We start from the raw sequence: 288,358 nt of genomic DNA on the forward strand, positions 1-288,358 counted from the left end.
CTGACTTTCAAAACGCAGGGAACTGTTACCGTTCCAGGGTACTTTTAGATGAAGCGGGCACTTTTGCGGACCAATTTTAGTTCGGCCGAGAAACTTGCGATTTTCTCCTTGGTGTAAACCGAAATGACAACCTCTGGATAGCCATTCTCTAAGAAAATATTTTCAGTTGTTCAAGTTCCGGATCGAGTTTAGACTGGGAACAAATATCAGCAGAGCCCTATGAGTAAGCGTTTTGATGGGGTTAGTTTTTCTTTGTTTTGGGCAAAAGATTCATCTGATCCCAGGTATTTGTTTTCAATCAAAACAAACAGCAAACATTGCTGAATGTCACAAACATTTTCAAAGAAAAAATGCTGACGAAAATTTGATTGGCGAAGAAAAAGATGAAAAATGAAAAACGAAAGAATATTTATGTACATATCAACGCATATTCTTTTAAAAACTACGAGACTGGAGGCATGATGTTGTCAAAATTATCCAACGAGAGTTAACAGAAAAACTATAAATATTTACAACTTTGGTGGGAAATATTTGTCGAAATTAAAGGATTCAAGGTTTTTCAGCTTTGTACCTTGCCTTGGTATTGAAAGCCTTAAAGGCAGTACGTCGCGCGGTTCATTGGTTTGGCGAAACAAAGGACACAATTTATATTTCAGTGAGTTTTCATTTCGTAACAAAGGACGCCTCTTAGTTGCTATTGACCAGTTGTACCAATTTGTCACGCTTCTCTAAATTCGAGGACCCTCGAAATTCAACAAACAATTGCCAATGAACAGCGCGACACACTGCCTTTAAGTAATCTTAAACAGTACTGAAAAACCAAAAATATTCATGGTCATCGTAACACACCGAAACGTCTAATTTCTAATCTGCCCGTAGAAAATAACTAAATTACAGCACTCTTAGTACTGGATCTCAAAGTTACTGTGATATTTAAAACTTCAAATTTGTCAAAGGGTTATAACGGCTAGGACAGACCCCAGAGTCGCCCTGTAAAATTACCTATCCTCCTGTGAATTTTATTGCTTCAAAAGAATCCGCCTACAATGTGGAATGTTGGGTGTTGCTTTCAGGAGACCTTCGGTTACTTTTTGTATTTACCAACTTGACTACTCTACCAAATCATGCTAGTATCTATAAAATGTCTAAAAACTGCTACAAAAATCAATTGTACACATATTTACAGCACCGTTTTAGCCGGCCTTGGTGGATGATCCCAGCACGCACTACTGGTACGCTTGAAAAACCTTGCTCTTAATTTAGGGAAAATTTCCTCTAACTTTGGTGGCTGAAGCAGGTTGGCAAATATTTCGTAAGGGTCAATGTCACTGCGTTGCTGTTGGCGTACGGACTCCGTGAGATTCGCACCTTTGGCCCAGCTAGGCACCATTTGGGCTGGATCTTCTTCATCATCAGTCGAATCATCTTCATTTAAATCTTCAATATCATACGATTGAAGAGACGGCGACCTTTTCTTGTGCAATTTGCTTTTCACTTTATTCAACGTAGGCGTCTTGTAAGAAGTACAATGAACCTTCTGGACTTGATTCTGCGCTGTCTTATTAAGATGTGGTGCTGGATGAGCCGGCGATTTCATCACTGACTCTTTAATATCTAGCTCTGCTTTATCAAAGGTTCTTTTAACTTCACCAAGCTGCTTTTGCTCCAATTTCTTCTTATAGTAAGCTTCGCGCTCTTTCATTTCCTGTTCCTTGGCTTCTTTCAGCTCCCTTTCCTTTTTCAATTTAGCTTCAGCTTCTTTTCGTGCTTTCTCTAATTCCTCAGCTTCCTTTCTCAGACTTTCTTGTTCCTCTCTCTCTTGCCTTTCCTTCTCGAGTCGCTTCTTTTCTTGCTGCTCTTTCAGCTCTCGCTCCTCCTTTTCTCTCTGAGCTTTCTCCTCCAGTCTTTTCCTAACCAGAGCCTCCCTCTCCTCTATCTCTCTTCTAATTCTTTCTTCTTGAAGTTGTAAGTCGCGTTGATGGCATTCAAGTCGCTGCTCCTCCAACCGTTTCTGCTCTTCAATTTTCTTTTTACGCTCTACCTCTTCATATTCCTGCTTTCTCTGCAAAAACTCTGCCCTTTTCTTATCCTCTTCTTCCTTCTCAGCTAACTTGGCTTTCCTTTCAAGTTCTTCATTTCGCCGCTTTGCTTCTGCCTCAGCCATTTTTCTCTCCCTCATTTTACGCTTCATTTCTTCTTCTTTTTCTTTATACTTCCTGACACGCTCTTCTTTTTTCTTCATCAGCTCAAGTTTTTCTTGTGTAATTTTGATTTTAGCCACATCCTCCTGTGCCTTCTTTGCCTGGGCTTCGGCAACACGCTGTTCACGCTCTTGCCGTCGTCTACAAAAATAACAGTGCATTAAAGTTTATGATTTTTTAACAGAAGATAGAATGGGAAAGCGGAAACGGTATATTTGCAAAAATAGGAATGCCCAAATAAAATGCGATTCGGCAAAAAGGTCAACATTGCTTGCTCAAGAGTCAAGTAAACGCCCAAACTAAGAGTGATTAAAATTTCACGGCACCAGCAAAATCAGACTTTAATTTAGGTGTCCTTGGTTTTTTTCTGCATCAAAACAAAAGATCCTGACTTGTGTTGACAGAAAAAGATCGTTTCCCACTCGCCCATTAATCAAAGACAAGGAACCATTCAAGCGCCTTATTCTTCAAATGGAAGCTTTATAACGATGGTTCACACCCTTCCACTCCACTTAGCATGTCAAAAAGTTCTTTCTTGACACTCAAGATTAAAACAATCAATATTGCATCCCAAGAGCGTAATGGCTCAATTTCTCCCAGCAATACATCAAAAGCTATAATAAAGATGGTGGCGACAAGGTTTCTGAAATCACTACATTCACGAAAAGGCACAGATTGTTGTTAAGTCTGCAAAACAGTCTTTTTGATTAAAAACAGAAAGACAATTTCATATTTGATTGCGTGCGGCTACTGTTGTTGCATTGCTTAGCACATGACTAAACATAATTTTGACTGTTTTTAGGACTCCATATATTTGAATCGTTTCTTTTGCAGTTATTGAGGCTACAGAATTATTCCACACTTAAAGAAGGTTGTTCTCAGTTGATGGGATCTAAGACTAGAGTTAACTGTACCAGATTGTTATCGGAGCGCAGTGAAACTTCATTCCTCCCTAGGCCTGATCCACACTGAAGTATTTGATGGTCTAGTCGAAGCCACGTGCTCATTAATACTTTCTCAATAAATACTGCATCAAATGGCGAAGAGAAACCCTGAAATTTCGGTGACATAGAATATTTGTACATAGAACACATCATATGCTGAAAAATTGGAAGGCATGGGGAACTCACTTCTTTCTTTCATCAATTTCTTGTTGCCTCCTGAGTTCAGCCTGCTCGACAAGCTTTTTTCGGACTTGTTCACGCTTTCGGACTTCCTCTTCTATGCGCTTTTTTCTTTCCTAATATAAAAAACACAAAATAATGTAAATGAATTACCAAAAGAAAATCAGGCATGGTTCTCTTTGATATTTGCAGAGCGTGACAATGAAAAACTTGAACAGTTATATAAATGCCTATATGGCTTTGAAAAAAGCAAACACTTTACAACATAGTAAAGGCAATCTGTCTCGTTGTGGATTGGTTAACAAGAACAATAGCTCGAACAATAGCCTAAACACGATTCCAGCGCTCCGCCATATTTTTTACAATGCGATAAATTAAAGGGGGACTGGAAACAATAAAATCCCTTTATTCTTATAACCAATCAACGTCGTGTCAGATTGCCTTTAACTAAAAGCTTTTTCGTCTGACACTCCTCAGAGCATAACACGTCAGAATAAGGGTCCGAAAGAACACGATGAAAAATATATGCCCAGTTGTGGATCGAAATAGGCCAATCAGAAAAAAGCAAGCACAAAATCGGTATAGTTGACCAATCAGTGCCGCGTGCCTAAAGAAAAATTACCACTGGAGTCCAAGAGAGAACGAACTCCTTCTGTCTACAGAATGGCGGTTTTTTCGTTTGTATTTAGATCGATTCCAAAACTGCTAGATTGAAGGACAACAGGGCTCTGCCAATTATCCGAAACATGTCGTCATTATAGAGTTTTGCACAATCTGGGTTGTCTAATAGATGTTGACCGATGACAGAATCACTTGTTTTAACAGTGTTTCTAGACCTACAAGATCGAGGAGGCTGTTTTCTTTGAGGGGCAGTTTTGTTTCTTATGTTGGAAGGAACAAACTGTTGTATCATATCCCCCAATCTTTGGATTGTGCGTTCTACGTAGCCAGAATCACACTGGCACGTAAATTCATAAATAAAGGAACTTTTTTGGTTGGTAGAAACGCAATCCTTTTGAATGGATGGAAGGGCTCTCCTACTGCTGTAAACAATACGAGGATTGACAGCAAAGAAACATTTTGTTATGGCTTGCCTAATCTGACTCTCGAATCGCAAGGAAGTGTTACCAATCCATGGTTGTTTCAAATAAACTGGGCACTTTTGCGGACCAAACTCTTGAGCAGACAAAAAACTTGCGATCTTCTCCTCAGTATAAGATAAAATGCCGTCTTCTGGATAGCCGTTGTCCAGAAAGATCGTTTTAAGTTTTTCCAGTTCAGCATGCAGTTTATCTAAATTTGACGTTTCTCACGTTTTATGCTCTGAGGAGTGTCAGACGAAAAAGCTTTTAGTTAATATGTTGTAAATTTTTTGTTTTTTTCAAAGCCATTTTCAAGTTCTGTACCGCCAAAAAAACTGTTCAAATACATATATACTTGCATAAGATACATAAAATTGTCAACAAAATACACTTACGAACACCACATATAAGAAATCTTCTAATGTATGATTGCCAAATTCATTCTTTAAGACATCTAAAAATGCCCTCGAGATTTAGTTAAAAACTTTCATAATCACAGGGAAATTCATTATTTTGATAAAAACAGTGTGAAGACCTCTTGAAGAAGGGATTACAAACTGTTGCGATTCTGAATATTTTTAATGAGGTGATTTTCATCCTGACCTGAACTGTTTCCGTTTTTGTTTCTGTGTTAGACTTGATAAAGGAAGTAATTCCAACAACTATGTTTCCCTTCTTTGTGTAAGGTGCCTGAAATAAAAATGTTTTGCAAAATAATGGTAGTCTTTGAATCTGAGCCAATGTGGTAACTTTATTTCAGTGTCTTTTATCCAGTTACCTTCAAATTGCCCTCCATGGCAGGCAAATGCCAGCTGACCAACCCAGTTTGTCCACAAAGTAGTTGTGAGGAATACACTAAAGGTAAGCCAAACAAAAGATTTCGCCCCTCTTATTCTAAAATTCTGGCTCTGCCCCTGCATATGATAAAGATTTGATGTTCATTTTGGAAATGAACAGCATAGCAGACAAGGAATGTTTGTAGCAAATACAAAATAACACCAAAAATGATATTTCAAAATACTTGTGACAATACTGTTTGCTCACCTGGTTTATCACATTATTGTTCTGGTTTGCAGCTTGTATCAACGAGTGAACCCCAGAAACAATGTTTTTGGGTTTTACTGGCTGTCAAAAGAAAGAACAGATATGCAAAAAGCTGATAAATAATCCCTTTGAGATGTTTGCCTTCAAAGTATATCTACTGTACATATACTGTCACTAAGAGATCACTTAGAGAATTTCACATTAAGAGATTTAAACTAAGTATCAGCCTTGCTTGTACCTAGTGTAATGCTGACAACAGGGGTGGACCATTTTCCCGGCAACTTTAGGTTAGGAAATGCATCTTGGTGCCAGAGCTTGTATTATTACTTATGGTTTTGTGTCTTCCCCTCCAAAAAAGCATAAGCTAATATGTTTCCTACATATTTGAAAATCCCAAATGTTCATACCTCTTTCAATTAAAAATATCTTTTCAATTAATTGCCAGGTTAACAGCACTGGGAGATGTAACTTAACAAGAAATGTAGTTAATTTTTTGTGCAAAAGTGGTTGGTTATTTTGGGGGAGGAGTATTTCCGACAGGGGTATTTTATTACTAAAGTTCCATGATCCCTTATAAAAACTGCTTTACTAGTATGTGAAGTTCTAAAGCAAACATATGACAAACCAGACAGCGAAAAGATTGTATAAACCAACGAAACTAAACAGGAAGTAAAAAGGTAAAACTGGATGCATGTACTTTTGAATGACCCAGTCCCCAAATTGTTTCTATACCTTCACTATTTTGGGTCCCTTTCTCTCATAGCAACCATCTGAGTCATTGTCAAATTCTTCACCATTCGAATCCTTCTTTTCACTAGATTCAACTTCTTTGATTGGATCACAGTCAGTAGAAATGAAAACCTCCATCTTCTTTTCATCAACAATAGCATCCTCACTGTTTTCTATCTGGTCACTTACAATTACTTTTTCTATTATTCTTCCTTTAGAAGCAGGACTATTTTCCTTCCTTGGGTTGCAGTTACCCCCTCTTAGAGGACTTCTCCCTCTTCTTGGACTTTGAGCTTTGGGTGTACTTGATGCCGGCACTTTTATTTTTTCAAATAATCTTTCTTTAATTTTTGCTATTTGTACCCCTGGTACAAGATTGCTTGGAGATTCACAAACAATTGTTTGCTTTTCAAGAGCCATTAGCTTTTCTGTTTCTTGATTTGACATGTTCTCGCAATTGTTGACTCCTACATGATCTTGTTCAGTTTCGCATTTATTTTCAATTTCAGCAGCACTTAGTCTTTCTAACCTGACCTTGCATTGATTTGTCTGTTGGTTTGCATCATCCACCATATCAACATCCCTTATTATCTCATTTCCTGACAACATTTCCTTGGAACTATGTGCAGCATCCTTTTCTTCAATGATAGCTTCTTTACTAGCCACAATCTAAATAAACAAAACGAGGATTAGGAAAAAACATAAGAATTAGACTGTCATAAGTCTACAACTGTGCATTTCCCAGAACATGGCCAGAAACCGGCAGCAGGCCGGTAGTGTTTTTACCATTATTACTGTATAGTAACATTTTATTCTCAAAGTTTCAATCAGATTGCTGCTTTCTTCTGCTAGACACAACAAACTTTGTAGAAATAATATGGCATCGGCCCTCTATTCTTAGGGAGATTATTACCTGCAGGTCATTAACCACAGATGTCTATTATGTTCTTTCCATGGTATTTTAAATTGTCGAAAGCTAGTTTGAATATACTGGTCACATAATTACTTCCCCGTTTCTAATAATGGAAACAGCCAAATCTTTCTGATGGGAGTCAGCTGAAGCAAAATTCAATTGTTTTTGATGCGTGAAATAGAGCAGCCTAGCAGCCCTGTTAGTACTTCTGGGAATCAAATAACACAGCAATTTACCTTTCTTCAGTGATGTTTACTGGTTTTGCTGACATGTTAGCAGGCCTACCTGTAAAGATTTTAGCAGGTGCTTGGCTGATCGGGTGCCTCAAAGCAATATTTCTTATGAAGGCATGTGATTCATAATTTCTGGTTTAAATCAAAGCAAGCTTTGATAATGCTTTGACAATGAGCTCCAATTATTTTTACATTCAAAATGAATACCTTTGTGGTACCAAAGATTAATATAACTCTTGACTAACAAGTTTAATAGACCACCAAAAGTGTCTAAAATCACTTCCTGTACAGAAAACAGTGGCAATGTCGATTCAAAGTGGCTCTTTCATCACACGCGACTGGCACAAACAGTTTTCAATTGTTTACCATGTATATTATGAAACGTTTCCCTGAATCATGAATGCCATACTTAGTGCGTAATCTTAAATGCAAATGGATGAGGTGCATGACAAATTGCGCACCTTGTCTCGCCTGGGCTCAGACTGAGAGCCCTTTATTAGCTTTTTCAAAATAAATCATGTTTTGGAAGATCAACTAAATGGTCTTTGTCTGGGTGCTTAAAATGCAAATCCAATGATTTCAAAACATGGACAGGGGGCAACACAAGAGCAGCACCACAAGAGCAGCACCACAAACGAAAAGACCGTGCCAGATATGTCTCAATATGTATTTTTCTTTGATTAATTTTTCAGTCTGCATCCTTTTCAAAATTTAAAATTTAATTTGTAAACAGTAGGTATTCAAATTGTTTCAAGTTGCTTGATACTTGAATTATTATATGAAAAAGAATTTAAAATGAATGATAAACTGAACAAAACGTTGAATGTGTACAGAGACCTTTTACACACCATTTATCATTATTAGAATTCTAATCATAATAGCGATTTTAATAATATGCCCACAAAGTGACTTAAAACTAGGGGCTGCCAAATAATTTTACAAGACAAACCACCACTTGCAATTTCTTTAAACAGTAGTTACAACCATCTTGTTTATTTAAAGAAGACCAACGGGAAAACAGGTTCTTCACTGATTCTTTTTGATACGCTGGAAAGGGAGTTCCTGCATTTATCCTTTATAAGAAATTTCTTAAAAGAGATCCAAGAATCAGATCCCAAAAAAACGAAAAAACTTTCAGCATTATCTGAAATTCTTACTTGCTTACAAAAAATGTCTTTATCCACTGATAAATTGCTTTTGACCAGATCTTTTTATTTCTTTTTAGAGTGATTTTAGTTTGCCATTTAGAGACAATTGAAGACTGTGATTCATCAACAATGGATTTTTTCCAATGTATTGCTGGGCCCAAATTTGGGGCTTGCAACACACCAACACGGACCCCTAATGGGTCATTCCATGTCAAATCATCAGACCCATGTAACCCATGGTCTTAGAATTTCTTGATTTTTTCATCACAAAGAGCCACTTTGGAGAAAACACCACATACAAAATTTCATCCTTATATCTCTTATGGTTGCGATTTTGTAGCCGTTTCAAAAGTGACCCATTTTAGCCAAATATGCCACACCCAGTTTGCCAAGCGATGGGCGCGGCTTTCTATCAATAGCTGTAACTTTTCTATAGTTGTCAATATTTACTTGAAAATAATGTCAATTATTGATTTGATACTGTAGATTTCAAATATTGCATCAGAATTTGTCAATTCTCTAAGGTGAAGCAGATAGTCATATGTTAAAGGTTATCACTTGTTTTGAAAATATTCCCAACTGATGTATATAAATATTGAAAAAAAGTCCTGTAGCTGGAATCATAGCATTAGAAGCTTGCTATATTCTGAAAGTGTATTCTTTGGGCTATCAGAAAATGTTCAAGATTACAATTGCAATTGAAGTATTTTGAGTTAATTGCACCTTACAAAATGGGTATAATTTTGCAGGAATCGTGAGCAAAAAAATTTATATTTAAGGTAATATTGCATGAAATAAAAAATAGCTGCTAAAAACATTGAATCAATCATGATTTCACATTCAGAGACAACAAAGAATAATTAAAAATTATTCCTAGCCATGGACAAGCTGAGATACTGCTTTATTGTCACTGTAGCTGAAGCTCTAAGTTTGACCTGTAATTGTTTTGGATGAATCAGTTTTGCAAAGCATGTAAATGTGATACCCAGCATATGTATGATCTGCTTGATCATGTAAAGTTCTGAGGGGGTTCAGGTGGGTGCATGAAGTCATTTGAAAGTCCCCTTCATCTTCATTAATGTCATAGCAACCCACCAGTCATTGTCATATAGGCAAGCAACATACTTTATCGTTCGAGTCCAAATGCCATTCTCTCCCTTCTTAGAAAGAAAAGCAAAGTTTGCTGCAAAGTCTCTGTCATCAGAAAATTACTTGAAAGCAATCTTTTCATCTTAAAGTAGATAAAACTGGGGTGTAGCATGCAATTTTGCTTGTTCCAATGGGCTGACTGAATTTCATCTTAAGTGAAAAATTCATAGTTTTCGGCAAAGTCAGCCAAAAAACAAGAATCATCTTCATTTATTCCTTTCACTTAAGGTATTTTGACTGCAATTGTGTAAGAAAAGAATGAGAGGTCGAAGCAACAATACACTTTACAAGCAGCTCAACAAAATAAGCAATACTCAAGAACCTTGTTACTATTTCTGATCTTCTAGTGTTATCACCTTGCTGAAATAAACATCACTATCGCCATCATGTAAACACTGATCAAGAAACCTTTTAAGTACAGATATCCCTGAACAGTTGCGACATCTGTGCGCTATACATTGCTTACTGTCCTTGGAGCAGACAGTCATGTCTATCATATCTCTGTATGTTTTGTTAATGGCAACTGGAAGTGATGAATTTTGATATGTAGTACAACCACAAACAGAATTGTTTCTAATCAGTTTCCTAATCAGTTTTCACTTAAAGATGAAAAGATTGCTTTCAAGTAATTTTCTGATGACAGAGACTTTGCAGGAAACTTTGCTTTTCTTTCTAAGAAGGTAGAGAATGGCATTGGGTTTACATGATGGTGATAGTGATGTTTATTTCAGCAAGGTGATAACACTAGAAGATCAAAAATAGTAACAAGGTTCTTGAGTATTGCTTATTTTGTTGAGCTGCTTGTAAAGTGTATTGTTGCTTTGACCTCTCATTCTTTTCTTACACAATTGCAGTCAAAATACCTTAAGTGAAAGGAATAAATGAAGATGATTCTTGTTTTTTGGCTGACTTTGCCGAAAACTATGAATTTTTCACTTAAGATGAAATTCAGTCAGCCCATTGGAACAAGCAAAATTGCATGCTACACCCCAGTTTTATCTACTTTAAGATGAAAAGATTGCTTTCAAGTAATTTTCTGATGACAGAGACTTTGCAGCAAACTTTGCTTTTCTTTCTAAGAAGGGAGAGAATGGCATTTGGACTCGAACGATAAAGTATGTTGCTTGCCTATATGACAATGACTGGTGGGTTGCTATGACATTAATGAAGATGAAGGGGACTTTCAAATGAACTTCATGCACCCACCTGAACCCACTCAGAACTTTACATGATCAAGCAGATCATACATATGCTGGGTATCACATTTACATGCTTTGCAAAACTGATTCATCCAAAACAATTACAGGTCAAACTTAGAGCTTCAGCTACAGTGACAATAAAGCAGTATCTCAGCTTGTCCATGGCTAGGAATAATTTTTAATTATTCTTTGTTGTCTCTGAATGTGAAATCATGATTGATTCAATGTTTTTAGCAGCTATTTTTTATTTCATGCAATATTACTTTAAATATAAATTTTTTTGCTCACGATTCCTGCAAAATTATACCCATTTTGTAAGGTGCAATTAACTCAAAATACTTCAATTGCAATTGTAATCTTGAACATTTTCTGATAGCCCAAAAAATACACTTTCAGAATATATCAAGCTTCTAATGCTATGATTCCAGCTACAGGACTTTTTTTCAATATTTATATACATCGGTTGGGAATATTTTCAAAACAAGTGATAACCTTTAACATATGACTATCTGCTTCACCTTAAAGAATTGACAAATTCTGATGCAATATTTGAAATCTACAGTATCAAATCAATAATTGACATTATTTTCAAGTAAATATTGACAACTATAGAAAAGTTACAGCTATTGATAGAAAGCCGCGCCCATCGCTTGGTAAACTGGGTGTGGCATATTTGGCTAAAATGGGTCACTTTTGAAACGGCTACAAAATCGCAACCGTAAGAGATATAAGGATAAAATTTTGTATGTGGTGTTTTCTCCAAAATGGCTCGTTGTGGTAAAAAAATCAAGAAATTCTAAGACCATGGGTTACAAATCTTAAAAATATCTGATGATTTGATATGGAATGACCCTAATGTAAAAATTCCCAAAACTGTATTTTTCATTTTAAAAAAGTTTGTGTTTTAGAGAAATTTTTTTATCTATAAATGCTGATATAGATATAATACAAAGATACTTTGTTCATAATTTTAGTCATAGTATTTGAAGCAAAATTGTCATATCATAGAAAATTTTTCACTTGAGTAGAAAAATTTCCCAAAAGACCTTCCCAAAAGGCCGTTAAGACTGGTAAGAAATATTACAATCCAACACAATATACCTGTATTGAATTTCTTGGTATAACTGAATCATCTGAGTTTTTCATTGAACTTGGAACTTCTTTGTTAAAATTTGTAGAGTCTGACTTTTTGTTGCCACTCAAGCAGAAGTCTGCTTCATGTTCTATGAATGACTTTGTTGTGTTTGACTGAAGATCATCTGAATGACCGTCACTTGATCCAGCCTCATGTATACTATGTAAGCTGTTTGAGAGGAATTGATTGAGATACATTTGTAAATCAATAAGTTGTCAAGTTGAAAGATTTCAACCTAATATCTCATATTCCTAGCATTCATTAATATGCATAGGAAAAAAAATTATTATTGATTGAAATTTAAGCAATGGGATCAATCTCAAAGAATCATTTGCCTAGATCTGTATTTATTTCAGGTAGAACAAGTTAAACTTCAAAATTTTTTTTTTATCTAGGAAGCCCTGTATGTTGTGTACAATTCTATTTATTTTCAAACTTCTTTTGTATCTAGATGCATTACATTACTCTGTTTTTTTCTAATCTAATCTATGGTAATTTTATTTTATCTACTATGCAGTTGTCTCTTGTGATGATTCTTGTAAAAGTTAAAGATGGTGCTTGTCAAAGAAATTAGGTTAATAGATATCAAAATCCCAAATCTAGATAAAAATTTCAAATCCTTTGGCAAAATATAGACTATAGCTCACCTGGTACTTAAATTGCCAACTAAAGGAATAATCTTATTAATTCAACATCGCAAACACTCATTCTGGTAGCATATACAAAAGCTGTTAACATGAGTCTAATACATCAAGAAAATATACAGACCTAGACTCTATAAATATGGTGCTTTCATTCAAAGTTGTATCTTTGGCTGCAGACCTGGTAACTCTTGAGGCTGATTTTACTGCCACAGCTTTTGCTTTTGTAGATGATCGTTTTGAAGTCCTTGACCTAGACACAGAGGGCTTAGAACCCTTAGTGCTTCTTCTGAGCTTTCTTGGCCTTTTTGCTTCTGTAAGCTTACACTGTTTATCATCAGAGATCTCATTCTCTTCATTAGAAAAAATTTCATCACATTGATCTGGCTCAGGTTCATTTAGTTTATGTCTCTTCACACTGGGAGCCCCTGGCAAGCTACAAGCCACATTGCTACAAGAAATGTAGATAGCCACATCAATCAATTTATACATTTAAAAAAGTGCAATCATGAAACTCAGAAGCTCTTCCTAACAGCCTGCGAAATGAGCAAAAGTTAGGCACTTGGTTAATCAACCTCCTAGATAATTTTTGTCTTTTGATCATATTTTCTTAAATGTACACAATCAACATCATAAGAAATAGCCCACAAAATCAAATGAAAACCAACTGTTACGATGATCTTCAATGTACTCCAAGAAATATTAAATATATACCCAGTATAAATGTGCTTCGTTTATAAACTTTATGTATATACATCATGAAGGTCTTAAAAATGTTATTGCCAGATGATCGCAAAAAGTTGTCAAAAACCTCTTTAAGAATGCTTAAAAATGTAGTTCAAATTTCCAAATGCACTCTTCCATCGCGATGTGGTAAATTCAGCTTACTTATGGTTCCTGTGTTTTGATAAACCGGCTTTTGTATCATCTATGTCACTTGATTGGGTCACAAAAGATGACTATAAAAGTGTTAATTCATGAAACATTAACTCCTCAAAGTTTACCGTTTTGCGTGAGCAATCAAGCGCTTGCTCAAACGAAAAAGCCTGCAACATTGAAGCAAGGCAAATGGAAAATAGAATATAATATATCGCACACCCTCTAATAAGCCCCAGTGGCTTATTTATTTTTTACATTTTTGGATGGGGCATTAATTGAGGTGGCATTTTTTGAGGGGGGCATATACGAGAGGGGAGGGGGGGGGGCTGATAAAATTATAGTGGACATCAAGAAAGTTTCTTGAAGAAACATTATTAAAATACCTTGCATATTTTAGTAGGAACTCAAACACTGGAAAATTTGGTGCAGTTTCACATGTGCACACTTATCACAAGTGCACCACTGGTACAGTGGAACCCGGCCTTATGGCCACTTTGGTAATACAGCCACCTCATTATTACGTCATTATTTGTTTGGCCCAGAAAAACAGCTTTACATAGTCTCATAAAAAAACCCTGTTAATGCGGCCTCCCGTTAATACAACCAGCGGCTACATTTTGCCACCCCAAACAGCCGAGTATTTATAATTCACCCTGTTAATATGGTCATTTGTATTTTGAGGCAATATCTTGCCTTGAAGATGCATTATGTTTTTTTAAGTCAAAAGGAAACAATGGCACAGCAGACGCCCTTTCAGGTGTGATATTCCACACTCAAAGTGATTGGCTGGAACATAGAACGAAATAGTCTAAAGTCATAGATAGACTATTTTGCAAAATCATGAACATGATTTGGTGATTAAGGCCCAAGAACCCAGGACTTCCGTTTCGTTTTGTTTGTAGGCTAGTTATTTAACAATTTTTTTTAGGAGAAAAGTTCTTTAGGATGTTATTATTAATTTCTTCTCTTTAGACTCCAAAATTTGACCCTACCTCGTTAATACAGCCACCCTGTTAATACGGCCAATTTTTGGTGGCTCGTTGGTGGCCGTACGGCCGTATTAACGGGGTTCCACTTTAAATAGCATGCGCACACCAAACTGCCATGAAATTAGTCCGTTTCACATGTTCGACAACACATTACTGTGAAATGCATCAATTTTATATTGTGGAACTCCATTAATAGTAACTTTGATATGAATGAAAAATTTGGGTTTTGGGATAGGCCTAGTTCAATTGCAATGTTTAAACAAAAGGACTCGTTGACTTCAAGATGAAAAGTCTAGTTAAGAGAAAGCAGCGAATGTCTGGCTATAATGGACAATTTCTACTCTTGGACACTAGATTTAATAAAATTCATTAAAAGGCATACAATTTTTATACATTACCTATGAATGGCTTCTTTTGCAGCAGGGACAATAGGTTGCAACCAGTCATGAAATGATCCCGCTTGACTCAGAATTTTCCCAAGTTGTTCTTCTTGCAGCTTCCACGACTTTTGGAAAACTTCGTGAAGAAGATTACTTTTCCGAGCCATAATTATACTTTTCAGGTTTTTACACCACAACAAGAAAATGATATTCAACAATATCCATATGATGGAAAGGTATTTCAAAAGCACCAACACTAGCAGTTACAGCGATTCAGGTTTCCTGTAGGCCGCCAAAACATGTTACTGCAAATATAACCGAAACAAAGTTCAAATTTTGCCTCGTATACATGTGGCCAATCAGAACTATCGGATTGCAGACAGTGTCACTAGAGTTGGAAATTTACAACTGCTTGCCGCTGTGGTTGCTGATGTCAGGTTTCGCAAGGAAAAGATTGAAATGGAAGGACAATAAATTGTGAAATACAAGAAAAATACAGTTTGTAAATAAGAGAGTAACAATGAAACTGTACTGGAGTGACTCTATCTTAACTTATATGCGGCAGGAAGTTTTGTTGCCTAGTTGGTTGGTCTGGTGGACCTCGTAGAACCTTGCTCGCTTAGACCACCAGATTTGTGATTTCAATATTTGTTATTTTGGCTATGCCTACAACCGGGCTATGTGTAGTCTAGGTTGAATTCGGCTGTATTCGGAGTATTTCGGTCTTTTCATCGTACCAAGTCTCCAAAAATCTCTAGAGGAGCAAGTGATTTTGAGCAAGTTTGTATCGTAACTGAAAGTTTGCAACCTGGGTGCGATTAATATTTCTTAAGCTAACTGTCATCGTGAACTGTGAACTGAGTATTCTTACCCAGTGACAATGATTGCGCTTTTTGAGTGGTGAGGCAAGAGTGCAGTTCTATCCTGTTTCCTATACCAAAATTTCAATATTTTAGGTAAATATCCTGAGCCATGTAAAATAGACTAGTATCTTTACCTGGCTGGAAAACTTGCATAAACCCTGAGATATTTTGTATCTGCAAATTTTTTGTATCTGCAAATTTTTTGTACCTGCATACTTTTTGTACCTGCAGACTTTTTGTGTTCAGCTTCTGACCTGCATTATTGATCAAATCATTTTTACTATAGTCAGAAAAGGTATAAGCATTATTGCTTACAGCCCAAATGATTTTACTAGCAGGTGACAGCTTATAGTGTGCCTGTTGCTTGCTGTTACGCATATAAAAACATCATGTTTACATGGAAAGACCCATTCTTGTGCCCAGTTTAGCATTCTCAGGGGATCTTCTTATAACTGGGACAACAAGATCAGCTTTATGCAGATATCCTCTGAATTGGTCTAAGAATTTAACTAAGGTTGCCAGAAACATGCCATAAATCAGGGCTACTGACACAGGGGGGTTCATGACCTCCCCACTTTTCCCTAAACAAAGACTAGGAATCAGCTTAAAGTATTTATGTTAGATAAATCTTTAGATTACAACAAATACACTACCAGGACAATACCTGCAAAGGCGATTAATGGCAGATGATCCAACTACTTTTGTTGTTGCCTGATTAAACTATGGTTTAATCACTTTTAATTGCCCTAACTTTTAATTAATCAAACATCTTGTGGAGAATTACTGGCTCTAATAAGTGCAGAAAATTGCTTTGGAATCAATGCACAAAATTTGTTGATGAAATCCACTTGGATCCTCCTTCACTATCAATAACATCTCTAAGTCAGTTCTTTCTTGGACATTAAAGAATCTCATGGCTTACAAATCAGATAATTTTTATTGACAACAAGAAATATTTCCTTATATTAAGGTTAGGTCTTTGTGAAGGCTGAGGGAGGACATAGACCTTGCAGATTTTCAGGTAAATTTGAGTAAAAATGGCCTTGTAAGGGGGATGTATTGCTTTTTATGAAAAATACTCCCTAGCATTGCATTGATTCCCCCAAAGAAGTATTGCATTATTTTGACATTTTCATAGCATTAAGTTGCATATTGCTTGTTAAAGATTAACCAAGTTATGGGCTTAACTGTAGCCAAAAGGTTACCCAAGTTGAGTTGAAGAATTTTAGAGCTCAAAAACTCAGGACAAATGACTTCATTTGTTGTTTCCTCAACTTTTACTATTTTGCTATCATTTCCTATAAAAAGTTTTGAAATCATTAGTATCAAAAGACCATTTAAATTGAGTTTTATCCTGTTAATATTTTGGTTTTAACACTGTAAATATTGTCTCTTATAACTATAACTTCTTATGTTAGTAAAGTATTTTGAAATCTTCAATAAATTCAAAGAAATTCATTACCAGTTTAGCACAATTTAGAAGGCCAGTGCCAGATAATGTCACAAGTATTGGATTCCTGCATACACTATTTCAAAACATATCAATGTTATTTAAACTACACCTTTCTTGCCGCCAGGAATCGCCTTTCTACCAACAAGGAAATTCTTTGAAAAATCTAATTAAATATGTAAGTTGCAGGCGTGGATCCAGCCAAAATTTTGTCTGGTTTCAGGGTGTTTTTCCTGGTTACGGTTCTGTATTGTTGGTCCATAAATATAGCCAAAAGTTGCTATTGAGGTTAGTATAATGTGATTAATTTGCCCACACTTTGTCTAAATTGCCGCAATTTACTTTGTCCATTTGATCCTCTTCTCAGAGACGGGAGGCAGGGGGAGCTGAAAATGAACCTGGGAGGAGAGCTGAGAATAAAGTTTAGTGAAATATGAGGACCCACCATGGTTGGGTCCGACGCGAAAGAATTTTTTTTTGAAATTTAGCCTTCTAGAATGGCTAAAGATTCATCTCCCAGACTAAAATTTAACAAATTACTACAACCCTCTCAGAACAGAGAATTCGACGATCTTAAAAGAAACTGCTTCTTGCTTTTTATGACAAAATTGGAAGGGGCGGAGTCATACTAAAACGTTAGTGACAGAGGTAAGAAAGAAAGGGTGACCTTTGGCTCAAAGTGCACATCGATGTGAATAACAAAAGCTGTTGTATTGATTGAGAGAATTTTAATTCCTGAACAGAAATGTGCATCTACTTTGTCTCGATTATTTTCAGTAGGCCATGTTAACACATCTACAATGCAGACATTGCAATGATGCAAAAGTTATCTACTGAAATGGTGCAAATAATAGACAATTAGATAAATTATACCTCAATAAGTTAGTAAATAGATCAAATAAAATCAAGCAGTATATAAACAGTTTTTTCTCTTTTTATTTCATATCTCTTTTTAAAAATTGATATAGAAAAGACGTTCAGAAAATTTTATCTCTGAGAAAGTGAGGCCCTCCCTCCAGTGCCCCCCCCCCCTCTAGCAATTTCGATTCTAATTTTCATGCATTTTTGAAAGCGAAAGTCTAGCCACACAATACAAGACGTCAGATTCTAATTTGCATCTGTATTCCATTTTGTATCATTTTGTATCAAAGCGGTATCGAATATATGCTTTCTAGTCACCGGTTTTTTCGCGTAAGGGAAACATATGGGCACCGGTTTTCACAGGTTTTTAGAAAACAATAACCACCGGTTTCAATATTGGCGCATAGATTGCATTCTCTTAATTTTCACTGTGATTTCTCCGATTTTGAATTCCTCGGATACTTTTGAATAAAAGATGAATTAGGAAGCTGGGAACTCTGTCGGAATCTTTCCAACAAGGGGTTGCTGTTGTGTGGAGGTTCAATTTGGTAGGTAAAAACTGTAGTAAGTCGGGGAGAGATGCAGCAATTGTTGCAATTAAAATTTTAGATAAAATTCAAGATTTACAGAGAAAAATAGTTCTCAGAATTTGACCGGTTTTTTTAAACCTGTGCAACCGGTCTGGATCCGCGCCTGCGATGCGTGTGGTACACAAAGAACTTCTTTCACCATTAAACACAAATTTTATCTAAACAGAGCGCCTATTACTACATTTTTGTTACGAAAAGGCAGTTTCAAATTATAGGATTGCATCATAAAAAAGTACCTTGCCAGAAAATAACCCTTGTTTCTTGTGACTGAGGTTCCTTTGATGAAAGTGGTTGTTTTCAGTTCCGTTATTGCCTTATGTTTTAGTTCATATTTGAAATTGTGAATGTTCTTAGCGTTCTTTACAGTATTCGGCAGAGCATTCCATACCTCCGGCCCTCTAAAACTCAAAGTATTTCTCTCAAACCTTGATCTTAGTCTTTTTGTTGTACATATATCCCAAGTTGTCCCAGCTGGGCACCTCTAAAACACTGCAGCCCACATCTGAATTTTCCAAATCTTATGGAAAATTGATTTCAGTCAATACTTCTATTCGCTTAACTGTCATCTAGTCAACAAACACCTGCTTACTTTAATTGTTTGGTTTGACAATGGAAAATATGGACACTAATGTTTATTATTTGCTTAGTGTGTCAAAACTTATTTAAAACAGTTATTTTTTAATAAGGTAAACCGTTGGTACCCTAAAATAATTCATTGATATTCTCAGAGGAATTTTGGGGTAGCTATTGATTGCACTCCCAGTAATTTCGAAATGGGAGCAACATCGAATCAAATTTCTCAAATATTGTTGTTATGCAAAAGCTTCTTTGAGCATAAGCTTAAAGAGTTTTTGTAAATTCAAAATGTAAAGAAAGGATCCGCAGCAATCTCCAATTTTGAAACATTCTTGGCTAAATCCCAAAAAACTTTTCATCTTTGAGCTTTTTAACTGAAAAACACGTTTTGCAGGCACGTTAGATAAAGTGTATTTTGAAGCTGACAGAATTTTAACGGCCCTGCCTTACTAAGAACTTTTCAAAATTTAGCTGAAATGAGATATATATGATTAACTTAGATGGAACTATACTGTATGAGAGAGTTGAAGAGTTAGGAATGACGTAACAGCTTATTGTAGGAAAAAGGTCTGCTCAACTTTTTTGAGCAGGTGCAACCAGAAAGTGACAAGAATCTTGTCACAAGAGCACTCATCTGGAACAAATTGGAGACTAACAGGTATGACAGGCTTGTCTTTACTACTCCTTTCGACCAACCATCGTTTAGTTAAAATCGTAAACATACTAATAAAGGTCAAATATATCATAGCAGTTCTGCGAAAAAAAGAGTCATTTTTAACTCACTGGAGATTCACGTAAGTTTTTATCTTGTAATTCTATCATGGTAAGCATGTTTTGCTTGCATATACTAAGCTTATAGTTGTTATTTTAGTTCTTTGTTTATAGTAATCAGGTTGTTAAATTAGCTCTGATAACGAATGTAGTTATCTTTTCCATTAATTTTTCAACCAACGTAGTTAAACGAAGCAAGATATGAAAAAAGCAATTTTAATTCTCATTAATTTTCAAACCCATCGTAACTTATTTCAATTGTCATTTTCAGATCTAGCTTCAGATAATTTAAATTTTTTGAATAAATAGAAAATATTTGTGGAAAAACATTTTAATAGAAAGCTTTGTGTTCCGCAAAAAGAAATGTATTACTTCTATCAATTATATTTAACGTATTTTCGACTTTCATTTCCTTGCAATCCGAGTTGATCATTTTCAAATCTTTATTTGTTGGAAGCTGCCAGCTCAAATGGTCAAAACTGAATTTTCTTTTGCTACTGTTTTCACACACCAGCTGAAGTTTGGTTCTACCTAACTTAAGATTGATTTTCCAAGCAACCTTTGACAGAATTACATATCAAGTGTTCAAGCAACTTTGATAGAATTTAGAATGATGAATCTATTAAAACACTACAACCATCTTTCTTAGAAGAGTGTAGAATCAACCTTCAAAATTGGTCAAAAATGTGGCGACATTAATGCTAAGTTGTTTTTCATATCTATATGTTACTAATTGCACTTATCCAGACAAGCTTTTGCATTTTTTGTATTATAAATCAAAGAGGGAATATTTGTACAGTATTTTTTTTATCTAGGATGGTGTCAGGATGGTTGGTGACAATTTTCGTTCTCTGTGTCTTCACCATAATGACTGGTGGAGAGAGCAACGTAAGACGTCAACGCTCACCAGGTTGTTAGTTTGTTCGATGGTCAATTATTGTAAATACCAGTCTGTTTGTAGTTTCAGCAGGCTATCAAATGAGTAATTAATACTGTCATAAACGTGTTTAGAAATAATCTGCTATTTGTCAAATCAAACCCTTGAAACAATAAGGCTATCTTTTGAAAAAACACTTTTTGTTAGGCTTGCAATAAGAGCGAATGATGTGTAATAATGCTGCTAATTTTTCAAAAATGCTTTTATGAATGATGTGTGAGACAGACAAGTGTTGAAGCAGACGACCCTTCAACAACTATGCCTTTTATAGATCAATCAAAGAAAATAATATCTCAGAAGGCCAAGCTAAAATTTCATCTACCATAAACCATACTCATTATCAAAACATTGTTTATTTTACCATTGACGTCTTCTGATCAACTTCAGTTCTTCAAAGTGCTGATAGGAGATTGATGGTCATATCAACATTTCGTGTTAATCTAATTCTTAAAATCGTAATTAAAGCCAGAAAAGGCAGCATTCCTTTACTTATCCTTTATTGACTTACATAAGAATCTTTGTTGACTTCGAAAAACTTTATTTCAAAATTAAACTGTTGCTTAACTTATTAATGAAAACATCATTAATGTGACGATATGTGGCTTTTTAGCGTTAGTTTTTGTCGCCTATATTCTGTTCACATTAACTTCGTGGCATCCGCTGCTTAACCTTTGTGCAATTAGATAGTAAACACGTCAGCTAATGACAACCTTTACGTAAATTAAGCTCTGTTGACGATAAAACATCGCAAGAGGAAACTTGAATATTATTCATTGATATATGAATGTATGCCAGTTGTTTTCTTTCAGACAATGAAAAAAAAACAATATCTATGGTGATATTGTCTAAGCCCAGTTTAAGCCTATAAAGAATTGAACTGGATCATCTTTTGTAAAATTTCATCAGCAGGCCTTAGTCACACATTTTTGAGGATCTTGTGCTATTAGGCTGTGTAGGCAGTGAAAAGAAAACCTGGTAAGAAATGTTAATTCCGATTAATAACTATGACCCAGTTAACTATCGCCTTGTAATCTAACAGCAAATTGAATTTTTTGTTTCAGATTTCCCTTCTTTCAGTGAAGTTGCGAGCAACAAACCGAATAATTTTCGGATAAAAAACACAGATTGTGTATTTAAGCTGAAAAGAGGCCAATGTGAAATGGTATATTTGGTCAGCAGCGGCACGTGTCAACTAAAATCTACTTTATATCAGCTTTTTCATGACGTTGACATAGCACTCAGCACTAGCAACTTTATTGTCCCTGAAAAATTTATTGTTCAAAAATTAAAGATAAATGGATGCCAAAGAAATAAAGAAAATGGAATGATCACATTCAAAGCCCAATCTTCTGAATCGTTGGAACTTCTGCCGCGGCTGTTGACTCTAGGAACAGGAAGTTCCCTAACATTAAAGTGGATTGCTACCAAAAAAATTGCTCCTGAGGCGCTTGCAGTTGCTTTGAAGGGACGCACTACACTTGGTAAGTACTGGTAAGGTGGGAAATTCATGTTTTAGAAAAATTAGGGCAAAGAACATTGGGACAGGCGAGGACAGGGGGCACACCCCCTCTCAGTTTTCAAAAACAGAATCCAAAACGTGCACTCTCCCCTCTTTTGAAAAGCTTTCTACGTCTATGAGAAGATTTCTTCTATGTAAACCAATTTCCTTTCTGCAAGAACCGGAACCTATTTTATTTCTGTGTGATTATTTCTTGCAAAGTTTGCTGGGTCTTTAAGAAATAGCTACATTTCTTCATTTCAAGAAACTCAAATGAGAGAAAGATAACCTGGTTTCTTTCAATGTAACAAATGTCCTTGTTTTAGTAGTTCGTTAGCTTACGTTCTTTTTACCTTTTACTGATAATAATTTTACCGTACGATACTTAAATGTATTTGACATTCTCAAATACAGGCAACGAACAAGTTGAAATGAAAGTGGAGAAGGACAGTGGTGTTGACTACGAGTTGAATTTTAAAATGGGGAGTTTAAGAGTAGATAAATTTTTTGCCGCTTTTCAAATCAGCATTGAGGACATGATAGCTCCAGAATTAGCCACCGAGAAAAACACACTTGGGCTCAACTTGTTGACGATTAAAAAGCCGAAATTCGAAGGAATGTTTTCTCCTAGTGGCGGGTTTGAAATCACTGCAACGGGGAAAATTTCAGCTCCTGATCTCGCTGCTGATGCATCACAGCTCTATGTATTTGTACAAGATGTGAAAAGTTCAGGTTCTACGACAGATAGCTTTGGCAAACCAAGCGGAGGAATCTTTGCATTGTATGAAAGTTAGTGTTATGTTTTTCTTATAATTTTGTCTTGAATTTGTCATCATACTCTTTGTAAAAGAAACTCGAGTTTATAGATCAAAGGCTTAAATTTTTAATGCGCCGAAAAGTGTTCTACTATAGGTTTACATTTTTTTGCAACTTGCATCTAAAACCAATGCAACAGATTAATGCTGTAAGAAATACTTTTAGGAAGTTCATTTCTTAGCATTACATTTCCTACATTTCATATTTTTATCACTTTTTTGATTTTAAGAAAACTTTCTAGCAGGATAATTTAATTTGATGTAGATTAGCCTTGAAATGCATCAACATATCCAACCATCACCATTTCTTGTTTTCCGATTCCATCCTTCTAGACAGGTCTCATAAAAATCGGTCAAAGTTCTATAAACGGTTTTAGGGTCAAATTTCACTTGGGGACTTAGGGATTTTTTTCCTTATTTTCAAAATGGCGGATCAGTTGTAAAATGGCAGATTTTTAGCTAAAATGTAGGTATTAAAATAGGTTTATGGCCATATCAAAGGCAGGTTTTGGATGTTTTCAAGGTTTTCAATCTATTAACCTTTATCTTTCATGATGGTGGCATTAATTCAAATTGGCGGATTTTCAACATCGATCCAAATTTATCTACAATCTGTTAATGAAGTATTTGAATACAATTTTTTATAATGTGCTTTAGGTCACGATATCAGATAAAATTCATTAAAGTTTTTTGGGCATTCTCTCAACAAGATCTAATCTAACCAATGATATGTTCCTTCTGCCAACAAGACAAATGTATTTTTTATGCATCGCATTATGATGTTCACTATTAGTGAAAGTTTCTGAAACTGCTTTCTGAATCCCAGTCATCATCGTCATCATTTTCTTCCTCTTCGTTTTCAATTTCATCTTCTGACGTCATGGCAGCAAATAAACTTCCGATCTCTAGACTCAGTTTTTCTGCTTCTTTTGTTCTTCTTCGTTTTTCTTGCGGTTACTGTCTAACTTGTGACCTAATCGGCCCTTTGGGACTGAAAACAAATTTAGTCTAGAAATCTAATCAGGAAGACCAATCAACGATAAGATAGAATGGATATCATGTTGTTAAAGCTTATCTATGAGCAACTAGAATAAATTTCTTTGTAGCAATAAATATAAAACTTGGTTTCTAAAAAACTGAATGCGTAACCATCCCAGGTAATTTTACGGAGAATCGTCCTCACAACTGCCTTACCATCCACGATCCAAAGCTTCGTCCCTGTTTCTGGCTGTGTTTCAAAGCATCTACAACTTCAGTTAAGTGATTTCTTACTGAAGCCTTTGAAACTTGTCTAAGTGAATCATCTGGCGATGCTAGCTATTGCACCTAGAGCTTGCTGATCGTTCACCGGGCTGCTTAAAATCTGTGCAACTTTCTATGCTTTCTCTAGACCTGTTTTTAGTTTGGGGTTAAGCATCCTTTCGAAAATGCTGACTCTGTCATCAACTTCTACTTTTTTCAGCCTTTTCTGGACAAATTCTTTGAACATTTCATTTCCCATTTGGGCTTCATCCCCCTTTCGGCTGCTAGATGCTGCTCAATAGAATTTTTCCTTACTGAACTTATTAGCTATAGCATTGTCGATGCATCCGGTATTACTCCGCAAACTTCTTTTCTTGCATTTTATTATGGTTTGATAACGCACTTCCGAAAAGGAACTGAAAGCAGGTTGTGCCAAAGCTGATGCAAGCGTTGCTGGTAACTGATTTTCTTGTCAATCTGCAACTGATTGCTTCAAATAATTGCCAGTAGCGTGTAAATTGGTTTACTGCTTTATTCTAAAATACAAGAGCTATTTTCCATTTCAAGTATTTAAAGGCGGTAGCCCTTCAGCAGTGCTGATTTTCAAGGGACCTTAATTTAAGCAAATACAAAATTATCAAATTGGAAATTGGTTTTCAAACGATTGCTTGTTGGGTTTAACACTAAGATGTTAGTAACCGCCATTCGTGGCCTTGTTTTGGATTCTTCAGCTATGATTCCTGCGACAATCCCCAAACATAAGGCAAGTCAACTTCTCCCTTAACAATATCAAGGTTACCAGGATTTTCCGAAATCCTTCCTTGATTATGACAATCTTGTCATGTTTGTCTTCATGTAGCCAAGGAATGATGTGCACTTTGGAACTGATGCCTTCGTCTGCATGGAAAAAGGTATGATTGATTTCGAGATCGTCTACCATTTGCAATATTGCGTTCATGTGTCACTTAATGACATTATCGTTCGGTGGCAAAGGTACGACGGGGACCTAAGTTACACTAATTATTAACAAGACTTGTTGTCTTCTTCGTGAAACATGTCCGTAATTCATTTTCATCCATTACGAATCAGTCAAAATTTTCAGACAAAATTGGATCAGTGCAAGGAGTCTTTTTAGAAATTGTCAATTCGGAAAATCCGCCATTTTGAATTAATGCCACCATTATGAAAGATGATGGCTATTAGACACTTTTTAAAGATTGTTTACAAAAAGTAAATATGCATTTACTTGAAAACATCAAAAATCTGCATTTGATATGAGCATAAACCTATTTTAATTCCTACACTTTTGCTAAAAATCCGCCATTTTGCAATTGAGCCGCCATTTTGAAAATAAAAGAAAAATTGAAGTCCCCAAGTGAAATTTGATTCCGCAATGTCTAACGACCCTAAACCTTTTCTCAGAACTTTGACTGGGAAATTTTTCCGATTTTTCTGGTAGGAGACTTGTCTATTCCAAATGCCGCCAAGTTGTAATTTTCCTTTAAGAAGGCATTTTTCATATCCAGATGAGAATGTGCAAAACACCATCATGTCACTTACGGGCATTCCAGTACCGAAGATTGCTATTTTTGAAAACGTTAACAAAGTAGCAATTACTGCAGCAACAAATCAAATTTACAACGTCAATTCAAAGAACCTTAACCGTCTAGTTGGCGACTTTGTTCCAGTCGAAGGTTTCGATGTTTTGCCAAAGGGACTCAACGTACTGCATTATGCACCAAATTCAAATCAAGACATAAAAAATAAACAAAATAAGGTAAAACGTTTTTTGATAATAAGGTTTTGGCTTTTTGTTGTCTATTTTCTATTTTGGATGGTTTTTTTGTCTATTTTCAGATGCTATCAGTACAATCATTTCCTAGTGGCACGGCACTGACAGTAGACTGAATTGCACCACTCCAATTCGATCACGATAATCTTAAATTTTCGGTGTGACAAGTTTTCGGACAAAAATTTGTCTGAAAATTTAATTGTACGAAATATACAGTTGTCCAAAAGTTTGCCACGCCGAAAATTTTTACATGAATTGCCATGCACAATGAAAATGGACAGGACCAGCGGAAATAAAGTGAAAATGTATTCCCATTACAAAACAAACCGAAACGAAAGGTTACAATCTTTGAACACGAGTAGGTCAGTCAACTTAGCAAGTTTCGTAAAGCGGCTGCTCTTCCAAGCAAATAGAAATACTAGTCCATAAAAATAATATCATTTTTCTTATCGTTTATCAAAGTCAACGTCAATAAAGGGTCGATACTAGAAGTTTCTTAGCAATATCACATTTTCAGTACTCGGAGTTTCTTTAAAAATTGTCAAAAGATCAATAGCACCGTAAGAAATATTTGTGAATCAATAAGCTGACGTACATGACGTGGCTTGCTTTAAAAAACTAGAAGACTTCCGAAAGTTTATTTGTTCAAAATGTCAAAAATGTGCCAAAAGATATTTTTGCCGAAGTATATTGCCCGGAATTTTCCCGCTGAAAGTTGTCGTATTTAATATATTTACAGCAGGCTGCGTGAAGGAACGTTTAAAAATTATGCATGCTCATCTTTTTTCAGGTAGCTGAAAAGGTTTTGTTTCGTTGTGAGATTGGCAACAACAATCTGAAGTGGACCTCTCCCCAAAAAATAGAGTCCCACCTAGTGAAATTCACTAGTCTCGTTTGGAGTGCTCCAAAGGGAGTGATGTCCCTTCGACTGAAACCAGATACAAATGGAATCTTTGATGGGATTGATTACCATAAAAATACCAAGACTGTGCAGGTCCATTTCAATCTGACACAACGTGTGCCCGTCTTGCAAAATGGTCTTGTAAGTTTGCTCAGTACAACAATAACATTGTATACATTGCACAACGGACGGGATGGATACAACGGCTGGCTATTGAAAGGAACTGGGAAGGAAACAATTTTAGGTAGGTAGTGATGCATTTTGAGCTTTGACGCCTTTGGTTTGTAGCAGAGCGAAACCTCAATCAACTATCCTATCAAAATAACGACAGATAATGCTGATCCTAAAATTTTCCTTGCTGTGGTAAAAGCTTTCTACCATGTAGCCCAGTGAAAATAGACACCTCCCTAAGATGGACTGTAGCATTGGCCACAGTCATATGAATCTAGATATCAGAAGAAATCGAAAGAGGTTTTCTAAGTTCTCTATTCGCTATAGGATCTGATTTTTATACATTTTCTCTCATTGTAGCATTGTTACTTTGACAATTCTATAATCTAATTATTTCGTTTGTTTTGACGTTTTGGTCATTGCCTTTGGTTTTAAAATCCTCAATGTTTTTCGTAATATAGATGAACTGGTCGATGTTCATGTAAACCAGAGAGAGCACCGAACGAATGTCAAAGCTAAAGCTAACATATTCGACATGGAAACGCTGAGAAACAGAACCAAAGCCGAATGTCTTAAACCAGCACTACGCAAAGCCTTTCTCTTTCCTCAAATCTTTCCCATTAATAATCTTGGATTTGAAGCCTCATTCGAGTTTAATAAAGTTTTGAAGTGAGTTTTCTTCTTCTTTTTCAAAACATTTTTTATCGATTTGAAAGATTCCTACTTCAAAATACTTACCGTAAAGTCTCTACAAACTCTCCCTCTCCATTAAGCCTTTACTCATCGAGCAAAAATTTGAATTGTTTATGTTACATATAAGCCTTCTTTTCCAGTAAATCACATTTGGTGATTGTCAAGCCGGAGTATTGGAGAGGCATATCAATATTAGATTATCTCGAGCAGGCCCATATTATCTCGAGCAGGCCCGTTTACACGATGCCGGATAACTTTTGATCCGGATAAAAAGTTATACAGATAGATCGAGTTTAAACGGTGTCGTACAACTTTTGATCCGGCTAGACTTTCCGGTTTACACCTGTATGGATACAGCAGAGTTTTCCAAACGAATGGCTTCAGTTCAAGATAAAGATTTATGAAACTCCCTTTGCACATTCGCAATCCATTCTGCTGGCACAATATCATTGATAAAATTATCCCACTAAGTTTTTTGTCCAGACCTTTGCTTATTTTGATTATTGCTTATTAAGAATTTTCTCTTAGCTGGATCCTTGGAGTTCTCTTATCAACAACAGAAATTGATATGCCAACGAGTGATGTGAGCTCTGTTATAAATAGCGAAGCTTGCCGCTAAAATTTTAGCCTAATTGTGTCAAAATCGCCGCCTCGCTATGAATCCGTAACAAACTTTTCCGGATAGCTGGTTCAAACGATGCCGAATAACTTTGAAATCGTCTAGTTAGATGGATCAAAGGCCTTGTATGGCTAACCGAATCAATTTCTATACGGGTAGCTCAGTACTTGTGTAAACTGAAAGCCTATCCGTATAACTTTCTATCCGGATCAAAAGTTATCCGGCATCGTGTAAACGCAGCCTGAGATAAAAGCTAAAGATTAATGGGCAGATTTCCAAAGCCTTTATCTTCAAGAACAACTTTTCTATTTTATTCCAATTAAGTAGAAAATAGCTTGAGTTGATCCTGTTATATTTCAAAGATTTTAGCTGGTAAGTTGAATAAAATTATAGCCGTTGCCAGACAGATGGCATGACACTGCATTGCAACGCTACCCGTTTTCCCCTACTTTTCTACGTTTGACTTTACATTTGTATTGCTACAACTATTCCTCACACTTTTAGCTACATTTCAGGTTGAAAGGTAATGCACATCTGAATGGGAAGCCCAAAGTAGAAATTCTTTATTTCATAAGACCATCTGGGCCACAGCTTAAAGTTGCTTTATTATTCAAGAACGAGTTTCTTCATAACGTTGTGAATTTATTTTATGGAGAAAAAACCATGACCATTGAATGGATGCGATTTAAAACTATAGGTAGGTATCAGCCAAAGTATTGTCTTATAATATCGATTTAAGTCAAGCTTCCATGCCCCTAATAACCTATTATCTTCTTGTGGGTTTAACTTCATACTCCTCCTGTTTACAGAACTTTATTCACGTGTAGCATTTGTATCCGTATGATCGAAATTTTTCTGTTTGATGCCAGAAACTTTGTGTAATACATTCAACAGTTGATCTGCTTGTGTCAAGCAATTATTACAAAAGCATGTGCAATTATAAAAAACGACTTAAATGTCTTCACATTGTTAAGGATCTATGCAGTTGCTATATTCTGTCGAAATGATTTTGAAATACGCATACAGTAGAACGACATAATTGTAAATCAACCCAGCAAGGCCCGAGTATGTCCTTATTAAATCGTTATCATTTTGAACGGGTTTTAAGCATTATTTTGGGTTTGCCATCAGTATTTACTGTTAGTTTCAGTACACTGTTTATGGTACTATGCTTAGACAATTCTTATTCAATTCATTTTGCAGCTGTCGTGATGAAACAAGGAGGTATAAGAGGACAGCAATACCACCCTTTTGACAGAAATCAATTCGAAAATGTTGACAAAAGTAATGTTTAAACGCATTTGATTTTTATTTTTCCACATCAGTTTTTTGGCAGGAGTAAATTTATGCTACAGAAAACACTGGCTAAATGTTATTTGTTTTCCGACGAATGACCTTTATTCTGAATAAATTTGATATTAAAGTTCTTATCACCCTTATTTTCAAGAAATTAACTTTTAAAACTGAATCGTTTTATATTCCTTCACTCGTTTGCCAATCATGCGTCTTTGTGAGAGAGTTGTGTAGAGTACACAGTGATGTGATACTAAATCATTATGGTTCTGCTTTTTGTATATAGATTTAGTAATAAATATGCTAGTATAGGCGGTTAGGAAGAATAAATCACAAACTAGTATCGAAGAGCTGGTTTCTTCTGTTCTGATGTGGACACGGTAGTAGGCATATATGTAAAGATGCTGCTTCATTTGTCAGTTCTGCATATTTTGTTGGTATTGAAGATTTTTTATAATGTATTGATGCATATAGTAAATTTTAAACATTACATTATTCTTTCAGGTTTTGATGAAGGAATAGGTTTTGGTGCAGATCTACTTAATTTGAAAGGGTGCATCAGAAAGGAATCGAAAATGTGCAAATTCCTTAAAGCCCAGCTTACGAAGAATGCCAACTTTGTTTACTATGGTCAAATGTTGAAAGGGGTTATGAGAATGCGCGCAAGGTTGCAGTGGAAAGTCACTTTTGGCAAGGCGCTCGAGTTTCAATGCTCAGAAAGTCACATGAGGGTGAAAAAGGATGGACAAAGACTTGTTTTTGGCGGAAATTTCAGAATAGTTCACACATCCGAAGTATTCGAAGGCAAGTGGATCAGTTATTTTACAAGACAGTGTTTTAAAACAAGGAGAGTATCAGTAGCCAAATTTACAAAATTTCTATTGCATTTCCTGATTAATTTGACATTAAAGGAGTGTGTGGATGTTTTTAAGTGTGTTCAAGTTTATAGATTGTTAACACAAACTCCCCAACCCCCCCCCCCCCCCCCCCCCCGTAGTACTGGGGGCAGCTAAACGACAAGAATATGACAGCAAATGAATCGTGGAAGAAAGAAGAAAGGAAAACAAGGAAAAAGAAGGAAAGGGGGTTTAAGAAGGGGCAGAAGAAAAATAATTAGAATGGAAGTGTGTGTGTGTGTGCCATAGGACTTTATGAGCACAGCTTTTTTTCCCATGAGATGGCTTAGCTGCTATTTGGTCTCTTTAAGTGCAACTCTTTTCTCCAATCCGCACCAAGCGGCAAAACACACACACAATTCTCATATGGATTTTAGAGTAATCTGGAAAAATCCTTCAGAATCCAGAAAACAAACGTTCTGACTTGTGTAGACTGAGGGGCTGGTTGTCCTTTTTTGCTCTTCTACTTTATGGTCATCAAACTGAAGCATCAGCGTTTGTTTATGTACCCAGATGAAAACACTTTTCATCTACAGATATGTCTTTGCAATTTGCATTCTTTTTATCTTTTGGATCATCTTCCTGTACACCTTTTGGCCATTCACATTTTCTTTAACTGCTAACCTGGCTTTGAATGTTGTCCACCTACTATCCTACACTTATTGGATGCCAGAAAAGCCTTTGTTCTTTTTTCTATAATTCCAGTCTTCCCATTGCTACTGCTGTCTTTGTGTAAATTTTACCTCAAACACATTGCTATCTCTGTTTTTCCATGTAAACACAATTTTACTCTTTTAGCAATCGCTTTAAAAGGTGTGATTTCTAGCAAGCTGTTGCGAATATGTCAATTTTTCTCATAAAAAAATCTTTGCAAAATCACCCCTTGCTATTGCTGAAATTTTTCTTAATTCTTGGTTATTTCTTGCATTGTGAGTGATTATAGCACCTGGCAAGCTAAATTTATTTGCTTGCTCTTGACGAATGTTTTAACTCTTCTTCATTTCTGTTTATTCAAAATTAATTTTTTAACGCGCACAATAAACTTTGGTAAGAAAATTGCTGATGGTTTGAATACGTGAATGCATTTGATTTTCAAGCCATTCGCTCGAGTAATTTAAGTAGACATGGTGTTTTGTCAAATATGATATCTGGAATACTTAGGCTTACGGAGTTTTCACTTATCTTGACTGGTAGGGGAGGTCAATGGTAGGAGCGTTTCACGAAAAAAACCTTCGTTTTGGCACCATTAGATTTTTTAAAGGCAGTCTGTCCCCTCAATGATTGGCTTATATGAACAATAGGTGTTCCCGCCTTAACGGATAACGGATTACGATGCTTGCTTTGGCTGGCCTAGCTGCGGTAGTGAACGACATTTGAAACTGCGAGCAAAAAGCTATCGGGAATGGCAAGAAGATTTAATTACTCGAATTGAATGATGATAATGGAAGCATTTCCTTTCACTGTTGGGATATTTGTCGCAAAAACTAAACAGGAAGCCATATTTTTCTAGCCACAGTTTCACTACAACGGGAACAGGTGCATTTGATTCAAAGGCTCTGGAATAAAAGTTGTCTCTGATTGGTTTAAATCGTTTAATTATCGACCAAGCTCAACGGTGCGTGAATTTCACTCCCGTGAAAATAAAGTTCAGCATAATAGGGGACAGACTGCCTTTAAACAGTAAGACAAGTCAAACACCTTCTAGACAAGAACAAATTATCTGCTATTGGGTGTCTAGATTCGTCCAACAGTACTGTAAAATAAAAAAACATTTTATGATTTTATGAAAAAAACAATTAATTTGCGGTAAATTAAATCTTCACTTGATTGTAAACGACGCCTCTAAAACCATCTGTCACTTTCTTATTAGCCATTTGCTATTACAGATATGCTTTTATGAAGTAAAAAAATCTTCTAAACACGATTGCAACTATTTTGCAGATACTGTGAGGATATTTCGAGTAAATGACGAATCGAGTTCTTTTTCCAGGAAAGATATACGATGATGGAACAAATATCTTGATGCTAGAGTTTGGAGGGAAAGCAACAGATGAATCAGACAAAATTTTGAATTTAGGTTACGCCAAGCTTCGCCCAGTTCGGGCAAAATTCCCAATTTCTGGCAAGGAAATAGATGCTATTCGTAAGTCTGATTTGGCATTTTGAGTTGTACGTTGGCATAGTGTTTCTTACAGTTGTATAAGACCAATTTTTTGACCAAGAGTGTTTTACTGATTCGACGAATGCCAATAGCAATTGAAGTCAGGAAAAGTAATTTTCAATCAAATTTTGCATATTCCTTATTGTTTTTCAAGTATCATGATGATTATAATGATATTTTCTTATAATATATTTTTTGAAGGCTGGCGTTATGAAGCACTAGGCCGATTTGCTAATGCCAACCATTTTTGATTCAAAAGCAGTATTTAAACTATAAAACAAAATATACGTTCCTATACAATCTATAGTTCATTTTGTATAAAAATCATTTTCTTTCATTTTAATGGTTACCATTTGCAACTCTTTGATATGCAGGGGTCACTCTCTCCAGAGGTGGAAGCTTGCGATTCAATAGCAGTAGTCCTGGGCTTTTATTGCATAGGTGTTATTCGTATCACTTAAGTTGTAATGTACTCCTCTCTCCTTGAAATTTTTTATGAAGAAGGGATTTAGAGTCATTCTTGTTCCTATATTTCAGTGAAAGGTAATTGTAAACTTCTTCAATGAACAGAGACCGAATTATCTCTGATTCACAGTTCTCCAGAGAAGAGGTTATCCCTGAAAACACCGTTTGTTATGTTCTTTAATGAATGTAACTAGTTACCTTCTCACATCCTATCAGTTAACATCCATATCAATGGATAACAGCTAAACTGAGGCATCACAATTGCTCCCAACAAGTTAATAACTTTTCTTCTGAATTCACAAGAGTATGTATTTTCTGGCTTGCTCAAGATCCAATTTTGGTCAGTAAGGATGCCAAAATATTTCACCTCGTTGCTCTCTTGATCACAGTGAGGTCAATATTCTTTTCTTTTCAAGCTGCGAGATAAGCTTCTGTATTTAGATGAGAGATGAAAAAATTCATCTCCAAGTTGATTGCAGACTTAAATCTTGATCAGCAAGAGAAATTATCGTTGATAAATTTTGATAAAAGGAGAAGTCCTAGGACTGATTCTAGGAATGATCCTTTCTGACATCTAATATCATTTCTTTTCAAGAGCTGAATTAGCAATTGGCTTTTAATTGTTGCCTTATACAATAAGGCTGTAAATTACTCGTACATAACATAGTGCAAAAATGTTTTTTATGCGCGCGCATGCTGACGTGATTTACCTGCCCGCGAAAATTGTGTCGTTCTGTCCCGGATGCGATTGATATAAAAATATATGAGAAAACAAACTTTGAATTTTAACCTTACTTCTGCTTTATTTTTATGGAGTCAAATAGATAAATTATCTACTTAAGATACATTTAAATCATTAAATTATGGCTTTAAAACCTTATTAATCTCTTCGTGGCCTATGCTTTACTGCCAAACTAAAGTATCCTATGCCTAGGCCTACTATTAGGCAAGAAGGGAAATATGAACAATTTAAAAAGTAAATTTTCAAGCGTTACCCAATTTTCCGCCTCTGAAGGAGACAATATACAAAAAAATTGAACTTTTGACTACAAGTATACAAAAATTCAGGATGCGGCATGGTGGAAATTTTTCACGATCGTTAATTCAAATATCGAACAAAACTTCCCATGTTGACCTTTCAAAATTTCGCTTTTGTTTGGTTTCCTACTCTTATAGAAAAATACCGAAGCGATTTCAAAATCGCGTTAAAAACAGCTACTTACATTCGTGACCAATCTATTTTAATGAAAAACTTCCATGAATATACCGCATATCCCAAAAAGTATGGCGGTTTTAAATCATCATTCAATCGCACCCATAAATTGACAATCCTAAAGTTAGGTATCTTTGCGGTGAAATTATGAACGTGACCCAATTTTCCAAATATGCCAACCAATATAATCTTATTTTTCGGGGCATGAAGATGAATCAATAAAAAAATCAGCGTGCGGCATGGTGCCGTTTTTGAGATAAAATAAATTTGAATTTTGAACTTTTTCTCCGTGGAACTGACAATATTTGAGGCATACTCACATGGTAAAATTTTGTATATAAAATGAGCCGATCAGGCTTTAAGTTCACTCCGCCATGCTCAGGTCTTTTTTGGTTGTGGTGACACAAAACCCTATAACATTGCACCTCCCACGAGGCCTGGATCGCAATCAAAGTGTCACATGGTCGGTTGGCGGGAAAAATTTTGCGCGTCGCCATTTGACCGCAGCTTGCAGGCGCAAAAGCTCTTTGCACAGCGGCTGCAAACATTTTTGCTCTATGTTCTCGTACATAATTCTTTCCAGATCTGTAGTATTATTAGACGCGCTCAAATGTAAGCAACTTTTGATCTTTTTCTTTGCAAGCAGCTCAGACTTTTAGAATCAGTATATTTGTTTCTTCAGGTCTTCGATCAAGATTGTATCTTGGCACAGTTCTGAACGAACAAATTGAGTTCAGTGGGGACACTGGGCGACAGAACATCTGGTACAAGAAATCGACGAGCCCTATAGTAAAATTTGTTGGTAGCAAGGTGCGGTTGAACCATAAGAAGATATTCAAGGCATTTGGTGTTGCAAATCCCAGCAAAATATTAACTGGTGCTGCTTTTTTGAACAACGTCGTAGTTGGTTATAGCTCTAGCAATAAAGGTACGCTTTGAGTTCATTTTTGCTCGGCAGCACAACATGAACATTCTGAAATGCAGTCAGGGTCAGCAATTTAATCTGTTACAGCTTCTAGCGGTGATAAAAGTCTTTAATGAAGCTATCCAAGAAATATCGGTATTTCCATAGTTAGTTTCAAGATGCCTTAAGTGAATTAGACAGGTACTTGTGTACACTCTGAGCTTTTCTTCAATATATTAACAGCTGCAATATAATCAAAAAAGGTAGTTTGCGAATGAAAAAGTCAAACGTAATTATATAGAAGCCTAGTGGAATTAAAAGGTATGACTAGCAATTGCAAAGTCCAAGAATTGTCACCTTTCCAAAAGTATGATACAGCATTTAAAAAAATATCAAAGCATTAGAATAAGTAGATAACAGGCCATGCAAACAAATCAGTATTAGCCTTCTACATTGATGAAAGAGTGTATTGATTAGGCCATAGTTCTGAAATTCATCAATTCATATCATCTGAACTGAAAAGTTTTCTTTATTGTGGGCAAAGCAAAAGCAGAATGCGCTTCTATCTCATTCAACCTTGCAAGGTTAACCATATCAAATAATTTTACGCCCCTTTTCTAGAATGGCATGTTCCTGAATTTGATGTGATAATTAAAAAAGGGCTGCACTTCTATGGCAAACTGACTACCAGTGCAGGAGAAATATACCAGTCAACAGTCAACGTATTGGATAATATGCAGATTGAAACAATTATTAAATTGAGACCATTAAAGTACGGCAAAGTAACTAAAGATAAAAATGGCAAAGTAGGCTTTAAACATGTCAATCTTTTTCTGTTCGAGGCTGCTGGCCGACCTGAGGCTGGGCCTAACTTAATTGTAAATGGAGCTGATCAGCGAATGGAAGGGTGTGTTTTGATAGTGTACCATTTGTTTTCAATCGATGTTGTATAACTTGTTAATGCCAAGTGTTCTTTTCAATCATAAGTATATTGAAAAGTAACACTGTAATCTACATGAAAGAAACTGGTAATAAGATTGCTTTTGGTTGAATCAGTATGTCACTTGAAACATAATAGCACATTTTTCAATAATAACCTTCTTCATGCCTCATATCTAACGCATTAACCATAAGGTATAAAGTAGAGCCTGCATTTTCAACTTTGTAACGAAGAGTTTTTCTGTAACTTTAAATATGTATTCGTCTATATTCAAAAATAGTGAATTTTATTGCAATTCCATGAAGTCAATCAACTGTTTGTTCTCATTGCTTAGTCTTGTATATCATTTTGAGATTATTTTTTTCACTTTAGTTATTGTGAAACAGCTGGATTGGAAGGAAACTTTATAGCAAGGGTTTTGAAAAGAAGCGAAACAGATTTTGATTATCAACTAAAACTTAGAGGTAAAATTTACAAGGAAACCGATGTTACTGACGTATTGCTCACAACCAAAGGTGAAGACAAACCGTCTGATTTTAAATTCAAGGCAAGTTTTTACTGGTTATCTAAATTTAATTAATTCTAACGTTAATTCAAGACAGCAAGCTTGAAAAAGAATTTTTGAGTTTATCTTCTAGTCAGAAAATCTAAAACTTTTTACCGTTATCTAGAAACGTAATACTATGTTGCTTGTCAAGTTTTTATTCAATATCTTATTCTCTATCTTTTCTTTTGTCTGAGTAAAGCAGCACTTTGAAGATAAATTCCCTTTCGTATTGCCTTGCTTTTCTCGTTTTTAATTAATCTTGATTAATTAACCCAATTCCCATGACACTTAACAGATCTCAAAGCTTGACTATTTTAAACTAAATTCTGTTTTTCTTTTCTGAAGTTGTATGGTGTATCTGCTTTCTAGTACCAAGTCGATTTAACTGGACAGGCGAATTCAAATGTAAATGAAAACCTTAAGGAGGTTTTTGCAGATATCATACAAGAAGCGAAAAAAGGAAAAACCAGCGCCATCAAAGTTTTTAAGGAAACTAAAAAGATACTAGATGAATACAGAAAGAGGCAAACAGATTATTCTCAAAAAATGGAGTCTCTTCAAAGCCAGGTTTATTCTATGGATGCTGATGTTGACGCATCGGTCCTAGATATATCGGCAGATTGTATCGATCAATGCAGGACAGGCATGTTTAAATCATATAAATATACACCTTAGATATTTTCAACCTTTGCCTCTTCACATCTTCATGTGTCATAGTCTTCCCATTAGTTTTCAAAACTCACCGATCATATAAATCTTCATTGACACAGCGATTGTCAAGTGTCTCTATTTAAGTTTTTTAAAGATAAAACGTAGTTCAAGTTCTGAGAATCCTAAATTAGCATCTAAACGTAAATGAAATAAACCCAACAGAGCAAAAGTATATGCTTAACTGTTGTAAAAATAGAAATAACGTTCGTTTTGTAGATTGAATGATTCATGCAACCATACAAATATATCATGAGAGTTTGTCTTGTACCTGAATTAAAGCTAACAAGCTTATGCAAGTTGAATAAAAGTATAGGATGGATTCTGAAAATGTAAATTCTAACCCTAGTGGCGTGGTGGATTATACATTAAGATAAGGCTAACTACTTTACACTTTTCAAATCCAACCTTGTTTTTCATTTTGTGAAAAATCGTCATTTTTGCAGTGGCAATTCCTGGTATCGAGTGGCAGCAAGACTGCATTAGGCAAGCAGGAGGGGTGAAAAACATGAAGTGTATGAAATGGGCTGCAGACAAAGATAAAGTTGTAAATGTTATTTGTATCTTAAAATGTGAAGCAAAGAAGGTTGCTTCAGCTGGAAGAGCGTCAGAAAATCTCCGGAAAATACGCGTGAGTTGATTTAATTTAGGAGATTACAGCTTACTCAGTCACTTAGGAAGTATCAACGTTGCACATCTAAAGTGATCAATGCTCAGACCGTATTTTAAATAGCCAACTTGTAAATGTACAAGAAAATGACTTATTTGAAAATTGGTAAAGTCGAATGTAAATCACATAATGTAGACGGCTATTCGAAATATCGGTTGATTTTTGACATATCTTCAATTTTGTCAAGAGAATTGGCAACATTAGGGCTTAAAGTAGAATAAAATGCTTAAATCAATTTCCAACAAGGTGTTCATCAATATTAACAATATTTTCTTATAGACTTTGGTTAACAGCTATCGGGAGACAAAGATCCTTTTAGACAATAATGGAAAATTGATCGATCTCGCCAGAGAAGCTAAAAGCATTGCTAGCAGTACAAAGCAATTAGTTACAAACAAGTCAGGTGTGGAAAAAGAGCTGAAAAGGCTCTTGGCTGCGGAAGCATCTGGAAATTTGGTCGATATTACAACTCTGAAGGTTGATGAAAGTGTTGAAAATCTAAAACCACCTTGCCTTCCGTTTCAACTCGATTTCACGCTTAACACAGATGCCCCGAAGGCACATTCTGGAAGGCACAAAATTTGTTTTAATGGAGAGTTCTTTAAAAATGTTGGCGCTAAAGTGGTAAGAGAGTCATTTCCAACTATTGATGAAATGTATAGAGTTTTTGAAGAAGCACAGTTGCGCTATAGCCGGATTGATGCAATTAAGAAAAGCTTGGAAAGAGTTCTGAAAGACACGAAAAAAGAGACAAAAAGGTCACTTGTAAGCAAATCAGCAATAGATCTCGTTGACAAAAATTTGATGAAAATCGCCCGGAGAAGAATCCCAAAGTTTACAGTTAAAGAAGATAGAACCACGATGGCTTTCAAGTATTATTCGCCGTGGGCCAGTGCTAAACGTTTACACAATTTGGAATCACAATACCACACTACAGATCAATCAAAGTTCGATATGATGGCATTAAAAGGTAATTTGAATAAGTTTATCAAATTTTTGTGTTCTGGAGTTGCAGTACAGATGCAAGAAACGTTGAAGAAAGTGTTAAGTTTGCAAAGAAGATCCAATTGGTCATTTTTGAAAAGAAATAATTAAACTTTTTCCTTTTATCCACTTACGAACCTTAGGCGTAGTTTAGACAGCGCGTTATGGGCGCAGCGAATTAAATTCAATTAGATGCGCTCAAAATGCGCCCGTAGAGCGCTTCAATTTGTTGTTTGGTTTTAGACAGCGAAGCGAATTGAATTTAATTTAGACAGCAAAAGCGTATTTTTGGCGCCAAATTTGTTTTCGTGGTAAAATGGACCCTGCATCGACGAAGATGATATATTCCTTGATTAATCGATTTAATATTCGTCGAAAAGAGGGTATTCGACGCAAGAAAGCGCGACAAAGACTGGTATTGGAGACACTGAAAGCATGGAGGCGAAGACTCTCTTTTCAGCTTGTGTTGATGGCCTGTTTGCAAAACAGGGGAATAAATAGGCTAATGGGCAAGTTTTCAGGGCTTCCTATTTTTTTCTTCAACGTCGTAGAACATTGTCCTTTTAAAGCTCTGCCTAATTCTCGAAACTCCTCCTCGGCATCATTAAAACTCTCGTCAGACAGGGTTTATGTTTGCTCTATCAAAGTGGACAACAATTTTCTGAATGCAGCCATTTCGATTTATCTTTTTGGCGGGTTTCCTTCAAAAACGCACGCGCAATGCGCACTAATCACACAAAATCATGAGAAATCGCTGCACATCATAATTGAACTCTGTGATTTTGATTACCGAATTGAATTCGTTTCGCTCACAATTCGCTGTCTGAAACCAAGGCGCATTTTGATTCATAACGCGCTGATAATGCGCCTGAAAGAGCGCATTATGGGAGAATTCAATTATTTGCTTCACTCTCGGATTTAGTTAGCGAATTAAGAGCGCATTGAGTTGACACTCACAATATTTAATGGTCAATAATTTAATTCGCTGCACTTAACTACGCCTTAGCAATAAGCAGTAAAACGAAAAGCAAAAAACTTAGCTTGATCACAAATGAAGTTTAACATTTCTTTTTATTAAGTTTCTAATGCGCAAACGTTGCAGAGCTTAAAAAGTTGTTAAAAGGTAGATATTTTCAACTTCAAATCTTCCAGGACACAGAAATTGATAAAAAGTGCCGGGCTAGCTTTTGATCAACGTGTCAAATGTCCTGTAATCAAAATCTAAGCTACTTTCCAAAGTTTATAAATGAGAAATCTACAGACCTTCTAGCTATGGTTTTCTATAAATTATAGTTTCAACAGCCAGAAAAATGAGCTAATCTCCTCCAGTGACATGAACAAGATTTTTCCATTAATTTGCTTCTTGCTTTATATGCCGCTTCAAACTGATCTTATATGCTTAATTGTGATTTGCAAAGGGCAAGCTGCATGCAAGCAGGTAAAAAGCGTCATTGCCCAATACAAGAACATTGCTGATAGCATCGACAAAGTTGCAAAGAACTATAACAATGGCAAAGAGCTGTATGGCAAACACAAGGACACCATTATGAAGGACCTTAGCAGCTCACATGATGATCTCTTGACCCTTAGTAAGTATGAGTAGAGTTGCTAATGAATGACAATTTATATTACTTCCTACTTGCTTTATAAGGAAATTACACTTTCATGCTAATTTTGGCAAAAACAAATACTAGATTAATACCGCGCTTTTCTAATGATTTTTTTGAAATTGTTTCAATGCCCTGTATTCCTTTACAGGTTGATATGAAAGCAAAACTTAATTTGTTATTGTATTTTGCTCAACCCTTTACTCTGAAATTTTCATTTAACGATTTTTTTGCTAGTGAATGAAACTAAGCTGTCTAAATTTGAGAAAAGTGACATGATGTACTGGTATGAGTTTACAAAAAGAGGTAACACGTGTCAATATTGTGTTGTGTCATCTTTGCGCTTAATTTTTATTTGGTGCTTTCGATATTTTGTTGCGTTGAAGCCATCGCGCAACATTACATTTCCTTTCATTGATTCTTTGACTGCCTAGCTCTTCAGGAGCTACACGTGCTTTCCTCAAAGGTTTATTTGTTTTGCTATAGCAAGCAATTATGTAGTAGAGCTTATGCAAATTATTCTAGCTTTTTATACCTATGGTAAATAATGGTAATGAATATTTTAACAAGAAAATGTATCATTATGATAAGCATACTCTTATGGTTAGTGTCCTGTGATTATAAAAATCCTTAGATCAGCCGAATTCTTTTAAAATACCAAAATGTTTTCTCATTATCTGTTTGTTTTCAGATAGTTTTTCATTCATCTTCCAATGTCATTCCATTAACCAGATTGCTACCCTTATCGTTTCTTTAACAATGTTGAAATCCTAAGCTCTATTTTTGCGTTAACGCCCTGAAAACTATGATCAATTCTACCTCGCTGTAGGCATGGATGAATATGTTAATGAATTTCATAACAAACTGGCAAATCACAACAATAAGGGTCTGGAGCTGTTAAAGAATGAGTTAGAGTCATTTTATGGAGGGAAGAATTTTTTTGATGACTTTCAAAGTTTTGGAAACAAAGCATTAATGGTCTCAAATATGGAAGTCTTAAAGCGAGACAAAGTGACGTCACTGAATGGAATTGGCGAGGTTTGTTGCTTTGTGTGTGTTTACTTGAAAGACAGATCTCCCGCATAACGTCAAATTCATCATCATCATATCTGTGGCCATCAATACGTTGATACATCCATGCTTTGTTATCACCATCGTGTTCTGTTCATGGGTTATTGGTGTAGATTCAGCTTGCTTAATCCAGTCCATTCCTTAAAGTCGCCTCCCCTTTCTAAACTGGCACTGTCTCCCCTTGATATTGACAACCTCTAAAAGAATCATGCTTGAGATGTTTCCTTAATGCACTACCTTTCACTTGATGGCAAAAGAAAGCCAATTTTAGTCTCACAGCGGTCTGCGTAATTATATCAACAAATATAGATGCTTTTTTTTCCCAGAAAAATTCATTTGTTTATTAGTCCTTCTATGAAATATGAATAAGCAGACGATCATATTTAATCCACAAATTTTCAACTCTTTTTCAGCCCCATTTTCAAACTGTCAGATTCATAAATGGTTACTTACTACCAAAGCTTTCATTTGTAAGATACCGTGGTTTCCCTTGGTCTCAGCTTTTCCAATGCATCTTCACTTTCATTAAATATAATTTGATGGCTATAGATAAGAAATTTGTAGTATAATTTTCTTTCAGTGGCTAACTCCTTAGTTAATAAAGATCATTGGTCAAAATAGAGTGCTGTTTGCTACTGCCTTGAGTTGAAGGTATGTTTTAGAAGAGTGTAATAAAAGAGTATTGTGTAATTGCAGGCACTAAAGAAATTGCTGTTTTCAAAGGGGAGAACTTTGGATGATGCTGGCGAGGCAATGAGCAGACTGAATAGCCAAATTTTGAATATGCAAAATTCTGCTCATGCCTGCTTCTGAAGAAGAACTTACTTAGTCTCTAGAGAATAAATAAAATTTAAAATATTTCGGCGTCCTTTTTGAAATCTTTTCTGGTGATCATTGTAACCAATGAAATGAAGAAAATGTAGATTTTACTCATCAAATGAGAATATAATTAGTTGAAAATGTTTTTTATGTCAATTTCTGTTGATTGTACAATTATGAAGTTTCTATTCTTGATAGTAAAACAGGTGGGTTTATGAATAGTGTCCATCAAGAAAAAATCTAATCCTCGCTTTATCTCTAATCGTGGCAACAGCAGTAGATTTGACAATTCGAATTTTCAGAGCAGATGGAGAAGAGTCTGCAGATGCCTCTAAGCTGAATATCAAATTCATTAATTTCAATTCACTCAAGGAGCCTGTTCCTTTCACTTTATCAAATTATCTGACTCCATCCATCCATTTTCCAGCTTCAATGAAGGTTTTTCTGTTTCGATCAAAAACTTTTTCTGTGTTTTACAATTTTACACAGGATAGATACGTTTTAAAGTTGTTGCTGGAAAAGCTTCTGTAAAGAGCTGAAACATCTTCATCGTGTTTCCACTGGGTGGCTAGGATATTGAAATACGTGTACCGTAAAAGGCACTCGTTGCAGATGCAAACTTCCACTGTATATTTTGGAAATTTAAAATCTTTTCCTTTTTTGCAACATGCTACTTACCCTTTATGTGACAGGCACGAGGCTTGCAAACCGTTCTTTCAAGAAGCTGAATCTAGAGGCATTCCAGTTGCTTCGCCTTATCTTTGACATGACAAACAGTTTGTAAACCCGATGCGCTTTCCCTATAAACAAGCCATTCTTAACCTCCTGCCCGTGGGCCAACTCCGGCCGGCAACTAGATTTCATCCGGCCCTTCTAATACTTTTGCCTCAAAATATGGACTTAAATTAGTTTTTTTTGTCTGATCTGCTATAATTTTTGCAGTAAATGATAATATGCGTTCCGTTGACCAGTTACTGGCCCAAAGGGGGGTATCAAAATAGGAAATGCTTTATTTTAATCATTTGAAAATTTTATAATGACATGATTTCCAAAATTTGATCATCATTTAGTTAAAAAAGTCGTTGACGTGCTCACCATGACCTCACCCCTTAGTTCATGAAGCTCATGCTTTTAGCGTATTTGGCATCATCTGTTAGCTTGGGCACAGGCTAATGCATATTGCTTACTGTATTCAATTTATTTCTCCTCTCCGTCTTATTTTGCCTTCATTCAAATGTAACAAATTTGATTATTCGCTGCTATGTTAACATAATTCCAAAACTTTGCAAAGGCCTCCTTTTTCATGTCAACATTTAAATAGATAAAACGATGGAACCTAGTTATAAAAAACCTTGAGAATATTGCCTTAGATTTTCTCCCAACAAGTTATAATGGCAGCCTTTATTTAACAGAAATACAATTATTACCCCTAAATTATTACAATTATTTGGAAAACGCTTCGCCGTCCTCTGATCTGACTTTCAGTGCATCAGGTCGACCTGACGAATATTTCTATGTCCTAACCTAAAGATATACGCAATTTTTGTAGACGACTTTTTGGAAAGATATTCTATGCTACGGTTAGTAGCTTTAAGCATCCTGCCACCCCAGAAATTTATTACTGGCTTCAGGCCTGCGAATCCGTCTTGCATAGCACATTGAGCCAATCCCTTCAGTATCTACCTAACACTATATCCTTCCACGTTATCATTGGCCTCCTTCTTTCCTTTCTATAATCCACCTTTAGAGAACTTCTTCCATTAAAATAAGCACACTAAAGAGATTTAACAAATATAGAATCAAACACAAAATAATAGACCTATCTAGTAAGTATAATTTAACCTAGTAAGTATGAGATCGGAACCTCATTTTGAGCGGCCTTTTTACACAAGCTATGTGAAAGTTGACAATTCAGTGCCCTTGAAGAAAATCTACATGTTTTTCTGGCCCGGCACTCAAAATACTAAAGACCTCTGCTATAAAGTATAATAAAGCAAAACAGGTTAGAATCTTACATTGCTTATTTATTTGTGCATAGCTCAATTCTATCTTGTTGCCTCATACTACTGAAACGAAAGGAACTGAGCGTATATTATGATTCTCAAAATCGCCTCAAGGGAATTATGCGTCTGCTATTCTGATGCTGTTTTGTCGGCATATCAAAATTTTTTTGTCATTTTTATTATTATGAAATTCTTTAAAGTTGGTATTTACATAGTTCTATAAGTTAAGACTAATTCAGACCAACTATTCAAAATAAATACTCAAATATAAACTAAGCAAAATACTAAGGAATTCATAAAAAGAAGAAAAAAACATTATACATGAAACAGAATGTTTTTGATTTTTACAAATACAACAGTTGCATTCCTCTCCAATCCATCTTTTTATGCGTTTCTTAAAAGAGCAAACAGAGGTCATGATTTTAAAGTCATTTTGAAGATGGTTCCATAAGATGCTGCCACGAAATACTATTCTATCATTTCCACATCTTACAGTGTTAGTCTGAGGCAGCATTAGCAGGTCCCCTTGATCGTAAATTATATTGACTACTCTTTCCATGAACATGTCCCGCAAAATAGATGGGTTTTTCTTGTATTTACACTTATCAACCTCAAGCATTGGTTTATCTAAGTTATCAGTATGAATTTTGCATTCATTTGATATGTGTAGAAGTTCATCGTAGGAAAAAGAATAGTCATTGTGAAGAATTCGTGTTCCCTTTTGGGTGTGGTTTAAGTCTTTATTGGTCTAGCTTTTCGCCATTGACAATAGACAATAATTTAACTGATATTTGCCACAAGATGAAATAATGTTATCATCTGCAAAACTGTATACCTCTGACTGCTCAATAATGTAAATAAAATAGTTGAGAAAAATATTGAAGAGCAACGGACCAAGCATAGAGCTGTGTGGTACACTGGTCTTCATTTTCAACCAATCACTGTATATTGTACCTATTCTTACTCCTTTTATCTAATTGGAGAGGTAGTTAACCTCAGACTTCGATCCGAAAACTATATGCGTTCAACTTACGCATGATCATATCACGAGGAATCCATTGGGATCATTTCAGCAATACCTTCAAATCTAAAGTCTCATTTATTTTTCCAATCATCTTGTTGAGTGCATGCTCTGTACAAAGTGTTTTTTATAAGTGCAAAACAGATTTGATGCTTTTATTTCAAAAGTACTATTTTTCCCTCTAATAACCACTTGAAAACCTTGGAAATTGCTGGTAGTACACTGATGGGCCTATAACTAATTTTAGAGGTGGGGTCAGATCCTTGGATTGCAGATATATCTACAGTGTGCCAGGTTTGATAGAGATATCACAAAATTCACGTTGGAAATGCACCATACCATCTCCTCGTTATCATTATATTACTGAAACATTAAGGTCCTTATTGAAGTATCGAATCCTAGTATTCATCTGAGGCCAGCGTCAACGTTTGAAATTTCAACAAAAAATTTCTTGACACATATGACTCAAATTGCTTTATTTATCTTCATTCTACTTGAAGGATTCACACCTTTCTGCCTTTTAGAAATTTTTGAGGCCAAAAAAAAATTGACAAGCTAGAAAGAATTTCTTTCACCTCGTTTACAAACCCACTTTTCATGAATCCGAACTTCAAACAGTCACCTGCAAAAAAATCATTTCATTTAGCATAACTGCGTCCGTATCTCCAAGTCAAGTAGAACGTGTCAGAATTTCCTTAAACAAGTCTAGGTGCTGCTTGTAAATGCAAAGTTCATTTACCAAGAACCCTCATGTCGTTTCATGCTGATCTTTGCAACGGACTATTTGGCATCACTACAAACAGACATGTATTACTGGTTGAACTTTCTAACACAGTGTAATCATAATCATAAACAATAACTAATGCATATTCGTAAATTGAAGATCCTTTACAGTGTTAAAGAAGACCCTGAGTTCAATCAAGAACGTTCTACAAGTTAAACCCACCATTAATGATGGTACATTGAACATAGCTATGAGAGGAGAACCCAATATAATCTGCTAGCTAGGAATGATGCCCGTTCATAACATATCATTAAGAAAATATATCTAAAAGGGAATTTGTTGATCTTTTATTCTGTAACCACATTCGGATTCGGTACCAGTTTTATCTATTGTTTGTTTTCAAAATTTCTTGTACAAATACTATTCCCCGTGACTTTGAAATCTACCCTAAGCAGCTCTGAGGAATGAATTTGTTGTAAGAAATTGCTTCATCTCATGTGCAGAAAGCCTCTAATAAATGCCAAGGGTAAATTTTTTCATAGTTTTTGGAAGTACATAATCAAAGCAGGCATTCATTAGTTTTCATTCTTTTTCTTTAAATCGGACAAAGCAAGAAGAAAACTGGAATGTTGGAAAATCAGTTAAATCAAAAACGAATAAACTATTCATAAATACGTCATTTTCCTCGTCAATATTTTTTCCAACGCCCTTACCATCCTTTTCATAAACAATGCCGTTCACAGTTGTAGAGCAACAGCAACGATGAACTCTTGGGTGAACATCTTTCTATTTTACTTTGCAAGCAGGGAAAATAACAAAATATTTGTTAGAGAAACTGCCAAAAAAGGCAGAAGGTTGGCCTGACTTTTTCGGGAATGCTTCAAGCTATTACACAGAATGCTAAAAAGACAATAGCTTTAAAAGAAGAAGTTCAGCGGAGCTAGAAGGCCTCATTCGATGTGAAAAATTAGTGCAAGACTTCACAGATATTTATCTTTAGACGTGATCTTACTAAAGGACTTGAAATCTCTCATCACATTTTTGAATGCTTGAGTGTCCCTTATTCAAAAGAGTTGCCAATCTGGCAGAGGGCAGTCCAACAAAATGGGATGTCCAATCATTGAAAATTCTGTTCCTTTCTACCAACTAATAACTCTATTTGTATAAGTGGTACGGTTTATTTTCCAAAGCAGGCAACTTTTGAACCATGTATGCGTTAGAGAAATAAAACTGTTTAAGAAAATGATTAATTTGCAGACTAAAGATACTAAATTTTTTCACGTTTTTATTTGTTCTATTCACCTTTCCTGCCTTTACATAGATAGCTGAGAATTCAAATTAGCCAAAAACATTTTAATGCGTTACTCGTGGTGACTTCATCTCTGTAATACCACTCTTCTTATTCACAGATTCAACCGTATCTGTGTTTTTGAATCTAAAATTAAATGCTTTAATTTTTCGAGGGCAAAACGAATAAAAACGTTTAAGTTCTTGGAACGTTAAGCACACCACTCATAAAAAACCTATTTCTAAAATCTTTAAGACTCGACAATTATTGTGATACTTTTAAAGAGTTAAGAGCTAAAAGCTCAGCTAAGTCAGGCTAAAAGCTGTCTTAAATATGTCTTAGAACCTTTGCCTTTTCAAGGTCATTTTCTCAAAATGGTGCTCTCTAGGTTGTCTGTACATTTTGGGACTTAATGGGATTTAGACAAGTTTTTTGCAAAAACTAAATAGTTGAAAGAGAATGAAAGATTGGAAATCTACATTAGACACCTTTGGCAGTATAAGGTAGCTTTGGCTTCTGACGTAAAACTACTTCTTTGTTGATTTTTAGTATTGGTTTGTGACGTATAATGTCACCGTTGGAATGTGATTTTAATCAGTTTTGGTTCAAAGAAACATGTGATTGTCAATTATTGTAACTCATGCTGAATTCAAAGCCACTAAAAACGTGCCAGAATATGTGGTAAACGTAAGTCAAGCGAAATCACGACGACAGATTGTCGTTTACCAGTGTCGTTTACCAAGGAGTCAGTGGTTCCCGATGCCGCGTCAGGGTCAGTTATCATATTAAGAAACAAATAGTTACAGATTCAAACAGCAGCTGTCGGCATAGTTTTTGCTCTTTACTGATACCAGCAGCGCTTGAGCAGTGCCAATAAACACTGATGTTGGTAAGACCTTAAGAAGAGTGAATGGTACACTTTTCTTGCCTTGTGAGACGATCAGAGCTGGTGTCTACATTTGATACAGGTAAACCATTTTTCTAATCTTGTGACATTGCCTTCAACTTAATCAAGCTCTGAAATCATTCTACTAGACCTATGGCAGATACAGAAAATCGTGAATTTTCAAAATGGATTTTAAATCTTTGACAATTTAATTTAATAGAAGATCTTTCTGCTTCAGATTAACTACAGTAGCTTTCCTATTACGTTGACATTGCTTTTGGGAATAATGCTTTTACCTGAATTATTCATGGTCCCTGACTTGTCTGTTTTTCGTTGTTATATATACATATAAATTCTTCAACCCTTTGTATATCTTAATTTCTCCGGGCATTTTTAAAATTTATTTAAGCCTGAGCTTTTGCTTTTGAGGGGATCCAAGCTTTATTATCTGACTCGAGATCAGGGCAAAGCGCATTCGGCGATTGCTGTACTCAACGGAAGCAGAGACTATAGTGTGAGGTGTAACTGCAGTCCCTAAAATCAAACTAAAAGCTAAATGATTGTAATAATTTGAAGTTTTGAAAATGTTTTTTTGGAATTTGAGAGGGGATGATAAGAAATGTTTCTCCTTTGCTCTAGGGTGGCTATATAGATCTCAAGCTGCTTGTCGTTAACTTCGCGGGAAACATTAGACACAAGTAAGTCTATAAACAGTTTGAAAAACTTGCATGCGATCTTTGTTAAAGTTTCATGACAAAAACAAAAGTCTGTATAATTATTGAACGTTACAAAATGTTTCTGGATATTTTTGCTGTTTCTGTGAAATAAATTGAAGCATTTTTGCTAAACTTGTCGTAGAGGAACCTTTTTCACTTTTTGTAATTCAAAATGGACTTAGTCAGGGGTCGTGAGTTCGAGCCTCGCTCGGGTCGGTTATTTTCCCGCACTATCTATTAGTTAAAACTTAGTCTTTCTTTTATAATACTCAATCCTGACACCCAGTCTTGTGCATTTTTCGAGCATTTTTCCGCTTTACCTTGCCTTTGTCAAATGACAAGACAAAAGAACTAATAAGGTTGTCTGAATTTTTTGTTGAAACATTATTCAACAAAGCTTGACTAAGAAGAACTACCAGAAACGTCAATTACGTCTGAATAAGACGTTGGACGCCAATACTGTTTTGGGTTTCTTCTTGTATCTAGGATGGTAAGGCAATCACCCTAGACTGGGGGCCATATTCTAGTGTCAGAAACACCCTACGAAAGATAACAACCTGTTAACTGTGAATTGAAAGGTCGACGGATTTTTGTTCATAGACAACATTGACACAATAGCGGACTGTAAAAACTCATATTTAAGAAAATCTGCAATATAATTTGTGTCGCTTCTGCTGATTTCAATTAAAAAGAGACATATTGCGTATCTGACTCCATCGAAATTTTTAAAACACAGAACATACACGATGAAGTATTCTTGACTGTGATGCTGATAGAAATTTACTCTACTTTTGCCACGATTTTCCATAAATTTGGCATCAATTTTGCCAGTTTTAAGCTTTCAATCCATGGGAAATCTTAGATAGCAATTACTTAGAATTTCTATTGCACTTTTTATCTCTGTATTAAAATGGATTAATATAATGGGCTCGAACGATATGTATATATTATTCATTGATTTATTTAATTGTTACGAACAAAATGTTCAATTGTTGCCAGAATCCTTGCAATTCAGAAAACCCATAAGATATTGGTAAAGTGACGATTTAATCTAAAATATATATGTAAATATTCAAAAACATTCTGCCTTTTGCCCTCTTAAAGTTTTGGTCCGAATTTGTACCTGGAAAATAAAAGGGCCCAGTTTCCATGCCTATGAAACAGATTTGCCTGCCATCAAGTTCCAGCTTGCGATTAAGTAAAGGTCTTTTACAAACATATACTGTCATTGGGGGTGGACAGTCCCTGACATGGAGGCTAGAGAACCAAAAATGCAATTCTGTACCATATAGATTTCTCTTAACATTTCCGAGCAAGCCTGATATTTCTCCACGGTCAAGAAAGAGGGCTAGGTGGGGGCTAGATTAGGGAGGTAACTGTTTCTAGTGCAACCCCCGCAAATCACTTTCTAACGGGTTTTCCGTATTTGTGATGAGCCCCCTGAAGCCTAAATGGAGGGAGGGCGTATAAAATCATTGTAGAAATTAAAAAGACATCTAGATCTAGTTTGTTTTAGTAGAAATTTTTTATGAGCATGTGCGAAATCAGGGGCTTTTCACGAGAGGAGGGCTTATTTGAGGGGATCCGAGGGAAGAGGGCAATTTGAGGAATTACAGTATTGGTACCCAGGGTACCAGAGCCACATAAATTTGAGAGTGGAAATAGAAGAAAGGAGTGAAGAAGCGGAAGAGCATTTATCTGAGAGGAAGGAGCTAGACGCCCCTCGCTTCTCTGCTTGGCGCTCTGTTTACGCGCTTGAAATTATGTGGCTCCGGTACCCAGGGTAGCATATTGATCGCTGCAAATCAGCCAGGGAGCGTTTTTAATGATTTTCCCGTAAAGCCACATAAAAATCCGCCTATTCCGTCAACCAACATCAAAATTCATGATCCATGGCGGCATTTGGTCTAGGAAAAGGTGGTCTGCAAAATTCCTAGCCCCGGTGAATATGCTCCCCCTTCACCCTCCGGACTCCACTACTTACCGACATCTTACAGACAACTCAACGTCTATCCATGATAAACATCTGCAATTGCTTCTTACAGAAATATATAAAACTTCACATGATCTCAAATCAAGTTTCATGAAAGAAATCTTTACTGAAAGAAATACATGCTATAATCTTAGAAACATATCCAGAATAACGCTATCAAAACCAAAATCAAATTGTTATGGTATAGAGAGTGCAAACTTTATGGGATCCAAACTCTGGCAAGAGCTTACAAATGACATTAAAACATCTTCTAGCCTCGTAATATTTAAGAAAAAGATAAAAACTTGGATAGATACAAAATGCAGACTATGCAAGCCTTACGTTGCGCAGATTGGATTCTTGAAATAGTCATCAAATAATTGTATATTTTTATCTTATGAGTCATCCTTTTAACGTTGTACATTTCCTATATTATTTTATTCATTCATTGTAATTAATTTAAGATTTGTAAATTTAGTATAAAGAGTAGGCTTTAATTAGCTGTTGTATTAGCTAAAAAATCTGCTTCGCCTACTGTAAATAATTTTATAATAATAATAATAAAATTATTGATCATTTACTTTGTGTAGTCTGCCTGTGAAGGAAACTTCAAGTTGTTTTACCTCCTTCCTTTCCAGGAAGACTTACTATGTCTTTATGGCTAGCGTTTTTGCTGCTGTCTTCTGTTTTTGGTCTTACTGCCTCGAGGAAGAGGACAAATTATGCTGATGCCATAAATAAACGAACAGAAGGTTTGAAATTAATAGTTTGCTCAATTTGCCTGGTCTTTGTAGCTAACTTGATTGCACATTTTTATCTATGTAGACTTTTACATGACTAATTATGCTGGTGAAGTAAATCTTTCCAAGACACCCAGTAGCTTAAGCCTGGTTCTCATGTCGCCGATGGCGATCAACGCCGATGAGGGCCTTGCGATGCTTGTGATTTTTGTACGTCGCAATCATAGGCGATCATCGACGATGAACCAAAAGAGCTTCTTTCTTGTGTTCGTCGGCGATGATCTATAATTTATATGAGAACATTATCAAGGTCCATTGGCAATCATGTCTAGCTTTTATTCTACCTTTTTGGCCACACTTGCGACAGGACGATTTGTCCCAATAAAACATTATCAGTTTTGCAATTTATCAAAGAAATAAGAAAATGTAAACCAATTTACGATCAATTATGTGCAGGCTTTCTGGACAGGAGAGTATAAGCTAAGTCTTCGCAGACAGAAGACAGAAGATGGCAAGTCATCGCAGACCAGCAGTATATGAGAATACTTGCACCGGCGACGGTCGCCGACGGTCTGCGAACCAGGCTTTAGTAGCTAGACAGCGCATCTAATAAGTTTGAAACAAATATCAGAATTCTTTGCTAACTGAAGTAACAAAGAATGATTTTGGCCTATATTTAATTTCTTACTCAGACAAGAAACATCAACAAATGCGTTCCATCAAATGAAATAAAAAAGCCCCCAGTTGTCACATTCCTCATCAAATCAGGTCTTGAGGCTACAGTCCCTCATCACTGGAAGCAACGTTGAGCCGTTGGTGCATTGGCACAAGTTGCTTCACCTAACCCATACAAAATCCTAGTCTTTGATAAAGCTTAAAAGACTCAAGTACAAGCAGCTTAAAGTTCTAAGCAGGGATAGGACAAGAAAAGTCCATCTTTCCTCACCATAGAGCCGATGCACCGTTCCTACCTTAGATACCTAAGATATGAGAGAAGAAGAGAAAACATGACTGAATTAAGAGCCTAGTCTTTCCTAAACGAAAAATAACAAGAAATTCAAAACGAACCCAGAGATGTAAAAAGGCCCTGGCCTAATACAATAGAATAAATAAGTATCAGAAGAAACACACTACGCTTGATATCAAAAAGGGAGGGAGGGACGGGAGAAGAAAACAACTTGGAAACAGCATACGAAGTAAGCACGAAAATCCCGACCCAAAGCAATTAAATACACCCATCTGAGTCAATGGAACCACACTTTCGTGCAGAGGCCCAAACAACAAAACTCCTTAATTTTTTTTCCAATGACATCAAGAGGCACATAAGGACTTAAAAACCAAACTGAAGCATGAAAATTGTCACTCAAATGAGAATAAGCTAATATCAGAACCCCTAGCAAAATCAATTTCGCCAACATCCCTCGTGAAATTAACTATGATAAAATTTCATTAGATCAGCGTTTCAAAAGTTCTTTAGAGTATATGATCTTAATATACTTAGTTTATCTCAATATACTTAGTTTTCTGAGCTTGCTTTTTGAGGCATGAAAACAGCGTAAATTGGGAATGCTGATGTAGGTATTGAATAAACATAAATAGGTGAAAACCAAATGTAAAGTTGCTGTTTGTTTTATTATTCATTGGTTGTTTAATGCCTTTTAGAGAACCCAACATATTCTCAAATACAAGAAACGAATCTCGAAAGATTTAAAATTCGAAACACAGATTGCGTTTTTGAAGCTGTTCATTCATCAGACGTTCCTCAGTGCGTAAAAAACCACAGAAAAATAAGTGGATCCTGCACTCTACAGCCTGTACTTGCCCAGCTGTTCCCTGGTGTGGACATTGCTTTGCTCACAAACAATTTTGTCGCTCCTAGCAAGCTATTTCCTAGCGATGTATTAGGCAATGGCTGCACAGGACAGAGGGAGTCTGGAACAGTTAAAATCAAAACAAAACAGGAAGAGTCGTTTGATGTTGTGCCATCTTACATGACACTTGCTTCTGGAGCAGATGTGGAATTTACATGGAAATTAAAGGAGCCCGAAATGCAAAACTTGGAGGTGGATATTGTTGGCAAGGCCACTTTCGGTAAGTGTTATCTAAATAAAATTGCATGACATTCATTTCACAAGAGGGTTTGCTGTCTTTCATTACAAGATGGAAAACAAGCATTTACATCTTATTCGTTCAATGCAAGATGACGAAGGAAAATGTCGAGCATAGTTTGATTTCGAATCTAACCATTGAAATAAAATTATTTAAGTGCTACTTAATAGAAACAGTCACCCTAGGCAAAAAGGGGATGTAGTTTTGTTTAAGGACTGGCAGTTATCGCTTTCAACTCATATAGGACGCATGATTTAGCACTCAAAACAAGTCCTAATATGATCAAGCTATAGTTTACAGATGAAGACTTCTCAATTTAAAGATATGCATATTGCTTATTGTTGACTTTAATTGTCTCACGGCTATAATCAATCGTCTTCTTTTTATAAAATAGGAAATAGCCCTGGCATAATTGTAAGATTGGGAAGCAGAAATGGAAAACAATTCAAGCTAGAACTTCAGCTGTCAACTCTAACTTTGGTTGAGTTGTTTGAACACTTCGACATTGTCATCCAGAGTTCTGTTAACAGTGAACTTACTTTCGAAAGACAAGCCCTCGGCTTAGATGCTCTAACATTTATTAACCCGAAACTTCATGGCATCGTCTCTCCAGGATCTGGTTATGAATTTGTTGTAGAAGGATCAATTGAAGGCTCAATTTTGATCACAGATGCAAGCAGCATTTTTGCTGCTATTCAAGGTTTTGAAAAGAAAGATGAAGCTGGGGCAGGGAGAAATTCACACGCAGTTGGAATAGTGCTTGCTTTATATGAAAGTAAAATAATCAACCTTTATAGTTTTCATTTTAATTTTTCCCTGTAGAGTTTTCTTAATTTTCAATCACTGATTTAGGAATTTGAAGGTAGCGCGAGCCAATAAAACGCACTTTTATGTAAATAACTAGGATTTCAAGAAAAATTGTACTAGGAATAAATGATTTATTCCTTTTGCTAGCTAACATTGATTATCTTTTACTTTAGCTAACATTGATTAATTTAAGTAAAATTTTACTTAAATTACCAGTTATTTTTTTAATATATTGTACAGCGCGTATCATTTATCTTAAGCATCCTATTCTTACTAAAATGTAAAAGCTTTGGAAATGAAGAGTGCAGACAAAATTCTCTATAAGCCTTTTACCATATAAGATTCTAATGAGTTCAGTACTTATCAAAAGCATTTTCGTAACATCTGTACGAGGAACTAAGTTGCTATCGGTACGAGGAACTGAGTTGCTTACTTTAATAAAACTTATCAGATAGATCCATTTTCATACTTTTTGCAAAATTATTTTCAAATTTTACGTTTTTCATGGCACCCTGGGAAATTATGCTATGAGTAGTGACAGACAAAAAGCTTAACAATGTCGTAAAATATTTCCTTTTGCAATGCCTTTCTCAATTTGTTAACATGAGACACTTTTTTACTCGTTTGACTGAATTTTCACTCGATTTACAGATGAACAAATGAATCAATTGATCTATGCACTCACTGGGGTGACTGTGCCTGATCTACTCATTTTTCAAAACTCAAGAGAGATAGTCATTTCACTTGCAACGGAAGAGGTCTATGCGCTCAGTACAGTAAGGTTACAAAGCCCCTTGCGTAAATATATCCCGGAGGAGGGCTTGCAAGTGCTAACAAAAGGGCTCAGTATAATGCACCTTTCACAAAACACAAATCCAGACATAAAAAACCTGAAGAACGAGGTAGGAATGCATCATATACTTAATGTATATTCTATTCTAATATTCAAAGTATTAATCGAAAGTTTAATCGTGCTTGTAGTTTTCTAGAGTTTTTCTATTTGCCTCAAACTATGCAAGGGTTCAGTCATAATAACCTAGAATAGCTACTACCACTGGTATTAGGCAGGTCATTGTTATCTGTCTGGTAATAGAATCAAGGTATGCAGTTTGGCTGAAAATAAACAAGTGTTCGATTATAATAACCTAGAATAGCTGTTACCACTGGTATCAAAGCATTATTACGTCGCCATAATTATTAAATGTTCAGTAATGGAAGTGGTCATTTCCATTTAATCAACATAAGATGATTGTGAGAATAGTAAAGATAAGAAGGATGAATATCAAGTCTAACCTTTAGGAGGTATTGGATAAGGCCAATGCTTAATAATAAGTAGCTATGATTTTCAATAAATGAATAAGACAAACATTTTCAAAAAATCGACAATGTGACAATTTGTGAAAGACGTTGCTAGCTGAAAAATCTTGTTATCGTTTACAGATGGTGAAAAGCCTGTTATATCGTTGTGATATCAGCAAAAGCAAGTTAACTTGGGAGACTCCGATGATTATTAAAACAAGCCTGGATAATCTTAAAAATCTTCTAACAAGTGCTGCTGATACAATGAGAATGATACCACTTGCTGGGACTACGAAAACAGTTCTAGTGAGTATTGAGTTGACAAGACCTGAATTGACTCTCCAACTCAATTTCAACTTGAGTGAACCTGTGAAGGTAATGCCATCAGGATTTATCACGCTGAAAGCATCAACAATGGCTCTCTACAGCAAGAGCGTACGCAGTCTCAGTTCTGTAAAGTGGAATTTGAAAGGAGCTGGTAACGAGCTTATACTAGGTTCGTATTTTTAATCCTGAATTTTCGGAAAAAATATTTATTTTCTGAAAGGTATCCTTTTACCGTTTTACTTCACAAAGAGGTATATTGGGAAAGTTTGATTTCATAATGAGTATCAAATGTGCTAGCCAAATTCTGATCTAGGTTATGATTTCTAAAAACTTGAATATTCAAAGTAAAAAATGCTCTTCAATTCTAATGAAATTTTATCTCTTCTTGGTCTGCTTCAAACCGTTTTTGCTGCAATTAATTGTGACGGGCTGCGATCGACTGCGATTGTGTGACTGAGATTAGCGGATTTATACCATCGTCTAAGCAAAGAGGTCCCCAATGAAAGTGAAAAGTTGAACTGTTTTGGATCTCACGCTTGATAGTGCGTTGCCTATAAAGCGAGTTTTCAAATTGAAATTCTTGAACATTACAGGCTATAGCTGATAGAGACAAGTGCATTGCTTGCTGCTGATCATATGACAGTAGATCGTCGATCAGCATGCTGGATTTTGTACGGATTCCGTAGACACAAGAAAACATAATTTTGAAATAGTATCGTCTACATTATTGGAAACATCCTTGGGGTTCTTTCGATTACAATCCAGCTTCTATGATTGCAGTGACCACTTTCCTTGGCTATGACAAGGGGTGCCTTCTGCAGCACTAGTTTTACTTGCAGTTAAACATTTACAACTTAAAATCGCATAATTCAGAAAATGATTCAAAAGTTATCGAGCTGGCATGATTCCATCAAATGGAGTTTTAAGGATCTTTCCATTCTAATTTATAGATGAACGTGTGGATGTAACCGTATCAAAGAAGAGAAACAGAGTGTTCGTTGAAGCAGAAGTTAATATATTTTCTATCAAAACAATCTATGACCGGTTGAAAGTCAAGCCATTAATTGAGGAAATGTTGCAGATGTTCCCTTTCTTGTCAATGTTTCCTATCAAAAGCTTGAACTTCGTTGTGTCATTTAAAGAGCCGACACTCCTACGGTTGGTTTATTCTTTTTTAATATCAAATGAACAGACGATCCATTTTTTAATGCATTTGCATTCGAAAGCAACTTTACAAAGGCTTTAGAGCTCAGTGTGAAGCTGTTGTAATCATTTATGCTTTTCGGTTATCTACCAGTTGGTTTAGACGAACCAGCACTTGCTCTAAGATCAGTTGCCTTTTTAAATTTGGCATTACACGCACAAGCGCTGTGTAAATAAATTATGTTATTTTCATACTGCAAAGTGCAAAATGTATTCTGTGGGGGTAGCATTCAGGGCTGTTAGAAGAATAGGACAGTCTCGAATCAAAAGACAAGAGAATTAAAGAAAAGGTGTCATGAGAAACGTGAGAATGAAACTTTGGTTTGTATGATGCAGCTTTGATATATAAATGTTGTTCCCAAGCCTTTGCCGTAATGCACATGTGCATTTGATGTGCCTACGATCACTAGTCCAGACAAATGAATAAAATACCAGCCCTAGATAATAAGCATCTATTCATGTTTCGCCAGAATGGTCCTACCAACTTTAAAGTATGTTTTAGCTTATAATTTACATCGATAAGGTAGGTTCGTTGGTGTCATTTCTACAAATTACTGCTAACTGCTCGAAGCGTGAGTTTTTGTGTCCATAACTTTTTATCCTAAGTGTTTTCTTGTTTTTTTTTAATCGTCATCAACTTTCATTCAAAGAAATATGATGATGACTGAAAAAAGAGCCTTGATGATTCGTTTCATGTCAAAAACATTCTTCACAATGAGCATGGATATAATAGATCACTTTATTCAATGTTAATTTTCTTCTTTTTCGACGCTTGTTACTGGTACAAGCATTGAGTAACATTTTTGGACTACCCAGTTGCAAATATAGCTTGAGGTAAAATAAAGTTTAAATTTTTCCATTAACTGTTTTCAGACTGAAAGGAACAGTAACAATGGCAGAAAACCCTTCTCTCGAGATCATTTACCACACAATGACAAATGGTGAGCCTGGATTAAAAATCGGAATGCTTTTTCAGAAGGCATTCTTGCATAAAATCATTAACGAGATATACGGAGCGACAGTAATGAAAACAGCGTGGATGAAATTTACGACAATAGGTGAGTTACACTATATATTTGAGTGAGTTTGATGTTAATATAAATTTATGATCACCTTTCGCCCCCCAGTATCAAGTGAATTATGTTTTGCTCACAGGGGCGTCGAGGCAAGGGGGCAGGCAAGGGGGCAATCATCGACCATTCGGCAATTTTCTATGTCGGAAATTTCGTATCTGTTCGGCAAAATAATATCTTATGGAAAAGCAGAAATTTCAAAAAAATTGATCAGTATAAGAAGGAAGATTCTAAAGTTTCTGAAGACAAAAAAAGTTTCTCAAAACAGAAAAAGTTTCTGAAGACAGTAAAACTATTGGTTTTTAATTGCACATTTGTCTATCCAGAACTGTACATTTGTACAGGAAATGGCAAGTTTGCCAATGGGTATTGCTAAATGCGAGTGCAAAAAACAGGTTGCGCTCAACAATTGGCCACAGGGTTTATTTTAACGTGCAGTGATAAATCATAAATTTGCAACATAGCCATTTACGAAAAATTCCAAGAACATATTCGTATAGTAAAGGCTGTGCTGATAGTCATAATTAAAAAACACACTAACAAAAAACAGATTAAATACTTCGCTGAACTAGCGTATTTTCATTCTCGTCTTGTGCAATTTCTTGGCTTTCGAAAACTTTTCGGAACCAATACTGCTCGTCAACATTTGGGCTGTGTTGGATTCGGTGTCTTCTATCTGCCATGAAGTGGTGAACAGCTGGTCGTAGATTGTATTGCGCCAGTATACTCTTTTTTCATAAGAACAATTTTATAAAAAGACGAGCCCTAAAGCTGGTCAAAAGTTAAGAACAAATCAAGAACAAGCTGAGGCTGAGCTACTGTAAAATGCAATTTTAAACAACGCTTTATCTCAAAAACGAAGATTTTTAGCTATGTGTGGGTACTTATTCGGTGAATATTCAAGCTAGACGGCAAATAAATATTGTCTCACTCACTTTGTTGGCAAATGAGGCCTGAACACTTCCCAAGAGCGAAAACGCTAACAATCCCATTGCTCACACCCTATTAATTTAAGAACAAATTAAGAAAAACCCAGCCTCAGATTTTCAGAAAATATTTAGAACAATCAGCCTGAGCTTAAATTTACTGGTTCTGATAAAAGAGAATGTACACGCATAGTTAAATTTATGTACAAATTGTTACTGATGGTTTGGCTTTGAACTCGGTTTCTTGAACTTGTTTTCATGTGACTGTATGCAGATACACGAAGAAGGCTCTTGAGATAGCCGAGCTCTGAGGAGGCAAATATTTCGATATGAAGACTTCTTTCTCTCGTCTCTTTCTTTCTTTATACGCACTCCCATGTCAAGGCCACCTTTGCAACCTGTTCAAGACCCTTGACGCTCTGAAAGCCAGGGTAGGGATGGCATCCCAGCAGGGGCGTTGTGGCTAGGCGGGACACCGAGAAATTTCCCCGGAAAATATTTTGTAAAATATGTGAGTTTGTAAAACCCCCAAAAAAAATTTAAAATGAATAAAGTCCTTGGTGAGAACACCCCTCACTTACTTGTAGACTCAAGTTCACAGTTCAGAATTAGAGGAGGTCAACATTCAAAAACAGGCCGCTGCGAAAGAAATGCGTGGAATATAAACAGGGCCGCCAAGAGGGGGACAAGTGTTAGAGTTACGCGGAAGATTGTTGTAGATATGTGAAAATGAAACACAACATATACAACGATGAAACGAATTCTGCCATATTGCATTACAAAGCACGAGGTAACTCTAATAGGTTAAGTACTTCATGTAAAGATGAAACGTGATTTCTAACACTCCAACTCGTTGAGTCTTTTCTCAGCCTTTTGAACAGAACAATGATAATAGTAATAATAATAGATAATAATAATTCCAAGTTTTTTGCAAAGTTCTTCAAATCTTGGACGAGGAAATCCTTTTGTCATAAGATCATCTAAATTATTGTTTGTAGGACAATAATTTACTTCCACTGAAAAGACAATAATTTCTTTTCAACAAGGTCTCTGATGTAGTGATATCTCACGTCAATATGCTTTGTCCGGGAGTGGTTGTCAGGATTCTTTGAAAGAGCAATTGCGCCCTGATTGTCCTCATTCAGAATATTAGTTTGTTGCTCATATCCCAAATCCTTGAGGAATGATCTCAGCCACATGGGCTCCTGTGCAGCAGAAGAAAGAGCTATGTATTCTGCTTCGGTAGACGATAGTGCAACTATTTCCTGACGTTTACTGCGCCAACTGACTGTACCACCGCAAATTTTGAAAAACATATCCTGAGGTAGATTTCCTTTCAACAACATCTCCTGCTCAATCAGCATCCGTAAAACCGAATACATCAAAAGATGTCTGACATGACGCATCAAACTTCAATCTTACGTTTAGAGATCCTTTGATGTACCTCAGTATACGCTTTACAGCTTTCCAATGATTCCAATGTTTTGACATGAATTTGCTTAAAATCCCTACTGAAGTAGCTAAATCTGGTCTTGAAATCGTCATGGCATATGTGAGACATCCAATTAGTGTTTGGTAATCTTGCAAATTAACGGATTTCTCATCATCCTTCTTATCATTGTACTTTGATTAGGATCAATGGGTTTTGTTAGTAGCTTACAGTCCTGCATGTTAAAACGCTTCAGAACATTTTCTAAGTATATCTTTTGTGAGACAGTCAGTGTACGCTCTTCCCTGTTTCTTGAGATACTCATGCCAAGAATATGATGTGCCTCTCCCTAGTCTTTCATCTCAAACTTTCTTTGTAAGTCTGCCTTCTCAGTTTCCATCATTTGTGCATCATTGCAAGCTAAAATAAGGGCATCCACATGTATAGCAAAACTCATGATGCTCTTCTTGTTATTTCTAGTAATGTTTTTCACATACACACATGGATTTGCTTTATTTTGAACATAACCAGAGTCTTTAAAATACTGGTCAATCACACTATTCCAGCATCTTGCAGCCTGCTTTAAACCATACAGACTCTTTTGCAATTTGCCAACATAATCTGGATTCTTTGTATCTACATAGCCTTTTGGCTGCTTCATGTAGATTTCTTCATCTAAATTGCCATTCAAAAGGCTGTTTTCACATCCATTTGATGGATTTCTATGCTCATGGCAGTAGCAATGGAAATAATTACTCTAATGGAATTTGCTCTTGTAACTGGTTCAAAAACTTTATTATAATCTACACCTTGTTGTTGGGAATACCTCTGTGCCACTAGTCTGGCTTTGAATCTGTCTACAGTACCGTCAGCTCTGTGTTTCACTTTAAACACCTATTTTGAGCCTCCAATATTTCTATTCTTGGGCAATGAAACAAGTGTCCATGTTTCATCCTTGAGCAATGATTCATACTCTGAGTCAGTTGCTTCTCTCCATTTTTCTGCATATTCATCATTCCAAGCATCTTTAATTAATCTAGGCTCTTGTTGTAAGACTGTTAAGATCAAGAGCTCCTTGGTAATTGCAGGTAAGCACGTGTGCCTTAAGGGTAGCACGAGGCATAGTGCCAGGTATTATTTCTATCTGATCGTACCACCTGTATAATTTACCTTTAAATAGAGTTGTGATGTAAAGAAAAAAGAAAAAAGAATAAAGATATCAGGGTAGAAGTTGAAGGGCACAAGTGGCGGCCTTTGAGCCTGCCGTGTCCTGGGCACTGCAGTGTAGATTTCTACAATAGATAAAAAACGTACGAAGAAACATCAAGAAGTGTCATCTCTGGCTCATCTCTGTTATGTTGTCTTCCATCCACAACCTTATGGTAGTCGGGAATCCACGACCACGATTATTCTTCAACCAAGCACCACAATTATTCTTAAACCAAACACCACGATTATTCTTCAACCAACAACCAATAGCTCTACCAATCAATGAACGAACCTCAACCAAATTCCTCGCAAGTTAAAAGCAGTATACCTTATAACACTGGTGGCCAGTGTGGGTCCCCGAGCGGATGGAGTCAAAAAGGAAAGAAGATGGTCATACATCATCAAATCTGGCTGCTCCGATTGTAATTCTTGACAAAACAATATTGATGATTCTCAGGAGGTGCAACCATGAGTGCTACAATGCACTTGCCATTCTTTTGGCCGCCCTGAGGACCAATGCAGAAGAATCACGAAGAGAACTTTGAATGACATAATATGAAAAATAAGAAAGCGTTTACACAAGCAAACTGAACAGTCAAATTGAAATTCAATTCAAATACACAAATGTCATGCTTTTATATTCTTTAAATTTTTCCAGAACTTCACATTTGTTCTTCATGAAATGTGTAACTGTCATTCTTGAATGGTCATCAATAAAGGTTAGCAAATATCTGGCACCACCATCTGATGCAATTTGCATAGGACCACAGACATCTGAGTGTACCAAATGTAGAATATCACTGGCATGTTCTGTTCCCTTCTTGGAGAACTGTTCTCTGGACTGCTTGCCTAAGGAGCATCCTTCACAGTCTCTATCAAAATTGTATGAGTCAGTTTTTATTCCTGTGACAATGCCATTTCTTGCCACATCTTTCACACTATCATAGCCGAAGTGTCCAAGACGTAGATGCCAAAGTTCCAAAGACTGACCTCCTGTGGAATTTGCTGTAGTAGCAGTAGCAGGAAAACTTCTTCACAATCCAGAACATTTCCTTCTTTGTGGCCTCCAAATGTAACATCTTTAGATTCCTCATGAGGTATAATGCATTTCATTGTAATATCTCCTTGACCCTTAGCTTCAATTGTCTTATTGTCAGCCAGATAAATTTTCTTTCCATCCTGTATTGTTTCATAATTTCTCATGTTTTTATCCTGTGATGACATATGCTGAGTTGCACCTGAATCAATAATCAAAGTCTCAAGATTGTTGGAATCTACAGTAAGTGCCATAGTTGATGATACCAAGGTCTGCTTGGTGTGTGTTACATTTCTGCTGTCATTACCTTTACCCTTAGCATGACCTTTTTGATTTTGTGGTTTACTCCAACAATCTTTAGCCAAATGACCAACTTTATGGCAATTGAAACATTTCTTACCATCAGATTTTGATTTCCAATTCTTTATTCATCTAGTCGTTAAACATTATCAAAGGATTCCCCTTCACCAGCAATTTGTGCACGATCAGCAACAGTCAAAATTAAGCCCCGTTAAAACGCTCTCAACATTTCACTGAACATCGCTCAACATTTGTACAGTGATGTTTAGTGATGTTTAGTGATGTTGAATTGGGGTGTTAAAACGCTCTTAACAATGCGACGCAACATTCGTTGAGCGTTGAACTTCGGACTCTCAGAGATCCAAGACAAGTTTGGAAGATGAACTTCGGATACTCTTCCACTTTAACAGTAGCTGCCTGATGATTTCCTAAGGTCAGGATATTGGTCTTGCAACATGCTTTGAATTGCTATCTCTTCCGATTTGCTTTCACTGCCAACTGTTTCCAAGCGTTTATCATGGTGTGCCATTACGATTTATAAAATTCAACCTCTCTCAACCTCTTGGTCTGATCTGAAATCTTGACACGCTGAAGCCTTTCTTTGGCGCGCAAAATCCAAGTCTAGTGCGCTTACGCCGACTGAACATTGTTGTATGGGGTGTTAAAACGCTCTCAACATCTCTCAACAACACCTTTAACAATAGAAATGTTGAGTCGACCCGCTGAATATTTTTGAATCTGTTCAAACTCCACTCAACATCGCTGAACACCGCTCAACACCACTCAACATCACTGGACAGGGTGTTAAAACGCTCTCAACATTTGCACTCTACAAATGTTGAGCGATGTTCAGTGAAATGTTGAGAGCGTTTTAACGGGGCTTTAGGCCTTTACTTTTTCCCATGATAATTCCATTTCCCAATGGGAAGTTGCACACAAGCTGTTATAAGATGTAGGCAATTTTCCTAACACTATTTCACAAAAATCATTTTCGGGCATTGAGCCCCCCATTTCGAGTAACTGATCTCTTAATCTGCACATTTTGTCCAAAAATCCAGAGCATTATCGCCCTCTTGCATTCGCATATACGATATTTTGTCTCTTAAATCAATTCTCCTTACCAAAGATTTCCTTTGAAATTGATTATTAGGGGATTCCCAAGTTTCAGCTGCAGATTTGCAATTTCTAACGTGAACTAGCTGATTGTCACTTACATGAATCGATAAAATGGCTCTTGTTTGTCATCTTTCTCCTTGAACTTGTTTCCCTGTGCATCATTTGCTTTTGAAGATAATTGAATGTCCCCTGATGCGTATCTGAATAGCTTTCTTGCCTGTAAAAAGCATTTCAATTCTGAATTTCCAATTGTCATAGTTAGTACTATCAAGTGGAGCGATCCTAACACTTGTACCTTTTTACCCATCGTGATAAAGTAAATGTACAACAAATCTCTAGCGAAAGTGCTTCCATTATCCTGGGCCCATAACCTGTTAGAGTTACGCGGAAGATTGTTGTAAAAATGCGAAAATGACACACAACATATTCAACAATGAAACGAATTCTGCCATATTTCTTTTACAAAGCTCGAGGTAAATCTAATAGGTTAAGTACTTCATGTAGAGATGAAACGTCATTTCTAACAACAAGTAGGGACAAATTGCCACAGAGCCTACAGGTTTAGAGGACCTCTTAAAGCAAAGAACGCACGGAAAGTATGCAAAAAATTGTAAAACGTTGTAAACGACTGCAAAAAAGCATTCTGAAATGTATTTCAAGCTAATTTAAAGGGCACAGCCGCAAAAATTTTCTGCTCGCTTCGCTCGAAGTGCACTTTAGTGCTCTGTCGCGTTTGGGTTCAGGACGTAAATTCTCTCAATCAATTCGACATCTTGTTATTCATATCGATGTGCACTCTGATTCAATGGTCACCCTTTCTTTCCCCAACAACTGTCACTAGAGTTTTAGAATGACTACTCTCCTCCCAAATTTTTTCTAAAAATCAATGATCGATGTTTTCTGAGAATCCTCGAATGGTCTATTCTGAGCGGTATAGTTATTTGTTGAACTTTAGTCTTGGATAGCCATTCTAGAAGGCTTGATTTAAAAAAAAATTTTCACGTCGGACCCAACCATGGTGGGTCCTCCTATGCTACTGAACTTGATTCTTAGCACCCCCCCCCCCCCAAATCAATTTCGTGGCGCCGTTTCTGCTTAAAGAGACTATGGTTAGAGAAAAGAGGATGAACCCAAAATAAAAATTGCGTCGAGCCTTTAAAGATGATAAAAATGGCGTCTTTGTAATTTTTCGTTGGTGCATGGTTCCCAGGTACGTACCATTTTAGGCGACATGCGGTTTTGTGATTCGCGATGAAAAGCGGGCCCCCTTTTGATCATTTTCTCCCGGCCCTTTTCTAGGAGCCACAACGCCCCTGCATTCCAGCATTCCTTGGCAGTCCACCATTAGTTATCAACGGTCTGTAAGTGAACCACTTGCTTGACCTCTGGGAGGCTCGAAATGAAACATAAATACTATGGGGAATTTAAACGGTCACTTTATAAAACTAATGCTTCAACTTTACAAAGATACTTTGCCTTTGGTTTCCAATAGAATTGTTCTCCTGTTGATATTCTAATGCTCATGTTTTATTGTTAAAAGTGTTCCTAAAATTTGCAATGCCTTTTCTGTCTACATGTCGTGGTCTTTTCAAAAACAAAACAGATGGAACATATGTTCTAGAAGTTATTCTTTCTAGATTTTTTTTGCCGCCAGCCATGGTGGCTGCTTTCACTAAACCATTTAAAATTCTTCAAATTTTCTTCTTAGTTAAAAAAAAGTTAATGAACATTTCCATGTATCTTGCTCAAGGCCTACGCCACCGGGAGGGCTGGAGGGGCCACTTTTTTGCGAAGCAATTAGTTTTAATGCTGCAGTAAAAGGGAAACAAACCTTGGCCCCCACTTTTGCTAGCCTTGACCTTCACTTTCAAATTCGTGGTGTAGGCCCTGTCCTGGTTTCTAAATCTATGTTGTAAATGTTTTAGATTAGTTTTTATAGTTCCAAGAACGTCATACGGTGACGCCCTGTATTAAACCCATTAACCATCTAAACTTTATGGTAAAATGATACAAGAAAGTTTATGAATACTTCCTTGGATCATTTTTCAACTTTGATCGGTATTGAAATCATTTTAGATGCAGTTTCCAGCAGTCGCTATAATGTTATACTTCCCGCCATCAACACTGATGACATTGTGCCCCCCCCCCCTCATTTTCAATCACATTTCACCCGGCCTGATGAAGTTGTACCATGGGCTTAACTTCAGGCGGCGCCAAAATAGGTTGATGCCCCCCTAACCAATTTTGAGCCACAACGTCATTGAAGTGCACACAGCTCTCAAGACTGCTTTCCAATTTCTTTTATCCATGCTGCTCTGGTTGACATCTTCGTATTTGTCAGCTGAGACATAAAAATCAATATCGGGTGCAACTGCATCATTGACTTCACAAATTCCATCCTTTTCTGAATTGAATTTCACGAAGTTGGGAAAGGGGCCTTTGCAGTATCATCCAGCTTCAGTCTGTTTCATTTTGAAATTTTCCAATGCAAGCAAAACTTCCGACCTTATTGCATTATTATGATTTCTTCCTTCTGAAACAAACTGATTCATCCGACTTTGGCGAGGTCCCTTTTTTGCAACAGCACTTTCTCAAAAAATGTACCCTTCTCTTCTTGAAAGTTTCTTCCCAGCCTCCAAAAATGGGGCCTTCGTGCAGCTTTTCAAGCTTTTTTATGAACACCAAAGATAAAAATGTTTGCTCTAAATCCAAATCTGGGGTAAAAGTGTTGAAACTACGCCCGTAAAATCAAGCTTTACCTAAATATATGGAGTGATTAAAAATCCTAAAATAAACCCTGACAGGCCAAGAGAGGCTAAATAATAGTTGAGCTTGCCTTTTTTGATACTCAGTTATGATGAAGCAATCGGCAGGTTTGCTGACACACCTGGCTTTTCATGCACTGAAAGTCGTCCATTTTGTTTCTTTAGAATGTTATGATATCAATTATCAGTCCTATTGCGAGTTTTACTGCCCATCCCAAATACTGATCGCTGATGACTATGATTATAAAATGTTTGAATACAGATGCTTGCTTTTCTCTGATCGACTTATTGAAGTCAGTCAAAGTGGTGCTGCATTCTGCATAATTTTAATGTGAACCTGTTTCCGGAAAATTTGCAAGCTTCGCTCCTCCTAAGAGTCACTACCCACGACGCCCTAGGCAAGGCATTTCCGATTCATAAACGAGAAACGATCTCTTTAGGAGGATTTTTCAATTCCATTGCTATTTTGCATCAACATTAGAGATAAGTAATATTGCAACTTTTGAATAAAATGACTTCTAAAGGTCAAAAAGCTGATATTGAATTTAGGTCATTTAAAAGACCTAAAACTTTTGCAAGTGGTAAAGACCTTTAGCGCTAAGATAGGGGCTCTTTTAATTGAAGTCAAACACAAATGTATGTATTTTGGTAATGTTAAAGAGCCAAAATTGTAAGGATTTGGTGGCATTTACACATAAACTGTCTTTGTACTTATTCTTTTTTTGATGGAGGCCTTTAATACGTAGCAACGTAATTTTTGAAGATCGTGCCTCGAACACTCTTGTCCATGTCCATTTCTACTTGTACTTAACTAAAACATATCCACGTGGGAAAACAATCCTACAGATACATGGTGGTGTTAACCACTGAAATATATAGAAATGATGCGTGATCTTTGCACACAATGCTAAAACATTTGCTAGGTTGGAATTTACCGGGCAACCGCATATTAATGCTGGAGAAAAAACGAAAACCACTTCCCAGCCATTGAGTATAAAAATCCTGACCCGGCATTTGTCAGGAAAAAAGATTTTTGTTCTGCCTCTTCTCATGGTTCTACGATACCTGCTGGCTATTTGCTCCTTGCTGCACTTTTTTTGCACTATTGGTAAAAATCCCAATCCCTAAAAAAGACTTATTTGTATCAGTGACAATTTATTCAGAAAACGAGAGCGGTGGAGGCTGTTTCTGAGACAGAGCTTTGGGTCATTCTCCTACCTGTTTCAGATAACTGAGGTTACTGTTATCGCATAATTCTCCGTTTTTAGCAATATTGATGAAAGTCAATAAAAAAAGAAGCGGGCATGCCAATTTCAGTAATAAGAAGCTCAACAAAGCAGATCGGGGTATGAAATATTTTTTTTATATATAGTTTGTCAGCTTTCACAAGACTATCTTTGCATTTTTCTCTCTCCGACAATAAACTATTGTTAGTCCTTTGTACAGCAGAACTGGAAGATTGAAAGAAGGTGCGGAAGCTAAACACAATGCTTTGGCGAACATTCAACTAAATACGAGCGTTGAATAATAACCTAAACATAAATAATCAAGTTTATAGCGAAGTACAGATTGCATACAGGGCTATTGACTAATTCGCATATTGTATAAATCCGCTCACATTGATGGAAACTTTAAAGAAATTTAAATATTCGAATTTTGCCTTTTTTTATTCGTAAAACCACTTGTTCAATGGTTTCCAGTATAAATGATTCATTTACCAATATGTAATTCCTTGAAGATCGATAAAATTTCACCATAAATCGTTTTAGCAACGGATAATGGCATTGGAGTGGTAGCTGATAAGCTTATGTTGAGGAGATGTGGAGCCTGGAAAATCTGCAATTTTCTTTCAATGTATGATGGGACCCAGAGACAGCGAAAACCCAGACTGAAAGGAAGGTTCATTGGTAGAATTGGCAGAAAAAAACTTGATCTAAAAGCTGAAATTAACTGGTCACTTAAACTTGGTGAAGCAATTGACTTTGTTGGAAAGGAAGCAGAAATAATTGTTGGTCAAAGAGGAGATTTCTTCCGGCTTTTGGGAAACGTCACGATAAATGTCGGAGAATCTGCTCCCCGTGAGGAGTTTTTTGGTAAGACCTTTGCAGAATAATGGCTACTCAAAACATTCGTTGATTTGTCCATACATTTTGAATTGTTCTTTATCTGTTTTGTAATAAAAAGTGCTGTACAGATAAAGACTTCATTGGTGTTCATTCTTGCACTGTAGGTAAAATTAGAGCTACCAATGAAAACACATTGTTGCTGCGATTTGGGAGAGAAACAGATGAATCCACCACACTTTTAGGACTTGGTAGCATAACAATGAAGCCTGTTAAGGCCAGTGTGCAATTACCTCTTGGACCATTAGAATTGATTGGCAAGTATCGCTCATGAGCCAATTTTATCACAGCTATGTAAATTCATAATTTTCTTAACGATGATTGAATTTTATCATGCTCCTTCTTCGTATTTTGTGTGACGCCATTCAATCCCTGACTCCTTTGTTGCTTAAGGGCAAGCTAATTTAGGATAACACATCCTGATTCAATTACAAGAAGTAATGGCGTACTTTAACGTAACAAGGTATAACCCGGTTATAACGTATATTAAGGGACCAGTGTATTAAGCACGTTGTATCCGAAGTACGTTGTAACGAGGGTAAGTAAAATTGATTAAAACCAAGCACACCTTTTTCCGGGACCAAGCACACCAGTACGTTATATCCGAAAGTACGTAATAACCGAGTACGTTATAATGGGGTTCTACTGTAAGTGATAATCTCTTATCTCGCAATGAATTTCCGTTTTTTGTCTTCAACTTCATGTTTTTCAAGACGTTAAACGTTCATGAGGAAAAATAGAATTTTGAGCATAAAAAAGAATATAGACGTTTACAGCGTTTGATGATTAAGGAACTGTGCTAATCAATTTTTTGGCTAATTTAGATCCTTTGAAATAGGAGAATTATTTTAGATTTTTACTACAAATATGGAAAGATTTAAATTAGCTTTAAGGTAAAATCTTAATCTTTCTTGGCAATAAAATCTTTCTTCAGTCTTTAGATCGCCAATGATGATCGGCAATTCGGAAAGCAATCAGATTCAGTTTACTGGTGGAAGACAGCACGTAAAGCCATCAAGTTCAGGAGTTTGCGAGGTCCGTTTTGTGGGAATCTTCAAATCAGAAGTATCTCATGGCAAGATATTGTCAGTGGTTGGCCATTCTGCAAGCCCCCCTGCAATGTTGCAAGAAGCAAAATTTTCAGATAATGTTGTTGTTGGTTATAGCAGTATAGATGGCGGTGAGTTATCATGTTTTGCTTCAAGCAACTTTTTAGAACAATTTCTATGTATTTTTCTAGTCTTAGACAAGGTATTCCTATCCATCTAGAAACTAGCAAATTAATTAAAACTAAAGCAATAATCGACAATGAATTTTTCGTTTTCAGAAACACAACAGCTTTGCATTGTGTGAATGCAAATTTGTTTTTAACTAAAACTTTCACTAGCATCATGGCAGAAAGAAAGTATCCAAGTTTCATTTCATTATGAATCAGGATAATGAAAGCATCAAATGTCAAAACCATTGACAGATTCAAAGCAAAATGTTTTAACTATTCTTATGGATTTTGTTTTCAGTTTGGTATGTTCCAGAATACAATGTGAATGTAAGAAGAGGGTACTATTTCTTCGGTATATTGACGCTCAAATCACAAGAGACCTACAATGCTACGATCAAAGTCTTGAATGGAGCAGTACAAACAACTTTACATCTAAAGCCTATGAAATTTGGTAGAGTAATCGTTGATGAAGGAGGAAGGAAAAGCTTCAAGGGAGTTAAGGCCTTTATCACCAAAGCTAAAAACGCTCCTGAATTTGGACCTGACCTGACCTTGACGTCCAGTGAAGCTGAATTAAAAGGGTATGATTTTTGTGACAGTGATTCTGTTCTTTATTGGTAGAACATGTTTGATCAGGTTTTGTATTGCCAGATTCTAATATAATAAAGTTAAAAAGTTCAACGATTTTGTTTGCTTTCCAAAAACACGCTCGTACACGAGCAACATGTTGCTTTAATTTGTTATATGAGGTTAAAATCTATTTCATCTTGAAAAAATACTCACAAAAGTACAAAAATAGGTTTTAACTTGCAAAATTTAGCTCTTGGAAATTAACTGCGTGAAGCCCCAAAAATAAACTCAATACCTCATGTGAAATGCTGTAAAAGTGTTTTTAGGACATTTCTGCTACAAATTGCATAACTTTTTTTAAGTTTTAGACTCACAATGATCGTAAACCTCATCCAAGGCCTCCGACAGAGGGGAGTCACGAGGCCATTCCCTCCCCGCACTGTTTTACCAAATAATAGAGCTTTTTTCAAAATATTTTGTTATGGGTGTTAAATTTCCGTTCACCTTCCCCCCCTCCTTTTCCAACAAATGTCGGAGTCCATTATATCAATGCTTTCGCTTTTTGTTTATAAATATCAAGTGACTTTTCACATTTCGATGAATGCCAGAAAGAGCATATTTTTGAAAGCAGAGGGCTTTGACCTAAAAACACATTAGTATATACAAATAAACCTTTTTTAATATTATACCTTCATAAATATTTTCTCTTTAGATACCACCCTATTTTATAAAATACCTCTTTGATGTTATACTTTATATGTTGATGGTGGCATCGGTGATGGCTGTTTCCAGCTGTTAATCCTTTACCGTGCATAAAAATGTAAGAAGATCAACCCAACTCTTTGCTTTTAGGTACTGTTCAACTATTGGTGTCGAAGACGCAATTTCAGGGACGACATCTGACAACACGTTTATTTTTGAAATGACGGGTTCAGTTTACGGCCAAACAAACCAAAATACACTTGTTAGATTGAGATTAGATTTGGCGGAGAAAATTTCAGAGTCAACACTAAGGGTGAAATTTTCTTTTTTCAATTGCATTTTGTTTTCAGCATGTCAACGTTTAAATCAAAAGGTTTTCTTATTTCTTTATTATATTACGAATGTAGTGAACTTCTCAATACGTGAAGACGCAAAGGTTTTGCTTATTTACAATATATTACCAAGCTTTTTTGAGTAGTCATTTTATGTTTGTGTTTACTTTTTCAACTGTCAGCAAATTTCATATGCTTAGATTATCTTTGGCAGCCTTTCCACTAGCCTGGGTTAAAACATATCCGTGTTAAAAGTTATCCGTTTCTGCGTCGCGTTCCCACTAACCCACTTGAAAAACGGATAAATTTGAAAACGGGTATCAAAGTGGGTCAGTTTTTACCCGGGTATCTTCACCTGCGAGTTAATGGAAACTCCGAACCCGGATAACTTTTGATCCACTTGCAACAACAGCAACGTTTAGAAATTGATACGGCGCCAAAAATCAAAAAACAAAATCCTGGATGTCGATGTTGCTTCCATTGGCCTAGAACGATAGAAATTGAAGGATTTTTATGCAAATACTGATTTCCCTTACAACTTTTCACCCAGGATACATTTTAACCCGGCTCAGTGGGAACGATCAAAACGGATTAAAAACGGGTCAAGGAAAAGTGCCGTTTCCATTGACCCAATTTAAAAACGGAAAACTTTTAACCCAGGCTAGTGGAAAAGCTGCCTTTGAAAGCTTCAGTCGGACTGTAATGTTGCTCATACAGCCGTACAGCTCAAAATTCACCAGTTTGCATTATTTTGCTTGGAGAATATTTTGATTAGGATAACCCGGCTTATGACAATTATCATAATCTGGTTCTCCACGACAAATTAGGATAACCTGGCTCATGACAATTATCATAATCTGGTTCTCCACGACAAATTAGGATAACCTGGCTTATGACAATTATCATAATCTGGTTTTCTCTACGACAAATTAGGATAACCTGGCTTATGACAATTATCATAATCTGGTTCTCCACGATAAATTAGGATAACCCGGCTTATGACAATTATCATAATCTGGTTCTCCACGACAAATTAGGATAACCTGGCTTATGACAATTATCATAATCTGGTTCTCCACGACAAATTAGGATAACCTGGCTTATGACAATTATCATAATCTGGTTCTCCACGACAAATTAGGATAACCCGGCTTATGACAATTATCATAATCTGGTTCTCCACGACAAATTAGGATAACCTGGCTTATGACAATTATCATAATCTGGTTCTCTCCACGACAAATTAGGATAACCTGGCTTATGACAATTATCATAATCTGGTTCTCCACGACAAATTAGGATAACCTGGCTTATGACAATTATCATAATCTGGTTCTCCACGACAAATTAGGATAACCTGGCTTATGACAATTATCATAATCTGGTTCTCCACGACAAATTAGGATAACCCGGCTTATGACAATTATCATAATCTGGTTCTCCACGACAAATTAGGATAACCTGGCTTATGACAATTATCATAATCTGGTTCTCCACGACAAATTACGATAACCTGGCTTATGACAATTATCATAATCTGGTTCTCCACGACAAATTAGGATAACCTGGCTTATGACAATTATCATAATCTGGTTCTCCACGACAAATTAGGATAACCCGGCTTATGACAATTATCATAATCTGGTTCTCCACGACAAATTAGGATAACCTGGCTTATGACAATTATCATAATCTGGTTCTCCACGACAAATTACGATAACCTGGCTTATGACAATTATCATAATCTGGTTCTCCACGACAAATTAGGATAACTTGGCTTATGACAATTATCATAATCTGGTTCTCCACGACAAATTAGGATAACCTGGCTTATGACAATTATCATAATCTGGTTCTCCACGAAAAATTAGGATAACCCGGCTTATGACAATTATCATAATCTGGTTCTCCACGACAAATTAGGATAACCTGGCTTTTGACAATTATCATAATCTGGTTCTCTCCACGACAAATTAGGATAACCTGGCTTTTGACAATTATCATAATCTGGTTCTCCACGACAAATTAGGATAACCCGGCTTATGACAATTATCATAATCTGGTTCTCCACGACAAATTAGGATAACCTGGCTTATGACAATTATCATAATCTGGTTCTCCACGACAAATTAGGATAACCCGGCTTATGACAATTACCATAATCTGGTTCTCCACGACAAATTAGGATAACCTGGCTTATGACAATTATCATAATCTGGTTCTCCATGACAAATTAGGATAACCTGGCTTATGACAATTATCATAATCTGGTTCTCCACGACAAATTAGGATAACCCGGCTTATGACAATTATCATAATCTGGTTCTCCACGACAAATTAGGATAACCTGGCTTATGACAATTATCATAATCTGGTTCTCCACGACAAATTAGGATAACCTGGCTTATGACAATTATCATAATCTGGTTCTCCACGACAAATTAGGATAACCTGGCTTATGACAATTATCATAATCTGGTTCTCCACGACAAATTAGGATAACCTGGCTTTTGACAATTATCATAATCTGGTTCTCCACGACAAAGGTTTTCAGTTGTACTTCACAATCGACCTACGTTTTACTTAGGATCAAAGTAAACATCAAAGATGAGAAACTTTCCAGAATATTTGACCGTTGAAAAATCTGTAAGAAAACAATTTCTGGCAAAAAAGAACATCAAGGGAAACAGCAAATTTTTGATTTTCACAAAATGAGTCTTTAAAAATGCCCCTGGCTTAATTTACTATCATTAACTGACTAAATCAAGCATTTAATTATGAAACGCTAAAGTTAAATTTAATATGAGCAGCAAGCAGTCCTTTTCCAAATTTTTTGCGAGAGTATCCCTCTATTTAATCTTGTGCAGATAACACCAGACAACAATTCTCTCTTATTGCTAGAGTTAAACACCTCTTTCCATTTCTTACATCATTTAAGACACCTCAGCCATCTACAACAAATCAAGGTGCAGACTCTTACTGTCTATTCTAACTCCTTCCGTTATGATATTTATAAATTTTGACATTGTGTAAAAATTCTTGTGGACAAAGCCTTGTTATGGTTGATGATGATGATGTCCCTTTAACACTATTTTGCAGATACTGTGTTACCAAGATAAAATGCTGAAAATAGTGCCGCTCGATTTAGTGAACATAGATGTCTGTAGAAATAGCTACGACCATAAATAATACATTTCCAATATAATAAGTCCTTTGCTTATAATTTTCATATGAATGGTTCTAGACGAATTTTTCCGACAAAGACTCAACCAATTCATTGCTTTTTTAGTACGAAGTTTTTTTGGAACCCGAAGCGAGAACAAAGGTAAAGCTTGAATTAGAAACCCTCCTCGCAAATTTCGCAAACATTGTTGATGAGAAACGAAAGGTTGCAGAAGAAGCAGTCCTAAGTGCAACAGAGCCAAAAGATCACTACGAACGTTTGCAGAAACAACACTTGGAAACAATGTCCTCGATCCAACATCAAATTCTTGATATAAATGCTGACTTTGACAAGAGCTTGCTAGCTATCTCACATGACTGCACCACAAAATGCCAGACAGGTACGATTGGCAGGATATTTAATTGTGTCGTTGGAAAATAAAATCAGTAGGTAAAATTTGCTCTCAGTATAATGTTGGTTTGCTTTCTTTGCAATTTTTGCCAAATCGTGGTTTCAAGTCACGAAGACGTTCTAGAAACTTTGCAAACATTCCAACAATTTGAATTTTCATATTTTATCAGCCAAGCATCAAGCGTTGTCAAATCTATTTAACGTTTTATCGAACATTTTTGTGTACATAGTTCATTAATAAAATAAAGAAATGTGATTTCAATAGAATAAGAAAATGCAGATTGCCTGATACCGTATCATACCTGAGTATCTTTTACAATAAACCTGTTGAGTTTTCCTTAAAACAAAGGATATATTTCTGCTGGAGAGATATACATTTTGCTGGCAAACGCAAACAGGCTTTTTCTTGTTATCTAACAATATCAATATTTAGGGTAATTTTATCAAATCAAGCTTTGAAATTACGTCGCTGTTTACGTTAGATATATTCCAAAATCTGATTATGAAAATATTATGAAAACAGGTTTTAGGATTTATCTAACGTAAATAGCACTTCTAATTTCAATACCCATCTTTTATTGCATTTGTGATAAACATTGTTGTGATAAGTTTGTTTCTCCGTTCAATTATAGAGTCATGTTAGAAATGACATTAAAAAGGCATCGAAGGATATTTTAGCACATTTAATAACTGTGTGTAAGCCAGATTATCAAGGAAGCTTTAGGAGAAATTCAGTGTCTTGAATGAGAATCGCATCTTTTAAAAAGTGTCATAACTTCCACTAGTTTAGCATTTAGCATTTTCCATTTTTCAATGTAAGTTGGAATTTTTGTAAGAACATGAGCCTCAGAATCGGTGAATAGTCAATACAAATTACGAACGAATTCAGGCTTAGGTACAGTAAATTTTGTTGATGTAAGTTAATAAAAAAACTCACCAGAAAACGAGGAGTCTTTTGCCATCTCTGTTCGCTTTGTCTGTGAATTTTCAACCTGTTGGCTGAAAATAATGGCAAATATTCTTGGCAAGCGATGCCTGGGCACAATGTTGAGGTCTTCACTGCTTACACCTTAATGATTTTGAGATAATTAGCAGACAAATTGATTCAATCTTGTGTAAACGGGATACTCTGGTGATATGTTTTAGTTTTTTGGTGCTTTTTTCAAATATCACCTATTGTTCTTTTCAACTGCAGCATCAGTGCCCTCGATAGAAAAGCACGAATGTGATGAAAATGATTTCGGATGTTTCAGTTGGGTTGAAAGTGGACAAAAGGTCGTCAATGTTATGTGTTTGTTAAAATGTGAAGCTGAAAAATTCGCATCAGCCAGTGCTGCATCATCAGAAATGCGTAGAATTCGAGTAAGCTTTCAAAATTTTACATTTATCGTTGCCTTCCTATTTGATTGGCACTTGTGTTGACCTTAGCTCGGAAGCAAGTATGAGTGAAGAAAGGCCATAATTGTTAATTTTCAATTCTACATGTTTAAAGTGAATTATGTGGAGTACTACCAAAGCATCCATACGACTTTAAACCGCCTTTCAATAATGAAATACCTCTAAAACGTACGCTATATCTTATCTTCACTTTTTATGTCGACTACTTCTACGTAAATGGAGACCAATAAAACTGTGCAGCGCCCAATAATGCAAAAAAATCATTTATGCATAGCAGTGCCTCTCCCCAGAGACGATGCTCAATTCTCCACGGAACAAAAATCCGGGCTTGATTCTCATTCCTTTTTGCACAAATTTTCGAGAAACAGTTTTATGAAACCATTTGTAAATGATAAAAAATACCTTTCTGAAATTGGTTCTTTGTCCCATATACATCACTGTCGCAAAGTCCTATCAAATCTCAGGAAAACCCAAGATAATTCACACAAAATTTGCAGAAAACCTATTAACTGGTCCTCTTTGCTAAATCTTCCTCATTAATTATCAAGAAAAGCATGTATAATTACATTACTACTAATTTTCCTATTATCATACTTCTCGCAGTAGTTTATCAGTGAACATGTTTCAATGGAAAAAATCGAATTTTAAATATATAAGTTAAGTATTTGTCTTTCTCGAAGTAACCTAATATCATAGATATACCCTTAAAACGGGGGGCTTTCTATTCTGCTATCTTATTTAAGAATGCTGTACTTGTAGGGTAAGCCTAATCCCAAAATGCTAAGTTAAATCAATTCCAAAAAGTGAAAGGTTTTATCAAGAACTTGCGTATTAAATAAGCACATACGTATACTGAGTTGTCAAAAATCTTAATTCCCTAAACGATATTCCAAATTTTTTTTTAGAATGCTATAATTTTAATTTACTCTCTTTTCATAGTCTTATTTCACTTAATTCACTCTTAAACTGATATTTGCTCAAAATTTTCCAACCTAAAAAGGATGAGTCACTAGCTTATGACTTTCCTTGCTTATGATTTCCCTTTTAGACGCTAACAAACAGATATAAAGAAACGAAGCAGCTCCATGCCAACAGCCAACCACTCTTGGCCTATGCAGAACAGGCTCTCAGTCATGCTACCATTGCAAAGAACAATGTATTAGAAAATTCAGACGTGCTTGATGACATAATGGTACTCCAACAAAATGATGATCCCTCAACTCCAAAGTTTGCTCTTAACTCGCTATTTTCCCATGTCTCCAAAGTGGAAGACATGAAGCCACCATGCCTGACTTTCACTTATTCCTATACGATTAACATAGAGAGTCCCTTGGACCAGGAATCTGTTTCAGAATTTTGCTTCAATGGAGAATTCTTTGCTAACATTGCCGCTCAAATCTTAAGAGAAACTTTTCCATCAATTGATAAATTTTACAAGGCAGCAGAGGAAGCTGAACTCTTCTTTAGTAAGATTAGAAACGTAAGGAAGGTAATGGAGACGATAAAGCAGGGCACCGCACCGTCTTCAAAGCGCTCAGATATGGTAAAACAAGAAAAAGACCTTGCTGAACAGCAAATGACAAAAATTGCAAAGCGGAGGATACCAAAATTTACGGTGAAAGGAGACAGAACTGTTATGGCATTTCAGCATTATTCACCATGGGCAACTGCAAAAAGAGCACAATTTGCCAATATGAAGTACAACACTGCTCAAAACAAAAGTTATGACGTTGCAGCCCTGAAAGGTATTTTTTCACAATATCATAGGCATTTTTGTCCTTAGGTTGCCTTAATTAGGAACCAACTTTAGGTTTTCACGATATGTTGCTTTGATTCTGTTCAAGCTCATTCTGAGATATAAAAGTACGCAAAAAGTTGTGATAGATCACTCGTGGTCGAATTATAGGTCTTTTTGAGCATCTCTGCAGATAATTAATGTTGTTACTGAATTTGATGGTTGCTGAAGAAAAACACTATGGGAGTAAATTAAAGGTCAATGCTGCCGGTCCCTGTTAGTTAGACCTTTTACATAAGATATTGTGACAAAATTACTTTTATCAATCTGCTGCGAGAAGGCAGCACTTTCACAGAGCTCAGCATTTCTCTAGAGCAGTACCATTTTGAGATTATATTGTAATTCGCAGGACAAACAGGATGTTTGCAGTCAAGACGTGTTGTGACTGAGTACAAGAAAATTGCTGATAGTATCGGCAAAGCTTCGGAAAGCTATAAACACGGAAAACAGCTGTTTGAAAAGAACAAAATAGCTGCTATGAAGGATCTGGCTGACTCTCATGATCACTTGATGAAGCTTAGTAAGTACATATTACGGCAAAACTGCATTTTTTATTTTGTAGAATCAAGACCATGCCCCTTTTAAGATATTAAAAACAGTGCAGAAACAGCTAATAAATGCTTGGTTTTATTATAAAAATAATACTAATTAAGGGAGTTTTCAATAAATATCACATTTAGATTTATGTACGAAACTTTCAAGATATACCTTTCTAGCCATATCACGCTCGTTACGAAGAAACCCCTACTTTCTAGTTGTAAGTAATACATCGAAGCTCGAAGTAAAGCAATGATAAATCGTTAGAAAGTCGAAAATTACACAACTCATCCTCTCTCCCCTCCCAGCTCTGCCATTTTCTTGTCGAGATGTATGAAATTCTAAAAATAATTGAATGAAGTAGGATAGACAGCTCAATCCCAGTCCAGTCGGTCTCACCCCTGATCAGGAGTTTTTGAAAATTTAACTATGATTAAAAAACGCATTTCACAGAAACTTTTGGTTTCATTGTCGCTTGAATTACCTTTACATGTTTTGTCGCTTTAGATTTAGCAAAATACTTAAAATCTAACTTTGTCCTGCAGTAACCAGACTTTATATTTTCAAGTGAATGGAACCAAGCTTTCTTCAATGGAAAGAAGCGATATGATGTATTGGTACGAATACACAAAGCAAGGTATATAGCTAGCCTCAAATGTTTACTTTCATTTCCAACCCAGCAGAAGAAGAATTTCAAAATGGCACGATAAAGCGGAAAAATTGAGTATGCAACGCTTTTTCTGGCACAGTCTTATTTCCACACCTCAAAGCATGTGGAAATAAAAATTTAAATGCTCCTGCTGTGTTTCGAATTTCTAAAAGGTAGACAAAAAAAAATATCATGCGAGAAAATGAAAAATTTGTGCCATACCTTCCCGTTTTTAGTAAAAAAACTGAACTATTTTTTAACAGCTATCCTAGTTTGCTTGTAGTCAACAACATCTTTGTTAGCAATAGAAGACATTTGCCTTGACAAAAAGGCGTAAGCAAAGTCCACACTTAAATCCATCCAATTAAGGAATAAAAAACTCCTTTGAATTTTCAAGGGGAAGGAAGAGAATTCAAGCATATCCATGAAATGAAAATAAAAAACAAACTTTTCCTTAAGAGGAAAGCGTAATAGCTTTAAGTGAAGAATTCGAGCAAGCTCGCCTTTTTCGTGACTGGTCTTAATCGTTCACATTTTCTCTCAGAATACTCTCTCGACTCCTCTCCCATATTCTGAAAAAAAGGTGTCTTTGCATTAAATTATTATTGTTTGTGTTCATTGCTTCTGACTATGTTTCTACTACACATCACCTTTTCTAGTCAACTATGGAAGACTTAAGAGGTTTTTACTAGAGAGGTAAATGCTTCTTATATTAAATTCACATAGCTGTTTTTTTGTAATTTTACCTTTTGGTGAACCCCTTCCATAAGACTATTTCAATGTCTTCAAATGTAGGAATGGGCAACTACCTCCACACGTTTAGAGAAAACGTTGAACAACAGAACTTGCAAAGCCTGCCGTTTTTAAGACAGAAAATGGAGTCCTTTTACGGTCAGGAGGACTTTATTGGTCACCTAGAAAACCTTAACAGAAAGGCGCTGAAACGCTCAAATGTTCCGTCTTCTAAGCAGGAAGAGCATGCAGCATCACTGAATCACCTTGGAAAAGTAAATATTTGTTTATATTTGTATTAGTAAAATCTCTCCCTGTTACAGCGTAGGTTCAAATAAGTACAAATTTTATTCTTGTTGAATCTAGAAAATTACTATTTTTAAAACTTGAAATTAATCTCATAATAACTACTCTTGAGGCCTGGCCAAACATTGTTGTGACAACATAGTTGGACAATGGCTTATGGCCTAGCCAAACAAATGAAACATCCTTGAAACATTGCACAACATTGTTGTGACAACATAGTTGGACAATGTTTTATGACCTGGCCAAACAAATGAAACATCCTTGAAACATTGCACAACATTGTTGTGACAACATTGTTGGACTATTTTTTATGGCCTGGCCAAACGAATCAAGCAGATCTCAAAACGTTTCCTATAATTACAGCGTTTTAATTACCGAAATTCAACCTACTGCGCTTGCGCGAGTAAAGCAATTGTTTTGAGTGGTGGCCGAACGAACGCCATATTTGGTAAAACATATGAACAAAAGAGTTGTCTTTCGAGATGTTTGGTGGAAATCAAATTTCGTGAAACATCATAAACATCGTAAAACCTGGTGGCCAAACCAATTATGTTTTATCCAACAATTTTGGATAATGTTTGATGCCGATGTTTTATACTTTTGACCAGGACTTAGGTAAGGGTTTATATAAATCTGTTAAACAAACAATCCAATACATATTGCCAATCAGCTTGTTAAAGCGACACCTACTGTTTGTTGTTTCAAAAACTCTGATAAAATGCATTTCGTTTTAGAAGCTGAAAAACCTGCTTTTTGAAAATGGAATCAAAGTTGGTGACGCGGGCGCCGTTATAAAGAAACTAAGTCCTCAAATAGAGAAATTGGGAAGTGACGCTATGGCATGCTATTAGAGATAATTGATACAAGAGCGAGTGCATTTTATGCACTTGGTAGATCCCACTTTATACTATGATGGTGGAAATTAACACAAAATGTGTGATAAGCATAAAAATGTGATTGAAATACAATGGAAATATTTCATGGGGAAAATGTGAATTGTATTTTGTTGGTGTCTTCACTTATGAACCGTTAAGCCTAGTTTCCATATAACTTTTATGCGTCGGCGACACGTTATATGGTTATATGAAGAGTTATATGGAAACCAACCAGGCTGAACAGAATAAATCGATGAATAAAAGCTATATGGTGTCGCCGATGCATAAAAGCTATATGAAAACCAGGCTTTAGAAGGACATGTGTTCCATCCTAGACTGGTTGTTCTTTTTTACAAGATGCTTTACATACTGATAACCCTAGGGAGCCTGACAGGGGGGTCCAGTCGATTTGAGGGCCTTTCCAAAATGGCTACCAAATGGCCCAGTTTCGATAATAACACTACCACTAAACATATTCTTATCTTTTATTTCAGAAAATAAACAAATATATTGCCTTTCCCGAATCAACAACAGTCAATGGCGAAGAAATTTATCAAAGTAGGACCAGGCGAGCACAAAGAAATAGATGCTACCTAGGGTATAATTTCGGTTCTTATGCTAACATTTGAGGGTTATTGTTAAAAAAGACCACCTCTTTAAGGCAATCTTTTAACACGTTGCTTTGGCCCTTTTAGACCCTAACTGGACCCCCTTTAGGCCATAATGAGAGTACCCCCGGGCTGATAACAGACAATGGAACATCGGTGCAGCTATAATTTTTTCACTGCCTGGCTCCAACAGTCCATGGAATTTTTTGAACGCGTTCTTTTGCTTGTTTCTCTCCCTCTCTTTCCTCCTGAAATGATATTTCCTCCACATGACATTTTTCAATCACAGAGCATATCACGCTATACCATTAATAGCCCATTAAAAATCATTCGAGATATAACGCGTGCTGGGCTTCTTCAGTAAGCCTCCGTTTATGGCCATTTCTGCAATGGTTGATACAAAAATGCCCTACAAATGGAATTTAAAAATATTTTTGTCATTTCTCAGTGCATGCAAAAAATCAATGCAATTACCAAAAAAGGCAAAACATCTTTAGGTCTTTTAGACAATAGAAAAGTAGCATACACTGATTATCGACGATCCAATAGATTTATTACAAAAAGTGAGCAAATAAGCGCTTTATGGACTTGGAGTCAATAGGATACTCTCAAAGCAGAGAGGAGATAGGTTCACCACCAGGATACCCGACAATATTCTACATTTTGCAATGTTGATGTCTGGTGCTTTGTTTTGCTGCTTTGATGCTTATTCTAAATTGGTGTTCACAATGCGGATACACAAACACATGTTCTCTCAATATTCACTTGCAATAAGCCAATGACCAATCGCAAGAATAGTTGTGGCAAAACACAAGCAAGCAAAAAGTAATTTGAATGGTTAAAATGTGAATTGTGAAATAACTATTTTACTCGTCAAGGAGGTATGTACACTTCCTTGTTTTTTGTTACTTACTTTGCGTCTTATCAAACTCTGTGAAATAATTGAAAGCAATGAAACAAACTAAACAAACTGAAGATTCAGATTTGCAAGTTCTATCAAAGACACAATTCTTATTTATAATTACTAGCGGTTGGATGTGCGTTGTCCTTCAAAATGCTATCAATGCAAATGCAGCTTGTTTTGCTAGCGAGAAAATAGCCAAAGAGAAAACAAGTCATGACCAGATTTTTAAAGATCTCAAATAATTTTTTCATATACGTAAGGGTCTTTTTAAACATCTTTCTAGCATCTTCATTGATTTCAACATTGGCATTGGTCGAGCAGTAATTTCAGCGAGAGCCCTTTAATATATTGATAGGATGATTGAGATTGAACTGCTATTCAAAGTTTTTAGGCATTCGTAGCTGGTTGCTCCTACTAGAATTCTTTTGATATCTCTAACATAATACTGCTTAGAGAAGCAATAATATGTTTTATACTTAATTTGACTTCTCAAGTTATATCAAATCATAGCTCAATATGGTTCTGAAATTCTGTTAGATATGATTTATATTTCAATCTTTATGTAGTTTCTGGCAAGCACATTTATCCTTCATAGTTTTATTAACTATTTTTCTTTGAAACGAAACGAATACTTGACTTATGTACCAACGACTTCTGTTTAAAATCCTCAATCCCTAGACAAGTAAACAAAGTCAGAAAAAAATTTATTGGAAAAACTTTCCCTTTATTATGATTTCTTGGAATGGCAAGAATTTGTAAAGCACAATCAAGTACGGTGTTTCAAAAACAGAAAAAATGCTTCAAACCCATACAGGTTCCAATTAAGCAGCCTCTACTGGTTTGTTACTTTAGCTTGGTATAGTTAACAATTTCTGTCATTCACTGCTCTGATCGATATCAACATTTCTTCTCAGATTTTGTTCAATAGAAGTAAAGAGGCCACAGTACTATCAAAGTCGTAAAAGAACTGAAGTGAATTGTTGATGAGGATTTGAAACATTACATTATACACAAAATAATTGACAAAAGACAACACAAAATTCGAGAAAGATTAAGGCAATCTTCTCATAAATATAAACAATAAAACTCGCAAAAATTATTCAGTAAAAATTTGTTAATAAAAGAAATTTGATTTTGATTTTTTACTTCTTACCTAGCCCCCCGATACTATTCGGAGGAAATCTTTCAAATTGTTTCAACAGAGAATTTTACAATAGCGTTGAACTCCAAATTTAGAGAAGCTCATTCGAAGAGGTATGTAGAATAACATATCATTCAACAATATTTTCGTTTTTGAATCTGGTTTTGAGTTACACATTAGACATTTGAACAACCCCACCAGGTTAAAAATTGAAGTTGATGAAAGCTTTAATTCTCATTGTTCTCATTGTTCTCGTTGTTCTCATTTGTTCTCATTGCATTATTTTTCTTGAATATTATGGCAAAGCGTAGATCGCAATTTTGAAATTCACCAAAATAAGGTTTCTTACATCGCCAACATCACAACTCATGCATTTTGTCATGGGGTGTTAAGTTTGCCGTTTCTTAATGTGATGTTTTCATGTCGTTTGGCTTAGATCAGACAATCCCTCGATTTTGTAACACCTTCCCGCATTTGAAAAATGCAGATACGCTACAATACTTGTGATAAAAAGATAAGGAGACCCTGAAGACTATCTAGATTGTGATTTCCTCTCTTCAGATATTTTCACCCTCGCATTTTGGTACCTGTTTATATAATAGATACAAGGTGCGTTGTCTTTCAGAACAATTGAGGACAAACAGGTTACTGACATCAAAGCATTATGCTTTGGATGATCATTATACAAGAGATCAAAGATGACATTTTTCTTTAGATACATGACAACTTCTGAAAACTTTTTACGTTCTTCTTTTTAAGAAAAGATCTGGCTTTGGTGATACTTTTGTCCCTCTACTACCCAAAGCAATAGACGAAAAGCTTTCTTTACTCGTCAAATCATGAAATGTTGTTTGAAAGAATGTTACTGCGATAAATAGCTGGTGCACTGATCACCAGTAGCTTTGTTCTCATAAAAACCTGTTGTTTGAGAACATGAATCGCACTTCCTTAGACGCATCTTCAAGCAAACGGGTTTACTTTACCTCTTCATTAATTGTTTTTACCAGTGTGCATCTATTATCGTACATCTAGAATTTTGAAAATCTCAAAGTCAGAATATTTGGCATTTCCCTCTCCACCGTACAAAATATAAACGCTAGCAGTATGCTTGTTATTGAACAACGAATTAAGAAATAGCCTTTGAAATTTGATTTAAGGAGATTTGATTTGAGGAAAAAAACCATGATTTGCTAGATATAAAGGTGCATAACGATTTAACATATAGCACACTGCTAGATGCTTAACGACTTCGGGTGTTTGATTGCTTTATACTCAAGGGTGATGTTAGAGGTTTAATCAGAAAAAGGAATACTTGAATAAATCAGATGAGATCGATGAAAATATCTGATTTATCCATTTTGGAATTTCGAATAAAACGAAAGACTCGAAAGTTTTTATTGGAAACAGTGATTGGCTTTGTTCTTAGTCAAACATGGATCGTAACTTGATGTAATAACTTGATGTAATATTTGCAACCTGAAAACAATACCTTTTACCGCATTTCAGGCTTTGTTAATTTGAGTCTGAATTCATTAATTTCAACCTCATTGTTCATGTTGTATACCAGCAAAGTCAATACCCGTTTGAAGGTCACAGACAAGGTATCTATTCAAAAGATCATTTTCAGTTGAGCTGTTTAAGATAAGATTTCCATTTCTTAATGAATGCTCTATTTTATTATTTCCCACAGATCTACAAGTTTTTTAGATTTGAGGGCTAAATTTATAGCCACATCATATTGATTATCAAGTCTGCTTCTCTTGCTCCTGGAGGAAATTTTGGATTAAAGTGCTGTACCCAGTAGACCGTGGAAGATCAAACAGGCGATAAAGTAGCAAGCACTTAGGATTCCAAGTGCAAGACCTTTTGGTACTGTAGGCACACGCACACAAACAAACGACAAGCAGACAAACAACTTAAGCTTTTCAGTCTTGAAGTGAAACTGTCTGGTTCTCAATCCGTGCTTTCGCTTTTTGACAGCCGCTGTATCAGGTAAGGATCTCAACGCTTGTATATTAGTTACAGAAACGATTTGATAAATGCTTCATGAACAGAGGTCTTGCTGTTGAACAAAAATGAGAGATTCATTAGATCTTGAATGTCACTACGCCCAGCTTAGGAAAAAAGTGGATTACCTGTTAGTCATATTTTGGTTAATCTATTTATGAAATAGTGGAATATCTATTTGTTTTGACCTAACATGACTTCTATCGCTTTTTAGCATGAAAGCAGTCTGAAATTGAGAGCATTCTCTTGAGAGCGTTTGAGAGTTATCGTTATTCAGTCCAATCATTGCCCAACTTTATAGCATTTTCTTGAAAGGGAGATTCATGGATGCTTATCAACTGAAAGAATATCCGCCGATTTGACAACCTCGTGTCTGTCACAAAAAATTATTTTTATAACGATGATGTTTTTCTATTCTTCAAGCAAACAAAATTGCAAAGAAGAGCCTGATATTTTGCCTAATTTTGCTAAACAAACGATTGTTTCTAAAAAGCACCATAAATTTCCGTTTCTTTTTTCATTCGATTTCATAATTACATTGCAGCTACTTTACAATTTACTTTTTGTATAACGTTTTTCATTTCCTTTTGAATTGAATTTGAAACATCAATTTGAAACCGATTACAATGATTTCCAACGCAGTCAATTGCAATTTTCTTCTATAACTCATGTTTCTGAACTTCAATGAATGAGTATGCCAACTGTGCCTACCAACATAAGTCTGACAGTCGGTCTACCACCACCTTGCGCTAATGCGAGACTGGCCATTTTTTAATTGCATGTTGTCACCATTCATTCAAAAGGCAGTCAAAATGTACACCTCGTGTACCATCTAAGCGCTCCGTAAAAAAATATACGAAGCTCAAGACTAACTGAGACCCCAAAAGCCGAGAAATAATCTTGATTGCATTGCAACAAAGGTTGCACTTTTGACAAGATCTGTATCCTTTCCAAAATAAAATAACATAAATAGCTTTATGAGAAGACATCTGCCCTCTTTCTTGTCCAAAGAAAAAGAATGAAATTTTATGATATTTCTTGCTTTCCCTTTTTTGTTTTATTAGTTACAGTTCCTGTTTGTTCTACCAATTGAAATCAGTATTTTTGACAATGAATTAACTTGGCAGCATAAATTAATGTTTGTGATTTGAAATTTGTTTTATTTTCAAATATAGAGAAATAAAGCTACCCAATAGCTATTTAGGTAGGGTATTCTTGAAAGTTATAGTACCGTTGTAGTTTGCAGTAAATATGTATGTTATTTGATATTCCTTAGGAAGCTGGAACAGCATGGCCAAATCACTATTTATATATTTAGTATTGGCTATTGGAGTAACAACTACAAATGGACAAGGTGACTATTTTGTATTCTTAAATATAAATCTAGTTCATTACGTTACCTGATTATCGCATGAAGCGTGAAACTCGTAGTAGTAATTTAGAACTGTCCTGTTTTATACACCAAAGGCATGCACAATTCTACCTAAATGGCATCGAGCATTTTATGGCAGTCTGGTTAACAGTAATGTTTGTCATCAAGCTCATGAGATGATCGTTTTCCTGAAATACGTTTGCTTTAAAACGTCGTCAATTCCGTCATTAAAAACCCAACTCAGAAACAGTCGATTTTCATTATCAAATATCATATATTTTATATACCATTTTTATTTCAAGGTAGCAATTTTCCTGGATTATTTTCCCGAAGTTAGCTTTTATTTTTTGCTCTATATTCTGTCTAGAAAGAATTCAAGTGAAAAAGTGGCACTCTTAGCCATCGGCCAAAACTAGCAACAGGAAATATTCAGACTCGAGTGCCAGGGATAAAAATTAGCTTCTCTTTGCTAAATATTAGTTTTCCTTTTCATTTTATTTTTGAAGACAGATTCCTTTTCAGGATAGAGAAGCTATCAAATTGCACAACGCATCACAACTCAGTATTATCTTAACCAATGGCATTTTTGTTTGGATCCACTTTCGATATTTGGTTATTTTCATGCAAGGATTAAGATTTTTTTATAATTCAGTTTTTGCAATCAACATTTTAATAGTCAGTGCCGTTACTGTTAATGACATGCAACAAATTAAGTAACTTTGTTTTGAATTAAAACTGCATGCAAAACCAAGAACAAAAATATTAAAATTGCATCAGATTTGAGATCGAAATGGAAACATTCACTGAATTGTTTGTATTTTCGCTGATTCCAATCTTGGAAATCTTCATTCTTACTTCGAACATAGCAAGAATGAAAAATTGAAAGACTAACAGCACAAGCTGTAGTAGTCTATAGTCACTTTTCTGATAATATTTGCATTTTGCAGCTAATTTCGAGAGTTTGAAAGAAAGCAGCCCATCAAAACTGAAAATCGGAAGCTCAGATTGTGAATTTGATGGCGTGAAAAATGGCTGCAATGTAAAGTACACAAAAGTAGCAGGCCTCTGCTCCTTTGATCACACAGTTGGCCAACTCTTTTCTGGTATTACCTTGAGCAAAGTAAGTTGTTTACTGAGATCTTAATTTGAGTAGAAGTACGTTATCTTGACTCAGCAGTGACAGTTGTCATCATTGTTCAAGACCCAGTTCCAACAGCTTGCTCTTTCTCTACATTTCTATACATTTCTATACATTTCTATACATTTCTATACATTTCTATACATTTCTATACATTTCTATACATTTCTATACATTTCTATACATTTCTATACATTTCTCTGCGTTGCTCTGCGTTGCTCTGCGTTGCTCTGCGTTGCTTTGCGTTGCTCTGCGTTGCTCTGCGTTGCTCTGCGTTGCTCTGCGTTGCTCTGCGTTGCTCTGCGTTGCTCTGCGTTGCTCTGCGTTGCTCTGCGTTGCTCTGCGTTGCTCTGCGTTGCTCTGCGTTGCTCTGCGTTGCTCTGCGTTGCTCTGCGTTGCTCTGCGTTGCTCTGCGTTGCTCTGCGTTGCTCTGCGTTGCTCTGCGTTGCTCTGCGTTGCTCTGCGTTGCTCTGCGTTGCTTTGCGTTGCTCTGCGTTTGTCTGCACTTCTCTGCACTTCTCTGCACTTCTCTGCACTTCTCTGCACTTCTCTGCACTTCTCTGCACTTCTCTGCACTTCTCTGCACTTCTCTGCACTTCTCTGCACTTCTCTGCACTTCTCTGCACTTCTCTGCACTTCTCTGCACTTCTCTGCACTTCTCTGCACTTCTCTGCACTTCTCTGCACTTCTCTGCACTTCTCTGCACTTCTCTGCACTTCTCTGCACTTCTCTGCACTTCTCTGCACTTCTCTGCACTTCTCTGCACTTCTCTGCACTTCTCTGCACTTCTCTGCACTTCTCTGCACTTCTCTGCACTTCTCTGCACTTCTCTGCACTTCTCTGCACTTCTCTGAGTATGGTTCAATTTAAAAAGTACGAAACGTTTTGTCATAAAAAGTTGAATAGTATGGTAATTTACAAAAAATGCTTGCCATGTTTTCAAACAGCATCTAATTTATTATTCCTGTCTTACCGCTTTGATAATCAGTTGGTTTTTCCTTTTTCAAAATTATTTTAGATTACAAAGAACTTCGTAATACCAGAGAAGTTATACGTCGATGAATTAGCATTTGATACCTGCAGTGGAAAGAATGATGTGCAGTTCAAATTGAAAGCGAAAGAATCGTACGAAATTGCATCAAGGTATTTAGTGCTGGCTGCTGAAAGCACTTTTGTGGTTGGATGGAAACACACCGACAGTGACATCACACTGGAAAGAATGAGAATTGAAGTTGCTGGCAAAACATCTGTTGGTTCGTACCAAAGTCGTTGTGTACCGACCGTATATTCACCTATCTATGTCGTTTAGCATACCAAAAACTCAAGCCTTCTTGGAATATGTTGACAAACAATCTTTTCTTGTGCTTTCTTTGAATTTCCTTTTTCAGGCTATTTATTTTTGGTACAAAAATTCAAAATGGCTTTGAAGAAAGCAAGCCTTTTGGAACGTGCTTACGCTTTTAGTCTTACCCTTTTTAGAGTATAAAACGTCAGAACATTGACCGAAACCACTAAGCTAGAAAATACATACACCCTGTGGTGGATTGCGTTCTCACCACCCGAAAGAGTTTCCTTACTTATGAGTGAAAGTGCAAGTGCGATTCTGGCTACGTAGGATGCACAACCCAAAGACTGGGAGATAGAATGTCCCTTCTCAACATTAGAGAAAAGCCATCTTTGTTGTGCAGATTAAGAACAACTAATACATGTTGTTCTGCCATCTGGCAGCATTTACTGGAGTACCCAGAGTGCAAAAAACAATATTTTTTCGACATGCCTCAGGTTTTCGGTAAAGCCTGATTGTCGTTTCATTAAGCAGTTTTTAATTGTATCTAAATAAAAATAAAAAACTCTATAGTGTAGACAGAAAGAGTTTGTCTCAATTGGGGGACTCCATTGGTAATGTTTTAAATAGGCAAGCGACACTGATTGGGCACTGGTTTTAGCCTCTGGAGAGTGGCAAACGAAAAGTATAAGTATGTTTCAAATTGTTGCTTTTCAAAGCCATTTTGGAAACCTATCTACACGTGCCCTTTTCATGCTTTTAAAATAACGTTTGACTTCATTCTTTATTAATTCAACTGATAATGCCAATGTCGATTTCATTAGCTGACTTGTTTTTTGACAGGCAATGATCATCAGGTTAGCTGTACCTTCTCGAAGCCAATTGACAAAGCTGAATTTGAGATAGCTATGCCAATGGCAAGTGTTTCTGTCACAGATTTTTTGGCCAAATTTGGCACGAATGCTGACGAACTGCAGCCTATCTCTGACTCTGGGCAACCAAAGCCAGGCGTTCTTGCGGGAATGGAGCCTGAGAAATCAAGGCTCGGCATTAATTCAATCAACTTTCAACAACCGGAAATTAAAGGACTCTTCGCTCCAGGTTTGCTTCAATTTTGGTCGAAAATGATTTATTGTTTGAAAAGGAAGTAATCTTTATCTCTGTTTGGAAAAAACTACTGATGGTATAGTTTAGTTGAAATAATTTTTCTTCTAGATATGTCTACTTTTACTAAGATGTCTTTTAACACTGAGAAATTTCATTCCTTTAAAATTTATGCAAGGTTTTGCAAAAGTCTTATTGCTACAGTGATTTGCCAGGCATTTTAAGCACAACTCAAGTTTGTGTTTTCGATGAATTAGTATTTTGTCAAGTATTTTGAGCAAGCACTTTGATTCTACAGCATATTAAAATCTTTTGCAGGCCAAGGATTTGAAATAATATGTAAAGGAACAGTTCCAGCCCCTGCTCTTCTTAAAGAGGCCCATGCACTCTATATCATCGTGCAAGATTTCAAAAAAGCGGATTCCAGCGAGGTGGAAGAGGTTTTTGACACCCCATCCGTCGCAATCTTTGCTGATTATCGCCAAAAATCTATCAGTGACATAATCTTCAAAATGACAGGACAATCAATACCAGCAAGCATTAACATCATCGAAGGAAGAAGAGATTTCTGCCTTGTGGCTTCCACCAGGACGTTCTCTTTCATCAATACCGAGAGTATGCGCAATGAAGTCGAGAAATTTAGTCCTAAGAAAGGAATTGACCTTATTGAACCGGGTCTGCGGCTCATCCATTTCTCACAAAATACAATTCCAGATATCAAGGATGAAAACGGAAAGGTTCTATAAATGTTTTTATTTCGTGAAATTAGATAAGCTACTTCATATTTGAAATAAGGAACATTTCTTATAATGCTGCATTTCATGTTTGGAATGCTTTAGAACTTCATTCTCTCATTAGCATGCTCCATATTATTCTAATGAGTGAATCATTTCATTCTAAGACCAAACATTTCTTATTTAGTACAATATCTAAAAGAAAATACAATTTTGTGCACTCAAAAATAACACTGCTTTTTGATATAATTAAAAGGCAACCATTAACATAATATATGTTTACTTACAGTAGGTATAGTATCAAAATCAATTCGCAGTATTTTTGTTATTCTAATTTTACTATTTTTAACCTAGAAACTGGAGAAAATTTTATTCCGTGCAAGAATAGAAAAGGAACAGATAAAATGGGTTACTCCAGAAAGGGTAGAAACGACAGTGAAGGAAATCGCGGGATTTGGTTGGGAAAAGAGAGGAATTAATCGATTGGCAATAAATCGAGAAACGAAAGCTGCATTTGACAATTTGGATTTTGACAAGAATGATAAGGGTGTCCGAATAAGCTTCAACCTGACACAACCAGTACCTGTTCTTGACAACGGATTGTTGACTTTGCTAAACAGCACAATCATTCTTGTGTCTATGCAAGAAGATGATGGAGGTTATGGGAAATGGACGCTAAGTGGAAAAGGCAAAGAAGTCATCCTGGGTACGTATTGTCAGCATTGATGACATCATCAAACTTTAGGAAGGGGGTATTGTCTAAAATTTCTAGCAGAATCCTTTATTTTTAATGCAACTTAAAAAACAAAATAACGGCAATGATATATAGATCTAAGTTTTTATGTAGGTAATATTGAATTGACTTGAACTGCATTGAATTTACTAGGGGGTAAATGTATAATCATTGCATGATGACATGCTACCGTTAATGATATGATACCTGTATTAAATCAACGTAGCATAAACGGATAGCCACGGAATGATGAATGATATTTTGCGATTTATAAGATATGCATTTGATCATGTGTGACTGCAAGACAACAAAATCCATTAATGAAATCATGAAGAGAAATTTTCATTTTTCCAGAGGAACTGGTTGATATTGAAATAAAGACTACTGAGACTGCCACAGTTGTACGTGCAGACTCAGAAGTATACAACATGGCCACCATCCGAAATCGTACCAAAGCTGATTATTTGCCTCCAGATTATGTTAATGCTTTCAACATTTCGTACAACTTTGACGTTTTCCAAATGTTCTTTCATGCCCATTTTGAAGTACCCCAGTTTCTGAGGTTTGTTTTATAAATGTCATTCCCTTCCCTTCTAACAACATGAACATTTATTTTCTGTGATGCAGCAAATTTGAGCTATCAATTAGGACCTTTTTAATCGGATTCTTTGACTGCTATAGATGAGTTGAGTTGTTTTTAATTATTTTACTGTTCAAAAGAAAAAAGGAAAATAAAAACTTACATTCAACTTTCCTTTTGCAAGGCACCCATTAACCAAAAACAGTTTGTTTTGATATTCATAAATTCAGCTTGTTATAATAGCAAAGACATCAACTGTTTCCTTCACAGACTTAAAGGAAAAGCAGATTTTGGCATAGCTCCCGATTCCCAGAAGCCTGATGTTGAAGTTATCTTGTACACAAAACCAGAAGAAGGTTTTGGCATGAAAGTTGGCGTCGAATGGATAAACATTCCACTGAATAAGATTGTCAACACTTTATATGAAAACCAAACTATGCAGTCTACATGGATCACATGTTCTTCAACAAGTAAATGTTTTAAAGTATTTATAAGTTATCATCGGTTTGATTTAACTTTCAAATCTAGCTTAAACGCTCAACTGTCACAGCTCTTTTTCAAAAGCAATTATAAGACCATTAGGCAAGCGAAGTCATCTTTTCATTTGGCGTTTTGGAATCTGGATACATCAATACAAAGGTTTTCAACTTGTGTAGGCAGAAAGAGATCTCTATTGGCCCCTCAACTTGGTGAAAGATTAACGACTGTGATTGGTTAAAAACAGATAACCAATCAAACGTTTACTTTCTCTCGCGTCACTTTGTGTCTGCATCTGGATTTTGATATTTGCTTACCTTAGGACATTATCCTACGTTTAAACGTAACCTGAGGAGTAAAGGAAAAAAGTACTTTAGCATGATGAGTTTCAGCTCTACCGTGCATTTAGTGGTATCAATGGGTTTTTTTGCTAATATAGTTAATGAAATGTAGTGTAAGAAGCAGTATATCTGTATGTTTTCTACAAAGCATGTTTCATTCTTCCATGTCTTTTTACTTTTCTTTGATAGCATATATTTTCAAGAAGGAAAAAACAGAGTTCGAGTTTGAAAAAGAATTTTTTAATGCTGCTGATAAATATCCAAGTAAGTATTCACAAGAAATCCTATCGTTAGAATGTTCATACGTAATGTGAGAAACATAGGAACCTGTCAATCTTGCCTGCACGTGAGTACCTGAAACTTAGAGCATTTCTGTAACATTAATTATTTGTTAGAGCCACGTAGTAAGACGTAGCCAATACTTCAAGACAGGACACGTCAAAATATGTTACTCAGAACAACTTTTCCACGATGATTAGTATTATAAATTGGCACGATACACTGAGTTTGGCTTTTCTTACAATTTATCCCCTCATCAAAGTTGAAAAATAATATTATATGCCTATATAACAATGCCGTTTAGTTTTTGCAGTGAATCCTTCCTGAAATTGTTTGTCGTTTTCGTTTGATCTTTAGTGATGCTAATGGACTTTTTTTTGTCTTCATTAAGCTTTTGACAATGGAATTGGCATAGTGTGTAAAGACCTTGACTTGTCAGTCTGTGGAACTGATGACAAGAAAGTACAATTTTGCGAATTTCTCAAGACTCGATATGGAGATAAGCTATCGGTCCTATTAAGAGGTTTCATGCGTCCACATAGAACGTTTTTGGAGGCGACTTTGAGTGAAGGGCGCATGAAGCTCGGAGATAGAGTGAACATGAACCGAATGGAACTAAGTATCGAAACCTCGCCACATGGAGACAGACTTGCTATTGAAGGAAACCTCCACTTCACCCGTTATGATGAGATGTTTCCAGGAGGTGTGAGATTCACATAATTTGCTAATTTATCGACTTTTTTGCAACTAAGCAAATAGAAAAGGAATGAAAAATTAAAGCCTTTTAAATTTCCACTACTTTTATTCAAGAACTGAGAATTTGACTTGCTTACTAAGAGCCTCAAGCTATTTGAAGTTCCAGTTGAATGCATTCTTTAACTAACATTCATTCGTATTTTATGATTATACTTGATTTTTAGCAAAGATCGTCCTTGATGGCTCAAACAATCTGGTTCTTAAGGTCGTTGGCGAAAGGGGCTCTGCCAAGCTGTTTGACGTACCATACATTGCCATGCGCCCACTCCGTATCCTTTACGATATCCCAACTAATTTTCTTGAGCATGTCGGTAAGAAATTGTGCTTTCTTCTTTTTCAATTTTACTACATTCATGACTTTCACATATTATCACTATACTATTCTACTTTGCATATTCTTCATTGTTACTGAAAGCAATTTCTTGCTTTTTTTGCATTAGAATTTAGGTCAAGATTACATATTGGAAGTGTAGAAGAATACAGGATGGAATTTCCAGGTGGCGAGAATTCAAGACAGTACGTTGGACTGGCCAAAAATCCCTATTACCAGCTGTATGCAGTAAGAGACGGGCCTAAACTTAAAAATGTTCTGCGTGCATTCGGGATCGCTAGTGAGCCAGAAACCCTAATAAAGGGTGCAAAGTTCGATCATAAAGTAATCGCTGCATACAACTCTCTCGATGAATGTGAGTTTCTGATCAGTTCGTGATGCTTTCTAGTAATATCTGATTGAAATTTTTCAGCTAGCAATGCCCACATTGTCCTGAATTAGTGATTGGCAGGTGAAATTTTAAAACAAATAATAATACTAATGGAAACAACAAATACCTCGTACCATTCCGTAATTATTTATTAGTGAAAATTTTGCGAAATGCTAAATCAACCGTCTATCTCTAAAAAGCTTGAATTTAATCCAATTGGTCAGCAAAAGCCTACAAATATTCTGTTCTAGCCTGCGAAACGTTCTCCGCTTGCTACGATGTATTTATGTGATTGTATTTATCTTTGGTTACTGAGCTTAACAGCAGATTCAAAATGCAGAAAACATAAACCTATTATTAGGTGATTTATCAATTGTGCGACCGTTCGTGGATATTGTATGAATGTTACGTGACCGTTGCGCAACCGTTGAGTCTTTATGTTTTTACTGACTCAATTCCATTTTGTGTTTTCCAAAGAAATTATCACTCATTCAGTGGCCCTAATGATATGGAATCCCTTGCTGTCTACAATCCTTTTTTCTGATAAATTAGCTATTTTTTCTTATGGTTTCTACAATCAGCTTTATGTTAATTGTACCCATATTGATTTCATTTCCATTGACATTATTCTGCATTCTTCTAGCTTGGGAAGTACCAGAAGGAGACTTCAAAATCAAAAAAGGATTCTTTTTTATTGGTAAACTTACATTGAAAAGTGGGAATATCTTTGACACAAGATGTAAGCTGACCGAATCTCTAGGCCTAAAATGCACTGTTCAATTGAAGCCAATGGAATTTGGACAGAAAAAACTTGGAAAGAAGAGAGGAGAACCTGCAAAAGTTCAGAAGACGTTGAAATTGTATCGAAAAAAGGATGAGGTTGCAGTGGGACCAAGGCTAATAGTCGAGATTTCCCAAGGGGGTGGAACACAAAGAATTGAGGGATATGGGGAGGTTTTTGGACTCGAGGGTCCTTTTGTCATGTCTTCTGAACAAAAGGGAAAAAGAACCGCTTATTCTACACAGCTGACTGGTAAATTCCTAAACGAAATTGATGACGTCACAGTCTATCTATCAGGAGAAGGAGAAGGTTTACCAATGGATATGGACATCACGGTAAGAAAAATTTCAATTCTTGCTGCTTTTTAAAAATGCTGCATTTCCATCTAAATATATATGTTGCATCGCATGATTATGTCTTTCATTTCGTCTACACGCTGCATTTTCTTTTATCAAATTAATGTGCTTCAAAGAAAATCGACCGCACAGCAAAGGCCAAAAAAATTGGTTAAAGATTGCCGTTTTAATTTCTGGAATCAAAGTTTTGGACCGGTTTAACAATTCCACCAGACCTTCTTTTCCATATATTTCCAGCGACACCGTTTCCATTTTTGTGCTAATATTTTAGCACTTTGATTGAATAGACAATACAAGCAAGTAAACACAAGGATGGCAAAAAAGCTATGGCAGGCTAAATGAGGCCAACGAATCATTTCAAACTAAGTTTTTAGCTTCCAGAGGCTACTACAAAATGATAGGCTTGTTAAGCGTATTCCTCCTTTTCCTCTCTTGTTTTGATATGTGTTCACGCAGCTCAAAGAACATTTATTGTGTACTCAGGCTTTAGCGATTCTTTGGCTCAATTTTAGTGCAAAGTTTCAGAAATCGTTTCTAGGCTGCTCTATCAATGATGCTTAATAGTATTATGCTTAATATCACCTCAATTACTGAAATGAATATCAGCCGAGAAATACAGCAAATATTCTCAAAACATCGATGAGTTTGAGAATATATTTCATATGTTTACATTGGTTATGCTTTAATGGTGAATGAAATGTGTTTTGAGGCTTATAACAATGCTCTTAGGATGCGATACCCCCTCAAGCAAAACTTTTCACATACCAACGTCAATTACAAACCTGAATAAACTTTTCAGCAGTTATCTCAGGAATAGCAGTGTAGTTAGATTAGCTTTGAAAATATCTTTGCTAAAATAAAGTTTACTTTATAGCTAAAATGAGGTTAACTTAATATAAACTAGATTGAGATTCTTAAAACAATGGCAGGAAGCAACCATAGGGGGATTGTGATGCAAGAATTCTTTTAAAGACTATATATCTAAAAGTCTTAGTTGAGCAAGAAGCAAAAAGGCCTAGTTTAATCTTGACACAAGTTATGCATCAATCACCAGCATAAATGCAAGCAAGTAAATTGAGCCATTTTGTTTTAGTACAAGTTAGATTTGACGCAACACGCAGCAACTCGTGCGGGTGATGATATCAAGGAAGCTTTAAAAAAAGTGCAAAAGGAATCAGTTGAAAGCAAGAAAAAGGCCCAGGCAGTTTTGGATGCAACGAATGAATTGTACAACGATTACGATAGCCAGATTAAACAAAGTAATCAAGAAATGATAAACAACAAAGAAACGATCGAAAGGAACAATGAGCAAGTTGATCAAGCAGTATTTGCTATTTACGACGACTGTATTTCCACCTGCAAAACTGGTATGAGTTTTGAGTTCGTCCTTTCTTTCTAAATTTTGCTCTCATACTCTGTATGAATGTCTGCATAATTAAATGCAATTGTTCAGTGAGCCACTTCCGTTCCTAGAATTACTTTAGTCTTGCTAGTAGCAAGCTAACATAATATGCTTTTATTTCCAGTACCTTTGGGAGGATTAGAATGGAAAGAAGATTGTGTGCAGTCAACAGGAGGACGAAATATGAAGTGTTTGTCTTGGAATGAAGCAAAGGAGAAAGTTGTAAATGTGATTTGCATGCTTAAATGTGAAGCAAAGAAGCTGGCAGCCTCCAATAGTGCAATGCTCAAAATAAAAGAGAACAGGGTGTGCTATCTATTAAAGAATACTAAATACTTTCCTAATTATAAAGAATTACTTTTCATATTTCACTGCTCTCTTATTTACACTACAGCTTGCTTCGTGTTTAAGATACGTGATTATTGCTTATGTTCTCAAGTTTTATTATAATTTGTGACTGCTTAATTTTAACGTATTTGAGAACTACAGCCACACGATCCCGCTGTGGCCTATTACTGGCGTCTCTCTGCTCATAAGGTGTCTGTTCAAAACTTCCAATTTGATTGGCTATTTTGTCATTTACCCCAAACCAGCAAAAGCGCCCATACTAAGTGACTTTTGTTACTATTGTTTGCCAAAACAAGCTAGTTCACCTTCTTTTTCTCTGATTCAACCAATTGGCGCATCATCTTCCTTTACTCTGATCTAATCAATTTGTGCATGATCTTTCTTCTCATTGATTCAATCGATTCATGTATGATCGGACGCAAGACACTGGAAGTTAGACAATTCAAAAGAATCAACAAAAATTGTATCACAAGTGCTTGCCAACTATTATAGTTAGATTACTTTGTGAATGCTTTATAATAAATTTAGCTTACAAGGAACGTAACTTTCTTTGCAGCTTTTGCTAAACAAATACAAGGAGGCGAAAGTTCTATACGAAAACCTAAACAAAGTGAAATCGATCATTAAAGAAAGTCAAAAAATTGCAAGTGATACAAAGGAAATGATTGAGGAGAAAACAAACTTTGAAGATAAGCTGACACAGCTTCTTGCCAAAGCACAGAGTGGCGACCTTGCCTCAATCAGTTTGTTGAAAGTGGAAAGATCTGTGAACACCTTGAACCCGCCGTGCCCAGAGTTCGACCTCGATTTCACTTTAAATGCCATCCCCGTAATACAGCATCGCGGACTACACCCAATTTGCTTCAACGGAGAATTCTTCAAGAATGTTGGCGTTCAAATGCTAAGAAGCTCCTTCCCAAAGGTAGTAAATTTCAGTTGCAATTTGAGATTCTTAAAAATTACATTACGCATATTTTGGTTTTAGATAAACAGTTCTTTTTAACACAGTCAGAGAGTCCTGCAGCAATGTTAGTTTTAAAATTGCTTACCTTTTCTAAATATTATCGGGTCTGAATACCTATGCTATGTCTACTTAGTTGCTTTAGAAAATATTTCTTGATGTGTAAGTGATGGCATTTGTGTCATGTTTATAAGAGAAAAAAAATGCATACTAACAAAGATGATCTGCGATAGGTGGACGGTTTGTACAAAGCAATGGAAGAAGCAGAACTTCGTTACATTCAAATTGAAGAAATAAAGAAGAGCGCTCTACGGTCCAATAAGAAGATGCGCACTGACAAGAAGATCGATGAAAGAAAGAAGTCGCACATAAAGAAGAATGTTGAAACAGTTTATGATTCGATTGAGAAGCAGTTACTGGAAATGACAGAAAGAAGAATGCCTATGTTCACAACAAGAAGTGACAGGACAATGATGGGATTTTTGCACTACTCTCCATGGGCCGTGGCACGAAGATCACATCCTTTCGCTTCAGTTAAGAAGTCAGAATCTTCCATCAAATACAAGCCTGAATCAATACAAGGTAGGAAAACAGTTTTGCAAAAAGCGGTTTCTGTGACAGCGATTTCTCGATATCAGGGATTTCCATCTTACTAAGAAAACTATCTGGCGAATAAGAAATAAGCTTTGTACCACAATTTGAAGAGCCTTTAAGATCTCTCCAAATTTGAACCCTTAATCACTGTACTGGGTATCACATACTAGCCAATTCGATAGGTGTGGATCAGTCTTACTGCAACCAGGAAGTATGTTACTTTCTTGCATCAAACGTATTTTTTAGTGATCTACACTGTCTCCTTTTTTACTGAAATTTCAATCTCAGGAATGAGATGCGAGATCGTATTAGAATTTTGGGAGAACATCGTTGAGAGAAACTTATGGTGATTAAACGATAAAAAATTTATTTTAATATTACAAAGAAGACGGGACATGATTAAAAATTTCGTTTTTGATTGGGATTTTTCGGTTGTTACTTAGGAAAGCCATGCCATCGTGCCTCCCAAGTTGTTGGTGAATACAGGAGCATTGTTGCCGGGCTCAGACACGTCGTTAAGAACTATAAAAAGGGAAAGATAGCCTTCCATGAGGAAAGGAAAGCCATTAGTGCAGACCTCGAAGATTCATTCAAAGAGCTTTCTCATTTAGGTAGGTATTTTTGGTATTGCTATGTTAAGAATAAGGTAATAAAAGGAATCATACAATCATTCCTAAGAAAGAAAGGTTATTAACCAGCAGACCTTTCAAACCATGAAAAATATTTGTGATTTTGTTGGTGAGAGAGTGATGGGTACATACTCGCGATGTTTTGGAAAAGTTTTATAGCACGTTATGCAAAGCTAAAAAATCTAGATATTCAAAATTTCAAAGCAAATTGCCGTGCAAAGTGAACTGTCTCGTTTGGTAGCAATAATGTGCCGTACAGGAAATTCCTAAGGTGCGAAGAAGTGTAGAAATGGGTTTTCTTCGATAGTTGATGTTATGTATTTGAGGTTCTTTTTGGAGAAATATAGCATGTTTATGGCATTTCATCTTCCTTAACGCGACACATGCTCAGTAACGTAAAACTCTCAAATTAAGAAAATGTTAAGAAAGATTTAATGCTGAAATTAGGAAATAGTTAAGAATGTCAGAAGGCTGGGATGGAAAAGGGTTTCGTATACGAAAGTGTGTATTTCTGGATGCTTTAAACATTTGAAGGTAAAAAAGAGTTTATCTGCAAAGAATCGATTTGTTCCTCTCTTGTTGAATACCATCTGAATGCGGTGCTTTTTCGAAAATACATTTTTCAACATATTCTAAGCAAACTGCACAATACGTAGCTAACTTGTCAATACGAGGATAGCAATAACGAAAACCCGAGAGAAATCCAGGCTTGTTTTTTTGTTCACTTTATCAATTTCCTTTGTTGTATTTGTTACAGAACTCTCCTGTAGCAAATCATCTTTGGAGTAACTCTGTATAACTGAAATCATATTTTCTTCAACTAGCCAACAAAACTGCTTTGGATCCCCATGAAGTCAGGGACATGTTCCATTGGTATGACGTAACAAGACAAGGTTCGTTTTACCAACGGCACTTTCCTTTCAGTTTGCAATTTACCACAGCGAATAGATGCTATCTTTTTCTCGCCCGAATGCCAGCAAAAGGGTGGTTAGAGGAGAGCATTCAAATTTCCAAACATAGAAGCTTGTGTTCAATTTTAGACTTTAAAAAAGCCCTTATGGTGGTACTTTTTAATATATCCTTGCGATCATCATGCTGAAATAATTAAGAAAGAAATACTGTTTTTAAAAAAAACAGATAGGGCTTATGTTACTGAAAACCATAACATTGAAATAGAAAAAAGTTACAAAACAAATGAATAATAAAAGCACCGTTTCTAACATTTACTAGCAGGGTAAATGAATGATAAACTACCGTTTCTCTCAAACAAGTAAAAATTATTGAATCGATTTTCAAGGAATGGAGCAATGGTCAAGAATCAGGGAAAACCAAATTGCTAGCCATAACAAGAGAGGATTATCTTTCTGGAGGTCTGACATACAGGATTACTATGGTTCTCCGCAAACATTTGGGCATCTACATGAAATTGTCAGCCATGCTTATTCAAGATCGAATGTTCCCGACGCCAAAAGGTCGACGACTGAAAAAACACTTTCTGGTGTTAGTCAGGTGAGAAATGCTAAAACTGCTTAGGTCGATAGGTTTTGTTCACATGTATCCTAATTATCGTAAGAATCAGTGAAGCCGGCGACTCTCCTGCGCTTCATAGGACCAGAGAAAACGTGTTTTTATAAGCCGTTCGTAACATCGCCGATTTCCCCTTAAAATAAAATATGGGTTCAACTTAAAAAAATTAAGTTTTAGGCATCCTCGATTTTACGCGAATTACGACAAGTGTTGATCAGGCTTTAAACTAAATTTACATGAGTTACACGTGATTAAAATAAGCAAAAGGCATGAGAATAAAATGACAACGTACCAAATTTTCGCAACGTCACATTGTTTCGGGATGCATTGTTTCTTCATGTTCAGGATTAAGTCGATCATCAAATAATTGTTTAAAAGTGCCTAAAGTGTTTTTAAAGTGTTTTCTAATGCAAAAACAGTAGCATTGGCAGCAAACATGACATATCCAAAACCAAGTTTTTTAATACTTTCATTATTGCCGAGCCTCAATTTTCCTTAACAGTTTTGCTCCAGTTTTTCTTCATAAGGAAGGCCATTTAGGAAATGAAGCATACCAGCACAATACAAGCTTTGCAAATGTTTCTCAAGCTTACGGGCTTTGCTAGAATTCATTCTTATAAAAGACTGTACAATGAATTTCCTTGTTTTGCATTCCAGGCAATCAGAGACTTGCTGCAAAATTCAGATGTGACAATCGAAGAAGCAGCTTCAATGATTCGTGACTTGCATGTGGGAGTAGAAGAACTTCACAAGTCGGCAGTCTCTTGTTTCTGATGAATTCAGTCGACGAAAGCAGAAGGTTATAAACGAAAACAATAGTTATTAACAATAACAACGATAAGATACATTAAAATAATTTAAGCTAATTTGTCAATGAAACAATGGTAAACATGTTTAGCTGCTCATCTTCGTTGTCCTACCTTATCAGCAAGAGCTTTTGGACAGCAGTAGTCCATCATCCGGCCTAAGTTTCCTTAAATGAGTAACTGGAGGTGAATGTCATTTCTTGCGCTCGCATCTATCTTCTGCGCTTCATCGCAGTTTCCAGTTAAATTGAATGTAAAATGAATAGATAACTTTTTTTCAAAATGAAATGACACAGGACGAACATTTTTCAAAAACTCAAATTAGTTTTGTTGATTCCAGGAATGCAGACACTTTAACCTTTTTTTGTCTTTCGGGCAAACCTTTCCTTAGTTAACTCGATATTAACACCCTGTATTATCAAAACGGCATCAAAACTTTACCATAATAAACTAACACACAACATACAATAAAGGCTTTGTAAATAGTTGGCCTAAATAAGCTTTTGTTCTAGCTATGGTACTTTAATTCAAACATTATCATAAATAACAAAATAACAAATAAAACACAAAATACTTATCGATTTACGTCATTCAAACTTCATATCGAGCAAGCTAATGTAACCCATACTGTGACAGATTTCAGCAACGTTTTTTGCAACCTGTCTCTTCCTCCCACAATTCTTTTTCCTAGCCAAACGGTAGAGAACAAGACTTTCACTTTCTCTCTTCTTGTTTACCGTTGGCTCATACGGGTTCAAATCCACGCCACATGTGCAGATAGGCACTTTTTGCCGAAATAGTTTCGATGGCAGGATTCGTTCTTTGTTGTACACTTCCAAAACCTCTTTTGCAATTACAAGGCAGTCGTAACAAGTTTCGTTACTATCTCCACAAAATCGATGAATTTCTGAATTAAGACCGTGCGCGGAACAGTCTCCGGTTACTGAGCGTACCGAAAGGTCTGCAATCTTTGCTTTAAAATATAACTGCTTCTCTCTTCTGATATCTGGTTTCATTCCGAACACGGTCAGATCACAGCTTACTCGTCCCGGGTTCATTCTTAGCTTATACTGTTATGAAAGTCGTCTTTTCTAACTGTTTTGAAATTGACAATCCAATTTTGCATACAATGGATGGCAACAGAAAGACATGTGGTGCGAAAAGACTGGCTAACTCGATAAAAGCTCCTTGAAAATACGGATTTCATAAAAAATTTAACAGTAGCCATGCAATTGCATAATACTTCACTTTCTTCAGTAACATTGTACGTTATGAATCCCAGGTGTGTGGAAAGCAAATTGCTCTAGAAGATTGCAATAAAAACATCAACTTCTTTTCAAAATCAAAGCAAACCTCTTCATGTAAATTATAATCCCGTAAAATCCAGTTAACTGATAAAAGGTGCAATTTTTTAAAGCGTTAATTATATTTCGTTTCAGACGACCGTTTTTCGGCATTTTTCTCGAAAAGTTCACGATTGCTATTTAATCTTGGTTTCAGCGGGCAAAGAAAGTTGAAGATTGAGGGCAGGATTCATTAATCACTCATTAATTCTTTCCATGTACTCTCACTGAGAAAAGCTGAAAAAATGCTCTACATAACGAGATGGGAAATTTACTAGAGAATCTCACTATTGTCTCATGTTAGCAAGGCAAAACATGAATTAACACAAAAATAAGCCAATCTATAAGGGAAAACAAGAAGTAACTTAGATACGAAACATTTTCAACTCTGGGCTGGTGCTCGAGGTATGCTTCAAAGTTGTTTCCCAAGGTAGAACTCCAAGGCTGAATTCCAATCTGAACCCCAAAGATCTTTCTTTTTTGGCAAATCATAGTTCTGGGCAGTCGTAAGGTCCCTTGTTCAGAGAGCTTGAAAAACATTCATGACATGACTTTACAAACTCGGTTTGTATTTGTTCAAATCAGGCTTTTAATCATCTGCGGTAAACGCAAATCTGAAAGTGGTCTGAACATTATAGAAACGCAGAACATTATCAAAGACAGCAGCATTCAGTTGACGCGCGAAGTGAAAAAAAATGTCAGTAACAATCAAATTTTCTTTAAAAGGACAAAAGGTAAGTACAGATTGTGTAGTCTTCTACAACGTGTCTAAACTAACAGTTTCAGGCAGAGCTACTACCAACGAGCCTCAAAGGAGAGACATTGTGATAAGACACTGACCTTTTTACTAAAACTGTTTTAAATACTAATCTGTGATATAAATACGTAACTTGGAATGAATGTAGCATGCGATGAAAATTCAGCAGTTAAACTCAACAGAAATATTCACTTGAATGAACCTTTCCAGGCTGTTGCAAAACCAAAAATTTATGATCTGGAATCCAACATCAGGTTTCTTAGATAAAGATATCGCTGACATGCGGAAAGACGACAAAACTGAAAGCAGAACTGCTAATTTAAGATTTTTCCAAAAACATTAAAGTTACTTTTTCCTGAAAACCTCCCTAGCGAAATAGGTAAGATTCTTACCAAAACCTTGTTGGATAAAAATGGGGAATAAAGAACCTTACTTTTAAAAATCTATTGGGCTACTAGAATAGAACTGAGAAAATCTGATCTGTCCTCGGAGGAAAGCTGCAGATAACGAGCAAAGTTTCAATAACAGGATTAATATGAAGGGCAAGAAAAACAAAATAAACATTGCGATCATGTGGCCAGCAACTGAGACGAAGGCCAGTTGAAATAGAAGAAACGGAAGCGTCATACCTTCTTTTTCATAGTTTTTTCTGAGAGAGGTTTTAAAAACACAAGGGATTTGTACGGAGGAAAGATAAACATTTCTAGGCTCTGCGTACTAGAACCTAACTTTTTGGTTTTCTTAGATTAAATGCTAGCATCTGACCCTAATTAAGAAAATGTTTTAATAATACTTCTGTTGAATATATAAAAATGATATACTTTTATATATAAAATATTACACATACAATAATTCATATTTACACATACAAAATTCAAGCAGTTCTGAAAGAAATAATTTCTTTGAGTTATGTTTGATTACATGTTCTTATACTTTGTAAACAAAGCATAGAGAACGCGGAGAGTTGCTTTCAAGTCGTGCATCACAATGTCTGAAAATAAGAGAAATAGATAACTTAGTCTTGCAGTTTATAAAGATAAACACTACTTTTTAAGGAACAAGCAAACTAACGCTTAAGGTAACAGAAAATAGATCGGTTTAGCGCATCTTGGTACATTTCAGGTGTCATATTGCGTGATTTATGGGTGGCTCTTATGATGGATATACAAGCAGTGTCTCATACGCTATAGTTGAACGATGAAGAACCAATCATATGTCAGAATAGTTATTCTGAAAACCCAACCAGATGATGAAATAGGAAAAGACTGGCACTCTATTTTACCTTCAGGTTTTGCCTTCGGTTTACCAAGTCCAGCGTCTTGCAGTAGATCAAGAGCAAATTCAACATTATGCACCTGGGAAAGATAAAATAAATTGTAGAAAACTTTTTGCCGATGAATAGGTTTTTCAAGGATCGATAATTTGTTGAAGGTATAATTCAAGCTTACCTTTTGTTCAAAACCATTTGGAGTAAGGTGAAACAGATGCAGAGGTACAAAATATTCTTCCAATAAACCAATGAGCAGAATAAAGTAGACTCCATCGTGAAACTGAAAAAATTCAAAATGCAACCGGGTTAAAATAAAATTGAAATGAGGTTATCGCTGTCATTTATATCGTGGGTTTTACAGCTTAATGTTCCCTTTTTGCTATCATCAGACTGTACAAACATAAAAAAAAGCAAAGAGATATGCACTTGAAATGAAAGTCAATTATCAAAGTTGAACATTCGTATCCCGAGTGAATGATTGTTCAAACTGCATTCAAAGAGAAACTAAAAGCCATAGAAACTTATGTACAGAGCGTTTGTGACTTGAATGTTTAAAAGAAAAGGTTTTAAAATCATCAATATTCAATGCTACAGAAACGGTACATCATCATATCACACAGGGGCTGATTAATGATGCTTATTTGCACGCATTTGAATAGATATGGAAAAAGAAGACCTGAAATTTATGCAGTAAGGAAAAAGTAGAAAATGAGAGTTAAGAGCAATGTGCACCTGTTTATCTAGATTGGAAACTTCAAGGTTCAGCTTTCCAAGATGCTTATTGACAAAGCCTTGCAGCGACTGTTAAAAAATCAAGTATTAGTTGACAACATTTATCAAAAGTAGAAGAAAAGCATATATAAAGGGACAACTAAATTACCAAAAAGGAAAAATCTCCACTTTATATTAAAAGCATCGCAATCTTTTCTTCTATTTACTTTCGCTAATAACCTTGCAACCTGGGACATGCTTTCAATTAAACAATACATCCCATAGCAATATTTAATAATTTATTTGCTTCTATTAAAGATGTCATCTTCGAAGGTTCGGAAAATTTTGTTTACCAAAATTTTCTAAGGAATATGTAAAAACCCAAATCAGTCTCAGATCACAAAAACACTTCAAGGCTAAACTGAATAAAAATTGAAAACTGAATATGCCTTCTAAGAAGTACCTTGATTGGTCTTTTACAAAAATATCCATTAAAAAGTGGAATAGACGTCGTGGGCGTTATGCAGAGCACAGCTACTCCTTATATGGGCCCAATCAGCAGTATATAACGATTCGTGTGTTATTGAGCTGCACATACCATCACAAAAAGACAGGACGTGTTTTGCTTACATTTATCCTGATAACAAGAAAATAACTTTAACTGAAAAGTTTACCTTCTTTACAACTGAGAGTTTCTCTGGTGCATGATCAAACAACGTGTCGAAAGCGTCCCTCTCTAAAAGAGAACAAAGGAGTTTATCTCGCAAATTTTGATCAATACCTCTAGTCGATTCGACACTTTAATTAAAACAATGTAGGATGCAATTGTTGGGGCTCGATCTACTTCTGAACGATAACAAAATGTTGTAGAAGTACAAATGGATATCGATGTGGCAAGGTAAAGTAATTTGCCTGATAAGAAAACTTTTGATCGGATTTGATTGGATGCAATCGAGGAAATGAAGAAAAATCAGTGATTACCTTGTCTACTCTCTCGGTCCTTCCTGCGGCACAAATACAAATGCAAATCAGTGGCAAAATACTGACAAGTAGATTCATTGATTAAAATAATTAATCAGTTACGGAATTAAATAATTGTGATTTTGATATCGGGATGAACATTTCATAAGAAATTATTTTTTTATGCTAAACAAATAATCGTGAAATGAAGTGTGCTAAATTCAAAGAAAAAACATCAAGAGCTGTTATCGAGAATCAGCATACAAAAGCAAATACCTTTTTGCCAGCTTGGTTGCAGCTCAATGCATAGGCATTTATCAAATCTAATGCAAAAATGCAGACCTCTAACTCGTAATGAAGTTATTTGCTCCGTTGGAGAAGCCCCTAGTCCATATAATGCACGTAATAGCAGCCTCTGAAAATTTTTACTTACGAGAAGTCTTCGGTCACATTTTCTGGAACTGTTTTGCTTCTCAGGATTCCCTGTCGTTTCTGCAAAAGAGATAGATGCTTGAAGTATCTTGAAAAAAAGAATAATATAAGAATTAACTGTAAATGTTTTTTTAAGCCTACCTTGATGCCTAAAAACGGCAATTCTATTCTCTTATACTGTTAGAATAGATTTGGAAAGAAATTTGGTTTTAGGCTGACTGGAACTTGATCCGAGTGATTGATTCAAACGAAAAATAACTTCTAAGCTACAATTATGCTACATAGAGATATACTAATAAACAAATGATGCAAAAGAAAAAGAAACAAACCTGCACGACAACAACATTTAGAACAACATTGTTGGGAAGCTTGAAAGGACATTCGAAGTTTTTTGCCAGAGCGACGAGGAGGTAGAGAATAGCCGGAAGATGCTTAGCATGAATCACTGCAAAAAACACGTGACTATGATTTATTAAATAACCAGGATGCATTGTTTTTAGGAAAATATCTCAAATACCAACACAACATAATTAATGCCTTTCCCCTTTATGTTTTGTAGTTATACTTTCTTTTGAATATTGATAACAGAAAGTCTTGAAGGCCTTGTAAAGAAAAAAATTTCATGGCGAAATTTAAATAAGGACTTTCAGATATTTCAATTTGCGTTTTTATCAATGCTAAAACTTACATTCCATTGTCCATTTATCGGTGTCTTGTCTGTCAAGAAGTTCGTTGACAATTGTTACAAGTTGATCAAGTTTCTGCTTCTGCACATTAACTGACTGAGTTACTTCTGTTAATGCACCCAGATCTCGACCAGAAAGCTTTTCTGCGGAACGAATAAACAGCAAGAAGATAAAAATTGGTCTTTTTGCAGGATTCCAACACCAATCCAACAGTTAAGAGGAATAATAAAAATAAAGAGTATGCACAGCTTATGAAACACTGAAAATTGGCAACATCCATGTTTATACACAAGTTGAAAAATTCCAATTATAAACTATTGCAAAGTTACAATTCACAATCTCCAAGTGCCGAACATAGCACAGTCACTACTTTGTTTATGTGAATAGTTTGGCTCTCTTTGCTTGAGCTATCTGTTCTGTAATATTTCAACTCATATGAAAATACCTACCAACAAAAAGAGCTAAAATGTGTCCATCATATAAATCTTCGGCAATGTCTCTGACAACAATTCTCATGTCTTGTAGTACATCATTAATCCAGTCAGACAGTACCTTAAAGAACAAACAAAGTATAGCGATTATGATGAGATATTTAAGCTAACAAACCTTCATACCTGTCCTAACAAGACAAAAGGGATTCCAGCAGAAAAATATTTATGAAAAAAGGATCAGTTTAAAATTCACAGCCAAGCCATGCTTTCTTCAGCTGTTTGTCAAATAGGAATTTTCATCTTGATCTGGCATAGCAAAAATAGCCTAAGGGCACAACCAGTGGTGGACACTTCACTGTTTTAGGGGGGAAGGGCAGGAAGGTTTTTTCATTCTGATCCATGTTCATCGAAATCTGTTTTCATTTTGTTCTGTTTACAATTAGCCTTTTCAAATGTATCCATTTCATATAAGGGTGAGAAGCATGCAAGGCAAAAACTAATACATGTTGATTGGCTAAAAAACTAGAATCGAGCAGCATGAATGGAGCATTATTTTGTCCTTGAAACTTCAATACAACCTCTTTACATCATGCAAATAAATAAAAATGATTCTATTCATTAGTGCAAATGGTTTTCAGTTTGAAACGATACAAAATTAAAACCAACAATTATAGGTAAACAAACTTATTTAATCAATTACTTTAAAACTACAAATACAAGCTCAAGTACTGCACTGATACCTTTGTCTGCCTCTAAGAAACAATCCCCTGAGATTTCATTTGGTCAAAATTCACCATGCTGATTCACTTGCATTTGTTTGATTTAAGGACACTATTCTAGTTTTGCCCCTTCCTAAACTCAAATTGTTTTATTTTTGTCAAGATACCTGTATCTTACTAACAGAGAATGCGATATTCATGTCACATGATATTATTTTCCTTAAAAATAAGTTGGGAGCATAAATTACAATTTCACAGGTTGATTGGGACCAGTGGCAAAGCTAGAGGTCATGCAGGTCATGCCTAGCATGACCAAAAAATTCTCCAGAAAATAATTTTTTAATCTATAATAAAATTTCTAGATATATTAAAAGATGGGATTTTTCACATTCAAAATTCTCCAAAACCAAAGAAAATTGTTCTTTGTGTACTTTTATGTAACTCCATAGGCGCAAACATAGGGTTTCTACATTTGAAACTCAACAAAGCTCAAAGGTTTCCAATTTAGTAATGCAAATATCACAGGGATCCCAATTTAGTCATGCACTTTCAAATGTGCATGACTATGACACTATGTTTGGTCATGCAAAACCATGCGAAACAATGGAAAGAGCCCTGAAAACATGATGATTATTATGTCATGCACTTTTGGAATGGCATGACCATGACCTTGATCGCATCATTTCCCTGTTCAAGTTCAAAAAGTGAGACTGAAGAGGAAGTATGCTAGTTCACGAGGAAAGGGATTTCGTGCAATGTTACCCTGCAAGAAATATAGCAGCAGAGAAATGAGGAAAAGTGACAGTTTTGTGGTTTTAAAGAATTGATGCAGCAAAACCCCGGTGAAAAATCTTGCAGGATCCTACAGGATCCTGTGGGATCCTAGGAGGATCCTAGATTTTTAGGATCCTGGACAAGATCCTACCAAAAATCCTGCAAGATCCTGTGTGCATAGGATCTGATGCAAGATCCTACATAAGGATCCTGTAAGACAAACACAACTTAAGATCTTACACAGGATCCTACCAAAAATCCTACAGGATTTTAAAACAGGATCTTGAATGGGATCTTGCTAGGATCCAGAATGACATTGTAGGATCTTACAAGAACTTGATTAGGATCTTACACATAACAATTCCAAGATCCTATTGGATTGTGACATGGATCCTGTCAGGATCTTGAATATAAAGATAGGATCCTGTACAAAGTCAAACAGGATCCTGCTACATTCTGACCAGGATCCTTCCAGCACCTTGAATTCTAAAAGTATAGGATCCTATACAAGATCTTACATAAGGATCCTGTAGGAGATAAACAACTGAAGATCTTGAACAGGATCCTACCAAAAATCTTACAGAATTCTAAAACAGGATCTTGAATAGGATCTTGCTAGGATCCATAGTGACATTGCAGGATCTTACAAGAACTAGATTAGGATCTTACACATAATGATTCCAAGATCCTATTTGATTGTGACATGGATCCTGCCAGGATCTTGAATATAACGATAGGATCCTGTAGAATCTTAAAGAGGATCCTGTTACATTCTGACCAGGATCCTACCAACATCTTGAATCCTAAGCGGTGGTGTAGTGCTATCAAAATAACAAGGGGGGCTCTTGCACAAAAAGTTGCAAAAAACAATAGAAAAATATAAATTTGCCAAGTTTTTAGCATTAACAAGGGGGGCTCAGCCCCTAGCACTACACCCCTGATCCTAAGTGTATATCAATCGCATTTGGTGGACTTTTGATGCAGCAAAGCGCAAGAAAAACAAAACATATGATCATATCAATCTCTGATGTATATAAATACCACACCCTTTAGTTTAGCTTTTTCAAATACATTTCAGAATTATTTCTTCATGTCACTTTCATGTATTGGCTTAAATCGATTTACAATTTTCAGGCATACTCTTTTTAGGTTGAATTAATTCCATTTTTAAAATGGAACTCATTACTTTATGTGGCCCCTTAGATGCTAGACGTTGATTCTCTGTTGCAGTTTACCCCCTCTTCCCAGAGGCGTCGGCATAGGGGGTACGGTGGGGTTGTGGTATCCCAACAATTTGTTGGTCGGCACAGTAAGGATTTTTGCTGGGCACTCGCTCTGCAACCTTTTTGCAACATTTCTGTGTAGTTGAACTATCAAAATATGGCACTAGAGTATAAACTTTGAAACAGAAAGGAATAAAAGCAGCATGCAAGAGTATTTATCTTTTGACCACACCCTTAAAGAATGAAACACGCCCTTTTTTGTCGGCAAAAATCGCTTCTTCGTCCCTCTAAACAATTTTCTTGGCTACACTCCTGCCTCTTCCCCAACTCTTGGGGGCCCTGGGCATGTTCAGGCTATCAATTTTCTTTTTAAGGTTCAAAAAGTTTGAAGTTTATCTAGAAGGCATAAAATTCGTCCGCCATAATTAAAGCACCAGTTTTATAACGGAGCAGCTTTCCATTTTAGCACTGCACAAAACCGTTTTGTCATTGCACAAATTGGTTATCATTGCACCCCAAATTAGATATGCTGTCGGGTAAATATGGTTATAGAAAACGATGTTGAACTGGAAAGAATATTTTTCAAATAACTTGTTTTCGACTTATTCAAAATCAGGGACTTTCAAGGGGTGATCGTGCTGTAACCGGTGTTCTGGTAGGTACGGGGATTCATAAACTGCGATAACCATCGCTAATGAAGTGAATTGTCGCATGCCTTTTTTACCAACCAATCAGAGGACACTTGGCAGTCCAGCGGGTCACATTTTGAACGAGACAATCTGTTGGTGGAGAACAGAAGAAAGACTTCCAGAGATGCAAATGCTGAACATCTGTCAGGCGCTTTTTCCAAAAAGTCAAGATTGCAAGCAAAAGAATCGAGAAGAATAGATCCAGCCCAGCAGGTAAATGAATATTCTTCTTTGGTACTGTGCTAGACCAGAGATTATTTTAAAAAAATTAGAGTCTGACCTAAAACTGCTGCTAAAACATGTAAAGGCCAAGAAGGCTAATTTCAGGAAACACTTCAAATGAGTAGATTTTGTGTGAACCTTGAAAATTGCACTTTAAAATTTCAAATTGCTCAAAAAATGTTTCAAACCGCCAACAGCTAATTTGCTACCAAGTTTAGAAATCTTTGTATCGTTTTAAATGTTCCTAGTGGGCCAAGTTTTTACATCACAAAAGCTAACATGTGCATTTTTCATAAGAAACTAAGCAAACTACAAGCTAAAATTTTTTTAACCTTATTAATGAATATATTATTGAAAGTTTGCTTTAATACCAACAACTAAAAAGCTACTTTATGGGAAAAAACACAAACAAACGCAACAGAATATCAAACGTAACAAACACCTAATCAGTTGTAAGGAGTTATATTCTTTCTATTATCTATGAAAATTTAACCACAAATAGGTTTCTTATCGACTAAAAGAACTAAATTTCGAGCAGCTTCTTAAAGTTGGGGGTGATCAGAACTATTTTTTAATTTTTTGGCCATCTTTGGGCTCGTTCTTATGGAAAATCTGTAAAAAAGCTACTAAAAAAATGCTATTCAGAGAATCATTTTCTGGCGCCTCATTAGTTTCATGACGCACATCCAAGAGGCTTTCTCTTTTAAAACAAAGGGCTGGCAAAAATCTTTCAACCCACTGCCAAAATTGGGGCTGTTCCAAATGCCCACAAGCTAAATTCCACTCAATTATCTAGATGACACCCCATTACTAGAAATCACATTGAATTCCAATTTGTTTTGTTTCTGTCAAACAATCGGTTGCAAGGAAATGGTTGCAGTCTTCTTGAAAGGCTTGATAGCGCAGACCCAGGTCAAAATACTTATAAACGAATGCCACCATGCTACTTTTAATATGATCCTGCATTTCATAAATAATTCAGGCGCAGTGAGAGTCAAAATTCGTATTAGGAGGTTGTCGATAGACAATATTTCCTAAAAATCTCGACAGAGTAGCAAAATTTCGTACACATTTTCCAACAATGAGATGCTTTAGGGGGGCTGTAGCTTCCCTGCATCAAGGAAAATGCTTTACACAAATGTCATAACGTTTTCAGCTTATCTCAAACAAATATTAGCTCTCTCCTATATGAAAAAAGTGTTTAGAACATCTACTTCATAAAAGACTGTAACTGAAAGTCTCAGTCCTCCAGGTTATGATAATTTTGTTGATAAAAAGGGGATTCTGACTTTTTTGTCTGTAAAAACGATTTTTTGTAGTTGACAAAAGAAAACAAACAAGTAATGTTCTCTGGAGATTTCAACCTTGGATTGTCAAGGTACGAAGATCTACCTCCTGGTCCCGGCAAGATATACAATTATAGCGATTTTAAAATATTTTCGGTTATGGCATGATTTGTCTTCAATCTACTATTTCCTTTGGCTAAAAGATTTTACGATTTTTGCAAGAAAGTCACATCTTTGGCCATAATACCAAGAGGTTGCGAAAAGCAACATTTGTTGATGTTAAGAATCAGTTGATGATGCTGATAAACTGAAATAGGTTCATAAAGCGTTCTACCATACTATGTAAGATGTGACTTTCTTGCAAAAATCGTAAAATCTTTTAGCCAAAGGAAATAGTAGATTGAAGACAAATCATGCCATAACCGAAAATATTTTAAAATCGCTATAATTGTATATCTTGCCGGGACCATGTACAGCCGTACATTATTATATTCAAAATATATAGGATTATAGTAGGGATAATACTGTAATGAAGTTCATATATGCAAATAAAAGTTTGTCTGCCATGTAAACATGCAAAAACAAGAGTTCAGTGGCCCCCTTTGATCCGTTGCACCATCCTTTCTTGTACTTGATGGAAAGAGGGCATGGCCATGCAAAACAGTCACCCTTCTGCGAGATTTTTATCGTAAGACATTTCAAGACTTAATTTTACAATGTAAGATTAAAACCAATTTCAAATCCTTATGATTCATCTGGAACCTTCTATTTTTTGAAAATTTAAATCTTTTCTCATTCTAGGTGCTTTCAATGCAGTTTAAAGAGAGTAAAATACAGCAAAGCAGAGTGAGGTTATAAACAGAACAATTAAACAGAAATGTCTTGACAAACTAGTAAATTAAGCTTGGTTGATGAAGATGTAGTATACAAAGATTGTGACTTTATTAAATGTGAATCACATGAAACTTGATTTGCTCTCTACAGATCTACTTCTTGAACTCTTATTTGGTAGAAGGTCCTACAATATCCTTTATTAGGATCCTGAACAGATCATATACAGGATCCTGATTAGATCATATACAGGATCCTGATTAGATCATAAACAGGATCCTGATAAGATCATATATAGGATCCTGAACAGATCATATACAGGATCCTGATTAGATCATATACAGGATCCTGATTAGATCATATACAGGATCCTGATAAGATCATATATAGGATCCTGAACAGATCATATACAGGATCCTGACTAGATCATATACAGGATCCTGATTAGATCCTATACAGGATCCTAAAAATATCCTGTCCAAAACCCGAATCATTTCCTACAGGATCTTGATGAGATCCTATTCAAGACCCTGCACATATCCTATATAGGATCCTATACAGGATCCTGCAAGATTTTTCACTAAGGTTCAAGAAATACATAGGATCCTATTAAGATCTTTTAAGGAATACTTTTATTCTTATCAGGATCCTGTAAGATCTTATTACGATCCTATAGGATCCTATAAGATCCTATAGGATCTTGTACAGAATCTTGCACAAGATCCTGTAGGATCCTTTACCAATATCCTGTGAGGATCCTGCGAGGATCCTATACAGGATCCTGCAAGATTTTTCACCGGGGAAGTTGGTAGTGGAACAGATTCTCCCTGTCATGGACTATATTTGCTAACACATGTATTTAGGCCTATGTCAACAAGGACATGACATGCACGAACTAGGCCTACAGCTCCTGATGATAAGGCAGGCAATGCTCATATTGCAAGAAAAAAAATGAAACAAACTGCCTGGTTCTAGTATCATTTTGTTGCTGTGCTGATAATTGGCAAGCCCAAAGTATTCCATGCTTTGATAATGGCTAGTGGACTAACATGCTAAATTTCCATAATATGTAGCTTGAAATATTCAGAATGAATGTCTCTAGAACTTGTTGTTGGTAGAAGAAACACAAATGCTTCATTGTTGTTGCTTGTTAGAGACATGCAATGCAATTTTGAGATACAATGAGGCATAAAATTAGTTTTGTCTTAACCTTTTCAGTCTTTATTTTATAAAATGGTTTTTTTGTTATTGATGTTGTGTGAGACGAGGTATTGAGATTGTTTCAGAGGAGAACTCTCTTTTTTCTGATTATAATCTGAGTTGCCAAACTAAGAATAATGAATTTAAAAGAAATGAGGTGTAGCATGAACTTTAACTAGGGGGCATTTGTTTTATTAAAAAAAATCGCTATTTGTACTTGTAAGTGCAATAGTTCTAAGTGAGGAATTAGGGAAGGGTGATCAAAAGTGTGTTTATCTTGTCATGTATCAGAGCAAAACAATTTAGAAATTTTATATAACATTGTGAGAATAAAATCTAACTGCGTTATGTTATCTAAAAAACCCTTCCTTCAGTATTTGACAGTTTAATCGGGTGAAAGAAAACTGCTCTTGAAATAGTAAATATGAATAAATTGAATGTCAGAGTTTAAAAGCAAGTTAATATTAAAAGCAAGCTAGTATTAAAAGCAGTCAGAGTTTAAAAGCAAGTTAATATTAAAAATAAGTTAAAATTTAATTTCAGACTTTAAACATGTTTAGTACCTAAAAGCAAGGCTTCTTAAAAACATGTCTCAAGAAAGTTCTGAAAATTATTCTTTTGCAAATTGTTAAAAGTTTTATGCTCACCTAAGGCTTTTCTGGGTATTTTCACAATAGATGAAAACACTTTTCTCCAGGGAACTGATCTAACCTCAACTTTAATAGGGCACCTTGCTGTGGTGCCAAAAACCCTGTTTATTTTTTTGCCCAAGTGTATGACCAACTCTCCAGAGCTGCCTTTGCCACTGATTGGGGCACATAGGAATACATTGAAAATATCGATATATCATACCTCACACAACTCTCTAACTTTGTGGTCATCCAAGGAGTTGGGGGCAACCATGTACCTTTCCTGTCCTTCATCTAATAAGAAATATCAAAGTATTACACAAGGGAAAGCATATTATGTCACCTATCTTGCTAGCAAAAAATACTTAGATATGCATTGAGAAAGTTGGTAAGATCAATGAAAAAAATCTGTCCTCTTAGAGGAAACGTTTAGGATAATTCAAATGAATCAGTTTGCCAAGCATTTATAGAACAGAAGAAAGCTACAATTACCTCTGTATGCAATGAGCAGTCACTCAAAAAATTTAAAAATTCAATAGATGAATGGCCATACCTAAAAGGAATGAGTCTGGGGAAACAGCAACAGTTGGTGAAGTTGGGTCTTCAATTGACTTTTTACCCTGTTCTTCCAATTCATTTACTAAAAAGAAAAAAATTCCTTTTCAGTAAAATGTGCTCATTTCTACTGTTTTCATTTCCATATAAAAAAAGGATTGTAATACAATATGCTTATAATTCAATTTCCCTTCTGCAAAAGTAGAATATACAACATGCAAATAACAGCTAAGAGGGAATTTTGAAATGAAAAAGCAAACATTTTACAGCAGACCACAGACTTGGGGATTCTGCCATCAGACAACATCTGTTAGATTACGCAGATTGTGCGAAAGTCTACATTTAAAAAGATGCAAAGACGTCTGAGATGCCAAGATGTAGGCAGAGCCCAGATGCCTTTCCATCTAGCAATTTTTGAATCTATCAACATACAAACAAAAAAGCCTGTATTGTGTAGAGAGAAAGTTTATTTTTTTTCTTGGGCTCCAGTGGTAGGGCTCATCAAAAATATTTTGTGCCTGCTAGCAAAAAGCCTAGTAAAAAGTGCGCCTGCAAATAAAATAGGTTAGTTAGTTTAACAGCACTGTGCATAAAGACGACATTAGTAGAAAGACAGATCCACAATTTGTCAGCATCTGACCATTATCTACAACTTGTAGGCAACCTTAACCTTAGTCAAAAGCAGGTACCTTATCATTATTATCATGAACTGCATGAAAAATTAAACAGAGGGCATATCAATTGCTGAGAGCAATATAAACTAATGTGTTTCACAAAAAAGGAAATGAAGGGATCCATGATTTGATTTTCGATTCATTAAAAGAACTTGTGAGAATTACACTGGGTTTTTCTTGTTTCAAACTTAAAAATCTTTGCAGTTAAAGATTCTGCTCTAAATAAGTTCCCTTAAAAACTTCCCAGTCAACGTTGTGACTTACAAGGAAATTGGATACTCAGTACTTTAGCCACAAGTTTATTATTCTTGTAAAATTTGATCATATTAATGTGAAAATGCTTTCACTTCAAAAATTGAAGAAAAAGATTTCTGTTGCCAAAAATTATCTGAACTTCATTCTTAATAAATTATTTGGAGTTGTACCTTAAATGCTGCAGCCCCCCCCCCACTCCCCCTGTAAACAGACAAAATCTATCACATTACAGGCTTCATTTGGGCAATTCTATTTTGATGATGCAATAATATTGAGGCAAGATCAATACTTAGTCCCCTGAAACAGTACGAATTTGCTATAAAGACCTTGTGATTTTGCTCCTACAAGTCAGACATGCATACTCTACATTTTACTTTATTTCTTTAACTTGCACTAATGCACCTGGCTTAAATATTTGACAACTTTAGCTTAAAGGTGTGCATTGGGTATATCACTTTCTTGAAAGAGAGAAGGAGATTTTTAGAACAATAGAATTTCTAAGGATTTTTCAAGGATTTTTCTTAAAAAAAGACCTTTGTTAAACTTGTGCTTTCTTTAGCCTCCTTTGCATGAATAAGTTCTACAAGTCACTTCATAATGCACAGAGAAAAGTATGATCAAATAATTTTGAGTGATCAGTGATTATAGATAAGTATAGAGGAATAGAGTAAAAAAGCTAAATGAAGAGAATACAGAAATAAAGAGACAAGATAGAGAGAGAAAGAGACAGGACAATTCAACTTGATATCAGCTTTTGATAATGAAACTATTATCCAGTCTGGTGTCATTTAATGTAAACTATTTTATGTCATTTGGGATGATTCTAAAATCATAAAGACAATAATTGATTCAGAAGTTCCTGCAGAAATTAGGGGCACGAACTTTTGCAGATAAATGAGTTCTGTCCAGTGGTGTTGATTGAACAACTATACTGGTCACATGCTCGCAACTCTTTTGATTGGCCTATTTCAATCAACAACTGAGTATATATTTTCCACCTTGTTCTTTTGGAACCATATTCTGAGATTTTATAATTGGAGAAGTGTCAGACAAAACAGCCTCCAGTATGCTGTAAAAAGCTTGCTTTTAAAAATTTTGTACCACCAAAAAGTTGTTCAGCAAAGTTTAATACAGATTAGGTTAAACTGTTGTTTTTTTTTCAAAATTCTGGCATCCTGTTAATGGAGAAACCTGGAAAGATGCAACTTAGTACCACATATAAAAAAAAATCGGTGATAGAATTGTCAACCAATCATCTTGTTAGCTCTATTACAATTATGCAAAAATTCAATATCTTGAAAACCTATATCAGCTGCCTCAAAAGATGATAGGTACAAATACAGCCCACATTTAAAATTTCATAGCAGGCAGGTTGGATAATGTGATGTACAAAGATGCTTAGATATTTTCAGACAGTAGATATTTCAATTTATTAAAATGTTGATATGATGATACAGTGATATTGTTTTCTCACCAAAATGTTAACATCATAGGAGAGATTTTAACTGCTGAGATGACAAACATTGCAAAATTAAGATCATCCACAACCAGCCAAAGGGCAACAAAGAATGTGGGCTCATGAGCATTCAAGATCAAGAGCAGCGATACAGATCTTTAAATGTCTGACCACAATTATAACATGGGAGGAAGTTCATCAACCCTCTGCTTTCCAAAGGTCAGGATGGAGGCTGCGAAAATCTCAATTCGTTTCCAAGTCCCTTCTTGCTTCAACAACATTCCAATTGACATCCGCCAATCAACATAGATTGTTCAACTCAAGCATCAATTAAAGGAACATTTCCTCAGCAACTAGTTCACTTCAGATCCACTAAAAATGATTTTTACCCTTAATTACTTTCATTTTTAACTTTTCATTTTTAACTGTTCATTTTTAACTTGTAATTACTTTTCATGCATTTATGTTTTATCAATCAAAAATCCAAAATATTAAAACACTTTTGAAAACTTTTTATCACTTACTAGTTTTTTTCTGTTAGTGAAGTGTTATCAATAAACATCGAGATGCCAAAACGCCTTTAATTTGCTGATAAAGATTTTGAGTTTGAGTTAATTAATTAAAAGCTTCGATTGTTGATATAATAATCCTTATTAAACATTCTTGGCTAATAATTCAGAACAATGAGAGAATATGAAAAGTTTTTGTCAAAATAGCTAAATGGCACTTTATGTGACTTTCTGAAAATGTTTGCGACATAACAGGCGCAGATGGTGTCATCGAAAAGGGTGGATAACACACACTAGGCCAGATTTGTTCCTACCGAAATGTTGACACTTCCCAACAACGAACAAAAGACATAAGATATCACAGAAGTCATACATCTATTACCTTCTTTTTCAGCTTTCCTACTTCGTCGTGTCAAGGTTCCCATCCAGCCTTTATCTCTTTTTAGAGTACCTCCAGGAGAAGGTGAGGTCGCCATCTTTGTTTCCTTCTTACCCACCCTCGTTATGAAGACCCTCTAGACCGGAAATACGTAGCGCCCCACCCGTTTGTTCACTTCTGAACGACATGTGTGTTACGGAAAATACGGTGTCCCAGTTTTTTTTTTAAAATAAACTTATTTCAATATGAGCAAATATCCAAATTTCTTTCAACACATAAAATTTTTAAAATTAAATAATCAGCAAACATGATTTGCCGAAAAAACAATTGAAAAAACACCAAATGAAGTCACAAACGCAAGTACAGATATTTGATATAAGAATGGAAACCCAGGATCGGGATCCACAATTTGAAAAAAGCATGAAATTACTAATGGTAATAATAATTTATGTCTTCACAGTCGGTGTAAACAACAGTTTTAAAGGAAAAATAATAAATACCAATTATCTACAAATAAAAGTAAAGATCTTGTTAATCAGATAAAAACATTGAAGAGTATGCGTGCATAAAGAAATATTGCTAAAAACCAAGAGCAACACAATTTTATGTATGGTTTGAAGTGGAAATTTTTGGGGCTAACCCCCACTCCCAGCCTCCCGCTTCCGCAGTCCCTCTGGGCATCTTATAATAACTAAATGCAATTCAACCTGGCGGCTTGTTGAGGCGGCCACAAAACAGGGTCCAACAGGAGGATAATGTTTTTTGACAAATATAACCTATACACAGAGTCCAGAAAAGTTATTAACCTCCCTCCGGGCAAGAAAATCTTACTATAAAACCTTCCTAATGGGTTTAAAATGAGCTTGGTCAGAAAAAGGGGGTTCACAGCCAGTCTTGATCTTCTCTCCTGGTAACTCTGTTTTTAAAAACTTTACTAGAAACTTGTTGCTTGTTTTCAATTATAAATGTTTTTAGAAATCGATGATAAGTAAAATTCTTATATATCGATTGATAAAAAAATTCTATTATTCAAGTATTTAAATTATAGACAGTTAATGGCTAAATTTTACAGTGCAAAGTAGTTCTGCAAACATTTTCATATTAAATAACAGGAGGTTTTTGAATTTTATTCTGGTTTTTTTTCATTTTTTCATTAATGTATGTCGAAAATGAAAAGGGTATAAATTTTTCTCTTCTCGAAATCGATTTCTCTTTGCCCTTCCTCCGGCCAGTAGCCGTGGGGCCGTAATGTTTTCCTGGTATCAATATGCAATATGCAAGGTATCAGTGGCGGCTCCAGCCTGGGATAAGTGGGGGGGGGGGCAAAAGGTGTATCAGGGACAAGGCCGATTTGGACCACGCCCTTTCCCCCTGTTTGAAACTTTTTCTTCCGGAGGAAACACCTGTTGTCTCCCAAGAAATGTCATTTACATGTGACGATCTAGATAACGTACATACCCCCCCCCCCCCCCTGAAGTTTTCTCATCACGTTTGCAAGAATCTTAAGGACCAATTTCCTGAAAAAGTGGAGGAGGGGGACTAGTCCACCACTGCAAGGTATATGGGTTGAATAAAAAAGATAACTTAGCTTGACAAGGAAAATAATTTCACGGTTATTATTGAAGGCTCGAAAGTTGAATTTTACAATGACAACGTAAAAAGGATGTACCCCGAGTTTCAAAATCTTTTTATAGATCACAGGGTGAATGTTAAATATTTACAACAGATCATTGAAAATTGCGAGGTTATGCAACATTTATAATGACAGTTTTAGGATTGTATTGATAATCATACAGGCACATACATAGATGAATACAACAGAAGATCTTCTAACCACGATTGAGGATGTGAATGCATCAGTTATCAATGCTTTTTTTATCCTATGTAATTAATTTTATGACACCAGAAAATTGACTTCACCTTGTTCTGTAGCCTTCTTTCTAACTGACTGTTGTGCAATTCTTCTAAGATCCATCCTTTATTGATAATCAATGAGATCTTTGTGAGAAGGCCAGTTCCGCGAAGATAATACTTAGGGCTATTTCCGTGTTTCAGACACAGTGGTTTCCAAGCTGCCATTCATGACACGTTGAAGTGAATTTAATTCAACTAAATCAGTTTCAGGTAACTGAGAGTCAATTGCTGGAGGAAAGTAGAATACTTTTTACGTTTTAAAAATGAACTCTCGAGCTAAAATGGGGGCGGTAAGAAAGAATACCGGAAAATGTTTCTCTAGTTTCCGTTCACTTTTATTTTTGAACTATTGTAGACGGTGGGTAGGGGGAGGGGGCAAGAGGGGGAGGGGGCAAGAGGGCAATTTTTCATACGATGCTTTTGGGATTACCAAAAGTGGTAGACCACGCATCTTGCAAAAAAATTTGACAGCATTGCTTGTCTTATAAAAAAACTTCATAATTATGAAATGAAAGTAAAAAGTTGTTTTGATTCATTGATCTCAAGGCCATGGCTGACGATGCAAATGAGGAAAACGGACAATTTTGAATGTTAATCCATAAGACCGGTAATTGATTATAGATTCAGAATGTAGATCTGTCACGTCCTTATCGGCGCAGGCTATACCGGAGCAGCCTCAGTAGGTAAATGAAGATAGGGAAGTTATCTAGATTTACAGGCACAACGACCTCTTTAGAAACGCATAGGCCGGTCTTACATTTCTCCTGGCAAATGTCCTCTGTACTGGCAAATATCCACAGCGCCTCTGTATGGCTGTAATGGCTAAACAAGTAAATTACCAGGCCTGGAAGTCAACGTGTTCTATCAAAAATGTAGTTTTCGTGATAAAATAGGCAGAATTGTGTACACTCAGTATATCCAATGCTGATACGCATAATGAATAGATATATAAACAAATAGCTTTAGGTTGTGATTGTATTTACAAAGGATCAAAATATATTTTCATTTCATCGCAAATCATCAAAATAAAAGTATGATTAAGTCATGCAGTGCTTCAAGATAATAAAATATAATATATAGGAAAATACAAATGAGTCAATAAAAAACTGCTAAAATCCCCCATAAGTTAAATTTAGCTTCATTATTTAATTTACGTTCAATAACAAAGTCTTCAGTAATAGTGAATTTAAAGACCTTTTAAAAATACAGTGTGTTCACAAACAGGCTCCAAAAATATCTACAAAGCAATTGCGAGCGTCCTGTTGTTAGATGAGTTTGAGGCCCTGTTGCAAAGGGGGTTGCTTCTGCTGGAATCAATGCTAGAATCAAGCCAGGTTCTTCTACGATAAATGCACTTTCAAAAACTCGTTGTATGAAACCTTTCCTTTCATGTTTTTGTCGAAATAAGACATGAGTTGATAAAACTCCTCTTCGGTCAAATCAACCCTGAATCTGCGCAACATCTGCCTCAGTTCGACAGCAGTGCACGTGCCTGTTCCATTTCGATCAGCGGTCTAGCACAAGATTGAGAAAGATACATAAAGAAACAGGTCTTTAGGTTTGAAGGGAAATATTTATCAGAGCAAGAGAATGGCAACGGATAATGTCTCGCCCACATCTAGAGGAAAGTCTCTACATCAACCATCGCGTTTTTTGTTTTCACGGTTTGCTAGTTTAGTTAGCAGTAGCTTTCTTACTGGACAATTAAGTGACATTAGCGAAGAGATTCTGTCTTCTGTTTATAAAAGTATAAAAATCAATGCATTAATTTAGCTTCTAGTTGACCAGTCTAGTGCTTGTCAGCTAAACAACATACTACTCACATCTAAAGATGCTCAAGTGAAATTCACAACAAAATAAAAATTAGCTTGTATTTTAGAAAGCTTGAACAGGTATTTAAGGAACAAGTTATTGAAGTTTGAAAAGAAACAACATTAAGAATGAATTTACCTTAAAAGCCCTTCTCATAACTTTCCAGTCGTCCTGGATATCCCGCCTTATTCGTGACATGACTGAATTCAAAAACTCATTTTCTGTCAAGCTGCTTCGCTATAAAGATTTAAATTTTTTTTATTGTAACAATGGTAACAAATCTTTCTCGTCAATAGGTATGACCAATTATGACATATCGATTCAAGTTCTACAATTGCAGATTGCAAATTGTTCACAATTGCAGATGTTTATTTAAAGGCAAGGCAAGCGAAATGAAAGGAAAAATGATTATAATCAACAACTTTGCTTCGTCTCAAAATCATTGAAGAATGGCTGAAGGTTTGAAAAGTTTTCCTGAATGTGAATCAAGTCTGACCAATAAGAAACATAGAGCTTTTGATTGGCTTAATTTTAACCAATCAACTACAGCTAACGACTTATGAAATTACAAATTAGAACAAAATATTTCGGATAGCGCTAGGTTAGACCCTGGTAAAATGTTACATCTCAGATCATATCAATCAAAGAAATAATTAACAGAGTATTTGTAAATTACTTTAAAAATTCTGGAACTCACCAGTGATTCTGATGTTTCATTTTGTTTTTCTCTTGACTGTAATAAATATCTTTTCAGGAAGTCCATGTATTGAATTCTAGATAGAAGTGAATCGAATAAACATCAGATTTAAATTCAATGAAATTTTAATTTAATCAAACTGTTGGAATTTCAGTTAACAATCTCAAGAAGCTACTGTCATAACCAAAATACTGCTGTGTTTCCAATAAACTTACTTATTGTTAGTCACACAATTTTCGCCTTATAGGGCTACATATTTAATCAGCTAGAATGGGACATTTTTCTGCATTCATTATCTAATTGCTAAATATTTTCACCAATTGAAAGACCGATCACTTATTTGCACATGTTGTCTACAGGATAAAACACGTAACTTTCTTGTCAAGAGCTTTTTTAGATAACTACTCCAGAGGAATTAAGAGTTGAGTAAAAAGGAGAGTAGAGCTGAGTTAACGAATACATCCTTTCTTTGAATCACTTTGAAAATATACACCCTCAACGTATTTTAATAGTATCAAGCAATTTAAATATGTGTCAAGTCGGGAGCTTTGTTGCAGTTTATGATGTATATCTGTTTGTTTTATTGTGCTGCTTTTCTGTTTCAAAATAACAAATTCATTAAAATTAAGTCAAAATTTCTCATTCCGAGCTACAAATGGAAAGCAGCTCTCCTTTGGAGCAAAACAAAGCTCTAGCCAGAAAATCCTGATTTCTGATAACGATGAATTCGACCAACCTTCCGTTGTCATTTACGTCAAACTTTCTCGCAATTAGGGCAAATTCATCGTCATTCATTTGGACACGATGTGTTTCCAGAATACCTTAAAGTGAGATAAAATTCCTATTATTAATATTTCCTATTATTATATAGAAAATATGAAATTCTAAAGAAAACAAGAACCACGCGCTCGTTTCAAATCGAAACGTTAAAGTTATTTAAGGGTTTGATTTTGAATATAAAACGGGTACCAGTTGCTTATTGGCATGACGTCTAGCAGCAATCCTCAAACCATTCCATATTTTGAAGGTATGTATCATTGTATAACATTTAAATGAGCTGATAAGACCACTGAAATGAATTAATTTTCTTTCCAGCAATCTTTTCCCAATTGAAATTCAAACAAAAATTCTAGTACATGAATGGAGAAAAGAATCCTCTGTAGTAAAATCTGTCTTTATATGAATTAGTTTAACTTGTTGGTTCAATCCATCAGCTGGGGGTGTAGCTCAGTGGTAGAGCGCTCGCTTTGCATGCGAGAGGCCCGGGGTTCGAAACCCCGCACCTCCACTTTTTTCCCAATTTCTCAATGAAAATTACATAAAAAGATACGATAATAAAAACCAGAATAATAGGTTATTCTGTTAAACAGATTTTTCCTAATGTTATTAATTTTGTTCGCTACCATGCAATATTAAATACTTGAAAGACTAGGGTGGATCATACAGATTTATCCTATATGAGTGGATCATACAGATTCAAATCTTTGAATTTCCCTAATAAAACAATACCTTTGAACTTCCCTATCTGGACTTCCCCAGTACTGGCAGTATCGGCATTCCTAAATGCTTTTGAAAGGCTCTTCCAATTTTTCATGATCTAAAATAGACAGAAAAGTAAATAAATTAATAACGATATAAATTAGGGCCGTTCCATTTTTCATTTCCAATGTAGGACAATTTTCATAAAAAAGTTGACAGATCAAAATGGTTGAAATTTGTGACATAAATTGAGTTACCCTACAACGATACATATTTATAGATTATTTTATGGTCTCTTTAAGAAAATGGAATATGGATGTCGATAAGTCACAGGTATCAACGTGCTGAAAAATTTGATAACAGTCTACAGGCTTGATTACCTGTGTGCGTGGATCTTTACAATCTATCATTATGTTTGTTGGGAATGCAAAAAACAAATTTTTAACTGTTCCTCCTATTACTACTAAAATATCAATAACTTCAAAGCCTTTGCAAAAAATGCAAAAAAGGTCAATAACACCCCCTCAAAATTTTCCAAACATACCTGCGGCTTGATCATGATCTCGACATCAGACGATGACACGTGATTAGGGCCTTGATTCTTAGATGGAGAAATCGGTCTTCGTGGTGACGCAACCTTCAACCACACATAGAAAACTGTTATGCAAAATACTTCTATAATGGTTCTGTTTACAAGAAAATTTAAAGCTTAGCTTCCAAAAAGAAGCGAATGAAATAGTGCATTTGAATGTAATTTATTCAGATCTTTACCAGGAGTAGAGGGCTTGCTTAAGATATTTCTGCGCATCAAGTAAAAGTGGTTGAAGTGCAGAGGAAAGTGTTTATTGCCCTCAATGCCTTCCCACACATGCAACTTGGCTACTGCAATCAAAGCTGTGTCAAAACCTTTGTGAAACCTTCCATATCATAGGTATCATAAACATATTTTTTAGTTGGTTTTATCAGTGCAAGTAGTTTTCGTTTAGACTCAGATATGCATGGTGTAAGGATCTAGCAGACTGTACTAAAAAATTAAAATTTTGACCATGGGTATGCAAGAAAAAGTTGTGCCACATATATAGTTGAATAGTCGAGGTTGTCTTTGGTTGACGATTCTTCGCGTTCTGTTGGTATTTCAGCGAATATGTACCTATATCTGTTGATTGTATAATAAACTCAAACGTTCATGCAACTTCTGTGATTCAAAACCGTTCATCAGCAAAAAGACGGAGCTAATATATTAGAGTAACTTTGGAGCTTTACAATGTGTTTACTAACCTGTAAAATGTTTTCTTCGTTGCGTGGAATTAAATCTCTTGGTGAATATTGTCCACTGAAGCGATTCAAGAAATCTTTATAATTAATGGAGCCCTCTCGATTTTGATCAAATTTGCTCCACAGCTGGCTAAACTGATCATCGGACAACCTCAACGTGTGTTCATTTAAAACCTTTCGAAGTGAGTGGGGCTGAATTCGACCACTGCCATCAAAATCAAGACCAGATAGGATCTATACGAAAAAGAAATTGATTTTGAAAGAAGAGGAAGACCTTAGCGACTTTCAAATATACTATGTAACCTATGAACACTAACATAAAAAAAATTGGCTGCATGTAGGGTACATTCAACATTCAACAGTATTTCAACATTCAATTGGCTACATTCAATGGTATTTTCTTTGATTGTCAGTTTATTCAGCTCATTAAGATATCAATCTCTTCGTTCTGATATAACTTGGTTTGATTCAGCCCATTCAGCCCAATTTCAAACCATTATTGTACCAAATTTTGACAAGTACGTAAGCATCACTCTGATAGGAAGTGACAAAATAAAAAATAATAGCTGTTAAATATATGAAAACAACGTCAAGAAAAAAACAGATCAGTAATTTTCACAATTCTACAACTAGACAAGAAGACCAACACACCTTTGAGATTTTCCTATATTTTGCTTGAATCATGTCACCTATTTGTTCTTCCAGGATTTCATAGCTTGGAGGACTGTTTTGTGCAGTTGAACGAGGCGATAGGATCTTTACATCATCCTTCAACGCATTTTCGAGCCACGTTTTGCTGGCCTCTGCATCGGTCCTTTGAAAACTTTGAATAAAGCTTTCATAATCGACTGTACCATCTGGATGAGCCGATAGTTTTGTAAGCAAATGCTGAAAGAACAAGAAGAAGCAAACTTTTACATAGTGCTTGATTTCTATACTCAGAAAATCAAAGTCGACAATGGTACGATAGCTGCAACTCAAATCAGACGGATTTTAACAAACAAGTAGCAGGAATCTATATTGTGAAAATGAGCCACATGAAATCACCTTTCATTCTCATGGAAACAATGAAACAGCTTCAATCTTTTCGCAAGAGTCTTCTAGTATTAGAGGGAAGCATCGTTCAAGACAAACATTCATTAAAAGTACTACTTTTGATGCAGTATTTGCGTCGTTCAATACTCTGGTGCCTAATAAAACATTCCAGCCGTTCATGTTGAATATGGGGTATTGTTAAGCTTCGTTTCATGTCACTGGTATTCCAGTGCAGACATTTGATTTATGCTATAGGTACAAGTATGTTTATTGCAAGAGTTAAAGACGATTTACCTTGAATTGCTTTTCGGATAGCTTGAAGCAAAACGAGTTAATTATCATATGTAGGTCGGAAACGTTTATTCTTCCCGTTTCTGATTTGTCAAATGCAGCAAAAGCCTGCGAAAGAAAAATCCAACAATTATTAATCTCAACTAAAATCTAGTGAAAGATTTTTTCTCGACTGGGAAGGAATTTTCCATTCTGTAACTCTCCATTAATATTTCCATATATAAACTTTCCCCGGCCGTCCATTTAAAGGAGTAGCAAAAAGGTTTATAGGAAAACATTGATACAAGAGATTTAGTATTAAGGAAAAAAACAATACGTTTATAACTGATCTGCCAAAGGGGAACAGGTATAAAAACTAGGTATTCAACATAATTTAACAGCCAAAAGAACAGCTTTGGGCTTCTTGAGAGTAAGCCGTAAGGTTGTGCTAAACTGAGTTGAGATACTTTCAAAGATCCCAAACAAACTCAACAAAGAACCTGAGATTCTGATTGAAGCCATAGATAAAAGTTTTAATATCTGTAAAAAAAGACTTACACTTGCAATTGCTTCAGAATTATTTGCAACTTTATTTCGGAGCTTAATAAGGGCCTCATCAGGGCTTAGATCTTCGCCACTTTCGAAACTGACACTAGTTGAATTGCTTGAGCGGGAATCTAGCGTTAACCGCGGGTTTCTCGAGTGTCGTGGGTCTTGGAAGGCGGATAAAAAGTTTCCATACGACAAAGAATCTTTGTTTCCAAACCCTAGCCTGTTGAACAAAAAAGCTTTAAATGATTTCGAAGCTTAGGCATTACATCGGACACAACATGAAAAACCAAAAATGCTACAAAAATTAAAAAAGGTGTGTCTATAGGAAAGTGAGGGTTGAATCATCCTTCCACTGTAATAAAAACTTACAACTTCAAACAATTAAATAAATACTTGAATACAATTGACAGTAAAAGGATATGATAGCTTGATAACATCAATGCTAGCTATTTATCTAAGATTGCAAGTGGCATACAGTAAAATTAGGTTGCCACAGAACATTACTGGCGTTAAAACATGTACGGTACAGCAGCCTGGGGGTCTGGAGCAGAAGACGAGGCAGAACACAAGCTACGGTGCAGAAGCTCTGAAATCAAAGAAGCTCCTCGAGATCCTGATCCATCTTCAGTTATCAATAATGTCGTCAATTTATAAAAAACTTGATGTAGGAGCTGTGTTGAAAACTGCTTACATTGATAATGTGGCATGAAAGAGAAGATGTGAATTCATTACCTAATAGAGGGTTGGAAAACTACCTGAAAAATAATCTAAAACGTGTTTATTAGTAAGGAAAATGAAACACCAACAGCCTCATAGAAGATAATATTTCATTGGATGGAAAGGCTTGCAGAACGTTGGTGTGACAAATCTCCGGTATGCTCAGATATCTGTGTTCTTAATTAAGGCAAACGTAATTGAATTTTGATAAACACTGAAATTTGCTCAAACTAGTCCCTACCTGCTCAGCAGAACAGCCAGCTCACTATCATCCATATAGTAATGGTGGTCATATAAAACCTTCATGAGTTCAGATCTTGAGATAAAACCATCTTTATTCTTGTCAACCTGTTCAAATGCTTTCCGAAAGCTTTCGTAACTGTCTCTAAATTTATCTCTAAAAAATAAAGTCGTAAACACGGTTTCAGCAAGACGAAGAAGCAAGTATTTCGCTTTTGGGATATTTCTGTATTAAGTTGTAAAGATGTATTTTGGAAAATGACGGCCGTTGACAATTTTAGCAGCTGTATCTCAAAAGATTATTAGCAATTAGCAGTTCTGATGCCATGTTGCACTTATATTATACGTTAGTTTTAATGGCTAAGAAATTTATCAAGGTAATGTTAATCAGTTAGTCATGCAGATAAGAGGGAATATGAGTTGAAGGGCTCTGGACCCCTGTTTATCAAAAAAATGGCCCTTGAGATTTGCCCAATAAATCTGAAATAATTGATCGGAGGGGCACCCACATATATACAGGCATGGCTTTATAATGCTGCTCTTATTATGAAAGAAAAAATGATTTTTTATATAAATCTGCCAATGATAAGCATACCTTAACTGTTTTTCTACATCAATAGCTGTCATAAACGATGTCGTGTTGGCTTGATTTATTGCGGCCTTGTGTTGCTTCATCTGGAATTAACCAATTCCTATTTAAGACAGCTCGCGTCGCATTTATAAGCAAAAAAGATCTGTAAAGGTTTATCAGTCAGTGTGTTAAAACAACCCTTTAAAAGTTAGTTGGAACTCCAGAATAGTTTAATTTCCAAGGTTGACAATGCCTCGTTTATTAGATCCTCGAACAATAAAAGCTAATCCTCTGTTTTACTCACTCCGAATGTCAGTTTCAAATGGCTATCGATTAGATTTTACAAGGGTGGTTTTACAACGCATGTCAGTGAGGTTTTTCATTAACATTCATACAACTTTAAAATTTAGACATATGAAAATGTAAGGAAGTGAAGAAGCAAATGTTAAAATTTGATGAACTTCACATAAAAAAGGTTTTAAATAAAAATAGATAACACACTTGCTGGCTCTGATGATGACGATAAATCTCATCTTCGCTGCCTTTTGTTATTTTGTTGCTGATTCCATTCACATCTCCAGGGGCAAGCTCTACTCCAAGTCTTTGGAGAAATTCTCTGTGATCGACATGGCCATTTCTATCGGTGTCGTAACTGTAATAAAAATGAAAGGTTAAATTTCACGATGCAGAACTATTAGAAAATATTAGTATATACAAACATATCATCTATATTGACAGGGTGGTCGATTGATTGACTTTTCCTAGATGCAAAAATAACTAATCTGAAAAAAAACATGAATAAATTCCATATGTTTGCTTCGTGGCTTGCCAGAGTGACCAATGCTTGAACCTCCTCTCTTTAAGAGGATGTTTCTATTATCGATTGAATCGTTAATTCAATCCAATGTTTCTGGCTCTTTGCTGTTTAGCCAATTAGGACACCTGTTCATAGGGTGAGGTATCCCACTTAGATAAGCAAGATTTAAGGGCAACAGAGAGAAAAAGAAATTTATTAATTCATTTGTCCATTGATATGGATGTTATGTGGTAAAGGAAGTCAGGATCTCAAAAGAAACTACCATACATATCCAATCAATTAGAATTTTAGCTCTTGAAGTTTATAAAACACTTAATCCTGAAAAACATGAAAACAACTTTAATCCTGTTTTCAAAAAATACTATTTTGTATCTAAAACAACAGGTCACAACCTTCGACTCAAAAACCCCCTTGACCTTCCCAAAGCCAGAACTACCAATCATAGTATCAAATCATTAAGTTTTCAAGGGCCTAGCATCTGGAATTCACTCCAAGAATCAATAAAGGCAGCACAAAATACTAGACAATTCAAGAATTTGATCAAACTTGGTTCCTTGGAAACAGGTTCGTGTGCTCGTTTTGCAGTACGTTGCCTGTCTTATGCAATCCTTGAAACTGCTCTATGTTAGTCATAATTACTGTGCGTTCACTATTCTAAAACTAACATTAAATAATACAATACAATACAATACAATACAATACAATGCAATACAATACAATACAATACAATACAATACAATGCAATGCAATGCAATACAATACAATACAATAGTTAGGTGAGATGGCTTTTTTCAGGTAAGATCCAGTCACAGAATATATTATCGATCTTTATAGCATCGCAGAGACTGACTGTGTTCGAAACTGAGTTCATACATGGAGTGGTTGGCACACCTAAGCGAGGTCGCTCTGCTGACCCGGTTGAACCCCTTTCAGGAACAGTGCATTGACAAGTTACCTCTTCACTTTTTCATTATTTGCAAGTTATTTATGATACTATGATAAAGAAATATGAATAAACTTTTTAATTAGAATTATATAAAATATATTTCTAAAAAATATGCAAAAAGAAACAAAGACTGTAAACTGGTACGCTGATGATGAGAGCATGAAAAACACAGTCATGTTTCCAGTTGATGTGTTTGGGGGCTTAGCATATTATACGATTTAATTTTCAACAAAAATAAATTACTATAAGGATCAGAAAAAATAAAAAACCAAAAATTATGAAATTTAATTAAATTTCGCTAAACCTCTATATTCTTCAATATTTGTGATTCTAAGCCTTAATTTTTCATCAAATCTCTCTTTAGAAGAATCTTCAGACCGTCAAAAGGAAAACATTTGAGACGACTATTCCACCTACAGACTTTTTCTGCTCGAATAGCTCATATAATAGATACTGAAGTATGGATCAAATTCCAGCCTGGCTACTATTTTAAAGTTCTGTCTTAAATTTCCCAAGTTTGAGCCTCGATATTTTTATAATATTTATTAATACTTATAAAAGTGTGTAATTGACGAAAATACAATCGTAGTTCTATTTAGGTAGAATATCTCACATCAAGTAAATTAAATATTGGTCATAAATCTAAATAAATATTTTGTAAACGGTAAAAATAGAAATAAAGATACGGTAAAAATAGAAAATTAAACGAAAAATAAAAATTTTATGAATCAAAGAAATCAGAGAAAAAATTGCTCCAGGAGAGGCTCGAACTCTCGACCTTCGCATTTCTTCGTCAATACTGACTTATAAGTACGACGCGCTAACCGACTGTGCCACTGGAGCATGGCTGTAATGCAGACTCCAAAATGGCCACTATCTTAGTTTTATTCGAATTCAAATGAAATTAGATTATGCGAGAGCAATTGAAAATAAAAACTTTGTGATAGATTCCATATTTAATTGCCAATGTATTTACAATTGTATAAAATCATGTCAAGGGTAGATGTTGCCTAGGACACTCTGATAATATCAATGTCTGTTCAATAACAAAAAATTTCCCAGGTTTTGCAGGTTTTGAATATCTAATTTTTGTTAATAGAAGAAACGAACGACTAATACCAGCACCCGGTAGTGGTACAGCACTAGGGGGGCTCACAGTAGCAATGCAGTTTAAGATAACTTAGTTTTCTAACTAAGGGCCCCCGAGCGGAGCAAAAGGGGCCCCACCATTACTTTTACATCCATCTTTTTAAGAATTCGATCATGACCCCTATATTTCGAAATTTTTTTAAACTTTTTAGAGTTATTTAATTGGAGATTCTACAACTCATCAACCTCCTTAACTCAGTTAATTATAAGAAAAATTATCAACGCCTTGCTGTTGTGTTTGGCAAGCCTAACACAATTTCTTTTGAGTTGCTTTCTTCCTAGCAAGGTGCAACTGAAGGCACCAGCCTTCCCAGTTTCTAATTATTGTTGCCCTGATGTTTGAGACCATTTCTAGCGAAGTTACTATACCTTAAAGCTAGCATTTTAGTGGAAGTTTAAAAGCACTTACAGCCTCCACAGCTTTTTGAACTCCTGTTGATCAATGGAGATGTTAAATCGATGTAGAACTGTTTTCAGCTCCTCTTTAGTGACGATGCTGTTGCCGTCCTTGTCAAAGGCGCGGAAAGCGGCTGAAATGTCATGCCATTGGTCATTCGCTTTCTCTTTCAAACAGGCGTGGGCTTCTTGGGCCGTTAAATCGCGCGGGGAATATGTAACGTTTGGACTGAAAACGAAAGAGAAGCTGTAATGTCAATGTTGCAAAATTCCTGTTCGTATTAACACTGGTCTTTGAGAAGCTTTTAGCCTTCTGAAGTATCTGTGCATAAGTGACGTAATGATCATTATGGCACCATTACTATATATCATCAGGGGATGCTACAGACTAAATCTAACTTGTAAATAATAAATAAAATAGAGATCTTCAGAAAATTGCCACAAACATTTCAAATAATAACCTTTGGTGCGAAAATAACCATGGATGGCCCTTTTCAAAATTTTCATCATGCTGAAATCTGCCAATGAAATCCCTATAGCTGATCGTTCCATTTTTCGGCACCTTCAGTTTCTCCGACATAAGTCTTTCGAACTCGTAATCGTCAATGGGAATCATGAACGAGTCAAGCAATCTGCGAAATTCGGGTCTCGTTATCTGCGCGTCGTGGTTCGCATCGACAGCGTAAAAGGCTTGGCGAAGAGTCTGAAAGAAAAATATCCATGTGTTGGTGTTTCTAGAATTCTAAAGAAAGAAAAACAGCATTCGAAAGGGTTCAAATGGATAAAATAGGTCTTCAAAGACTTTTTCTTCCCATTGATGTTTCGTGTTAAGCAATCATACTTAGAACTTAAAATCATATGTGCACATTCGACTCAACGAACGAGCATAAAATCAAAGAAAGGAATGAAGATATATTTATGTCATCTTTCATTCTTAAATAAAGAACTTTCTCGAAAAAATTTACTATTAATTTGTTACTTTATCTGGTTTAAAAAAAAACAAAAAATTATTTTAATGGAATTTGACAGTCAAGTATATTCACCTGAAAACTTTCGGATATTTTATTGCGCATAATTTTCTCGACCTCTTCGGCAGTCATTGTCTCTGATCTTTCTTTCACTTTATTATATCTTGGGGGAACAGATTCGAAATTATACGAAAAACCTTTATAAAATACAGATATCGGAATATAAAACTGCAATTTTTTGGAGTTGAAATCTCGACAAAACTGATTAGTGGCAACTCCTGGAGTATCCATAAGCAGAGTTGTATAGGCTTGGTGAATAGAATAGGAGGCCTTAAGTTGCTACTTCGAGTTTCACACATAAGGCGATCATCAGGCAATAGTGAGGAGCTTACTGCTGAGTTCGCTGGAATGTGATTCAATGTCAATCAGGAAATTACAGAAGCAATGAAGATTCGTATGCACAATGCCTGCCAAAAGTCTTGGAACACTGACGTCAATATCCAAGGTCAAAACCAATCATCCCCCTCTCCCCTACAGAACAATATTGGTTTACTATCAAACGGGTTAGGATTTTAGGAAGCACTTTCTTTTGCGCTTGTTTTATTATACTTCTCTAAATCATCAACATTGTTTTAAGGGGAAGGGGGCGGAAGTAGTAATTTTTTTCATGAAAGGAATGAAAGATATCAAATACGGCGTAAATTGCTGGGTGTTCCAAGTACTTTTGGCAGGTATCGCAGAATCGTTATGCAGGTCGTCAAGAAGATTCTGCAGGCTGAAAAACAAATCCATGGGTGGAAAAGGAAACCAGTTACTAAGGGGAAATTGCAGGACTTGATAGAATAGTATCATGCAAGAAGTACTTTTCCTTGGAAAAGGTAATTGCTTCATACCTGTGATTATTCATATGAAGCGTTTTACCGCCTTCGCCAAATTTGTCAAGGTCTTCGAATTTATGAATAAAATCGGAAAACGACATTGTTCCTTTGAAAAACCCCAATCTAAAATGAGAGAATACAGCATTTATTTAATACTTTAGCCTCTATATTATCGCAGTTAAACAACATGCAAACAATGTGAAAAACTACTGTTACATTTAACAAAATGAAGTATGGATTAAAATAGCAGGTTATATCTACAATTTTTCGCAGTAGCGTGACATAATTAAAGCTAACCATTTGAATAAATTTCAGTTAGGGACGCCACTTAAAAATTCCTGTAGACACCATTCTATGACACCTTAATCATTATTGTTATCCCCAAAACCGCTGATTCCTGATTAACAGCATTCAACATGCCCAAAGAAACATGAAGAAAAGCCAGGAACACTTTTCCCTCAAACCTGTCAAATCTCAATCATTTACAATGTTTTGAAATACCATTCATGCTTTCCTTCGCCGATTACTGCATCGAACAATCTTACCTGTTTGTCAGTTCTTTGAATTGGTCATCATGCATAAGAAGGCCAAGGTTTTGAAGTGTCTGTTGAAGCAGCAGTGAGTCAAAGAAAAATTGTACATTGAAAGTTTACTCAATTCATGCATGATAAAGTAGAAGCTATATTTACGAGTCAAATTGAAAAAAGGGAGTAAGATGAAATGTGGAAAATAAAAGAAGTCAAAAGCATTAAAAATGCTCTTGTGTTATAGACGGGTGGATATGACGTCCCTTATTCAAAAGTCTTTCATTTTACAAAAAAGAAAAGAAAAAGAAACTATTAAGGAAAAATTATATATAGACAGACCACTGAGCCATTTACATGAAACTTGTGCATTACTTCGGCTACTTATCAGTACCGTTTCATGTTTTAAGTAACTTTTGGAACCGCAAAAATTTGAACATAACAATAAATGTAAAATTACTAAGAAGCAAAGTCGTTTTCTTATAATTTTTTTAACTGTCTACATAAAATGAATCTATTTTGCAAATACACACACATTTGAAGACATTTTCCTCAAATCGGAATTTAAACAGTATCGACTCCTAAACTTTTAACTTATATTGAATAAAGTTATTCTGTAGCATATATTTACCATGCGAAATTCTTTCTTTGATAATTTTCCATCACCATCGTAGTCGTAGTTAGAAAAGGTCTTTCTCAGATCAGTCGACCGTTGACGAATGTGGTCCTGAAAGAATCAAATTTGGTTCCGGTTATTCGATATATGCTTTGAAAAAGATGTATCTGCAAAAACGTAAAGTGCATTGCATCATGTTATCTTTAAAATACAAATTCTCAAATGTTGCTTGATGCAAATACAAATTCTCAAATATTTCAATACACAACTGAATAGGGCAAAACATCGCAAGAGCAAACTCAAACTGAATGAAAAAATAAAAATAACACAATTTCACCATCAGTCTCCACCTACCCTTAACACGTCAATAACTTCGCTTGCATTCATTTTAGTGGTCCTGCTGAGGGCATTTTTGCTGGCAACTTGCTGTCTGTAGTAGAAAAAAGACTGCACAATATATTTGATATTTCATCACGACAAAAAATAATCAAAAATGTTGTGAAAAAATAAATTGATAAAACACCTTGTGGCCACAATAAAGCAAAAATAAGGTTTTTATGTTGTGTCAACGGTCATTAGATACAGAAGATGTGAGAAATGACAACAAGGATGAATAATGGTATTGCATCTTTGAAATTATTATGGACACAAAGGACTTTGACGAGCTGTACAAAGTATGGAAAGTCATAAGTTTTGCTAAAAAGATATGATATGTTCTGCTTGAAGCATGAAAGTTTCAAAGTTTTACTAAAACCATAATTAAATTGATATGTTCTGCTTTCTTTATAGTCAGTTTCACAGTTTGCTAAAAAGATAACTTAATTGACATGTTCAGCCTGAAGCAGGAGAATATTTTCAAAAAGATGGCTAATTCCTGCCTCAGCTATTGACTTAACAGCTATCCCATTCGACACACTAGGCACGTCAATTTAAATTAGTTTTCTTTAACTTAAAGGAATTATGATTGGGAGTTCTTCTTGTAATATTAACATTTCACAGGTGAGAGGTTTCACAAATATCCCTGCTTTGTGACATCTCTTAAAACCAGCTATTTATTTACAACCATAACCAACTTTTTCAGAAAAATGTAAATTGCAATTAGCCGTGTGTGTTGAATTACAAGAACATTGTCTTAGATTAATAGAGGTAGCCTTTATGCAAACTCACTATGCAAACTTACATCAAGAAAAGAAATGAAACACCAATCGATGATGAAGCTAAACTAAAGCAATAAGCAAACCTTGACAGCTGATCTGTTTTCATCAGTTGAATTTTCTCCTCGCTCTCATCTGTGATCCGGGTGCTGATCCCCTTTAAATCTCCAGACGTTATATCAACCCCCTGCAATAAATGAAAAACAAGAGCCTGCTTTGGAAACTATAATTGGATAATATCGTATCTTTGGATCAATCAAAAAAGTCTTAGCAATTGAAATCATCTCTAGCTTTGTTCTTTGAACTACATCTTTAAAGCTAATTTTGAAAGTTCATCTACAAAGTTCATCTACATAATTCATATTCAAAATTTATCTTTTAAATAAATCTTAAAATTCATCTTTAGATTTCATCTTCATATATGTCTGTTCTGGTATGTATGAAATCAACTACTCTTGGTGCCAGAGCCTCATGAATCGGCGGATAAAGTACTGTAGACAGCTTCAGTGGCAAAATCGTTCAAAAAAATTTTCTATGACTACTTTCTAACTATATATCTGAGACTAAATAATGGAAATCAACAAAGCACCACACTCAAATATTTTCATTCTTTACTCCATAATCGTGATTGGTCGATATCATAAACACCAAAACGAGACAACAATATCAGCAATGCTTCAATCAAATTTATCAACAAGAAGTAGCAAGTTGATTTATTATTGCCCAGATCGTTTTGGTTTAGTACATACCGCACGGTTTAGTGTCAAAAAACGAGAGCAAGGCAGCTTATCGCAAGTAAACAAACCATTATACATTAAAAAAACAAATCTGCAATAGTAAATGGCTCTGTATCATCTAAAGGCTCTGTTTAACAATACATGAAAAATCTACAGGCTAATATCTTTGTTAAAATGCATTGTGATATCACGTTGATGAAATCTCATAACAGGAAAAAGCTTTGTAAGTAGCACGCGTCGCGAGCCGACGAAAACGTCGAAGCTTTATGAATCAAGTATTCAGCAACTTATAATGTTTTGGAGCTTTTTAAATTTCTAGGCTCAATTTCAGAAGATATCCCAGTGTAACATAAAGATTGTGTCAGTTAATTAAGAAGGTTTTATACCGCTTTAGTTCGTGGAGGTACATAACACAATCGGACTTACTGGATACAGACATTATATTTATCAAATATCTTATGACAAAGGAATGGCAATCGTTCTAGGGTACCATACATTTTATCTAAGATATTAAGGCAAGCAACGCAGCTTTTATACTTCATATATTAATTCGTAGCTATTTCACTTTATATCCTATCATTTAGAAGTGCCGTTATTTTTTAAGTCAAAACAGAAAGATGGAGTCATGCTATTTTAACTTGAGCATTCAAGATTGGGCTGCGCTTTGTCTTGGCTGCTTCAATGCAGTGCAGGGCTTGGCTGCTTCAATGCAGTGCAAGGCTTGGCTGCAACAACTGGCAATTTCCTTGTATATTTTGTATAATGGAAAAATCCTCAGCTCCGAACAAGGACCAGTTACTGCTTGCTGTCCCTAGCAGCTGCCGACCTCATGGTTGGAAGCATTGTAGAACCTATGTTCGCTATACAGTTCTTTTCACAGAAACACCGCAATGATTGCATGTTAATCAACATCCGAAGATATCTTGCAGCAGTGCTCTTTGGGGCATCGGTTGGTTCCATTGTTGTTATCAGCTACGCTCGCTATTCACATTTAACAAGGACACTGAGGTACATTTAGTATATGAGCAAGTCTAGGAAGCTCGGCCTAATTTCGCTTTGCTGATTAATTCCGTCAACCATTCCAGTGCTACGATATGTAAGTGATACTGCTTATAATGTGACTGGTGTTATTTATATACTGCTAGTTGACCTTATTATGATTGCGTGCTACTTGGCAATAATGCAAGTGGTTAAAAGTCGCACAAAGGCCCTCGCGGTTTATGGCAATACCCCAAATATACTCCCAAACACCCCGAGTAGACATATCAAGGCAACCAAGGTGATTGCTCTGATAATTGCTCTACTGATTGTAAGTCTCTTAGTCTATCACTGAGCAGAGAAGTCTCAGCGGAAGACGAAATGTTGAGTCATACCACAGCAAAGAGGTTACCACAAAATTCATTTTGAGATTCGTTTTAGTTAAATACTTTAAACCATCAATACCATTTATAACTCAAGTAAGAGGTAGATAAAAAAATGTGCAACTTTTTTGTTTTAGAGTAGTTTAGAATTTGGCCAGAAATTTACTTAATGTGACTTGACAAGCTCTGAAGGGCTTTTCAATTTTTTTTGAGGTTCCACTTAGTGACCTTCATTAAGCGAGATTCAGTCACCATTTTCACATTTTCCTGCGAAATTGATAAATGCAGGAAAATTCAGGCAATGCCTCGGTAAAGGGGCTGTCAGTAACAGCTGAAAATGACAGAACAAACTGAAAAGCAGAAATTTTGATCCTTAATTTTGAAGAAATCTGGTTCATTTTCATCCGTTATTTTGAAAATTCTTGTCCCTCTTTCGCCCTTAATTTTGAAAAAGTCTTGTCCCCTCTTTGCCCTTAATTTTGAAAAAAACTTGTCCACTTTTCACCCTTAATTTTGAAAAAATCTGCTTTCTTATCACTTTTGGTTTGAAAAAAACCGGTCCTCTTCCTCCTTTAATTTTGAAGAAAATATTTTCATACGAGCTAGATCATGTGTCTATGAACTCTATGAACAAAACTTCTATGCCATGAAAAGAAGAAAACAAGAAACAACAATATAGCAAAATACAACGTATGGCTTATCATCTCCATCACACGTATGATTTGCAGCAAAACAAGGTAAAAGGTCTGAGCGAATTTCTGTGTAGCTATTTATTTTTTGCACAGTTGCTTACAGCTTCTTTCACGAGCCCTTGGACATAAAATTTTTCTGAATCCGGCCCTGGTTGTTTTGAAAAGTGAACATCATATCTGATAAATTAAATTTAATACTATATATAATGCATGATATAGTGCCATATTATTTGTAACATGTCTTGTTTCATGCCACGTCAGTTAAGAAGTTAATTAAGATCTATTCCAAAATAAAGACAGCTTTCTCATTTTTTCCTCATACAATAAATTGAATTTCGTGCAATAAATTGAAAAGACATCAATCAGTTGTACATTATACAAGATGGCTTCAATCTTAATGACTTAATGAGAAAAAACAGCAACGCACATTGGAAGACACAAGTGATTTTCTTAGGCGTTCATCATTGTGATGAAATTCTCCATCTGACGCATTATTCCGTATGTCAGACTCCCGCAACTCTGAAGCACAATAAATTAAAAAGAATAGACCAATCAAGCCAAATTTCGCCATAATAGACTAATTAATCTCATTTTTTCATTTATTCGGCTTCAAAAAAATTTAATCAAGATTATCATGTTCTTCCAAGGAGTGTAATCTGCAAAAATGTATAGAAAGAAAACTCTCTTCATATCACCTATAAGTCTGTCCTATGATGGTGTTCATTCGATTTTCACCTACATATTTGTCATAAACCCGAACTGTATAACTCCAAGCGCGAGTATAAAAAGCCCAATATCTGCCTTGATATCTCCTACTAGCCAAAAAATATAAGGATTTAACGTATATAGTTTGGTTACCACGCGGATTAGTGCTATCTTGGCCTCTTGGAGCCTCTTTCGTAACCTCTTTCGTCTACTCCTTGCTAGAGTTTTGCGATCTGTTTGATGAAGCCCTCATGCCCAAAATAACATGCATCACTGTTCAACATAACTGTACGTAATAACATTCAACTTTTAAACAAATTTCTATTGCATTGTTGCAGCCCTTTTGCCAAAATTCGAAGTTAACGTATAATAACACATTACAAAATTGCTTATATATCCAAACAAGCTCAGGTGTAAAGAACAGTTAGGTTTCAAATTGCAACTTCGAGTTTCACGCAGAATGCAATCACATGGAAACTTTTTAACGACTTTATCTGTTTTTGAGTAAATGAAGTTGAAAATAAGGACCAAACGATTCTAAACATAGAGTCAAATACATAGTTTCTAATGCAATATTTGAAAAAAGGCAGCTCTCGTCCAGCATACTGAACCATCTGGTACACTGGTCTTTCAGACAGCGAGTTATTCATGGTATGTTTTCAGGGGAACGAGCTATGTGTTTCGTATATAATCAGGGGGTAGGAGCTATGAACATAAACACCATTCAGTTATCAGTCAGTAACCAGTCAGTAATCAGTAGCCTCAATCACGTCTGACACACTTTCTGGAAAACCTGCCGAACTTACTAGTGCACACAAACAACGCTGGAAAGAAATTACTTGAACAGGTACGTTATTCTTAAATGTTACTTAAAATCATGATCTAGGAGCCTGTTTCAGAAAGTGTCTAAAACAACGAAAGGAATTCGACGAGCCTTGTTTACACTACTCCATTTGTGAATGAAGGAAATTATCTTAGCTTTTGACGACCTTGTATTTCGTTTAAACCTTTCCGATTCTTTCAATTTGAAACTGTTAAGTTACAAGTAAATCCGTTCTGAAAATCACAAACCGCTCCGAAAATGCTCCGTGAAGTGGCGGACAGGGGCGGATCCAGCGTCTGCGTTTGGGGAGGGCCATTTATGAAAGAAGAGGAGGCCTGCGAAAATTTCACAGACACGCCCTTCAAAGTCTCACCGAACGCGGGAAACGCCCCTTTCTATCAAAAAATTTCATAAGAAGGTACACTCTCAGAACACTGAAAATTAAGAAACTTCATTGCTGCGAGAAACTTCCAAGCGAAGTAAAGGCTAAAATACATGATGAAAAATTGATGAACTTTGGCTAATCGTGTAAACACGCGCTTCTTTAGTTAAACTGATGAAAAACGGATATAGAAATAACTTTGGGGAAAACTGACATAAAAAACTGATCGTGTATTTCAGCCTTTACAAATATTCATATTGAATATTTGGTCAGCAGCTTTCGCGCTTGACTTGGGAGGGGAACTATGACGCATCAGAGTTCGTGAATGACATTATAATTCCTGTGTTCAAGAAGCCGGCATAAGACACGTACCCTTAAGATGAAAAAAAGATTTAGAAAATGAGCAAAATTCCCCACGTATTTGGTGCGTATAATTTGAATGGTAAATTTTCAAAATGGGTAGTCACCAAAAATTCATCGCAGCATAACAGGCAAAGCTGAGTAGTTATAGGTACTGTTTTGCTTTTGTTGGAAATAGTGACGCTTTTTGGGTATCACAATCGCAATAACACGATGAACAATGTTTGAACTGTAACCCATTTTAGCCATAACTTTCTCAACCATTAACGTTTGCAGACGTCATTCATTCATGATCGCAGTCATGATTTGTGTTAAACCATAGTCCATATGAGCCGCGAGATCCGGTCACATCTAATTTTGCATTGAACTATTGTTTTAGGCTTATCATAATTCTTGTGTTACACATCCACTTGCAACTTATTGCCTCACTGAAAGCGAGAGAATAAAGCCGACTGGAGGTTTGATTAAAATGTCTGGTCCGCCAAAGAAATCAAGAACTCTTGAATCATTCTTCTCAAAAAGTAGCCGCACCAGTTCAGTTGGAGATAACCCTGAAATCTCTAAAACATGTGAAACTACCACTTGCCAAGAATTTGAATCAAAATCTACTGGTGAAGAATTCGACACACAAAGCCAAGTTGCGGTAGTCCAGGATTGTCCTGAAGAGGAAACACACCCAGACCTCTGTTGTATGGCGACACAAGTAAATGTTGCAATATCTGATAGATATGACATTGGTAGAGCTATAATGAAAACAAAACGAGGAGAACAGCTGACAGATAACGAAAGGGAAGCATATTTATCGAAGAGGTGGGTGCCGCAGAGAAGGGATGAATATCCATTTTCTGAAAAGAAAAAACCAAAGAATCAGCTCATGGTTGGTATGTCCTCGACAACGAAGCGTTTTCTGGGTGAAAATCACTTGAAAACCTTCCCCTGGCTAGCTGTCAGCAGAGAGCCAAAATGTTGCGGTGCTTGGTGTGTTTATTGCGTTTTATTCAAGACGTGCGAGAGTGGAGGTGGAAGAGGTGCACAATACGGAGGTGGAGCAGGCCAGTCAATGGGCAAACTTGTTAACAAGCCTCTTGTAAACTTTTCAGACTTGACAGGGAAAAATGGAGCCCTCACAAGTCACCAAGAAACATCTTTTCATAAGACATGTGCCATAAAGTACACGGAGTTCTTGAGCCGTGCAACACCTGGGAGTGAGAAGGACGTTCGATCAATAATGAACATTGAAAGGCAGAAAGAGATTGAAAGAAACAGGACTGCGCTGGTTCCCATCATCGACACCCTTCTAACATGCGCCAGGCAAAATATTGCGCTTAGAGGCCATCGTGATGATGGACCAGTAGATTCAACTGGGATGGAACCCAAGCACAATGATGGAAACTTCAGGGCATTGCTGCGATTGAGAGTACGGGGAGGAGATACAAACTTGAAAGATCACTTGAAATCTTGCAAACGCAATGCTTCTTTGGTAAGCAAAACGATACAAAACGAGCTAATTGCCTGTGCAGGAAATATTGTCAAAGAGGACATAGTAAGAGATGTAAAAAATGCAAAATTCTGGACAATAATGGCCGACGAAACCCAAGATTGTGCGAAACGAGAACAGTTGGTCATTGCAATTCGTTACGTTGACACAAAAAATGTGCCAAAAATTATCAAAGAAGAACCGGTCGCAATTTTAGACCTGATTGCAGACATAAAAAGCAGTGACCAATCAGATGAAACAGAGCACAATGAAATTAAGCTATGTGGCAAGGCAATAGGGGAGACTCTACTCCGCCATATAAGTGAGCTTGGGTTGGATTTGCAGTACCTCGTTGGTCAAGGATATGATGGTGCTGCATCGATGTCCAGTGAGCGAGTTGGTGTTTGCTCCTTTATCAAATCTGCTGCGCCACTCGCTGACTACTTCCACTGCTGCATGCACGCGCTAAATCTAAGTTGTTCTCGAGCCGCAAAGATACCAGCAATCAGACATTGCATGGATGACATCAAAGATATCAACAATTTCTTCAAGCATGCGAAAAGAAACAGCTATTTGCAAGCAGTCATAGCACGAGAATCAATTGAAGAGCTTCAGCGACGGCAGTTGGTGACCCTCTGTGAAACAAGATTTGTCGAAAGACATGAATCAGTTTTGGTTGCACGACAGCTTTTGCCTTACATCGTTGTGTGCTTGGAGGAAATGCTCGCTTGGGACTCATTAGATACAAGAAAAGATGCCAGGAGATTGTTAAAAAGTTTGCAAGACCCTCAGTTCCTTGTAGCGCTAGTATTGGCCGAGAAAGTGTCTGCTGTACTTCGCCCAGTGTCCCGTTCTTTGCAACAAATTGGTAGCGATCTTGTGAAAGCAATGTCGACGATTTCTGCGACACAGTCAAAGCTTTACACGTGGCGTAAAGGTGAAGAAAATGAGTTTGCTTCGATGTTTGAAGAGGCAATGCTTCTTGGCGAAAATATTGGAGTGACCAGAGAAGAGATGCACGCAATTCCTCGAGCAGTCAGTCAATCCAGGTTCAGATCAAATGCAGGTGAAGCCAATCAAAAAGCCATTGATTATTATCGTATCAATGTGTTTTTACCTCTTCTTGATGAAGTGGCTGGAGATATGAAAGCAAGATTTGGTCCCCATCAGCAGAAGATTGCGACGCTTACAAGAATTCTGCCTTGTTTCGTCAAAGAATCAACTTGGCAAGATATTTTGCCTGCAGCACTAAAATACGGAGTCTTTTTAGACCCCTTGTCCATTGTTGAAGGAGAGTATGAAATTTGGAAGCAGCAATGGCTGTCACGTGGAACAAGTACAGTAGCAAATACCGCTATCGGCGCTTTAGGCGACTGCCAAGGTGATGTATTTCCTAATTTGCATACATTACTCAACATTCTCACTGTGCTACCGGTGACAACAGCAGAACCCGAACGACTATTTTCTAAACTGAATAGTACCCTGACAGCAATTCGGTCAACAATGTCTGAGGAGAGATTAGAATCCCTACTTCTTCTGCAAGTTCACCGTGACAGAACACCAACGAGCGATAAACTCATTGACTCATTCGCAGCATTAAAATCAAGACGAATCCCATTAAAGCTGTAAGTAGTTAAAAGATGGACAAAATGACGTTGCTATCATATCGCAATACTCAACATTGAAACACACCACTTCTCGCGCAAAATGAGCTCGCATGTAGCTTTTCGTTTCAAAGGCAAAATCTCCGATAACGTTTTTGCTACGATATAGCTACTTCCTTTTCAAATTCTTTTCTGAATATATTGACATCAGTTGGGATCACTGATTTCCACAAAATTACTCAATCAAAGCTCTCATGTTTCTATGCTCGCAGTTAGTGTTCTCATGTAATGTAATAAGTAATTTTGGTTTGTTAGTTATATAAACAACTAGTTTCTTGTTATGCAAAAACTTTTACCTTATCAATTTACATGTTTAGTTAATGTATTTACTGTCTTTTCATTCAAAGTTTCTCGTTGTCGAATCGTTTGGGGGGGGGGCCATGGCCCCCCCGGCCCCCCCTGTAGATCCGCCAATGGTGGCGGAACCATGGGGAGATGGAGGAGACTATTTATTCTATTTACCCACCCATTTATTCAGAAATATGGTCCATGAGATAGTAAAAAATTGGATAAGGTAATTGATTGTGGAGGAAGGTGAAATGCTAGAACGTTTTCTTCATCTTCAGAAACACATTTTTGATCTCCAGCCATCTTGCATGTACATTTGCCAGCATGCCTTCATTACCAAGCCAGCTAGACCAGAATCTGCCATTTTCCTTACTCGTCACAAAAAGTACTTGGGAGGAATCTTCTTTAAGAGATCAGTGGTAGGAATAGGAGGATATTTGTCCATAGTATCAAAGAGTTTGCAAAAATATTGAAATCACACCGCTTTTTAATGCTTATACCGATCAGTTTATAAAACGACTTTCAGTGAGACTTGATTTCTCTAGGAATAGAACTTCCGCATGCTCTCTAGATCCTTTTTCGAGACAGCAAACACGAAGAAATGTTCTAGAGTTTTTCCGGCATAGAATTGATATTTGATCATAGGATTGTCAAAACCGAGGTCACCAGCAAGAGTGAAGTAAGCAGTGACAAATTCCTTCCGGTTTTTGCCAATTCGAATTCGTCGCAAAAATACACTGCGCAAGCGTTGTATAAATTTCCATGCTACAGACGTATTGGCCTCATAAGCCACTCACGGATCCATAGATAACAACATTTCTATCATTTATTTTTTATCTCTTTCTATTATATTCTTGTTGTCATTGTCATATTCGATCACGAATTGACGAACATCAATTTTCCAAACACAACTCTGTCAACTCGGTTGTTTCGAAGATTATTCAAGCCTCCTTTGACCTATCACATATTGGATGGCATATGTCAGAAATATGCACCAATAAGGGGCTCCCTTGAACTTTCGCAAATAAAAACTGAAATGAACGAGTAGAGTTTATCTTAACTGCTAGCAATACAAATGCCATGGAATATATGTAGCAATTCTGGCAGAAATTGAAGCTTAATCAAATCGTTTACTTTTAAATATCAATGATATTTATATTTCTAATATCCGGCATTCTCTGATAGCTTTCAAAGATGGCTGGGTTTTTTCCCTTAAAAGGGGTACTTTGAATGGTTTAATAGTGACCGCCGGGGGCTGAAGATTAATAAAGATTTACGATCCTATCAACACAGCGCTAATAAAGGATTCCAACATTAACATTTCGGTATTATATCTTAAAGGGGTTTCCGTAAAGGTAAGATATTCCACTAAGAGATCCAGTGCACGAATTGAATTGCAACTGAAACCGAAATTGTTTTCCTCAAGTGGGCTGGCTTACCGGGCTTACCTAGGCGATGCTTCGTGGCAAGTGAGAAAGACCTCACTTGAGTGGCATAAAAATTTCCAAGAAGAACAAGATCCAGGCAGGGGTTATACCCCAAGACCCCAAGCCACTGAAGCCCTGCCCATGTACGTTATCCCGCCTAAAAGGGCTATCCCGCTCGGGAGGGCTATCCTGCCTGGGAGGGCTATCCTGCCTGAGAGGGCCATCCTGCCTGGGAGGGCTATCCTGCCTGGGAGAACTATCCCGCTCGGGAGGGCTATTCTGCCTGAGGGAGCTATCCTGCCTAGGAGGGCTATCCCGCTCGGGAGGGCTATCCTGCCTGGGAGGGCTATCCTGCCTGAGAGGGCCATCCTGCCTGGGAGGGCTATCCTGCATGGGAGGACAATCCCGCTCGGGAGGGCTATTCTGCCTGGGGGAACTATCCTGCCTAGGAGGGCTATCCTGCCTGGGAGGGCTATCCTGCCTGGGAGGAGTATCCTGCATGAGAGGGCCATCCCACCTGAGAGGGTTATCTCGCCTGAGTCTCTCCTAATAGTCACTTAAAATTTATTTCAGTGCATAGGTAATATTTATTGATAAAACTTGATAGGAAAGCAGAATTTTTCAGAAAACGAATTTTGGGTAAATTATGATAGAAAAATGATGATCAGATGATAGAAAAAAGTAAAAAAATTGAAGCATGGATAGATTTTTTAGATTTTTTTTGGTATTACAAAAGAGGATGCTGGCGCTTCTTTGTTTCAGAGAATCTAATGAAATAAATTCCCTACGTAAAAAGTAAATAGTGCTATGAAAACAATTCCGTTGGCACAATTTTTTTAAAGTCGGATTGGCGTTTTTGCCATTTCCCCACACATGATGGAATAGACATGATTCTGCGGTTTGCCGGATGTCTTCTTCCCTTAACTACCAGGTCTTGAAACTAGCACCTATAAGAATATGCGGTAGACAGCAAACCAATAGAATTTCTCCTTCATGGAAATTCGTTATTTTCGTTCCAGTCATATGCTGTCTATGAGTCAAAGGAACGTCTCGTCATTTGCGGCTTTCAAGACCTTCCTGTTATTGTTGTGCCTTTCAAACTTCATTGCTTCGAATGGGAATACCAAAAGCTTCTTGTTTTTGGTTTGGGAATGATGTAATATTAGCTATCAGTTGTAACAAACCTCAAGCAAGAAAAATCATCTGCCACTAAGTTTACAATTTATCTCGTTGACAGCGCGGTTTGTACTTTATAGGGGCTGTGCCATGATAAGAACCTTTAGGACTTCTACTTGTGAAATCATGGACATTTGAAATGGAACAGAACATCCTTCTCTGAATCCTTGTGATATTCAAGCGATATTTAAGTTAGTTTGGCGATAGTTTCATTTTACTTATCTTCTTTACTGCCGAAATTGTTGGAATACCTTCTCAAAATCCTCACAGATTTAAAATGGCTTCCCTTTCCCCGTTGCAATGTTGCTAAATATCAAACTGCACTTTATTTGAATGTGTCCTACGTTATCTCTGCCAAAGCAGCGAAGGTGGGCGGCAACCCAGAAAAAGTCCAATAAACTTCTTGGGGAATGAGGAGATACTACAAAATGCTTTCAGGGGCGAATTTGATATCTTTGGCTATCATTGGTTGATAAAATAAACAACTTGTTTTATTTCACGGGCTTCTATATTTCTTTGTCTGTAGTCTATATCATGCCTATATTTGTTAAACCATCCTAACACAATGCATGTCATGAGTTCAGGTCCTGGACCTTCTTTAATAGGAAAACCAACGCAGAAACTGTTTGGAACAACGCCTCCTTTTTCAGGTTGGAAAGAAAAACAGAGGACTATGGGTGCCTGCATATATAACCTTGATGTGGCAGCATGGTTGGCATTTTTCTTAGGAACAGTTAATTTAGTACAAGCTCTGATCGCAACGGTTGGAAATCTCGCCGTATTCGTCATCTTCATGAAGACCCCACGACTCCGCACGCGGTCAAACTATTGCCTTATGTCACTCGCTGCGACAGATCTGTTGGTAGGGATTGTACTGGAGCCTTTGCATGTGGTACAGTTCTTTTCTTCCGAGCATCGCAACAACTGCGGGCTCAACACCGTGCGTCGATTTCTCTCTACCTTACTGATGGGGGCTTCCATCGGCTCCATCGCAGTAATCAGTTACGACCGCTACATACACCTGTCACAGACCGTCAACTACATCCAGTACATGCCAAAGAAGAAAGTAGTACTCTTGCTGGTCCTGTGTTGGGTAGGCCCTTTGGTCATCCCAGCCTTCCGCTTTGCAAGTGAAGTGGCATACAAAGTCTTCGTTGTGCTGTACATTATCGGTGTGCTTGCCATAATGGTAACCTGCTACGTATTCATAATCAAAATTGTGAAAAATCGCGGACGACTCCTTTCTAACTCGGCTGACAGCGGAATACGGAATACTGCTGACATCAAAGCGCACATGAGAGCAGCAAAGGCAGTCATCCTCATTATATCGTTCTTCGTCGCCACATTTGCGCCGCTCGCAGTTTATCATCTTGTTACTGCCATCGGTGGTCTCGTAACGACCAAACTGGTTATGTCAGACGTGGAAAGAGAGGTTGGCTACGCAGTTCTCATGACCCTCGGTATGGCTAATTCAGGTGTTAACCCTATCATTTACTACCTTCGTATTCCCGAATTCCGATCAACCATGAAGAGATACATTGGTTCTTTTATGCCTAACTTTGTGACAGTGGAAACAAGCGAGACGAAAAGCGACACAAAGGATTCCCGGATAATTGAAGACCAAATCTAAACTGACTGAAGGGACATGTTGTTTATTGCCCTAGCCCAATGGCCTGCTGACCAATTTTTATTCCTGCCGATCGTTCAATTATTTTTAAAATACTTTTACTTTGATATCAATTATTGTATATTCAGATTTAAGTTCTTAGTGTTTCTACCTTTTTTCATACAAGGCAGTTTGGAAAATAGCTAAGGTATTTAATTGACAACTTTACCCTCTTCATAGTCGTATGAAGAGCTCATAAAACGTTACACCATAAAAGTTATCCAGAAGAAATTCAATCTAATTAATTTCAAACTTCACTCCTTTAACTTCACTTCACTCAATTTTATACATTTGAAACAGCTTGTTTGGAAATTGTTTATTGTCAGTATGTGGTCTCTGTTTATATGCATACGATGTAATGGAAACTGGCTGCAGTATTGTGGTGAAACAGGCGAATGTGGCTAATGTGGTGCTCTTTTTTTCTCATGTAAAGATATGAACTTTAATGTTTACGTTTGTATATTGAATTGAATTTGATCGTAACATGTTCGTGACTTTACAGTGATAAGTAATGTCGTACAAATATAGTGATGTTTGTTCAAGTATAATCGGCGTCCTATTGTATTGAACTGTAATTAAGGCTTTCTTTTAAGTTGCTTTGACTTGATTAAAGTTCAGTTCATTAAGAGAAGCACTCGAAGAAACACGTTGCCTATCTCTCTCGCATCTCTCTGCCGAACCTAACGCATACCGTTACACTCATGATCTAACGCATGATCTTGCTCTTCATGTCGATGAACTAAGCGAGATTTTTTGATCCAGTAGAATAGCATCTTGAATATTTTTATTTATAAAATTATAAATTGAAGTAGATTTTACTGCAAAAAAATTATTTGGCTTGCAGTAAAATTCCTACCCGGAGCTGTAACATTCCTACCCGGAGCTGTAACATTCCTACCCAGAGCTGTAACATTCCTACCCGGAGCTGTAACATTCATACCCAGAGCTGTAACATTCCTACCTACTCCACTCAAGGTCTTGCGGCTGCGGGCGAGTTTGCCAATTACTCAGGCGATTCATTCTAGGGGCCCGCTATAATGGATATCGATACATCACCAAGAATAAGTTCTAGAGCCACATATGCAGAAATCATGCCACACCGATGTGGTGTCATTCCCCTACCCATATATTGTTTTCAGTCTGATTTTCTTCAACTTCGACCCTAAGAACAAATCCACAAACACCCAGCCTCAAAGAGTTTTAAAAATATCAAAAGCAGTCAGCCTGAACCTCAATTTCCTGGTTCTTATGGACAAGAAATAAGATCCTTTTCAAGCAGACAAACGTACAATTCTCTGGACATTTGGTTGCATTCCGGTTTTCATATTTTTAGTACCTCTGATAATAATTCACTTTTGTTCAAATTTGATAAGGAATCTATAATAAAATGAATAACTAGCGAAAAAGTCATTAATTTTTTGCAAAAAAAAATTTGAGACTTTACAGAGACATTGAGAAGCAGACACTTGAAATTGTCAATAGTTTTTTAAAGATTTCTACACACCGGTCACATTTCTACTCAAAAACCTTTCCTCCAATCCCATTCCCCTTCTAGCCCTCCCCTCAAGCCTTCCCTTCTAGTCTCTGCTCATGATCACAGTATCCTACGGACGTGCCAAGTCAATTTTTAAGTTCCAGGAACCTCTTAGAAATGAAAACTGAAACCAAAAGAACGCAGTACAAAGAAAATAAAGATATATTCAAACAAAACAGACAGGATATAATCCAGTAAAAGGATGTTTTTGAAAAGCGGCTTTTTGCCTTTGTTATAATCCAGCGGTCAGTTCCTATCTTTTCAGAAACGTCACAGGCTAAATAAAGAGATCAGTGACCCACTTCCAAAGGAAAGAGAAAGACCAACTGCAGCAGACGTCACAGGCTAAATAAATAGCTCAGTGAACCACTTCCAAAGGAAAGAGAAAGACCAACTGCAGCAGACTGAAAGCAATGTTTATCAAAACAAAAGGAAATGATTCACAAACCAAGATCGACAATTACAATAACAACAATTAACTCCAGTCTTGTTCACATGACCGAACAAGGAAGTCGAGTATATCAATAAATTCAGGCGCAGAGACACGTAGTTATTGGAGAGTTACCGATCGAAAGCAAGGATAATGGCGAACTGCATTTACAATTTGAATGTCGCACTTGAACTGCGATACTTTCTTGGATTCGTAAACCTTATTCAAGGACTCGCAGCAGCCATAGGCAACTTGCTTGTCTTTGTTGTTGTGTTCAAAAACAGGCGACTTAACACGCGCTCGAACGCCTTCCTACTCTCCCTTGCTGCCAGTGACTTGCTTGTTGGCTTCCTAGTCGAAACGATGCACGTGGTGCAGTTCTTTTCGCAAGATGCTCGAAACAACTGCAGTTTAAACATGGTTCGTAGGTATCTTTCTACTGTTTTTATGGGCGCTGCTATCGGGTCTATAGCTCTTATCAGTTATGACAGATGGATACATCTTAAAAGAACAGTTTGCTACAATGATTTCATGACGAAAAAGAAAGTTGTTCTCTTGATATCTATATGCTGGTTCATACCGATTGTGGTGCCCTTTGTACGATTTACAAGCGAGGTGGTGTACAGCACGATAATTTTGATCTACGTTACGGCCGCCATTTGCCTAGTAGCTACATGTTACGTCATCATCATCAGAATTGTGAAGGCAAAGGAAACTGCATTCCGTTCGAATGTCGAAGCGTCGATATCGACGAGAAAGGAAGCGAAGAACCATATCAAAGCAGCGAAGGCGATTGCGATTGTTATCACATTCATCTTGGTTACGTTTGTGCCAGTTTCACTTTACCATGGATTAACGGCGATTAACGGTTTCTCAGAAGGAGCTATTTCCATGGCAGCAGATACCAAAGAAACTGCTTATGCTGTACTCATGACAATTGCACTAGCAAATTCAGGGATAAATCCAATTATTTATTACCTCAGAATGCCCGAATTCAATATGACCTTCAAGAGAATTTTCGCTTGTTTCAGAAAAGAGGGCACAAACTCTTCCGATTACCGGATAACAGAGACTTCAAATTGAAAACATTAAAACATGAAACACTTAAAACATTCTTTGGTCCCTGTCATCTATGGGTACCCCTTCGACCACTTTCCGTACCCCCTCGACCCCTTCAGATAATTTTTTCTTTCAGAAAGCATCTTGTAAATCCGTTCTCTTATTAAGCAAATCTTGTATCTTACCTACAACGTTGTTTGAGTCAAATTTACTTTGAAAGCATTCGATGTTGCCTTTCAAAATTTAAATGTGCATCCTTGGGAAAGAACTGTATAAAGTTAAGAAAAATCAGGACTTTGAACTCACCAGGTTATTTAGAAACTCTTTGTATTGTATCCTGCCATCTCTGTTTTCGTCACATTTTCCCCATAACCTAAATAAAAGCTGAACATCAACGTTCGTGTAAGCCTTCTTATTGCAACCTCACATGCAGAAAATAAACTTTCAATTCACCTCACCAAGTGAAAGAGAGGTGTTGTAAAATTCATAAATAAGAGGTGCTGCTCCATTTCGTTAACACTAGTTATAAATGTCCAACAAGAAATCGACGTACGCAATAAAATTAGCAAACCTTCCATAGCTAAGTGGACAAAAGGAATCGATTCCAAAGAAAGCTTGAAGGCCTAAATCTAGAAAGGATCTTACTAATTCTACTAAACCCGTGTAAGAATTTGGTAGAAACATACTGCTGGAAATGCTCATCTGTCATAGAAAGGTGATAGCGGTTAAGCAAATTCATCATTTCATGTTTTGATATAAACCCATCAGCATTTTCATCAACCCTCATAAAAGCTTTCGCCATTGTTTTCCAATTATCCATTATTTTGTCGCGTAGTATTTCCTCTGCCTGAAACGGTAAAATTGATTCTAACCAAACTTGGTCTTAATAGCAAGATGAGAAGAAACTATTGAATCCTTGCAAAACGGTGGGTAATCAATACTGTGATTATTGAGGTGTCTTTTGGTGCATCAAATTGTGTATGGTGTGGACTATTTATTTGAATGGAAAAGCTAGGAAACAGACGGCAGTAACAAATCACAGGCAGTAAATTGATTCCAGCATTTGACAGTAGCATTGTAAAACATATTTACGATTCCATCTATATATCTTCTGGTAATAAATGTATGACGATGCACTAGCCTCGGCACTAGCAAGTTGCTAGACTTACCATTTGAGTGTTCATGGCAGCCAATGGCTTGGTCTGATTTAGTTTTCGTTCACCATTGAGCCAAGGATGAGCACCCTTATGGAAGTAAACACAAAAACTAAAATCTTATTATTCATAAATGCTAATTCTACATTCGCGGCCATCTGAAGCTGGAGGGGGGGGGGGGGGGAAGGGATATTGATAGCATCATGTCCCTTATGGTTTCAGCCTGTTTTCTCCATATCAGAGTTCCCTTTTCAGTAAATACTCGCTCCCCTAAATATTCATATCCTTCCGAAAGCCATAAAATACGTCGTCAAATAAGAATATTGTATTTTCTAAGTAAGAATTATTAAATCTCGTTTACGCTTGTATTCTGAGCTTATAAAATCGATGCTTGTAAATATTTCATTCCTTCATTTAATGTTGCCTGGTTGATAACGTAAAACTCAACTTTGGTAATACGAGAAAGCCCTACTACAATTATCAAAGAGACCGACCTGTCAAACTGAAATTTTCAAAACCTGGAGATTTGAGAATTTTTGTTGAGAAAAACAGGGTGATTTGGCCAAAAACAGGGAGATCCCTAGATTTTGTTGAATTTATAGACAACATACCTGTCAAAAAAAGTCATGTTGGAGTTAATGACAAACAGTTAATGACAACAATTATCATGGGTAGCGTCTTCCTAATGGCTTTTAACGTTTTCGTTAATTTGTAAACACCAACAAAAAGCTTTGTCGCGAAGGAAGTCACTTCAATCATTTTTGTTATAAGAAAACCTCTGCTGAAAGGGTTGTGTAAGTTTGCTGTTACTGCGTACGCTTATGTAACTGCGCATATCTTTTTATAACTAACTAGAGAATAATTAACCGTAATGCATTCAAAGTTCTTTTATATTGTGCCTTGAGAAATTTATCGTGTATTATATTTACTTAAATTATTTCTTTTTTATTGTTTTCCTGATACTAACTACAGTTTTTTTGTTTATTTTGATAACCATAGATTCGTTGACTAATTTTAACATATAAGGGTGTGTTTAAACTATTGGTTCAGTTATGGTTGTGAATTGTTGAAGTGTAGTAGTGATTTTGATTAATGAAATGTTTCCATATTTGAAACAAAGTTATCTCCTTGAAAGTTGGAATCTGTACCGCGGAACCAGTAATTATATTGTAAAGAAAGACAAGAAAAAACAGGGACTAAATCACGAGAAACCGGGAGACCGGGAGAAAGCAAGCTAAACCGGGAGAGTTGACAGGTCTGAAGAGGACAAGAAAAATTAGGCTTGCTATAGGAAAGACAGAAAAACCTGCAAGACCAAAAGGCGGGTTTCAGATCGAAATCTTCACAAATATTGCAAGGCTATAGACAATACATGGTTGCTACAAAGATTCATTTTGAACAAGGAACAATGATTTTCATATTGAATAGATATTGGTTTTGAAAGGGCAAGGAACAATTTAAAGTTGGCTGTTGAATTGCGTCTCAGCTAATAATTCACAACTTACATTAAGAAATTAATGACTGAAATAAAAATGAATTTCCTCAATGTTAGGAAGCAATTACAGCAATGAAGCGGAAAGTAAAAATGACTCAAGCATTTGTTTCTGTGGAAGAAAATAACATCAAAATTTCAAATGGTTTAACCTGAGGTTTAGGTTGAGTGGCAAAACGACGATATAATTCAAACGGAAGTTTTACTAATGCTAACCTTTTATCAATCACACCAGGAATATATAAAGTTACGTAGCAGAGGAAACCCTTTATTATATGAGGTATTGCAAATCCAAATTATACCTAGATTTTTACGCAATTTGGTGTATAGAAAAGGACGTTTCTATGTTGCTACTCAGAGTTCCACAGTTAATGCGATCAGATCACAGAGATAAAAAAATGAAACGTTCATTAAAAGTACTGCCATTTTGAATAATTGAAAATGAGGTGTAAATAAGTAGATTTTTCAATTCTTAGAAGTATGACAACTAGCAAAGTGGTACCCTGACCTTCTTGACTGGAGGGGGTGGCTGGTGGCATGCAGAAATGAAATTTTACCGAACTTGCTAAGTTTTCACTGTCCGTCAAGCCACTCTGCCACTTACTAACAACACTATTAGGTGTTATATTCCCCGTAGAATAAGCGTCACAAACACCCATGGCTAAACGAGTTTTCTTTTAGGAAATTCCATATAAAACTATGGAGAAAAACAAGATTGAATTATTTACCTTGCCTTCTTTGACTTCAAAGGTCTGCAAAAAGCCATGATAAGACACGTATCCCTTTCCTTCGGGGTCGACTCGATACATGAGCTGCTTAAATTGCTCGTCTGAGATTCGGAACGGGAAGGAATCGAGTATTTTTCTGAACTCCTTCCTTCGGACACGCCCATCCTTGTCCTAAAAGAAAAAAGGCATCAGAAAAAAACACCATCAAGCCAAAAGCCATATAAAATCCGAGAAAAGGATGCGTTATCTAGATGACAGTCTGACCCATTTCATTTGGTATAATTCCAGTCCAACAGAACTTAAGATATTAAAGACGTCTATGAATGTTTCTAGTAAAATGACATGCCCCCTGAGGAATGTAGGCCAAGCTAAGCTAACTAAAAACCTTTCTACGACATATGAGTGATTTCTATGAGGAGGCAGACTGGTTTGTCAATAGAATGGACCAGTACGAAATAGTAAAACGGGACAAAAACACATCATCCCTTTTTGTAGGCAAGGAAAGATAATTTTTGCACTTTGATTTCAAATTGCCATAAACTTACGTCATCGAATGCAAGAAACGCTCGTTTGATTGACGAGTAGCTGTTCATTATGTGACTGCGAAGCAGCTCCCAGACATCTTTCATTTCCAACGGCGATTCTGCCTCTCTGATAGGATTTACTCTGCGTAAAAAATTTTTTTCTTGAAATCCATATTTAACTCGCTTTAATGTCATATTTCAGTCTTAGAATGAAAGCAATTGAAGCTAATTTTTGGAAGCATTGTAATGCAATATATCTGCTTGTTACAGATTTTGATTAAAGCTTATGCCCAAAAGTTATTTTTCTACATCTTATGAAGCCAGTCAGATAATTCGTCTAATAAGGTTCAGTAAATGAAGTATCAAGAAGCAAAATAAATTGCCTTCATAATTGCAAAATAAACAACTTTAAATTTGCTGAATAACGTTCGAAGGCAACTTGACATCACAGTTTCTACCTTGTATATTATAATTTTCAGATACATAATTATAATGGAATCTATAAAGTAACAAGAGATAAATACTCAAAATCTCAAATACTCAAAATCCGAACCAAGATCGAAGATTTAAACAACTTTCTAATGATGCCCACCGAGAACGACAAAATTATTGACAAGGCATTCGGGTTGCATAGAGCTACCTCAGCTACCTCGTTACGACTTTGAGGTGTTGATGGTAAACAATAAATATTGAAAAACCAAAAAGGAAATTGTGTGTTTAGCAATCTAAAAGATACATAGCATCTAAGCATTTACGCAAAACCAATATGAATTAACTAAAACGTCGTTACGAGTATCAAAGTGAGGATTAATCAAAACTAACATGTGTCATGTGACTGTTAGTCATGTGACTCTACTTTATGATAAATGGGGTCAACATAGACATGCAATCACCTCTCCGTCATTAAATAATAGATTTATACTCTAAAAATTATACAGGGAAAAATCACTGAAAGAGCGGTGAAATGACATTTATCAAACACGAGAAAGCATATCTATGTTGACCCCATTTTATTTAGCTCAGACCAAATTTTATACAATAACAAGGTACATTTATCTGAAGCTAAATGGTGAAAAATTAAGAATCGCAGAATGTAACATGTTTTTGAACGGGACAGGAATCTTCAAAGAGTAAACTTACTTGTGACTGGGTTTTATTGGAATAGTTTGACCATTTCCTTCGTCGGGGGAATGTTTGAATTTGTCGAGAAAATGATCATACGGTATTTTATGTGTTGCTCTGATGCCACACCTGCGAGAGATAAAATCCATTTTCAAAGATTTGATATAGAGCGTGAGGCAGAAACTATGAGCATTATGCATTCCAAAAATCGTGAGAAACGTGCCAGAGAAAATAAAATGGAGTTGTTGTAACACTGCACGACATTTTATAAAAGAAAATACACAAAGACATATCATGGCGAACATGAAGAATCCGGAGAGGTCCATGTTTTGCTTGACGTCATATTTTTAGGAAAGCGTTCCCTGACCTTAAACAAGGAACAAAAAAGTTATTGGTCTGTATAAATATGGGGTCTTGAACTAGTATCAAAAAGAAAGGACGGGCACTTGCCTTTCCATTATCTGTGCAAACAGCTGGTCGGACATTTGAAAAACAAAATGAGTCAAGATTCTTTTCAATTCATCTAAGGTCACGCAGCCATCCTTCTTTTTGTCAAATGCAACGAACGCTCTTTTCAAATCCTTAAACTTTATCAAAACCTGAAATTGAAACAAATAAACACATAATGCAGGATGAACTTTAAGCGGATAAAATCATATCAATAATTTATAAAATTTATGTATATTATATATTTATGTATTGAAACGTGATTAGTTGCATAATGCAGCAATTTGATATTTTTCATTCAGTCATTCCACATTCATTTCAATAACAACTTTTTCCACCTGGATATATTCTGAAAATGGTTTTAAAGATAATCGACAGATATAAAAGTAGCCCATAAGTCAATCAATATTAGCCAAACAATGAGCATGTGAGTGGAGTCACATTCACTGATTGGTCGATTCTTGACTGTAAGATAGCCAATTCCCTTTAAAGATACAATCACTGCCAAAAGTCTTGGAGCACTAACGTAGGTTTACAAAGACAAATTCAGCCATCCCCCTCTCCCCCTAGGAACAATGTTGATTTACTATAGAAAAAAGAAAGGGGTTATGGAGTACGCTTTTTCTTGCGGATTGTTTGATATTGTTCTATACTTTCAACATTGTTTTGGGGGGAAAGGGGGCGGAAATGGTAGTATTCATGAAAACAAATGAAAAATAGAAAAGCACAGCGCAAAATGTTAGGTGTTCCAAGTTATTTTTTGGCAGTAATTGTAGCATTTAAGAAGCAATAGCAGCTACCTTCTCTCTAAATTTCCTTTCGATTTGTCCCATCGATAATCCTTGTAAGTCGTTGGCGATGACGCGGTTTGATTGTCGGCTGTTTGACTGATCGAGGAACACTAAAATGAAAAATATTATGAGTTAAGCGCCTTCGGAGCTACTGCAATCTTTGCAGGCAAACAACATGGGTAATTCATAAACGACAAGGCGAAGGATCTCTCAGCTACCAAAGGAACTTGATATAACAATTTTTTTATCAACTCGATACATCAAATCTCTTCATCGCAACAACATTAACAACAGAGAAAATGTGACCGAACTTAACTTCAATGCCAACAGTTCTTGCCTCTATGTCGCATTTTTGAAATAGGCATTTGCTATTTGAACAATGAAAAATGTTATGCAAATCCCTTCAAAATGGCAATGCTGGCAGAGAGTTTTTGATAAACCTCTATATTTACCAGAGTGGGTATTCGTTATCAAATTTTGCTCAGTTACAAATATAAGATCAGACTCTTAGAAAGAAAGTCTCAATTTATATTTTGAACAAAAACATAGAGTGAAAATTTAATAAACAAACATTTAACATAAAAACAAACATTTAATAAACATCAATGCTTTCTAACAACCGAGGGAAAAATGGAATCAGGAAAGTTGGTAATGGTGGGTTGAGAAGATAACGATAGAATTAGACTTGAATGATCATCATTGGTTCAAATTGTTCAAATTGTTCATAACGTAACTAAAAGCACAGTGAACAAAAGGATAAAAATTTTGTGATTTTATTCTTGCGAGACTAAAAACGGAAAGCAAACAAAAAAGGTATCGAAATTTGCGTAAATCGAGTTTACAAAGCATAAATCTACCACGAAAATGGCGAAAAATATCACAACAATTTCTTTAATCACCCTATTGGATCGAATAAAGCTGAAAAAGAGGAGCACGTGGTTTAGAATTATTCTTTCTTTAAGCTACCCTGACAAATTCTACTCAATTATCTTCGTAATATTGCTTTTACCGTTCTATCTTTCTTTGACAATTTTTGGAATTGTTGCAACTATGATTGTTACTTAACTTTAAAAGAAATTACTTTTGGCTGTATGCTTTGTTTGTTTATGTCAGTTTTGGGGTACACACCAACAAAACCATCGAAGCTGTGTTGGAAGAAAGGGCTTGACCAACTGAAGGCAGCATTAACCGTGCAGTCCCTTCTTCTACACTTTCTTTTATAAAAACAATTTTATAAGAACACGAGCCTCAAACAAATTAAGAACAAGCTGAGGCTGAGCTTCTGCAAAATGCATTTTTAAACAACGTTTTTTCTAAAAATCGAGGATTTTTAGCGATGTGTGGGTGCTTTTTCGGTGAATATTCAAATTTCTCAGCAAAGTAACGCTGTCTCACTCACTTTGTTGACAAATGAGGCCTGAACACCACCCTAGAGCGAAAAAGCTAGCACTGGCACTGCTTGCACCCTATTAGATTAGAAACAAATTAGGAACAATCCAGCCTCAGATTTTCGAAAAAATTAAGAACATTCAGCCTGAGATTAAATTTACTGGATCTTATTAAAGAATGTATGTTGATTATGATGACGCACAAGAGAAAGCAACATCGATATCATAGCCTTGGTAGCCTTGGTCAGCGAGGGTCGGTGAAGACGACCGAGCTAAAACCATCAAACGTCAGGGGACCTACGGGCTCAAGCGGTCTCTCTAGCAAAGTGAAAGGTCATTGCTGTCGGCACGGGTACACTCAATCGTAAAAATGAGCGGCGCATCCTGAACTGCCACAAGATGCATAGCAAGCAATTTAATATGCGACTAACTAAAAAGGATGAATAAAAGCAAGAGAAAATAAGAGATATCTCGATAATTAAATTCTGCGTTATAAATCTATGACGTTTGAACTGGAATGATTGAATGAGACAAAAATAATCTGACGCAGTATGACCAAGACTGATATTATAACAGCATTATAGCGAGCCTTTAAATTGGACAACCAATGATATAGAACATCAGATATCAAGCAACAAAAAATACAACAAAAGGGCGTTGTTTCTAAGTAACAAGCCGAAGATTGATTGCGTAAAAGTAATTCTAATAATCAGGATTAGTTACAGCATACAAGTTAAATAATCGCAATTTGATTCATTAAAATCGCAGAGCCGCGAAACAATGTGCCATGAATATTTTGGAGGCGATCAACAGGTGATAAAGGTGTCAAAATCGCATTAATGGAAGTATGAGAGGTGGCAAAAATTGAATGCCAATGAAAATGACTGCACACAAGAGAGATATAATCCGACTGGCAATTATAGAGAAATGCCAGTCTTCTCGATAGGTTCGACTTAAAACAAGACGCATACGAAAAGTTATTTATAAACAAAATGGTGTATATATTTTCAGTCTTATGAATCTAATAAGCAAGGGTTGAAATTCATAAGTAAATGTTTCAAATGCAACACTTGGGTAATTACTCACATGATTCCGGCAATGACCTGAAAGTGTCTGTTGGAGACATGTCAGCAAGCGAACTTTCAGATTTCGAAAAACCATTACCCCTACTGGAGAAGCCATTTTTCGAAAACCTGGGGCTCTCCCCGATTGGTGGAATCACATCATATTTAGAGGTCCCAGCGCTCAAAGATGCTTTCTTGGCATTATTGTTGAAATCCTGATTGTAGCTTGTACAGTAAAAATCTTTCTTAGAATCCAGCGAATGATTTAGGCTGAATATATTCGAGCCCGAGCCTCTTTTCGCCATGTTTTGGACCAAAGAACCCTTTGCGCCGGGCATTACGAAAAGATAACCAGGGGTATTTGGAACAAAGAACAAAATGACTAGCAAAATGACTATAATGTAAATTCGAAGATTTCCTTTGGAACTCTTAATCAACTGATGTTCAACGAGATGCATGAAAAACCGAGCTTGATGTATCCCCATACAGCGAACAAAGAAGGAATACGCGACAAAAACTCGAGTGCAGAAATGTCCACCAAGTATATTGGATTAGGAACAACAAGGATTCATGTAACAGCTTTCTAAATCCACAGATTGATGCTCCATGTAAAAGCGTTAAATTTCTTTAAAACCTGCAAATCTGAAATGAGGACAATTTCATTCTTCTTTGAAGAAGACAGAGAAGACATTTAACTTCATTAATCCACTAAATCTTGCAAAGGCTACGCTGATGTCTTCTAAAGTTCCCTAGCTTGGAGCAGCATCCAAATTAATATCTTTGTCTAGTAGTCTGTACAGCTCCTATTGTACGCGCTAAGTTTTTAATGTGTTGCCATGGTCATAGATATCGTAAACAAAACTATATCTCACCCGTTGATTTCATTAGCAGCGAAAGAAAACACGTGAAATTTCTAGAAAAAATCAGCGTGAAACTTGGTAACGGTTTCAATGATCCACTGGCTGTGAATACAGAATGTCAATTATTCTCCCTTTTCTTGCCAATTCAAGTCTGCAATAAGCAATAACAAGACGGTGGGTTGCAAGGTTGTCTGGGCCTGAATTGACGTGTGGTAGTAATTAGGTAGATCTTGACTTTTAACGTCTATTAATAAGCGAGGCCAGAGAAAGATCATCAGTACGCGTAAAAACGATCTGCAACCTCAGATTCTGTTAATGAAACGCCATACAAAGTACATATAGTGGTTTTCCAGTTCTTCATCTCTCAACAATAATTGCTGCGAAGACACTATAAAATATCGATCACAGAGTTTTAAGTGGATTACGGTGCTGGCTACCAACGTCCAAAATTTAAAATCCATAAAGGCAAATTTTGCAGCCTTCAAAACCACTGAAAAATTAGATTGCAGCAAAATCAACAGCAGTAAAAGGCGTTATCATACTTGCCAACCAATGCCTTTGCTTTGAGTATAGTCGAATAATTAATTGTACGATGACGTCATGGCTTTTCTTTGCAATAATTACGGTGCGCTACTAGACGTTAATAATGAGCATGAAGATATCGTATTTTTTATCAAGAATTGTTTCCTACCATCCAAACCAGAATTTAACAGATAACCTTTTCTTGTTGACTCTATGAAAACCTATTGCTTTTCCAGCCTTAGAAACCACGTCAACTATTTTGAACTGAATGCCACCGACAGATGTTTTCTAACCAAGCTTCCAAAAGAATAAATCTGACAATTCTAGAACAAGAGACAAAAACCTCTTGAAAAATAATTCGAAAAGATCGTATTGAATATCGCCGTATATCAGTGATTGATCTATTCAAATGTCTTTGTCAAGGCCCACACGGCCTCGATGTTTGCAAAAGAAAAACAATCCAAATGGTGAGTTTTAAGAAAAGGTGCGTGTTATGACAACAATACGAGACCTCGGCACATTGACCGCAGTGTCCACCACATCAGATACATGGCAACACAGTCCACTTTAGAAACAACAAAGTAGTTGAAATGAGCAAGGCCGCATACTTGAGATATGAAATCTTGATATGTTGGCAAACATAAAGAAGATGAGTCATTACTGGTTCAAATTAAAGAAGGAAAGGTTTTCTCTGCTTCAATCTCTCGGCTTCATGTTCGTTTTAAAAGTCACCAATAATGAGCTTTTCTTGTCTACCAATTTTCTACAGAAAATCTACCAAAAATGACAGTCATAGGGTCATAGATCGCGAAGACCAAACACTAATGACCATATACCAAAGCTTGACAAAATTGTTTATGGATGGATGGACACTCTTCTAGGTTTTGTGAAGGTGACAATCCATAAGGTAATTGAGAATAGAAAAACGAGATAGCACCTTCAGTGAATCTGTGAAAATTGTGCTGTTATCATCATGCAGTGCTCATACTGAGTCATTTTATAATTCGCATTCGATTTTTATTCTACATTCATTTTGAAGCAAAAAGTTATGGATCGAAATCTTGCGGCAGGTACAACTCTAGCTTGACATTCAAGCATAGTTGATCATGAAATAATCTGAAGAAAACAAGGATATTACGGTATTAGGGGTGTTGTATTGAAGTGATTTCACTCTTACCTTCAGGGCCACAAACAAAAAAGAATGTTTGTTGTTGGTGAACTGTCCATGGTGTCCCTCAAGGAGGTATACTTGGCCCTTTGCTATTTCTCTTATATTTCAATGGTGTACCGAATTCATAAAAAATACTTGGCTTTCACAGGCGTATGGTAGTATATCCTCCTTTCATGTTATGTGAAGATTTACACCCTTGGATCTACAATTGATTATTAATTTTATCTGGATATTGCAAAAACTATTTATCTGGATATTGCAAAAACTATTTATCTGGATATTGCAAAAACACAAAAAATGCCCGGGGTAAAAATAAATTCGGCAATTGGTCCACATTTGCTCACAAATCCAGAGTGTGCCAAGACGCATAGTGATGACAATTTTCAAATTATTGGACAGGCGAGGTCGTTTTGTCATTTAGGAGTTGTAGGGTCTATTATAATCAAAACAAAGGATCCCAAAAACAAAGGTAGACAGAAAGAATTCGTTTTCTCTCTTGCACACTTCAGCTAAGTGAGATGTTTATACCTTGGAAAGTGCTGGGCGAAGCAATTCAATTAAAAGCAATTCATTTCAATTTAAGACCAGGTAAAGAAAACGTCGGTCAAGTCGCAAAAGTGCAGACTAGCCACAAATGATTGGGCGCAAAAGATGTACACAAGGGAGAGGGATAGACGTAGAAAAAGAGGGGAAAATCGAGAACTGAAGGAAAAAGGGGCTCAGCCGGGAATCGAACCCGGAGCCTCTCGCACCCAAAGCGAGAATCATACCATTAGACCACTGAGCCGACAGTACCATAAGGGCGTAAAACCTGACCAGATGTTTACTTTTGCAGGTCTCATTCTGTTCCCACAGTTACTATTCTTCCCATGGAGATAAGACTCTCCAATATAGTTATATTGAACAAATTTTTGATTCGGGGGTAATTTTTGGACAATTTCAAGGTTTTCTCCTACAACTGCTCCATCTCAGCTATTAGAAAGGCCAGTTAAAACACAAAAAAACTTATTCATTTTTGCAGGCCTGTAGACTGCTAAACTGGATTGGGGAGCATGGATAGAAATATAGCTTTTTTATGCCTGCCTTCCAAAATACAGTCAGATCAAAGTACGCCTTTAAGATTTTCAAACACAATTTTTGTATATTATTGGGAGAGGTCATTGCCCCCATTGCCAGGTCATTGCCTGTTTTTTGCAAAGTTCGTCAGGGCAAATCTCGCATGGTTTTCGCCACGTCAACAAATTTTCAAAATAAAAAATAAAACAGTCAGACCACGCCAATGGAATTATGCCAAAATTTTGCCGAAGAAAAACACCAACATTTGGCGTAAGTACCGATGTTTTATGCCTAAAATCTTTGGTTAATCTTTCATGTTTTATACTGGAGCAAAGTATGGATGTACTGGAGCAAAAATTTTGTCAGAGCTGACGGGGTTAAGTTTTTCTTCTGTTTTGATCTATACTCTCAAATCTATTTGGTTAGCATTAGAATAATGTACCTTCCTAGAAACTGTGTCACATAGATTGTCATGTCCTTATCACCTTAACCTATGATTAAATGAATACACGTAAATCAGTGAAGGTTAATAATTCAGAGCGAAAGTGATTATTCTCCTGACTTTTGCTCTGATGAAGCCCCGTATGCCGGGGCGAAACAGGGCCTAAAATGAGCGTGGATCTGACTCACTTTGTGGAGTTGTAAATTAAAATTGTGGACCTGTAATTGTAGAAAGTGTTCTTAAAAGTGCAGCATAAAATACCTATCGAAACGTCTAAGAAAGAAATGGGAATATTTTTCCGATTCGCAATGAATGACCAATCCCAGCCTTATGTATTGCACTCATTTTTATAAGAAAATTGCGATAAGAAATAAGCAATGGATAATAAAGAACAATTAAGAAACTTCAGAGCTCGAAGCTTTAGTGCATGCGGAGAAAAATCAATTGCGCTTTATGATATTGTTGTGTGCTATTTTGAAGTAAGATGGACTCTGTATACAGCTTTAACTTCAAAATATCATCTCAATTAAGTTTGCTTTTATGACTTGCTTCAAAAAAGACACTGAGCCTAAAGACCAAGACCGAGATTATGATTTCCTGCCCGTAATGTATTTTGGGGTTTATATGTGATATCTTTCAGTAGATTTCAAAAAAAGTTATAAATCATTTCTACTAAGGTGTTTTAAATTGGAGAAGCATCTGAAAGATTCCTCTCAAGGCTACAGTAGCTGAACGATGATAAGCCTCTTGGTGGTAGCTGGGAGGAACATTTAATTGGGAATGTTGCATAACAGGGACTATAGTCCTCCTCGACTTTTTTGCAATAATAGGTTAGAAAATGTTTTGAAAGTTTACGCTAACGAACGCATTAGTAGCAGTTATTCTGGGAACACGTTTTTGTTCCTTTTGATAATGCTTTATCTTGTGTGATCAAAGATAAATTTTTATTTCATCTAACTCGGTTTTGTATTTTTATGTTAATCGAAATCTTCTTTAAATCGTTATGTTTATACATAAGGACAGAAAAAAGCAAATATTTTCTGAAAGGAGTGGTTTTCGGTGTTTCAAAGGGCGTGGCCGTAAAAAAATTTAGGGGCAAGCCTGCTAGTCCCCTTCCAGCCACTCCCTTGAGGGCTGGTGCCAGTGTGACCTGGTCTAGCGTAATATTAACATGATATTGGCCAAAAATCGTCATTTAGCATAAAATCTAGCATAATTTGGTATCTAGCATAACTCTGGCATAATTCTGATATTATTTAAAAGAATCATTGTTTCCATTGATCCATTGTCTATCGTTACCAAATGCAAACACTTTACAGCAGCATCTGTGGTTTCATTTTGGGAGTAAATTTTGACTTTCTACCTTCAGGTTATCGCCAGGTGTTTTGAATGGTTGGCAGCCACATATTTTGTGGTTGGCAGCCAAATGCAGCCAACTAAACGCAGTATACAAAAAAGCTAAATTTTTGCTAATTATTGGGAGTGATACCGTAATCAAAATTTGCTTTGTAGGTTACAAAAGTTTTCACTTGCTTTGATCTAAAACTGTCTGCTATCTTTTGCTTTGTTTCATCATTCATTATTTGCAATTTTGAAATTATTTTGAATATTATCTGTGCAAAATTTGTTTTCTTTGCATTTTCGTTGTTTTTTGCAACATGCTGCCAGAATTCAGCCAAATTTTGCTTCTTCTGCCAAATCAATTTATGACGGCGAAGGGGTTTTGAGAAACTGCCATAATGGAGAAATTTGGCCATCAAACAATGGATCTAAATTGCCTACCTGTTGATGAAGAATGAGTACACTGGGTTGTCAAAAAGGCCGAATTGCAACTCTGGCCACTTTTGATATTCTGAGCATGCATTAGCCTCTTTCTCGAGCAGGGTTGCCTTGATTTGAAATCTAGCATAATTTTTGCAAATCTAGCACAATCTTATGACAAATTTAGCGTAATTCCAAAATTGATATCTGGTGCGTGGTTTTTGCAATACAAGCAAGATGGGGGTAAAGATCATGCTTTCAAACTGGGCGAAAAGAGAATAAGAAGAAACCAGCACAATTTGTAAGCACAATTTGCACATCAGTGAGAGAAGAGTTTATTTGCCATCTGTAACGAGGTTTCCATTTAAAGTAACAAAACTTTTTGAAGAACAGATTTGATGACAAAGAATTTGATGGGCTGAATGCAGTGAAGAACTTTCCATAAGTAAACTTATAAAATGGATAAATATCACAATTAATATGCTTGATCTCGTAAGTTTCGAGTTCCGAGAAAGGCTGCAAAGATATGGTTCCAAAAAACCAAAAATACCAAAGTCTGGGAAGCAAGGCTGATTTAAGGGAGTTTTAGAAGATGAAAGGAAAACAATAACTTTGACAGAGATCCGAATAAACCATGTAAAAGAGTTTCTTTTCGATAACTTTTTGCTCACATATTAAGACATCGCTATATGTAGCTAATCTTTTTATTAACCCAATCCATATAATGTAAAGAATCAGCTTTTGCTACTTATACTTCATTCATTTTGCTACTTATACTTCATTTTAAAAAATATAGATCTGTAAAAATTTCTTATTTTAGGCCCTGGGGCGAAATATTAACCTTCGATGATTTACGTGTATTTATTGTTGTTCATTCTCGTCGTATTGCGGTGTTTCGTATTTGCTACATTTTTATCGAATTTTTACCGCAAGAACTCCTTAGAGTCCGTCGAGCAGCCTGCTATTAACTATAAACTTTTAGTAATACAGTATTTCTAACACCTATACCCGTTAAATTGATACTATTTTTCTTAAAAAGCTGATAGAGATGTGTGCAAAAAACATGATATGACGATATGATAATGACACAAGATTAGCACTACTCCTTTTTTATAAGAACAATTTTATTAGAACACGAGCCTTCAACTGGTCAAAAGTTAAGAACAAATTAAGAACAAGCTGAGGCTGAGCTTCTGCAAAATGCAATTTTGAACAACGTTTTTTCTCAAAGTCGCGGATTTTTAGCGATGTGTTGGCGCTTTTTCGGTGAATATTCAAATTTTCAGCAAATTAAGGCTCATTTTGTTGGCAAATGAGGCCTGAACACCTCCTTAGAGCGAAAAAGCTAGCAATAGCACTGCTTACACCCTCTTAATGACATGGCTTTCGCGATACACACATTCAACTTACAACCTCGGTTTTGAAGTATACTTCCTTGTATTGCATTTTTGACTTCAGATTCGGGGTGTGGACCAAAATTATATTATGCATGAAATTCTTCATGATGCTATTGAATGCAATATTAAGTTAATGACGAACATAAATTAAAAAATTTTAATAGGGATTTGACAATCCAAACGGTTTTGTGGTCTATCCCTTATACGTTTTCAAACTTTATTTCATTACACAACTACAATAAAAGCCCATTATATGAAAATTGCATCCTAACTTAAGTATGGTTGGAAATGTAAATCCTACATAGAAAAATTCATGCAATGAAATGTAGATTGATTTGAGAAACGAGGGCGTAAGTCTTTTTGGGTGAATTGCGGTATCAGCAGGGTATTTTGCGCTTATGATTGCCTACTTGAAAAACAAAACACGCCGACTTACAGCTTTTTGTGACAGGTGTCTTCAGTCTTTGTTCCGTTGATTTTGGTTCAATACCAAGCCCTCGCAAGAGGTCCATGTAGTCGATACTGGAAGGATTTTGCGATATGACGTATTTTTGTATCAGCCTATTAAATCAAAACAATATTGTCGTAAGTCCTTGAATTAGCACCTATCTTCAAATAAGTGCCCCCTAAAACTGTTGAAAATTTGATGATCCTCCGATTTTCGAATAACTTCTACGCCCTCAAGTTTGAATTTGATTCATGCTTGTGAAGAGAAAAGTCGGAGAATGGCTATGATGATGAGGAAGAAATTTGATCCGTGCTTGTGAAGAGAATAGTCGGAGAATGGCTATGATGATGAGGAAGAAATTTGATCCGTGCTTGTGAAGAGAATAGTCGGAGAATGGCTATGATGATGAGGAAGAAATTTGATTCATGCTTGTGAAGAGAAAAGTCGGAGAATGGCTATGATGATGAGGAAGAAATTTGATCCGTGCTTGTGAAGAGAAAAGTCGGAGAATGGCTATGATGATGAGGAAGAAATTTGATCCGTGCTTGTGAAGAGAATAGTCGGAGAATGGCTATGATGATGAGGAAGAAATTTGATTCATGCTTGTGAAGAGAATAGTCGGAGAATGGCTATGATGATGAGGAAGAAATTTGATTCATGCTTGTGAAGAGAATAGTCGGAGAATGGCTATGATGATGAGGAAGAAATTTGATCCGTGCTTGTGAAGAGAATAGTCGGAGAATGGCTATGATGATGAGGAAGAAATTTGATCCGTGCTTGTGAAGAGAAAAGTCGGAGAATGGCTATGATGATGAGGAAGAAATTTGATTCATGCTTGTGAAGAGAATAGTCGGAGAATGGCTATGATGATGAAGAAGAAATTTGATCCGTGCTTGTGAAGAGAATAGTCGGAGAATGGCTATGATGATGAGGAAGAAATTTGATCCGTGCTTGTGAAGAGAAAAGTCGGAGAATGGCTATGATGATGAGGAAGAAATTTGATCCGTGCTTGTGAAGAGAATAGTCGGAGAATGGCTATGATGATGAGGAAGAAATTTGATTCATGCTTGTGAAGAGAATAGTCGGAGAATGGCTATGATGATGAAGAAGAAATTTGATCCGTGCTTGTGAAGAGAATAGTCGGAGAATGGCTATGATGATGAGGAAGAAATTTGATCCGTGCTTGTGAAGAGAAAAGTCGGAGAATGGCTATGATGATGAGGAAGAAATTTGATCCGTGCTTGTGAAGAGAAAAGTCGGAGAATGGCTATGATGATGAGGAAGAAATTTGATTCATGCTTGTGAAGAGAATAGTCGGAGAATGGCTATGATTATGAAGAAGAATTTTGATCCGCGCTTGTGAAGAGAATAGTCGGAGAATGGCTATGATGATGAGGAAGAAATTTGATCCGTGCTTGTGAAGAGAAAAGTCGGAGAATGGCTATGATGATGAGGAAGAAATTTGATCCGTGCTTGTGAAGAGAATAGTCGGAGAATGGCTATGATGATGAGGAAGAAATTTGATTCATGCTTGTGAAGAGAATAGTCGGAGAATGGCTATGATGATGAAGAAGAAATTTGATCCGTGCTTGTGAAGAGAATAGTCGGAGAATGGCTATGATGATGAGGAAGAAATTTGATCCGTGCTTGTGAAGAGAAAAGTCGGAGAATGGCTATGATGATGAGGAAGAAATTTGATCCGTGCTTGTGAAGAGAAAAGTCGGAGAATGGCTATGATGATGAGGAAGAAATTTGATTCATGCTTGTGAAGAGAATAGTCGGAGAATGGCTATGATTATGAAGAAGAAATTTGATCCGCGCTTGTGAAGAGAATAGTCGGAGAATGGCTATGATGATGAGGAAGAAATTTGATCCGTGCTTGTGAAGAGAAAAGTCGGAGAATGGCTATGATGATGAGGAAGAAATTTGATCCGTGCTTGTGAAGAGAATAGTCGGAGAATGGCTATGATGATGAGGAAGAAATTTGATTCATGCTTGTGAAGAGAATAGTCGGAGAATGGCTATGATAATGAAGAAGAAATTTGATCCGTGCTTGTGAAGAGAATAGTCGGAGAATGGCTATGATGATGAGGAAGAAATTTGATCCGTGCTTGTGAAGAGAAAAGTCGGAGAATGGCTATGATGATGAGGAAGAAATTTGATCCGTGCTTGTGAAGAGAATAGTCGGAGAATGGCTATGATGATGAGGAAGAAATTTGATCCGTGCTTGTGAAGAGAATAGTCGGAGAATGGCTATGATGATGAGGAAGAAATTTGATCCGTGCTTGTGAAGAGAATAGTCGGAGAATGGCTATGATGATGAGGAAGAAATTTGATCCGTGCTTGTGAAGAGAATAGTCGGAGAATGGCTATGATGATGAGGAAGAAATTTGATTCATGCTTGTGAAGAGAAAAGTCGGAGAATGGCTATGATGATGAGGAAGAAATTTGATCCGTGCTTGTGAAGAGAAAAGTCGGAGAATGGCTATGATGATGAGGAAGAAATTTGATCCGTGCTTGTGAAGAGAAAAGTCGGAGAATGGCTATGATGATGAGGAAGAAATTTGATCCGTGCTTGTGAAGAGAAAAGTCGGAGAATGGCTATGATGATGAGGAAGAAATTTGATCCGTGCTTGTGAAGAGAAAAGTCGGAGAATGGCTATGATGATGAGGAAGAAATTTGATCCGTGCTTGTGAAGAGAATAGTCGGAGAATGGCTATGATGATGAGGAAGAAATTTGATCCGTGCTTGTGAAGAGAATAGTCGGAGAATGGCTATGATGATGAGGAAGAAATTTGATCCGTGCTTGTGAAGAGAATAGTCGGAGAATGGCTATGATGATGAGGAAGAAATTTGATCCGTGCTTGTGAAGAGAATAGTCGGAGAATGGCTATGATGATGAGGAAGAAATTTGATCCGTGCTTGTGAAGAGAATAGTCGGAGAATGGCTATGATGATGAGGAAGAAATTTGATCCGTGCTTGTGAAGAGAAAAGTCGGAGAATGGCTATGATGATGAGGAAGAAATTTGATCCGTGCTTGTGAAGAGAAAAGTCGGAGAATGGCTATGATGATGAGGAAGAAATTTGATCCGTGCTTGTGAAGAGAAAAGTCGGAGAATGGCTATGATGATGAGGAAGAAATTTGATCCGTGCTTGTGAAGAGAAAAGTCGGAGAATGGCTATGATGATGAGGAAGAAATTTGATCCGTGCTTGTGAAGAGAATAGTCGGAGAATGGCTATGATGATGAGGAAGAAATTTGATCCGTGCTTGTGAAGAGAATAGTCGGAGAATGGCTATGATGATGAGGAAGAAATTTGATTCATGCTTGTGAAGAGAATAGTCGGAGAATGGCTATGATGATGAAGAAGAAATTTGATCCGTGCTTGTGAAGAGAATAGTCGGAGAATGGCTATGATGATGAGGAAGAAATTTGATCCGTGCTTGTGAAGAGAAAAGTCGGAGAATGGCTATGATGATGAGGAAGAAATTTGATCCGTGCTTGTGAAGAGAAAAGTCGGAGAATGGCTATGATGATGAGGAAGAAATTTGATTCATGCTTGTGAAGAGAATAGTCGGAGAATGGCTATGATGATGAAGAAGAAATTTGATCCGCGCTTGTGAAGAGAATAGTCGGAGAATGGCTATGATGATGAGGAAGAAATTTGATCCGTGCTTGTGAAGAGAAAAGTCGGAGAATGGCTATGATGATGAGGAAGAAATTTGATCCGTGCTTGTGAAGAGAATAGTCGGAGAATGGCTATGATGATGAGGAAGAAATTTGATTCATGCTTGTGAAGAGAATAGTCGGAGAATGGCTATGATGATGAAGAAGAAATTTGATCCGTGCTTGTGAAGAGAATAGTCGGAGAATGGCTATGATGATGAGGAAGAAATTTGATCCGTGCTTGTGAAGAGAAAAGTCGGAGAATGGCTATGATGATGAGGAAGAAATTTGATCCGTGCTTGTGAAGAGAAAAGTCGGAGAATGGCTATGATGATGAGGAAGAAATTTGATCCGTGCTTGTGAAGAGAATAGTCGGAGAATGGCTATGATGATGAGGAAGAAATTTGATCCGTGCTTGTGAAGAGAATAGTCGGAGAATGGCTATGATGATGAGGAAGAAATTTGATCCGTGCTTGTGAAGAGAATAGTCGGAGAATGGCTATGATGATGAGGAAGAAATTTGATCCGTGCTTGTGAAGAGAATAGTCGGAGAATGGCTATGATGAGGAAGAAATTTGATTCATGCTTGTGAAGAGAAAAGTCGGAGAATGGCTATGATGATGAGGAAGAAATTTGATCCGTGCTTGTGAAGAGAAAAGTCGGAGAATGGCTATGATGATGAGGAAGAAATTTGATCCGTGCTTGTGAAGAGAATAGTCGGAGAATGGCTATGATGATGAGGAAGAAATTTGATCCGTGCTTGTGAAGAGAAAAGTCGGAGAATGGCTATGATGATGAGGAAGAAATTTGATCCGTGCTTGTGAAGAGAAAAGTCGGAGAATGGCTATGATGATGAGGAAGAAATTTGATCCGTGCTTGTGAAGAGAAAAGTCGGAGAATGGCTATGATGATGAGGAAGAAATTTGATCCGTGCTTGTGAAGAGAATAGTCGGAGAATGGCTATGATGATGAGGAAGAAATTTGATCCGTGCTTGTGAAGAGAAAAGTCGGAGAATGGCTATGATGATGAGGAAGAAATTTGATCCGTGCTTGTGAAGAGAATAGTCGGAGAATGGCTATGATGATGAGGAAGAATTTTGATCCGTGCTTGTGAAGAGAATAGTCGGAGAATGGCTATGATGATGAGGAAGAAATTTGATCCGTGCTTGTGAAGAGAATAGTCGGAGAATGGCTATGATGATGAGGAAGAAATTTGATCCGTGCTTGTGAAGAGAATAGTCGGAGAATGGCTATGATGATGAGGAAAAAATTTGATTCATGCTTGTGAAGAGAATAGTCGGAGAATGGCTATGATGATGAGGAAGAAATTTGATCCGTGCTTGTGAAGAGAATAGTCGGAGAATGGCTATGATGATGAGGAAGAAATTTGATCCGTGCTTGTGAAGAGAATAGTCGGAGAATGGCTATGATGATGAGGAAGAAATTTGATCCGTGCTTGTGAAGAGAAAAGTCGGAGAATGGCTATGATGATGAGGAAGAAATTTGATCCGTGCTTGTGAAGAGAATAGTCGGAGAATGGCTATGATGATGAGGAAAAAATTTACATCTATCTTGAATATACTTGACGATTTACTTTTTAGTAATATAAATTACTCACTGCTCACTTAACTTAACAAGACACGAAAAAGGAGCGTTCTTTTCTAGATTCAAAGCTCAGAATTGCAAATTGATCAAGATGCTAACAGAAGACGGAACAGAGAGATCAAGATGCTAACAAGCATCATGCTGTAACAAACGAAAATTCTTAAGAGGGGATAAAGTAATAAAGAGACGCTTGACAGAATCGGGGCTAGGAAGGATTAACGGGGCTAAGACATCACAGAGTGGGAAGAAATATATCTATTATCGTGCTAGATGTGCGTGGGTAAGATCATGAGGGGGCAATTACAAGCAATGGGGTATAAATTTAACCCAAATTTTTCCCTTGCTACCAGCATCACTCACTTGTTGAAATGAATTTCCTGAAGTTTAAAGCAGCAGTTGTCAAGGATCCGTTTCAATTCGTTCCTCTGCACATGGCCATCTCTGTTATAGTCGAATAGACGGACAGCCTTCATAAAGCCATCAAGCTGTGCTGCGAGCTAAAAAATACAGTGCATCAGTTCTTTCAAGAAACACGAAGAAAGGTGAATAAGCTTCGATGCGTGTTACTAAACATAAATGAACACGTTTTGATTACAGAAAAGAAAAATTCCTTTCGATGAAAACTTTATGACCAAACAAAGGACAGGCCCAGTCATCAATGATTTTAAGCAAGAAATCTGTAGAAACTAAGGGACAATCCTATTGGAAAGACCTTGACAAGTGAAAGAGGCTGCAAACTTCAAAAAGAGACTCTTCATCAGTCATAATTTAGGAAAGCCTAACCCCTTTTAGCCTGGTTCGATTAGCTACCTCAGCAATCGACAATCATGCGTCGGTAGCGTCTTTGACTCATCCATTCTCCTTTTGTCCCTCTATTCTACACTCCATTCGTTATTTTTTTACTTTTACAGATAGTGCATTTCTGGTAGTTAGCAAGCCATTTTTATAATAAGCTCAAGTTATGAAGACCTAGCATCAACAGCGTGGACAACTAAATTACTGCAAAATTTCTAGGAACAATTTGACAGAACGACGAACAATTTACCTTTTCTCTTAGCTTTGTTTCAACAAATTCAAAAGAATCTGACCTTCCATCGCTAGTTCTGCAAAAAAATGTTGAATGTGAGAACTATGTTAATTACAGGTTAATTACAGAATCAGGTGTATATCTATCAAATTCGAGAAAACAGATACTTCTCCCCTCGAAATCATTTCATGCTTAACCAGTTTTGGAATTGGGCAGATCTCAAGAACTCCAGTAGGAATTTTGTTCCCACTAACAGACACAAACAGCTACAAACAAGCTCTTTCGTGTGTTGGAAATTCCCCAACCGTGCGAGTTCTTATATACGATATGCAATATGACTTTGACCTGATTGTGAGATTCTTGTAGTACTGTCAACATAACAAGTTTGAATAACAGAACAAAAAAGGCGGGTTAAAGGTCCTCTAATATTTTCGACACGTGTGCATGAATAGAAAAAGAGTTTTAGGCCAGTAGTACAGTCAAAAGTTGATTTCACTACTACAAACTTTGCAAACAGTTTATTGGTAGTAGGAATATTAAGAGCGGTTTTGAAAAAGCAAACATAATATCTTAAAACATAATATTTCCTTCTGACACTCTTCGGAGATTATTTTGACGTTTTATACTCTAAAGAGTGTCAGATTAAATGTGTACTGTGTTCTAACATGTTTTCTTTTTCACTAACCATATTGTTCATAAAAAAATATTGCAGAATTTCGTGTTTTGAGCCATGGCCTAATACGGTGGTGCAATAGCTAACCAGAGACAAAATGATTTCGGGCAATTCAAGATCTGACAATCACCGTCACAATGTTTAAATAACTTGACATTTGCGTTATAATGCAGGCTAATCCGTTTTGATAGGAAAATGTAGCTTTAAATTCCAATAAATCCAGATTTCATTCAGGTACAGAAAACCTACTTAAAACTTGTTAGCTTGGATTAAATTTAGGGGCAGTCTGAATAATACTTTTCTATAAAAAGAGAAAATCTCTATGGAAGGCAAAGGAGATCAGGCAAATAATGTCTATGATAAATATAGACTTATGATGTTTTGAGTAAAGCTGCTTTTCTGAAAAAGGTTACAGCATAGGCAGGTCTAGATTCAGATAAATATTAGGTGCAGTACTGAACTTTTTTTTATTTCTATGTTAAAAATACTGTTCTATTTAGCGAAATTCTGACGATAAAAGTAGTTTGAACTGAGCACATTTCTTGGGTAAACAAATATAAACTTAATTTCGTTCACGTATCACTCTAAGAACGATTACGTATATGCTGATAAGCAAACAGACCTTGGTGTTGTTTGGGCAAATCTCTGAGGCTCTGACATCATGACAGGACCAACACGAAACTTTTCAAGAAAAGCAACGTAATTTATCACTCCATTATCCTTTGTTCCAATCTAAAATGGAATCACTCTTGGGTTACTAGCGCACTTCTTCTGCAGTTGAAGTTTTCATTCTATGTATAGGGTTAATGGTTCTTGATATCAACTATCACGATTAAACCTATCGTAAGATTGTCGTGATGAAGGGAAGAAAAATAAATCCTGACATTTCATTGCATTGAGGTCAAAAGATATATAAAAGAATTAGAGGAAATGAAGCCAATGAACATATTTAAATTTGATTTAACTCGTGTGGATATTAACTCGAATGGATATTAAAGGGAAAGGTGAGTCCTGTATACGGCTGGAAGTAAGGGAAGTGCCAGGTAGAGAGCACAGGCCAACAGCATTATGGGGCAGTGTAGCCAATTCCTTTCTCGCATCCTTTAGCCACCAAAGTGTTAAGAATGTATTGCCTTTGTCGGTTATGGACAAGATGCAAACGTCCAATCATACGTCGGGCCTTGATTCGACCTTGATGCCGCAACATTCAGCACTTCAGCCAAGCGTTCTAAACGACTTGGTCACAGAATTTATGTGCTATAGCCTAGCAAGTTTGCTTCTGTATAGTTTATAAGCTGGCAAAAACAAATTTGCCGGTTAAAACTGCAATTTCTGTACTTGAATTTCCCCGATTGCACACCAATATGCCACATTCGTTGTATATGCCAAGAAATGTTGTCGTATTTAATCGTCCATCTATCCATTTTAGTATTTCGTGACTTTCGTATGAATGCATTATGAGTATTTAGATGACGTGAATTACAATCTGGAAAACCAATTCCATAATTAGAACCGTGAAATGCAGTTTAGCTTTGGTGTGGTTGCGCAATGGCCTTTTCAAATGGGGAGTTTTCGGCTCATGATTTAGAGATGAGTGCTGCACATCTTACACAGACACAAACATTTATTTAGGGAAAGAGTAAAGTAGAGTATCGAAGACCCTGTCCTTCCCATGAGCACTTTCTCTCTGTTGTATCTTCCAATGTGCCTCCAATTGAGATCTTTGAAAATGGTGGACTGCAGCGTTTTAATACGGGAACTGGAAATTATCTAAACCGTCGAATCCGTCATAGCTGTGTTATCACTAACTGTAGTATGCATTGTCATGCAGCCAAAGTAAAACATGTTGACCAAGTGCCCTTGCGCCAAACTAACTAATCCGTTAACCAAACTCGTGTGTAGTTATATGTAGTTAGGTAAAGTAGGTGTGTAGTAGTGAGAGTATCGTGTTTCTCCGTCATGGGCTAAGCCTTTTTGGAGACTAACATTGTAGATTGTAGATTGTAGATCTACTCATAACAATTGATGTTTGAAATGCATAACAAAGAGCGCCATATACAAAAAGAAAACGTGCGATGCATATGATGGTGCGCTCCATCAATATTTTTCTTAGTAGTAAGTTTCTTTGGGTACAAAATTTTTGAATTTAACTAACCTTTAACAATAAGTGCTGGAACTGGTCATCTGCAAGCTGCAAGCAGAAGGCGTGAATCACACGTCGGAAATTTTCCAAAGTCACAGTTTGATTGTGGCCTACGTCGAGCATCTGAAATGCCTGTGAAAGACGAAAATGGTAAAAATTGCCAAATTAGCACATCGAAGGAGTTTAGTTCATTTTCAAAAACAAAGTTTGAGATATTCTGTCAGTTTATCATTTTGACAATAATATTTCCTTCAGAAATTATTGTGAAGGAAAGGTCCGAATCATTTTCGTAAGAGTTTCAGCAATAAGAGACAAGTCGATCTTACCTACATTAAATGGGGAAGATTAAAACTGTAAACAACGGGAGGGATTGCAAGCTTATAATTTTTGCGAATAAAAAACAACTTTAAATTAACTTTAGCCAAACAATTTTTATCGACCACTGAGTTCACTAAATGCTGGGGAACTCAGTGGCCAAACAACTCATTTTGGAACGATTTAAATCTTCATTGTAACACTTTCCTTTTTGTTCACTTAATCCAACAAGGATAAATTTCCCCCTTTTAGAAATTTATCAAATTTTAGGAACACGAAGCTTTCAACAAAAGACTTTTTGTTGGCTCATACGAGTGTTATCGAGAGCCTAGTTGAAAAGGAAAAGAACAGTTGATAATATCGATACTGCAACACGAGCATATCGATAAAAACATTCATTCAAAATGCAGATTTTTGCTTACGGTTATAATGATGTTTTGGAAGGACTGAGTGCTCGGCGTTGGAAAGTGGCAATTCCTTGCATGCAAGGAAACTTAGCCCAGCGGGACATTTATCAAGTTCCGACATCCTTAGTAAGAAGCAACTAGTTTATTTATCCTAAGATTCCTAAGATTTCATTCTTTGAAACTTTTATAAAACTCATTCTATAGCGATAAAACATTTACTTTCGCTAAACAGAGGCGCTTGAGCTAAGGTATCACCTCCAGTTTCTATAAAATTTCCAATCACACTCAGAGGAATAAGTGACAGAAAATATTTTAGGTGCGCAGAAAAATTGTTCTTACTTTTATTCGGTCTTTCTATGTTTCCCTTTAAGACTCGACGTGAGTGAAATCAGGAATGCATGAAAGAACGAATGAATGAAAAAAAGAAAGAACTAATAATTGAACGAAAACCAAAAAAAGGAGCTAGTAGTATTCCCACCAAAATTGGATACCATACGCAAGAAAGGGGCAATCTTACTTCTCTCATGTCGGAGTACTTTCTTCTAACATTTTCTCTGATGATATTTTCTGCTTTAAGAATTCCAAATATATTTCCAGCTTGCATTGCTGGGCCTATGTTTAGAAAAGAAAGGAATTTTAAAAATGGATATCACTTTAAACAAAAGTTATAGTGTTTTGATGAGTTACTTTTGTAATTATCATTTACGTGTTAAAATAAAAATTAATCAGGTTTTCTTCAAATTTCTCAAACAGAAAAATTGTATGCAGCAAAATTAAGTTTTAACCTTTCAACTTCATTTACTTAAGACGTTGAAAAAAGAAATTTGGTTATTTTTTCTTCAACTTAAAGGAATATTTACTGGATTCACTTCAATTTGTCCCTGCTTTGCTTCCTGATATAAACAAACTGCCATATGATAATGAAATGCCTTACCTTGCATTTGGCCTGCGTAGTATATAATTACTGCAGTCTACATTATTATTACATGCTAATAAAGATGCTTGCAGCTGCTGCTATCTAAATTATACCTAGGCTGGCCTCATTTGAAGCTTGGAACATTGGGATGTACCTTGTCATCTGCAATTAATACATGATTGGGGTGGGGTGTGGGTGTGGATAGGGCTTGACAAGAAAAACTTTGATAATTGATAAAATTTGAAAAAATTGATAATTGTTAATTTCTAATTCTCTTTAGAACCGGATGATTTAGAAGCCAAATAGTGTTGTGAAATACAACTTAAAATAATCTACACCAAAATGACCTTTAATTCTCCATACTTGCTGACAGGCTATTGGCCTTAAGGTCTCCACAACCCATACAGAATAAAAGCTTATGACCAATTTTGGTGTAACATGTTGAAAAGACTGCATTTACACACAATAAACCTACCTACAAACAATAATTGGAAATTATTTCACATGTTTGAAGTATTTTGAAAAGAAGAATGGGCTGCTTGATTGATTTCTTATTTCTAACCATTAAACAAGTGCTAATCACTTGTGCAGTTGAAAAGCCCCAGAAATAAAACAATAGCAGATCCAGCAATTTAAAAAGCAGCTGGTGTTTCTAATGTGCAGTTAGTCAGCTTCTGGCCTCAAATTTAATATTATATATAGAGAGCAATAGAGGGTAGTAAAATCAACTAGAGGTGACCCTCCACTTCAATGACAGATGTGATTAGCAGCAAAGAGAACTGACAGGCTTGAAATTATCCTGATTTCCATTTGTAGATTCATTGATTCTTTATCAATAGGAGATTAAAAGCTCCTTGTAAAGACTATGTCAAATGGACATGTAAAATACAGTAGAAGTATGCAAGTGACCTAAACAACCAGGAAGCCATAACTCAAAAAGAATGCATTCAGTAAAATATAAATATATTATACAACATATTATACTCAGTGAAATATCAGGCAAAAAATAGTCCAGAACTCTATATTGAAATCTTTAAAAGCAAAAGGGTATTCAATAATTATTATCATATGGATTATATATATAATAAACAATTCTTTTTTTTGGATTTAACACTAATTCTTACCTGGTTGTCTTTTAATGCCACCTGCTGATGAACTCACAATCCTTCTTTCAAAATTTGCATTTGGCTCAGACCAAGGAAAAGTTCTTTGGGAAGGCAGGTCAGGGTTTGTATTGGAGCGCCTAAGTGAATTTTTAGGTATGTCTCTTTCATTGCTACTAATGATGTGGTTGCGTATCTCACTTGACTTGTTTCTTGGGGACAGTATCCTTGGGCTGGTAGACCTGCGTCTTGACAGGGGTCTTTCATTAATTTGCAGCAGCATAGAATTCGGCTGCAGATCTGAAGGATCTCCAAAGACTGGAGTTGGAATAACTCTTGTACTTGCCATCACCTTGTTGGTCCCACTATTTTCAACATGGATTGATCTCCTTTGCAGCAATGACCCTTAAAATGCCAAATAATATTAATCAGATGATAATCTGATATGAAAGAGACATAGTTATTCTTAAATGTGTTATTCATGTAGTCCACCTCTAAGCATTATTTAAGAGTTACAACTAAAAGGACCAAACCCTGTGGCAACAATTTATATGGCCTGTTTCTAAATTTTGCATTAAAATATAAAATTCATTGTATCAGGCAATCTCTAAAAGCCAACAAAACAGAAACTTGAACCAAATTAACACTTTTACATACCAAAACACAGGCATTTGAAAGGTTGGAATGATTTTCGAACAACCAAAATCGTCGATTGGTAGCAAAAGAGGTGCTAACAATCAAGCAAATGCGCAACCAAGAGGCGACAATGTTCATTTCAACAAAAAAAGACTATTTACTAAGAACAAAAAACGCAATCTCCCGCTGGAAACAGCTGACAAACAGAGAGGGGAAAATTTTCAAACATTCCGTAAACAAAAAGACATGTAAGTGTGATTAGTAACAAGCACAAGCTTATTTGGTGATCAACCGGCTACATTTGAATTATCCTGCCGAAGCTGAGCCATAAAATAGTAATACAATCAAACGGGTACCTAATTCATTAAGTCTGCTCAGTTCATTGATAAGGGATTGATTAATAGCTTCAAGGGGGTCTGTCAATTATTTGTTTGTGTACCCCGTGGTTGTATATGAACAGTATATATTCACTCACCGAATGGCAGGATCTCTTCAAATTCCTGCTACACAAGCTAATCTGGCTAACCTGCCCTGGAGATGTTGCTGTCCCAAGTGAGTTTGGTTTTGAAACACATCGACTTCAGAAAATCAACTGAACATTCGATAGCACAATGCTGCTTCCCGCCTGTTTCGCATTTTCGCCATGGCAACCCACCTCTGAGTGACAAAGAGGCGCCGATGATCCCAATGTCATCATTGTTGTTCCTTGCGGTCAGTTTTTATCTTTCTGCATTTTGGCTTCACTTTCATTTCAGCCAAGACGAAAATGATTATTGCTAACGACGAATTATTCAAACAGAAGAATAAGACAAGTCCGAAATTCGAAAAAAGGATTACTTGTTAGACTGCGGTGTTTATACTGGGGTAAGTTGACGCAGGGGTGTAGCATATGGGGTCTGCAGGGGCCAGTACCCCCGGATATCATTTGTGATAAGATTTTTGCTAGAAGCTATATCAAGATCCCTCTTGATTCACTAAACCAAAAAGATCACCAAGCCCCTAAAATATGACAATAATTAAAATGTAATGACAATTGCATGACAGGCTTTTTGGGGAAGCTTAAAGATTAGACTTTAGGAACACGGCAATAAAAAACATTATAGCTCTTTTAGCTTGAATGCATTGCTGAATGGATGCGAGCTAAAAGAACTACTGTCTTTTTTATCGTGGAACTGGTCATGAGTTGAATAAAGACATATTAAGAAAACGCTTTCTTCGCTTAACCCCTCTATTTTAATTCCAAGGTAAGACAAAACACTGTTTTATACTTCCATTCAACTAAATATAGCAACTTTAGAAAATTACCTCGCTCCTTTTGAACGATGATGTTGTTGTGTTGATGCTTGTGGATGGGGTGAATTAACCACAGCAACTGGAGTGCAACGTGCAACGAGAAGGTTTAAACGTATTTTGTCACTAAAATTTATTATTTCTTTACCAAAGTCTTAAAGATTGATTTTATACGTATATTTCAACATGATTTCATTGATCAGTCCGAGAAAAAAAAGCTGTTTGTACTGCAGCGGGAACACTAGAAGTGACATTTCTAGCAGACTGTTTGGCCGAAGGGACGGTAGAGAAACATCTGTCTGTGGAAGCCCAGGTTCACGAACAGTAAACATTGCTGAAAGCGATGGTTTAAGAATGATTCAAACTTGCAGGAATGCTGCAAGCATTAAGATATCACGGCCTGCCATGTTGTAAGACACTCCGCTTTGACGTTGTTGAGGAAAATCCCTCTTACACGCAGACTGTCCCACACAAAATGTTTGTTTACGGTCACATTACCCAGCCCTTAAAAAGTGATTTTTTCTAGCTCCAGTATTCAAGCGAGTATTCCTAAATTATCTGTTGTAGGGTACTATAGGAAGCTTTTTAGCAAACAGAATTTCAGGACAGATAGGCATGTTGTGCTAGGGGAACTGGAAATTTTCATTTGAGTTAAGTGACAGGGTGTTTCAATGATCTTTGTCCGGGGATGTTGATCTCTGAAGAAATGACGTTTTACTTCGTGTGGTTGAAGATAAATGCTGGTGAAAGAAAGAAGGACAAACAGTTCTTATTCAAATTCTAAAGGATCTTGTCAATTTAAAATCAAAGCTTGTTAAATTTTTATACAAACTTCATTGGTTAAAGCTAAGGAACAAAGTTTGGTTAAAAATTATCAAAGCAATTTACCAGGAAAGATGAAGAGTGATAGTTTACATTCGAAGAAAAACAAAACAAATTTGCGATAAAAAGGTTTCTTCAAGCAGTTCATTTGTTGCGGTATCTTTGCTGGTACCACAATCATTGTGCAAATGTAAAGGGGTTGGTGGTTAGTACTGGCCTTAATGTCAAGCGGCCTACGTATGTAGAAGTTCTGCCCATTAATTTTCATTTTATCATAAACTGAACGTTAGCAACTCAAATTTTGAGAGTAAACTGGTAGATTTAGCAGTTTCACTTCATCATACAGCTGGTAGCAAACCATTAACAATGTGCATGTTTTTGAGGTTCATGACTTTTTTATGCATAATTAGCATCCTACAATAGGATTTTGAAAATATAACTTTTTACTCTAGAGAAAGTATCTAGCAAAATGATTCCTTTTTTGGAGCATCTTTACATTCCTGGCCGTTCACTACCCGTAATTGGCAGCCTGGCAATCATTTGGCTACGTAGGCTGAAAAAGGAAGTGTGCCTCTTCTAAATAACGATTAAACAGTCTTAAGCAGATTTTCTGTAACATATTAAACTTTGCGCAGTCACTTGTTGGCTCCTCTTTTAACTTATGCATGCAGTGATTATAAATAAGAGTTTGTTTGATCAGAAAATGATTTACTGTTATTGCTTTTAACTTAAAGTGTATACACAAAAGCAATATTGAAAGCTTTATTAAAACGAAATGAAGTTAATTTTCAGCACGAATGAAAAATACAAAACTTGGGTGTGGAAAGAAATGACAACAGACAAGAACAACGTCGGAAAAAGAGAGTTAGGCCTACTTATTTGCTTTATGGTTTTTAGGATAATTCTGGCCAAATCCCTCATTAAAACCCTTTTCAGAGAAAACTTCTTTATTTGAAGGATAAGAACTGAACAATTTGAAAGCTCAACTAAGCTACTGAGTGTAACTTGAGTTCACTCGAGAAGGTGTACAGAAAGCCTTTTTGCGAGTTAGCACTCGAAGCCAAGTGCCAAGATAGGTTGTTATTTCCAGACATGTCTCAGTTTCCAGACGGTCTTGAGAAGCCTAAAGATGGGAATCATTTTGCCTTTTTATCTTGGCACTTGGAGACGAGAGGTTTGTGAAATCATATTCCCTTAAACTCTCCTTTACAACCAGGGTAATCAGGGTAAATTTGCCTATTGCTTTTTTCTCAAGATATTTTCATCGAAAGGGCGTTTCAACAGACAAGGCAGTCACAACATTTTTGGAGAACCTATGTTTCCTGACTATCTGAACTTTGAGTCAAGTATAAGTGCCGTAAGCGATTTTTGTTACCATATTATGCTTGAAGACACATCCTTCAAAAGAGAACAAGAGTCTGGATTTTTTTATCTCAGAATCATTAAGCGAACATGGTCGTAAAATTCTCCGTGGAAAAATGCGGAAAGAACTGAAAGTGAAATCGAATTCAAACGAACATGGACTATTCCTATTACTAAAACTAATCAAAGTGAAAATTACAGATGAAGAATATCTTTAAATATTGCCCAATGAAGCCCAACAAGAGAAAAGCGCCAACATTCTGGTACCAATAAAAGCCCACTGAAACGTTGGTCTGGTTGAACCCCGAGATAGAAAAGCCGAAAGTGACATTGAAATGATTGATTGAATTTGCATAATTTTGGACCTTGAGCTTTCTCCAGCGAATGAAAAGAGATTGCAAAGCACGCACTGAAAAAGCAAAACTGAAAATATGTGTAGTTGGAAGAGCAAGAAGATCACTACCCTGGGTACCAGACTCACTTTATATGAAATAAAATAGAGAGTCTGGTCTAGTGCGCCCCATTCTCGTTCTGGTGTGCTGATATTAACCAATCAGGAGCGAATGTACAGATCTCTGTACGTTCAAAGGTCACAGCGAAACAATAAACTTAGCTCTGGTGTAAAACATTGAACAGAACATAAATAAATGCTAGCGACCTTAACGATTGAGTTTGAAGATGCTGTTAAAACTGTACTCAAAGAATATTTTCCGCATGTTGTGGAACTGAACACAGAACAGCATTGAAAGCCTTTTTTGTAAAGAGAAGAGACACCTTCGCCATATTGCCAACTGGCTTTGGAAAGTCTCTGATATTTCAGGCTGTGCCTCGTTGCAAGAAATTAGGCCTTGTAGTGAAATGTAGTAGATAAGAAACACCGCAATGCGCCGAGAACAAACAACAACAAACACAGTTAATCAGTTATAGCTAATATTTCGCCTGGCATACGGGGCTTCGCTTGTCATATTGGCCATATTTGCTGTGGTGACCTTCCAACGTGATGATTCTAACCGCCGCGGTGTCCAAGCGCGCTGCCTTCTCAGTGAGGAAGTAGACGTTCAAAGTACACACAATTTATGAGGAAAATTACAAAAGACTTATTTTAAGTTGTATACGAAATTTGATAATGATTAACATTTAATAACTGCATTGTGCTAACTTTAATTTCATGCTTCGCACATGTTTTTTGCTGCCAAATGGCGTTTTAAACCTGATTTGATTGTTATCTTGAGGCAGAAAAGTCTATTACCACTGTATCAAAAAGGTCGACTTTAAAGAAATAAATAAAACACATTTGCTTTAAGATTTCCCAAAACTCCTCTGACTACTGAGTTTCTTTGTTATTTATCTGACAGTCTTGTTTCACAGGCCTAGTCTGTTAAATAGACTTCAGTTCTTTCAAGTAAGTTCACCAGAACGAGAATGGGGCGCACTAGACCAGACTCTCTATTATTTTATATAGTGAGTCTGGTACCCAGGGTAGAAGATCACGGAAATAACAAATGAATTGCTGAGGTTGCACCGAACAAAGAAGCAATGACAGGTTATATATTGGAGAAGCGACAAGAAGTTTGGGAGAAAGAAACTGAACATTTAATGAAATACGATGCAAAGTGCGCCATATTCCTTCACTTTGAAAAGAACTCGAAGGTCTGCGACAAATAATACAATAAAAAATACTTTCGTCTTGTGGTAAATTGTCTATCATAGTTCTGAATTAAGTTCGACTCAATAAATCTATCGAACATAAATCTAAGACTGCACGAGGAGGCTGCCGTCGAAGGGCAGCAAAAGTTCTAAAAATGAATTATTAACGCGTGGGCGTGTTCTAATTATTGTTTTTTCAACTCGATAAAGGTATTAACTTCCCAAAATATTATTTGTTCGTATTTTCATAGCTGAAAACACTGCTATCAATGTTTCCATTTTCTTTGAAAAAAATGATTGTACTTTTACTTACGATTTAAGTTGAGCAATTGCTACAGCTAAATCTTGCAGCATATGATTTTTCAGATATTCTGTGAAAATGCACCTGAAAAGATGATGATTGAAAGAACAGCAGTGGATCTAAATGGCTCTGAAATGTTGCATCTTTATGAAGTACTCTTTTTTGCATTTTTCAAGTTTTGTTTTCCATTAGAAAAGAAAGTTTGGGAGCAAACGTGATTCAGCTTTGGAATAAAGACTCAACTGAGGGACATTAAGAAACCATTCTAGTCTAAGGATGCTAAACACCTAGAGGGGAACTCAAGAGCCTTGCATAGTGGGGTCAATCTGATAGCAGTAGGGTATGAATATTTTTAAGCATTCAGTTTAATTAAATAATTATGCAATTGTGAAGTTACTCAGCTTAAGATAAAAACACACAAACTGATTATATCATGGCCCTGTTTATACTAAACAAACTAACCTGGGTTCGCTCCAGGTTAAAACTTCAATTCCCATTCATCAAAAATTTATTCGCTAAATATGATAGCAGCTTGTCTTCAAACATTCTTCTTAGTAAGCCCTTATGCCGAACCAGGTATAGCAAATGTTCACGGTAGAACCCATGCTCACAAACAGAAATCGTACGCAGTTTATAGCCCGGTGCTTCAGACTGTGATATGATTTCGCTTACGCTTATAAATTGTTTTGTTTGTTGTTTTGTTTTCCACATATACCTCGAAGACAACAATTTGGTTTAGATATTTTCTTACCAAACTTCATAGGCCTTCCAATTGCATTTTCTTTTTTTTGTGAATTATTTTGTCTAGCCTTATCATGATACACTTTTGGAGCTGCACCCTTTCTTTCATTCTCCCTCTATTTTCTTTTTGACTTTCTCTTGACGTATTAATACAACTTCAAAGTGCTAATGCTAAGCTATTATCAAGCACAATGCAGCCTTCAGAATCACACAAGGGCGCGTAGCTAGAAAGCTCTTTTGAGTTGTTTCTACGTGTCTTTCATTATTCACTTTCTTCTAACTGACATCATTAAATGTAAAACACTTAATCTTTCAATAATTTATTTTTGCAATGTTTTAATCACTTGTAATTAATTATAATACAGTGATAATAAAAATGTTGTTGTTGTAGTTGAAGTAACATTAGCTAAGAGAAGCCAGCAATTTAGCTTGGGATGAGAAATTGAACTCTCGTTCAATTCAATTTTACTTAAAACGGAAGCTCCATCAGTCAGGGAGCAGTATCAAATTTTACAATATCACAGTTTAAAAGAATTACTTTTAAAAACATCAATGTTTAAAGTGCAGAATAAGAAAAAACAGCATAGCTTGACTGACAAAGGCAAAGTGCTCTTCAGCCTAAATTTGGAAAAGCTAGGAAAGGGTGCCTGTTTGGCATTCAAAGACAATCATTGCGCTGTTTGCAATTTACTACATTTAGCAAGATGCTCATTACTGACTTCATGCTGTTTTCATACCGAATTTTTTGCGCTGCGTCCTTAGACTTCATGATTATTTGTTACTAATTACTATTTTGAAGACGCTTTAAAGCATTCTTACATACATAAACTAAATTTAGAGCTTTACATGAAATGTTTGAGATCAGAAACCGTACCATAAAAAGAGATTTTATTGAAAGTTTTCAGTGAAGAATCTGGATGTTATCCAAACTGATGGCATAGCTTGTTCTACAGCTTGCACATGATGCAGTTCATCAAACTGTCATGATGATTAAAAAGAAATTCAATATTCTGTTTTTATTTGCCAACACATTTGCATTATACCAGTTCTTTCGAAACCACACCACAGTAGCCTTTTCGAATTGGGGAAAAAGTTGCTTTTCAACGGCAGAGGAAGTCTTGGACCTGGAAGGGAATCCCCCCACCACTATGTTACACATGCCTTTGTATAGTCCTTGATACCAAACTGGTTACTTATTTATCTTATTAATATCAATCCTATAATGTCGACTCCTGAATACAATGCTTCTACCCAGCTGTCCTTCATTTTCTCTACAGTGACTCAAAGCTACTTTTCTTTCTCAAACAGAAATCCAAAATAAAAATTGAAAATGTAAAATTTTTACCTTGAGTTCTAGAAAAATTGACTTCAATTTAATTTTAAACAATAATTTCAAGTTTAAGAATTTCAAAACATGTATTTTAAAGGAATTGGCTAAAGTACTTCTTAGTTTTTCTTCCCTATGAATTCACTTTAAATATAAAACATTCTTATACCAAAAGTACACCTTAAATTTGCCCTTCTCTTTTATTCTGATAAATTTAGGAAATTGTTCTTATAGGGCCTTTTTATACCTTAATAATAAGCCAAATTTATTACAGTACAATGTATCAAACTTATTGAATGAAAAGCAAACTATTCTTTCTAACAGTTTAAAAATAAAACTACACAGAACTGCTATAACACAAAGAGTATCATACTTCCAATTAGCGGGAATCAATGGACAGCCAAACTGGCCTGTTTACTCTTGGCTCAGAAGCTCATCAGTTTGAGAAAAATTCCTTTGCCTATTTAAGAGCAACATGCTAGATATTCATTGGACTATACTTTGGCAAAATACCACACAAATTAAATCAGAGCTTTAGTTAAAAACAAACCAGAAATGTATGGAAATTAAGGTACAATCCCACTTAACAAAGTAACATGGAACAAGTTCAAAACAGAGCTTCAAAGTAAAACTCTCTTTTAAATATGTCTACAACTACTTCATCATTGATGAAATCTCTCCAGGTAAAGTACACAAGAAGCAAAATTTTAAATTTTTACATTTAAAAATAAAATATACATCAACACATACACAGTTATAAAGCTGAATTGACTTGGCCTGCCTTTGTTAATGGATTTCAGTTCTGTTCTTGATCGGTCTTTAAGGCAACAATGTATTACTTATACACAAACATAAATGTAGGAGATATTAAGTTTATTCACACTATCAGTCATATGCAAATGACCCTTGCTACCAATAATAAAATACAAAGTGCTTGCAGCTACTAAAGGTTTTCTCTCTTAAGAAAAAATGTTGTATTGTTTGATCATGCTATTCAAATAAAACAACATTGAAACAAACGTTGTCACTTTACAGATACCAGGGCTCACTCAAGATCAGTCAAGCAGATAAACAAATTTTAAGATATTAGGCAAAAAACTTTGTGTAAACTTACATAGCAAACTAGCCTTAAAAAAGATAGACCCAAATGAAGCCCAAATAGAAATTTCAATATTTTCAAAGTTACTGTTGCTGTTTTATGGCAGCTTAAACTTTGAAACCATGACAGGAACTATTTTGACAGAATATCAAAAGTGAAACTTACCTCATCCATCCACTGTCATTTTTGATGTCTCACAAACGCATACCTTTGCCATCACTGTATCAATATAAAAAACTTCAGCATTATTGAAATGTATAGTTTATCTTACTTTTCACAGCTAATTCTGATCCAAGTTCAAAGATGTTGTATGGAGAAGTCTGAAACAACTTCTAAATCTAAATAAGAAGCTGAATTGATGTAATTCCATCAAAATATTACTGGTTCACAATCATATTTGAAGTTATTAATATCTCAAATTTGGCTTGTTTTTAACCATGAATTTATCGAGAATTTCCCAAAATTTCAATGCACAGGCTCTGTCCATGTGTCGCCTATTTCTGCTAACTGTTAAAACTTCAACATCCCATTTCTTGACATTGGCATCCAGCTTCATGTCATCATACTTAACATGAAAGCCTTTGATTTTTGTAAGGATTTCCACTGGAGAACCATCTGGTAGCACTGCAGGCCATCCTTTGAACTGCCATAATGGACCTTGGACGAAAACTGCAACAACCCTATTCCAGTCATTTGATGATAATTTTAAAGGCTGATCAACAACTCTTAGAGGAACAGTCACGTTTTGAATTTGCTGGTTCAGTACCATATCCTTCTTCCTCTGAAGTAAAACTTCACTCTCTTTCACAACACCAGACTTTTTCTTATCTTCAGGAGACGCAAATTTATAATCTTGGAGAAAATCTTTTACATTCAACAAGGATATAAGTGAAGTAGTTCCTGCTGGAACAATGATGATTGGGGTTTTAGACTCCCGTTTTTGTGGCAGACCACTTGGCTTTTGTGCACTTGGAATATGCCTTGGGGATTTATTTGGGTTTGAGTTTGCAGTTGGCTGGGTGACTTGGCGTTGACTTTTACCTTCCTTCATGCTTTCAAGACTAAGACCATGGAAAGTGGCACTAGTATCAATTTTAAATCCACCTTTGTCAATATGGCTTCCAAACCTCTCTTGGTCATAACGACTGTAAGATGCAGCTGGAACTGGCTTCTTTGCAAGCTCTGGTGCCTCCTTTTTTAATGGTGGCTGCTCTGGTTTGGTTTGTTCAACCTTTCCTCCTTCTTTCGCTTTCACTGACTGTAAAATAGCTAAGACATTTTTCAGGAACACCTTTCCAGAACTCTGTAAAACACTTGTCCTTGTTCTCAGAAGTCTCTCCCTCATCACAATGTCTTTTGTCACATCCGTTTCAATATCTGGAATTGCAGTAAAAGCTGTAGGTGGCATTGGGGCTTGCTCTAACATTCCTGACTCCAATTCATCATCACCCTTGATGGTTCCTCTTTTCCTTGTGATAATCTTTCTCTTAATTTCTGCAATCTTCTCAACAGACATAACTGTGTTCAGTCCTCCTTTTCCTTCTTTCCTGATTTTCTCTGTTGTCACGGCACCCTCTTTCTTATCTTGCAGCTTTGAAGCAAGCCATTCCTGGATGTCGTATCTTGCTTGCCCGTCTTCGGTTCGTGCTTTCTTCGCTCCTTCGGACGACCCTTCTTGAAGTGGCCTTTTCGAAGTGAGCGATGTCGTACGCTGCACGGGAAGTTCCAATGGAGCACTTTTATCGATACTTTGTGTAGTTTCTTTGTCGCCATTTAAGAATGCAAGTAAATCCTTTCTGTCAGGAAAACGAACGACTGGTACTTTTGCAGCACCGGCTCGCTGGACGTAGATTGGATGCGAAAGATGGACATTTTTGAGTAAAAACAAAAGCGCTTCAAGAGTGTAATATTCCTTTGGTGTCGTTCTGCAAATTATGTAGCTGGTCTTTGAAGTCTTTAAAAAAGACACGGCATCGAACGATATGTATTTATCATCTTCGCTTATATCTTTTTTATTTATGTTGAACTGACGAAGTAACGTGAGTGGATCCGCCATCTTATCACTTCTGTTTCACGCATAAACACGCAATGGGAACTGGGAACCAATGATCTGAGAACAAAACGCGGGCAACCGAGAAACAAAATTTCAGACCAATTCAAATTTATTGTAAAAATTACAACAACATCGCAGTATACAATATTCATATCAGAATAAAAATTGGCCTATTTCGATCCACAACTGGGTATGTATTTCCCATCGTAATATGTCGTGAAATGTTTGCTTTTTCGAAGCCATTTGCAAGTTCTGTACCGCCAAAAAAGCACGGGGTCAGGTGCCCCCTCCCCCCTCCATCCCTCACCAGATATGAACAGAAAAAGTTTTTCGAAAACAGTAAAACTCGTGGTTATTATTAATTTCACAGTCTGCCTATCCAACTCTGTACACTTGTACAGAAAATAAATGTTGAGCTTGACTTATTTGATACTCAGTTATGACAAAGTAATCGGCAAATTTGCTGACAAATCATTGCTAAGGAGGCTTCTCATGCATAGCCTGTGCTCCAGACCCCTAACACAGGCTTCTCGTGCACTGAAAGTTGTCCAGTTAGTTTCTATAGATTCTAAAGATATCAATTATCAGTCCTATTGCGAGTTTTACTGTTCATCACAGATAATGAGAATAATTATGACTACGATTATCCAATGTTCGTATACAGATGCCCCGGGGGGGTGGGGGTACTCCCATTAAGGCCTGACGGGGGTCCAGTCCATTTGAGGGTCTTACCAAATGGCTACCAAATAGCTACCAAATGGCCTATTTTCGATAATAACTGAGCTGCTTAGTTTAGCTTGCGATTTGTTATAGATAATGGACAAACTTTTTTCCTCCCCGAGAAAACAACAATCAATTATGAAGAAATTTGTCAAAAAAGGACCAGGAGAGCACAAAGAAATGGATGCGATCAAGGAAATAATTTCGGTTTTTATGCTACCGTTTTAGAGGCTTTGTAAAAAGGTACTACCATTTGAGGGTAATTTTCCAATATTTTAGCGTTGGCCCTGACCGGACCCCCTGTCAGACCATAACGGACGTACCCCCCCCCGGGGGGGGGGACACATGCTGGCTTTTCTCTGGCCGATTTATTGAAGTCAGTCAAAGTGATGCTGCTCTCTTCAAAAAAGTATTGGTGACCTTCAAAATGACCTAACCTTAGATCTTTTGAAACTACAGGATTGGCTGCATGCAAATAAACTTTCCCCGAACGTAGTGAAAACGCAGTCACTTGTTATAGGCTCTGGTCCAAACATCCGTAAAATCGAAAGCCAGCCTGATGCTCCACCATTTTTTCTTTTTCAATGGGTGATCAGAACATTGAAATGATCACCAACACAAGATACTTAGGTGTTCAGATAGACAGTAAGCTCAACTGGGACCAGCATATCGATACTATCAAGACCAAGGCTAATCGAGCCCTTGGACTTATTAAGTATTCTAAGAAATATCTTCCATCTAACATCCTCAACAAAATGTATAGAGGAATTGTTGAGCCCCATTTGAGCTACTGTTGTTCCGTTTTGGGCTGCTGTAATGAATTAAAGCTTGACGTGTTGCAAAAAATCCAAAATAGAGCTGCCAGAATTGTAACTAGCAGCCCATACGATGCGTCTGCTGCTCCGATAATTCAGAATCTTGGCTGGTTAACGATCAGAAATCTTGTAAGAAAGGAGACAGCCACGCTAACTTATAAATCTCTAAATATGCTTGCACCCGACAACTTGAGAAAATTATTCGAAAAATGTTCGGATGATAGAGAACGGTTTCTGCGTTCATCAGAAACTGATCTTAAGATACCGCTGCTAAAAACGATCAATGGCCAAAATAGTGCAGCCGCTTAGCAGTTGAACTGTGCATTTTATGATACAAGCATGAAATTTGGTACAAGTACACAGTTTGACACGCTAATTAAGATGAGATGCAGACCCCACTTGAAAAATGCCCCCAAATGCTATTTTTAGACTGGGGTACCTGTACCAAGTCCTTTTTTGGTCTTCCTCCATATCTTCTAAACAATGCAAGTTATAAACTCGAAATTTAGTTTTCTGGCGTAATTTGACATGCTGATTAAGATGGGATGCAGACCCCACTTCAGAACGCCCCAAGAATCTATTTTTAGACTGGGGTACCTGTACCCAGTCCTTTTTGCCTTCCTCCGTATCTTTTAAACTATGCACGTTATAAACCCGATATTTAGTTTCCTGGCGTAATTTGACATGCTGATTAAGATGAGATGCAAACCCTATTTCAAGAATGCCCCCAAAACTATTTTTAGACTGGGGTACCTGTACCCAGTCCTTTTTTGGTCTTCCTCCATATCTTTTAAACTATGCAAGACATAAATCTGAAATTTAGTGTTCTGGCGTAATTTTACATGCTGATTAAGATGAAATGCATACCCCACTTCAAAGACGCCCCAAGAATCTATTTTTAGACTGGGGTACCTGTACCCAGTCCTTTTTGCCTTCCTCCGTATCTTTTAAACTATGCACGTTAGAAACCCGATATTTAGTTTTCTGGCGTAATTTGACATGCTGATTAAGATGAAATACAGACCCAACTTCAAAAATGCCCCCAAAAACTATTTTTAGACTGGGGTACCTGTAACCAGTCCTTTTTTGGCCTCTCTCCATATCTTTTAAACAATGCAGGTCATAAACTCGAAATTTAGTTTTCTGTAGTACTTTCACATGCTAAATAAGTTGAAATTAAGAGCCCACTTCAAAAATGCTCCCAAAAGCTATTTTTAGACTGGGGTACCTGTACCCAGTCCTTTTTGCCTTCCTCCGTATCTTTTAAACTATGCACGTTATAAACCCGATATTTAGTTTCCTGGCGTAATTTGACATGCTGATTAAGATGAGATGCAAACCCTATTTCAAGAATGCCCCCAAAACTATTTTTAGACTGGGGTACCTGTACCCAGTCCTTTTTTGGTCTTCCTCCATATCTTTTAAACTATGCAAGACATAAATCTGAAATTTAGTGTTCTGGCGTAATTTTACATGCTGATTAAGATGAAATGCATACCCCACTTCAAAGACGCCTCAAGAATCTATTTTTAGACTGGGGTACCTGTACCCAGTCCTTTTTGCCTTCCTCCGTATCTTTTAAACTATGCACGTTAGAAACCCGATATTTAGTTTTCTGGCGTAATTTGACATGCTGATTAAGATGAAATACAGACCCAACTTCAAAAATGCCCCCAAAAACTATTTTTAGACTGGGGTACCTGTAACCAGTCCTTTTTTGGCCTCTCTCCATATCTTTTAAACAATGCAGGTCATAAACTCGAAATTTAGTTTTCTGTAGTACTTTCACATGCTAAATAAGTTGAAATTAAGAGCCCACTTCAAAAATGCTCCCAAAAGCTATTTTTAGACTGGGGTACCTGTACCCAGTCCTTTTTTGGTCTTCCTCCATATCTTTTAAACTATGCAAGTCATTAACCTGAAACTCAGTTTTCTGACGTGATTTGACATGCTGAATAAGATGAAATGCGAAAAAATATTGAAAACCCCCAAAAAATATTTCCTTAGACTGGGGTATTTTTACCCAGTCTTCCATTGGATCCTATTCTTAAATGTGGAAACATGCAAGTTGTAAAACGGGAGTAATTTGACGTTTAAAACAAAATATCTTATAACAAACCTGAACGGTTCTCAGGCCTGGACTCGTTCTATACGGTAAAAACATAAAGAAAGTAATTGTCCTGTATTAGGATTATTCCTAACCTACCACAGGTCAAACTCTGCAACTCTTAAACTACTTTCAGCCTATACCGTAGATTTATGATGGGGATACCTTTTACAGTAAACTGTTCGTTTAGTTCTCTGAACACTGACCATCACAACTGCATAACGGGGAGCAAGGGATGTCATATTTTCGACACATACATTTTCCACGGCAGTTCTTTTTGCACGCACAATGCTTCAGTTCTTTCAAGGACTTTGAGGCCTCTGGGGTTATCATCCATACTGGCAAAATGGAGCCATTCACTTCTTTCCCTCTCCATGCAGTTATATCTGGTAGGTTTTGGATACATTGTAAGGACTGTCTCCAGACATGGCTGAAAATCAAAGCCCAGAGATTAGTTATCAAGTATGTATCATGCTGTAGCAATGGGCAGTATCAAGAGAACAAAGTTCTAGTAGACCTATTTTAGAATAAGTTACTTCAACAATAAACAACATGAAAATCTAAAATTTCATTGTATAGGCATGTACGTAGCAATTGGTCACTAGTGTGATCTAATCTTACCCTCCTTGAAAAGCTGACCGAAGTGCATGTTGATGCAAAGCATCCTCAGTTGGTGGTATGCCTTCAACTGTCCTCGATTTCTTTGTAAAGAGAAACCTCCTTGCTTCATTCACTGAAAGACACTGAGAAGACCGATCGTACAGCAAAACCACGTACCTCTGAAGCAACGACATATGTTCATTGGTAACTGTATCAGGAGCATTTGAAAGAGAAACGAAAGTTTCTGTTACCTCAGGAAAAGCCTTCCAAACGTCCCAGGCAGTGAGTTTGCCTCTTCCACAAAATGAAGATAACTAATCACTGGGCTTTGATTTTCAGCCATGTCTGGAGACAGTCCTTACAATGTATCCAAAACCTACCAGATATAACTGCATGGAGAGGGAAAGAAGTGAATGGCTCCATTTTGCCAGTATGGATGATAACCCCAGAGGCCTCAAAGTCCTTGAAAGAACTGAAGCATTGTGCGTGCAAAAAGAACTGCCGTGGAAAATGTATGTGTCGAAAATATGACATCCCTTGCTCCCCGTTATGCAGTTGTGATGGTCAGTGTTCAGAGAACTAAACAAACAGTTTACTGTAAAAGGTATCCCCATCATAAATCTACGGTATAGGCTGAAAATAGTTTAAGAGTTGCAGAGTTTGACCTGTGGTAGGTTAGGAATAATCCTAATACAGGACAATTACTTTCTTTATGTTTTTACCGTATAGAACGAGTCCAGGCCTGAGAACCGTTCAGGTTTGTTATAAGATATTTTGTTTTAAACGTCAAATTACTCCCGTTTTACAACTTGCATGTTTCCACATTTAAGAATAGGATCCAATGGAAGAATGGGTAAAAATACCCCAGTCTAAGGAAATATTTTTGGGGGTTTTCAATATTTTTTCGCATTTCATCTTATTCAGCATGTCAAATCACGTCAGAAAACTGAGTTTCAGGTTAATGACTTGCATAGTTTAAAAGATATGGAGGAAGACCAAAAAAGGACTGGGTACAGGTACCCCAGTCTAAAAATAGCTTTTGGGAGCATTTTTGAAGTGGGCTCTTAATTTCAACTTATTTAGCATGTGAAAGTACTTCAGAAAACTAAATTTCGAGTTTATGACCTGCATTGTTTAAAAGATATGGAGAGAGGCCAAAAAAGGACTGGTTACAGGTACCCCAGTCTAAAAATAGTTTTTGGGGGCATTTTTGAAGTTGGGTCTGTATTTCATCTTAATCAGCGTGTCAAATTACGCCAGAAAACTAAATATCGGGTTTCTAACGTGCATAGTTTAAAAGATACGGAGGAAGGCAAAAAGAACTGGGTACAGGTACCCCAGTCTAAAAATAGATTCTTGGGGCGTCTTTGAAGTGGGGTATGCATCTCATCTTAATCAGCATGTAAAATTACGCCAGAACACTAAATTTCAGATTTATGTCTTGCATAGTTTAAAAGATATGGAGAGAGGCCAAAAAAGGACTGGTTACAGGTACCCCAGTCTAAAAATAGTTTTTGGGGGCATTTTTGAAGTTGGGTCTGTATTTCATCTTAATCAGCGTGTCAAATTACGCCAGAAAACTAAATATCGGGTTTCTAACGTGCATAGTTTAAAAGATACGGAGGAAGGCAAAAAGAACTGGGTACAGGTACCCCAGTCTAAAAATAGATTCTTGGGGCGTCTTTGAAGTGGGGTATGCATCTCATCTTAATCAGCATGTAAAATTACGCCAGAACACTAAATTTCAGATTTATGTCTTGCATAGTTTAAAAGATATGGAAGAGGACCAAAAAAGGACTGGGTACAGGTACCCCAGTCTAAAAATAGTTTTGGGGGCATTCTTGAAGTAGGGTCTGCATCTCATCTTAATCAGCATGTCAAATTACGCCAGGAAACTAAATATCGGGTTTATAACGTGCATAGTTTAAAAGATACGGAGGAAGGCAAAAAGGACTGGGTACAGGTACCCCAGTCTAAAAATAGATTCTTGGGACTTTTTGAAGTGGGGTCTGCATCCCATCTTAATCAGCATGTCAAATTACGCCAGAAAACTAAATTTCGAGTTTATAACTTGCATTGTTTAGAAGATATGGAGGAAGACCAAAAAAGGACTGGGTACAGGTACCCCAGTCTAAAAATAGCATTTGGGGGCATTTTCAAGTGGGGTCTGCATCTCATCTTAATTAGCGTGTCAAACTGTGTACTTGTACCAAATTTCATGCTTGTATCATAAAATGCACAATTCGTCCATTTTTTGAGGTTAAGCGGCTGCACTAAAAGGCTTTTTCTTATCGGGGTCCAAAACTGTGGACCAGTCTAGAAAGGACTACCAAATTGGCCCCCTCCCTGAAAACCTTCAAAGAACAACTATAGTCGGGGACAACTTCTATTTCATCTTTACGTTCACTTATTATAGCCTTAGTATTATTAAATATTGTAAATTAGGTTTGGTTGGTAAATTTCTTTTGGTATTAGTACTATAACATAGTTATTAGTGCTTGTTTTAATCTTTTAAACAGGTCAGGTTGAAAAACATATGTATGAAACTTTAACCTGTATAAATATTATAAAATGAAATGAAAATGGTAACAGCAACTAAAGAATTTCAGGCAAAAAACTTTTTAATCAGATAAATTTGTGGACCACAACCCCTGGTGCTTACATCCTTGTAATCGTGCATATCAATCCTTCTCTATTTACCAATCTAGTGGCATATGTACTAACGATGAACAATAGGTTATAATTACATGATTGACATAATACTAAACGAGATTCAAATGAATACGAGATAAAAGACGATTACTTATGGTGCAAAACCCTGTTACAGAGTCAATAGCCACGACGCCCCTGGCTGCATCAGCCCTGGACGGTTGACTGACCCTATAGAATGTTGTCTGCTGATGTACGCCACGCGGCGTGTGGAGATGTGGATTTAGATTGTGTACAGTTATCCTTCGCTTAAATTAGAATCTATCAGATCATTTTGCAACGCGGAAAAGTTTGCACAAAATGAGCTCTCCTAGGTACTTGATACAATTACATTTAGAGGAAAGTCTGCTTGCTGACCCATAACGCTACTATACCCACACCAGTCTACTGTTTCTGCATAATGTAGTCAGCAAATTATCATGCGAACATTTACGGAGTGAGAGTATTTACGAATTCAAGAAAAATGAGGCAGTATTTGTTATATATAGTGATTGGATTTCGGTGCAAAATAAGAAGGCCTTTTTGACAAAAAGGAGCGCTTTAGTTCACGTTTTAGTGCAGGATGGTTCATAATTGGAACTGTTGGGATTGCTGTGAAATCCTTTGTGTTTTGAAGCTTTCGATGTGATAATGGAAGATTTCAGTACTAATATCGCATTACTTTATTTAGTGTTAGTTTATGGGAAAACAATTATATTCAAGTTCAAGAAAATTTTGGTTTTCACCAAAGGAAAATTCGTAATGAAAATACTCAAATCACTCGTTCGATAAAGATTCAAATACAGCCTTTTATTACACAATCAACAGAAATCCTACCTTTTAGTTCAAGTTAGACACAAAATAGCCGTTTTATTCAATATAATTGTGTTTAAGATTGAGTTTACGATGACAAGTGGAGCGACAGAAGAAACAAACAAAGTGACTGTAGTGCTTGGTCCGTGTTTTGCTTTGTACTTGCTATACACCCACAATGGCTGGGCAGCGAATGTTGGGATGTAGCAGACGCTCATGGCTACTAGCAGAGCTGCTATGTGTCGTGCGATACGAATCTCTATCGCTCTGTTCGAGGCAGTAACCCTGCTATGGAGCTCACGATAGCCTTTAAGATATGTGATGCAAACTGTTAGCAGAATCATGGCGTTGGAGACAGATAGGAATAAAAGAAATTCATAGATAAAAAGCCAGAATGATGCAATGACGGAAACTGTGCCAACAATGGTGCAAATGATGGCTGCCAACAAGACGAGAACTAGTGCCTTGCTTTTACTCATGAATGTGACGTAGTTTTGTACCAGGACGATCTGATAATACCTGTCAATGGCAACGAGGGTAATCATCAAGCCGGAAAACTCACATAGAGTGAGAGCCAAGAACTGGCCGACAATATCGGTGATGGTGCATGACTGCTTCGAAACAGTTTCAATGTAACTGACCATCGGCTGCAGGAATGCGGCAATGAGCAGGTCAGACAGAGTCATAAAGAAGTAGAAGATGAAAGTAGCTTTGTGCAGAAGCTTCAGTTTAACTAAGGAGTACACCAGTGTACTGTTAGACATAACATTGAAGAGCGATGTAATAATGCATATAGTTATTCCAATTGCACTTCCACCATTTCTTGATGTTCCAACTGGATATATCGCCTGGCACTTCATTTTTCCACTCTTTTTTTTGAAACAGTTGAAACAGCACTCTTTCTTTGAAACAGTTTGGTTACCGCAAAGTTCCCCGTTTGTTGGAAAATATTGCAAAATAATTGTTCCTACGGCGTTGCAATGCTATCAAGCAAGCATTACCTCCAAGCATTTTTGGCAGCACTATCAAAATCTAATCAAGCAAACAAGGAAAGTCAAACGTCCTTTTTGCTTGAATCACATGTGTCTCTAGGCTTCTAGTAGCAAGCAACCGTTTTTAAAGTGGCGCATGATAAAATATTAATGACGCCGAAGTTATATTTCATTATGTGAGAAGGAAGAACCGCAGGATAGGCTGTCCGCCGGATTCTGTGAATCTTGCAATGAGTATAATATAAAATGTTATCCTTATATTTCATTGCACAGTCGCTAAATCACATCCCCATCCAAGGAAATGTAAAAAAATTATCCCTTTTGTACATAACGCTGTTGGCAATTATCCACTTTCGTTTTTGCTCGTTTTATCTATCCATAACTCTAGCCTTCTTGTTCTTTTAATTTTACAGATAACTATGGGCTTTAAAGTAATGAACACAGGAACAACCATCTGATTTTTATACAACTACCACTGATTACCTTAGATATAATCGATATTAATCGATATACAGATTGGCTAATTCAGGATAGCGTGGATAAGGCGGCGACATGTTTCGTTAAAGTTTCTTTTTCACTTAGCAAACAATAGATATACAATACTGTGTGAAAGACAGGTTTGTGATAAAAAATAAGAAAAGTACGACTAAAAATGAAGTTTGTTCCAGTTTATTTGCTCTAGTTATCTTTTTAGCATAAGGAATAAACTTGACCCGAATAAAGTACTGGTTTTGGAGGTTGAATTTGAAACTTTTTCAAGTTTTCAAATACGCTTGCAATAAGACATACATCTAGCGTCCATCACATCAGCAGATGGCCGAAGCTGAAACTTTCCACATTGGTAACATCAAAAAGAAACGCTTTCTCAGGCAGTTCAGGAAAGTTCTGAATCTTATGTTGGTAAGCGTTTTCGTGCACTGGTGGGAATTCATTAGCGCCGATACGAAAAAGATTGGAAAAACCACGTGCAAAATAGCCTAAATGGAATGAAACATGTTTTGTTAATAGCCAACATTTGGCGCAACAAGGTTATGCAAAAATCTGCTAATATTTTCAAATATCAAGGTCCAAAGCTTCTATTCATTAACAATACCCCTATGATCTAAAATTGGGGACGATACCAAGCACTGTTTTAACGTTTCATAAGAGAAAAAAGGTATTTCCTAGGAAAATGGCTTTGACACAAAGACTTGGGAGAATGTGTATGACTTGGGAGCGATGCGTGAACGCTGGAAATTTTCCTCCTCTTTTTGCGACCTCCGGCCCGAGGCCAGATATCCTAGTTCATGTAGTTCATGCTTGATAAGGCGTCGTGTGACAGCATTTGTGGACTGGAGCGTAGGGTAATTCTTGGTGCTAAACTGTGCTCTATTTATCTCTCTCCTCTCATTTATTTTACTTTCATTCAAATTTAAAAAAGTTGATTATTTGAAGATTTTTCTAAAACTTTGCAAGGTCCCTATTTTACATGTCAACATTAAAATAGATAAAACTATAGAACCTAGTTAAAAACCTCAAAAATATTGCCTTCCATTTTCTCCCGTTAAAATGTAATTTTGATGCAATTCCTGGCCACCTTCAGATAAATATAACCTAAATTGGCGGCGGACCAACCGTGGCGGCGGACTTTACTAAATACACTCTCAATCATCACATTTTGGCTTCTCTTTAAAATACGTTTGACAGTCCCTGGATCTGCCTGCAAGAGCTTCAAGTCGACCTAGCAAGAGCCTAACAAATATTAACTTCCTAACCTAAAAAATAGCACATTAAGTCGCAAAAATAGCATCGATTGTTAGACTTGTTCCTTTGATTTGAGATTTCTGATGAAGTCTTTATCCATTTCTCTTTACGCCCAGAGTTATTCAACATAGCTATGCACTTGCTGTGCGAAGGACGGTCCTCAAGCAACGCTGCAACTTCATCAACAATTGTGACAATACAGACACTGTCATGATCTAACAGACAACACAAACGTCGCTATTCCTTGTAGTTCGTCATAGGGAGGAACAACGAAACAGTTACTTGCTTCTAACCTGATTATAAACGTTTGCTTCTAAATAAGTGGCTTTTAAAGGATGAGTAGTTTACTAAATGTTAAAATTTCAAAATAAATTGGTCAATTTTTTTTGCAGCGTAAGATCAAGTATGTTTGACATATCATGGACAAGTTTGAGAACCAAATGTCGTTTGTCAAAAGCATGAAAGTTGCATCCTTCAATGGTAAAAGAGCTCTAAGAATGGTAAAAGATCCCAAAGTGAGTTTCCAGTACGAGTTACAAACTTCATAGATAAAAGAAGGTGGATTTTCCCTGTGGGTACAGATAAAATTCAGTAAAAATCACGATGCAATGAAGACCAAAAGTACCTTGTTAATTTATCCAAGGGAATAAATCCTAAAGTTCTCTTGCGCCCAACATTAATTTTCTTTCCATATTGTACCCAATTGTGCACCATATTGCGTATAATGTCTAGCCAAAGTAGTCGATTAAAGTAATTTTCATTACAAAAACGCCCCAGATACATATGCGCTCTACTAAAGAATTTTCAGAAAGACTTTGAAATTTCACTTTTGATACAGTTCGAGAATTTCCATTCACATTTGAGTAATAAACTACAAGAAGCCATGAGATTAACGATACTGGATCACAATGACGTCACAAAAAGTGTCTCAAAAAAATCCACGAAGACAAAAACTTTCAAACGTTGGAAGGAGAATTTTGCAACACAGATACAATTTGCATTAAAGGTTAAATCAAAAAACTTCCAAATTTATATCGTTGTAATTGTACAAAGGAAAGATTCAGACTTTTGAATGGTTACCAAAACAATTTTCATGAAGTTCTACACAGAAATCATTGCGTAAGCAAGATTTGTCAAAATACATGATAAATTCCATATAATAGATTAAGAGCAATGAAGTATTTTTAAAAAATATTTAGAGATGGTGTTGATATTAATTGTTTCTAGATGGAATCTCCCAACAATTTTTAAATTTTAACAATAATAACTTGATTTCAAAAGGCATGTTTAAAAACTGGGAATTTTACCTCTCATTCGAAAAAAGGCTGCATCTAATTCTTAAAGACGTAACCTGACGTCGCTGTTTAACAAAGAGAGCACACAATGCAGAAACAAAAATTCAGTGTCTTTCTTGTAATAGGCACGAGCAATTCACTAAAGTAGATTCTTAATCATCCATATTAAATACTCCTTTGATGTAAACTCCCGCTTGATTTTTCCGCTAAATTGCAATCATTTGGACGTAATAATCTTTCTTTTGATAAATTCCAAAAAATTAACAAACTACCAAAAAGTATTACATTTAAGAGACTTCTTACTAGCTAATGTTCCTTGACTGTCGTCAGTTCGAACCACTATATCTGCTTTGTAAGCTGCCAATTACTCCAGAGGCCATATTTGAAAGCTGGTACAAAAATTAAAAAGGAGTTAAGTAATGAATAGAAAATTAATGAACAAAAGTAATTCTTTTACACGTGTAAAGCCATCAAACTGATTGCGCTTTACGAGTATAAATCATTGCGTGAAAGGGGCATAGAAAAGAGACTTCTTTAAAGAAATCCATCAGCTATGAGCAACTCCAAGTTTCCCCCATTTACAACAGAACACCCTCCCCCCCCACCCAAATTGAAGTCCCATTCATGTCATCCTTTCTCTAAAACTGGCCTAGGTAAGTCAATGTGCACTAGCGAAACATCGGATCTCAGAATAAATACTTACGAATAAATGAATAGATATAGAATACGAATAAATAATACGAATAAATAATACAATAAATAGAATAAAAACAGTTTTCTTTTGCTAAAAATAAAAGAAAACATTTAAGCCCCAGCCACCCCTACCAGGATTTGTTGGAAAAAGTGTCGCACTGGTTTAGCAAGAGCTTTAAGGACACAAATGGAAACAGAAGTCAACCTTTGTGTTACCTTTAACGAGTTCGATTACACCAGCAATGAGAAAATTCACACGAACCTTTCCTGTTACTTGAGAAACCCCAGCTTTCAGCTGGGAATAATCAACAGAGCGGAACGAGCCTCCCTTTTCTGCAAGAAAACGAATAAACCTTAAAAGAAAACTTTAAAAGTTTGCTTCAGCAAAAATGCCCGTGTAATCGCGACCTTTGATAGCTACCACGTCATCAACCCATAAGATTTGGAATGAAGTTTGTTTTCGGCGGTATTTGGTGGTAGCATGTCGGATTTTTGGTGTATATTTACTACGTGAATTCTAAATGGCTTTGAAAAAAGCAAACATACTTGAATTCTGTAAGTTTTATTAAAGCGAATGGTTTATAATTTTCTTAATAAATGATCATCCAACAGCAAAAAATGTTATTCGATATGCTAGTCTGTTTAAGGTTTGACATGCCACACTTGCGTTGGAAGGGCACAACAAGAGAGTAGGCGTAAACATGGAACTCGTGAGAAAATTTCCCTCCAACAACATATCCACAAACTGACCGTGCTGGCTGACTATGGGAAAGTTCAATAAAACTATTCGGTTCATAAGTAACCCATGCTGGCAACAGAAATCTATAACAAATTACTGATAACAAAAAGACAAAATCTGTTTCTACAGAGGAAATTCCTTGCACAACACGCAGAGAGATAATTTCAAAATACACAGGTAATCTTCTTGCCTCATTAGAGCGACAGACACTATCAACAACATCCATTTTATTATGGTTTTTTTCAGCGAGAGTAACTCAAAAACTAGTTTCCTGACAACACTTATCTTCTAAATTCATCTTTTATATTTCTTCATTAAACTCCTTTTAATTTCAATTTTAAGTATCAATTATCAATTATCATTCCTTACTTTAGATGTTGATTATACTGCCGACTCAAGTTGAAACTTCTCTGCAATTAGGCTCATGGGTTCAAAGAATGAAGCAAAGACGTTTTGATGCAGTTTACCTTTTTTCTCTTCTCCAAATAAGTCAGCACTTGAAATCGCATTCGATCCGTGATACCTATCCAACTTCTCACGAGTTTCGTCTTCCTATATCATAACAAAAAACACTGATATTTGCGATGTATCATATCAAAGAGGAAGACAAAAACCCCAGGAACATGCAAAATTTATCAAGCATGTAGAGATATCGTCCTTGAGAAGAGGAATAAAATTATGGAAATATAATTAATGCTCTCGGAAAAATGTGGCTTAAACGTTTCATGAAAAACATCTTCAAAGATTTTGCAAAAATGTTTATTAAACTCCTTCCCGGGAAATGTTGTGCAATTTCAACAATCATGGTGTGAAAAGTTGGAAATCCCACTAACGCAGATATATATTTTAAAATCATTAACAAGCAAAGTCGGCCATTTTCACCAACGAACGTTCAGAACGAAGAAAATGTTACTACTGTTGCGCAGTTTGATTACCATCATTTTGTCAAGTTGTATTCTTCCGAACCAAATCTGAAACATCGGCACAATGGGCTAATGGGTTAAGAAAAGCGGTCTGAAGGAAGTGGCTTTGGAATATTCAAGACCTATCTCACCAAGCAGAAAAATAATTGTTTATAAAAGCAAGATAAATTGGACGAGATTGATTCGCCCGCTGATTCGCCCGCTGATTCGCCCGCTTTAATAGAAGGATACTTAGATTGGAAGGAGAACAACTGTTAGCAAACCTCTCTCTTATCACCAAAAACATCTCTTGATGAGATAGACTTGGCGTTTCCAAATTTCTTTTGGATCTCCTCTGAAAGATATAAGACAAGTAAGCAAATTACATTTTTAAATGGTAAATCCCTCAGTTCAAAGTTGTTTGCATTAACAAAAACATATTGGTATTAAATTATGGTATTAAATAATGAGACTTTAAGAGGAGGGGGGAGGTTGGGTGGGGGGGGGGGCTGTAAATGTTGAGGCGAAAAAGGTGTCAATTTTTGTATTGATTATTGTTTTAAAGAAAGATGCTATTGAAAACATCTTTAAATCTTCAATTCTTACTTAAAGGCTCGTATGTATGTGAAATTAATTCTAGAAATCCATCTTTTTTTTCTTATTAGAATGCATCAATCTAGAAGCACCTGCTGTTCAAGCAAAGGTCTTGGTAAAAACAAAACATGATAGAAGATGATGGATTCAGACAAAAAATGCCATTTTCATTTAAAAAAAGCCATTTTCCCTTTTAATAATTTCAATTTTTGACATAGAAGCCGCGAAAATACAAGCTGCAAGCAACAAGAAATGCAAATTCTGACAGATGCTGGACTGAAAAAGAACAGCAAAAGTGCTCAAGCAGCCACCTGTCGTGATTCCTGGAATAAACAAGAAATCTATCACGTATGTGAAGATAATCTGCAGACATAAACTTCAAAATTCTCATTTTTATTGACAACATTTTGCGATATTTCAGGCAAGCAACTTACCTGTAGGAGGCTCAGAAACGTCTCTTTTGTTTGATCTTGACCTACACATGGAAATTAAGACAGTGACATAAGGCATCAATGGGTTTTAGACCTTCACCTACAAACACTGAGTTTTACATCAAAACTATATTTCCATGGTGCTACGTTTCAAGAGAAGAAAATAATCGGTATAGGCTTGAGGCAACTTTCAAAATGAAAAGCTGAGTCTCTTGGCAGAGAACTGGTTTACGCTTTCCTTTGAAATTGGCCCTCTATTTTCACAAAGTCTTTCCACTACAGAAACTGAAAGGACCAAAGGTGATTTGCTTTTCTTTGTGGCTCTTTTGCCGGTTTGTACAAAAAACAATTTAAGAGCAAATCAATACTAAGTAGTCCGACAAAACAAAAATAATCCGTTAAAAAGTTTGTCCGGCATTGGGTAATAAGGGTCTTGTTTTTACTTAATTTCTAACTTTCTACGGGTGCAAATTTCCACTTGCAGAATGAAATCTGACGGGAATCGCCATGCACATGCTTGATTGATAACCTTTCGCATAAAAAAAACTTAAATGCTATTTCTAAAGTACAATGATTCTCTAGAAAATACATTGGAGATATCTCCATCTAGCAATTGATATGCGCATTTTATTCTTAAATGCTCATGCACACCGTTTCTAGTAAGAGCGACCTAAATCATCGAGTTGTGAACTAAAAATCAAGCAACATGTCTTCAACAGGGAAAATACATTCGATGAAAAAATCAATTTGATTGTTTAAATGCTTTGCTAATTCACCTTGATTCTTCATAAGATCGGTTGTAGGATCTAAAAGAGGAATACTGCCAAATTAAGGGGAATATTGCCAAATTAAGGGGAATATTGTAAAAATAAGGGGAATACTGCCAAATTAAGGGGAATAATGCCAAATTAAGGGGAATACTGCCAAATTAAGGGGAATATTGCCAAATTAAGGGGAATACTGCCAAATTAAGGGGAATATTATAAAAATAAGGGGAATACTGCCAAATTAAAGGGAATACTGCCAAATTAAGGGGAATATTGCCAATAAAGGGGAATACTGCCAAATTATATGATGACACAAAGTGAAATATCGACGGGATCATCAAAAACCACCAAACAAAATTTGTTCATTCTACAAAATTTCTACTAACTTTGGGGTGTTAGAAATGCAGGCTGTCTTGCTGAAGTAAGAATTTTAACCCTCTCTTTTTACTTAAAATAATTTTCTTGTTCAAACACCTTTTACAATGCCGTGATAACAAACGACAAAGTTAGCAAATCTAACTGCGAAAGAATTTCAGTGAAAAGCAAAAAATGACAGTACAATAATCATATGAATGAATTTTCAAACGATGCCAAATTCGTTTTACGTTGTGCGTATTAAGAATAACAGATTAATTGAAAGTGCTTCGCAGAAAATTATTTAAACATCCGTTAGGCTTGATTAGTTAAGGAAGATTACACTTCCATTTGTTATATATTATAATCACGTGTCAAAATTACGCTTCACCTGTAATCTGCGTTATCTCTAGCGCCCATGCTTCTGCCAGCATAACTAGTCTCGTATCTAAATCAAATGATTCATCCAAATAGATTTCAATCGAAATATTTCCCTTAAAAGATCTTACAGACTGAATGACAGCCGGAATTCAAGGTTACCGTTAACAGTATATGAGAATTGATGGCGTAAGCAAGGCCCTAAATTATTTTGTTGTAGGATCAAACAGACTTGTTCAGAAAAGATGATTTAGCCATGAGTCATTTACATCAGTTATAAACAATTTGAATTTAAGAGTTAGGTTTACTGTACAATCTACGTTCTACGAAGTAAATAAAGGTAAATGGAGAGAAAAAAATATACTAAAAGCAAGAGTGTTAGGTTACGCGAGGCTCTATTGACTGAATTGTTACATAAAGTTCCATTTATCATTTTTTAAGGTCCCGTTTGCCTAGCAGTAGATTACATGACAAACTCTGGGAGATTTATGCATTGCCAAGTAGCAATTGCACAATAAGGGTCCCGTTTATTGAAGGCTGCATTGCAAAACATAGATAACTTTCTTTAGGAAATATACAAATCTCTTGATAATTCGTGTACCGAACGAAAGAACCTCTAAAAAGTACTGTGGCACTCAATCAAAAATATATTTTTCTTTGAGAGCAGGAGAGTGAGACAGGCTCATTACCAGCAGGTACGCTAAAGAGCAGGCGAACATTCCATAGGTACAGGTCTTAAAAGAGAACTATGTTTAATTTTAAGAAGGATCTCTCGTTGATAATACTTACGGTGGCGGTTCTTCCTGGTATGGAGGCGAGGAATCATCCATTCCATATCTAACAAAACAGAAAGAATGATAAAAGATTTTTATATAATAACTTTCTCCAATAGGACGACGTGATATACCGTATGACCCAGATGACGCAAGTAGCCGCAACCAGATACGTCGAATCAATTTACTCGACAAAAAGTTTATTGGCCGCTTGAGGTAGACGTAAAAATCAGCTTAAGACAAAATCAAAGCTTCTTTAATTTAATCAACTTGTTGGCATCACATCGCCAGGAAATGGTTAACAAATGCGATGGGAGATTATAAAAGCTCAATGAACTGGTGTTCTTTTTGCCCTTTGCACTTTTGCTAAGATTGAGGAATTTCGATGGGTGTCAGCAACGTCGCTACTTTGATGACAGTATCGAAGTGTTCTCTCTTGAGCACTTGAAGCTGCAATAAAGGCCAGTCAAACTGTCATTCATTAAAAGCCACTTACGAGTCAAAGAAGCCAGAAGAAGACGAGGCAGAACTGTATCTGTCCTTGAACGTTGAGCCACCAGCACTGGCATCGATCTGCTCCACTGTGTTCATACTATCTGATGCTGAATGCCCAATTCCACTGCAAAAGACATATTCTTTTTACATTGAGGGTATTATTGTATTCCCTGAAAGCTTTTTCATTGGCAATGTGCATTATCTTAGTTTTTATATAAATCTCAACCGAAGGTGCTTGCTAATGTAGATGAAATCAGTTTGCGTTAAACAGTAAACTAATAGAAGAGACAATGATTAGATACCCTCTGTGCCCTGCAAAGCCCATTCCCAATCGCTCCATCTGCTCTGCCTTTTTTGGGTCCATATTTTTGAGTTTCTGCTCTTCTTTTAACATGCCCTGTGATTTGTACTGCAGAGAAGCTGATGGGCCAGGAGACGAGTCGGCTGGTACAGACTCTTTCATTTTATCTAACTTCTGAGCTTCATTCTCAATTTCTGCAAAGTTGGAGCTCACCTACAAAATGCAGTGAAACAGAATTTGATATAAAACAACAACATACACGACACAAACATATTAAAAGGAGCCTAAGCATGCGACAAAGAGGTAGAACGTAAAAGCAAACGAGAAAAAATGACGAAAAGCAAACTATAAAGGTAAAAAACTTCTCCAAATCACCTTTGTGGCTCCTAGACCTGATTTCTTCGCTCCAATCTGAAACGACATCATAAAACAAACGTATTATTAAGTGTATAGACACTCCTCTGCGCAGATGTTTACAGACAGGGGTGCAATGTAATAGCCTCTTCATAAACTGACTTGGAACAAGTGCTATCTTCATGCATGCATTAAACCAAGGTAAAATAAGGAACTCTCTATTTTATCTTGATCAAACGCACCAAAATTTGCTAAATTATCTAATTTGCTTGCCTGACTAAAATATCCATTTGTGCTCTTAGACAGAACTAAATAGAAGCCTTGATCATCAAAGAAACAAGCAAGGTGGAATTTTCATCGAGTTTTTGAAATTCCAGAAATTCTAGTTTCAAACAATGAGATTCTTTTTACGACATGGCTTTGTTTTTTGTAGGCATTTTCTACAAATCACGCCGTTCTACTTTGTAAATGCCTTTCTATGATACAACAATTTTACGTGCTCAGAGACAGCAAACTCTATGCAAGTAGAGCAAACTTTTTTGACATTGACTTTATGCAAAGTTCTTTTGAACAGTTCTTCTCACTCCAATTATTAAAATCTCAAAATTAAAGCGCAAATACAATTTTTTAGAGATTGAAACGTCTCCTTAATTGACTTTAGCATGTTGATGAAAAATTCTGAAGAAAAAATATTTTCCTCTTTACATCTTCGTATTTTTTTGATAACAAGCCTGTTCGTATGATGCCAACTGAAATCAAGGAAACGATATCAGCAAGTCCCTTGACATACACAACAGCCTGGCTACCTTTTATCAATGCAAAAAGCTTTAAAAATAAAAGCAGCATCTTCGTTGCTTGCGATCGAGAAACGACAGGACTTTTCAATCGGTTTCACTTGCAAGAATTCACCTTTGAAATACCTTAACAATGTTTATATTCTCTGATACTTTAACAGATCGAGTGTGAGAAATGCGAAATACGAAAACAAGGTAAATAAACGGATTATTAAATGTTTTGCAGCATTTAATCATTAAAGATACCAAAGATGTGCATCAGGCAGGTAATGCAGTTATCCTAATTAAAACACATACATGAAATCGTCTATGGCGATCGGGCATTATCAAAATGCCACTAGCCATTTTCAATTATATAACATGGTATATATAGTGTAATTCATAAAAAATTGATGTCAAAGTTATTTGCTAGAACCCTTTACAGTTGCAAATGAATAATGAAACCCTTTCCAGACATCTGCCAACGATTTGAAAAAGTAAAGAAGAGACAAGGAGAGAAATATATATCCTCTTAAACAGTTAACAATCACGGAACATCAATTCAAAATATATAATGACGAAGGAAGCTGTGCGAGTCGCGTTCTTTTGACTTCTTATGTTGATTATCATCGTGGATATTTCACTTAAATCCTTTAAATCTATCCAAAATTCAGGACTTCGAGCGAAAAAGAGTTTTAAATCTAGGAATAAGTCCAGTTACCATTCGATATTGGCTGTTATATGCGCAAAAGCTGTTATATGCTTACAAGCAAAGTAAAGATTGAAGCACAGTTGGGGCAATAAAAGGACATTCAACCGAGGAAGTTACAATGACCGTTGGGACGAATAAACTACCTTTATATCCTGTGTACGTCATAGAGTTATCATTCTTCAAATTACTCACTAAGTACTACCAAGTCAAGCAGTGCATGAAACAGAAGTAGCACGAATGCAACCCTACTACACTAATTTACAATAAGAAACCGACGCACTTTCCAAAACAAATGCAAAACATTTGCAATAATTCCCTACCTTATATGCAGCAAAATGAAAAAAACAGAGGTGGGTGGTAGAAACAGCATATTTAATGTTTACACGCAAAAATTGCTCAACGTATCAACAAAATTGCTCAATCGACTGGATTCGAAGCGATCGATTTAAAACAAAGCTAACCGATCATCACTTAAAGGTTCATTTCCAAAACAAAAAGAAAAAAGGAAAATCGGATTCAAGCTTCTCTCAGGATAGAATAAATAAAAGAGCACTTACACCTCCCTTTTTCTTTGCAACGGCTGACTTTGGTTTTCTTGAGCCAATAGTAGGAACTCTTGCATCTAGAATACGATATACCAAATCAATATGGAACTAGAATACGATATATTAAGGCTTAAATCGTGGGAGAACGGTTGAAAAGGGCCTTCAGTACGTTGCACAGTATTTCTGGTTTTCCAGACAATCACGAGATTTCGCAAAAGACCTATTATACCATTACAAGTCTTTTTACCAGCCAGCTTGGGCAGACGTCAGAACAGGAAAGTTATGATAATACCAAAAGGGAATCAGCTTTGTTCCAAAGCATCTGAAAATTGTAGCGACCTCATAACAGCAATCCGAACCTCCAATAGGTAATCTTTGTAAAACTTATAATAGCATATATGGAAGTAAAAGGTGATTTGAATTTGTTTCCTGAACTTACCTTTAGTTGCTGAAGTCTTAGGAGGGGACACTGCTAATGAGCCAAAATCAGCAAGTTTATCCGCATCTTTGTCTGCAAAAGACCAATAAACCACAACTTACTTTCACAGAAAAAAATACATTTCAAAAATTAAATTTAATCAAGAATATAGGGATAAATAAATCGTCTAAGCTGCGAATTGGATAATAAACAGCAGTCACAGGACAGTGCAAAAAGGTACAAGAATCATACCAGAATTTCCATTGTTTGTTGGAGTATTGTTTCGTGGGCTGGCCACAGGTTGAACTTGAGATACGCTGCTAGCTTCGTGAGATTCGTTAAAAAAGTCAGCTTCCTTTTCTTCAGGACTGGCTGCTGTATGGTGATGGGCATCAATGTTCAACTAGATGGGATGAAAATTTTCGCTTGTTTTGATGTATATGTTTACAAATAAAGAGAATGACAAAATAAATGGAAAACTTGATTAAATGGAAGCAACGATTATAAAAATGGTGAAACTTGATAAATATTAAAAACTAGAAGAGGTGGAAGACAATCATAAGTGAAATATAAAAAGAGGCTCAATTTGAAAATATTTAGGTCTGTGCCTGGTTAGAAACAACAGAGAGATCTGTTGCTCAAGATGAGAAAATAACCTCTAATGATAAAAAGGTTCCATAGCATTTGAAATCTAAGGAAAATGAAAAGTACTCTAAACGTCAAGAAGAATATTGCATTGACCAAACTACATTAAGAATCTTATTAAACTCACAACACTAGTTCCATATTGTTGGCATGCCTTTTGTGCAAGTGATGATAATTTTTCTCTGTACATTGCAGCTACTCTACTGTTGAAAAGAAGAAAGAAATTTCAGAGCTATGAAATAAAGAAATAAAGTACCAACACCATTACTCTAAACAATTAAACATGAAAAAGTCTTATAATATCACATTCATTTTGAAATAGTTTGGAAAATAAAAATGAATGCCAAAAATTAGTGAATGAAGTGAACAGAGTAATTTTATGTTAATTAAAGCAAGATTTCAACGATGTTTGCGAATCTGAAACTCAAAATTAACTCCAGTACTGATTTAACAAGTTACCAAAGAAATTACTGTTTTGCTGCTCATGACAAAATATAAATAAGATTAGGATGTTTCTCTGCTATAATATAGTACAGTTTACATTAAGTAACAAACCTAATGAAAACTTATATCACATGGATTTGTTCAAGCCAATTTTTTTCCCGAAAAAAATATTTAAACACCAGAAATTTCACAAATATTTGCTTTACAATTAAAGATTCATTGCTAACAATAAGGCTCATGGCAAATCATACAGGCAATGATGCAAATAATGTCAGTAAACTTCTATGGACAACCAAAATTGATTCAAGACTGCCTGAAAATGCATAATGGGATGTCTACCCAGCACAATGGCTCACTGTTAGCAATGAGTCTTTAAAGACTTAAGAAATAACGTTATTTCGACGTTATACTGTTATTTCAAAAAGTTTTATACTGTTATTTCAAAGATGTCAAAGGGTTTTCACTTTGCCTCAAAGATATAATCAATTGTGATATGAAGGATATGATGCTCCTCTTTGCACCTCAACATTTTTCAGATTCTATTTCAGATTCAAATTTTCAGATTCCATTTACTGGATTGGTATTGTAAATATTCACTTGTTTGTACCTTTATAGTTATGTTCAAGATTGTTGTATGGTTCAGGGAAAAAACTTAGACAAAAAGGGTTCCATTTCTCTGGCTGCATTTATTCTGATTGTTCCATTAACTCCGATTATTTGGTGATCTCACTTGCATTCCAAAAGAGTACCAATATTTGGAATGTAAGAAGACAATTTGTATTCATGTATCAAGTATATTTGATCTAGGACATTGAAAGGAAGTAGCATAAAACAGGGACCTGGAGCCCATAAAAATGATATGGGTGCTATTATGGGCTACAGCTCATCAGAAGAAGATAAATCTACAGCAACAATAATATTGACTTTGCCTCTTCAAAAACAAAACTATGACTAAATTCACCACAGAAAAATTTGAATCCCTGCCTTACCTGTTGTATTTTGCCACTGCGTCAGTGGTAGTCAGATTGTGTTGTCTAAAAAATGCATTCTAGAAAAAGCGAAACAATTACAATAAATCCAAACTTAACGATAGCATATCGGAATTGGGAAACTACATATAAGGAAAAATTATTCATTTTATAATGATTTTAACATAATGATTTGAAAGATACACTTTACAAACACAAGTTTAGGTAAATACAGTTCAAACCAGTGGAAGATCTAGACAATAATTTTGGGTCTGGTAATGGGTCCTATATGGGCATTGTCCCATATTTTCTGGCGAGGCGCTTGACTTCCATCCAAAATTAGGTGATGCCCAATTTTGTGTACGAAGAAGTATGAAGAAGTGGGTCGCGGGGAACGCATACATATACCTATATATATAGAGACGCATAACTTTTTTGCTATGCAAGGCATGCTCGATTTCCTGTAATTAGGGTACCGATTTCTATTGCTTGCGGCCACGAAATGATGTTGACTCAACATCATTACAAAGTCAATGAAGCAAAGAAGCATTGTATCATTGCCAGAAGGGAAGTTGGCACAGCTTTTCGTGAAAACAATCAATCCTTCGTGGTATGACGTGATTTAAGAAACGGATATAGTGGCAATAAAAGTTTTGATTGGTAAAAGTGTATTGCTATTGTCAATTTTGCCATTGTTTTTCTTCGCATATCAGAGCCCTGTGCTCCTACCATGAAGATATCTCAGCATGCACTCTAGCGCTCCAACGTGCATAGAGCTGTGCACTTCGCGACTGAAAAGATCTTACAAATCGTGTCACCTAAACCAATACTTTGCAACGTAATATCACCACAATTTCTAATTAAAGCAATTTCAAATCCAAAAAGCAAGTAAGCAAAGAATAACTATCTTTGTTGCAACAAACAACTAAATTTCGCGGCTCAGCGTTTCTGCCCTCAGATGCTGTAGGTGAAAGGTTCGAAAATCATTGCATCAGTTAATATTGAAAGCTTTATAACGGTTTCCATTCCAAAAGGCAACTCAAGTATAAAGTATAACTACCCATGAGTGTAGCGGATGCTATGAAACTACCTACAAAGCATCAAAAGAGTACCGCCATTCTTCGTGAACAGCGACAGGATACCTATGTTTACTTTTTGATAAGATTCACAATTGAAAAGATTAATTTTACTTAGATAAGAAATTATATTATCAAGGCAAGTAAGAAAAATAAGTCTGAAAACCAAACCAGGAAATGTCATGATGAATTCTAAAAGAAAGATTTTGATTTCTTGCCAAGCAGAGGACTTTAATATTCCTTTAGTTGCTTACAGCAGGAGAAAAGCTCACTGAGTGTTGCAAGATTTCAGTGAAATTCATTCTCATCATATATAGCAAAGAAGCCAAATTATTAAACATTGCAAATTATGACATATGAAATCATCTTATCCCATTCTCTAAAGTCTGTCATTTTATCTTGATAAAGTTCTTGATCTCTAGATAAACATATCATGTATACCTAAGTCTTCTAGAGTTCAATATACTTTACATGTCAAAGGCAAAATGTATTCAACATTCCTGAGCTTCCTGCCAAGGATTCTCTCTTGCTTATTGCAACATCTCATGAGCATTACTTTACAACTATCTGGAAAGCACTTTTTGCTTGATCCATGAGCAAATAAGTGGTATGATCTGTCTACTCCAGGTTAGCTAGTTCAGTCAAGAAAAATGAGCAAATAGTTGATGAGGCGTATTGGAAAAGCTTTGCTGAAAATTCATAGCACTCTTCCATGCGATCCTTAAATTTCATTGAACTTCAGGTGCTGGTCTCTTCCCTTTAGAGGGTTCAAAACAAGCTCTCATCATTGTGCAGTCATAGCCTTCACTTGCAGCTTATGAAAACAGGACACATGCATGGTCAGCGGTTTAAACAAGTTCCAATGAGTTCCTGAGATTGGTTCCAAGAAGTTTCTTTTGTTTTGGCGTAAAAGATCAAAGACAATCCATTGCAATGGCTACGACAGGGTTTCATTCTTGAAAAATACAATGGGTTGGTACAAAGGGTTTCCTTAGCTACAACAGGGTTCCTTTCTTTAGAGTAGAATAATATGTTACAAATGATTACCATGGCTATGACAGGGTTCCTTTTTTCACAATACCATATTTAGAGAGCGGCAATGTTTGTGGTACAAGAACCTATTGCGTAGGGATTTATTTGAAAGTAAAGGGAAAACCTGTGTTATGTGTTATAGGAAATTTGACATGGTTCCAGAATGCTTGGCACCTGGTCTGGATCTGCCGCTGGTTCAAACATTTGTAAAATCATTGGATACTCAAACAATTTCATTAAAACAATGGATTCAATGTTCTTGTTCTAAAAACAAAATGCATGTTCATATTTTTATTGGTGCTTGTATTCCATGTTCCATTTCAAATTTACCCACTTTAGTCAATGTGAGCAAAGAGAAAAACAAATAGATAAACCAATTTTGTATAAAAAACAAGGGTGTAAGTGGGATAGCCTGACCACAATTTGGGTTTCTAAATGTGGCATTCATGTGGCATTCAGTATGTAAACAAAGTATTTCAGGTTAAGATTAATTTCCATGTCAAAGAAATAACACTAAAAAAATGGTTTCATTTATATCAGTGTCCGATAGTTAGTGTAAACAATCTTTAGGTGGTACAAAACTTATAAAATGGCTTTGAAAAAGCAAAAATATGAGTATACTGAAGCTTTTCGTCTGACACTCTTAAGAGTATACAACATCAAAACATAGACCAAAAACTCTATGCTAGAAAATATATATACCCAGTTGTGGATCGAAATAGGCCAATCAGAAAACACAAGCACCCAAGTCAGTGTCATATGCCCATTAAAAATTTTTTATATTTGATGCCAGTTTTGGTCTATGTTTTGACTTTTATACTCTGAAGAGTGCCAGACTAAACAGTATATTAAATCTTTGCTTTTTTCAAAGCCATTCTTACAAGCTAGTGTGCTTTTATCCTAATTTTAATGTTAACTTAAATTTCATTTTCAATCGCCTGTGAAAGTGTAAAAAGTATATTAAGCGAATTAAATACTTACTGCTTTTGCATTGCCCCCAGCCTGCATACTACGCAGCTGTAGCCATGTCCAATTTGTATCCAATTGAATTGACCTAGATCAAAGTTTTTCCAAATACATGACAGTGGTTGGAAATATTTGAAAACATGTTTTCATAACTATCAATAATTCAAGGGAGGCAATTTTTAAAATCTCAAAAGTCCATAGTTTGAAAATTTCAATGTAAAACATTAACATATTTAATTGTAATTTATATTTTTGAATCAGTTCAAATTTAATCAAACTAATGACATTGTAGGTATCTAATGGGTAAAGGCTGCAATAAGTATAATAAGGTTAGCATTTCTTGTAATTTCTAGAAATAAAAGAAGACTTTTAATTTCCAAATATGAAATTTCTAACTTGCTTGATATCAAACAGACAGGTCTTATCTAAGAAACCACAACTTTAAACTAGATATGTCAATGTTGAAAAAAGGAAAGGCCTTTGTAAACAAAAACATTAAAAATGATAGCTTTAAATTGATATCTGTGCAAAGCTTATTGTAAATGTTACATAATTATGTAAATCAGGTAACATGAATATTGTTCAAAAATAATCTTTTAAAGAATGTTGGATAATATCCTGAAAAAAACTTAGTATGAATACACAAAACATTTGTTCTTTGATTATTCTTACCTTATAAATGTAAGATGTACTCCAAGGGATCTGTGGACTGCAGAGCAATCGATGCACAAAAATACACCATATGTCACAGAGGCCCACGTTGGGTTAGATGCACGGCAGTCAAAGCACATCTAGAAATGAGCATATATTTGGATAAAATGCACAAATATTTTCAAGTTAAATGCAAATTCTGACATTGAAATAAAATATTGACAAGATTTTTAGGATTTTTATTGTTAAAATAGCAAAAACAAATTTTCATTTTGCAACAAGAAGAAATACATGTCCAAGTTAGTTCTCCTAAAACCCTAGACCGTAAGTATTTTTCTCTGTGCTGGGAGCGTCGGAGCAACAAAACTCAAATTTACAAATAACAATAGTTTTGCAGCCCACAATTTGTAGCAACAGGTATTCAAAAAGCAGTTTTCAAAAAGCACCTTAACCTAAAAGGCTAGGTAAATAAGTTGCTTTAAAAACCATGTCACAAATGACAATAAACCCTAAAACCACAATAAACCTGAAAAGCCAAAGTAAATTCTGAGTTTTATCACCCAGAAAAATATCATAAGTTAAAAATTTGCCATTTAGAAAATTAACATCACTGTTTGATCAAATATAAATATTTGATATTCTCCAAAACGGAAATCCTAATTTTGGTAGTTAAAATAGGGTTGATTTGAGATGAAACAAAAAATCCTTGTAGATAACATCGAGAAAAAACATGGCCTAAATTTAATTCAAAGAAATGTCGGCAGCCAAATTATCAACTCACACAATAATTGAGCTTTGAAAGGACTTCATTGCTGAAATAAATCACATTAAATTGTCTTAAAAAAATAACACATCGCGGCAAAATCAAGCCACCTTAACTTTTGTTTACTGTTCTCCTACTAGAAAAATTTAACAAGCAAAATTTTCCATTCATTTCAGTTCGGTGTCGCCCGATAATTCACTTTTGGTGGGATAGATGATGACAAAAAATCATAAAAAATTGAAAGTGAGTTTCGGATAAAGTACCTTATTCTCCGCTGACGACGATTTCAGCCTTTTAAAGGCCTGCTGTAAATCTTTGGCAGGAACTTTTTCTTCCGCCATGATGAATCTTTATCGTATGAACAAAACACGTCAGCTATGAAGCAGTGCTCCTGCGCAACTACCGTCTTCCAGAATCTTGATACAGTAAAATGCCATGGCCACCTGAGGCCATTCAGTTCATGTATAAGTTTAAATTCCACTACATACAAATTTTGTCAAAACATTAAAATAAACTATTGGCTACAAGTTACAATACAAGTTTAGAGACTAAAGATAACTACAGAAAAATTAGAAAATTTGCATGAAGAGGAATTTTTGAGGAGGAGGTCTCTCAGTAGCAAAGCTAATCGAGGAGAGGCCACCCCTTTATAGGAAAATTTTAATTGATGAATATAACTAAGTAGGGGAGATTTGATTGACAGATTCATACACAAAAGTCAGAAGTTTAAGTTGAAAGAGATCATGCAGTTTTAAGATTTTCAAACCGGAGAAGATAGGAGTTGAGTGCGAAGTAAAGTTCTCGAATGCAATTGCCCTTATAACCCGTTTCTGTAATAGGAATACTGGATTAATATACACTTACGTTCAAAAAGTATTGGGACGAATTCGATAAACGAATTATGGCGTTCCGTTGGATTCGGTTTTGCAACGGAAACTTTTTCAGATTTAGGCAGTCCTTCTACAAATAATCTAGGCCCAAATTTCCCCAAAATGGAATAAAAAATTAACAAAATGCTTCAACTTATGAAGCATAGCCAAGAAAACAAAGGATTCTTTCGATTTTTCTGATTATAACAGCAAAATATGCAGAAGGGCTGAATGGCCTAACAATGGCAAAGTCACATGACCTTCCAAAAATTTTAGAGCTGTCCAAACAAATACAAATTTTTAATTTCACGTTTGCATAACAAAAAAAATTATCAAAGAAATTATGAAATCAAACTTTTAGGCTTCAAAAAACGTTTACTTCATCGACGAAAATGCTACAAATTTATTAAATTATTGCATTTATTCAAGCTACTTTCGAAATTGCGTAACATTAAAGGAGAAGCCATTTTACTCATCGTTGATGAGTAATTTTTGCTTTGAGAGAGCATTTTCTTCTTATAACGCTGGAAAATTTGTATTTTTCATGACTTCTATAGCCATGTTTATGCTTATGTTCCATTATTTAGCTTCTTTTACATGACAACATAATATCTAAAGGATTCAATACTTCGCAGTTCCCTCAGTAAAGACCTGTCGTCCCTCGGCGTCGTAAACTTCTTTGGTCTGCAAACCCTTGGTAAATTTTTTACTGTTCTTGTACGGAAAAACTTTTTACACACCAGAAAAGCTGCACTCATTGAGCAGCCGAGAATTGATGCAATATCGCGAAATCCATTTACTTTATTATAGTAGAAAGCGAGACCTATAGAAATTTTATGGTAGATGTATTTTCAATTTTTTGGCGTACATAAAAGGCTTCAAAATATCAACAATGTCTTGTGAAAATTTCATGGAAATTACTGCCGTACTTATTTAATGAGAAAGGTTTTAAAAAAGTCTTTCCGAAGTCTTTTGTTGCATAAAATGTCTTCGAAGTTTCGAAGGGTGTCCCAATACTTTTTGAACGTAAGTGTAAGAAGTGTCTTACTTTGAAGAACATGCCACAAATTCTTGCCAGTTTTTTAGAAAGCTCAGTCAAATGATATTTCCAAGAAATATTTTCATCTAAGAGGACTCCAAGAAATCTGATAGGAAAGTTTCCAATTTTGATATTGAATATTTGAGAGGAGGGGTTCTGAATAGACTTGAAGGTAATAAAATTTGTCTTATCAATATTCAATGATAATTTGTTAACATGAAGCCAAACTTTAACTTTTTTCAATTCATTATTAACTGTTCTTTGAAGCAAATCAAGATTGTCAGCTTCACAGTAGATATTGGTATCATCTGCAAATAAGGCTAGGTTTGAGGATGAGTATGGCAAATTGTTAATGTAAATTAGGAAAAGGGGAGAACCAAGGACTGAGCCCTGTGGAACTCCACGAGTTTGATCCATTTATTGATACATATAAACCATTCCCGGGTAACGTCCGCCATTAAGTCTGGGTAGCAAACTGACCTTTGGACTCTATGGCCGTCAACCGTAGCGATGGTGATTTACGATACATCAAAGCCGTAATTTCACAATCACGCTATTCTAACGTCATGTCTTTTACTTATCGATACTTAATTACACTGTCTATTATCTTGTACATAATTATTCATTGAAATTTCGCCTATTATTCTCCGGACGTTACCCGGGGAATGGTGATTTGAACCAGTCTAAGACGGTTCCTCGAATTCCATAATGTTCAAGCTTTGTCAGAAGAATTTCATGATTTACTGTATCAAATGCGTTTTTAGGTCAATAAAAATCCCACAACCGACTTTCTTACCATCTAATGAGTTCTTGATGGCTTCTGTTAAACTCCTTGCCGAATTTATGGTCAAACTCACTTGGAAAAACCTCCACACAGCGGCCTCCTCCGAGTGGCAAAGCGGCCACTTTGGAGTCCCCAAATGCCACATTTTACCTCCATTAACGGTCAAGCAGGCAACCTTTTACTAATCCAGAGAACCTAGAACCCCCCCCCCAAAAAAAAGCAAAGAAACTGAAAGCTTTATAAATAAAACACATAAAACAGCCAAATCATAGTAATTTTGTAGATACTATGTTTGAACCCTGAGTACATAGTAACAAACTTCTTTCAAAGAAGTTGGTTATGAGATAATTACTGCGTAATGAGGTGATTTTCTGCGAAATTGCCCTCAAAACCAGTGGTATGCTTCTCCCCCCGATGTCAATATTGGTGGTGGGTAATGACAGTTGATTGTGGAAGCCAGAAAACCTAAAAAAATCAACATCAACATTGATATTAGGGGCAGGGGGTTAGGTGCTTTTGCAATAAATGACTATAACAGCAAATGTCCCCTAACTTTTTTCCAGGATTGCAGTGCCTTTAAAGTTGAATGGAACACTGTAATAAGGACTAAACTGAACAAAGCTGCTCTAAATACGAAGACAACTTTACTCATAGACCTTGAAGTGAATATAACTCAAATAATAATCTAAAATACAAACTGGTTTCCTGGGCGGGATGTGAGATAAACCTTGCTGGATATCAGCAGTGATGCAATTACAGTAAACAAAATACTGACGACCATTACTTTACACTCTTTATTATAAAAAACTCTCTAGAAGATACTCGAGTACTGAAGCCCTTGAATTCGACAATTTTACTGTTTCAGAATTTCTTCGCAATGGCTACACACTTCGATCAGAAGTTTTTATACCTTGAAGAAAAAGTCCAGCTAATAGCGTTCAAAAAGGAACATATAGCTATCTGTATACATCAAATCGCAGAAAAATTTGGAGTCCAATGAAAGTTCAGCAAACGCTTAAAAGACAAGATCTGCAGAATTTTTTGATGTAAATAACGCTAATTTTGACTGGTTTTGTCGGGCAAGGGGATCAAACATTCCTATTAGCGGACCAATGATAAAAAAGAAGCCAAAGCTTTTGCAAACAGTTTCGGGTCAAGCACGTTTGAGTCCTCCAACGGCTGGTTGGATAAGTGGAAAAAAATGTTACATTATTGCCCAGTTTTGTGTCTTAGGAGAGGAAAGTGACGTTATGGAAGGTAATGTTATCTCTTGGGTTGAACGTTTAAGGGAAATAGTTATGGGTTATGAATTAAAAGATATTTGGAATTTAGACGAAACTGGATTCTTTTGGAAAGCCTTCCCTGAAAAGCCCTTGTCTCACAAATGGAAACGATGCAGGGGAGGCAAGAAATCAACGCAAAGGCTGACGGCATTGTTTATTGTGAGTAATACAGGCGAAATAGAGATGCCTATCATCATCGGAAAGGCGAAAATCAGAGATGCTTCAAGACTTCGTCAAACAAAACACGGCCACGGAGCGTCCTATTTCAACAACAAAAAAAGCAGGGATGATTTCGGAGCTAATGGAAAGGATTTTGCATCGACTAAACAGAAATCTTCTGATAGAGCAAAGAAAGGTTCTCCTTTTCATTGACAATGCACCATGTCATCCAGGGGCGTTGTGGCTAGGCGGGACACCGGGAAATCTGCCGGCGGGCCCCTTTAAAGTGAGTTTGCAAAACCCCTCACTTTCATGTAGACTCAAGTTCACAGTTCAGAATGAGAGGAGGTCAACACATACAAACAGGCCCCTGCGAAGGGATGCCTGGAATATGAACAGGGCCGCCATTAGGGGGACTAGTATTGGACAACTGCCCAAGAGCCTCCAGGTTTAGGGGGCCACTTAAAGCAAGGAACGCAAAAAAGTATGCCTAAAAATTTTAAAACGTGGTAAATGACTGCAAAAAACATTCTGAAATGTATTTCGAGCTAATTTAAAGGGCATGGCCGCAGAAGTTGAAGGGTTTAAAGTATCACCTGTGCATAACAGCATAAAGTTAGAGTTGGCGGGGTTGGGTGTGGCTATGGCAAGGGCGTGCAAAATGGGTTGGGTAGAAAAAGAGGAGGGTACCTGATCTGGGAATGGGTTTGTATGTATAGAATAGATGGAGGACATGGCTGTTGAATGTTTGGAACAACCCTTCCCATTTCTCCCAGCCCTTTATTCCCAAAGCCACTCCGTACCATGTTTATCCTCTTCACCCACTCAAATTAAATGCATTCATACACTCAACAGTCCTACTTTAGTAAGCACTCTTTGTCCATTGCTACTTTTTGTTGATCGTTATAATATATATATTTTTTATTTGCATTTCCTGACCTTTGCAACCGTGATCCTGGACGCAGGATTGCGAGGGGCGCCTACGAGAAGTGGACATACCAAATTAAAGCCCCAAAATGTCCCTCGTGGTTTTCTGGCTGATGAGTTGCTTTTTTATCATTTTCTGCCCACTTCCAAGCTAGTTGCTTAAAACATACAAGGACATACACAACCACCCCCCATCTGAGTTTAAGGCTGTAACCAGGTGGTAGTGACAACTCCTTATCTCCTTTTTTCTCATTTTTCTATTTGGGATTTTATACTTTTATTCACATATTGGTTTTTTAGTTTTTACCTTCTATGCCTATAAAAACATATCTCCTTTTTTCTCATTTTTCTATTCTGGATTTTATACTTTTATTCACATATTGGTTTTTTAGTTTTTACCTTCTATGCCTATAAAAACATATCTCCTTTTTTCTCATTTTTCTATTCTGGATTTTATACTTTTTTTCACATATTGGTTTTTTAGTTTTTACCTTCTATGCCTATAAAAACATATCTCCTTTTTTCTCATTTTTCTATTTTGGATTTTATACTTTTATTCACATATTGGTTTTTTAGTTTTTAACTTCTATGCCTATAAAAACATATCTCCTTTTTTATCATTTTTCAATTTTGGATTTTATACTTTTATTCACATATTGGTTTTTTAGTTTTTACCTTCTATGCCTATAAAAACATTATCTCCTTTTTTCTCATTTTTCTATTTTGGCTTTCATACTTTTATTCACATATTGGTTTTTTAGTTTTTACCTTCTATGCCTATAAAAACATATCTCCTTTTTTATCATTTTTCTATTTTGGATTTTATACTTTTATTCACATATTGGTTTTTTAGTTTTTACCTTCTATGCCTATAAAAACATTGGTAGTGACTACTCCTTATCTCATTTTTTCTCATTTTTCTTTTTTGGATTTTATACTTTTATTCACATATTGGTTTTTAAGTTTTTACCTTCTATGCCTATAAAAACATTATCTCCTTTTTTCTCATTTTTCTATTTTGGATTTTATACTTTTATTAACATATTGGTTTTTTAGTTTTTACCTTCTATGCCTATAAAAACATATCTCCTTTTTTCTCATTTTTCTATTCTGGATTTTATACTTTTTTTCACATATTGGTTTTTTAGTTTTTACCTTCTATGCCTATAAAAACATTATCTCCTTTTTTCTCACTTTTCTATTTTGGATTTTATACTTTTATTCACATATTGGTTTTTTAGTTTTTACCTTCTATGCCTATAAAAACATTATTTCCTTTTTTCTCACTTTTCTATTTTGGATTTTATACTTTTATTCACATATTGGTTTTTTAGTTTTTACCTTCTATGCCTATAAAAACATATCTCTTTTTTTCTCACTTTTCTATTTTGGATTTTATACTTTTATTCACATATTGGTTTTTTAGTTTTTACCTTCTATGCCTATAAAAACATTATCTCCTTTTTTCTCATTTTTCTATTTTTGATTTTATACTTTTATTCACATATTGGTTTTTTAGTTTTTACCTTCTATGCCTATAAAAACATTATTTCCTTTTTTCTCATTTTTCTATTTTGGATTTTATACTTTTATTCACATATTGGTTTTTTAGTTTTTACCTTCTATGCCTATAAAAGCATTATCTCCTTTTTTCTCATTTTTCTATTTTTGATTTTATACTTTTATTCACATATTGGTTTTTTAGTTTTTACCTTCTATGCCTATAAAAACATTATTTCCTTTTTTCTCATTTTTCTATTTTGGATTTTATACTTTTATTCACATATTGGTTTTTTAGTTTTTACCTTCTATGCCTATAAAAACATTATCTCCTTTTTTCTCACTTTTCTATTCTGGATTTTATACTTTTATTCACATATTGGTTTTTTAGTTTTTACCTTCTATGCCTATAAAAACATTATTTCCTTTTTTCTCACTTTTCTATTTTGGATTTTATACTTTTATTCACATATTGGTTTTTTAGTTTTTACCTTCTATGCCTATAAAAACATTATCTCCTTTTTTCTCATTTTTCTATTTTGGATTTTATACTTTTATTCACATATTGGTTTTTTAGTTTTTACCTTCTATGCCTATAAAAACATTATTTCCTTTTTTCTCATTTTTCTATTTTGGATTTTATACTTTTATTCACATATTGGTTTTTTAGTTTTACCTTCTATGCCTATAAAAACATTATCTCCTTTTTTCTCATTTTTCTATTTTGGATTTTATACTTTTATTCACATATTGGTTTTTTAGTTTTTACCTTCTATGCCTATAAAAACATTATCTCCTTTTTTCTCATTTTTCTATTTTGGATTTCATACTTTTATTCACATATTGGTTTTTTAGTTTTTACCTTCTATGCCTATAAAAACATATCTCCTTTTTTCTCATTTTTCTATTTTGGATTTTATACTTTTATTCACATATTGGTTTTTTAGTTTTTACCTTCTATGCCTATAAAAATATTATCTCCTTTTTTCTCATTTTTCTATTTTGGATTTTATACTTTTATTCACATATTGGTTTTTTAGTTTTTACCTTCTATGCCTATAAAAACATATCTCCTTTTTTCTCATTTTTCTATTTTGGATTTTATACTTTTATTCACATATTGGTTTTTTAGTTTTTACCTTCTATGCCTATAAAAATATTATCTCCTTTTATCTCATTTTTCTATTTTGGATTTTATACTTTTATTCACATATTGGTTTTTTAGTTTTTACCTTCTATGCCTATAAAAATATTATCTCCTTTTTTCTCATTTTTCTATTTTGGATTTTATACTTTTATTCACATATTGGTTTTTTAGTTTTTACCTTCTATGCCTATAAAAATATTATCTCCTTTTTTCTCATTTTTCTATTTTGGATTTTATACTTTTATTCACATATTGGTTTTTTAGTTTTTACCTTCTATGCCTATAAAAACATTATCTCCTTTTTTCTCATTTTTCTATTTTGGATTTCATACTTTTATTCACATATTGGTTTTTTAGTTTTTACCTTCTATGCCTATAAAAACATATCTCCTTTTTTCTCATTTTTCTATTTTGGATTTTATACTTTTATTCACATATTGGTTTTTTAGTTTTTACCTTCTATGCCTATAAAAATATTATCTCCTTTTTTCTCATTTTTCTATTTTGGATTTTATACTTTTATTCACATATTGGTTTTTTAGTTTTTACCTTCTATGCCTATAAAAACATATCTCCTTTTTTCTCATTTTTCTATTTTGGATTTTATACTTTTATTCACATATTGGTTTTTTAGTTTTTACCTTCTATGCCTATAAAAATATTATCTCCTTTTTTCTCATTTTTCTATTTTGGATTTTATACTTTTATTCACATATTGGTTTTTTAGTTTTTACCTTCTATGCCTATAAAAACATATCTCCTTTTTTCTCATTTTTCTATTTTGGATTTTATACTTTTATTCACATATTGGTTTTTTAGTTTTTACCTTCTATGCCTATAAAAACATTATCTCCTTTTTTCTCATTTTTCTATTCTGGATTTTATACTTTTATTCACATATTGGATTTTTAGTTTTTACCTTCTATGCCTATAAAAACAATTATATCTTACTTCATGATTTAAATTGTTTTTTTTACAAAAGGTTACATTCCTTATAATGAAATGATTATTCAATCATTGCATTCAACTTTCAGGGGACCACTGGACAGGTTAATAGAAGTAAAGTTTTAAGTAGTGAAGAGTTTTTTAAGTAGTTAAAGCTTTTTCTGCACAAAACATATTCGGCAAACATTTCACTTTAACTGCACTGTAGTATCCCGAGCTAATAACGTTCCTTTCTTCCTCATTGTTGTTATTTTCTTTACAAGACGCAGTGTTGGAAAAAGATGACACCTCCATACGATTTGAACTTATTATCAACAGGTGGTATTGATGAACCAGTTAATATCGAAGTGAACAAATATAGTTTGCATCCAAATATTACAAGAATACAAGAAAACTTTAATCATTCTCAGATTTTTGAATTGACACCCGCTCCAGTAGTGGATGTAAACAATCAATTAAAAAGATTAGATCCAAAGAAAGCAACTCCTTTAGAGAGTATCCCAGGTAAAGTCCTGAAAGAAAACTCAGATATTATTCTACCTTACCTGACAGATACTTTAAATTTGTGCCTATCAGAAAATTATTTTCCTAACAAGCGAAAAGGATGAGGCTTTCTGTAAAAGGAATTGAAGGCCAATTACTGTGTTGCCAGCGGGTTCAAAAATTTTTGAACGACTATTATACGACCAGGCAATGCCCTTCGCTGGGATTTTTTTGTCGTCTTTGCTTTGTGGCTTCAGGAAAGGCTACAATACACAGCACGCTCTACTAAGATTTTTAGAAACCTGTAAAATGACCCTAGACAAGGGAGGCATTGCAGGTGCTTTATTAATGGATCTATCCAAAGCCTTCGACTGCAAACACCATGAATTATTGAAAGCAAAATTGCATGCCTATGGTTTTGGTAGAGGTGCCCTACTCATGATTCACAGCTATTTGTCACAGAGGAGACAACGAGTTAAAATTAATGGGTCGTTTAGCACTTGGAAAGAACTAAAAAAATGGGGGTCCCACAAGGATCAGTATAAGGGCCTCTCTTATTCAACGTGTATTTTAATGACCTTTTTCTTCTGATGAATAGAACCGAAATATGCAACTATGCAGACGATACCACTATCGACATATGCGACTCTGAGGTCAAAAATGTCATTAGCGAACTAGAACAAAATGCCATCCAACTATGATCCTAGTATCATGAAAACTATATGGAATCAAATGCGGACAAATGTTATTTTATGATTTTTGGCGAGAAAAAGGAAAAGATGAAATTAAATATAGGAATGGTGGTTATAGAAGAAAGTGACCCTAGAAACATTTCTGGGAGTTACACTAGATAAATAACTTAACTTCAAAAGTGTGAATGAAGAAAAGGCCACTGTAGCAGGCTAAGCCTTTACTGATTTGCGTGTTTTTATTGTTGTTTATTCTCGGCGTATTGCGGTGTTTCATATTTGCTACATTATTAGCTTCAAAACTCATGTGCAGACTCTTTGTAAAGAAGCCAGCCAAAAACTGCATGCTTTATCTCGCATTGCGATTTTCATGGAATCCAAAAAAATAAAACTGATGATAAACACTTTTATAGTGTCATAATTTAGCTACTGCCCATTAATCTGGATGTTCCATGACAAAAATATTAATAAGAAGATAAACAGGATACAGGAAAGGGCCTTTTGAATCGCATGCAAAGACAACACTTCTCCTTGAGAGAAATTGGTAGAAAATGATAATTCGGTATCTATACATCAGAAGAACCTACAGTTGCTCATGGTTGAAATTTACAAAACAAGGAATCACTTGAATTCCTCGTTTATGATGAAAATTTGAAAAAGGCGATGCCGTATTAACTAAGAAGCTCGAGCAATTTAAACCTTCCAAAAGTGAGAACCACATGCTATGGTACAGACACCGTAAGGTTCATCGGTCAAAGAGTAGGGGCAAAACTACCTATAGAAGTGAAAACTTCAGTCTCTATGACTGTTTTTAAAAAACATCTACAGAAAACAAAATGCAAACATTGCAACTGTAGGATTTGCAAAACCTTTATATATGGTTTAGGATTTTTGTAATTATTATGTGTTTTCTTTGTATACACCTTTTGTAAATAGTTGGCCTTAATTAGCTTTTATTTTTAGCTATTTCGAACAGCCAACTTTAAATCAAAGTATTAATAATAAAAATAATAATAATAATAATTATAATAATACGGCAGACACCTCTCTACAAGGGACAATATCATTAGTCCCACTGGTGTCAGTTATATGATATGTGAGTAACTCATTGATGATTTTCACAATAGCTCAAGATAGGGGCAAAGCTAGGTTCGCCTTTGATGATTTTTCAACTTCCTAAAGAATTCATGCTGCAGTAATCATTCCTTAACTACCAGCAGGTTTTGTAAACGGCTTGGTAGGAATTCGGTAAATATTTCCTTAACTACCAGTAGAGTTCAGACTGCAGTAAATATTTCCTGTCTAGATTGTGCGTTTGTTCATATGACCTGTTCATAACTGTGCAATACTTAGACCATATGACGAAAAAATTGCTTCGTTTGTACTGAATGCAGAATATTTGCAGAGGTGCCTATAGCAGACGGCAGGGTTGGGGGCACTTGTCCCTCTTGCGCTCAGAAAAACTAGGTTTCTTAACTTTGTTATAGCCCTAATTTTTGCTGGCTTTGCCCCCCTGCATTCGAGTGCCCCTTAATATATGTTGCAAAACTGAACCTTCAACATACTCTATAATTCTATGTTTCAATCATTTTTACAGGATTCATTAAAAATCCTTGCTTAACTCATTATTGAAATATAAAAACTCTCTCTTACAGAATAGTGTGTCAAACTTTTGGTGACATTAAAGACTTCAATCCAACTATTTTATTGAATGTGTTTTGGTGAATAATCGATCTTTGGTTGGAGCAAAATTTTGAGCTAATGAGGCAAAAGTTAAGCTTCTGAAGATGCCTACTTAAAGCCAGTATAATGTAAAGAGGTAGTTGAACATCAAATGAATGATATAACAGGGCAAAGTCTATTTCACGTGTGACATGTAACGCGGCAAATACTTTTATACTACTGCTTCTACTACGTCACATGCAGCTGTTACTGCTTAACCTTTTTAAAATACTTTGAAAATAAATGAGATATAAAAAGCAAGACTTAGAATAAAAAATTCATTAATATGCAGACTCTTGCATGCTTTCTTTGTCAATATATACAAACTTACTTCATGTTAGTTTAAATGAATTTAAACCACTTCAAGAACCTAACTAGGGTCAGGAAAGGGCTACATAATCTAGACAATTCTTTGAGAAAAAAACAGTTTCTAAATGTACAATCCACCAACAACATTATGACGTTTCTCAGTACCAATAGCATTTAGGAATTTGATAAATTAACACTATATTCCCAAGATTCAAAACATGCAAGTACACTTCTCAGAGCGGTTTGCAGGATCCATTCATCGCATTAATTCATAAGAATGAGACTGCATACAGTGCAAGGCAAGATAGGCAAAAGTTAATTATAAAACATTGATGGCCATCAGAGAGACAGTACTGTACTTCAGTAAAAGACCTCGGTTGAGCTGACAATTTTCATGTAAAGTGTAAAAATTCATAATCGGAAAAGAGATATATGCTCACTGAATATATAATTATATTTTGAAATTATTCCTTTTGTCACCCCTATCTTCTTATAACTATTCAAGCTATTTCATTCTCCACTATTTTATCCCTTTCTTCTTTAACTGGTGACTTTAGGGCGTATTAAGGTTCTTTGCTATTCACAAGTACACTCCCTTAACGGCACAAATTATTTTCTCAGCCCCTTCCTCTATTCCTAATTACAACTGAATAATGAATGGGTCTTGTGAATGGGATCAATTGATAATTTTGAGTAATACTAAAAATTGATAATCTGTCAGGCTATCAGCCAATGGACACGTAAGCCAAGTAAATAAACTTTTGAGGAAGTAGATTTGAGAAGAAATTTCTTATGAGAAAATTCATTGATTATTGAATAGCACAGTTTATTTGATCACAGGATCAACGACAGGCATTAACCATAACCTTTTTATTACTTTAAGTTTATTTGTTCTAAAAAATGTTTTATTTTAACAGGTTGCTTTGAAAAAATCAATGATGAGCACATTTTACCCCTCTGTTCGTCCAATCACATTGATCCAAGTCATTTGTAAACTTGACACAGTATAAGCCTGAGTATCTATATAAAGGGAAGGTAAAATAGATTCTATATTTATTGGCAGAACAAGAGTGCTGAAGAAAAGGTAAGCCAAACTACTCAATTCCAATCGCCTCAAAGAGAGATGATATTTGACCCTGAAAAAGTCAGTTAATTCTATGCCCTAAAAACGTAACAAAATTAAATGATAATTGCTACTCTCGGTTAACTTAGTAAAGAAATTACGAAAAATAACTTATTAAAAGGAAAACTACGCATTACTTCTTTCATTTTATACCGCATGTGAGGTTTTGACTCAAGAATATTCTCAGGTCAATCTTTCAGAAAATAAGTAAAAAATAAGAGCAACATCAGCGTGAACACCGAGAGCATGAGTTTTTTTATGCGGCTTTTTATTTTATTCGATTAAAGATGATTAAATGCATGGTCTTGGTACGTGTTTCTTGTTTTATGACTCTCTTTAACTGACATTCTTCCAGGCACGATGAAGTTTGTTACCATTGCAGCTATTGCTGTCCTAATATGTTTCGGTCAAGCAGTCGATGCCAGACAATCCAAGAAATATATGGCAAAAGCAAAAATATCAACACCGAAGATGATTGAAAATCCTCTCAAAATACACCTGGCAGATTCCAAAGATCTGACTGAAGAAGATGACACTCATTCAGGCAGCAAGAGACAAGGGTGGGGGCAAAGGGGATCAACAACAAATGTCAATGTCAAATCATGCAATGCTAATTTCTGCGATCCAGGATGGGAACCATATCCCAATATCGTTTCTGCCATGACAGGATACAACATATTGAAGGGAAATGCATACAACTTTGGAACAGAGCAAGATCCTGGCTTCGATAATGGATACATATTTGTTCCTGTTGTAAAAGATAATGATGATAGGTACACACTTCATGACGGTGTAACAGTCAGAGCAATTTCCAAATGTGATCTGACCTTGACGACAATGTCTATCAGCACAGTGAAGGCATTTCAAAAGATGAACAGGAAGATAGAAGGTATGCATGAAGGATGGAAAACGAATCCCCCAGTTGAGGTCAGCTTCGAAGGAAAGGGAGTTAGGGCAAGCGCTGAGCTACCTCCACTGTTTGAGGCATATGGAACGGCCAACCTTGATCAAAGAAAGAATGAAGAGTTTTTTGTCAGAAGGCAAGGTGTACTTACAGTAAGTGCTGCAACATGTGCTTTATATTCTATGCGGATTTCAAGGAGATTCCCTCCGCCTTTTAAAAGTACATTTCAAAATGCAGTCAAGGCCCTGTCTGAGGCGACGGAAAGTGATCGGAAGAAGGAATTTCACAGATTCATTCAAGATTTTGGGACACACTTTTTGCAACAGGCAACGATTGGAGCTAGATTATCCATTCTAAGGCGCTATTCACGTGCAACGTTTCAAAATGCTGCCGCAGAAACTATTGAAAACTGCAGTAAAGGTCGTCTTAGTTACTTTTATTTCAAGGAGGAAGGAAAAAATAATTGCAGTAAATTGGATAATGCAGGCAAATCAACGATCTTTAATGACATCGAAAGAGAATACATTGGATCATATGGAAGTAAGCCAGAAAAAAGCTTAAATGAATGGGCTAGTCAAGAGTTTGATTACCCTGTGCCGATCCGAATGAACCTGGTCCCAATTATAGAATTGTTTCATGACGACTTCATGAAACACGATGAACAACTCAAAAATCTCGACTATAGTGGCATGAAACAATGGATGACTCCAATGTATGAGAGTTACTGTGAAGATGTGAAAGGGGAGCTGGGAATAGCCCATTGTAAGCCTGGTGATGTGAGGAAATGTGGCTACAATGACAATTGTAATCCTGCATATCAAGATTGTATTCAAAAAAGTGCGAGAGAATTCCAATGTGTCACCAGGATAACAAAGACATACATGGAAACAAAACTGAAGGACACTATTAAGCCTATTGAAGGAGACATGAAAGCTAAAGATGTTTTAAAAATGATTGAAGAGAGTGAAATTGGCAGTCTACATGGTGTTGAGGTGTATATAATTGTTATGGCAAGCAGCTACGGTGAAATGGGAGTAGCTGGAGATAACGCTGTCATGGTAACATATGAATCGTTTCGTGTTGCACTTGCATGGGCAAACACAGAGGATGTAGGAGAAGACGCCAAACTGCAATCTGATACTGAAAAGCAACGTGACAAATTGTGTCCAGAGGATGCCACAGGTTCTAGTTCACTGAACTCAATTATTGCAAACATCAAATTACTTGGTCACAATGTCAAATTCTTTGTTCTTGCTAGAGAACCGAGTGGTAGACATGATGAAAATATTGCCATCAGCACAATGAGGCCAGACACCTTCATAGATGGACGTTGCGATAGATCGGCCAAATCAGTTAAGGTGATGACTGGCCCAGGAGCTGGAGGCATTCCCGGGTAAAGACTGTACTTGTGATCCTTTCATATGTTAAAGCAAATCTTTTCTTGTCTCTTAAAGGTAATTTCAAGGCATTGGAAAATCATTTTCAATTTGATGAATTATGAAAAGTGACTTAAAATTGAAATGTTGCCTTCTTTCTTATCATTCATCTTTAGATCTTTGTATTCATGCTTCAGGTGTGATTTTTAGAGTATTAAATTGCTTAAATAACATACCGTGTAATTTGCTACTTGATTTCAGACGATATCGACGTCAGAAGGATTCACTTTTTGTAATGAGAAATTTCCGCATAATAAAAGCATCCTGCTAAAGAAAATGTAAGTTTTAGGACAGATAAACATGACTAAATATTTCCTTTCCAAGAATTATAGATTCGTCGAAAAGCTTAATCACGAGAAACTGGCAAATGTCAATAAATCGAAACTGCATTTCAGATTGCACAATAAATTTCTATTAAGGAATATCTCGATATTTCATGCTCAAATACGTCTTAGCGGAGGGTGAGCAACAACATCCAAAATATATTGTGCACGAATCTGAGCCATTTGGCAACAGATTTCTTAAACTTGTTACGCTTGATAACATAGGGTTCCATGTCCTACAGTCTTTGCGCTGTCAAATAACTCCTTATTCGTGCCATCAAGATGAAAGTGACCTTGATATTGCTTGTTTGCGTATTTTTGGTACCTTTTGGGACTATAAACTCCCCAGTTGCTAATTCTAAAGATTTGTTGAAGTATCTAAAGATGAACGCTGAAGAATAACAAGACAAATTTGCTCTGCTATCTTGTTCATTGGTATCAACCATCGTGTTAACATCTTACGATGCATCTGAATTCACAATTAACGCGCTCTCTTTTAAATCTACGGTCCCTGGTTCTGAGTGAGGCTACAAAAATTCTTTAAAATTAACTACCAATAAGAAGCAAGAATAACATGTGCAGTTTTACGTCAATTGAAGCTAATTAACAGCAATTTTTATGTAGAAATAACGCTGCATGCCTATAACACGCTGAACGCTTATAACTAATTTTACCTAAACATGTATCTGTAGCCAAGTTATAGAATAAACAAGCAATGTTAAAGGTTCTCCCGCGATCCTAACGAGTTCACCATGTGATTCATCTGAATGAACCGTAAGAAAAACAACTAATCACTACACAATTCTGTATATATAGCAAATATTTTACCAACTGGTGTAGCAATTATGGTTAGAAGAAAAATGCCCAAAAGCAATAGAAAAGTTCCGACAGTACCTTTGAAGTACAAAACAAGCTCCTGGTTAAGAAAGAATATAAAAATCAAGATGTTTACTAAAATTGCGTACGATTGAACCAAGAAATCGAGGTAAATCAAGATGGCCAAGGCTATTTTGCCGTCGTCTTTTTCTTCTTGCTGACAATAAAAAACCTGGCTGTAAATAAAACGCGAAGCCACAACAACACATGAAAAATACTACTTATCATAGGAGTTCATAAATTTGGGAGTTGTTAAGTTGAAAGTCAATGTGCTAGGAGAAGTACCACATAGCTTGCAGCGTAGGCATAGACCTTGGAGATACATTCACAAAGAATCCGCTACAAAATGGAAAGTAGCATGAAATCGGATTGTTCTATTCCTGTAAAAGAAACTGATATTTCTTATGATCTATTCAGGAAGTAAAAGGCGATTGGAGTGAAATGCTTTATGTAGATGACTCTACACTTGGCATGCTTCGTCATTATTTCCTTCGAGTTGAATGCATGCGTTTATGTTCTGCCTTCTTTTGACCACTATGCCATGGTTATACTCTGTTCTGTGTTGCATGAATGACAATAAAGTCTATGAGTATAATGTTTCCGCTTTCTCTTGCTATTTGCTTTCTGTTAGTGGATAATTATCACTTTTCTACATTTTGAATGCTGAGATTGTTCTAGTACTAACCATTCGTTAACATTTGAAAATGAGACTAGAAAACGAGACAAAAGGGCATCAGCTGTGCTATCTCCTGATTGCAAAATGCTTCACAACTTGGATGTTTTGTAGGGAAAAGATTCTTATTGAAAAGCCTTCAATCAAGATTAATACATATAGGAAGTCTTATGAATTGTGGCCCACCAAACAAGAAGTAAACGATGGTGAACAACAACGTCTATCAATTTTGAAATACCAAATATTCAGCTATCCCGATTTCAATAATCACTTTCGGATAAAAGAGAAGAGTTCATATTATACAAATAATCAGTTTTGCTCACGACGATTGCATTTTGTAGATTTTATTAAGTTTAATGAGTTCATTTTTCATTCCTCTAACGATTGAACAGCCACATAAATGTTTCAAAACGAACACATCGGTGATAAACGTTGTTCGTAAAATGGACACCAGATCAATAAACAAACAAATCAAAGCTGTAGAGGGCCTTTGTTTCGGTACTTGGCCATGCGCAACTTTCTTCTATCGCAAACAGGATGTAGTGCATGTTAGGAGTGGTAGAGTTATTTTCAATCTAAAAATGCTGCTGTTCCATATAAAATTTCTTCTGATTTGAGTGCATAATAGTAATAATATAATAATAATTTGCTTTATTCTAGGTTCGCTTCTCATCTAACTAATTAGCAACTGTAAATTTTTGTGGTGAATGGACACTGTTTCTGCTTTCTTTCAATAATTTCCCAAAATTTGAACAACTTTTCTTGTATGCGATTCTCAAAGTTCTTCCGTGAATTTTGATTATTTTCTTTTTAACCGACCTATCATGAAACATCCAAACAAGTGGACAGTAGGTAAACTGTGAAACAACGAAGGCGTTCATCATAACCCTCAGTTTCTCAACATTCATATAGTTTGAAATACGTGCATGTGCAAGCGCATACAGCTTCTGTCCAGCTTTTTACAAAATGCACTTACATGGTTTTTGGAATCTAGGTTCTTACCCAGCGTTACCAGGTTCTTCAACTAGTTATCTTATTGCAGTTTTACCAATTTGCACTAATACGTCAGTGCGTGCACATGATTTCTTGTCTGGATTTATTTACCATTATCTGGAACATTCAGAACAGGTCAGCAATATGGATGGTGTCGAAAAAATCGCGAATCAAAATAGGCCGAAAATAAGCAAGCAAGAAATTTTTGAACAGCTACGAGACGCTTTTATTGACGATGTAGGGAAAATAAATTTGCTTACCCGAAACAACCTAGAAAGCCTTAATTCACGTTGCGAAAACCATCTTGGGTAGTTTTGGTGAATTTTATGCTCAATAATTGAAGAAAATGACTTGGTCATTTTTGGAAAAATTCAGGACCCCGTTCCTTCAAAAAACTTTCAACCGAAAACTTTTATTTTTAAAGGTTAAGGTATTTCCAAGCAGTAGAACATTTAGTAGTTACAGTTGTAACAATGACCTTGTAGAAATGAAGAAGGAAGAATAGAAAATTTCCACAGGGCCGTAAATACAAACTGACCCCTGGCTCGAGTAGGCCTGTTTTACGAATGGTAATTATTATGTGTGGCATTGAATGGCCTTTTCATTTGGAGGTAGGCTTTATGGATCATATTTTCAACGGTAGGGATTAGTTTAGCCCTCAGTGTTGTTGAATTGACCTCATATAAACAAACAAACATATAAGTGACAAGATGAGGCTGTAAGGGGTAACTTACCACTATCTCCAATGGATCTGAATTGGTTAGTTGTAACAAACAGTTGTCGAAGGTTTACCTCTAAATAGCACAACCTATTCAACAGCATGGTTTGACAGCATCTCGAACGAGAGAGCTGTTATTTGCAAGTGTGTGCAGTTCTGTGTCAATCGCAGATACAAACATATAGAAAAGTAGATAAGTACAAAAGGCAAATCATATAGAGGACTTGGCTGTATTGTGAAAGAAAGGATATCGCTGACACATGTCAGGTAATTCATGTGAAGGTTCTCTCCCCAGCAGGGGAGAGGTGACACAGCGTGCTATAACACATACTGTGTGCCATGTGTTGTAAGCCACATCCCAAAGGGTAGAGGTGAACACAGGGGCGGCCCGTCAAGGGGCCCTGGGTTTTCCTCCTGCATGATCAATGTTTTTGTTTTGATAGGCATAGAAGGTAAAAACTAAAAAACCAATATGTGAATAAAAGTATAAAATCCAAAATAGAAAAATGAGAAAAAAGGAGATAAGGAGTAGTCACTACCACCTGGTTACAGCCTCAAACTCAGATGGGGGGTGGTTGTGTATGCCCTTGAATGTTTTAAGCAACTAGCTTGTAAGTGGGCAGAAAATGATAAAAAAGCAACTCATCAGCCAGAAACCCACGATTGACATTTCGGGGCTTTAATTCGGTATGTCCATTTCTCGTAGGCGCCCCTCGCAATCCTGCGTCCAGGATCACGTTTGCAAAGGTCAGGAAATACAAATAAAAAATATATATATTATAACGATCAACAAAAAGTAGCAATCGACACAAAGTGCTTACTAAAGTAGGACTGTTGAGTGTATGGCCCTTCCCATAGCCACACCCAACCCCGCCAACTCTAACTTTATGCTGTTATGCACAGGTGATACTTTTAACCCTTCCCATTTCTCCCAGCCCTTTATTCCCAAAGCCACGCCGTACCATGTTTATCCTCTTCACCCACTCAATTTAAATGCCTCCATACACTCTACAGTCCTACTTTAGTAAGCACTCTGTGTCGATTGCTACTTTTTGTTGATCGTTATAATATATACATTTTTTATTTGTATTTCCTGACCTTTGCAACCGTGATGGGTTTCTGGCTGATGAGTTGCTTTTTTGTCATTTTCTGCCCACTTCCAAGCTAGTTGCTTAAAACATTCAAGGGCATACACAACCACCCCCCATCTCAGTTTGAGGCTGTAACCAGGTGGTAGTGACTACTCCTTATCTCCTTTTTTCTCATTTTTCTATTTTGGATTTTATACTTTTATTCACATATTGGTTTTTTAGTTTTTACCTTCTATGCCTATAAAAACATTGGTAGTGACTACTCCTTATCTCCTTTTTTCTCATTTTTCTTTTTTGGATTTTATACTTTTATTCACATATTGGTTTTTTAGTTTTTACCTTCTATGCCTATAAAAACATTATCTCCTTTTTTCTCATTTTTCTATTTTGGATTCTATACTTTTATTCACATATTGGTTTTTTAGTTTTTACCTTCTATGCCTATAAAAACATTATCTCCTTTTTTCTCATTTTTCTATTTTGGATTTTATACTTTTATTCACATATTGGTTTTTTAGTTTTTACCTTCTATGCCTATAAAAACATTATCTCCTTTTTTCTCACTTTTCTATTTTGGATTTTATACTTTTATTCACATATTGGTTCTTTAGTTTTTACCTTCTATGCCTATAAAAGCATTATCTCCTTTTTTCTCATTTTTCTATTTTGGATTTTATACTTTTATTTACATATTGGTTTTTTAGTTTTTACCTTCTATGCCTATAAAAACATTATCTCCTTTTTTCTCATTTTTCTATTTTGGATTTTATACTTTTATTCACATATTGGTTTTTTAGTTTTTACCTTCTATGCCTATAAAAACATTATCTCCTTTTTTCTCATTTTTCTATTTTGGATTTTATACTTTTATTCACATATTGGTTTTTTAGTTTTTACCTTCTATGCCTATAAAAACATTATCTCCTTTTTTCTCATTTTTCTATTTTTGATTTTATACTTTTATTCACATATTGGTTTTTTAGTTTTTACCTTCTATGCCTATAAAAACAATTTTATCTCACTTCATGATTTAAATTGTTTTTTTACAAAAGGTTACATTTCTTATAATGAAATGATTATTCAATCATTGCATTCAACTTTCAGGGGACCACTGGACAGGTTAATAGAAGTAAAGTTTTAAGTAGTGAAGAGTTTTTTAAGTAGTTAAAGCTTTTTCTGCACAAAACATATTCGGCAAACATTTCACTTTAACTGCACTGTAGTATCCCGAGCTAATAACGTTCCTTTCTTCCTCATTGTTGTTATTTTCTTTACAAGACGCAGTGTTGGAAAAAGATGACACCTCCATACGATTTGAACTTATTATCAACAGGTGGTATTGATGAACCAGTTAATATCGAAGTGAACAAATATAGTTTGCATCCAAGTATTACAAGAATACAAGAAAACTTTATTCATTCTCAGCTTTTTGAATTGACACCCGCTCCAGTAGTGGATGTAAACAATCAATTAAAAGATTAGATCCAAAGAAAGCAACTCCTTTAGAGAGTATCCCAGGTAAAGTCCTGAAAGAAAACTCAGATATCTTTCTACCTTACCTGACAGATACTTTAAATTTGTGCCTATCAGAAAATTATTTTCCTAACAAGCGAAAAGGATGAGGCTTTCTGTAAAAAGAATTGAAGGCCAATTACTGTGTTGCCAGCGGGTTCAAAAATCTTTGAACGACTATTATACGACCAGGCAATGCCCTTCGCTGGGATTTTTTTGTCGTCTTTGCTTTGTGGCTTCAGGAAAGGCTACAATACACAGCACGCTCTACTAAGATTTTTAGAAACCTGTAAAATGACCCTAGACAAGGGAGGCATTGCAGGTGCTTTATTAATGGATCTATCCAAAGCCTTCGACTGCAAACACCATGAATTATTGAAAGCAAAATTGCATGCCTATGGTTTTGGTAGAGGTGCCCTACTCATGATTCACAGCTATTTGTCACAGAGAAGACAACGAGTTAAAATTAATGGGTCGTTTAGCTTTTGGAAAGAACTTAAAAAAAGGGGGTCCCACAAGGATCAGTGTAAGGGCCTCTCTTATTCAACGTGTATTTCAATGACCTTTTTCTTCTGATGAATAGAGCCAAAATATACAACTATGCAGACGATACCACTATCGACATATGCGACTCTGAGGTCAAAAATGTCATTAGCGGACTAGAACAAAATGCCATCCAACTATGATCCTAGTATCATGAAAACTATATGGAATCAAATGCGGACAAATGTTATTTTATGATTTTTGGCGAGAAAAAGGAAAAGATGAAATTAAATATAGGAATGGTGGTTATAGAAGAAAGTGACCCTAGAAACATTTCTGGGAGTTACACTAGATAAATAACTTAACTTCAAAAGTGTGAATGAAGAAAAGGCCACTGTAGCAGACTAAGCCTTTACTGATTTGCGTGTTTTTATTGTTGTTTATTCTCGGCGTATTGCGGTGTTTCATATTTGCTACATTATTAGCTTCAAAACTCATGTGCAGACTCTTTGTAAAAAAGCCAGCCAAAAATTGCATGCTTTATCTCGCATTGCGATTTTCATGGAATCCAAAAAATAAAACTGATGATAAACACTTTTATAGTGTCATAATTCAGCTACTGCCCATTAATCTGGATGTTCCATGACAAAAATATTAATAAGAAGATAAACAGGATACAGGAAAGGGCCTTTTGAATCGCATGCAAAGACAACACTTCTCCTTGAGAGAAATTGGTAGAAAATGATAATTCGGTATTTATACATCAGAAGAACCTACAGTTGCTCATGGTTGAAATTTACAAAACAAGGAATCACTTGAATTCCTCGTTTATGATGAAAATTTTTTAGAAAAAGGCGATGCCGTATTAACTAAGAAGCTCGAGCAATTTAAACCTACCAAAAGTGAGAACCACATGCTATGGTACAGACACCGTAAGGTTCATCGGTCAAAGAGTAGGGGCAAAACTACCTATAGAAGTGAAAACTTCAGTCTCTATGACTGTTTTTAAAAAACATCTACAGAAAACAAAATGCAAACATTGCAACTGTAGGATTTGCAAAACCTTTATATATGGTTTAGGATTTTTGTAATTATTATGTGTTTTCTTTGTATACACCTTTTGTAAATAGTTGGCCTTAATTAGCTTTTATTTTTAGCTATTTCGAACAGCCAACTTTAAATCAAAGTATTAATAATAAAAATAATAATAATAATAATTATAATAATACGGCAGACACCTCTCTACAAGGGACAATATCATTAGTCCAACTGGTGTCAGTTATATGATATGTGAGTAACTCATTGATGATTTTCACAATAGCTCAAGATAGGGGCAAAGCTAGGTTCGCCTTTGATGATTTTTCAACTTCCTAAAGAATTCATGCTGCAGTAATCATTCCTTAACTACCAGCAGGTTTTGTAAACAGCTTGGTAGGAATTCGGTAAATATTTCCTTAACTACCAGTAGAGTTCATACTGCAGTAAATATTTCCTGTCTAGATTGTGCGTTTGTTCATATGACCTGTTCATAACTGTGCAATACTTAGACCATATGACGAAAAAATTGCTTCGTTTGTACTGAATGCAGAATATTTGCAGAGGTGCCTATAGCAGACGGCAGGGTTGGGGGCACTTGTCCCTCTTGCGCTCAGAAAAACTAGGTTTCTTAACTTTGTTATAGCCCTAATTTTTGCTGGCTTTGCCCCCTGCATTCGAGTGCCCCTTAATATATGTTGCAAAACTGAACCTTCAACACACTCTATAATTCTATGTTTCAATCATTTTTACAGGATTCATTAAAAATCCTTGCTTAACTCATTATTGAAATATAAAAACTCTCTCTTACAGAATAGTGTGTCAAACTTTTGGTGACATTAAAGACTTCAATCCAACTATTTTATTGAATGTGTTTTGGTGAATAATCGATCTTTGGTTGGAGCAAAATTTTGAGCTAATGAGGCAAAAGTTAAGCTTCTGAAGATGCCTACTTAAAGCCAGTATAATGTAAAGAGGTAGTTGAACATCAAATGAATGATATAACAGGGCAAAGTCTATTTCACGTGTGACATGTAACGCGGCAAATACTTTTATACTACTGCTTCTACTACGTCACATGCAGCTGTTACTGCTTAACCTTTTTAAAATACTTTGAAAATAAATGAGATATAAAAAGCAAGACTTAGAATAAAAAATTCATTAATATGCAGACTCTTGCATGCTTTCTTTGTCAATATATACAAACTTACTTCATGTTAGTTTAAATGAATTTAAACCACTTCAAGAACCTAACTAGGGTCAGGAAAGGGCTACATAATCTATGCAATTCTTTGAGAAAAAAACAGTTTCTAAATGTACAATCCACCAACAACATTATGACGTTTCTCAGTATCAATAGCGTTTAGGAATTTGATAAATTAACACTATATTCCCAAGATTCAAAACATGCAAGTACACTTCTCAGAGCGGTTTGCAGGATCCATTCATCGCATTAATTCATAAGAATGAGACTGCATATATAACAAAATTAATAACAGGCAAAAGATAAGTATAGAATATTAAGGGCCATCAAAGAGACAGTACTGTACTTCAGTAAAAGACCTCGGTTGAGCTGACAATTTTCATGTAAAGTGTACAAATTCATAATCGGAAAAGAGATATATGCTCACTGAATATATAATTATATTTTGAAATTATTCCTTTTGTCACCCCTATCTTCTTATAACTATTCAAGCTATTTCATTCTCCACTATTTTATCCCTTTCTTCTTTAACTGGTGACTTTAGGGCGTATTAAGGTTCTTTGCTATTCACAAGTACACTCCCTTAACGGCACAAATTATTTTCTCAGCCCCTTCCTCTATTCCTAATTACAACTGAATAATGAATGGGTCTTGTGAATGGGATCAATTGATAATTTTGAGTAATACTAAAAATTGATAATCTGTCAGGCTATCAGCCAATGGACACGTAAGCCAAGTAAATAAACTTTTGAGGAAGTAGATTTGAGAAGAAATTTCTTATGAGAAAATTCATTGATTATTGAATAGCACAGTTTATTTGATCACAGGATCAACGACAGGCATTAACCATAACCTTTTTATTACTTTAAGTTTATTTGTTCTAAAAAATGTTTTATTTTAACAGGTTGCTTTGAAAAAATCAATGATGAGCACATTTTACCCCTCTGTTCGTCCAATCACATTGATCCAAGTCATTTGTAAACTTGACACAGTATAAGCCTGAGTATCTATATAAAGGGAAGGTAAAATAGATTCTATATTTATTGGCAGAACAAGAGTGCTGAAGAAAAGGTAAGCCAAACTACTCAATTCCAATCGCCTCAAAGAGAGATGATATTTGACCCTGAAAAAGTCAGTTAATTCTATGCCCTAAAAACGTAACAAAATTAAATGATAATTGCTACTCTCGGTTAACTTAGTAAAGAAATTACGAAAAATAACTTATTAAAAGGAAAACTACGCATTACTTCTTTCATTTTATACCGCATGTGAGGTTTTGACTCAAGAATATTCTCAGGTCAATCTTTCAGAAAATAAGTAAAAAATAAGAGCAACATCAGCGTGAACACCGAGAGCATGAGTTTTTTTATGCGGCTTTTTATTTTATTCGATTAAAGATGATTAAATGCATGGTCTTGGTACGTGTTTCTTGTTTTATGACTCTCTTTAACTGACATTCTTCCAGGCACGATGAAGTTTGTTACCATTGCAGCTATTGCTGTCCTAATATGTTTCGGTCAAGCAGTCGATGCCAGACAATCCAAGAAATATATGGCAAAAGCAAAAATATCAACACCGAAGATGATTGAAAATCCTCTCAAAATACACCTGGCAGATTCCAAAGATCTGACTGAAGAAGATGACACTCATTCAGGCAGCAAGAGACAAGGGTGGGGGCAAAGGGGATCAACAACAAATGTCAATGTCAAATCATGCAATGCTAATTTCTGCGATCCAGGATGGGAACCATATCCCAATATCGTTTCTGCCATGACAGGATACAACATATTGAAGGGAAATGCATACAACTTTGGAACAGAGCAAGATCCTGGCTTCGATAATGGATACATATTTGTTCCTGTTGTAAAAGATAATGATGATAGGTACACACTTCATGACGGTGTAACAGTCAGAGCAATTTCCAAATGTGATCTGACCTTGACGACAATGTCTATCAGCACAGTGAAGGCATTTCAAAAGATGAACAGGAAGATAGAAGGTATGCATGAAGGATGGAAAACGAATCCCCCAGTTGAGGTCAGCTTCGAAGGAAAGGGAGTTAGGGCAAGCGCTGAGCTACCTCCACTGTTTGAGGCATATGGAACGGCCAACCTTGATCAAAGAAAGAATGAAGAGTTTTTTGTCAGAAGGCAAGGTGTACTTACAGTAAGTGCTGCAACATGTGCTTTATATTCTATGCGGATTTCAAGGAGATTCCCTCCGCCTTTTAAAAGTACATTTCAAAATGCAGTCAAGGCCCTGTCTGAGGCGACGGAAAGTGATCGGAAGAAGGAATTTCACAGATTCATTCAAGATTTTGGGACACACTTTTTGCAACAGGCAACGATTGGAGCTAGATTATCCATTCTAAGGCGCTATTCACGTGCAACGTTTCAAAATGCTGCCGCAGAAACTATTGAAAACTGCAGTAAAGGTCGTCTTAGTTACTTTTATTTCAAGGAGGAAGGAAAAAATAATTGCAGTAAATTGGATAATGCAGGCAAATCAACGATCTTTAATGACATCGAAAGAGAATACATTGGATCATATGGAAGTAAGCCAGAAAAAAGCTTAAATGAATGGGCTAGTCAAGAGTTTGATTACCCTGTGCCGATCCGAATGAACCTGGTCCCAATTATAGAATTGTTTCATGACGACTTCATGAAACACGATGAACAACTCAAAAATCTCGACTATAGTGGCATGAAACAATGGATGACTCCAATGTATGAGAGTTACTGTGAAGATGTGAAAGGGGAGCTGGGAATAGCCCATTGTAAGCCTGGTGATGTGAGGAAATGTGGCTACAATGACAATTGTAATCCTGCATATCAAGATTGTATTCAAAAAAGTGCGAGAGAATTCCAATGTGTCACCAGGATAACAAAGACATACATGGAAACAAAACTGAAGGACACTATTAAGCCTATTGAAGGAGACATGAAAGCTAAAGATGTTTTAAAAATGATTGAAGAGAGTGAAATTGGCAGTCTACATGGTGTTGAGGTGTATATAATTGTTATGGCAAGCAGCTACGGTGAAATGGGAGTAGCTGGAGATAACGCTGTCATGGTAACATATGAATCGTTTCGTGTTGCACTTGCATGGGCAAACACAGAGGATGTAGGAGAAGACGCCAAACTGCAATCTGATACTGAAAAGCAACGTGACAAATTGTGTCCAGAGGATGCCACAGGTTCTAGTTCACTGAACTCAATTATTGCAAACATCAAATTACTTGGTCACAATGTCAAATTCTTTGTTCTTGCTAGAGAACCGAGTGGTAGACATGATGAAAATATTGCCATCAGCACAATGAGGCCAGACACCTTCATAGATGGACGTTGCGATAGATCGGCCAAATCAGTTAAGGTGATGACTGGCCCAGGAGCTGGAGGCATTCCCGGGTAAAGACTGTACTTGTGATCCTTTCATATGTTAAAGCAAATCTTTTCTTGTCTCTTAAAGGTAATTTCAAGGCATTGGAAAATCATTTTCAATTTGATGAATTATGAAAAGTGACTTAAAATTGAAATGTTGCCTTCTTTCTCATCACTCATCTTTAGATCTTTGTATTCATGCTTCAGGTGTGATTTTTAGAGTATTAAATTGCTTAAATAACATACCGTGTAATTTGCTACTTGATTTCAGACGATATCGACGTCAGAAGGATTCACTTTTTGTAATGAGAAATTTCCGCATAATAAAAGCATCCTGCTAAAGAAAATGTAAGTTTTAGGACAGATAAACATGACTAAATATTTCCTTTCCAAGAATTATAGATTCGTCGAAAAGCTTAATCACGAGAAACTGGCAAATGTCAATAAATCGAAACTGCATTTCAGATTGCACAATTAATTTCTATTAAGGAATATCTCGATATTTCATGCTCAAAAAAGTCTTAGCGGAGGGTGAGCAACAAAATCCAAAATATATTGTGCACGAATCTGAGCCATTTGGCAACAGATTTCTTAAAATTGTTACGCTTGATAACATAGAGTTCCATGTCCTACAGTCTTTGCGCTGTCAAATAACTCCTTATTCGTGCCATCAAGATGAGAGTGACCTTGATATTGCTTGTTTGCGTATTTTTGGTACCTTTTGGGACTATAAACTCCCCAGTTGCTAATTCTAAAGATTTGTTGAAGTATCTAAAGATGAACGCTGAAGAATAACAAGACAAATTTGCTCTGCTATCTTGTTCATTGGTATCAACCATCGTGTTAACATCTTACGATGCATCTGAATTCACAATTAACGCGCTCTCTTTTAAATCTACGGTCCCTGGTTCTGAGTGAGGCTACAAAAATTCTTTAAAATTAACTACCAATAAGAAGCAAGAATAACATGTGCAGTTTTACGTCAATTGAAGCTAATTAACAGCAATTTTTATGTAGAAATAACGCTGCATGCCTATAACACGCTGAACGCTTATAACTAATTTTACCTAAACATGTATCTGTAGCCAAGTTATAGAATAAACAAGCAATGTTAAAGGTTCTCCCGCGATCCTAACGAGTTCACCATGTGATTCATCTGAATGAACCGTAAGAAAAACAACTAATCACTACACAATTCTGTATATATAGCAAATATTTTACCAACTGGTGTAGCAATTATGGTTAGAAGAAAAATGCCCAAAAGCAATAGAAAAGTTCCGACAGTACCTTTGAAGTACAAAACAAGCTCCTGGTTAAGAAAGAATATAAAAATCAAGATGTTTACTAAAATTGCGTACGATTGAACCAAGAAATCGAGGTAAATCAAGATGGCCAAGGCTATTTTGCCGTCGTCTTTTTCTTCTTGCTGACAATAAAAAACCTGGCTGTAAATAAAACGCGAAGCCACAACAACACATGAAAAATACTACTTATCATAGGAGTTCATAAATTTGGGAGTTGTTAAGTTGAAAGTCAATGTGCTAGGAGAAGTACCACATAGCTTGCAGCGTAGGCATAGACCTTGGAGATACATTCACAAAGAATCCGCTACAAAATGGAAAGTAGCATGAAATCGGATTGTTCTATTCCTGTAAAAGAAACTGATATTTCTTATGATCTATTCAGGAAGTAAAAGGCGATTGGAGTGAAATGCTTTATGTAGATGACTCTACACTTGGCATGCTTCGTCATTATTTCCTTCGAGTTGAATGCATGCGTTTATGTTCTGCCTTCTTTTGACCACTATGCCATGGTTATACTCTGTTCTGTGTTGCATGAATGACAATAAAGTCTATGAGTATAATGTTTCCGCTTTCTCTTGCTATTTGCTTTCTGTTAGTGGATAATTATCACTTTTCTACATTTTGAATGCTGAGATTGTTCTAGTACTAACCATTCGTTAACATTTGAAAATGAGACTAGAAAACGAGACAAAAGGGCATCAGCTGTGCTATCTCCTGATTGCAAAATGCTTCACAACTTGGATGTTTTGTAGGGAAAAGATTCTTATTGAAAAGCCTTCAATCAAGATTAATACATATAGGAAGTCTTATGAATTGTGGCCCACCAAACAAGAAGTAAACGATGGTGAACAACAACGTCTATCAATTTTGAAATACCAAATATTCAGCTATCCCGATTTCAATAATCACTTTCGGATAAAAGAGAAGAGTTCATATTATACAAATAATCAGTTTTGCTCACGACGATTGCATTTTGTAGATTTTATTAAGTTTAATGAGTTCATTTTTCATTCCTCTAACGATTGAACAGCCACATAAATGTTTCAAAACGAACACATCGGTGATAAACGTTGTTCGTAAAATGGACACCAGATCAATAAACAAACAAATCAAAGCTGTAGAGGGCCTTTGTTTCGGTACTTGGCCATGCGCAACTTTCTTCTATCGCAAACAGGATGTAGTGCATGTTAGGAGTGGTAGAGTTATTTTCAATCTAAAAATGCTGCTGTTCCATATAAAATTTCTTCTGATTTGAGTGCATAATAGTAATAATATAATAATAATTGCTTTATTCTAGGTTCGCTTCTCATCTAACTAATTAGCAACTGTAAATTTTTGTGGTGAATGGACACTGTTTCTGCTTTCTTTCAATAATTTCCCAAAATTTGAACAACTTTTCTTGTATGCGATTCTCAAAGTTCTTCCGTGAATTTTGATTATTTTCTTTTTAACCGACCTATCATGAAACATCCAAACAAGTGGACAGTAGGTAAACTGTGAAACAACGAAGGCGTTCATCATAACCCTCAGTTTCTCAACATTCATATAGTTTGAAATACGTGCATGTGCAAGCGCATACAGCTTTTGTTCAGCTTTTTTACAAAATGCACTTACATGGTTTTTGGAATCTAGGTTCTTACCCAGTGTTACCAGGTTCTTCAACTGGTTCTCTTATTGCAGTTTTACCAATTTGCACTAATACGTCAGTGCGTGCACATGATTTCTTGTCTGGATTTATTTACCATTATCTGGAACATTCAGAACAGGTCAGCAATATGGATGGTGTCGAAAAAATTGCGAATCAAAATAGGCCGAAAATAAGCAAGCAAGAAATTTTTGAACAGCTACGAGACGCTTTTACTGACGATGTAGGGAAAATAAATTTGCTTACCCGAAACAACCTAGAAAGCCTTAATTCACGTTGCGAACACCATCTTGGGTAGTTTTGGTGAATTTTATGCTCAATAATTGAAGAAAATGACTTGGTCATTTTTGGAAAAATTCAGGACCCCGTTCCTTCAAAGAACTTTCAACCGAAAACTTTTATTTTTTAAGGTTAAGGTATTTCCAAGCAGTAGAACATTTAGTAGTTACTGTTGTAACAATGACCTTGTAGAAATGAAGAAGGAAGAATAGAAAATTTCCACAGGGCCGTAAATACAAACTGACCCCTGGCTCGAGTAGGCCTGTTTTACGAATGGTAATTATTATGTGTGGCATTGAATGGCCTTTTCATTTGGAGGTAGGCTTTATGGATCATATTTCAAACGGTAGGGATTAGTTTAGCCCTCAGTGTTGTTGAATTGACCTCATATAAACAAACAAACATATAAGTGACAAGATGAGGCTGTAAGGGGTAACTTACCACTATCTCCAATGGATCTGAATTGGTTAGTTGTAACAAACAGTTGTCGAAGGTTTACCTCTAAATAGCACAACCTATTCAACAGCATGGTTTGACAGCATCTCGAACGAGAGAGCTGTTATTTGCAAGTGTGTGCAGTTCTGTGCCAATCGCAGATACAAACATATAGAAAAGTAGATAAGTACAAAAGGCAAATCATATAGAGGACTTGGCTGTATTGTGAAAGAAAGGATATCGCTGACACATGTCAGGTAATTCATGTGAAGGTTCTCTCCCCAGCAGGGGAGAGGTGACACAGCGTGCTATAAAACATACTGTGTGCCATGTGTTGTAAGCCACATCCCAAAGGGTAGAGGTGAACACAGGGGCGGCCCGTCAAGGGGCCCTGGGTTTTCCTCCTGCATGATCAATGTTTTTGTTTTGATAGGCATAGAAGGTAAAAACTAAAAAACCAATATGTGAAAAAAAGTATAAAATCCAAAATAGAAAAATGAGAAAAAAGGAGATACGGAGTAGTCACTTCCACCTGGTTACAGCCTCAAACTCAGATGGGGGGTGGTTGTGTATGCCCTTGTATGTTTTAAGCAACTAGCTTGTAAGTGGGCAGAAAATGATAAAAAAGCAACCAGGTGGTAGTGACTACTCCTTATCTCCTTTTTTCTCATTTTTCTATTTTGGATTTTATACTTTTATTCACATATTGGTTTTTTAGTTTTTACCTTCTATGCCTATAAAAACATTGGTAGTGACTACTCCTTATCTGCTTTTTTCTCATTTTTCTATTTTGGATTTTATACTTTTATTCACATATTGGTTTTTTAGTTTTACCTTCTATGCCTATAAAAAAAATCTCCTTTTTTCTCATTTTTCTATTTTGGATTTTATACTTTTATTCACATATTGGTTTTTTAGTTTTTACCTTCTATGCCTATAAAAACATTATCTCCTTTTTTCTCATTTTTCTATTTTGGATTTTATACTTTTATTCACATATTGGTTTTTTAGTTTTTACCTTCTATGCCTATAAAAACATTATCTCCTTTTTTCTCATTTTTCTATTTTGGATTTCATTCTTTTATTCACATATTGGTTTTTTAGTTTTTACCTTCTATGCCTATAAAAACATTATCTCCTTTTTTCTCATTTTTCTATTTTGGATTTCATACTTTTATTCACATATTGGTTTTTTAGTTTTTACCTTCTATGCCTATAAAAACATATCTCCTTTTTTCTCATTTTTCTATTTTGGATTTTATACTTTTATTCACATATTGGTTTTTTAGTTTTTACCTTCTATGCCTATAAAAACATTATCTCCTTTTTTCTCATTTTTCTATTTTGGATTTCATTCTTTTATTCACATATTGGTTTTTTAGTTTTTACCTTCTATGCCTATAAAAACATTATCTCCTTTTTTGTCACTTTTCTATTTTGGATTTTATACTTTTATTCACATATTGGTTTTTTAGTTTTTACCTTCTATACCTATAAAAACATATCTCCTTTTTTCTCATTTTTCTATTTTGGATTTCATTCTTTTATTCACATATTGGTTTTTTAGTTTTTACCTTCTATGCCTATAAAAACATTATCTCCTTTTTTGTCACTTTTCTATTTTGGGTTTTATACTTTTATTCACATATTGGTTTTTTAGTTTTTACCTTCTATACCTATAAAAACATATCTCCTTTTTTCTCATTTTTCTATTTTGGATTTTATACTTTTATTCACATATTTGTTTTTTAGTTTTTACCTTCTATACCTATAAAAACATTATCTCCTTTTTTCTCATTTTTCTATTTTGGATTTCATACTTTTTTTCACAAATTGGTTTTTTAGTTTTTACCTTCTATGCCTATAAAAACATTATCTCCTTTTTTCTCATTTTTCTATTTTGGATTTCATACTTTTATTCACATATTTGTTTTTTAGTTTTTACCTTCTATGCCTATAAAAACATTATCTCCTTTTTTCTCATTTTTCTATTTTGGAATTTATACTTTTATTCACATATTGATTTTTTAGTTTTTACCTTCTATGCCTATAAAAACATTATCTCCTTTTTTCTCATTTTTCTATTTTGGATTTCATTCTTTTATTCGCATATTGGTTTTTTAGTTTTTGCCTTCTATGCCTATAAAAACATTATCTCCTTTTTTCTCATTTTTCTATTTTGGATTTTATTCTTTTATTCACATATTGGTTTTTTAGTTTTTACCTTCTATGCCTATAAAAACATTATCTCCTTTTTTCTCATTTTTCTATTTTGGATTTCATTCTTTTATTCACATATTGGTTTTTTAGTTTTTACTTTCTATGCCTATAAAAACATTATCTCCTTTTTTCTCACTTTTCTATTTTGGATTTTTATACTTTTATTCACATATTGGTTTTTTAATTTTTACCTTCTATGCCTATAAAAACATTATCTCCTTTTTTGTCACTTTTCTATTTTGGATTTTATACTTTTATTCACATATTGGTTTTTTAGTTTTTACCTTCTATACCTATAAAAACATATCTCCTTTTTTCTCATTTTTCTATTTTGGATTTTATACTTTTATTCACATATTGGTTTTTTAGTTTTACCTTCTATGCCTATAAAAAAAATCTCCTTTTTTCTCATTTTTCTATTTTGGATTTTATACTTTTATTCACATATTGGTTTTTTAGTTTTTACCTTCTATGCCTATAAAAACATTATCTCCTTTTTTCTCATTTTTCTATTTTGGATTTTATACTTTTATTCACATATTGGTTTTTTAGTTTTTACCTTCTATGCCTATAAAAACATTATCTCCTTTTTTCTCATTTTTCTATTTTGGATTTCATTCTTTTATTCACATATTGGTTTTTTAGTTTTTACCTTCTATGCCTATAAAAACATTATCTCCTTTTTTCTCATTTTTCTATTTTGGATTTCATACTTTTATTCATATATTGGTTTTTTAGTTTTTACCTTCTATGCCTATAAAAACATATCTCCTTTTTTCTCATTTTTCTATTTTGGATTTTATACTTTTATTCACATATTTGTTTTTTAGTTTTTACCTTCTATGCCTATAAAAACATTATCTCCTTTTTTCTCATTTTTCTATTTTGGATTTCATTCTTTTATTCACATATTGGTTTTTTAGTTTTTACCTTCTATGCCTATAAAAACATTATCTCCTTTTTTCTCATTTTTCTATTTTGGATTTCATTCTTTTATTCACATATTGGTTTTTTTGTTTTTACCTTCTATGCCTATAAAAACATTATCTCCTTTTTTCTCATTTTTCTATTTTGGATTTCATTCTTTTATTCACATATTGGTTTTTTAGTTTTTACCTTCTATGCCTATAAAAACATTATCTCCTTTTTTCTCATTTTTCTATTTTGGATTTCATTCTTTTATTCACATATTGGTTTTTTAGTTTTTACCTTCTATGCCTATAAAAACATTATCTCCTTCTTTGTCACTTTTCTATTTTGGATTTTATACTTTTATTCACATATTGGTTTTTTAGTTTTTACCTTCTATACCTATAAAAACATATCTCCTTTTTTCTCATTTTTCTATTTTGGATTTTATACTTTTATTCACATATTTGTTTTTTAGTTTTTACCTTCTATACCTATAAAAACATTATCTCCTTTTTTCTCATTTTTCTATTTTGGATTTCATACTTTTTTTCACACATTGGTTTTTTAGTTTTTACCTTCTATGCCTATAAAAACATTATCTCCTTTTTTCTCATTTTTCTATTTTGGATTTCATACTTTTATTCACATATTTGTTTTTTAGTTTTTACCTTCTATGCCTATAAAAACATTATCTCCTTTTTTCTCATTTTTCTATTTTGGATTTCATACTTTTATTCACATATTGGTTTTTTAGTTTTTACCTTCTATGCCTATAAAAACATATCTCCTTTTTTCTCATTTTTCTATTTTGGATTTTATACTTTTATTCACATATTGGTTTTTTAGTTTTTACCTTCTATGCCTATAAAAACATTATCTCCTTTTTTCTCATTTTTCTATTTTGGATTTCATTCTTTTATTCACATATTGGTTTTTTAGTTTTTACCTTCTATGCCTATAAAAACATTATCTCCTTTTTTCTCATTTTTCTATTTTGGATTTCATTCTTTTATTCACATATTGGTTTTTTAGTTTTTACCTTCTATGCCTATAAAAACATTATCTCCTTTTTTCTCATTTTTCTATTTTGGATTTCATTCTTTTATTCACATATTGGTTTTTTAGTTTTTACCTTCTATGCCTATAAAAACATTATCTCCTTTTTTCTCATTTTTCTATTTTGGATTTCATTCTTTTATTCACATATTGGTTTTTTAGTTTTTACCTTCTATGCCTATAAAAACATTATCTCCTTTTTTGTCACTTTTCTATTTTGGATTTTATACTTTTATTCACATATTGGTTTTTTAGTTTTTACCTTCTATACCTATAAAAACATATCTCCTTTTTTCTCATTTTTCTATTTTGGATTTCATTCTTTTATTCACATATTGGTTTTTTAGTTTTTACCTTCTATGCCTATAAAAACATTATCTCCTTTTTTGTCACTTTTCTATTTTGGGTTTTATACTTTTATTCACATATTGGTTTTTTAGTTTTTACCTTCTATACCTATAAAAACATATCTCCTTTTTTCTCATTTTTCTATTTTGGATTTTATACTTTTATTCACATATTTGTTTTTTAGTTTTTACCTTCTATACCTATAAAAACATTATCTCCTTTTTTCTCATTTTTCTATTTTGGATTTCATACTTTTTTTCACAAATTGGTTTTTTAGTTTTTACCTTCTATGCCTATAAAAACATTATCTCCTTTTTTCTCATTTTTCTATTTTGGATTTCATACTTTTATTCACATATTTGTTTTTTAGTTTTTACCTTCTATGCCTATAAAAACATTATCTCCTTTTTTCTCATTTTTCTATTTTGGAATTTATACTTTTATTCACATATTGATTTTTTAGTTTTTACCTTCTATGCCTATAAAAACATTATCTCCTTTTTTCTCATTTTTCTATTTTGGATTTCATTCTTTTATTCGCATATTGGTTTTTTAGTTTTTGCCTTCTATGCCTATAAAAACATTATCTCCTTTTTTCTCATTTTTCTATTTTGGATTTTATTCTTTTATTCACATATTGGTTTTTTAGTTTTTACCTTCTATGCCTATAAAAACATTATCTCCTTTTTTCTCATTTTTCTATTTTGGATTTCATTCTTTTATTCACATATTGGTTTTTTAGTTTTTACCTTCTATGCCTATAAAAACATTATCTCCTTTTTTCTCACTTTTCTATTTTGGATTTTTATACTTTTATTCACATATTGGTTTTTTAATTTTTACCTTCTATGCCTATAAAAACATTATCTCCTTTTTTGTCACTTTTCTATTTTGGATTTTATACTTTTATTCACATATTGGTTTTTTAGTTTTTACCTTCTATACCTATAAAAACATATCTCCTTTTTTCTCATTTTTCTATTTTGGATTTTATACTTTTATTCACATATTGGTTTTTTAGTTTTACCTTCTATGCCTATAAAAAAAATCTCCTTTTTTCTCATTTTTCTATTTTGGATTTTATACTTTTATTCACATATTGGTTTTTTAGTTTTTACCTTCTATGCCTATAAAAACATTATCTCCTTTTTTCTCATTTTTCTATTTTGGATTTTATACTTTTATTCACATATTGGTTTTTTAGTTTTTACCTTCTATGCCTATAAAAACATTATCTCCTTTTTTCTCATTTTTCTATTTTGGATTTCATTCTTTTATTCACATATTGGTTTTTTAGTTTTTACCTTCTATGCCTATAAAAACATTATCTCCTTTTTTCTCATTTTTCTTTTTTGGATTTCATACTTTTATTCATATATTGGTTTTTTAGTTTTTACCTTCTATGCCTATAAAAACATATCTCCTTTTTTCTCATTTTTCTATTTTGGATTTTATACTTTTATTCACATATTTGTTTTTTAGTTTTTACCTTCTATGCCTATAAAAACATTATCTCCTTTTTTCTCATTTTTCTATTTTGGATTTCATTCTTTTATTCACATATTGGTTTTTTAGTTTTTACCTTCTATGCCTATAAAAACATTATCTCCTTTTTTCTCATTTTTCTATTTTGGATTTCATTCTTTTATTCACATATTGGTTTTTTTGTTTTTACCTTCTATGCCTATAAAAACATTATCTCCTTTTTTCTCATTTTTCTATTTTGGATTTCATTCTTTTATTCACATATTGGTTTTTTAGTTTTTACCTTCTATGCCTATAAAAACATTATCTCCTTTTTTCTCATTTTTCTATTTTGGATTTCATTCTTTTATTCACATATTGGTTTTTTAGTTTTTACCTTCTATGCCTATAAAAACATTATCTCCTTTTTTGTCACTTTTCTATTTTGGATTTTATACTTTTATTCACATATTGGTTTTTTAGTTTTTACCTTCTATACCTATAAAAACATATCTCCTTTTTTCTCATTTTTCTATTTTGGATTTTATACTTTTATTCACATATTTGTTTTTTAGTTTTTACCTTCTATACCTATAAAAACATTATCTCCTTTTTTCTCATTTTTCTATTTTGGATTTCATACTTTTTTTCACACATTGGTTTTTTAGTTTTTACCTTCTATGCCTATAAAAACATTATCTCCTTTTTTCTCATTTTTCTATTTTGGATTTCATACTTTTATTCACATATTTGTTTTTTAGTTTTTACCTTCTATGCCTATAAAAACATTATCTCCTTTTTTCTCATTTTTCTATTTTGGAATTTATACTTTTATTCACATATTGATTTTTTAGTTTTTACCTTCTATGCCTATAAAAACATTATCTCCTTTTTTCTCATTTTTCTATTTTGGATTTCATTCTTTTATTCACATATTGGTTTTTTAGTTTTTACCTTCTATGCCTATAAAAATATTATCTCCTTTTTTCTCATTTTTCTATTTTGGATTTTATTCTTTTATTCACATATTGGTTTTTTAGTTTTTACCTTCTATGCCTATAAAAACATTATCTCCTTTTTTCTCATTTTTCTATTTTGGATTTCATTCTTTTATTCACATATTGGTTTTTTAGTTTTTACCTTCTATGCCTATAAAAACATTATCTCCTTTTTTCTCACTTTTCTATTTTGGATTTTTATACTTTTATTCACATATTGGTTTTTTAGTTTTTACCTTCTATGCCTATAAAAACATTATCTCCTTTTTTGTCACTTTTCTTTTTTGGATTTTATACTTTTATTCACATATTGGTTTTTTAGTTTTTACCTTCTATACCTATAAAAACATATCTCCTTTTTTCTCATTTTTCTATTTTTGATTTTATACTTTTATTCACATATTTGTTTTTTAGTTTTTACCTTCTATACCTATAAAAACATTATCTCCTTTTTTCTCATTTTTCTTTTTTGGATTTCATACTTTTTTTCACACATTGGTTTTTTAGTTTTTACCTTCTATGCCTATAAAAACATTATCTCCTTTTTTCTCATTTTTCTATTTTTGATTTCATACTTTTATTCACATATTTGTTTTTTAGTTTTTACCTTCTATGCCTATCAAAACATTATCTCCTTTTTTCTCATTTTTCTATTTTGGATTTTATACTTTTATTCACATATTGGTTTTTTAGTTTTTACCTTCTATGCCTATAAAAACATTATCTCCTTTTTTCTCATTTTTCTATTTTGGATTTTATACTTTTCTTCACATATTGGTTTTTTAGTTTTTACCTTCTATGCCTATAAAAACATTATCTCCTTTTTTCTCATTTTTCTATTTTTGATTTTATACTTTTATTCACATATTGGTTTTTTAGTTTTTACCTTCTATGCCTATAAAAACATTATCTCCTTTTTTCTCACTTTTCTATTTTGGATTTTATACTTTTATTCACATATTGGTTTTTTAGTTTTTACCTTCTATGCCTATAAAAACATTATCTCCTTTTTTCTCATTTTTCTTTTTTGGATTTTATACTTTTATTCACATATTGGTTTTTTAGTTTTACCTTTTATGCTTATAAAAACAATTTTATCTCACTTCATGATTTAAATTGTTTTTTTACAAAAGGTTACATTTCTTATAATGAAATGATTATTCAATCATTGCATTCAACTTTCAGGGGACCACTGGACAGGTTAATAGAAGTAAAGTTTTAAGTAGTGAAGAGTTTTTTAAGCAGTTAAAGCTTTTTCTGCACAAAACATGTTCGGCAAATATTTCACTTTAACTGCACTGTAGTATCCCGAGCTAATAACGTTCCTTTCTTCCTCATTGTTGTTATTTTCTTTACAAGACGCAGTGTTGGAAAAAGATGACACCTCCATACGATTTGAACTTATTATCAACAGGTGGTATTGATGAACCAGTTAATATCGAAGTGAACAAATATAGTTTGCATCCAAGTATTACAAGAATACAAGAAAACTTTAATCATTCTCAGCTTTTTGAATTGACACCCGCTCCAGTAGTGGATGTAAACAATCAATTAAAAAGATTAGATCCAAAGAAAGCAACTCCTTTAGAGAGTATCCCAGGTAAAGTCCTGAAAGAAAACTCAGATATCTTTCTACCTTACCTGACAGATACTTCAAATTTGTGCCTATCAGAAAATTATTTTCCTAACAAGCGAAAAGGATGAGGCTTTCTGTAAAAAGAATTGAAGGCCAATTACTGTGTTGCCAGCGGGTTCAAAAGTCTTTGAACGACTATTATACGACCAGGCAATGCCCTTCGCTGGGATTTTTTTGTCGTCTTTGCTTTGTGGCTTCAGGAAAGGCTACAATACACAGCAAGCTCTACCAAGATTTTTAGAAACCTGTAAAATGACCCTAGACAAGGGAGGCATTGCAGGTGCTTTATTAATGGATCTATCCAAAGCCTTCGACTGCAAACACCATGAATTATTGAAAGCAAAATTGCATGCCTATGGTTTTGGTAGAGGTGCCCTACTCATGATTCACAGCTATTTGTCACAGAGGAGACAACGAGTTAAAATTAATGGGTCGTTTAGCACTTGGAAAGAACTAAAAAAATGGGGGTCCCACAAGGATCAGTATAAGGGCCTCTCTTATTCAACGTGTATTTTAATGACCTTTTTCTTCTGATGAATAGAACCGAAATATGCAACTATGCAGACGATACCACTATCGACATATGCGACTCTGAGGTCAAAAATGTCATTAGCGAACTAGAACAAAATGCCATCCAACTATGATCCTAGTATCATGAAAACTATATGGAATCAAATGCGGACAAATGTTATTTTATGATTTTTGGCGAGAAAAAGGAAAAGATGAAATTAAATATAGGAATGGTGGTTATAGAAGAAAGTGACCCTAGAAACATTTCTGGGAGTTACACTAGATAAATAACTTAACTTCAAAAGTGTGAATGAAGAAAAGGCCACTGTAGCAGACTAAGCCTTTACTGATTTGCGTGTTTTTATTGTTGTTTATTCTCGGCGTATTGCGGTGTTTCATATTTGCTACATTATTAGCTTCAAAACTCATGTGCAGACTCTTTGTAAAAAAGCCAGCCAAAAACTGCATGCTTTATCTCGCATTGCGATTTTCATGGAATCCAAAAAAATAAAACTGATGATAAACACTTTTATAGTGTCATAATTCAGCTACTGCCCATTAATCTGGATGTTCCATGACAAAAATATTGATAAGAAGATAAACAGGATACAGGAAAGGGCCTTTTGAATCGCATGCAAAGACAACACTTCTCCTTGAGAGAAATTAGTAGAAAATGATAATTCGGTATTTATACATCAGAAGAACCTACAGTTGCTCATGGTTGAAATTTACAAAACAAGGAATCACTTGAATTCCTCGTTTATGATGAAAATTTTTTAGGAAAAGGCAATGCCGTATTAACTAAGAAGCTCGAGCAATTTAAACCTTCCAAAAGTGAGAACCACATGCTATGGTACAGATACCGTAAGGTTCATCGGTCAAAGAGTAGGGGCAAAACTATCTATAGAAGTGAAAACTTCAGTCTCTATGACTGTTTTTAAAAAACATCTACAGAAAACAAAATGCAAACATTGCAACTGTAGGATTTGCAAAACCTTTATATATGGTTTAGGATTTTTGTAATTATTATGTGTTTTCTTTGTATACACCTTTTGTAAATAGTTGGCCTTAATTAGCTTTTATTTTTAGCTATTTCGAACAGCCAACTTTAAATCAAAGAATTAATAATGATAATAATAATAATAATTATAATAATACGGCAGACACCTGTCTACAAGGGACAATATCATTAGTCCCACTGGTGTCAGTTATATGATATGTGAGTAACTCATTGATGATTTTCACAATAGCTCAAGATAGGGGCAAAGCTAGGTTCGCCTTTGATGATTTTTCAACTTCCTAAAGAATTCATGCTGCAGTAATCATTCCTTAACTACCAGCAGGTTTTGTAAACGGCTTGGTAGGAATTCGGTAAATATTTCCTTAACTACCAGTAGAGTTCAGACTGCAGTAAATATTTCCTGTCTAGATTGTGCGTTTGTTCATATGACCTGTTCATAACTGTGCAATACTTAGACCATATGACGAAAAAATTGCTTCGTTTGTACTGAATGCAGAATATTTGCAGGGGTGCCTATAGCAGACGGCAGGGTTGGGGGCACTTGTCCCTCTTGCGCTCAGAAAAACTAGGTTTCTTAACTTTGTTATAGCCCTAATTTTTGCTGGCTTTGCCCCCCTGCATTCGAGTGCCCCTTAATATATGTTGCAAAACTGAACCTTCAACATACTCTATAATTCTATGTTTCAATCATTTTTACAGGATTCATTAAAAATCCTTGCTTAACTCATTATTGAAATATAAAAACTCTCTCTTACAGAATAGTGTGTCAAACTTTTGGTGACATTAAAGACTTCAATCCAACTATTTTATTGAATGTGTTTTGGTGAATAATCGATCTTTGGTTGGAGCAAAATTTTGAGCTAATGAGGCAAAAGTTAAGCTTCTGAAGATGCCTACTTAAAGCCAGTATAATGTAAAGAGGTAGTTGAACATCAAATGAATGATATAACAGGGCAAAGTCTATTTCACGTGTGACATGTAACGCGGCAAATACTTTTATACTACTGCTTCTACTACGTCACATGCAGCTGTTACTGCTTAACCTTTTTAAAATACTTTGAAAATAAATGAGATATAAAAAGCAAGACTTAGAATAAAAAATTCATTAATATGCAGACTCTTGCATGCTTTCTTTGTCAATATATACAAACTTACTTCATGTTAGTTTAAATGAATTTAAACCACTTCAAGAACCTAACTAGGGTCAGGAAAGGGCTACATAATCTAGACAATTCTTTGAGAAAAAAACAGTTTCTAAATGTACAATCCACCAACAACATTATGACGTTTCTCAGTACCAATAGCATTTAGGAATTTGATAAATTAACACTATATTCCCAAGATTCAAAACATGCAAGTACACTTCTCAGAGCGGTTTGCAGGATCCATTCATCGCATTAATTCATAAGAATGAGACTGCATACAGTGCAAGGCAAGATAGGCAAAAGTTAATTATAAAACATTGATGGCCATCAGAGAGACAGTACTGTACTTCAGTAAAAGACCTCGGTTGAGCTGACAATTTTCATGTAAAGTGTACAAATTCATAATCGGAAAAGAGATATATGCTCACTGAATATATAATTATATTTTGAAATTATTCCTTTTGTCACCCCTATCTTCTTATAACTATTCAAGCTATTTCATTCTCCACTATTTTATCCCTTTCTTCTTTAACTGGTGACTTTAGGGCGTATTAAGGTTCTTTGCTATTCACAAGTACACTCCCTTAACGGCACAAATTATTTTCTCAGCCCCTTCCTCTATTCCTAATTACAACTGAATAATGAATGTGTCTTGTGAATGGGATCAATTGATAATTTTGAGTAATACTAAAAATTGATAATCTGTCAGGCTATCAGCCAATGGACACGTAAGCCAAGTAAATAAACTTTTGAGGAAGTAGATTTGAGAAGAAATTTCTTATGAGAAAATTCATTGATTATTGAATAGCACAGTTTATTTGATCACAGGATCAACGACAGGCATTAACCATAACCTTTTTATTACTTTAAGTTTATTTGTTCTAAAAAATGTTTTATTTTAACAGGTTGCTTTGAAAAAATCAATGATGAGCACATTTTACCCCTCTGTTCGTCCAATCACATTGATCCAAGTCATTTGTAAACTTGACACAGTATAAGCCTGAGTATCTATATAAAGGGAAGGTAAAATAGATTCTATATTTATTGGCAGAACAAGAGTGCTGAAGAAAAGGTAAGCCAAACTACTCAATTCCAATCGCCTCAAAGAGAGATGATATTCGACCCTGAAAAGTCAGTTAATTCTATGCCCTAAAAATGTAACAAAATTAAATGATAATTGGTACTCTCGGTTAACTTAGTAAAGAAATTACGAAAAATAACTTATTAAAAGGAAAACTACGCATTACTTCTTTCATTTTATACCGCATGTGAGGTTTTGACTCAAGAATATTCTCAGGTCAATCTTTCAGAAAATAAGTAAAAAATAAGAGCAACATCAGTGTGAACACCGAGAGCATGAGTTTTTTTATGCGGCTTTTTATTTTATTCGATTAAAGATGATTAAATGCATGGTCTTGGTACGTGTTTCTTGTTTTATGACTCTCTTTAACTGACATTCTTCCAGGCACGATGAAGCTTGTTACCATTGCAGCTATTGCTGTCCTAATATGTTTCGGTCAAGCAGTTGATGCCAGACAATCCAAGAAATATATGGCAAAAGAAATTGAAAATCCTCTCAAAATACACCTGGCAGATTCCAAAGATCTGACTGAAGAAGATGACACTCATTCAGGCAGCAAGAGAGAAGGGCGGGGGCGAAGAGGATCAACAACAAATGTCAATGTCAAATCATGCAATGCTAATTTCTGCGATCCAGGATGGGAACCATATCCCAATATCGTTTCTGCCATGACAGGATACAACATATTGAAGGGAAATGCATACAACTTTGGAACAGAGCAAGATCCTGGCTTCGATAATGGATACATATTTGTTCCTGTTGTAAAAGATAATGATGATAGGTACACACTTCATGACGGTGTAACAGTCAGAGCAATTTCCAAATGTGATCTGACCTTGACGACAAAGTCTATCAGCACAGTGAAGGCATTTCAAAAGATGAACAGGAAGATAGAAGGTATGCATGAAGGATGGAAAACGAATCCCCCAGTTGAGGTCAGCTTCGAAGGAAAGGGAGTTAGGGCAAGCGGTGAGCTACCTCCACTGTTTGAGGCATATGGAACGGCCAACCTTGATCAAAGAAAGAATGAAGAGTTTTTTGTCAGAAGGCAAGGTGTACTTACAGTAAGTGCTGCAACATGTGCTCTATATTCTATGCGGATTTCAAGGAGATTCCCTCCGCCTTTTAAAAGTACATTTCAAAATGCAGTCAAGGCCCTGTCTGAGGCGACGGAAAGTGATCGGAAGAAGGAATTTCACAGATTCATTCAAGATTTTGGGACACACTTTTTGCAACAGGCAACGATTGGAGCTAGATTATCCATTCTAAGGCGCTATTCACGTGCAACGTTTCAAAATGCTGCTGTGGAAGCTATTGAAAACTGCAGTAAAGGTCGTCTTAGTTACTTTTTTTTCAAGGAGGAAGGAAAAAATAATTGCAGTAAATTGGATAATGCAGGCAAAACAACGATCTTTAATGACATCGAAAGAGAATACATTGTGTCATATGGAAGTAGGCCAGAAAAAAGCTTAACTGAATGGGCTAATCAAGAGTTTGATTACCCTGTGCCGATCCGAATGAACCTGGTCCCAATTATAGAATTGTTTCATGACGACTTCATGAAACACGATGAACAACTCAAAAATCTCGACTATAGTGGCATGAAACAATGGATGACTCCAATGTATGAGAGTTACTGTGAAGATGTGAAAGGGGAGCTGGGAATAGCTCATTGTAAGCCTGGTGATGTGAGGAAATGTGGCTACAATGACAATTGTAATCCTGCATATCAAGATTGTATTCAAAAAAATCCGACAGAATTACAATGTGTCAGCAAGATAACAGACCTATTCATGTATGTAAAATTGTTACATTATTTGTCAGCTATTAAAGGACACATGAAAGCTAAAGATGTTGTAAAAATGTTTGAAGAGAGTGAAATTGGCAGTCTAAATGGTGTTGAGGTATATATAATTGCCATGGAAAGCAGCCACGGTGAACTGGTAGTAGCTGGAGATAACGCTGTCGCTTGGACACTAAATTCGTTTCGTGTTGCAATTGCATGGGCAAACACAGAGGATGTAGGAGAAGACGCCAAACTGCAATCTGATACTGAAAAGCAACGTGAGAAATTTTGTCTAGAGGGTGCCACAAGCTCTTCTTCACCGGAATCAATTATTCAAGATATCAAAAGGCTTGGTAACAATGTCAACTTCCTTGTTCTTCTTAGAGAACCGGAACATTCGAATGGTAGAGATTATGAAAAAATTGCCATCAGCACAATGAGGCCAGACACCTTCATAGATGGACGTTGCGATAGATCGGCCAAATCAGTTAAGGTGATGACTGGCCCAGGAGCTGGAGGCATTCCCGGGTAAAGACTGTACTTGAGATCCTTTAACATGTTATAGTAAGTCTTCCCTTTTCTCTTAAAGGTAATTTCAATGCATTGGAAAATAATTTTCAATTTGATGAATTATGAAAAATGATTTATAATTGAAATGTTGCCTTCTTTTTCATCACTCATCTTTAGATCTTCGTATTCATGCTTCAGGTGTGATTTTTTGAGTATTAAATCGATTAAAAAACAAATCGTATAATTTGCTACTTGATTTCAGACGATATCGACGTCAGAAGGATTCACCCTTAGTAATGAGAAATTTCCGCATTATAAAAACATTCTGCAAAAGAAAATGTAAGTTTTAGGACAGATAAACATGACTACATATTTCCTTTCCAAGAATTATAGATTCGTCGAAAAGCTTAATCACGAGAAACTGGCAAATGTCAATAAATCGAAACTGCATTTCAGATTGCACAATTAATTTCTATTAAGGAATATCTCGATATTTCATGCTCAAAAAGGTCTTAGCGGAGGGTGAGCAACAACATCCAAAATATATTGTGCACGAATCTGAGCCATTTGGCAACAGATTTCTTAAAATTGTTACGCTTGATAACATAGGGTTCCATGTCCTACAGTCTTTGCGCTGTCAAATAACTCCTTATTCGTGCCATCAAGATGAAAGTGACCTTGATATTGCTTGTTTGCGTATTTTTGGTACCTTTTGGGACTATAAACTCCCCAGTTGCTAATTCTAAAGATTTGTTGAAGTATCTAAAGATGAACGCTGAAGAATAACAAGACAAATTTGCTCTGCTATCTTGTTCATCGGTATCAACCATCGTGTTAACATCTTACGATGCATCTGAATTCACAATTAACGCGCTCTCTTTTAAATCTACGGTCCCTGGTTCTGAGTGAGGCTACAAAAATTCTTTAAAATTAACTACCAATAAGAAGCAAGAATAACATGTGCAGTTTTACGTCAATTGAAGCTAATTAACAGCAATTTTTATGTAGAAATAACGCTGCATGCCTATAACACGCTGAACGCTTATAACTAATTTTACCTAAACATGTATCTGTAGCCAAGTTATAGAATAAACAAGCAATGTTAAAGGTTCTCCCGCGATCCTAACGAGTTCACCATGTGATTCATCTGAATGAACCGTAAGAAAAACAACTAATCACTACACAATTCTGTATATATAGCAAATATTTTACCAACTGGTGTAGCAATTATGGTTAGAAGAAAAATGCCCAAAAGCAATAGAAAAGTTCCGACAGTACCTTTGAAGTACAAAACAAGCTCCTGGTTAAGAAAGAATATAAAAATCAAGATGTTTACTAAAATTGCGTACGATTGAACCAAGAAATCGAGGTAAATCAAGATGGCCAAGGCTATTTTGCCGTCGTCTTTTTCTTCTTGCTGACAATAAAAAACCTGGCTGTAAATAAAACGCGAAGCCACAACAACACATGAAAAATACTACTTATCATAGGAGTTCATAAATTTGGGAGTTGTTAGGTTGAAAGTCAGTGTGCTAGGAGAAGTACCACATAGCTTGCAGCGTAGGCATAGACCTTGGAGATACATTCACAAAGAATCCGCTACAAAATGGAAAGTAGCATGAAATCGGATTGTTCTATTCCTGTAAAAGAAACTGATATTTCTTATGATCTATTCAGGAAGTAAAAGGCGATTGGAGTGAAATGCTTTATGTAGATGACTCTACACTTGGCATGCTTCGTCATTATTTCCTTCGAGTTGAATGCATGCGTTTATGTTCTGCCTTCTTTTGACCACTATGCCATGGTTATACTCTGTTCTGTGTTGCATGAATGACAATAAAGTCTATGAGTATAATGTGTCCGCTTTCTCTTGCTATTTGCTTTCTGTTAGTGGATAATTATCACTTTTCTACATTTTGAATGCTGAGATTGTTCTAGTACTAACCATTCGTTAACATTTGAAAATGAGACTAGAAAACGAGACAAAAGGGCATCAGCTGTGCTATCTCCTGATTGCAAAATGCTTCACAACTTGGATGTTTTGTAGGGAAAAGATTCTTATTGAAAAGCCTTCAATCAAGATTAATACATATAGGAAGTCTTATGAATTGTGGCCCACCAAACAAGAAGTAAACGATGGTGAACAACAACGTCTATCAATTTTGAAATACCAAATATTCAGCTATCCCGATTTCAATAATCACTTTCGGATAAAAGAGAAGAGTTCATATTATACAAATAATCAGTTTTGCTCACGACGATTGCATTTTGTAGATTTTATTAAGTTTAATGAGTTCATTTTTCATTCCTCTAACGATTGAACAGCCACATAAATGTTTCAAAACGAACACATCGGTGATAAACGTTGTTAGTAAAATGGACACCAGATCAATAAACAAACAAATCAAAGCTGTAGAGGGCCTTTGTTTCGGTACTTGGCCATGCGCAACTTTCTTCCATTGCAAACAGGATGTAGTGCATGTTAGAAATAGTAGAGTTATTTTCATTCTGAAAATTTTGCTTTACGTATAAATTTTCTTCTGATTTGAGTGCATAATAATAATAATATAATAATAATTGCTTTATTCTAGTTTCGTTTCTCATCTAACTAATTAATTAGCAACTGTAAATTTTTGTGGTGAATGGACACTGTTTCTGCTTTCTTTTAATAATTTTCCAAAATTTGAGCAGCTTTCCTTGTATGCGATTCTCAAAGTTCTTCCGTGAATTTTGATTATTTTCTTTTTAACCGACCTATCATGAAACATCCAAACAAGTGGACAGTAGGTAAACTGTGAAACAACGAAGGCGTTCATCATAACCCTCAGTTTCTCAACATTCATATAGTTTGAAATACGTGCATGTGCAAGCGCATACAGCTTTTGTTCAGCTTTTTTACAAAATGCACTTACATGGTTTTTGGAATCTAGGTTCTTACCCAGCGTTACAAGCTTCTTCAACTAGTTATCTTATTGCAGTTGTACCAATTTGCACTGATACGTCAGTGCGTGCACATGTTTTCTTGTCTGGATTTATTTACCATTATCTGGAACATTCAGAACAGGTCAGCAATATGGATGGTGTCGAAAAAATCGCGAATCAAAATAGGCCGAAAATAAGCAAGCAAGAAATTTTTGAACAGCTACGAGATGCTTTTATTGACGATGTAGGGAAAATAAATTTGCTTACCCGAAACAACCTAGAAAGCCTTAATTCACGTTGCGAACATCATCCTGGGTAGTTTAGGTGAATTTTATGCTGACATATTGTAATGGAGGTCTTGGTAATTTTTGGAAAAATTCAGGACCCCGTTCCTTCAAAGAACTTTCAACCGAAAAATTTTCAATTTTTTCAACAAATTTTTTTTCCCGAAACGACCTTGAAAGCCTTAATTCACGTTGCGAACACCATCTCGGGTAGTTTAGGTGAATTTTATGCTGACATATTGTAATGGAGGACTTGGTAATTTTTGGAACAGTTCATAAACCTGGACTTGCAAAAACTTCAAAGAATTTTAAATTTTTTGAAAATAGATTTTTACTGGAAACAACAAAGAAAATCTTAATTAACGTTCCGAACATCATTTTGGTTAATTTCAGTGAATGTTGGGCTCATTTAGCTAAACATTAAAAATAAAAAAAAATAGCGAAATAAATCCTTTCACTGACTTAATATTAAGTCCAAACAGTAATCATGAAATTAACAAAAAACTAAACGATCTAACCTAAAGCCTTGATAGAACAAAAGTATGGATTTAATCATTGTGGGTGATTTTAAGTATCCAGAGATCAATTGGAAATCAACTTGTGATAAACCAGCAGAAAATCCAGACTCTATGTTCCTAGCAGCAACAATAGATGCTTCCCTAATGCAAGAATAAATGAGAGTGGTAATATTCTTGATTTTGTGTTTGCCAACAAAGAAGGCCTTGTAGAAGACTGTACATAATTGGGTCCACCGTTGGGGAAGAATGATCATACAACAATTACTTTTTCACTCAAACTAAAATGCAATAAATCAAGGATAAACCAAAATCGCTTTCAGTATGATAAGGGTGATTACGATAGTTTAAGAGGAGAGATTCCAGCATAGATTGGAAGTACAAGTTTGAAGGCAAGAATGCTAATGAGCAATAGACAACCTTTCGAAGTGAAAGGGTTGGATTGTGTATTAAGTCTATTTCAAAAGACAAAAGTACTGCCAAAGGCAGGACACGGTATATGTACATGAACAGCGAAACACTGACGAAAATAAGCGGGTGTTGATTACTAACAAAACCTGGCGTTGATTACCAACATTACTGTAAATATCGAAATCAAGCGACAAGCGAAATCAATTCGCAAAGCAGTAGCAAGTTTTGAGAAATAGATCGCAAATAACATGAAAGTTAACCCAAAAAAGTTTTGGAAGTACAATGACAGAATTCTCTGAAAAAGTTGTAGACTTAGACAAATAAGGAGGGCGTGTAAGTTCAGGCAAAGAAAAAACAAACGCTCTAAATGATGATTTTACTTCAGTATTCACGAAAGAGGATGAAATTAATGTCCCGATTCCAGCTAGTAGTGAGGTTGAATTTCCATTAGATGACATTGAATTCGACATAGATTTTTTAAAAGAAAAGCTAAGAAACCTGAAAGTATTTAAATCACTTGGCCCTGACGGTCTTCATCCTCGATTGTTGAAAGAAACTGCACACGAACTCGCATTACCACCATCCACAATTTCCAAGAATTCAATCTCTTCTGGTAATGCTCCAGATGACTGGAACTGTGCAAATGTGACAGCTGTGTTTAAGAAAGGAAATTGGCAATCGGCTCTAAATTATAGACCAATAAGTCTTATATCAGTCTCCTGTAAACGCCTTGAATCCATCATTCGAGATTGTATGGTAGATCATATGAGAAAGAATAAAATTTTCAGTGGGGACCAGCATGGCTTTATCAAAGGACGATCATGCATGCCACCAGGGGCGGATCCAGGAATTTTTTTTGACCGGTTCTCAGTTTAAGGGACCACACCCAACAAATTGACCATGCCAATTTTCGGTGGCGATGTTAAGTAGCGTATTTTTCCAATCAGTGTCCCTCTCTAATGCACGCCCCCCCCCCCTTTTGAGCAAAATTTCTCTAATCAGCACCCACTCTCCAATGAGCGCCCCCCAAATATTTTGAAAGCATATAGAAACCAGCAAATCTTTGCAATATTAATCAGTTTAAATATATTGAATAAAACCTATGCTGTTTCAATTTGGAAAATCTTCTGCAACTACTGACAGAATTACATAAAAATACATTTGAAGGTATTGACAATTTAAATATTCAAGATGCCAGCCACACCAGTATTTATGCAAATCTACTAGGATTTCGACTCGGATGAAACTGAAATCTTGTAATTATTATGCCCATAACAGGTGTGATGGATTTTTCTAAAAACAACCATTGTTTAAATTCCAAAGCTCAATTTTTGTTGGTGGATTTTTATCTTTTTCTCGATAAGCCCCATTCTCTAATGGGGCCAGAAATATGAGAGAATACGGTAAATAAGAGTGGCTATGGAAGCAAGGAAAGTATTGTACAGAATAAGGCAATGTATTTCATGAGAATTTAGAAAATGTTTTAAGAAATTCGTTACACTGGTTGAAAGCTATCTTTTGCAGCTTGGAATTGTGTTCTTAAAAAATGTACTTTACTTCTCTTTCATTTTATATATTATGTTGAAAATTTTGTTGATGTTCCAAGAACAGGCATTTACACGCCTCTTTGAGCTATTCTTCATTTAGAAAAATCACAAAGGAGGGCTGCGATGCCATTATTGGCTTAAAAAAACAAAGCGAATATCTCAACACTTCAATTAACGCTTTGTCGTAGTATCACAATTACCTCAAAGCAAACAACATTGATTCACGTTTGCGAAACTCAAATCAACTAATAACATGGCTAATAAAACGCAACCTGGCATGTCACCCTATTCCTCAACCAGATGCATATAATATTTTCTGATGTCTTGCAATTTTTCACAAAGATGGTATGTTACCACTTACCTGATAGATAGGTATCTTAGGCCGTAGCTTTGCTACACTTCCGGAAAAGAGCTGTGAATCAGTGAAGGAGTCAGCGCTTTTGTCGTCCCATTAAAACTCGGAAACATCCGCAACACCCCTTCTCTATCATTTCTTTGACCAGGCTTTTCTTTTGCCATAAATATTAAAGTAACGTTTCTGTTCATGCATCCCATAATGGCCCATAATACCAACGAGAGTTGCCGTAAATCCCAAAAGCCTATGCCACTTGCCAGTTCCCTATCCATCAATTTCCCTGAATTTTTATTGGCTATTTCGTCTTGACAGGTGTTCTGATGACGTTGAGCACCGGTGAAAAAGCAAATGATTGGATAATGCTGGATCTGAGCACCGGTGAGAAAAGAGTTCATTGGCTATCTCCGTTCGTGACAATTCTAATTTACGAACCCACCGGTGCTCGGAATAGCATGGAATAATGGAGTTTCATTGGAGGATGATTTTGTCATCCGCAATCTAATTGGTCAGCACTTGCATTCTACCAGAATTTCGTTCCGGTGAATATGCCACGATTGTAAACATTAACGCGACAGAAGAAAATTCTTTAGATAAAAGGATATTTTCCTTGCAAAATAGATGAAAACATCGAATCAGTAGAAATCTTTAGTATTTTTCGGAAACACGCACAGGAACAGGTACAAAAAACAGTACTTTGAAAATCTGACCGGTGCTCAAGCACCCTTTGCACCCCCCCCCCCTGGATCCGCCACTGCATGCCACAGCTTATTGAAGTTCTGGATGAATGGACCAAGATTTTAGATTCTTGCGGCTCAATCGATGTTGCCTACTATATCAAAGATGTATCATCGAATTTTGATGCCAGAATAAGATCAACATGTACACAGATTTCTTTGGCGTAATTTAGAGACACACAGAGAGCCTGATGTTTATATCAAGACAGTTCTTACATTTGATGACAAACCAGTTCCAAGGATCGCACAGATTGCTTTGAGATAGACTGCAAAAGAATGTAAAGAAATGAAACCGAAAGCTGCAAAGGTGCTAACAGAAAACGTTTACATGGACGATATATGTGAATCAGTGGAAACGGTAGAAGAAGCAAAGAAGCTTGCAGAGGACATAGATTTTGTTTAAAGAACTGAGTTTTCCAAGTCGTAGGATGGGTTTCAAACAGAGAATTGCATGAAAATAGCAAGCATACAGTAGAGACCGATGCAAACAACATGTTAAAAGAAGAAGCAGATGAGAGAGTACTTGGAATTCCTTGTCATTTAAAGAAGACTCTGATTTGATGAAACTCATTGATAAAGAAAGCATCCAAAGGAGAAGGTAGCACTAAGCAAAAGAAGAATACTGTCTGAAATTGCAAAGATTTACGACCCAACTGCTGCGCATTATCAGAGCAAAGATTGAAATACGGGAACAATAGCAGGGTGGAATTGATTGGGATAACGAAATTCTTACAAATATGCAAAGGAAATGGATTGAACTGTTTGAAGAAATGAAAGAGCTGAACAAGGAGAACATTGCTAACAGCTGATGTTATAGAGAGACCATAATTGTGTTTGTTTTCAGATGCGTCACAAGAGGCCTTTGGAGCATGTGCATGCCTTCGACAGAAGATTTAAAATGGCAAATTTGATATTAGATTCGTTGCTGCCAAACCAAGAGTTGCACCACTAAAATAGATAACAATACCACCCTTGGAGTTACAAGCTGCTGTCTTTGCATCACGTCTTGCAGAAACGATTCAAGAAGAATCAAGGATCGAATTCAAGGATGATAATTTCTTCACAGACAGCTCGATAACATTGGCTTGGATTCAAAGTCCATTACGCACTTACAAACCATTTGTATCATCCAGGATAGGAAAGATTCAAAGCAATTCAGACCCTAGCAAGTGGAAACACATTCCTGAGGAAAATAATGTAACAGACGAGCTGTCATGAGGGACTTATGTGCATAAACTAAATGGAAGATGGATGCGTGGGCCAGAGTTTCTACAAACTACAGAAGAATTATGGCCAACAAAAGCTATACTGTCACCAGTCAAAGAAGACAGTGAACGTCGTCAGACTGCAAAAGTCTCTTTGTCGATAAACATAGAACTTGAAAATGTCATCAATTATGATATAAGGCCGAAGTCTCCAATTGGCCGAAGCTCATACGAGTTCATGCATAGATCAAAACGTTAGCTGAGAATATCAGACGCCTAAAAGGGCAACGGTGTAAAGTCTAACAGAAAAAAGTCGACGTGCAACGTAAATAACAATAATTTTGACTTGCGTTAACATGACGTTTGCTACCAAATATCAGCAGAACTGCGCGGTGCGTTTTAGTCATTACTGCTGCCTTATGGCTCTCGATTCTGTAAAATTTTGGTGTTATCTGTCACATTCTGCCAAAAGGCCAACACAGCAAAACTGAGCTACACGTTCAGTGTTGAGACGTAATCCTACCATAATCTGCCCAAGTCAGGGACATATTATACCAAGTAATCAATTTTTTATTATACAAATGATGTGAATAAGTGCCAAACTGGACTCGTGTATTCGACTTATAAACACCTGATATCAGAATACTCAACATGGTCACTTTAACATTAATGTGCTTTATTAGTTTAATCAATGAATAAAGGAAAAGGTATTTTGAAAAAAGTAATTTAAGTGAGATTTCTAAATGAAAAGTTGATGTAATTGTAACTCGTGTCAAAGTGAAGATGATTACTTTCTCCTTCAAAGTAGTTGAAACCAATCATAGTTCACTGGCAGCGATATTGCCTCGGGTATATTTTCCCCTTGACCCCGAAAACCATTGTAGCATTATGGAAAGTAAAGATTGGTAAAACGTATTCATTGTGCGTTGTTAACCACCTTTGTCTTCCCTGTCTAATTAATGCAAACGACGGTACTCATTGAAAAACATCGGCAAATTTATTGATAACAGATTTTCTTTTATTGATAACACCTTGGAAAACATTTGATAACAGATCTTCTACAAATATTTCACAGATTTGGTCAGTAAGAGAACCAATTCCTTACATTTCATTGCAAATAAACCAGCAAGTTATTGGGTGTGATTCCTACTTTATTTTCTCACGGGGAAGTATTTGTAAAACTCTTAAAAAGGCTATATATGTATGAATTGGAGTAAAAATATGTAACACTGAACTTTGAAACTGTAACCGAGAAGTATCAGTGATCAGCAGGTCTATATCCGGTCTTCGGAGCTGTGAGGAAGAACGAAGTTAATAGAGAGCTGGAAAACTTAATGAGCACAGTCTTGTCCAGCTCTAGCAACTTTATCATAGTAGAACAGGCTTAAAATGACTCAAAACACGTTCGAAATTATACGCATCGAAAAATCACAATCACAACTATATTAATTCGACATTCAATGAATAATGAAAATTTTTAGATGGCACTGGAATACCTGTAAAGATGATAAATGGAACACCTCCCTTTACTGTGTTTTGAGTAAACTGTATCAAAACATGATAGGTAAGAAAATGTGATATAAAAGAATGCTGTAACATCATAACCTGTCGAGCGACCTTGTTTTCATTGCAATTTTATCAGCTGCTGATAAAACTCATTTGTTTTCTAAGGCAGCAATAATCAATATTTACCATTGATATCTCTGCAGCATATCCCCTGCGAATGCAAAAATATGCCATAGTTAAGATGGATGTGCAACTTCAAAACATGCTTTGTTATAATAAAAAAGAACATTAGTATTGAATGATGCCATACAGGCTGGTTTCTAGACAGATCTTCTTCTTGTATTTCTGTACTGTTGCACAAAGTCCAGCTATCGATCCACTGCTATTCACTTTGCTAATAAATAGCCTTGTTGAAAACAGAAAATAATCTTGCACGGTGATGATGTGGTAATATATTTCTAAGAAGATGATACTGCTCCGAGTGAGAAAAAACTAAACGAGGAAATCATGTTGTAACCGAGGAAATATTGCGACGAATTTCGAGTGGCTATGATCGAAATTTGACATAAAATCAGGATATCAACTATAGGTTAAAAACCACTCCAGTCAGAGATCATGCAACAATATTTCGTAATAAAAGAGTGGTAGGGTGATCTTAATAAAACATCTCTATTAACATTGATGCCACAGTTGCCTAATATGAAACCCGAAAAAGTGTTAAACTCGGTGTACATACTAAAACCGCCTTGCTCTGACCACCAAAGATCTGTCTATACATCATCAAAAATTCTATGACAAACCCGTTAAAAGTAACTGAAATTTTACCTCCTCTTCCAGCTGGAATGTTCTTCCTTTTAACCTCTGTACTACTTCTTCTTTCCTTGTGCCAGTGGCTGAAAATTGCACGTCTTCAGCTGATCGAGAAGAGCTAGAAATCGACAGAGTGAGTAGGATTAACAAATGATCAAATATAATTATCCTGAAATACAGCAGCTGAATGGAAATCCTCATTTCAAGGAATTTGATAAAATAACACTATATTCCCAAGATTAACAAATGTATGTATGTATGTATAATTTTGCCATCAAATAAATTACAATTTAAAATTATGAAAAAAAAGATCTAATTACAGATGTATAAAATTTACAGATAGAAGTTAAAAACATAGACTAAAAACAACCAAGGTTAAAAATGGCAGGGATAACATTAAAAAGGTCAATAAGATCTTGTTTTCGTAATGGTCCCTCCAGAGGTGTTATAAAAAAGAAATGTGGACATGAAAAATTGATTTGTATCCAAAACTAGGAAAAAGAACTAGGAAAAAGTAATTTTGGAATAGTGTTAACTAGAACCTTTCCGTTGGCTGAATTTGGGTTTTCAATAAATTATGAAGGGGCTATCCTCCTGACTTTGTAGATCATCAAAGAAATGATCTTGTGTTTGAAACTATTGACGTTCTTTGCAGATTTTAGTTTTGACGGTAGATTGTTCCAAATTTTGGGACCAAGATATGAGAGGCAATTTTGCCCAATGTTTTTCTTTCGGAAAGGTTGATTCAGTTCGTTTTAGATCTTCGAGTGATTCTGTTCTGGCCAACTGATAAGAACATCTCTGGCATGTAGGGTGGGGCTGAATTATCAAAAAATTTGAAAACCTTTGCAAAACATGCAAGTACACTTCTCAGAGCGGTTTGCAGGATCCATTCATCGCATTAATTCATAAGAATGAGACTGCATATATAACAAAATTAATAACAGGCAAAAGATAAGTATAGAATATTAAGGGCCATCAAAGAGACAGTACTGTACTTCAGTAAAAGACCTCGGTTGAGCTGACAATTTTCATGTAAAGTGTACAAATTCATAATCGGAAAAGAGATATATGCTCACTGAATATATAATTATATTTTGAAATTATTCTATTTGTCACCCCTATCTTCTTATAACTATTCAAGCTATTTCATTCTCCACTATTTTATCCCTTTCTTCTTTAACTGGTGACTTTAGGGCGTATTAAGGTTCTTTGCTATTCACAAGTACACTCCCTTAACGGCACAAATTATTTTCTCAGCCCCTTCCTCTATTCCTAATTACAACTGAATAATGAATGGGTCTTGTCAATGGGATCAATTGATAATTTTGAGTAATACTAAAAATTGATAATCCGTCAAGTTATCAGCCAAAAGACACTTAAGCCAAAAAAGTAAAATTTGGAGGAAGAAGATTTTGAGAAGAAGTTTGCAAATAAAACGTTTGCTATCAAGGCAAAAAGTTTCACAAATTTGGGGACTTATGAGAAAATTCATTGATCATTGAATAACACAGTTCATTTGATCACATCAAAGGATCAACGACTGGCATTAGCCATAACATATTTACTACTTTTAGTGGATTTGCTCTAAAAGAATGCCTCATTATAACAGGTTGTTATGAAAGAATCATTGATCTTCCAAATGAGCACATTTTACCCCTCTATTGATCCAATCACATTGATCCAAGTCATTTGTAAACTTGACACAGTATAAACCTGAGTATCTATATAAAGGGAAAGTAAAATAGATTCTATATCTATTGGAAGAACAAGAGTGCCAAAGAAAAGGTAAGCCAAACTGCTTAATTCCAATCGCCTCAAAGAGAGATCATATTAGACCCTAAGAAAGTCAGTTACTTCTAAGCCCTAAAAATGTAACAAAATTAAATGATAATTGCTACTCTCGGTTAACTTAGTAAAGAAATTACGAAAAATAACTTATTAAAAGGAAAACTACGCATTACTTCTTTCATTTTATACCGCATGTGAGGTTTTGACTCAAGAATATTCTCAGGTCAATCTTTCAGAAAATAAGTAAAAAATAAGAGCAACATCAGCGTGAACACCGAGAGCATGAGTTTTTTTATGCGGCTTTTTACTTTATTCGATTAAAGATGATTAAATGCATGGTTTTCGCACGTGTTTCTTGTTTTATGACTCTCTTTAACTGACATTCTTCCAGGCACGATGAAGCTTGTTACCATTGCAGCTATTGCTGTCCTAATATGTTTCGGTCAAGCAGTTGATGCCAGACAATCGAAGAAATATATGGCAAAAGCAAAAATATCAACACCGAAGATGATTGAAAATCCTCTCAAAATACACCTGGCAGATTCCAAAGATCTGACTGAAGAAGATGACACTCATTCAGGCAGCAAGAGAGAAGGGCGGGGGCGAAGAGGATCAACAACAAATGTCAATGTCAAATCATGCAATGCTAATTTCTGCGATCCAGGATGGGAACCATATCCCAATATCGTTTCTGCCATGACAGGATACAACATATTGAAGGGAAATGCATACAACTTTGGAACAGAGCAAGATCCTGGCTTCGATAATGGATACATATTTGTTCCTGTTGTAAAAGATAATGATGATAGGTACACACTTCATGACGGTGTAACAGTCAGAGCAATTTCCAAATGTGATCTGACCTTGACGACAAAGTCTATCAGCACAGTGAAGGCATTTCAAAAGATGAACAGGAAGATAGAAGGTATGCATGAAGGATGGAAAACGAATCCCCCAGTTGAGGTCAGCTTCGAAGGAAAGGGAGTTGGGGTAAGCACTGAGCTACCTCCACTGTTTGAGGCATATGGAACGGCCAACCTTGATCAAAGAAAGAATGAAGAGTTTTTTGTCAGAAGGCAAGGTGTACTTACAGTAAGTGCTGCAACATGTGCCCTATATTCCATGCGGATTTCAAGGAGATTCCCTCCGCCTTTCAAAAGTACATTTCAAAATGCAGTCAAGACCCTGTCTGAGGCGACGGAAAGGGATCGGAAGAAGGAATTTCACAGATTCATTCAAGATTTTGGGACACACTTTTTGCAACAGGCAACGATTGGAGCTAGACTATCCATTCTAAGGCGCTATTCACGTGCAACGTTTCAAAATGCTGCCGCAGAAACTATTGAAAACTGCAGTAAAGGTCGTCTTAGTTACTTTTATGTCAAGGAGGAAGGAAAAAATAATTGCAGTAAATTGGATAATGCAGACAAAACAACGATCTTTAATGACATCGAAAGAGAATACATTGTGTCATATGGAAGTAGGCCAGAAAAAAGCTTAACTGAATGGGCTAATCAAGAGTTTGATTACCCTGTGCCGATCCGAATGAACCTGGTCCCAATTATAGAATTGTTTCATGACGACTTCATGAAACACGATGAACAACTCAAAAATCTCGACTATAGTGGCATGAAACAATGGATGACTCCAATGTATGAGAGTTACTGTGAAGATGTGAAAGGGGAGCTGGGAATAGCTCATTGTAAGCCTGGTGATGTGAGGAAATGTGGCTACAATGACAATTGCAATCCTGCATATCAAGATTGTATTCAAAAAAGTGCGAGAGAATTCCAATGTGTCACCAAGATAACAAAGACATACATGGAAACAAAACTGAGGGACACTATGGAGGCTATTGAAAGACACATGAAAGCTAAAGATGTTTTAAAAATGATTGAAGAGAGTGAAATTGGCAGTCTACATGGTGTTGAGGTGTATATAATTGTTATGGCAAGCAGCTACGGTGAAATGGGAGTAGCTGGAGATAACGCTGTCATGGTAACACATAAATGGTTTCGTGTTGCACTTGCATGGGCAAACACAGAGGATGTGGGAGAAGACTCCAAACTGCAATCTGATACTGAAAAGCAACGTGACAAATTGTGTCCAGAGGATGCCACAGGTTCTAGTTCACTGAACTCAATTATTCAAAACATCAAAATACTTGGTCACAATGTCAAATTCTTTGTTCTTGCTAGAGAACCGAATGAATCGACTGGTAGAGATACTGAAAAAGTTGGCATCAGCGCAATGAGGCCAGACGCCAAACTCGATGGATTTTGTGCTAGTTCGTCCAAATTATTTACAGTGATGACTGGCCCAGGAGCAGGAGGCATTCCCGGGTAAAGACTGTACTTGTGATCCTTTGATATGTTATAGCAAGTCTTTCCTTTTCTCTTAAAGGTAATTTCAATGCATTGGAAAATAATTTTCAATTTGATGAATTATGAAAAATGATTTAAAATTGAAATGTTGCCTTCTTTCTTATCATTCATCTTTAGATCTTCGTATTCATGCTCCAGGTGTGATTTTTAGAGTATTAAATTGCTTAAAGAACATACCGTATAATTTGCTACTTGATTTCAGACGATATCGATGTCAGAAGAATTCACTCTTAGTAATGAGGAATTTTCGTAAAATGAAAGCATTCTGCAAAAGAAAATGTAGGTTTTAGAACAGATAAACATAACTACATATTTCCTTTCCAAGAATTTTTTGTGATTTGAGAGTCTAGCGACTAGTTCACTGCGAAACATACAACTATTCCAGCTATTTCATTCTCCACTATTTTATCCCTTTCTTCTTTTACTAGTGACTCTAGGGCGTATCAAGGTACTTTGCAATTCACAATGATGCTTCTTTGATATCGCGTGCACCGTACCGTTGAAAAACTAACCATTTACACCTGAGATAATTATCGAGATAAGAATTGGTTGAAATTCTTTATTAAGATATTATTAAGTTTCTCAGAGGTTATGTATATCAATATTAAGTCAAAGTACACTCCCTTGACGAGAAAAACTATTTTCTCACCTCCTCTATTCCTAATTACAACTGAATAATGAATATGTCTTGTCAATGGGATAAATTGATAATTTTGAGTAATACTAAAACTGATAATCTGTCAAGTTATCAGCCAATGGACACTTAAGCCAAAAAAGTAAAATTTGGAGGAAGAAGATTATAAGAAGACGTTAGAAAAGTGGGAGACATCAGGGGGTTTTCCATACCATCTTTCATACGGTGTTTGACCTGATGCACTGGTTAAAACACGATTCCTTATGTAGGCTGCAGTGTTGACTGCTTCTGTCCAGATTGTCTTGCTGAGTCCGGCATGGCTCATCATCGCTTTAGCGGATTTAACGAGAGTCCGGTTCATGCGCTCAGCCACTCCATTCTGTTGTGGAGAGTGAGAAACAGAAGTTTTGTGTTTGATATCTTTTCTTTTCAGAAGATTTTCAAATTCATTTTATACATACTTTCCGCCATTATCTGTACGAAAGGTTCCAATTTTACATCCAGCTTCATTGGCTACAGAAGCTTCAAATTCTTTAAACCTCTTTAGTACCTCAGACTTCTTTCTAATGAAGTAGACTTTGACACATCTCGAGTATTCATCAATGAATGTGACAAAATAACGCTTTCCTGAAAAGCTCTCTATTGACACTGGTTCACATACGTCACTGTGAACTATCTGTAATTTTCTAGAAGTCTTGATCCCCTCTGTTGACTTGAAGGTTTTCTGCTGATCTTACTTTCCGCACACCCTGTAAAAAAGTTCAGTTCGGCATTTCCTTGGATGGCAACTCCTTTGATGAGCTTCTTCTTGACTGATTCCAATAGCAGTTTTCTATTTATATGTCCTAGCCGTTGATGCCAAATATCCATCGTGCTAGGGTTGCTATTTTTCATCGTTTCAAATCGGTGATAAGCTGCTGTTATATCTGTTTCGCAGATCAGAAAGTACCTTCGCTTAACGAGTCGTCCTTTGTCTACAGCCTTACCGTCCGAGTCTTTTATCCAGCAACAAGTATGTCCGAACTGAACAATAAGTCCCTTCTGTGTCACAGCTCGCACACTGAACAGGTCGCAAGCTAGTTTCGGAACATAGAGTACATTATCCATTTCAATTGTCAGCTGCTTGTTGTGGCTTGTTTCCATGGTTATTTGAGCTCGTCCTGATTCACGGGCTTCCACTGTATGTCCGTCAACCAGTTTGACTAATTCAGGCAGGTTGAACTCTCTGTAGTTAATCAAAAGCAGTTTGTTTGAGGTCATATGCTGCGAGGCACTCAAATCCTGAATCCATTTTAGATTTGTCTCATTTTCTGTTTGTTTATTTTCAGCGAGAAAGAGTTGAGAGTCTGAATCATCATCTTCCTCCTTTCCTGCAGTCTTTGCATTATGTGTTTCATTTAAATGAATTCCTGGGCCCCACTTGCTTCCTTTTCTGACATTCAAAGCTTTTATGACCCTCCTTCCCACAGTTGTAACATTTGCCTTTGAAAGGCCTGCTCATGCCCTTTTCCAAATGTAATGCTGAGTCTCGATTAATTTTAGTCGTTGCGGTTGCTTTGAAGGCCTGTTTTTTTTGCTCTTCATTGATAAGGGCTTGCTGGACGAAGGCCAGTGATAATTCATCTCCTTTGGCTTCCAGAGCTGTAATGAGTGTTGTATAGCTTGTTGGAAGGCTTATGAGCAATGCCACGACATGCTCTTCTTCAGCTACTGTAGACCCGAGTGCATGGTGTTTATCAGCAATTTCCTTCATACGTTTCAAATGATCTTGAACCGATTGCCCTTCAAGCATTTCTGAAGTAAAATATTGTCTCTTGGGAAACAGCTCGTTTGATATCGTACCCCTCTCGAAATAGGCTTTGAGAGTATCCCACAGGTCCTTCGGTGCTTCGCATGATGCCACCAAGTAGATAAGATTCGACTGAGTTCCCATTACCAACGTCTAATTGTCTTTTGCTTGGCCTTTTCGTATTCCATATCTTACAGTTTTTGCGCTGCGCTGTAAGAGTCAAATAACTCCTTATTCGTGCCATCAAGATGAGTGTGACCTTGATATTGCTTGTTTGCGTGTTTTTAGTACCTTTGAAGAACAAAACAAGCTCATGGTTAAGAAGGAACACCAAAAGCAAGATGTTTACTAATCCTTGGTATACGATTGCACCAAGGAATCGAGGTAAACCAAGATGGCCAAGGCTATTATGCCGTCGTCTTTTCCTTCTTGCTGACAATAAAAAACCTGGCTGTAAATAAAACGCGAAGCCACAACAAGACATGAAAAATACTACTTATCATAGGAGTTCGTAAATTTGGGAGTTGTTAAATTGGAAGTCAGTGTGCTAGGAGAAGTACCACATAGCTTGCAGCGTAGGCATAGACCTTGGAGATACATTCACAAAGAATCCGCTACAAAATGGAAAGTAGCATTAAATCGGATTGTTCTATTCCTGTAAAAGAAACTGATATTTCTTATGATCTATTCAGGAAGTAAAAGGCGATTGGAGTGAAATGCTTTATGTAGATGACTCTACACTTGGCATGCTTCGTCATTATTTCCTTCGAGTTGAATGCATGCGTTTAGGTTCTGCCTTCTTTTGACCACTATGCCATGGTTATACTCTGTTCTGTGTTGCATGAATGACAATAAAGTCTATGAGTATAATGTGTCCGCTTTCTCTTGCTATTTGCTTTCTGTTAGTGGATAATTATCACTTTTCTACATTTTGAATGCTGAGATTGTTCTAGTACTAACCATTCGTTAACATTTGAAAATGAGACTAGAAAACGAGACAAAAGGGCATCAGCTGTGCTATCTCCTGATTGCAAAATGCTTCACAACTTGGATGTTTTGTAGGGAAAAGATTCTTATTGAAAAGCCTTCAATAAAGATTAATACATATAGGAAGTCTTATGAATTGTGGCCCACCAAACAAGAAGTAAACGATGGTGAACAACAACGTCTATCAATTTTGAAATACCAAATATTCAGCTATCCCGATTTCAATAATCACTTTCGGATAAAAGAGAAGAGTTCATATTATACAAATAATCAGTTTTGCTCACGACGATTGCATTTTGTAGATTTTATTAAGTTTAATGAGTTCATTTTTCATTCCTCTAACGATTCAACAGCCACATAAATGTTTCAAAACGAACACATCGGTGATAAACGTTGATAGTAAAATGGACACCAGATCAATAAACAAACAAATCAAAGCTGTAGAGGGCCTTTGTTTCGGTACTTGGCCATGCGCAACTTTCTTCTATCGCAAACAGGATGTAGTGCATGTTAGGAGTGGTAGAGTTTTTTTCAATCTAAAAATGCTGCTGTTCCGTATAAAATTTCTTCTGATTGGAGTGCATAATAATAATAATATAATAATAATTGCTTTATTCTAGGTTCGCTTCTCATCTAACTAATTAGCAACTGTAAATTTTTGTGGTGAATGGACACTGTTTCTGCTTTCTTTTAATATTTTTCCAAAATTTGAACAACTTTTCTTGTATGCGATTCTCAAAGTTCTTCCGTGAATTTTGATTATTTTCTTTTTAACCGACCTATCATGAAACATCCAAACAAGTGGACAGTAGGTAAACTGTGAAACAACGAAGGCGTTCATCATAACCCTCAGTTTCTCAACATTCATATAGTTTGAAATACGTGCATGTGCAAGCGCATACAGCTTTTGTTCAGCTTTTTTACAAAATGCACTTACATGGTTTTTGGAATCTAGGTTCTTACCCAGCGTTACAAGCTTCTTCAACTGGTTATCTTATTGCAGTTGTACCAATTTGCACTAATACGTCAGTGCGTGCACATGTTTTCTTGTCTGGACTTATTTACCATTATCTGGAACATCCAGAACAGGTCAGCAATGTGGATGGTGTCGAAAAAATTGCGAATCAAAATAGGCCTAAAATGAGCAAGCAAGAAATTTTTGAACAGCCACGAGGCGCTTTTATTGACGATGAAAAGATCATACATTTTTTTTACCTGAAACAACCTAGAAAGCCTTAATTTACGTTCCAAACACTATTTCGGTTAATTTCAGTGAATGTTAGGCTCATATTACTGAGTATTGAATAATAGTGAAAAAAATCCTTTATTGACTTAATATTAAGTCCAAACAGTAATAATATTGTTGGAGGAAACATTTGAAAAAAAGCAAGAGTGATCGTGGCAAATTTTATATTAGAATGGCCAACAACTTTACTTTATCATATAAATCTTCAACATAATAACAACT

The 288,358-nt window shown here is 35.7% G+C and overlaps 15 protein-coding genes and 3 non-coding genes across 21 annotated transcripts; 9 read left to right on the top strand and 9 right to left on the bottom strand.

The window, feature by feature from the left end:
- Positions 1 to 403: 403 nt before the first annotated feature.
- LOC135680882 (uncharacterized) lies at positions 404 to 15,160 on the bottom strand. Its single transcript, XM_065195100.2, has 8 exons — positions 14,865 to 15,160; positions 12,726 to 13,049; positions 11,924 to 12,125; positions 6,184 to 6,849; positions 5,452 to 5,532; positions 5,011 to 5,097; positions 3,332 to 3,441; positions 404 to 2,342 (listed from the first exon to the last, which is right to left on the bottom strand). The coding sequence occupies exons 1-8, from the start codon at positions 15,011 to 15,013 to the stop codon at positions 1,181 to 1,183; spliced, it is 2,781 nt and encodes a 926-aa protein (XP_065051172.2). The 5' UTR covers positions 15,014 to 15,160; the 3' UTR covers positions 404 to 1,180.
- LOC135680889 (uncharacterized) lies at positions 15,146 to 37,038 on the top strand. The gene is made up of 13 exons (XM_089113501.1): positions 15,146 to 19,980; positions 20,773 to 20,867; positions 21,956 to 22,375; positions 22,807 to 23,181; positions 25,976 to 26,226; positions 27,032 to 27,386; positions 27,775 to 27,982; positions 29,141 to 29,322; positions 29,829 to 29,909; positions 30,423 to 30,722; positions 32,805 to 32,957; positions 35,336 to 35,581; positions 36,870 to 37,038. Exons 1-13 carry the CDS (start codon positions 19,847 to 19,849, stop codon positions 36,905 to 36,907), a joined length of 2,838 nt encoding a protein of 945 aa, XP_088969627.1. The 5' UTR covers positions 15,146 to 19,846; the 3' UTR covers positions 36,908 to 37,038.
- Positions 37,039 to 48,800: 11,762 nt separating this feature from the next.
- Positions 48,801 to 82,779, top strand: LOC148958119 (uncharacterized). Its single transcript, XM_089113500.1, has 22 exons — positions 48,801 to 48,907; positions 49,465 to 49,523; positions 52,152 to 52,265; positions 53,916 to 54,344; positions 54,757 to 55,137; positions 55,821 to 56,071; positions 56,610 to 56,964; positions 57,746 to 57,953; positions 58,872 to 59,056; positions 69,121 to 69,198; positions 69,622 to 69,945; positions 70,083 to 70,232; positions 70,910 to 71,155; positions 71,493 to 71,775; positions 72,617 to 72,779; positions 76,088 to 76,361; positions 77,568 to 77,734; positions 78,819 to 79,515; positions 79,915 to 80,085; positions 80,671 to 80,739; positions 81,547 to 81,758; positions 82,524 to 82,779. Exons 3-22 carry the CDS (start codon positions 52,163 to 52,165, stop codon positions 82,638 to 82,640), a joined length of 4,863 nt encoding a protein of 1,620 aa, XP_088969626.1. The 5' UTR covers positions 48,801 to 48,907; positions 49,465 to 49,523; positions 52,152 to 52,162; the 3' UTR covers positions 82,641 to 82,779.
- Positions 82,780 to 86,947: 4,168 nt separating this feature from the next.
- Positions 86,948 to 104,319, top strand: LOC148958120 (uncharacterized). The gene is made up of 22 exons (XM_089113499.1): positions 86,948 to 87,309; positions 88,601 to 88,678; positions 89,644 to 89,816; positions 90,853 to 91,087; positions 91,963 to 92,220; positions 92,542 to 92,960; positions 93,312 to 93,663; positions 94,045 to 94,252; positions 94,541 to 94,740; positions 95,278 to 95,352; positions 95,759 to 96,070; positions 96,288 to 96,434; positions 96,564 to 96,809; positions 97,468 to 97,940; positions 99,055 to 99,328; positions 99,488 to 99,669; positions 100,268 to 100,633; positions 100,906 to 101,254; positions 101,710 to 101,877; positions 102,720 to 102,788; positions 103,193 to 103,404; positions 104,080 to 104,319. The coding sequence occupies exons 2-22, from the start codon at positions 88,615 to 88,617 to the stop codon at positions 104,194 to 104,196; spliced, it is 4,899 nt and encodes a 1,632-aa protein (XP_088969625.1). The 5' UTR covers positions 86,948 to 87,309; positions 88,601 to 88,614; the 3' UTR covers positions 104,197 to 104,319.
- Positions 104,320 to 106,269: 1,950 nt separating this feature from the next.
- LOC135696606 (beta-parvin) lies at positions 106,270 to 124,292 on the bottom strand. Of its 2 annotated transcripts, none has more exons than XM_089113503.1 (13): positions 124,140 to 124,292; positions 118,945 to 119,031; positions 118,615 to 118,685; positions 110,837 to 110,939; positions 110,390 to 110,530; positions 110,031 to 110,146; positions 109,703 to 109,761; positions 109,291 to 109,313; positions 108,984 to 109,045; positions 108,331 to 108,399; positions 107,777 to 107,878; positions 107,611 to 107,683; positions 106,270 to 107,319 (listed from the first exon to the last, which is right to left on the bottom strand). In XM_089113503.1, the coding sequence occupies exons 1-13, from the start codon at positions 124,192 to 124,194 to the stop codon at positions 107,246 to 107,248; spliced, it is 1,035 nt and encodes a 344-aa protein (XP_088969629.1). In that variant the 5' UTR covers positions 124,195 to 124,292; the 3' UTR covers positions 106,270 to 107,245. The 2 variants fall into 2 exon arrangements, with proteins under 2 accessions (XP_088969629.1, XP_088969628.1); XM_089113502.1 differs by lacking the exon at positions 124,140 to 124,292 and adding an exon at positions 122,223 to 122,380.
- Positions 124,293 to 124,547: 255 nt separating this feature from the next.
- Positions 124,548 to 185,652, bottom strand: LOC135683353 (EF-hand calcium-binding domain-containing protein 6). Of its 2 annotated transcripts, XM_065198588.2 has the most exons (37): positions 185,346 to 185,652; positions 184,256 to 184,639; positions 182,733 to 182,827; positions 181,506 to 181,625; positions 179,973 to 180,082; positions 178,696 to 178,753; positions 178,011 to 178,147; positions 172,366 to 172,490; positions 162,278 to 162,378; positions 161,481 to 161,629; positions 161,049 to 161,159; positions 159,930 to 160,050; positions 159,385 to 159,555; positions 157,180 to 157,254; positions 156,697 to 156,857; positions 156,317 to 156,383; positions 140,316 to 140,416; positions 139,430 to 139,505; positions 139,091 to 139,186; positions 138,481 to 138,539; positions 137,951 to 138,058; positions 137,133 to 137,220; positions 136,551 to 136,792; positions 136,103 to 136,318; positions 133,283 to 133,433; positions 132,806 to 132,885; positions 132,212 to 132,367; positions 131,260 to 131,473; positions 130,726 to 130,830; positions 130,048 to 130,284; positions 129,400 to 129,630; positions 128,666 to 128,758; positions 128,152 to 128,239; positions 127,379 to 127,463; positions 126,643 to 126,718; positions 126,084 to 126,182; positions 124,549 to 125,647 (listed from the first exon to the last, which is right to left on the bottom strand). In XM_065198588.2, exons 2-37 carry the CDS (start codon positions 184,581 to 184,583, stop codon positions 125,474 to 125,476), a joined length of 4,704 nt encoding a protein of 1,567 aa, XP_065054660.2. In that variant the 5' UTR covers positions 184,584 to 184,639; positions 185,346 to 185,652; the 3' UTR covers positions 124,549 to 125,473. The 2 variants fall into 2 exon arrangements, with proteins under 2 accessions (XP_088969648.1, XP_065054660.2); XM_089113522.1 differs by lacking the exons at positions 172,366 to 172,490; positions 178,011 to 178,147; positions 178,696 to 178,753; ... (3 more) ...; positions 184,256 to 184,639; positions 185,346 to 185,652 and adding an exon at positions 164,743 to 172,348 and having other exon boundaries at positions 124,548 to 125,647.
- Positions 127,859 to 127,930, top strand: Trnaa-ugc (transfer RNA alanine (anticodon UGC)). Its single transcript has one exon. It is a non-coding gene; the product is annotated as a tRNA-Ala (tRNA).
- On the bottom strand, positions 135,295 to 135,387 carry Trnai-uau (transfer RNA isoleucine (anticodon UAU)). Its single transcript is given in 2 exon segments — positions 135,295 to 135,330; positions 135,350 to 135,387. It is a non-coding gene; the product is annotated as a tRNA-Ile (tRNA).
- Positions 151,801 to 156,315, top strand: LOC135682814 (uncharacterized). The gene is made up of 2 exons (XM_065197869.2): positions 151,801 to 152,945; positions 155,072 to 156,315. Exons 1-2 carry the CDS (start codon positions 151,887 to 151,889, stop codon positions 156,032 to 156,034), a joined length of 2,022 nt encoding a protein of 673 aa, XP_065053941.2. The 5' UTR covers positions 151,801 to 151,886; the 3' UTR covers positions 156,035 to 156,315.
- On the bottom strand, positions 167,989 to 168,060 carry Trnap-ugg (transfer RNA proline (anticodon UGG)). The gene has a single exon. It is a non-coding gene; the product is annotated as a tRNA-Pro (tRNA).
- Positions 185,653 to 192,989: 7,337 nt separating the features above from the next.
- On the bottom strand, positions 192,990 to 195,548 carry LOC135680908 (parafibromin). The gene has a single exon (XM_065195138.2). It carries the CDS (start codon positions 195,513 to 195,515, stop codon positions 193,866 to 193,868), a length of 1,650 nt encoding a protein of 549 aa, XP_065051210.1. The 5' UTR covers positions 195,516 to 195,548; the 3' UTR covers positions 192,990 to 193,865.
- Positions 195,549 to 195,676: 128 nt separating this feature from the next.
- On the bottom strand, positions 195,677 to 200,578 carry LOC148958121 (uncharacterized). Its single transcript, XM_089113524.1, has 2 exons — positions 199,776 to 200,578; positions 195,677 to 199,584 (listed from the first exon to the last, which is right to left on the bottom strand). The coding sequence occupies exons 1-2, from the start codon at positions 199,946 to 199,948 to the stop codon at positions 199,341 to 199,343; spliced, it is 417 nt and encodes a 138-aa protein (XP_088969650.1). The 5' UTR covers positions 199,949 to 200,578; the 3' UTR covers positions 195,677 to 199,340.
- Positions 200,579 to 201,203: 625 nt separating this feature from the next.
- LOC135683342 (uncharacterized) lies at positions 201,204 to 206,842 on the bottom strand. Its single transcript, XM_089113523.1, has one exon. It carries the CDS (start codon positions 204,113 to 204,115, stop codon positions 203,288 to 203,290), a length of 828 nt encoding a protein of 275 aa, XP_088969649.1. The 5' UTR covers positions 204,116 to 206,842; the 3' UTR covers positions 201,204 to 203,287.
- Positions 206,843 to 207,388: 546 nt separating this feature from the next.
- On the bottom strand, positions 207,389 to 223,474 carry LOC135680914 (ADP-ribosylation factor GTPase-activating protein 3). 2 transcript variants are annotated; one of them, XM_065195151.2, is made up of 19 exons: positions 223,323 to 223,474; positions 222,318 to 222,436; positions 221,661 to 221,733; positions 218,593 to 218,651; positions 217,287 to 217,362; positions 216,767 to 216,917; positions 216,536 to 216,607; positions 216,109 to 216,173; positions 214,088 to 214,123; positions 213,714 to 213,925; positions 213,413 to 213,535; positions 212,933 to 212,980; positions 212,157 to 212,213; positions 211,421 to 211,450; positions 210,648 to 210,688; positions 209,904 to 209,974; positions 209,185 to 209,269; positions 208,241 to 208,311; positions 207,389 to 207,674 (listed from the first exon to the last, which is right to left on the bottom strand). In XM_065195151.2, exons 1-19 carry the CDS (start codon positions 223,398 to 223,400, stop codon positions 207,612 to 207,614), a joined length of 1,530 nt encoding a protein of 509 aa, XP_065051223.2. In that variant the 5' UTR covers positions 223,401 to 223,474; the 3' UTR covers positions 207,389 to 207,611. The 2 variants fall into 2 exon arrangements, with proteins under 2 accessions (XP_065051223.2, XP_065051232.2); XM_065195160.2 differs by lacking the exon at positions 212,157 to 212,213.
- Positions 223,475 to 235,871: 12,397 nt separating this feature from the next.
- LOC148958122 (uncharacterized) lies at positions 235,872 to 238,463 on the top strand. Its single transcript, XM_089113410.1, has 2 exons — positions 235,872 to 235,999; positions 236,394 to 238,463. The coding sequence occupies exon 2, from the start codon at positions 236,399 to 236,401 to the stop codon at positions 238,337 to 238,339; it is 1,941 nt and encodes a 646-aa protein (XP_088969536.1). The 5' UTR covers positions 235,872 to 235,999; positions 236,394 to 236,398; the 3' UTR covers positions 238,340 to 238,463.
- Positions 238,464 to 248,229: 9,766 nt separating this feature from the next.
- On the top strand, positions 248,230 to 250,821 carry LOC135680995 (uncharacterized). Its single transcript, XM_065195250.2, has 2 exons — positions 248,230 to 248,357; positions 248,752 to 250,821. Exon 2 carries the CDS (start codon positions 248,757 to 248,759, stop codon positions 250,695 to 250,697), a length of 1,941 nt encoding a protein of 646 aa, XP_065051322.2. The 5' UTR covers positions 248,230 to 248,357; positions 248,752 to 248,756; the 3' UTR covers positions 250,698 to 250,821.
- Positions 250,822 to 266,599: 15,778 nt separating this feature from the next.
- Positions 266,600 to 269,151, top strand: LOC135681825 (uncharacterized). The gene is made up of 2 exons (XM_065196459.2): positions 266,600 to 266,711; positions 267,105 to 269,151. The coding sequence occupies exon 2, from the start codon at positions 267,110 to 267,112 to the stop codon at positions 269,036 to 269,038; it is 1,929 nt and encodes a 642-aa protein (XP_065052531.2). The 5' UTR covers positions 266,600 to 266,711; positions 267,105 to 267,109; the 3' UTR covers positions 269,039 to 269,151.
- An 11,803-nt stretch (positions 269,152 to 280,954) lies between these two features.
- On the top strand, positions 280,955 to 283,562 carry LOC135681855 (uncharacterized). Its single transcript, XM_065196521.2, has 2 exons — positions 280,955 to 281,093; positions 281,488 to 283,562. The coding sequence occupies exon 2, from the start codon at positions 281,493 to 281,495 to the stop codon at positions 283,440 to 283,442; it is 1,950 nt and encodes a 649-aa protein (XP_065052593.1). The 5' UTR covers positions 280,955 to 281,093; positions 281,488 to 281,492; the 3' UTR covers positions 283,443 to 283,562.
- Positions 283,563 to 288,358: the final 4,796 nt, after the last annotated feature.

Source organism: Rhopilema esculentum, chromosome 17, assembly GCF_057945365.1.
Source record: "Rhopilema esculentum isolate cy_ngs chromosome 17, ASM5794536v1, whole genome shotgun sequence".
Taxonomy (NCBI): domain Eukaryota; kingdom Metazoa; phylum Cnidaria; class Scyphozoa; order Rhizostomeae; family Rhizostomatidae; genus Rhopilema; species Rhopilema esculentum.

Coding starts and splice junctions, on each gene's coding strand:
- LOC135682814 (XM_065197869.2), top strand. CDS start 151,887: ATGCATGTCATGAGTTCAGGTCCTGGACCTTCTTTAATAGGAAAACCA. Junction 152,946..155,071: donor CCCGGATAATTGAAGACCAA/ATCTAAACTGAC, acceptor AGAGACACGTAG/TTATTGGAGAGTTACCGATC.
- LOC135680908 (XM_065195138.2), bottom strand. CDS start 195,515: ATGGCGGATCCACTCACGTTACTTCGTCAGTTCAACATAAATAAAAAA.
- LOC148958119 (XM_089113500.1), top strand. CDS start 52,163: ATGTCTTTATGGCTAGCGTTTTTGCTGCTGTCTTCTGTTTTTGGTCTT. Junction 80,740..81,546: donor GTACGAATACACAAAGCAAG/GTATATAGCTAG, acceptor CTTCAAATGTAG/GAATGGGCAACTACCTCCAC. Junction 81,759..82,523: donor CACTGAATCACCTTGGAAAA/GTAAATATTTGT, acceptor ATTTCGTTTTAG/AAGCTGAAAAACCTGCTTTT.
- LOC135681825 (XM_065196459.2), top strand. CDS start 267,110: ATGAAGCTTGTTACCATTGCAGCTATTGCTGTCCTAATATGTTTCGGT.
- LOC148958122 (XM_089113410.1), top strand. CDS start 236,399: ATGAAGTTTGTTACCATTGCAGCTATTGCTGTCCTAATATGTTTCGGT.
- LOC135680889 (XM_089113501.1), top strand. CDS start 19,847: ATGACAGGCTTGTCTTTACTACTCCTTTCGACCAACCATCGTTTAGTT. Junction 19,981..20,772: donor TTAACTCACTGGAGATTCAC/GTAAGTTTTTAT, acceptor TTTTTTATCTAG/GATGGTGTCAGGATGGTTGG. Junction 29,910..30,422: donor ATTCGAAAATGTTGACAAAA/GTAATGTTTAAA, acceptor TTATTCTTTCAG/GTTTTGATGAAGGAATAGGT.
- LOC135683342 (XM_089113523.1), bottom strand. CDS start 204,115: ATGAAGTGCCAGGCGATATATCCAGTTGGAACATCAAGAAATGGTGGA.
- LOC135680914 (XM_065195151.2), bottom strand. CDS start 223,400: ATGGCGGAAGAAAAAGTTCCTGCCAAAGATTTACAGCAGGCCTTTAAA. Junction 218,652..221,660: donor CTGGGGGCAATGCAAAAGCA/GTAAGTATTTAA, acceptor CGCTTTTTCTAG/AATGCATTTTTTAGACAACA. Junction 217,363..218,592: donor GCAGTGGCAAAATACAACAG/GTAAGGCAGGGA, acceptor TCTTTTCAACAG/TAGAGTAGCTGCAATGTACA.
- LOC148958120 (XM_089113499.1), top strand. CDS start 88,615: ATGGCCAAATCACTATTTATATATTTAGTATTGGCTATTGGAGTAACA. Junction 94,253..94,540: donor GAAGTACCCCAGTTTCTGAG/GTTTGTTTTATA, acceptor TTTCCTTCACAG/ACTTAAAGGAAAAGCAGATT. Junction 101,255..101,709: donor CAAGCCTGAATCAATACAAG/GTAGGAAAACAG, acceptor GTTGTTACTTAG/GAAAGCCATGCCATCGTGCC.
- LOC135680882 (XM_065195100.2), bottom strand. CDS start 15,013: ATGGCTCGGAAAAGTAATCTTCTTCACGAAGTTTTCCAAAAGTCGTGG. Junction 5,533..6,183: donor AGGGACCCAAAATAGTGAAG/GTATAGAAACAA, acceptor TTCTTTTGACAG/CCAGTAAAACCCAAAAACAT. Junction 3,442..5,010: donor CAAAAACGGAAACAGTTCAG/GTCAGGATGAAA, acceptor TTTTTATATTAG/GAAAGAAAAAAGCGCATAGA.
- LOC135696606 (XM_089113502.1), bottom strand. CDS start 122,316: ATGGCGACCTCACCTTCTCCTGGAGGTACTCTAAAAAGAGATAAAGGC. Junction 110,147..110,389: donor CGATAAATGGACAATGGAAT/GTAAGTTTTAGC, acceptor TGTTTTTTGCAG/TGATTCATGCTAAGCATCTT. Junction 109,046..109,290: donor GGACCGAGAGAGTAGACAAG/GTAATCACTGAT, acceptor GTTCTCTTTTAG/AGAGGGACGCTTTCGACACG.
- LOC135683353 (XM_065198588.2), bottom strand. CDS start 184,583: ATGGCAAGTACAAGAGTTATTCCAACTCCAGTCTTTGGAGATCCTTCA. Junction 178,148..178,695: donor AAACAAAGCTAAGAGAAAAG/GTAAATTGTTCG, acceptor TGTATTTTTTAG/CTCGCAGCACAGCTTGATGG. Junction 157,255..159,384: donor TTGAAGTCAAAGAAGGCAAG/GTAAATAATTCA, acceptor TACTTCCATAAG/GGTGCTCATCCTTGGCTCAA.
- LOC148958121 (XM_089113524.1), bottom strand. CDS start 199,948: ATGTCGTTGCTTCAGAGGTACGTGGTTTTGCTGTACGATCGGTCTTCT. Junction 199,585..199,775: donor CGGTCAGCTTTTCAAGGAGG/GTAAGATTAGAT, acceptor TTTGATTTTCAG/CCATGTCTGGAGACAGTCCT.
- LOC135680995 (XM_065195250.2), top strand. CDS start 248,757: ATGAAGTTTGTTACCATTGCAGCTATTGCTGTCCTAATATGTTTCGGT.
- LOC135681855 (XM_065196521.2), top strand. CDS start 281,493: ATGAAGCTTGTTACCATTGCAGCTATTGCTGTCCTAATATGTTTCGGT.